Source organism: Leucopleurus acutus (assembly GCF_964270905.1).
Source record: "Leucopleurus acutus genome assembly, chromosome: 12".
In the NCBI taxonomy this organism is placed as follows: Eukaryota; Metazoa; Chordata; class Mammalia; order Artiodactyla; family Delphinidae; genus Leucopleurus; species Leucopleurus acutus.
The window spans coordinates 21,234,719-21,523,076 of record NC_139154.1 but is presented as its reverse complement, the minus strand read 5'-3'; the positions used below and the strand labels follow the sequence as shown (position 1 = coordinate 21,523,076).

Sequence of the window (288,358 nt, the reverse complement as noted above, 5' to 3'; positions counted from 1 at the left end):
GGGTCGAATTCTCTTTTTCCAAAAAGACATGTTGGAGTCCCAACTCCCTCCGCCAACACCTCAGAATGTGACCTGAGCCGAAAACTGCATCTTTACCAAGGCAACCAAGTTAAAACGAGGTCCTTAGGGTGGGCCCTAATCCAATATGATTGGCGTCCTTATAAAAAGGAGAAATTTGGACACAGAGATGGACACACAAGAGGGATGACAATGTGAAGACACACCAGTAGGAGACAGCTGTGTGAGTTCAGTGACACACCTACAAGCTGAGGGATGCCAAGGATGGCTGGTGACACCAGAAGCCAGAAGAGGCAAAGACGGAGGCTCCCCTGGAGTCGCCAGAGGGAGCCTGAGCCTGTGGACACCTTGACCTGCGACTTCCAGCCACCAGAACTGTGACACCACTCAATGCCGTTGCTCTGAACCACCCGAGAGTAGTAGCTCACGTTGGAGCTGAGCCTCCACCTTGGGCCCTGTGGTTCCGGAGCCCATGATCCCATCCCCACCGCCCAGGGAGGCTGGAAGGGCAGCTGCCAGTTCAGCGCCAGGAGGGACACGGCATAGCCCTCGTGCCTGGGGCTGGAGGAGGTAGCTGAGCCCTGCACCGGGAGGCGATCGGCAACGCGGGTCCGATGGCCACCCACATCCTCAGAAGATTAAAATACACCAGGAAAGATGGCAAACATCCCCACCCAACAAGACTGAAACCATCCTCTAAGTTCCCAGCATGTAGCAACAGAACCCTTCACTCCAGACTGTCACGTCCCTGAAGAAATGGGACGTGTCTGTTTACCATCTTCTTTTGCTAACCCGTAGTTCACACTGATGGTTGAGCCTATCACGTTCCATCAAGAAGCGACCTGCTTTGTTACTCTTGCCAAGGTGGAATGAGGCCAAAGGCAAAATGCCTTCCAAGGACGGGTAGGTGAGAGGCTCTCTCCAAACCCACTCCCCCACGCCTGGTCGCCTGGTCGCCTGGTCGCCCTCCAGGGTCGACGCCGGGTCCCAGGCTCAGCACAGCACAGCGCTGGGTGCCAGACAGAAGCTCAGCCCCCGCCCTGCCCCAGGGGTAGAGTCTGCACCCTGATCTTCAACAGCCCTTAGAGATCAAGGCGAGGCTGCTCAAGGATGGGGAACCCCGGAGCAGTAACGGTCACTAATCCCACCGAGTCTGACGCACACTTACTAAGAGTTCAAGGAGCTGAGACAAAGGTGACCACGATTCTCTGCTCCTTAGTGGCCTGGGCACAACTCCTAATCTCTCTGGACCTGTTTCCTCCTCTGCACTTCAGGCAATAACAGTATCAATCCAGGGTTGCTGTAGGACTAAACCAGCATGCAGCAAAGTGCCGAGCACAAGTAAAGCACCAGGAAATGCTGGCGACTTCAGCAAAACTAAGCCCAACTCATCAACGCCCTGGGCACGAGAAACCAGCCTGAAGTGCAGGGGCTCAAGGCACCTAGACAGACAGCTGGTGGGAGGTGAAATCCCCCCGGAAACAACGCTGTGTGTGTCTGGGGGTCGAGGAATGGCCTGCCCGCTCCCAGTCTTGGCTGCCAGGGCTCCTGGCCTCACAGACGTGCACAGCCCCACCCCAGGGGCTGGGACCTACCTCCTGCCGTCGGAGGGAATTTAGGGAGCCCTGGGCGCCTGGCTCAGTGTCGAGTCAGCCTTGCCAGGCCTCTGACCCAGTTCCTTCCAGAACCCTCTCCCAGGTCAGGCCGGGACCTGCAGGCCCTGCTTCCTGGCCGTGCACAGGCATCTGCGGGGAAAAAGAGGCCAGAGGCCAGGAAACGGGGCCAGGTGCTTAGAAGGCAGTGCCTCTGCGGAAGACGGGGTGCAGGGTGAGGGATGGGGTAAGTCAGAGCTGGTGTAACGAGCCCCACTGGCCCTGCCACAGATAACCTCCCACACCTGCCAGAGTGACCCTGGTGCCTGGCCCGGCCTTGGGGGATGGGGCCCTGAGGAAGCAGTCCCTCCCCACAGATCCCTGACCCTGATGACCTGCCATCCGCTCCACTGCACACCCCAGTTCCCGTGAAAGGAGACATGGGAAAGGAGCTGATGTATACGAAGGCTGTTCTGTGGCAGGACTGAAGGAACTTCCTAGAAGGTGACGTCAGCCAGGGACGACTCCCAGGTCGCCAGTGACACTGGCAGCTCCCCCCACAGCCGGCCACCAGGTTACAATGAAAGCAAGTCTAAGACCAACTTTTGCCTCATACATACACAGGCGTTGTTGAACTAATCTCGTTTATTAGCCAGCAAGGACAAAAGACGTTCGTACATCCTATTAGGTAGGCTCAAGAGAGCGCCCGTGTGCTCCAGACCACAGCTGGCACAGAGTATCCATTCGAGCCAGAGCCAGGCCAGCATCAGGTGATGGAACCCACCTGTGACCTGGGCTGGACTCAGGATGAGTGGGGCATCGTCCCTGTGGAGAGTCCTGACGTCCTGTTCACGCAGGAGTGGAGAATGTTCTCTACAACATGGGCCTTTCATCTCAGCAAGGAGGGCACGGGACTCGATCACATCACACACGTCAGTAGGTCACTGTTATCGGCCAGGAAAATCTATCCCGACATTCTGTTGGTTGTTGATCGCCACAGAGATGGCAGGAAGCCTTCCCTGGGGTAGGGGCTTTTTACCAGAAGGCCAGATGGTCACCTGACTGGAATTCTTGTAGCCCCTGGGGCACAGCTGCATCTCAGAACCACACATGGAGTCCCAGACGTCCACATGGTTTCAAAGTCAGTTACCTGAGGCATGAGGGGAGGTCGGCCTGACCCCAGGGTTCCCAGCAAAGGTGCAAACCTGAATCCAACCACAAGCAAACACCGGACAGAGAGCAGGGACCTTCCACAGAGTGCCTCACCCACGCTCTTCTAAAGGGTCAACATTGTGAAACACAAAAAAGACAGTGACCTGGTCCCGAGGAAGGAGGCTGAAGAGAGAGGACACCCGGAGGCTACGAATGACCTTCGGCTCTAATGGGCATCGTTGGGACAAACGGGAGAATTGGTACAAGGTCTGTAATTGGATAAGGATATCGTGCAAAGGACCTGATTTTGATCACTGTGCTGCAGTTATATAAAAGCATTCCTTGCTTTCAGGAAATACACCCTAAGGTATTTATGAATAAAAAGATACGCCTACAACTTACTCTTAAATGGTTCAGGAAAAAATAAACACACACACACACACACACACACACACAGGGTAGGGGAGGCAGCGGAGAAGAACAAAATAAACACTAAAATGTTAACATTTGGCAAACTAGGTGAATGTTGTGGGAATTCTTTTTACTATTTTTGTAACTTTTCTCTAAATGTAAAATTATGTCAAATAACTTTTTAAGTTAAAACTTAACACCTGAGGGCTTCCCTGGTGGCGCAGTGGTTGAGAGTCCGCCTTCCGATGCAGGGGACGCAGGTTCGTGCCCCGGTCCGGGAGGATCCCACATGCCACGGAGCGGCTGGGCCCGTGAGCCATGGCCACTGAGCCTGCGCATCCGGAGCCTGTGCTCCGCAACGGGAGAGGCCACAGCAGTGAGAGGCCCGCATACCGCAAAAAAAAAACAAAACAAAAAACTTAACACCTGTAACCCCGTCCACACCTGGCTGGTCTTCTCACCTGCTCGTGGGCCTGGCTCTCCTCCTACAGTCCCGGACCTTCTGCACATACCGGGGGCCACCCCACTGCAGGCAGCCACGAAGGCCTGTGCTGGGTTCTGGGGACCCCTTGACTCAGCAGCGGGCCTTCAGGGGCTCCCAGATCTCTGAAGTTCCCAGGAGCCTAAAGCAGCAGTCAGGACCTCCACTCTTGTGAAACCTCCTCCTGTCTCCCTGCCCTCGGGGCCCAGTAAGGACCCACTGAAACTGTTGCCCAAGCCTTGTGTCACCCCCCACCCCAATCTCGCTCCAACTCCAGGAACCGGGAGGGGCTCTGAGTCAGGAGCCCTCTGAGCTGGCCCTGCCCACGTTGTGATAGGTTTCACCATGGGTCAGATCCAAGCTTTTGTTTCCATAAACAAAGACCACTCAGATGAGAACCAGTCACAGCTCTTTACTCAGAACCGGCAATAGCGAGGGAGTTATCCACCGTCACTTGGTTTCGGCAGAGACACAAAGGCAGGCGGAGGGGTGGGAAAGCTCTATAATGGAAAAAAGGGAAGGCTCCAGGGGTGCTCTGATTGGAGGCTGTTGCCAGCTCACGAGAAGCCGGGCATCCTATGTGATTGGTCAGGGATACGTGTTTGCCTTTCTCTGGTTGGTCCTAAGTTGGAAGTAGGGACAAAAACTAGGGCACTTGGGACTTCCCTGGTGGTGCAGTGGTTAAGAACCTGCCTGCTAATGCAGGGGACATGGGTTCGAGCCCTGGTCTGGGAAGATCCCATATGCCGCAGAGCAACTAGGCCCGTGAGCCACAACTACTGAGCCTGCGCGTCTGGAGCCTGTGCTCCGCAACAAGAGAGGCCGCGATAGTGAGAGGCCAGCGCCCCGCGATGAAGAGTGGCCCCCGCTCGCCACAACTAGAGAAAGCCCTCGCACAAAAACAAAGACCCAACACAGCAAAAATTAATTAATTAATTAATAAACTCCTACCCCCAACATCTTCTTTAAAAAAAAAAAAAAGAATCCACCTGCCAATGCTGGGGACACGGGTTCGAGCTCTGGTCCGGGAAGATCCCACATGCCGCAGAGCAACTGAGCCACAACGTGAGCCACAGCTACTGAGCCTGTGCTCTAGAGCCCGTGAGCCACAACTACTGAGCCCACGTGCCACAATTACTGAAGCCCGCGCGCCTAGAGCCCGTGCTCTGCAACAAGAGAAGCCACCGCAATGAGAAGCCCGTGCACCACAACGAAGAGTAGCCCCCGCTGGCCGCAACTAGAGAAAGCCCGCGCGCAGCAACGAAGACCCAACGCAGCCAAAAATAAATAAATTAATTAATTAAAAAAAATTTTTTTTAACTTAAAAAAAACAAAAAAACTCGAACAGTTGTCAGTTATGAATCAAGTCCTGGCCATTTGGGACCAATCGTTGCAGGGGTTAGGGTCTGGCTTCCTGGGCCGGCCGCTAGAGCAGGACTCTGACTTTTGACAAGCCTAACTTACAGACGACAGGCTGGCTTCCCGGGCAAGCTGCTGCAGATTGTGGGTCGGAGTTCTGCTTTTATATATTTTCTGGCTGTTGTCCATTTGTGTATTCAGTCTCTCCATTTCCAAGACCAAAAACCTCTGCCAGTACCCAGTGATCTCAAGTCCCAAACTTCAACCCCCACCCGGAAGGTTTTTAAAAGGAGCTAGAACAACCAGGTCCCTGAAAGGCGCCCACAGGTAGGTCACCCAGCCAAAGACACGGGAGCATGAGCCCCGGGAGCCCCAGGCATTTCCTCAGCAACATGATTTCTCGGCCTCCGAGAGCTGCCATATAGCTCCAGCATCTCAGCTGAGCCGTCGAGCCAAGGTTCCAGGCCTCCTCCCCCAGGTGGCACGTTTTCCCCCCAAAACGCCCTCACTTCCTGGTAGCTCACCATTCTCATCATTGTAAGCCCAGCTGGCCACTCCCTGCCCACAGCATTGGCCCAGGTCTCGGGAGTCAGGCCCAGGCTTGGGCAGGAAGGATGACCAAATGCTCACTCATGACAGCGCCGTGCTCTTTCTCCAGGAAGTGGTTCAGGTATGCAGAGCTCGATTCTGTCTTACTGGGGAAAGTTTCTGTGCTGTGATGGTCACGGCTGCTGCGTTTAGTCATTCAGAGTATGAAACGCGATCGTCACACTCACCTTCCAGGCCCCTCCCTTTCTTTTTTTTTTAAATTTTTCACTGTTTATCTTTTATAACTTTTGAATTTAACTTTTTATTTTAGATTGGAGTATAAGTGATTAACAATGTTGTGTTAGTTTCAGGTATACAGCAAAGGAATTCAGTTATACATATCCGTGTATCTATTCTTTTTTCAAATTCTTTTCCCATTTAGGTTACTACAGAATATTGAGCAGAGTTCCCTGTGCTCTACAGTAGGTCCTTGTTGGTTATCCATTTTAAATATAGCAGTGTGTGCATGTCAATCCCAAACTCCTAATCTATCCCTCCCCCCAACCCTTCCCCCATCCCGGTAACCATAAATTCATTCTCGAAGTCTGTGAGTCTGTTTCTGTTTTGTAGATAAGTTCATTTGTATCATTTTTTTAGATTCCGCATATAAGCGCTATCATATGATATTTATCTTTGTATGATTTACTTCATTTAGTATGATCATCTCTAGGTCCATCCATGTTGCTGCCAATGGCATTATTTCATTCTTTTTCATGGTCGAGTAATATTCCACTGTATATACGCGCCACATCTTCTTTATCCATTCCTCTGTTGATGGGCACTTAGATTGCTCCCATGTCCTGGCTATTGTAAACAGTGCTGCAATGAACACTGGGGTGCATGTATCCTTTTGGACCATGTTTTCCTCTGGCTATATGCCCAGGAGTGGGATTGCAGGATCATATGGTAGCTCTATTTTTGTTTTCTAAGGAACCTCCGTACCAGTCATCTGCACACAACGTCTCCAAACCCCGCCTTGTCTCCAAACCCACCGGAGTTGTAGTGAGTCTGTTATGCAGGCACATGGCTACACAAAAGTTCTTAGCAAGCCCAGACCAACCTCCAAGATCCAGCAGCCAAGACACTGGCCCCGTCCATCTTAGATGCAGGAAACATCAAACTTCTTAATTTTTCCAAACCAAATTAAATGTGGCCCTGAGCCTGCCCCTTTCCAAACACAGACACACATACCTTAGTCAGAGCTGGTGAGAAATTCAATCTCAGTCAAGTCCAGGGTCATACAAGAATCCACAGGAAGGACCTCACCACCAATATCTTCCCTCTGCCCAGGGGCCACACGAAAAACCCTCTCTGGACAGACGAGCCCAGCCCCAAAGCCCTTCATCACTCTCAAGGTCACGCTGCTTCATACCTGGTACCCAGGGACACCTGTGGCCATCCATCCACAAACACACACACACACACACACACACACACACACACACACAGCATTAAAAGATACTTTGGAGAAAAAGGTAAAACCATGACTCTCATACAAATATACAAATAAACATGTATTTAAAAGGCATGAGGGATACATGCAGATGTTATAACGGGATCAAAGGAAAAGGCAAAACAGCACAATTTGTGTGGAAAAAGCAATGTTGGGATGAATTACAAATGGAGACAAAACTGTTTTTTTCCAAGAGGGTAGGGGGAAACCAGTCACATCTCTACAGGACAGGAGCCAATTTCCATGCCTCTCAGTTTCTTACAACTTACAATGAGTGGCAGAATAGCCCCAGGTAATGCACAGGGCTAGACTCTGATAACCCAACCCCAAAGGGTGTACTATAGACGATGCATAGTTTTCCATTGAATCACAACTTGTTTTTCTTCAACCAAATCTCACCAAACTCCACCCTTGCTATTCCATTCCTCACTCGCCCGGGTCAACCCAGGCGAATCCACTTAATGGGCTCAGATCTGCTGGAGGGGGAAGGGCTGAGAGGCTGAACAGACAGACAATGGCCAGACCCTATACACAAAAAGAATTCTGACCCGCGATCTGCAGCAACCAGGCCAGGAAGCCCACCCATTTTCTATAGTAACCAGCCCAGGAAATTAGAGTATTGCTCTAGCCTGCCCGGCAACCAGGGAAGCCAAACGATAATCCCTGTAACAATTGGCCCCAAATGGCCGGGACTTGGTTAGTAACTGACAGTTGCCTTAATATTTGTCCCCATCTCCTGAGCACTTCTAACTTAGGACCAGCCAGAGAAAGCCAAATACACACCCCTAGCCAATCTCATATGACACCCGGCTTCTAGTGAGCCTCCCCCCAGCTTCCTCATGTCAACCACCTCCAATCAGGGCACCCCTGAAACCTTCCCTCTTCCACTATCAAGCTTTCCCACTCCTCCGCTTGCCTTTGAGTCTCTGTCAAAACACAAACGATGATGGCTGACTCCCTCGCTCTCACCAGCTCTGCATAAATAGTCTTCGCTTTTCTCACGTGGGTAGTTTTCATTTATTTGCACAAGGGCATACTGTGTCCAACAGCTTATAAAGTACTTGTTTACCCCCTATAACAAGAGACACCAGAATTCAAACTCCAAAGGCTCAGCCTGCCCACACGTACTGGAGAGCAGAGAAAACTTACCTTGTTCATTCTCTACAGAGGCAAAAATAGGAGAGCTACACTTCACCCATCTTCCTGTCCCCCAGGAAGAGTGCAAGGACACAGGTGATCCGCATTGAGTCCCCATCCCTTCCTAGCCTCTGAGGGCTGCAGCAGAGCTGGCACGACACTCCTGTAAGAAGCACCTGCCCTGTTTGGGAAAAGCATCTTAGGAACCTGTTTGGAAACAAGCAGTTTTTAGCAGACAGTTGCTCTCATCTACAGATCCTGCACTTCAGCTGCAACATTTCCAGCCTCCAGCCAACCCTGCTCGCTTCAGACTGGTCCCCATAATCCGAATTGGCTCTGGTCAATCTGTCCTGTGGCTGTTTGTCCTGAATTCAGGGGTTTTTGTATAGTGACAGACTCCCTCAGTTTGTCTCAAGTCTGAAGTTAAGGGGAGATTCTGTCGGCAACCAAGGAGCTCTGCTCCATCCTGAATGGCGGGTTTTCTCCTCCAATTCCAGGGCTTGTCCCTATACTTGTGCTCCTAAGTGTTCCTAAGTGTATAGTTCTACCACCCCTTAGACTGTCTAACTGTTGAATATATCGTGCAGTGTTAAATACATAGCACCCTTAGAGCTGTCTGTGCATTTATCTTTATTTCAAAACTCTGAGCGTATGGCCAGCATATATTTGAGCTCATTGCTGGTGAAATCTAAATGTCAATAGAATAGTATACCCATAAAAATAAAAAGCACCTGAATACCTCAGTGCCTCCCAAACCTACCTGCACCCTATGCAGAATCCCACTGTCTGAGCCCTTCCTCCTGGCAACTCATCACAAGACCACCTTTCCCAATCCCACTCTGGGTCGCCGCTGCAGCTCTGCCTAATGCCAGTCCTGTTGCTGACCTTGCCCCTTGGGTCAGATAGCCGGCAACGCAGACTCTATTCCAAGAGGCCTTTCTTCAGGGTGGTCCCCCTCTCTCCTTAGACCCCAGAAGACCCTCATTTCCAACACTTTGGCAGGTGGCCCTGAAACGAATCATCCTCTGCAGCTTTTCTTACAAACCTGGGGTGGTGGTGAGGGGCAGAGGTGGGCAAGGATGGAGAATGGAGAAATCAGGAATTGCAAGAGGTCCTGAAATCCTTACCCTCCCCCGTGCCCCCACCCCCGGGGACTTATCAGGAGGGTAGATTCATTACATTCTCACGTGCATAATTTACCACTTACCAAGGATACGGAGATTCTGTTATTGACCCATAAAATTAAAACATTCATTGAGAGCATTGGTGAACCCATCGTGGCTTTTTGTATCCATATGCGTATATCTTCTCAATTAACAAATGGTCCAAACACCATGACTCTTATCAAGTAGGAGACTGAAGCTTTTGTGACTGACTTAAAGCTACTCTCAGCCTTTGAGCCCCCAACCCAAGATCTGGAGACCCCCCCCCCCAGCCCTACAAGTGCCCCCTGGGCTCTGGCTCCCCTGGGCTTTCCTGGGATGGGAGTGACCAGTCTGCTGTTTCAGGCAAAACCCTGTCACTTCCCCGCACGTGGTCCTTGAGCAAATCACAGCCTCTCTGAGTCTCCTTCCCCAAAGAAAACACAGCAATACCTTCCCTGACCAGCTGGCTCACCAGGCTGATGTGACGATCAAACAGCATGGAGTTTGTGAATGTCATTTGAAATGGTTTAAAAAAATAACCCCCAAGACATATGAATAAATAAATAAATGAAACCAAAGTCGTACACACAGAAGACACTATTACCAATGAAATATCGTTTTCCTTCTTACCATAATTCTTCTGGGTGAGCTTGGGCATGAGGGGAGCGGCCATTACTACAGCATCTGCATTTTTATAAAGGGCTATTTATTAATTCAGGGGAAAAAGAATCCAGGAAGGAACTAACACGGGTTTGGTTCCAGCCCCATTACCGGCAGTTGTATACTTTGGGCCCTTGATTTAATTGCTATGAGCGTCCATTTCCTCATCAGTAGGTTAAGAGGTGATAGTACCTGCTTATAAATTGTTGGGAGGGTTAAAGGAGATAATTCATAGATAACACAGTTAGCTCTGGTGTCTGAGTTATAGGAAGTTCTTTATTATTATCATTTTATTTTTTTATTTTATTAGATTCCCATAGGGCCAGATCTGAGAAAACCAGGGGCTAAAAACTCTTCAATTCCACAAGAATCTATTAACTGTCAAATTAGCATTGTGCCAAGATTATATAGAAATGCAAATATTGGGCTTCCCTGGTGGCGCAGTGGTTGAGAGTCCGCCTGCCAATGCAGGGGACGCGGGTTCGTGCCCCGGTCCGGGAAGATCCCACATGCCGTGGAGCGGCTGGGCCCGTGAGCCATGGCCGCTGAGCCTGCGCCTCCGGAGCCTGTGCTCCGCAACGGGAGAGGCCACAACAGTGAGAGGCCCACGTAATACAAAAAAAAAAAGAAATGCAAATATTCAACGCAGCCCATTGGCCTCAACAAGACTGTAATCCCACTGCGGGGATCAGCACACCCTTGAAGGCAGGACCCATGGGTACCTGGTCGTGTATTTTACTTCCTCAAGTCGTGCAAGGTGCTCATTTGGACCTCAAATGAGACCCGGAGGAACATGGGTCCTGCAGGAGGAGCCCGGGCACTGCGACCTCGATGGCGCCCCTAGTGGAGCAAGCGGACGTGGCTCCCTCCTACCTGGGCAAGGTGTAGATGACGTCACTGGTGCCTGCTGCGAGCATGCGCAGACTTGGGACGAGGGGCCTCGTGCACTTCCCCAAACGGAGCAGGCTGGTTCTGGAGTTCCCTTTGTTGTCTCCTCTGAACATCTTTCAAAGGAGTGGACCCAGCCAGTGGGACAAGAGAGCCTGATGCTTTAGGGACTCAGTATCTTCCAAACATCAGGATGCTTAAAGGCCCGGAGGATTCCCAGGTAGCAACAGTACTGTACTTCTCTCCTTGGCCCTTTGCAGTTTTATGACCTTTGTGAATACGTTGTTCTCACGTAACCCCTCCCCAAACTGCTGTGCAGGGTTCTCTCTGTTTGACAGAGGGAGGTTAGGTGGTTTGCCCAAGGGCACCCACACAGAAAGCGGCAGATTCAGAGGACAGCACCCCTTCCCCAGGCAGCCCATCTCTGGAGGAGCCCCTCTGCTAAGCTCCTCCAGTGTGAGGAGAACAGGGGTGGCTGGATAGAAATGCAGATTCCAGGACCGCTCCCAGTGTCCAGTGCTGGAAGTGCACACGGCCCAAGAATCTGCATTTGTAACCTGCCCACTTGAGTCTGAAGTAGATCTTGGACTATATGTGAGAAAAATATATATAAGACTGTCCTGGATCCCCAGGCAAACCACCAGATGAGTCTGTCTCGCTGTCGCCCTCCCATTCTGTGTGTGTGTGTGTGTGTGTGTGTGTGTGTGTCCCTCTCTGTCTCTCTCATCTCGGAGGAGAAGGAACAAAGAAACCCACGTGAAAGGAGCTGTGAAAACAATCTAAATGGTAAGTGCGTCTTTTCTAGAAGGAAGCAGAGGTGTCACCTGAGGGCAGAGGAAGAGAACCCAACAGGGAAGAGGGGGTTAGAGAGCCTTCCTCCTTCTCCTCCCAGGTTCCAGCCGGGCACCTGCCACGCTCAGCCCAAGCCTGTTGAGCTGGGCCGGGGCCAGGCCAGGGCGCGCTGGCGTCTGTCCTTCCATGAGAGGCTCGGGCTGGTGGGAGCCAGATTCCCCGGCTGCCCAGCGGATCCCAGAATATTACCCACTGGGCACCAGGTCAGTGCTCAGCTTTGCCCAGACCCCTCCTGCTGAGGGGTATCCACCTGTGACATGTGGACACGGTGGGGAGCAAGGCTTGTCTGAGCTCCAGGACGTGAGCTCTCTGCTGGGAGGAACGCTAACACTGAGTTTTCAGAAACCCGGTTGGCTGTCTGGTTTCGTCCTAGCCCCACACCTCCTGAGCCTCGACTTCACCTGCACAGAGACCCCAGGGAGACCTGCGCCCACGCCGGCGGCCCCCTCTGCACAGCCCGCCCGCAGGGTGCCCACGCCCCGCCTGAACCAGTCTAAACCACACCCCACATCCCCGCAGCCTGTGAGGGGAGACCCAGCTAGCCAGATGGGGTGACCCTCACCTTGGAATTTGCTGCTCGTTTCCCGCGCAGGGGCTGGAAGGGTAGTTACAAATTAAAAGCAAGAGGCTGACTTCCTTGTTGAAAACAAGGGAAGAGGCTTTTCTGTCTCCCTTTTCTCAGAGCTTGATTTGCTTTAGAAAACGTGTACATTCTTCCTCTGTCTCTCTGAAGTTATGTCCATCTTTCTTAGAACCTAAGTAAGCCTCTTGCCAGCTCTAGGTGTGTCTTTCCCGAGGACCTGGGAGCCAGGTCTGGAAACACGGAGGGAAACAGGCCTGTCTCCCAGTTTCTGTGGGTGGGCAGGAGGTGCCCTTCAGCAGGTGCCAGGCGCCAAGCTGCAAAACTCCTTCCTAGCGGAAAGACAGACGTTCACCTTTCCTGGGCATAAAATCAATGAACTAACCCAGATGGTGACTCTGATTACCAGGTAAATTTAAGATGAGCTCTGTGGAAGGAGGTGCTGACGAGTCCTCTTAACATAAGGACTAGCTGTCGTTTACCTTGAGGACGAGCACGCGATGGCTGCATCCGTTGAGCTACAGGAGCGGTGAGACTCCTTCCTGCCTCCGCCATCTCTCAGCAGACAGCCGGAGAGGAGCGTCACATTCTGGTTAATGCTTATTTGATGATAAACTGTTTTCTTCCTCTCCTTCCTTTGTGGAGACTTTCTGCGTTGGGAGCTTTTTTTTTTTACATCTTTATTGGAGTATAATTGCTTCACAATGGTGTGCTAGTTTCTGCTGTATAACAAAGTGAATCAGTTATACACATACATATGTTCCCATATCTCTTCCCTCTTGGCGTCTCCCTCCCTCCCACCCTCCCTATCGCACCCCTCCAGGCAGGCACAAAGCACCGAGCTGATCTCCCTGTGCTCTGCGGCTGCTTCCCACTAGCTATCTACCTTACGTTTGGTAGTGTATATATGTCCATGCCTCTCTCTCGCTTTGTCACAGCTCACCCTTCCCCCTCCCCATATCCTCAAGTCCATTCTCTAGTAGCTCTCTGTCTTTATTCCTGTCTTACCCCTAGGTTCTTCATGACATTATTTTTCTTAGACTCCATATATATGTGTCGGCATACGGTATCTATCTTTCTCTCTCTGACTCACCTCACTCCGTATGACAGACTCCAGGTCCATCCACCTCACTACAAATAACTCAGTTTCGTTTCTCGATTTTAGCAGCTCTGGCTGCCCCAGCACCCCCGTGGCTCCCCAGCCCTGCCCACACGCTGAACAACAACACTCCTGCAGAAACACCAGGGGCAAATCTGCTTCCCCTGGGATGCTTGCTGACACCAGGGGTCTGGCCATGCTCCCTGACCGGAAATAAGCCCCGCCTCTGCTTCCCAGACCCAGCTGTTGGCATCTCACTGCCCAGGTGGATGCCTTCATTCTAGAACTGTTCACAGCAGGAAGGGAAGCAGCAGTGTGAACGCTTCTCCTCCTTTACTCTGTGTGATGCATCCTCCCTACCCCCCACCCAGCACCGGACACCTTGGAGTGACTCTCCTCAACCTCTCAAGGGGTCCCTGGCAGGGACGTGGGGACTCAGTTGCTTGGGGGAGGGAAGTTGGAAAGGGAGCTGGCAGAGCGAGGTGCACCAAAGGCATTATTCAGTTCATTCTCTGGCATTCACTGGGGAGCGTGCTTTGAGTCCCATTTTACAGATGTGGAGACTGAGACTCAGAGGGTGTGTGGTGACTTGACTGAGCCCCACCAGGAAGCAGCCCGGCCTATCAGTTCTCTCTCCTCGACATCTCCGGGCCTTCGGGCTCGGGCTGGTCTGTGCTGACTGCCGGCGAAGGGCTGAGGCTTCTGGACAAAAGCCAAAAGCCAAAACAGCTTTAGAAGCTGTGCTGTGTTTCAACACAGGGCTTGCCTAACAGCATCACTTACAAAGAAGCGAACCCAGAACTTCTCTGCCCGGTTGAGAAACAGCATGTGGTTTACTCTGTGCAAAACAGAAGCACGTTATGAAATTCAAGAGCCAAAGCCCAGGTGGCCTCCATTAGTTCCCAGCTCCAGGGAAGAGGCTACAGGACGGGTCCTGGGAAATGTTGCTTTGGGACAAGCCATTGCATGAGCGTTGGCCCAGAGGCCCCCAAATTCCATAGCCTCTAAGGTCGGCTCACAGGCCCCCCAGGGCACTGAGACATAGCGCCATGGCCGGGGGCTGGGGGTTTCCAGAGAAAGCATTAGCTATCTTTCGGGAAGCTGTGTGTTCTGAGGATGAATGGGCAGACACCGTGACCGTGACCGTGGTGAGAAGGTGTCCTGATTTACTATCTGTCCTTGGGCGAATCACTTAGCCTTCCTGGGTTCTCGCCTTCTCACCTCCAAAAGGCACAGCCAGCAACTCCTGCCTCCCTATATCAAGGTGCCAGCATCCTCGGGAGTGTCTGGGTGAATCTGTTCTACCCCGAGGCATACGAAGCCCAAGACCACAGCATCCACTTTTACAAATTGGCTTTAAAAAAAAAAGGCACCTCCCTTACAGCCTCATCAGCTAAAAGCAAGACGCTGCTCGTCCTGGCTTTGTAGGGGAAGTACGGAGAACCAGAAAGCTTGGATCGCAGAACTTGCCCTGCAGAACTCAGTAATCACCTTTGCACATAAGCCACAGCCTCTCTGTGCCTCAGATTCTCGCTCTGTCAAGTGAAGGGCACGGGAGAGATCACCCCTGAGACGACCTTGACGATGACTCTCCACTTCTCCAAGATCCCAGGAGGTCCCGCCACCCTGCTGGCCTGCCTGCCTCAGGGAAGCCAACTCTCAAGCAACCTCTGGCCTGGGCTGGACTGATGGCAGAAGGGTCAGCCTCATCACCCCAGTTTCCCCCCCACCCCGCCCCCCGTCCTTTCCCCAGTGGCTAAGCCAACTGGAGACCATCTCAGGAAGAACAACCCCCTCGACGGGCACCCACCATTGCCCATGGTAATACTGATCTCTAGCCCTTCAAGGTTGGGCAGAGGAGGAAAATAGCAAGGGGACACTGCACCAAGCAAACCCCAGCTCCTGTCTGGTTTGCCTCTCTGACGGGATGCTGGGTCTTTCCAGGGAGTTGAGTTTTAAAGAGTGAGGTGTCAGGTACAAAGAGGAGAGGGCTGATGCTCTAGGCAGAGAGAGTAGCGTGACATGTTGGAGGAAACTCTGACACACAGTTGGTTCACTGTCGTGAACAAATGCCCCCAAAGCTATATGCTGACTAAACATCAACATGCGTGGCCCTCCCACCCCAGAGTCGGCACCCAATACCGTTGCCACAAATTCTAGAGGCCCCACCTCCCTGTCCTTGAGCAAAACTTTCAGACAAGATTTTTACTCTCTACAAAGAACAAAATAATCCATTGTTCAAGTCCCCTTCAGTACCAGAGAGGTAAGAGGAGAGCCTTGGCATCCTGCTTAGGGATCAACCCAGATGAATAACCATCATCGTCCGGTTTATCGCCATAAATATGCTTTATAAACTGAAGTGGGTATTGCAAGAAACACTGTTAAAGGACTCGCAGAGGCCCAGGACCCATCACATTATTTTCGAGATACGTGAAAGATATGGCTGGACAGCATTTGGTATCCACTCTTGCCTTCCCGTACTGCAAATCTAAAAGCCTTTGCTGCTAGGGTTCTGGATGCGAACTAGATGCCATCAATTACGTGCATTTCCTCACGGTTCTGGAGGCCTAAGAGCGGTGTAGCCATTGTCCTGCAGTTCTGCTATTGCTTCTGGCAAGCACGACCACAGAGACATGGGGTTTTTCTGAAAAGCATTCCAGGGGCCACTCACCAGCTTTATGGACATTGAGAGCTAGTTGCAGTGGGGGCAGGGGCAGCTTCCCAATTCCCAGATCAAACGATGCGACAAGCCATCAACTCAAGGGTTCCAGGGCTGGTTTCCTGATGTCCCACCTGCCTGACCACGGCAGAGGCAGCAGCTCCCCTGGCAGGCCAGTTCTGCAGAGTTGTTCAGGCAGTCAGAGCTGGAGGCCTCCCCCGGAGCTTGCTCCAGTCCTTCTACTGTAGGCACCCGGCATGTGCCAATGACTGAGCTGACACCATGGCAACAAAGAAAGGAGCTGCTGACCCAGGTGGAGAAATACATGGGAAGAGACGGGCAGGCCTCCTCTCCCTTCACTCCTCACTCCCTGCCCCATGCCCATCTCTGCCTATTGAAATCCTACTCACCCTTCAAAACTCAGCCAGGTCTTACCTCCTCCAGGAAACCTTGCCCGGTGACATGCTGGAGACACTCTCTCCTCTGTGATTCCTACAGCTTCACATTGCTTTCTCTCCCATAGCAGGTAGGACATACCCCTGCCGTTGTCGCTATTTGCATGCAGTTCTTCTCTTAAGATGTTAAGCTCCTTGAAAACACAGACTTTGTCTTTTCTTTCTGGTCTCTCCCAGCACTCGACCTAATGTTGGATACCTGGAATATTCCCAATAAACCCTTTGACTGAATTATACTCATTGAGGAGAGACGACAGACTAAAAGTACTGGAGAGGATCCCGTGGCAGGACACGAAAGGGCTGAATTGAGTGCCACCAACCAAGAATGGCAGGTCCCTCCTCCATCCCAAGCAGAAAAGTCACCCCTCTACCTCCACACTCCTAGCCCCACCCTCAACCCAGCCTACCACAGAAACAGGTATATTCACTGAGCAAATTGAACCATGGAGGTGCCAGACTCTGGGATACTAAGAGCAGTAAAAAGTTGCAGTGGGGGCAGAGGCAGCTTCCTAATTCCCAGATCCAACTATGTGACAAGCCAAAGGCAAGAGAAATGAATCTTAATCTGAGCCAGACAAAATTCTACCTCCAGAATCCCTTAGCCAAGTCTATACCACCTCCACCACCAGAAGTCAGAGGGCTTGTGAGAAATTCAGCACATCTCGAATCCCGAGAGAAAACATCTCCAGATTTGAGGATCCTCCTATGGAAAGTCCAGCCGACAATCTAGTCACCCTAATGAAACCCCAGCCCATGAGGCCTGCACAAGACACGAGACTTCTAATTGCCATTTCACGCCTCCTTCTTAAACATGAACGGATAGTGTTGAATCATCAGACATTTCAGGAAAGTGCCCAACATGAAAGAGAGGAATAAAAAGAGACAAACAACTTCACAGAGCAAGAAGACCAGCCTACCCAAGCAAGAGAGAGTCCTCCAGGTGATGCCTTCAGACTTCACCTGCGCCACTGGCTCTCCTGGGTATCCAGCCTTCTGCCACTGGCCCACACTGCAGATTGAGCTTTGCTGGTCTCCACAATCACATGAGCCGATTCCTTATAATGAATCTTCTTCTCTGAATATGCACAACCTATTGGCTCCGCTTCTCTGGAGAATCCTGACTAACACAATCTTTTTAAACACAGACTTTCCATATGGTCCAGCAATTCCACTTTTAGGTATACACCCAAGATAAATGAAAACACATGCCTACACAAAAACTTGTACAAATTTTCATGGCAGTATTATTGATATTAGCCAAAAGGTGGAAATAAATGTCCATCAGTAGATGAATGGATAAATAAGATGTGACATAGTCATACAATGAAATATTATCCCAGAAAAGAAAGTATTGACACGTGTGACAACATGGATGATTCCTGAAAATATTATGCTAAGTGAAAGAAGCCAGACACACAAAGGACCACATGCATGATTTTGTTTACATGAAATGTCCAGAATAAGTAAATATATAGCGACAGAAAGTAGATTAGCGGTTGCCCGGAGCTGGAGGCATGGGTGATTTGGGGGTGAAAGCTAAACAGTATGGGGTTTCTTACTAGGAAACATTTGATGAAAATGTTTTCAAATTAGATAGTGACGATGGTTGTACAGCTTTGTGAATGTACTTAGAAATATGAAATTAATATATCATGGCATTCAGAAAGGTTAACATCTTGTTTATGATACTCCTGCCAAAGATGCATGACCTACATCTAATCATGAGAAAACATCAGATGAATCAAATTGAGGGCATTCCACTGGCCTCTACTCTTCAAAAATGTCAAAGTCAAGAGAGACAGTGAAAGGCTGAGGAAGTGTCCCAGGTTGAAGGTTAAAGAGACATGACAAGTACATGCAATATGGATCCTGAATCATGTCGATCCTGGATTGTATTCTAGACACTGAATTTTTTGTTGTTGTTGTGATAAAGGACAGCAGTGGTACAAAGGGCTGCAGAATAAGTAATAGTATTATACCAGTGTTCCCTTGCTGACTTTGCTACTTGCACTGTGATTACATAAGAGAACGTCGTCATTTTTAAGGAACACATACTGAAATATTTAGGCAAAAAGAAAAAAATCATGAAAAATTATCCATATCTACCCATAGAAAGAGAGAGAGAGTAAATGGGTAAAAAGTTAACAACTGGGGAATCCAAGGGAAGGGGAATACAGGAATTCTCTCTCTTACTTTTGCAACTTTCCAAAAGGTCTGCAATTATTTCCAAAGAGAAATGGAAAAAAAGAAAAAAGAATACATCATGACAATCTTTCCTAGTGACTAGTACAGATCTAACTCATGTTTTCAACGGCTGCACAATACTTCTTTATCTGAATACACAAAGTTTATTCAAGCATTTTCCAACCCACGGGCATGATCTTGTGTCCGGTGTTTGGCACACAATTTATTTACATAAATCCTTACTTGTTGGTGCATTTATTTCCATAAGGTAGAGTCCCAAGGGTAAGACCACTGAGAAGTGTAGATCATATTTTTTATTTTCGTAGTTATCGCTAGATTGCTTTCCCAAATGCCTACACAATTCACTTTTCCACCACTAGTATCTGAGATCTTTCCCTCAATTCTTGTCAATAATGGGTGTCACTCTTCTTAATTTTTGATAATCACATTATTCTAATTTGCATTTAACTAATTACTAATGAAGTTCTACATCTTTCTATATATTTATGAGTCTTTTGACTTGCTTTCCTTTGAATTGCCTATTCACATATCTTGACCATTTTTCTACTTGTTTGCTAATTTTTTCATAAATTTAAAAGCTTTTTTTAAAAGCAATCTTTCAGTGTATATTGAAAATTTCCACACACATCCCCCCCACATGATTTTATCATTACCCTGTTGGATTAACTTATAGTATAATTTGTCACTAGGAAAATTTTATATAATCAAACACATCCGTCTTTTCTAATACACCTTCCAGGTTTATTGTCTTGACTTAAAAATTCTCCTCCATCCTAAGGGTAAAACATAATTGCTTAAATTCTCTTTCATGACTTTTGATTTACTTATTTTTACATTTAGCATTTAACTTAATCTGGAGTTTCTTTTTTCCATGTGGAGTAAGGAAGAAGTTTAACCTTCTTTTCTTTCGATCAGTGGCTGGTGGTAATAAGTTGTAAATCACAAAGAAACCCAGAAGGACAACATGGCACGGTGGTTAGAAGCCAAACTCCCTGATTTGGGGGGTCCCCCTCTGCCGCGTGCTAGCTGTGTGACCTTAGGCAAATCACTGAACTTCTCTGTTCCTTACTTCCCTCCTTTGTAAAATGGAATCATAATAGACCCAATTTTATAGGGTTGTGGTGACAACTAACTGATAAAAGTACTTATCACAGTCCCCAGACCACAGTTAGAGTAACATTTAGAACGAGCAGTTTTCAGCTGCAAATCCTCTTACTCTATAAGCCCAGGGGCAGAGGGGTCTCAAATGTCTCATCTGTTCCAGGTAGGACAGTGGGGGCAGGGTTTGGGTTAGGGTTAGGGTTACCCTGCCCAATGGGGCAAAATTCTGCAGAACCAAGACCTGGCCCACCTCCCAACTCCACCCGCTGCCAGCCCCACAGCAGCTCCGCTTGAGAGGAAGTAAGTGGCTGGTGGAGTCTGGGAAGCGCATTGGGATCATCTTCCAAATTCCCCTTTGCTTGCAAACCTCACCTCTTTCCTGGTTAAAAAGGCCACCAGGCCTGGCAACGGGCAGGGTGAGTAGGTCCTCGGGGGCCTTACCTCTTGGGAGCTGCCCACTTTGTGTCACCTTACGAGGCTGTGTGAGTGTGTACGAGGCGAGTGCGCATCTACACACATGCTCTCCTGGGTACAGTAAACCTCCGAGCAGTTCTTGGAGACTGTCGTGGCTTATGAAAAGATCAGTTTATGGGATTTACGTTGGAAGGAACCAAATACAGTCCTTATAAATATTCGTATATTCATTAAAGTAAAACCATAATGCCGGGGTGGGGAACACAGCAATCTCCCTCCCAGACCTCAAGTTTCCAGGTAAAGGACTCCTAATCCGGAAACATCCCTACCACCCACCGTCCACCCACACAGAGGAGGAGGTGATGGGGAGTGAGGCTCCCATAGGCTTACAGCCCTCGCTGGGGAGAGAGAATCTGAGAAATTGGTTTGAGCACTGGAAATCTATGTCCCTACCTTCTCACCCTAGCTCAGTGCCAGAAGTTATCCTGGGCAATGGGGTCCACTCTGCAGATGCAAACTGCTCATACATCTAGAGCAGAAAGATGAGGGAAAGGGAAAGGTGTTACTGTTCTAAAAGCCACATTGTCCACGCAAGGTTGGGGGGATAAAGCAAGCTACAGAAAGGAAGGGGGCCCAGCACACCCATCTCCTGCCCCAGTCCTGTCTTCCCGTTCACAGGCTGGAAAGATGCTCCCTCCATCCCGGTGCTGCCCAAAAGCTCAGAGGGAGCCTGGCCGTCCTCACCTCTGATTGCACACCACAATTACCCAACAACTGCATGCGCTCAGGCAAGCACACTGTTTGAAGCCACCCCAGGGTTGAGAAAGCCTGGGTTCCACCGGCTTCCCAAGTGCCCGGGGCTCGAACCACCCAGAAAGGCATCGCTCACTTCTGGCCAATGTCTAAAAGAAAGAGACGATTTCTTGCCACCTGCCTCCGGAAGCCCTGGAGGAGGTCCTCATCCGGACGTGCGGCCTGGGCACACTGCCATCTGGCTTCCTGGCATTGTGGGAGTACGTGGCCCATTGATCCTCTCTACATTTGCCTCCTGGTCACTGAGTTTGGGGTGCAGGCTGAGATCCTGGAGAGGATCCACAGAGAAAGGACCCCAGCGCCATCTCCTGCAGCCCGCGGACGTGCACGCAACTCTGCCTTCCTAACCGCCCGGGAAAACAATGCCCACCAGTGACAACAGTCAAAAAGGGAGAGGGCTCCACCCATGACACTGCCAGCCTCAGCTCACCAACGAGCCTCTCCTGAAATTCTGCTGGTGGGAAGTTAGGGGCTTTGCTCACTCCAAGGGCTCATCCAGGAGAAGCAGCTCAAAGGTCAGGTCACTGTGCCTGCTGAGTACATTCCAGGCTCCCTGGCACTGCCCTTGGAAACCTGCTTTTCAGAAGCCCTGAGAGTTCTGCCCAAGGTGGTCTAGTTCAGGGCTCCCCAACCCTCCGGGACTGGTACCTGTCCATAGCCTGTTAGCAACCGGGCCTCACAGCAGGACGTGAGTGGAGGGTGGGCTCCCATCGCTCCCCGTCGCTCGCATTACCACCTGGACCATCCCCTACCTCCCACCGTGGAAAAACTGTCTTCCAAGAAACCGGTCCCTGGTGCCAGAAAAGTTGGGGACCGCTGGACTAGCTGTTCCTACCTTCTCGGACATCACTTCCCAGACACCGAAGGCTGGTCTCACACACAGGGAATCCCCTTCCAACTGGGCGCCGCCCGCTGGTGTGAGAATTCTGGGAAACAGTAAGGAATATAAAGAAAAAATTCACATTGTAAAAATGCATTTGTCAGTGAGCATGACCTAATAGTTCTGAGAAGTAGAGATATTTCAAGATTTGACTTTGCTTCCTGGGGAGAGAGTGGGAGAAATATTTCACCCCCAAACTCTATTTCCTAGATTCACAGAACCCATTCCCCTCACTGGAGTATTCGTGGGGAGGAGCTCATTTCATCTGCACCCCACATCTTCCTGGGAGGCCGGATACCAACTCCACCCCCCCGACCCCCCATCCACCCCACCCCACCCCGCCGTTTGTCAACTTCGCTTCCCGCATGGGTCACTTGAAACATCTCCCTGACAACTGAGACCAAGCAGTGATACTGGGCTCATCACTCGAGGTCCTGGAAGCCCAAGTGGAGCTCGGGAGGGGTCCCAGCAGGAATGCTGTCCAGCACAGCAATTTTCAAAATGCTTTCTCTTATTCTAAATAAACAATCAAGCCCCCAGATGGGTTAAGCCCTCTGCTAATCTCAGGCCCTCTTCAGGATCTGACAGCAAAATCAAATTGCCTAAGAGGCTAGAAGAGCTCCAGAATTGGACTCTATTACAAACCACGGTACCTAACTCACCAGCTTCACCTGCAGTGGAAGCTTCCCTGCTGTGGATGGTGACACCAGAAGTGAGAAGAGTGAAGGAAGACACAGCGCCAGTGACGGCCAGCACGGGAAGGGCCCACAGAGGCCTGTGGGTAGGATTCAGAGTGACAACAGCCTGGATTAGTGCTTTTCTGCACCCCTGGTCCAGTGCAAGGTGCAGGGTGAAAGGGGGAAGAGTTTCATATAAGGAGATTTGCGATTTCGTAAAGCAAGTTAAAAGATGAGAGGGAGGGCTTCCCTGGTGGCGCAGTGGTTGAGAATCTGCCTGCCAATGCAGGGGACACAGGCTCGAGCCCTGGTCTGGGAAGATCCCACACGCCGCGGAGCAACTAGGCCCATGAGCCACAACTACTGAGCCTGCGCGTCTGGAGCCTGTGCTCCGCAACAAGAGAGGCCGCGACAGTGAGAGGCCCGTGTACCACGATGAAGAGTGGCCCCCGCTTGCCACAACTAGAGAAAGCCCTCGCACAGAAAGGAAGACCCAACACAGCCATAAATAAATTAATTAATTAATTAATTTTAAAAAAAGATGAGAGGGAGCAGGGGCGTGACAGGTGTACACAAGGAGGGAGTGAATCTTTACAGGAGTCCTGAAGCTCCAAGTGCAGTGAAGACAAGTGAGACCGAAGGACGGGCAGGATCGCGATGCAGAGACAGCCAGCTGGAAAGACGGAGAAACAAACTAGACGTCCGTCAACAGCAAAATAAACGAGCAAACTGTGTTTCATTCATACCATGGGATACTATACTGAAATAGGGATGAACCAGAACTCCATACACCCACACGGAGGAATCGCACACACAATGTTGAGGGAAAAAAGGCAGGGAATGTTATTATCCAACCTGTGATTCCATTTATATAAAGTTGAAAAAAGAGGCAAAACTAACCTGTGGTGTTGGGAAGAGGATACTGGTTACCTGTGGGAACAGGGATAGTCGTCGGGAGGGGCACAAGTTTTCTGGGGTGCTGGAAAATTCACACTTCTTGAGCTAAGTGCTGGTTGCATAAATGTGTTCTGTTTGGGAAAATTTATCAAACCATATCCATAAGATCTGGCACTTTTCTGTATGTATGTATGTATGTTACATTTCCATAGAGGTTTACATTAAAACTACAGGAGATGCAACCACGTGGGTGGACTTGGAGGGCATTATGCTAAGTGAAATAAGTCAGACAGAGAAATACTGTATCTTATCATTTATATGTGGAATCTGGAAAATAAGCAAACTAGTGAATATAACAAAAAAGAAACAGACTCATAGATATAGAGGTTACCAGTGGGGAGGAGGATGGGGAGAGAGGAAAGACAGGGGTAGGGGATTAAGAGGTACAAACTACTAGGTATAAAATAGCTACAGGATCGACTGAACAACACAGGGAATGTAGCCAATATTTTATGATAACTATAAATAGAATATAACCTTTAAAAATTGTGACTCGCTATGTTGTACACCTCAAACTTACATATTATGAATCAACTACACCCTAGTAAAAACTAAATAAAACAAAAAAATTTTAAAGCACTATGAGGTAGCCATTTCTAAGGTCCCCACTGGCTCTAAATGCTAAGGTTCTAATTAACAAACCAAATAATCAGTGCTGAAATGATCCCAACTTGGGTGACAAGTAACAATAAGTTGTGTGATCAAATACACAAGCAAGCCTTAAAAAACAAAAGAAGTATAGGAGAACTTAAGAACACTATTATATTGCATTTTGGGGACAAGATGGCAGAGACTCATTTTTCCCGACTCCTTCCATCTTAATACTACTGAATTCTCTGGAGACAGGTCAACAGACAATCATCAAAGGATTCTGAAACATGGAAAGAAGGTAGATTGAATAGGGGCCTTGGACTTTGGGAACACCACCATTGTGGGCTCCCTGAGTTTTCTCTTTTTATCTTCCAGGTACCTTCCGACTGGGCGCTGGAGATACCTGCAGCCCAGACCTGCCAATAGTCATAGACAGAAAAAAGAATAAACATAAGAAAATCCTGTGCTCTCTGCCAGACGGCCAGGAAAGAGGCAGCCCAGCAGGGGTGGAGTGGGAGCACCTATATGTCGTGGCGGTAGTCCTGACCCTCCTGCAGCCGCATGAGCAACAGTGGAGCGCAGGCAGGGGGGACTGTCCCCTCCCCAGGTGATGGGAGGAGAGCCCCTCTACCTGTACCAGTGGCACCAGTAGGCCCAGTGTCTCCCAAACTTCCACCTAGGGGCTGATACCATCTTAGACTTCATGGCTGTTGTCCTCCACCCAGTGGTAGAAGGTGGCCCAAGAGAGGCTTCCCTCCATAGCAGCACTGGCAGGGACAGACTGCAAAGCCCAGCAGCACCAGGTGGCCAGAGAAAAGGCCAAGGGCGACGTTGTTCTCTGTCTTCCAGGTCCAGCATGCCCCACCCCCGCCTAACAACACCAGGAGGCCCAGGGAAGCACCCTCTACTCCCTCAGGCAGCACCAGCAGGGATTTAACAGGAGCTCAAGTGGAGCCAGAAAAATGAGACAGACCAGAACAGCATTTTAGAGTCTCAGCGACTAAGTCATCACTGGAATTACAGCCCATAAAATAAGACAAGAACCTAAACATTAAACCAAAGCATGATGATTGCCTGTTAAAATAAAAACTGAAGTAGGATCAAGACTCTCCTAACATAATAGGCAAATGACCAGGATATAATTGAAAATTACTCATCATACCAGAAACCAGGTAAGCCATAACCTGAATGGAAAAAGAAAATCAGGATTGATTCCAGTGCTGAGATAGATCGGATGCTGGACCCATCTGACAAAATGGAAAGCTCCCATCCTAAAATTGTCTCCATAAGTAATTACAAATTCATTGGAAACAAATGAAAAAATGTAAAATCTCAGCAAAATAAAATAAGAGTAATAAAAATAATGAAGTGGAATTACATAAATGAAAAAAGAAATAACTGAAATTTAAAACTCTCTGAATTGACTCAGTAGAAGAGTGCAGGTGACAAAAAGGTAGAATCAGTGAACTTGAGGACAGATCAATAGAACTCATTCAATCTGAACAACAGAGGGAAGATAGACTGAAAAAAAAAATGAACAAAGCCTCAGGGATCTGTGGGACCATAACAAAAGATCTAACATTTGCGTCATCAGAATCCTAGAAGAAGAGGGGCAAGAATGTGAGATTTTAAAAGTATTCAAAGAAATAAGGGCTGAAAAATGCCCAGATTTGGTGAAAGACAAATTTCCTAGAGATTTAGGAAGCTGAGTGAACACAAAATAGGATAAACCTAAAGAAATCCATGCCAAGATACATTATAATTAAACTTCTGAAAACAAAGAGAAAAATTTTAAAGCAGCCACAGAAATACAGCACACTAGAAGGAAACACTGGTTTGAATGGCAGCAGACGTCTCATCTGAAACCCAGGAGGCCAGAAGAACAAGCATATTTTGCAAGTGAGTCTTGAAAGAAAAGAACTGTTGACCAAGAACTATATCTAGCAAAACTGTTCTTCAGGAATGAAGGGGAAATAAAGATAATCCTCAGACTAAAGAAAAGTAAGAGAATTTGTTTCTAGCAGAATTACCGTCAAAGAACAACTACAGGAAGTTACCACATTGTGGTTTTAATGGAATTTCCCTAATGACTAATGATGTTGGGCATCCTTTCATGTGTTTTTTGGACATTTGTATATTTTCTTCAGAGAAATGTCTATTCAAGTCCTTTGCCTGTTTTAATTTTTTTTTTCTTTTAAGAATTTTTTACTCTAGGGAATTGTCTGGTTGTCCAGTGGTTAGGACTTGCGCTTCCACTGAAGGGGGCCCGGGTTTGATGCCTGGTCAGGGAACTAAGATCCCACAAGCCGTGCAGTGTGGCCAAAAAAAAAAAAAAATGAGTTCTTTATTCTAGACCCTTATCAGCTATATAACTTGCAATATTTTCTCTGTGCAGGTTGTCTTTTCACATTCTTGATGCACAAAAGTTTTTCATTTTTGTGTAGCCCAAATTTTCTATTTTTTCTTTTGTTGCTTTTGCTCTTGGTGTCATATTTAAGAATTTGTTGCCAAATCCAAGGTCATGAAGATTTAACTTCATATTTACTTGTAAGAGTTTTACGGTTTTAGCTCTTAAATTTAAGTCTTCAATCCATTTTGAGTTGATATTTTGCATATGGCATGGGGTAGGGGTCCAGCTTCATTCTTTTCTAAGTGCAGATCCACTTGTCTCAGGACCATTTGTTGAAGAGATAGTTCTTTCCCCACGGAATCGTCTTGGTATCTTTGTCCAAAAAATCAGTTTGTCATAGATCTATGGGTTTATTTCTTGACTCCCAACTCTATTCCATTTGGCTATATCTTTATGCCATTACCACACTGTTTTGATCACTGTAGCTTTGTAGTAAGTTTTAAAATCAGGAAGTGTGTGTCCTCCAAACTTGTTCATATTTTCAAGATTGTTTCGGCTATCATTGCTTTCCATGTGAATTGTAGTATGAGCTCTTCCATTTCTGAAGAAGAAAAAAGGAGGCCACTAGGATTTTGGTAGGAATTGCTTTGAATCCTTAGGTCACATTGCATAGAATTGCCATCTTAACAATATTAAGTCTTCCAAGCCATGAATACAGGATATCTTTTCCATTTATTTGTGTCCATTGATTTCTTTCAGCAACGTTTTGTCGTTTTCAGTGTACAAATCTTACACGTCCTTAGTTAAATTTATTCCTAAGCATTTTGTTCTTTTTGATGCCATTATAAATGGAATTGTTTTTTTAATGTCTTATTTGTATCATGCATTTTTATAGAGAGAAATACAGTTGACTTCTGCTTGTTAATCTCATATCCTGCTACTTTGCTGAATTAGTTTATCAGCTCTAATAATTTTTTGTGGATTCTTTAGGATTTTTTACACATTGTCTACATGTCATCTATAAGCAGAGATAATTTTACATCTTTCTTTCCAATTTTGATGCCTTTTATTTCTTTTTCTTGCTTGATTGCTCTGGTTAGAATTTCCCATACAATGTGGAATAGTAGTGCCAAAAGCAGGCATTCTTGTCTTATTCCTGTTTTTAGGAGAATAATCTTTCAACTTTTGATCATTAAGTATGAGATTAGTATGGTTTTTCATAAATGTCCTTTTTTATGTTAAGTTCCCTTTTATTCCTAGTTTGTTGAGTGTTTTTATCATGAAAGGGTGTTGAAATCTTTCAAATTCTTTTTTTTGTTTTGCACCAAGATGATCATGTATTTTTTCTATTAATGTGGTGTATTATATTGATTGATTTTCATATGTTGAACCACCCTTGCATTCCTGGGATAAATCCCACTTGGTCATGATCTATAATCCTCTTAATATGTTGTATATCTAGTTTGCTAGTACTTCTGTTGAGGATTTTTCATCTATATTTATAAAGAACATTGGCCTGTAGTTTTTTTTCTTGCGATGTATTTATATGGCTTTTGTATCAGAGTAACGGTGGCCTCATAGAGTACAAGAAGAAGTGTTCCTTAGTCTTCTATTTATTTATTTATTTATTTTTGGAATAGTTTGGTAAAAATTGGTGTTAGTTCTTCTTTAACTGATTTATAGAATTCACCAGAGAAGACTTCTCTTCCTGGGGCTTTCTTTGTTGGGGGATTTTGATTACCAACTCAATCTCTTTACTTTTTATGTCCAGATTTTCTATTTTTTCTTGAGTCAATTTTGATAGTTTGTGTATATCTAGGAATTTGTCGATTTTGTCTAGACTAATACCTGAAATGTAATTGTTCATACTATAACTGTTCATATTATTGCTCTTATAGTTCTTTTAGAAGGTCTAGAATAATGTCTCTACTTTCATTTCTGATTTTAGTAATTCGAGTCTTCTCTCTTTTTTTTTCGTGGTCAGTCTAGTTAAAGGATTGTCAATTTTATTGATCTTTTCAAAAACCAACTTTTGGTTTCACTGATTCTCTTTATTGTTTTTCTAATCTCTATTTGTTTATCTCCACTCTAATCTTTTTTTATTTCCTTCCTTCTGCTAATGTTGGGTTTACTGTGCTCTTTTTTTTCTATTTCCTTAAGATGTAAAGTTAGGTAACTGACTTGGGATCTTATTTTTTTTATGTAGGTGTTTATAGCTATAAATTTCTCTCTGAGCGCTGCCTTCACTGCATCCCTTAAATTTAGATATATTGTCTTTTACTTTTCATTTGTCTCTCTTTTCTAATTTCCCTTATAATTTCTTTGATCCACTATTTTTTTAATGTGTGGTTTAATTTCAATACATATGTGAATTTTCCACTTCTGTTATTTATTTCTAATTTCTTTCCATTGTGGTTGGGGAAGATATTTTGTATGATTTCAATTTTCATAAATTTATTGAGATTCATTTTGTGGCCTAATATATGGTCTATCTTGGAAGATGTTCCATATACCCTTAAGAAGGATGTGTATTCTGCTCTTGCTGGGTGGAGTGTTCTGTATGTGTTCATTAGGTCTAGTTGGCTGGTAGTGTTGTTCAAGTCCTATGTTTCCTTATTGATCTGCTACCTATTCATTACTGAAAGTGGAGTTTTGAAGTCTCCAACTATTATTAGAGAAATGTCTATCTATTTCTCCCTTCAATTCTGTTAGTTTTTGTTTCACATATTTTGGGGCTCTCTTTTTATAAACCATTATGTTTATAATAGTTAATTTTTTTCAATGGATTGACTCTTATCAATATATAATGTCCTTCATTATCTTTTATAACAATTTTTGTGCTTATCTGATATTACAATAGCCACCTTAGCTCTCTTTTGGTTACTCTTCCCATCCTTTCACTCTCAACCTGTGTGTATCTTTAGATATACAGTGAGTATCTTATGGATACCATATAGATGGATCATAGTCTTTCATCCATTCTACAAATCTCTGCCTTTATCCATTTACATTTGAAGTAATTATGGGTATGGAAGGACTTACTTCTGCCATTTTACTATGTGTTTTCTATATGTCATATCATTTTTGTTCTCAATTCTATGCTTACTGCCTTCTTTTATTATTAATTTTTTTCTAGTGTACAATTTTTATTCTGTTCTTTTTCTGTATTCTTTTTTGTTTTTTTTCTTAGTAGTTACCCTGGGAAATACAATTGACATCTTAACTTTATAACAATCAAATTTGAATTAATCAACTTAGCTTTAGTAGCATATAAAAATGCTGCTCCTTTACACCTCCACCCACCCCTTTATGTTGTTATTCTCACAAATGACATATTTATACATTAACATAGGTTTATAATTATTGTTTTTTTGCATTTTTTGGAAATAAAACAGGGGTTACAAACCAAAAATTCAATAAAACTGGATTTTCTACCTACCTATGTAGCTACCATTGCTTTTTTTCTTTATATGGCTTCTAGTTACTGCCTAGTGTCCTTTTATTTCAGCCTGAAGGACTCTCTTTAGCATTTCTTTCAGGGAAGATCAACTAAAGACAAACTATCTCAGTTTTTGTTTATCTTGCAAGGTCTTAACTTCTCCCACACTTTTGAAAGATAGTTTTAAAAGCCAGTTTTGCCATATATAGAATACTTCTTTGCTAGTTTTTTTTTTTCTTTCATCATTTTAAATATGTCATCCTACTGACTTCTGGCCTCCATGGCTTCTGAAGAGAAATTTACTATTAATCTTATTGAAGATCCCTTGTAGATGACAAGTTGCTTCACTCTTGCTACTTTCAAGATTCTTTCTTTGTGCCTTAAGACAGTTTGATTATAATGTGACTGGATATGGATTGCTTGGAATTTATCCTACTTGGAGTTTATTGAGCTTTTTGGATGTGTAGATTCATATCTTTCATCAAATTTGGGAAGTTGTAGTCCATTATTTCTTGGAATATCTTTTCCTCCCCTTTCTCTCTCTCCTCTCCTTCTAGGACTTCCATTTTTACATTTGTTAATTTACTTGATGGGTCCCCACAAGTCATTATTTTATCTTTCAGCTCCTCAGACTTGACCTACATTCAAGTTCTCTAATTCTTTCTTCTGACTATTCAGAGATAAGTGAAATAAGACATGCCCTTACATCAGTCCTCCAGGGAACTGCCAGACAGGTCAAAACACACAACAACAATTCTTGAGAATAAGTGCTCTTTAGGAACCTGCATTAGGAATGTAGGCTGCCATCTTCATGGCCGCCACTGATCAGGGGTGGGGTAAGGTGAACAGAAAATTTAAAGAACCACAGTACTCACTTACTACAATAAAGCAACTTCTTTCTTGAGCTTTTTCCTGGTTGTTGTAAGGTTTTGTCTAGATCCCAGAGTGCTGCAAATGTTGAATCTGACCATTATTTTAGCTTATTATTTCTATAGAAGGACAGAGCCCTGGAGACCTCTACTCCATCATTCTCAGTGATATCACTCTTCTATATTCTTTCTTACAATTGCATGTGAATCTATAAATAAATTAAAGTAAAAAGCTTAATCGAAATTTCTAAATAAATTAAAATACCATCATAAAGGGAAATTCTAAAATACTGCTTAGAAAATTGAATAAGTTAAAGTGAATAAGGACATAGAGAGATTTAATAAAATGATCAAGAAAGTCAATTAGCAGGTGCATATGCAATGTTACATTCCTCAAATAGAGAAAATTTTTTTTTCCCATTTGTCCATATGACACTGACAAAAATTAAGTTCTTAGGCACACAGAAAATTTTAAGAAATTTAAAAATTAGGAATTTGATAGGACCTATATTCTAATAATAATTTAGTAAAATTAGAAATCAATAATAAAAGCATACTTTTTTACTTCTTTACTTGGAAATTATGAAACCCAGAGCTAAATAAACTTTGGATCAAGAAAAATCAAGCTGAAAATATAATCCATATGGATAGTGGAAAAACTCAGCCATTCGAAGTCAAGCTTACTCAGAAAAAAATTTTAAGTCTTAAATATGTTCATTAGTGAAGATGAAAAACTAAAAAAATAAATAAGGAACTTAGTATTTGTATTAGTTCCCTAGGACTGCCACACCAAAATACTACAAATTGTGTGACTTAAAACAAAATAAAGTTATTGTTTCACAGTTCTGGAGGCTAGAAGTCTGAAACCAAGGTGTTAGCCAGGCCATGCTTCCTCCAAACCCTCTAGGGAAAGATCCTCTCTTAACTCTTTCAGCTTCTGGTAGATACAGATGTTCCTTGGCTTTTGGCAGCATCTCTGCCTCCACAATGTTCTCCTTTTGTCTCTGCATCTTCACATGGCCATCTTTATGTAAGGACACCAGCCATGTTGGATTAGGACCCACCTGAGTCCAGTGTGACCTTAACTTTACATCTACGATGGCCCTATTTCCACATAAGGTCCCATTCTGAGGTATAGGTGGTTAGGACTTCAACATTTCCTTTTGTGGGAACACAATTCAACCCATAGCAGTTCCCATTTAAAGAAATTAGTAAGGGAACAAACATTATGGAGATTCCTTAAAAACTAAAATTAAAACTACCATATGATCCAGCAATCCCACTCCTGGGCATATATCTGGAGAAAACTCTAATTCAAAAAGATACCTGCACCTCAATGTTCATAGCAGCACTATTTACAACAGCCAAAACATGGAAGTAACCTAAATGTCCATCAACAGATGAGTGGATAAAGAAGATGTGGTACATGTATACAATGGAATATTACTCAGTTATAAAAAGAATGAAATAATGCCATTTGCAGCAACATGGATGGACCTAGAGATTATCATACCAAATGAAGTAAGTCAGACAGAGAAAAACAAATATATGATATCGCTTATATGTGGAATCTAAAAAGTGATACAAATGAACTTACTTACAAAACAGAAATAGACTCACAGATGTAGAAAACAAACTTATGGTTTGCGGGGGAGAAGCGGGGGAGGGATAAATTGGGAGACTGGGATGGACACAGACACACTACTATATAGAAAATAGATAACTAATAAGGACCTACTGTACAGCACAGGGAACTCTACTCAATACTCTGTAATAACCTATATGGGAAAAGAATCTAAAAAAAGAGTGGGTATATGTATAATTGATTCACCTTGCTGTACAGCAGAAACTAACACAACATTATAAATCAACTATACTCCAATAAAAATTTTAAAAAAAGAAATTAGTAACGGAACAAAAGTATCAAACCACAAAGAGCTGGAAGAGGAAATGACTAAAGATAAGGGCTAAAATCTATATACTAGAAACCAAACACAGTAGAAAGGACATACAAATCCAAAAGCATTTCATTAAAAAAAATCAATAACATCAATGATCTTCTTGTGAGACTGATAAAGGCAAAAAGAGACACAGCAAAAATACGCTTGAGTAGAATGAGAAAATCAGATAACCACAGATCCAGGGACAGGTGAGACTACTGTAAAAGAACACTACTTACAACCCTCTGGCAACATAATTGGACACAAATGGTTCCCTTGCCAAATGTAAAAATTACCAGAATTAAACCAAGAAGGGGAAACCTTGAATAAATCAATTACCATAGATGAACCTGAAAAGGCGATTAAAAATACACCACTGAAAAGAGTACCTGGGACAAGATGTTTTCACGACTGAGCCCCAATTCCCAGCTAATACTCATGCATTTAATCTATTTCAAACACAGAAATGTGGATTGCCACACCCTCCATTTATGTTACAAAGCTAGCATCCCTTTAACACAAAACTTTCTAACAACAGTAACAGTGATAAAAAGGAAAGGGTAGACCAATGGTTCTTAGGATTATAGATGGAAATATTTTAATTCATATTAAAGATATTTTCTAAATTGCCTATCACCTGGGAAAAAAAGCAAGCTGAATCCCCTATCTCACACTATGTACAAAAACTAAACTCCTGATGAATTAAAACTTAAATATAAAATAATACAAATCCAAGAAGAACATTCAGGAAATTTTACTTACATCTGGGGTTTAGAAGACTCCTTAAGCAAGAACACCTTCCTTCTAAGTTGACAGCTGATGGAGTCTGACACAGACTAACGACTTGAACCCCAGTCTGGGCACCCACTCATCTCCTTGCTGTATGAGAGGGCTCCAGGTAAGCCAAGGATGCCCTGCCCGTGCAGGAAGGTATTGGATTAGGTCTTCCTTTTTCCTCTTTTTGGACAAGGTGGAGAGATGTGGACCTGGTGACAGACCCCTCAAATGGGTTTTTATCAACTAAACAGTAAGAAGTGGCTTCTGCTGGCTATTACCCCGACCCTCTCCTAAGCAAACTTGTTTTGGGGTCCATCTCATAACCAAAAGAGCATATCAATACTTATTTCTCAAACATGGAGATGACACAAAGCAATAGTTAATTTAGCGGACAACAGGCTTAGAAGCAGGAACATTTTTTATAAATTAGGATTATGGTTCTAAACTAACAAGGTAGAATTTTCTAAATCCTGCATAAGACGAAACAGGCGAAACCAAAACCAAAAAAAAAAAAAAAAAAGGCCTCACTATTATGTCCATATTGAGAGTTACAAAATATCGATGCCATTAACCAGATGGTCTTTCTCTTGGACATTTATCTAACACAACTTCAGAGCAAGAAATAAAGAATATACATAAAAATAATTTATCATTTGGATTATCATTAAATGATTTTACTATGAAATAGGTGTACATGCAGTTAAATGTTGGAAGGGCAATTTTTTTTTTCTCCCCTTGTTTATGTAGAGATTGGGAAAGGCCAGCTTGAAGGTAGCTGGAGGGATGTCCTGGGGATTTGGGCTGACTTAGCTTCAGAGACGGCCCATAGTACAAGGACAGGCGGCTTTATTTACAACGCATTGTTCAGATGGTGGGCAGATACACTGGGCCCTTAACTGACCAGAGCACATCTGGGGTGCAGTGTCTGAATGTGAGCAGGCCCTTGGCAGCCCAGAATGGGCAGCCAGGCCCCACCCTGTGTGGGCCACGGGCTCCCCAAGGAGAAGGGCTACTGCCTTCTCTGGATGGACCACCTGCTGGTACCGCATGGTCCCCAGCTATTTCCCGCCGTGATGCTCCCCTGCCCACTTCTGGGGACACGTGAGTTTGTGCTGTTCCATGACATCCAGGCTGACACTCCACTCCTTAAACATTTCATTCAGGACACCAGACAGACAGACGAGACCATAGCCAGACCATCTGATTTTCGTGCACAGGGAAAAGCTCAGAGTGGAGTTTCACCTGGAGAAAGTGATTCTGGGCCTCTCACTCCTCCTCTCAGTGCATTAAAAATAAATACCCTTCTTTAGAAAAGAAAACAAAGGAAAAACCTTAAGCTCCATGTCGTAAATATATTTTCCACGAAGAAAAACTGGGAGCCGCCATCTGCTTACTGGCCTCAGATCAGCGGAGCTTTGGTCACTTGCTGGAGCTGACAATCAATGGCCAACAGCAGCAAGTATTTCAGAAGGAGACTGTCTCTGACGGGATGCTTTAGGATGGAAGAGACAGAAACCCTGGTTTGAATTGGCTGGAATATGAGGACTGGTGCTGGGGCTCCGGCCTGGGCGCCATGCTGACTGATCCTGAGGTCCCCAGCTGTTCCCCCTGAGTTCTGGCTTCACCCGGGGATGCAGCCAGTCCAGGCCTCTCCACCCGCTAAAAGACTTCAGAGAAACAGAAAGCGCTGATCTCTTCCTGCAGCTCTTGATCAAAAGTGAGGACACTTTTCTCAGAAATTTCCAGCAAGCTTGCTCATTGTTTTGGGGTCAAAGTCAAGTACATACCCATTCCTGATCATCCACCTGCAGGCGAGGGGGGCCCCTTGTCCCATCAAGCCCTGGCTGAGTCAGTGGGTAGCGTGGGGTCATAGACCTGAACCCAAGTACTTCAGTTCAGAAGGAGAAAGGGCAGATGACCAGAATGTATGTATTACACCACATACATTTTCAAGGTTTTTCTTTCCTTATTAAAAATTCTATATGTTGACCATGCAAAATGTGGAAAACACAGAAAGGCATGAAAAAGACACACATTGTTAATAGCCTGCACTATTCATTCCATCATACAGGGGGTCTCCAACGTCTTACTGCTGTTGCTGGCTTTAATAAAGGTAGAAGTATAAATCTACAAATTTACAGAATAGCATCATTTATTTACATTTCTTTCATACTTATTTTCTTGAAGTCAGAGTAATACATTTTAACTTTTCTGTTTCAGTATCTCTGACTAAATATGGCAAATGGGAACTGAGACAAAAATCAAAAGATTAAATACTTATTATTCCAAATTCATGAGTGCTCAAAGCTGCATTAAAACTGCTGTTCAGGGGCTTCCCTGATGGCGCAGTGGTTGGGGGTCCACCTGCCGATGCAGGGGGAGCAGGTTCGTGCCCCGGTCCGGGAGGATCCTGCGTGCCGCAGAGCGGCTGGGCCCGTGGGCCGTGGCCGCTGGGCCTGCGCGTCTGGGGCCTGTGCTCCGCGGTGGGGGGGATCACAGCAGTGAGAGGCCCGTGTACTGAAAAAAAAAAAAAAAAAAACTGCTGTTCAATAGTTTTATATAATTCCGTTTTATTACTCTGTAGCATTCCACTATTATAGGGTTGGCCAAAAAGTTCATTTGTGTTTTTCTGTAAGATGTTACAAAAAACCTGAACAAACATTTTGGCCAGCCCCGTATTTATTTAACTAGTATTGTATTATACAGTGTTTAGGTTTCTCCCCCTATATCCCATGATTTAATGTCCTGCAGAAAGTGGTTTAATTATAACTCCATATGAACTCTAGGGAGGGGAATAATAAAATACCTAGGAATAAACCTACCTAAGAAAGTAAAAGACCTGTACTCTGAAAACTATAAGACGCTGATGAAAGAAACTGAAGACAACACAAACAAATGGAAAGATATACCATGTTCTTGGATTGGAAGAATCAATGTTGTTAAAATGACCATACTACCCAAGGCAATCTACAGATTCAATGTAATCCCTATCAAATTATCAATGGCATTTTTCACAGAACTAAAGCAAAAAAAAATTTTTAATTTGTATGGAACAACAAAGACCCTGAATAGCCAAAACAATCTTGAGAAAGAAAAACAGAGCTGAAGGAATCACACTCCCTGACTTCACACTATACTACAAAGCTACAATAAGCAAAACAGTATGGTACTGGCACAAAGACATATAGATCGATGAAACAGGATAGAAAGTCCAGAAATAAACCCACAAACTTATGGTCAATTAATCTGTTGATGTTTGTTACTGAAGGCCTCGGCTCTCAATCCTCTTTTTACCTCCTTGCTTCCCTTCCCCCACTTGCCAGGATTGTGTGTTGTCACTTTAAAGCTAACTGAATATATTTCCTAAGAAAAGCTTGACAAGTGCACTGTGTGTGGTAATATGTGCAAGAGAAGCCTAGAGAAACAGGCCCCCACTCCACGGAGGATGAATTTGAATTTTGAAATAAAACAAGTCTATGTGGTTGCCAAGAGAGAGGGGGGTGGGGGAGGGAAGGATTGGGAGTTTGGGATTAGCAGATGCACACTATTATATAATGAGTAAACAACAAGGTCCTATTGTATAGCACAGGGAACTATATTCAATATCCTGTGATAAACCATAATAGAAAAGAATGTGAAAAAGACTGTATGTACATATATATATATATATATATATATACATACACACACACAAACATATATATGTAAATATATATATATATAACTGAATCACTTTGCTGTACAGCAGAAATTAACACAACATTGTAAATCAACTATTTCAAAAATAAATAAATAATAAAACAAGTCTAAATGATACCCTTAGTTAAATGTAGTCCACATTTCCCCATGAAATGGAAATGTAAAACTACCACTTCCCTGAGGTTTTTCTTTTTGTCATCAAATACTTCACCAGGGCACAAGAACATGGTACTGAGTATTTTTTAAAGCCAAATATTTTCTTACAATGGAAACACACGTAAAGTTGAAGTCTGAATAACTTGTCACAATGTGTGATAACATGATGATTGTATTGCTGGATCTATATATGATCATAGATATTCCATTATCACATATCAACAAAATGTCATAGTTTGGTCAAGTGACCTTGACTGTTCCTAAAATGTGTTTGAGAGAGCTCACCATAGGAAGTAGTAACAGTGTTAAAATCAAAACAATAAGAATATGGAAAGAGGAAGGAAGTATGCTAATCACAGAGCCTGATATCTTCATGAACACTAAATATCAAGTTTGACTCAGAGTTTCCTTGAGCAAAAAGGGGAACAGAAGTTACTTAGCTCTGCTCACCAGAAAGAAGAAGGTACCCGCTCCCACCCACCCCTCTGCAAAATTCAGAAAGACTATTGTTTTGTGGAGTGTTTTGGACAGTAAGTATCACAAAAGATGATTTTTTCCGGCAGCATTGTGTAACAAATGGAGAAGTGATTTCCTACGTGTGCTTCTGGTAAAACCTCCCAGGAAAGTTCCAGAGTCAGATATTGTGGGCAAAGTCTGGTATAAACCAAGTTAAACAGGCTGATTCCTGTGAGGCTTTCCTTTCAGACCCTTCAGTATGCACTTGTGTATTTGGTTAATCATGGAACTTTAGTCTGTGAAGATCTGTTAACATCTGGCAGAACTGGTGTCCCGCAGAACAGTGTTTTGGAAACACTCTTTAGATGTTCTTTCTTGAAATGTTTTTCCTCAGCCTGGATTTTGATCAGAGTGGCAAAGCTGACAGGTTGATTAGATTCTCTGAGGAGACGTCAGTCTTCTGATTTTCCACATGGCTGAAGGCAGAGGGACAGATGGAGAACAGTGATATGAGACTAGGTGACTTGGTGATCTTTTGTGAAAGTTCTGAAGCCTAACCAGTCTTCTTGCTCTAAAGAGAACTGAGTACCAGTGGACAGAACATGAGTTTTCCTTGAAGCAGTTTTAGATTCACTTTACCACCTGGCAAAAGTATTCAATTATTAAGATTTCTCACCCTAGAGGATGTCTAAGCCACATTACTGGAACATGTAGGACAATCAAAAAGTCTACAAGTGGGGATGCTGACCCAGTTTTCTTCATAAAGGACACAAGAAATTTTATTCCCATAAGCAGATTGATCAACCTTCCCATAATCCCCTCACACCTATATACAACAATGTTTCTAAATATATATTCTGTTTGGAGGTTGTTAAGATAATATATCTAAGTCATATTGCCAAATACTAGGTTAAGCTAGTTAAAGGAAAGATAAGTTAGAAGCTTCCATTGTAAAAGAACAGATTGAAAACATCTCCACTTGTTACTGTTAAAGAACAACAATAATAATGAAATAAATAGAAAGGGTCTTGAGTGGATGAAAGATTTTAACATACTTCTGGGAGAAGGAAAGTGGATGAAGGTATTATGGTGAAGGTATAATGAGGAAGCCAGAGGCAAGGCTGTATGCAAAAGAGGGCTACAGGGGGTCAGGGAAGAGATCCTTCCTGAAGAAACTCAGGGGGCTTCAGATCCAGAGATGGTGAGGCTCCTAGAGGCTGGCAGTCCAGTGTTAATCACCAGGCAAAGAAGCCGGAGAGATTTTCTTTAGAGAAATTGACCTGTTTGGGTGGGGATGGACTCATGGTTTAGGAAACCTGAAATTTTGGAGATCCCCAGACAAAAGGCTGTCCATCCAGCCATGTACCCAGAGCTCCCCATCAGCATTCCCATTCCGACCTAATGAGGAAACAAACCTACTTACACAACAGCAGAGGAAACTTACGTCGGTCTCCTAAAAGCAACCTACTCCTAGGAAAACAGAATCATCAGACGTACATGGACACCAGGAATGTGAAAAAGTAAACAAGCAAAAAACTGAACTTGGAAAATCAAGAAGTTAAAAGATTCTAATTTATATCACCACGGAGAAGATATTACATCCATAAAACAAGAAGAGGGTGCTATGAAAAAGGAATAAATCCATAAAGAGCTTAAGAAAACAATACATACTGCTTTTTGTATTTTGTTGTAGAAACCTTTGTCTCATACTCAGAATAACTTCTTCCATATTGTGCTTTAGAAGTGTTATTGTTTTACCTTTCACATGTAGAACAATCATCTAGAATTGATTTTGTGTACTGGATGAGGTGTGAGTGTAAAAGCGATCCAGTTCTATTTACTGAAAAGAACTCTTTCCCAACTGCTCTGGACTATCATAAATGTAAGTATCCACATATGTGTGAGTTTATTTCTGAACTTTTACTTTATTGGTTTATTTGCCTATTCTTGTCTCAATACCACTTTGTAAATTTGTAGTAAGTCTTGATATGAGGAGTGGAAATACTCCAGCTTTTCTCCTTCCATTACAGTCTTGGATATATCTTCCATTTGTATTTCAATATACATTTTAGCATCAATTTGTTATTTCCACGAAGAAGAAGGAGGAGGAGGAGGAGGAGGAGGGGAGGGGAGGGGGGGGGAGGTGGGGAGAGGAGAAAGAGAAAAAAACTGCTGGGATTTTGGTTGAGACTGTACTAAATCCATATAGATTAATTTAGGATGAATTGACATCTTTTTCACCCTTTGATCAACAAACATAGCATATTCATTTGTGTAGTTTTCTAAATGCCTTAAAATGTTTTCTGTGTAGAGGACTTGCATGTTTTTCATTGAAATTATTCTTAGCACTTTAATTTTTTAAGCTATTGCAAATAGTAAATTCAAGTTTCTTAGTTTGCTGCTGAATAGAAATGTAATTGATCTTTAAAACCTTTTTATTTTGAAATAACTATAGTACTATAAGTAAAGTTCTTTCACAAGAAGTTGCAAAAATAGTACAGAGAGGTTCCAGGTCAGTTTTTTCCAATGGTAACACCTTACCTAATTATAATGCAATATCAAAACTGGGAAATCCACACAAGCTACTTAGATTTCACAGATTTCTATGCACTTATTTATGTGTGTGTTTATAGTTCTATGAATTTTATCACATGTGCAGATTCATGTAACCACCACCACAATCAAGATACAAGAACTGTGCCATAACCACAGAGATGTCCCTCAAGCTGTCCCATTATAGTATGAGCGCCACCTCTGACATCCCTAAACACTGGCAACCACTGTTCTGCTCTACATTTCTATATTTTTGTCATATCAAATAAATGGAATCATACAGTATATAATATTTTGAGATTATCCTCTTTTCACTCAATGTAATGCCTTTGAGATCCATACAAATTGTTGCTGGTATCAAGTTTCTTCCTTTCCATTGCTGAGTAACATTCCACGGTATGGATGTATCAGACTTCAACCATTCACCCACTGAAGGACATCTGGATTGTTTTCTATTTTTACCTATTATAAACAAAGCTGCTATAGATCAATGGAAGAGGACAGAAAGCCCAGAAATAAACCCACGGACTTACAGTCAATTAAACTATGACAAAGGAGGCAAGAATATACAATGGAGAAAAGGCAGTCTCTTCAATAAATGGTGCTGGGAAAACTGGACAACTGCATGTAATAGAATGAAATTGGAACATTCTTTAACACCATATACAAAAACAAACTCAAAATGGATTAAAGACCTAAATGTAAGACCAGATACTATAAAACTCCTAAAGGAAAACACAGGCAGAACTCTCTCTGACATAAATCACACCAGTATTTTTTTGGATCCATCTCCTAGAGTAATGGAAATGAAAACAAACATATACAAACGGGACCTAATTAAACTTTGAAGATTTTGCACAGCAAAGGAAACCATAAACAAAACGAAAAGACAACCTACAGAATGCGAGAAAATATCTGCAAACAATGCAACTAACAAGGGATTAATTTTCAAAACATACAAACAGCTCACACAGCCCGATATCAAAAAAAACAAACAACCCAATCAAAAAATGGACATAAGATCTAAACAGACATTTCTTCAGATAAGACATGCAGATGGTCAACAGGCACATGAAAAGATGCTCTACATCGCTAATTACTAGAGAAATGAAAATCAAAACTACAATAAGTTACCACCTCGCGTCGTCCAGAATGGCCATCATCAAAAAGTCTACAAATAGTAAACGCTGGAGAGGGTGTGGAGAAAAGGAACCCACCTACACTGTTTGTGGAAATGTAAATTGGTGCGGCCACAATGGGGAACAGTATGGAGGTTCCTTAAAAAACTAAAAATAGAGTCCCCATATGATCCTGCAATCCCACTCCTGGGTATATATCCAGAGAAAATTCTAATTCGAAAAGATACATGCACCCCAATGTTCATTGCAGCACTATTTACAATAGCCAGGACATGGAAGCAACCTAAGTGTCTATCAACAGATGAGTTGATAAAGAAGATGTGGTATACACACACACACACACACACACACACACACATACACACAATGGAATATTACTCAGCCATAAAAAAGAGTGAAATAATGCCACTTGCAGCAATATGGATGGATTTAGAGATTACCATACTAAGAGAAGTAAGTCAGACAAAGACAAATATCATGGAATATCGTTTATATGTGGAATCTAAAAAAATGACACAAATGAACTTATTCACAAAACAGAAATAGACTTACAGACATAGAAATCAAATTTATGGTTACAAAAGGGGAAAGGGGGTGGGGGAAGGATAAATTAGCAGTTTGGGATTAAAATATGCACACTACTATATATAAAATAGTGAACCAACAAGGATCTATTGTATAGCACAGGGAACTATACTCAATATTTTGTAATAACTTATAATGGAAAAGAATCTAGAAAAGAATATATATATTTGCCATATACCTGAAACTAACACAACATTGTAAACCAACTATTGGGTTGGCCAAAATGTTCGTTCAGGTTTTCTCCATAAGATGGCTCTAGGAGCACTTAGTTGTCTTTAACTTCATTAAAAACAATTTTGTTAGATTGTATGTGACAGCTATCATATCAGCGTGCATTTAAAAAAGGACATCAAATCCAAAAATGGGCACAAGACCTCAATAGACATTTCTCCAAAGAAGATATACAGATTGCCAACAAACACATGAAAGAATGCTCAACATCATTAATCATTAGAGAAATGCATATCAAAACTACAATGCGATATCATCTCACACCGGTCAGAATGGCCATCATCAAAAAATCTACAAACAATAAATGCTGGAGAGGGTGTGGAGAAAAGGGAACCCTCATACACCGTTGGTGGGAATGTAAGTTGATACAGCCACTATGGAGAACAGTATGGAGATTCCTTAAAAAACTACAAGTAGAACTACCATACAACCCAGCAAACCCACTACTGGGCATATACCCGGAGAAAACCATAATTCAAAAAGAGTCATGTACCACAATGTTCATTGCAGCTCTATTTACAATAGCCAGGACATGGAAGCAACCTAAGTGTCCATTGACAGATGAATGGATAAAGAAGATGTGGCACATATACACAATGGAATATTACTCAGCCATAAAAAGAAATGAAATTGAGTTATTTGTAGTGAGGTGGATGGACCTAGAGTCTATCATACAGAGTGAAATAAGTCAGAAGGAGAAAAACAAATACCGTATGCTAACATATATATATGGAATCTAAAGAAAAAAAAAAGGTCATGAAGAACCTAAGGGCAAGATGGGAATAAAGATGCAGACCTACTAGAGAATGGACTAGAGGACACAGGGAGGGGGAAGGATAAGCTGGGACAAAGTGAGAGAGTGGTAGTATATATATGGACATATATACACTACCAAATGTAAAATAGATAGCTAGTGGGAAGCAGTCGCATAGCACAGGGAGATCAGCTCGGTGCTTTGTGACCAGCTAGAAGGGTGGGAAGGAGGGAAGAGATATGGGGATATATGTATATGTATAACTGATTCATTTTGTTATAAAGCAGAAACTAACACACCATTGTAAAGCAATTATACTCCAATAAAAATGTTTTAAAAAAAAGTCAGAAGAGCTCAAAAAAAAAAAAGACATAAAAATTGGTGAATCTTTGTGTAGCCATTTTAATATTGAAGATGGAAGAAAAAACACAACATTTTCGGCATATTATGTTTTATTATTTCAAGAAAGGTTAAAACGCAACTGAAAAGCAAAAAAAGATTTGTGCAGTATATTGGAGGTGCTGTGACTGATTGAACGCGTCAAAAGTGGTTTGCGAAGTTTCATGCTGGAGATTTCTCGCTGTACGATGCTCCACGGTCGGGCAGACCAGTTGAAGTTGATAGCGATCAAACTAATTGAGAACAATCAACGTTATACCACGCGGGAGATAGCCAACATACGCAAAATATCCAAATCAAGCGTTGAAAATCATTTGCACCAGCTTGGTTATGTTAATGGCTTTGATGTTTGGGTTCCACATAAGTGAAGAAAACCTTTTTGACCGTATTACTGCATCCGATTCTCTACTTATACATAATGGAAAAGTTCTGATTTTAAAACAAATTGTGACAGGCAATGAAAAGTGGATACTGTACAATAATGTGGAACAGAAGAGATCATAGGGCAAGCGAAATGAACCACCAGCAACCACACCAAGGCTAGTCTTCATCCAAAGAAGGTGACGTTGTGTGTATGGTGGGATTGGAAGGGAGTCCTCTATTAGGAGCTCCTTCAGGAAAGCCAAACGATTAATTCCAACAAGTACCACTCCTAATTAGACCAACTGAAAGCAGCACTCGACAAAAAGCATCCAGAATTAGTCAACAGAAAACACATAATCTTTCATCAGGATAACACAAGACCGCATGTTTCTTCTTCTTTTTTTTCTTTTTTTTAGTGCAGAATCTTTATTATTCTTTCCATGTAGAATTTATTTTTTGTATAATGTATAAGATAGGGATCCAATTTTATTTCCCCCAAATTGAATAGCCAGATGTGCCACAACTAGTTATTAAATAACCTACCCTCATTCTCCTAAATTGAATTTTCATATATAACACTGTTGTATGTATAGTGATCTACTTCCAGGTCCTCTATTTTGTAGATCGCATGTTTCTTTGATGACCAGGCAAAAACTGTTACACCTTGGCTGGGAAGTTCTGATTCATCCACCGTATTCACCAGACACTGCATCTCCGGATTTCCACTTATTTAGGTCTTTACAAAATTCTCTTAACGGAAAAAATTTCAATTCCCTGGAAGACTGTTAGAGGCACCTGGATCAGTTCTTTGCTCAAAAAGATTAGAAGTTTTGGGAAGATGGAATTATGAAGTTGCCTGAAAAATGGCAGAAGGTAGTGGAACAAAAGGGGGAATGCATTGTTCAATACAGTGCTTGGTGAAAATGAAAAATGTGTCTTTTATTTGTACATAAAAACCAAGTGCAGTTTTTGGCCAACCCAATATATTTCGATAAATGTTTTACAAAACATAAAATAAAACAAAACACTGCTATGAACATTTACTTTCAGGTTTCTTTGCGGACATAAGTTTTTATTTCCCCAGAATAAATAAGTACAAGTGCTGGGTCATATGCGGAATGCATATTTTGTTTTTTAAGAATTGGTCAAACTCATTTCCAAAGTGGCTACAGACTTCTTGCATTCCTACCAGTCATATATGAGCGATCCAGTTTCTCCACATTCTCACCAGCATTTGATGTTGTCATTATTTTGTATTTTAGTTCTAACAGGTTCATTTATAGTGATCTCTCATTTTGGTTTTGTGTTTCCTAGTGGCTACTGATGTTGAAAATAATTTCAAGTACTTATTTGCCATTTATCCTCTTCGATGAAATATCACTTCGTGTCTTCTGCCCATTTTCTAATTGGGTGGTATGTGTTTTTACAGTTGAGAGTACTTTATGTATTCTAGATGTGAGTTCTTTGTCAACTATAAGGTTTGCAAATATTATCTCTTATTCTGAAGCTTATTTTTTCATCCTCCTAAGAGTGTCTTTTGCAGAGCAAAAGATTTTAATATTGATGAAGTTTAATCTATGAATTCTTCCTTTTTTGAATCACACTTTTGGTGTTTTGTCTAAGAACTCTTCATCTAGTCCTAAGTCCCAAAGATTGTCTCCTATGTTTTCTTCCAAGTGTTATCGTTTACGTTTTACATGGAAGTTCATGGTACATATTGAGTTAAATCTTGTACAAGTAGTGTGGTTGAGACCAAGATTCTCTCTCTCTCTCCCCCATCTACGGATGTCGTGTTTCTCCAGCACTATTTGTGAAAAAGTCTATCCTTCATTGCATTGCTTTTGCATCTTTGTCAAAAATCAGCTGGGCATTATTGTGAGAATCAGTTTCTGGGTTCTCTATTCTGTTCCACTCTTCTGTGTGTGTATTCCTCCGCCAACATCTCACTGTCTTGATGACTCTAGCTATGAAGAAAGTTTCAAAATCAGGTAGAGTGATTCTTCCCACATTATACTTTTTTTTCCCCAAAACTGTTTTTGCCGTTCTAGCTCCTTACCTTCCATATAATAAGCTTAGAATAAACTTGTCTAGATCTACAAAAAAATTCTTTCTGGGATTTTTATGCAATTGCATTAAATCTATAAATAAATTTGAGGAAAAGTAACATCTTTTATACTGATGTCTTTTAATTATATTGATGTAATATAATACTGATGTCTTTTAATGCTTAAACATGGTACATCTAATTTATTTAGATCTTCTTTGATTTCTTTTATTAGTACTCTGTAGTTTTCAGCATACAAGTTCTCTACATGACTTGTTAAATTTATACCTAAATAATTCTATTTTTTTGAGAGACTGTAAATGGTATTGTGTTTTTAATTTTGTTTCCACATGTTCATTGCTAGTGTAAACACACAAATATCAATCATATTTCTATGTACAAAAAGTAAATATGTGGAATCCAAAATTAAAAACATAATACCTTGATTTCCCTAATGGTCCATTGGTTAAGACTTTGCCTTCCAGTGCTGGGGGTGCGGGTTTGATCCCTGGTCAGGGAGATAAGATCCCACGTGCCTCACGGCCAAAAAACCAAAAAACTTAAAATGGAAGCAATATTGTAACAAATTCAATAAAGACTTTAAAAATGGTCCACGTCAAAAAAATCTTTAAAAACTAAAAAATAAAAACATAATACCATTGGGAATTCCCTGGTGGTCCAGCAGTTAAGACTTGGTGCTTTCACTGCCATGGGCCTGGGTTCAATCCCTGGTCAGGGAACTAAGATCCCACAAGCCATTCAGTGTGGCAAAAAAAACAAAAACAAAACAAACAAAAAACAAACAAAAACCCCACAAAAACAAACAATAAAAAAACCCCACAATACCATTAACAGTGAGATGCTGCTAGCCACCTGTTAGAATGGGTAATGTTCAAAACACTGATAAGACCAAATGTTGATGAAGTTGTGGAGCAGCAGGAACTTTCATTCATTACTGGTGGGAATGCAAAATGGTACAGTCACTTTAGCAAATAGTCTGGCAATCTTTTACAAAGCTAAACAAATTCTTACCATACCATCCAGCTATCACTCTCCTTGATATTTAACTGAATGAGAGGAAAACTCATCTCCACCCAAAAACCTGCACACAAATGTTTATAGCAACTTTATTTGTAATTGCCAATAATTGGAAGGACCCAAATGTCCCTCAATAGGTGACTGGATAAAGAAACTGTGGTATATCCATACAATGTAAATTTTCCAGCAAAAAAAAAAAAAAAAGGAAATGGGTCATCAAGCCACAAAAAAGACATGGAAGAATCTTAAATTGTTAAATGAAAGAAGCCAGTCTTGAAAGGATATATACTCTAAGATTCCAACTCTATGAGATTCTGGAAAAGGAAAACTACGGTGACGGTAAAAAGATCACTGGTTGCAAGAGGTTCAATCAGCGGGTGGCTCAAGTTTTTTGCGCCTTTGTGCATGTCTGTGAAAGCACCATAAGCATTCATTTTTAAGGTTACAAATGAATTTTAGCAATTAGGCAACCTCACAAATATGGAAACTGAAAATAATGAGGGACCGTAATTTATCTTTGTCTTCTGGCTGCTTTTAAGATTTCCTCTTTATCCGGTTTTTAGCAGGTTTATAATGACGTTATCTAGGTGTGCTTTTCTCCCTGCTTGGGGATTACAGAGCTTCTTCAATTATTCACTTAATGTATTTTTTTTCAACTTGGAAATAGCATTGCCTGCAGTCTCTTCAAATATTGCTTCGTTTTTACTTTCCTCTTCTTCTGGGACTCCAGTCTCTACATATGTTAGACTCTTACGCTGCATTCCCTATGTCTCTTATGTTCTTTTCTGTATTTCCCATGCTTTTTCTCTCCGTGATCCATTCTGGAGATTTTCTATGGACCTACTTTCCAGATCACTAATCTTGCATTTTGCTGTATCTAACCTGCTGTTAAACTCATCTGTGGAGTTTTTTGTTGTATTTTTTAAAATTATTTTATTTCTTTCAAAATGGAACAAAATTTACCATCTCAACCATTTTAAGTGTACAGGTCAGTACTGTTAAGTACATTCACTTTGTTGGTCAGTCAATCTCCAGAACTCTTTTCATATTGCAAAACTGAAGCACTGTACCTATTACCCAATAACTTCCTATTCTACCTCTCCACACCCCCAGCTCCTGGAAACCACCATTCTGCTTTCTGCCTCTCTGAACTTGACTCAGCTAGATTCCTCACATAAGTGAAATCGTGTAGTATATGTCTTTTGTGACTATTTCACTTAGCTTAACGTCCTTAAAGGTTTATCCATGTTGTAACACATCGGAATTTTCTTTTTAACGCTGAATAATATTCTGCTGTATTATAGACCACATTTGCTTATTGGTTCATCCATCAATGGACACTGGGTTGCTTCCACCTTTTGGCTGTTGTGAATTATGTTGCCATGCAGATTAGATTTTTTTTTTTAATTGGAGTATAGTTGCTTTACAGTGTTGTGTTAGTTTCTGTTGTACAATGAAGTGAATCAGCTCTATGTATACATATATCCCCTCCCTCTTGGACCTCCCTCTCACCCACCCCCATCCCACCCATCTAGGTCATCACAGAGCACCGAGCTGAGCTCCCTGTGCTATACAGCAGGTTCCCACTAGCTAGCTACTTTACCCATGGTAGTGTATATATGTCAATCCTAATCTCCCGATTCATTGCTATGAACATGGGTATACAAATATCTCTTTGAGACCTTGCTTTCAATTTTGGGGGGTGTATACTCATAAGTGGAATTGCTGGATCTTATGATAATTCAAGTTTTAACTTTGGGGAGGAACTGTCATACTGTTTTCCACAGCATCTGCATCATTTTACATTCCCAGCAACAGCACACAAGGGTTCCAGTTTCTCTACATCCTTGCCAAAACTTGTTATTTTCTGGGGGTTTATTGGGTTTTGGTGGGGTTTTTTGGCTTTTAAAAAAAATAATAGCCAACCTAAGAGGTGTGCAGTGGTGTCTCATTGTGGATTGACTTGTGATTCAACTTGTGATTCCCTCATGAAGTGATGTTGACCACATTTTCATATGTTTATTGGCCATTTGTGTATATTCTTTGGAGAAATCTCTATTCAAGATTTTGCCCACTTTTTAATTGAGGTTTTAAAAAGATTTTTGTTTTTGAGGAGTTCTTTACATATTCTGGACATTAACCCCTTACCACAGGGGTCCCCAACCCCCGGGCTGCGACTGCTACTGGAACCAGGCTGCACAGCAGGAGGTGAGCGGCAGGCGAGCAAGTGAAGCTTCATCTGCCGCTCCCCATCACTTGCGTTACCATCTGAACCATTCCCCCCCCATCACTCGCATTACCGCCTGAACCATCGCTCACATTACCACCTGAACTGTCACCCCCCATCACTCGCATTACTGCCTGAACAATCCCCCCACACACTTTCCATGGAAAAATTGTCTTCCACGAAACTGTTCCCTGGTGCCAAAAAGGTTGGGGACCGCCGCCTTATCAGATAAATGATTTGCAAATATTTTCTCACATTCTGTAGGTTGTCTTTTCACATCCACGGGGTTTTTAACAGTGGTTTCTGTTATTGAATTTTTATTTGATTCTATTTCATTCATTCTACTTCTCTGCAGAAATTTCCAATCTCTTCATCTCTTTTATTAAACATGATAATGAAATGATCCAATGTAACTCCAATATCTGCATCACTTGTAGGTTCTTTCTCTAGTACATTTGTTTCCTGGTTTGGTTAACTTTTTTGTGATTTCTTAGAATGCCTGATACTTTTTTATGCTGGAGGTTGTGTATGAAAAATTGTAGACAAAATTTGAGGTTCACTAATGTTATCTTCCTCCACAAAGAATATATTTTGCTTTCTGTCAGGCAGTTAGAACAGGGACACATCACCTTATCCAGTCTGGGTCTGAATGATTTAAAGTTGAGTTTCAGTCTTTTGGAAAGGCTAGTCTTTTTCTGGTTTGCTCTTAACTCCCGTGTAGCCCTCGCATGGCATCAAGAGGAAGCCTGGGGTGTTTCCCAGGGCTTCTCCTGCTTAGTGGGCAATTAACTGAAATGTTTGCCTCCCCAGACTCATGAGACTGCCCAAAGCTCGCTTAGCTTCCCAGCCTCTCAGCTTCTGGCACCCGTGCTGCTTTCAAATCAGCAAATGTCCAAAGGGAGAAGTGGAACAGAATGCTGAGTTCAGCTCAATGTGGCTTTTAACTCTGGGATTTTGCACTCTTAAGTCTTGGCTGCTCTGGTAGCCCTGACGTCTACATTTTGTCTCTGCAGTCACTATGAGATTGCTGAAAGTTCAACTCAATTTCCTAGCCTCTTTGCTGCTATTTCCTGCTCTTGGACCCGTACCACTTTCAAATTAGCAAATCCCTCAAGGGTAGAAGCACTGAAGAATATTAGGTTCACCTGTATGTAGTTCCTTCTCTATAGCATCAGGGTCCCTTAAGTCCTGTCTGCATTAATAGCTCTCGAATGCTTTCAAACTGATTTGACTTCTACCTTCTATGGTATTTTAGTTGTTCTCAGTGGTCTGGAACATGCTATTCTATCATTGCCTGATACCTTTACCTGCACTTAAAAATAACAATATGATTGTTAAAATGAAAAAAAGGAAAAAGAAATCAGTACACAGGCTGAAGGCCAAAGTCAGGAAAAATTTGTAAGCAAGCTGAAAGACAATGCTAAAAACTTTAATAAAAAAGACAGAGAAAAAATGAGTCAATCCACCAGGTAGAACATCCAAGTGATAGGAGTTCCTGTGATGTCAGAGCTAGTGAAAGTGGGGGAAAATTGAAAAAATGGTCCCAGCATCAAATAAACTCACCAGACTTCAGATTGAAAGGGACCACTAAAGGAATAGTTGGGGAAAAAATCCAGTAAATGAAAGAAGACTCATGAGTATTCAGAATACCAAAGGTAAAGGGAAAAATCCTAGATGCTTCCAGAAGGGGAAACTTTCAAGTACCAAGGAATGAGAATCATACTGAATACAAGTCCTCACATCAGTAATAATCAAATGATATGACAAAGGAACAATACCTTCCTAATTCTGAGGGAAATTTATGTTAATAGAGAATTTTATTCACAGGTAAACTATCAATCAAATATGAGACATGGAATGAACATAAACATTTTCAGAAAGACAAAGACCTAAGTTTTCTTCCCATGTACCCTTTCTGAGGAAGTTACTCAAGGATACGCTTCAAGAAAATAAGGAAGGAAAACAAGCCAGGGAAGGAAATGAAATCCAGAAAGCAGTTAGTATAACCCAGGTAGGGAAAGGGGCAGTGATCAGTAAAGGGAAGTTGCAGAATGAGAACTCGCCAGCTCTCACAGACCGCAACTGGTCCAGGCTAGACCAGGAAGTTGCGATGGTCCTCAGGGATGTCTCTGAGAAAGGTGGATTGCATTCTGTAGGTGGTATCAATGAAAGCCTGGGTGACTTGAAAGATAAGATGAAGACATCTTTCTTTAAAGGTACTTCAGGATTCTAGGAGAAAACTTCTGTTTAGGAAAATCATGGTTAAAACATAAACCATGGTTTGAGTAATTAATAGAGTATAGAAAAAGATCATCAGTTTGATCCAGATACCAGAACTATCTTCCTTTCAGTGGAATAGAGGTCATAACATTTGACTGTAAAGAGGGAAAAGCAGTTCTAGCAACCTCTTGACTAGGCAGAGAATAGTATCAATATTTAGAGTTGGACTAATGTAAACACCATACATCTATTTTCAAATTTCATAATCAACCCACAGACAAAGCACGGAAGACTTAAATATAGTAAAACGTGTTATTCAGTATGAAATAGTAAAAAAAATTATAAAGCAAAATGTGAGAGATAGAAGATAGAAAATGTGGTACAGGGCAGGGCATGGGGCTAGTGCTCTCATCTTACTCCATAAGGAAGTAACACATCCTGACTAAATTTGGTACAACCAAAAAATTGATGTTTACGTGTTTTCTTCTCCCCCTCTGGATTGCGCTAGTAGTTACTGGGTATACAATTTTGTCAAGACTCATCAAAATGTACATTTTTTAATGGTCACATTTTATTGTATGTAAATTATACCTCAGTCGATATTTTGGAATTAAACATTAAATTAAAAATATAACAAGTAGAAGAATAAAAATACATAATTCTGAAAAGCTGTGGAGGAGAGGAGTAAGAAATGCGGGATAAATTAGCCAAAGCCCTGTTTTTCTCAACAGGGAGTTAATAGATATTTAAAGTTGGTAAATCAAGAAAAGAGGCATTTTAACAAACTAGAAAGTCTCTCCCGGTAAAACAGTGTGCCATCTTGTTCACAGGTAGACTAACAGAACAAAACAGAGAATCCATAAATAGTCCCCATTGCGTACACAAACTCAGCATACGATAAAGACGTCATCTCAAACCAGAGGGGATAAGCTGGGTTTCTTAATGTGTTATAAAGTGTCAGGATAACCATATGGAAAAAGATAAAAAGCAGATTTATTCCTCACACTGCACATCAGAATAAATCCAGACAAATCAGACATAAAACGTTTTTTTAAAAAAGAAACCATACCGATACTAAAAGCAAATGTGAGCCAATGACTCTAGAACCAGGATCGGGGAAGTTTTCCTGACTCAAAATCAAAGACCACTAAGCTCATGTCTAAAATACCAAGGAGCCAACTTGAGGAGGCCCCTACTGGCCAAAGCAGAACCGCTGGAACATTGACAATTCTGACTTTTAAAAAAATATATCAATTACAATGTGTTGAGTAGATCCTGATTCAAACCCACTGTTAAAAAAAATCCCTGAGACAATGAGGGAAATTTGAATACTGAATGACATTTGCAGAAATTAGGAATTTCTGTTAGATTTTTAGGTGTTGATAATGGTTTAGTCAATTTGGAAGTGGTACTGAAATATTTAAGGACCAAATGATCCAGTGTCTGGGAACTGCTTCAAAATACTACATGAGGAGAATGGGGTGGGAAGATAGATGAAAGAAGTGGCCATCCATGTGGTAATGGCTGAGGCAGGGTAACGGATACACAGGGGTCCATCTTCTATTACTTTTGTATGCATTTACATTCTTCCATAATAAGGCTTTAAAAGGTGTTATAAGCTCTGCTGATTATTTATTGATACACTGCACAGTAGATATGAATTGAATCAATCAACAACATTCAGCGCCAGAAGTGATGCATGATTTCTTTTGTAAACCAGATCCAATCCTCTAAGCTTCCCCTGGTTAAAATGTTAAGAAATTCAAACAAAATCGTGTCTGGAGGATGGCGCTTCTCTGGAGGATCATATCAGAATCTTTGGAGCTTACGTGTCATCTGAAAACAGCAGATAGGTCTCAATTCTTCAGCCCGTGGAAACATTCACCGTTCAAGCCTGTGGAGTCTGTCCGTCAGCCGGGGATCTTTGGTTCTGCCCCCTGCGACCCCAGGTTTTTGCACTCATTTCCTGTGACACTTCTCCTCTTCAGGCGTGCCATCACCTCTCCCCTTCGTTGGACCCTGCTCGGGCTGTCATAACGAAAGACCACAGACTGGGTGGCTTACACAACAGAGATTTATTTTCTTATAGTTCTCGAGGCTTGAAGTCCAAGATCAAGGTGCCGGCAGGCTGGGGTTCTCCTGAGGCCTCCCTCCATGGCGTGCAGACAGCCGCCTTCTTTCTGTGTCCTCACGTGGCCTTTCTCTCTGTGTGGACACTCGCGGTGTCTCTTCCTCTTCTTATAAAGACACCAGTCTTACTGCATCAGGGACCCATCCTTATGACCTCATTTAACCTCCACTGCCTCTAAAAAGGCTTTAACTCCACATAGAATCATGTAGGGGGTTAGGGGTCCAACATATGAATTTTGAAGGGACACAATTCAGTCCACAACAGGCCCCCTTTTGCTCCTCCCCAGTGGGCCTGGACTCTTAAACAGAGGTCTCTGCAGTGAACACGTCTTCCGGGTACCCGGCACCTCCATCTGGCCTGAAGCACAAACCATCACTGACTCTGCAGGGATGAGAGAGGCGAAGGCCTGGCTGCCTTGGGGTGCGAAGAACCGATATGAGCCCTTCTGGGATTTCTCACGGTTTCAAGGGCAAAACATACACTATATCAATAAATGTACATATGCCAACTACGCCACAGGGGTGAGAGTCTCTGATTCGTTCTCGCTAAGGAAACTTCTAATAAGGGATAAGAGGTGTGGGCAAGCATGGCACAGGGATATTGGCTCGGTGCTTTGTGACCGCCTGGAGGGGTGGGATAGGGAAGGTGGGAGGGAGGGAGACGCAAGAGGGAAGACATATGGGAACATATGTATATGTATAACTGATTCACTTTGTTATAAAGCAGAAACTAACACACCATTGTAAAGCAATTATACCCCAATAAAGATGTTAAAAAAAAAAAAAGGTGTGGGCAAGTGACAGGCTCTCTCCCCCCTGGGAGTTCTTTGTAATTCTATATGATTGTGGAACTTGGCTCAAATGACTATGCTAAACTTACGCATTTTCCAACGTCCTTACTCTTCCTGTTTTTACAACAACTTCTCTAGAAGAGTGGTTCTCAAGCATGGTCCCAGCCCACCTGCCTATCCATTAGAAATGCAAACTCTCTGGCCCTACCTCTGAGCTCCTGAACCGGAAACTCCGGGATCGGGCTCGGCAAACGGTTTTTAACAGACCCTCTAGGTGATGTGACACATGCTCAGGGTTTGCTAGACCACTGAGGTATCTACACTTGGAAGGGCTGTGCAGCCTCACGGCTCCTCCTTCTCTCCTGAGCCCCAGCGCTCTCCTCGGGGTGCCTTGGGGCTCGCCACAACTGCGGGGAGGCCAGCATGTCTTTTCAACTCCTTATAATGAACTTGGAGTCTGAGCTACAATTAGATCCTCTTCCTTCCTTCACATTATACAATAATCTCAGCATGCAACACAGTGGCTCATATATTGATCGAATGGATCAACTACTTCATGCATAAAACTATAAAGACACTTACCTTGGCGACTTCCCTGGCCCCTTTCTCTCGGACCAGTGAACCTCGCCCGGAAGCGTCCCCAAATAAAGCTTGTTTAAGCTCTCCTCCGTTTCTTGGTCCCGTTCCCTACATTTGGTGCCGAAACCCGGGAGTGGTACCAAGCTCCGCGGGTTAACCGCGCGGGCCCCTCCTCCCCTCCCCCAGGAGACAACCAGGGAACCTCTACTCATCCACCCGATCCGGCAGAAAACGGGGTAAGTCCCCCTCCCTTGTTCCCTCCGACCCTCAGAGTCCCTGCCCACCGGACTCCCTGTCCTTAATCGCGGCCGCGTCAGGGACTCCTCCGTCCTCTCTCCGGGCCTCGGGCAACTGTGGAGACGTCCCAATCGCCTGAACGCCCTCCGACCTGCCGTGAATCGGAGACTGAGACCAGGGACGCCTCTCTCCCTCTCCATTCACTCAGGGACAGACTGGGGGTCATGGGAACCTCACAATCGAAACTAGATCCTAAGACGCCCCTGGGGTGCCTCCTAGCCAATTTTACGGCCCTCGGTTTCTCCCAAGATCTCCGTCGCCGACGGCTTATTTTCTATTCCACTGTGGCCTGGCCACAATATCCTCTAGACAATCAATCCAAATGGCCTCCTGAAGGGACTTTCGATTTTAACATCCTCCGTGATCTAGATAATTACTGCCGCACGATGGGCAAATGGTCCGAGGTCCCCTGTGTTCAGGCCTTCTGGTATTTACGCTCCCGCCCTTTCCTCTGCGTCGATTGTTCCACTTCCCAGATCCTTCTTGTCAAACAGACATCTCCTACATCCAAGCCCCTAACTTCCTTTGACGATGACCCCCCCTCCACTAGCCGACCCACCCGAATCTCTCACCTCTCCCCCCTCCAGAGCTCCTCTCCAACCTCCAACCTACCCTGAAGCGCTCCCTCCTCCTCCCGAACCCGCTCCGTCCCCTCCAACCGCTCCCCCGCCTCCCTCAACGGTTTCTCCTCCCACGCCCCTTGCTTCGCCAATTAGTGCACATACACGCTCTCACGACTCCCAAGATTCAAATCTCCACTGCCCTCTGAGGGAGGTAGCAGGAGCGGAAGGATTAGTTAGAGTTCATGTTCCCTTTTCCCTCCAAGATCTCTCTCAAATAGAAAAGCGATTAGGCTCCTTTTCTGCCGACTCCTCCCTCTACATCAAAGAATTTCGCTACCTATCTCAAGCTTACGATCTAACCTGGCACGATATCTTTGTGATCCTATCTTCTACTCTGACTCCTGACGAGAGGGAAAGAATTCAAACTGCTGCCCGAAACCATGCAGATCAGGTTCACATTACCGACAGCTCCATGCCTGTTGGAGCGACTGCCGTACCCGGTACCGATCCAGGCTGGACTTATCAGGATGGCCAAGATGGCCGTCGTAAACGCGACCTCATGATCCAGTGCCTCCTGGCTGGCATGCAGGCTGCCGCTCATACGGTAGTCAATTTTGAAAAACTAAAAGAGATAACCCAAGAACCTAATGAAAATCCAGCTATCTTTCTCAATCGCCTTACAGAGGCCTTAAAAAAAAAACAAAACACTTACCTGGATGCAGATGCTTCACGTTCAGTTTTATGGAGGTTACACAGGCAGGCTCTCAGGTGGCTGAACTTGATGATGTGATCTGGGCGGATTACTGTCTAAGACAAGAGTTTGGTCCTACTTCTGGCAGATTCCAGGAGGAGCAGTCTCTTAGGCTACACCCAATTCACAACAATGGCTTCAACACAAACAGTGGGGTGGAAACTCCTGCATCTGGTTCTCCAGAATCGTATCAAAGGATTGGGAGCATAAATTAAAACAAGGGTGTTGTACTTCATTCAACACAAGGGAGATTATGACCCGGACTCTTAGGCGATGGCCACCTGCCCTGCATTTTGGCCACAGTACCGGGTGAGTCAAGAGGAATGCAACACTCAGCTCTTGTCAGTCACTGGGTTATACATGGATATGCCATGATGCACACGTCACAGAGCTACCATCGTGCTTCTCAGTTTCTGCACAGGTCCCATGCTCGTATGGATCGCACAGTGGCAGGAATCAGCATCTGGATATAAAGGTGGGATGGGTTCTCCCCACAAGTACGAGAACCTCTGACCACTTCACGCTCAGCTCCCAGCCCGTGACTCAGAGGTCCCGGCTGAACTCGCTCCCCGGCACTGGACGGGGCCTTCTGTCTAAACACTGACCACAAGCTGCACAGAACCTGTGACTTCTTGTGGGGCATGTGAAATCGCAGGGCTGCTGCTCTTCCTTCCTCCTGGCCTTGGGGCAATGAAGGGCTCACCGAGGAGGGAAGACAGAGTTACCAAGGGCACCACATCAGTCTCACGGGGAACAGCAAGGGCTTCTTACCCATCAGGCACTGCCAAATCGGCCCCTGATATCTGCCAATTATGCGGTCTGCCTATCCTGGCCTCTCTCATGTTTCTGTTTTAATGAAAACAATCAAAAATTCTAAAATCCAGGTTTCTTGATGAAAATATGAACAAGCTAAAATAGAGCAGAATCTGTACCTCCTTTGCCTCCCCATCCCAGGTAACATTCTGGTAGAACGCTGTCGTAAAAAAATTAAAGTGTTTCTAAAAACTATTTTAAAACATCGATCAAAATAATGTCCACTAAGGGGTAGAAAAACCAGACTCTGGAGATGAACAGACCAGGTCCTAAGCCTCCCTAGGACTACCCCCTAGCAGGTTATTTCACCTTTTAGGAGCTTCAGTATCTTCTTCAGTAGAATGTACCAATAATATTTACTTCAGATGATTCTAGAGTGGATTAATTCCCTAGTGGATGCTTCCCGAGTGGTGATGGAGAACTTAAAAAGTGGCTCAGAACTGAGATGTGCTGTGTGAAATCCACAATTTCAGTCTTAGTGTGGAAAAAAGAATGTAAACTATCCTATTGTTTAAAGTCCTGATCACACGTTGAAATTATATTTTGGAATATACTGAGTTAACTAAAACCATATTAAAATGGGCACAATTAAGTATATGCTGTGTCTTACACTAGAGACTGACAAAGTGATGGTTTGTGTCGCCAGCTGAACTTACTCGTGTTCACATCTTAAATGCTGCTGCCGCCGCAACTACCCAAGTCATTAAGAAGTATCCCAAGATTGTTGACATCATCTACTTTGGGGGTTCTTTTCTTGCACCTCGGTGTGTCCTGGAGAAAGTTCCCATCCATGCCCTTGCCCATCCGTTCCGGCTGCAGACAGTTACTCTCCAGATGGCTGCCTAAATACCTCCTTGCTCAGAGGTTCATTCCTGTTTACAAGGAATACCAAGGCCATTTTGCACCTGGGCTCAAGAATGTTCTCAAATGGCCCATGGACTGTTTACCAACCTTGTTTATATCCAGTCCCAACAAACCTCAAAGGTCCTCCCCTCCATCCTCATGAACCTCAAGGGACCTCCTCTACATCCCAACAAGGTCAGCCTCAAGGGCATGGGCCTGACCAGACGTGGAAGTTGCCCATTTCCTTCTTCTGGTCCCTTCCATACTGAAAGCAGAGTCTGTCTATGGGTTCAACCCACTTTTCCTAGATCTACCACTTGGCACCTCACAGAGCTACCCCTCCTGCCTCTAATTCTCTCTCCAAATAAAGTCAACAAGCGGTGCCTGTCTTCTCTTCTACAGGCCAAGCAGACATGTGTAAAAGCCCTCAGTACACGCCTGGGGCCTAGCGGACACACACAGAGTGTTTGCTGTCATCATTGTTCTTAATGACTCCAAACTGGATTGATTAGTGGAACCATCTTCAGAGGTTTATAATGACTTCTCCTAATTATCTTTGGTACCTTTCCTTTAAAGCAGTCTTCTCGGGAACTGGTCTGGGGCCCTTCCCAGTCGGCCCCTCACCTGTGCTGAGGCTGCGGTTGGTCTGGATCCCACGATGGGTGCATCCAGCCAGGTGTGACCTGACCAGAACAGGGACGTCCTCTTCTCCCACTTCACCGCTTTCTCCCATCAGTCCACACACACACCGGCTCTTGGCAGCCACACTGCTGTTTCTGCTAAAAAGTAGAAACCTTTCCGGTTGCACTGTTACTGAAGGCCCTGCTTTAACATCCAGAGAACACTGATCACTGGTTCTGGAGCTGCCCCTGCAGACAGCGCCCCGCACTTCCCGCAGGAGGACCACACCTCCAGACACACAGCACCCAGCGATACTCAACCCAGAAGACTCACCCAAATGCCACCGAGCCCCCAGAAGTTTACGAGCATCCACACCTACTCGAAGAGGTACCCTGGCAGGGCAGGTCCAGGGACAATCAGAAGGCCTTCCAGCAGGCGGCACTGAGGAAATGTCCTCGATGCCAGTAAGAGACGTGAGGCCCCAACAGGACAAGGCCCTTTGGAAATGGGACAGTTGAGCCCACCTGCTCAGGACGAGAAGGGGATCTGGCTCAGCAGGACGGCTCTCACGACCCTTCCTAGGGGCAAGCACGCAGGCCAGAGGGATGACCCGAGGACCCGATCCAGACCCCAGCTCCCCAGGGTTGGAGGCTGGCCCTCCGTGGGCAGGCTGGTGCTGGGTCTCTAGACATGGCAGCTGTACTTCTGGAAGGTTCCCCCCAGTCCCGAACGTGGCCACCCTGCACCACCTGACCTGTGAAGCGCATGGTGTTTAGCATCAACGTCTCACGGGGAGGGGATCTCTGGGTTTCTAAGCGCTGGCAGTGGAAGCGCGTCTCAGCAGCAGGAATCCATCTCCGGGGCAGCTTGTCAGGTTGCTTCCCCCAAGGGGTGAAAGGTTAGCCCTGCAGCTCTCACTGGGGGCTGGGACCCAGCTGGCTGGCAGTGACGTGGTCCATCTGTCCTAGAGCTGAAGGCATCAGGGTCAAAGATGAAGAACCAAGGATGTCGATAGAAGCAAAGAATAAAAAGACAGAGAAAGAAAGCAAGCACATGCTATAACAGGATGAACCTCCAGACACTCTGTGAAACCGAAGGGGCCAGTGACAAAGGACACACACTGCAGGACTCCACTGACACAGAACGTCTAGGAGAGGCACGTCCACATAGAGAGAAAGTGGTGAGGGGTTGCATGAAGTTTAGGGGGATGGGAGGGGAGGGCACTGAGGGACAGCGGCAAAGGGGTGTGGGCTGTCTTCTTGGGGTGATAACCGTTTAAACATGGATTGTGGTGATATAGCCACAGCTCTGAAGGACTAAAGGCCACCAGATAGTCCGTACACTTTATTTCTATTTTTTTAAGATTTCTTTTTTATTGGATGTGGACCAATTTTAAAGTCTTTATTGAATTTGTTACAATATCGCTTCTGTTTTGTTTTGGTTGGCCGCGAAGCATGTGGGATCTTAGCTCCCAGACCAGGGATCGAAAGCACACCCCCTGCACTGGAAGGCGAAGTCTTAACCACTGGACCGCCGGGGAAATCCCAGTCTGTACACTTTAAATGGTGTGGCATGGATTACCTCAATAAAGCTGTTAATAAAAGAATCAAGGCAGGATTTAATATCTTTATTGTAGAAAAGTTGTTTAGTACTGTTTTCTAAGGTCTGTGTTACGTCTGACTTCCAAACACACTTAAGGAAAGAGCGGCATTGCTTTGCTCAAGCTGTATCCACGTCAGCCCTTTGCAAGACTCCTGGGGGGGCACGCTGCCAGAATTTCACAACTCAGACCAAAATAAAAACAGTAATTTTGTATCACTTTGTGCTGGACCATCTAATTCAAATTTCCTGTAACCAGGCAAACTAGGAGATGAGACTTAGCATCAAGGAACCGTGCTCTTCTTACAGGAAGCCAAGTTGCAGCCGGGGGACTGGCGAGTCTGTTACAGGACCCGGGTGGCCCACGCCCAGCATGTGAGACTCTCACAGCCCTCCCGGGGCCTGGCTACCCCAGTGCACTTCCTCACCAGCCCCACGCTGCACAGGGGGCTGGTTTCATCCTCAGATTAACATCAGGGTTTTTATTTCAAGCTACTGAAGCAAACCACCAGGAAATTCTCTGAGGAGCAGAGCAGTAAGAACCAATCAGAGCTCATATGCAGGCTCTGTATTCACATAGAAACAGATTGAACCAGAGAGCACCGTGTTGTCATCAGCGTCTCAGAGAGGATAAATGAGGTGAAGTATGAGCACAGGGAAGTTAGGAGAGGCAGAGGCAAAGCTGCAGGAGTTCCCGCAAGATTCTGAAATGCAGATACGACACGATCATCTTACAGTGAAAGGCGAGGCAGACCCGGTGTGAGACTCTCCTGTCTGAACCCACGTTACTTCTCCCATAAGAAAATGTAATAACTATTGTGCCCAACTTAATTCCTTAGCCATTTTCCTTCACAAAACACAGCACCTACTTCTCCTAAAACGAAGCACGGGCATTGTTTAAGTCCTAGATGGCAGATAAAGCAGCAACGTCACCGCACCCTTGAACGTGACACCAGATCAGCGGGCTAGCACCCCTTACAGGGGCTGACTTGACCCTGGTGGCCTCAACCTCCACTGAGGAAGCGCAGTTGCAACGGGGGCCATGAATGATGGGGTTACCACACGTTCATTCCCGTCACCCACACCAGCTGCAACAAACAAGTAGGAAGGGAACTAACTTGCTCCTTGGGGGGGCCTAGGTATTTACGAGTTTATCTTCACCTTAGAGAATGGACGCGTTTCCAGGAGGAAGCACAGAGGAGCTAGCTGACTAACGCATGCAACCGAGGAGGGGGCTCGGGCAGGGTGCGGACACCCATGGCGTGACCTGGCATCTATCCAATGAGGCATGTTCCTGCCAGGCTATGGCGGGTTGACGGGGCACACCCGCGGGTGGGGCTGATGACCTTGCACTGAAGGAGCTCCAGTGATTAGGCCTAAGGTCACATTTATGTGCCAATTTGAGACAGCGTCCCTTTCATCGTCCTGTTAGCTACAGAACAGACGGCATGCATGTAAAATGAGCCTTACTCCGTTTTTGGCTTCAGGAACACGGCGATCAAGAGCTCACGCATCAATTTCATTCTAAGATCTTTGAACAAGTGTTTGCTGCTTTCGTAGCCTGTGCCGGGTGAGCCCCTGGGTCATCCCTGTTAGGGAGATGCCAGGATCTAGCAGCCGCCCGCTCAGGCCAGGGGTGGCACGGGGGAAGGAGGATCCTTAGAGGAAGGAAACATTCTGAAGGAAGGGAATATATTTGAAACTCATGCCACGTGAAATAGGTGTCATTTTTACTTTATTTAAGGACAAGAGAGGGGAGAAGAGGGACAACAGTAATTTTCATAATACACAGAAGACGAGTTAGCACTGAAAAAAGAAGGCTGTGTGTGTACTTGCCACCAGTCTGCTTTGCAGCTCTGATTAGTAAACAATGCAGCTTGTCACTTGCATTACTGTTTAGCAAATTTATAACTGGCAAAACTGGGGATTATGAATCACCGTAAGTGGACTACAACGAAGACAAAAGCCTAAATAACCCACAGAAAATCACTTAAAGGTAAACCATAAATACGTGATGCACATTAGTGTAACAAAACCATTTTTTTGTAAACATTTTCTTCAACACAACATGGGCGTGAGAAAAAGTAAGAACACTGCGCTCGATACAGAGAGACTCTGCTTTAAACACAGAAGGGTATCACTTATTAACGCTCTGACTAACCTAGAGCCATCCTGGTATTTTGTTTGGAAGAGCTGTCATAGTTTTCCGCGTTCCACATTTAACGGTATCAGCATAATACTTTCTTCCTCTGTTGATTTTGCCATCTTTGCACTTCTGTGAAATCACTACCCTGTTCAAGGAGAAAGATCATCCCTTTCTCTAGAAGAAAGACATCGCGACAGCTCGCCATCCTTCATGGAGAAACCTAACCGGGCGCCTGCTTGAGGCTGTGGCAACACAGTCTGATCGACAAGGCGCGGAGGCCACGGAGGGAGGGATACCACGGCCGAGGAAAGCACACCGCAGGCACCCACCCAGGGGACCAGTGGCCGGCTGACCTCGGTCAGCTAAGCCCGGCGATGGATTCAATCACGTTCAACTCCAACACCACCAGGTGCTGCCCAACTAGGACAGGCCCACCCTGACCTGAGCTCGGAGCCCATCGCCCCTGAGGGAAATGTAGTTTTTTCAAGTTCTCAGTACTCGGCAATTCCAAGGGAACACCATTTGCATGGCCTGTGTCACAGCCCTTGACTTACAGACACTGAGCTTCAAGTCTGGATGATGCAGACCATGAGGCCTCATCCCTTTTTGTATCTTCCATGTCGGTATCAGAAGTTCAGTATTTTTTTCAAAGACACCTGCCCAACTTTTACCTTCTGCTAAAGTCATGGGAGGGGGCTACAACTGACCCCGCCACGTGGTCCTTTCTCCTCCTGGTGCACGTGTTCACTGAGGCACATTTCGTCTTGGGTCAAAAGCCAAACCGAGGAGGGAAACGCCAGCAGTGAGGTGGCTGGGACTGCGGCCCCGTGGTGACCGAGTCTGGCCTGTCTCAGAAGTCCCTTCCGAGGGTGGGATTAACTCCCCAATCTTCTCTATGTTCAGTATGAATTAGTAGAAAACAACTATCTCTTTCTGCCTTAGACATCAGCACCACACCAAAGTCTCACACACGGACAACCTGTTTCCCCGGCCTTATCCTTCCAGTACGGAGGCGGGTTTTCTCAGTGGGTCCTGTGGTGGCGCGTGTACGCGACCAGCTGTTGTTTCTGCGTTTGCGAGTGTATGTACTTTTCACTAGGGTTTGAAATTCACAGGAGAGCCTCTGGCAAACATGCTGACCCAGGAGGAAGAGGATGACGAGTCAAAAAGGATGCCAAATGGGATGCGAATGCCGGGCCAAGCCTCAGCAAACAGGTGCAGGTGACTGTTGGAGGAGAACCTCCACTTACACGTCACAAAAGAAAATGCGCCACGGAGGAGGAGTGAGCCTATGAAACACCGAGCTTTTGTTTGGTGGATGCAACACTCCCGTCAGAACTCAACAACAGGAAAGGTGGACGGCAGAGCCACGGTGCGGAGCGCTGCTCCTTTACCAAGCAATTAAATCCTCGGAGGAAGCGAGTGACCAGAAGCCATGAAACCAATTATTACCCAAGACATTTATTACAAATGTCATGAACATATTCATAAAGTAAAACTGGTTTAAAAAACAGAGAGAGAACGGGAGAGCAAGGGAGAGAACGAGAAAAGCCAGGGCTTTGATATCACACCCAAAACACAGGAAGATGCTATCTTACGAATGAGCAGTATTAACTACATTCTTAAAATAGTTTTAGTGCATTGCATTTTTTAGAAAAAGGGAAATACCCCTGGCCCCAAGGAAAGGTTCCTGCAACACTGTTAACAGTTTGTGGGGCTGTCCCCATATGACCACCTGTCTGCAAACCCCGATTTGAGAACACTGAGGCCCCTCGTGCTCTGGGTGATGATGGCCGCCCGTCCACCACCACGGGTGAATCTGGTGGAAACAGCGCGATCTGCTCTCTCAACTGAGAAAGCAGACGCGCCCAGCGAGACAAGCCTCGTGACTGTTTCCCATCTTCAGGGACAATTTCTCTTGTGCCTACTGAGACCTGTGACGAAGTAACAGTCAAACTTCAATTGGATAGTTTTGGTATTAAGATTAAATTAAACATTAATGTTTTCCTCCAAAAACATATAAACTAAACCACCTCTTAATGCATTAAAAACAATGAGGTAGGCGAAAAAATAAACACGTGGCTGAAAAAGATTTTTTTTCCCTCCGCAAGTGCAGACCGTGGTGAAACTGCTGTTGCACTTCTAGGTTTAAACAAAAATTAAACCTTTGACTGAGGCAGTGCTAATACTGTCACACAACAAGGTTCTGGCCAGGATACAAATGCACACCTTTTCCTTTTTTTTTTTTTTTTTTCTTTTTTTGAAGAATTATCTGCACATGATTTAGGCAAAACCTGGTACACAGAAAATGACTGAGTTCTTGGCCAAAAAAAAAAGAATTCCCAAGAAACCAAATGCCAAATGGGTCCCTAACCCACCCACCCCACCTCCCAAGCCCCACCCACAAAAAAGTTATCCTAGTAACTGTGTCTTTCACATTTTATAAATATTAACTTCTTAAACCTGCACCTTCTTCTTTGTCCACATATGGTCACATTACAAAAAAGAAATGTCAATTAAATACATTGTTAATGTTACTATATTAAATCTGCTCTTGGCTTCAGTGACCTGCTCGTCCGAGCACAATTTACACCCGCTGTGCCCACTTCTAACCACCCGCCGGCGTGTCTGTTCTCCACCTGCAGACACCCCGCGACAGAGTCACAGACGAGGAATTCTGGAGCTGGAGGGAAGGCGTTTGCGTTCTGCCTGATGCTTGATTCCAACACCGATAGCACCTGATGGTAGAGTCTCAACAGCACCAGCTGCGTTGCAGCCTTGATTTATTTCGAACAGGACAAGAAGAGAGTGGGGATGAACTGGTAAGAGCGGGCGGGAGGGGAGAGGAGACCCCCGCCCACGCGGCCTGGGCGGCTCCGAGCTCCAGTTGCCAGGAATTCCAGGTTCTCATCTCGATGACTCCGGGGCCGGCATCCCCGCCCGCCACTCCTACCAGCTCAGAAGAGAGGTCCTGCCCAGCGTCATGAAGTACACCTGGCTGCTGCCCCCGGAACGGACCGAGGCGAAGAACACCTGTAGGAGGGGAGGGGAGGAGAGGGGAGGAGAGGAGAGGAGAGGGGTCAGCAGGACCCTGGTCCCACAACCCCAGGGGCCCCTCCCAAAGGAAATCTGGGGTGACGTCCATTCGTCTGTGAAGGAGCCAGTTTTCATCTTGACCAGGAAGGCTCCTTAGCCAATGGATGACTCCTCGTACGTCGTGCCCTACTGTGGGAACGCAGAGGAACAAAGGCGGAGTTCCCGAAACGGGATCATCTGTGTTCACCTCCACGGCTAATACCTTCTGAAAGATGAATGGGATTTTGGCAAACTCAGTGCGCAGAGGGGAGGCTCCTCCGCTACCTCGTTTCTCTCTTTTAGAAAATGAAGCTGAGATGTATTAGTTATTTCATATGACTCTACAGTCAAAGTAATATAATTTAGTTTTGTGCCTTTTATTAATAAACCCCGATGGATGTGACATCATGAATGATAAAAATATTTAAATGACTGAAGTTCAAAGAATATCATGGGTATGGCTCTACTGAACACACTCAGGAAAGTGTGAGCCAAAAAGCTGGCAGAATCTGGCTTAGGTCTGAGGTTATATGGATTTTCAAGGTAAAAGATCTAGGAGGTATTACGTAGGAAAACAAAGGCCAAGTGCACCGGCAAATGGGCTAGAGGACGGCAGGAGGAAGTGGGCTGGTGGTGATGCAGTTCTTGAGTAGGAGAGCACGTGGCTGGGCAGGAGGCCCAGCTGACAAGGAGAAGTGACAGCTCTCTTCGTCTGAGAGGTCAAACTGAGGTCTGCTTGCTAGGAGGTTTAATATGTTTTAACGTGAAGCAAAAGGGGGAAATGTTTCTAAGGCTGCAGTGGGCGGCCCCAGGTGGTCAGACATATTTTTATCCAAGTGACAGAAGACAGAGAAATTTGGGCTTAGAAAAGGCCCGAGGGGTCAACACCCTTGGCCAGTGTCTGTTCCACTCCAAGGCTGATTTGGGGAGGGAGGGAGTCAATCCCAGAGAAGACAAGGATGCAGCCAGTTTCAAAAAGCAAAGGTTTTAACTGGGGCTTTGATGCCCCGGGGTCTCACCTGCAGGAAGTACGCCTACTTCTGCATAAAATGATCTCACCTCTTAGGCATTTATGCCACACAAACAATGAAGTTAGTTCACTACTCAAAAGGTAGACCAACAAGTGGTATATTTCTGGTACGTATCAGGGGAGAGGAAGTTTCACCCTGTTACTTAAATTTTCACGAGGGTTCCTTCTAAACACAAAAGAATTCCATCCATCTAAACTGGTAGCTTTAACCTCCTCTATCCCTAAAGCAAACGTAGCCTAGGCAGGCCACCTAATGGGAATAAGAACCCCGAAAGACAAAAAACAAAAACCCAACATAGGATGATTTCTGCAGAGATGAACATCTCTACCCCCTCAACAAAAACAAAATAAAATGTATCATGACCTCCATAAACAGGCCTAAAAAGTCACTGCTGAAAAGTTCCTTGATAAATTTATTTCAGAATCCATCAAAATCCCAAGGAAAGGCTTCACCAAACTTCATGGAAAATAAACCATTGCTAAAAGATAGTAGCAAACTAAAAAGAATCTCTAAGGAAGCCGTTACCTTGTCGTTGCGTTCACATAAGAATTTCAGTCTTTGAGCCCTTTTGTGCATAAACACACCGTCCAAGTGGCCGGTCTCCACAGACCGGATCTCTATGGCCTTTTCTCCCCAGCCCATCGTCTGATTGGATCGAATATACGCTTTTTGAGAGGAGAAAACACATATTGTTAAAGGTAAGACAGCCGTGGAAAGAAACTGCTCAGGTCTCTCTCTCTCTCTCACACTCACACACACCCCACCGCTCTAAACAGCTAGTATTTGGGGGTTTTGTTTGCGAGGAACTCTGCAAGTGCACCCTCGTGGTCCATCCTGGGAGGCCGTATTTTGAGTCAACAGTTGAGGCAGTTCACGCCGGAGCATCACCCGCCCCCCACCCCCACCCCATAGCTTAGCTCGTATTTTCATCACACTAGTTACCAGGGAGGCAGCGAGAAGGAAAGCCAAGCGGACAGAACCAGTGACGTAACTGCAATTAAACCAAAACAGTTTGGGGATATAAACTTGGAGCCATGAGGGTTCCAGAGGTCAGCCTGAGCTGCTGAACGCACAGGGACGGTCAGGAGGCTGAGCGTCGACTGCGGCTGGGCCACGGAATGGCAAGAGTCATCACTTACCCTTCTGTCTCCCCTCACTTCCCACACATCAGTCAACAACTACACCTGCCCTACTTCCCCTGGCTATCTTAAAAGATTAAATGAAGGACTGTGAACGACAGAGTTTTAAAAAATAATTACTTGGATTTTGTCCTAACCTAAGACTATTACGTGTGTCACGGTCTACAATCTAACCTTCCACCATCTACTGCCAGCCACTCTGTTAAGTGGCCAGAGGGTCTGAAGAACACGTAAAATCAGTACGCGAACTACACGCCTCTTTAGGAAGGGCCTCTTCCCGTCAGGGACGCGCACCTACAGACGTTGGCATCTCTCCCCACTGCAGAACCACATCCTTGGTAATCCTTCCATAGGTGTTCACATAGACCCCTTCGTCTTCATAGCACACCAGAAGCTCCATTCCATCCGTGTTGGGGAGAATGATGATTGCGTGGGGTTTGATGCTGCACTGGATCTAGAGAAGAGGAACAAAACACAGGCAAGCATGTTTGTGGCGACTTCTGTCCCTGCAAAAGGGCTCAGTAAGGATGTCTTGGGGAATGCGCTGGTTCAGATTCCTGGTGATAAACACAACACTGGATAATGCTGTGGAAAACCCATGTGATATACATATATATCTGAAAGTCCACCTTTGATAGGTCCTATAATCTACTAGTTCACGTTTTCGGAGCCCCTGGAACACATTTGGATTGGGGGCTCCATTTAATCAATTATGTTCCTCTAACCAGTCCCGACCCACGGAGGTTCTGACCTGACAGCGGCTGCCCAACCCTCCCGTGTTAGTGAAAGCAGGGCGAGGAGGTCTTCAGGAGAGCTTCAGAGCCAGGAGAGGGGGGTCTCCACTTGGCTCAGAGCAGATCGCTACTGAACAGGGGCGCCATTTAAATACTCACCCCCACAGCACAGGGAAAGCAAGGGATCCCTGCTTGTGTTAGTTCCCTAAGCAGAGTAAAGAAAAGAGTCAAAGTAAAATGAAGCCTGTCAACCAACCATAGAGTGTGGGTTCTTTCTTACGTGTGTTGGTAGATAAATGTCATAGACTGATCCTGAATCCACGTCAACAGCATGGAATCCAGCACAGGATCCATAGATCACTTTCAACCTCTGGCCTTCCTCAACAGTGAGATCCACCAGTAATGGCTTATGCACCAAATCTCCAAATGACTACGAAGAAGCAACGGAGAGAGCAGCCGTGAGGCGAAGCAGAACTTATTTCTGATGGTTCAAGCTGGAGAAGCTAGACCCAGGCACGCCGTTACTCACTGAACCACCCTGGCAAAAACCGCAAGCAAAACTACTCTGTACAGTAAGTCTTGAAGTTATTTTGCTCTTATCTGTCAGTCAGCACCAGCTGCTCCAACGCAGACAGTGGAGAGAGAGCTGCCGCACGATACACGTAAGGAGAATTTTATCAGTGTGAGCATCACAGTCTCTGCTGAGCTACTCAAACCTCCACTTTAATTTTCCAGCTAGAGTGATAAAGCTAACGAGAGGCTACCATGTGCCTTAAGAGCCTGGGTGGCCTCAGTTTTTCATTAACGTCAACACGTATAGCTCATAAGGCAGATCTGAATAAGGTATTTATTTATAAAAGCAACTAGTACGGTTCCTGGTACCTGGTACATGAAGGTAATTAAGACCAGATCTCAGAAGATAATTGTAACTACACAATCAACAGCTTTTAGTCAATAATATGTGGCTTTATTTATTTTTTAAAGCAAATATGATAACCCCATTTATACTGCTTTACTGGGGAATCAAGGAACAAGCAATCTAAATATGTCCATCTTCCAAATAATGGAAGCCGACCCTTAATAAAATATGTCAAAACTATTTAAAAACGTAAGTAAATAGAATCTTTTTGGATACAAAATTCTTAACTTTTTCCCCTGCCCTAAAACAGCCCCGGGGGCCAATGCTTAAGGTTTTTTGTCTAATATCAGAAACGATGTTATTAAGTGATTCATAATATCTAATGTTATAGTAATATCATTTTCAATTAAGAATTTTATAAATTTGTATCGAGTGCAAACTCTAGAAGTATAAAAAAGAAATATTAAAAATATCCACAAAAATAACTGCTAATATTTTTCTACAGTATCTTTCTTTGAACAAAAATGGTATATTATACATATTTTAATACTTGTTCTATTTAATGTGTGATAATGCATTCCTTGTGTCATCAAGAGTTTCTGCAACTTCATTTTTAATTAGTCCTCTACTGAATAGATATACCTTAAAGCTGCCTATTGCTGGATACCTGTCAAAAACATAAACATCTACATCTTTATACGCGCCCATGACTTTAGGTGGAAAGTCAAGGTCTGCTTTTTAAACGGAGGTGGTGTCAGTCTGTCCTTTCAATCCACGTGTCTGCCCAACATTCCGCTCCTCTCTCACACCCCGAGGACTTAGAAAGCCGATAGCTCGGCTTGTTCCGTTAGAAATGGCCTCTCGCATGATCAAGTTATACCAATATCAGCACGTGCTTTTAAACGATCAGTTGTGACCATTCGGGGTTGTCAGACGTATTCCCTGGCTCTCGGCCACAGCGTGCACGGCTGATGCTACTTTTAAGTGCACTTGATGTTGTTACCTTAAAGGCCATGAATTTGTGATATGGCTTGGGTGCCCACGCATACACTTCCACAGAACTCTTCAAAGCAATGACCAGAAACTTGATTCTTTCATATTTTACTGCAACAACAAATAAGAGGAGCACAGGTCAGTATCAACGTGGACTCCAAATTCTTTCAGTTGTCATCTGCAAACTCTCTAAATATGCCTTCTGCTGAGCCACCAAACCAACAGGAGAGAAGTGCTGAGAGGTCAAGCCTCGTGGTTCGCGCCTCCGATTCTTCAATGTACAATTCAGGCTGTTCCCATCCTCCTCCGTGTTGCGTTGGACTCAACTCCATACCCTGGCTGCCATCGGTGAGCACTTTCGCTGATGTCCCTAACCTTCTTAGGCTGTAGGTACTCAATAATCAAGGACAATGTCAGCCTTTCCACCCTACCACCTTGAGGGCTCAGTACTAGTTCAAAAGGATAATGATGTGATTTATCAGACAAGAGGGTCCCGAATCCCAGCAAGAGGCCAAATCTTCCACGTGGCCTTTCCTGACTCCTGTGGGGGGGTTACAGATGGAGGAACACAGAAGGCTACGACAAGATACTCATCAACTGAGTTTGAATTCTATCTATTTCTGTGTACAAGATCAAGTATCATTTCAAACCACTTCCTGAGCTATAGAGACAGTAGTAATTGCTAGGAGTTTAGCTAAAGTTGTGTAGTTGTGTACTAAAAGTAAAGAAAATCTCTCTTTAACTTTATATATATATATACACATACGCAGCTGTTTCAGTCCCCTTCACAGCCAGCAACTCCGCTTAGAGCAGATACCCGGAGGGGCCGTGGCCACACCTGACTTACTGGCTGGTGCAGACTCCTGGTGTTTTCATGGGCTCTCTAAACCGCAGCACTCCGCCTTTGAACATGAGACTTGATAACTCTCCTTGTTATTTCATGTATTGTCACTATTCAAGTGAATCACATGACTATTAAGATACAAAGGATTACGAGAGGCGTCGAAAGCAGTGCTGATGGGATAGAATTTTCTGTGATGGAAAGGGTTTATGTCCATCCTGCTGATATGACAGCCACTAGTTACATGGCACTATTGAGCACCTGGAATGTACTCATGTCACTGAAGAAAGAAACTGTAACGTTTATTTCATGATAATTAATTTACATATAAATTTAAATACCCACCCCCCCACCCCGCCTTCTGAGCCCGGCTCAGGTTAACACACCTGCCTCTCACTCTCCTGTAGGGTCATCTATTCAGAGCCATTTCATTACATGTAGCCTTAGACGATTTCAGTTACTTATCAACAAATAAAAACAGTACACAGGGGCTTCCCTGGTGGCGCAGTGGTTGAGAGTCCGCCTGCCGATGCAGGGGATGTGGGTTCGTGCCCCGGTCCGGGAAGATCCCACGTGCCGCGTAGCGGCTGGGCCCGTGAGCCATGGCCGCTGAGCCTGCGCGTCTGGAGCCTGTGCTCCGCAACAGGAGAGGCCACGACAGTGAGAGGTCCGCGTACCGCAAAACAATCAAACAAACAAAAAACAGTACACAAAAACACAACACAGAAAATTCTAATCCCGAAATCTATACCGAGGTGATAGAGCCCTGCAGGATCACTCAGAATCAGTCCACTATCGGGGTGGCAGCCGCACTCATTAGTAACCAATGAGCTGAGGGCCGTGGACAGGTTACATAAACAAGACGACAACGCCAAGGATGTAATATCCCTGGGAGCAGAGGCACTGACTACAGTATGCAGTTTCATAAACACAGAGGAAAAGAAAACACACAAGCAGAAATAAACATTCAATACACCCCTTACGTTACTCAGTCTTAAGTATACAGTCTCTGTATACTTAAGACTTATACCATTTGCTAACCCTCTCAACCTCCGATTTCAAATTCAATTAGAACACATCATCTTGCCCGTAAAACTGTAACTGGGCTAAGCTCCATTATTTCCCCTTTATTTCCAACACTAGTACCTATATTTTGATTTTCTTCCCCAACACGAAAAAACTTATTTTGGTTTTGTTCTTGTGAGATCTTATTTCATGAGAAGCACGGCAGGCATGTTGAGGAGAAAAGAACAAAACGGTTGCCATGAAACACGGACTGGCCAGCAAGATTCATTTCTTAGTGATGAGCAGAGTAGCTCTGCACAGCGCATTTAATTCAAACCAACAGGCCACAGCTACTTGGGCAAACTCTCAAACGTTCAATCAGTGACTGCCAAGGACCCAGAGTCCTCCAAGTGAGGACAAGCCTACAGCGCAAAGGAGGAGTCCAAACGTCTCTCCTCTGGCAACACTCCCTTCTTTTCTGCAAGATGTGAGCCACATCTTACAGAGTGTGGATTGTCCAAGGAAAGGGTGAGAAGAGGCTCACGACGGACGACAGGGACAGCGGAGTTAAGATTAACTGAAGGCCTGCAGGCCTCAGGATTAGAAGGTGCCTCAGAAACGCCGTGATACAGAAATGAGTTACAAGTCTCAGAGACAAGTTCATTACTGAAAGCTTCAAAAACACATGGATTTTAAATGGAACATTAATTAAACCTTGGCAAAACAAAACCCTTACGCCCGCCGTGGGACTTACCGACTTTATAGTGGACGCATCCTTCCAAATCTCCCACGGTCGTCCAACCCTGCTTCTTCTCAACTTCCGGATCGTTGTGAAGTATTTTATTTCTTAACCAGGACAAATAGTAGACACGTAACTTATCCTTTTTGCCTAGCAAAACAAATATAAGTACTTTACATGCATATTCAAAAGTAGATATCATCATTAACAACAACAGTAGCCAAAAGAAACTGCAATAAACAATAAATATCATACCCTAGGGAACCTTTTCGTATCAGTTTCACTAGCAACTCAATTCAAGCTATTATGTCATCTGATTCTCAAAACCCTCTAGTGTAACTATTATTTCCCATCTGAGAGCACCAAAGGGTTTCACAGATCACCCCACTTGGGGACTTGAACCCAGCCATAAACTGGAGATGGGCACAACTTACTGAGCTAACAGAAGACTCACACCCAGAACACGTGAAGAACGCCTATAAATCAATTAGAAGAGAGAGAACCTAGCAGAAATACCGAGCAAGCGCCTGGGACAGACCAAAGATGCTACCGCGTAGGTTCATGAAAACGTTGCTCTCAACAGTCTGAATCGCGTAGGTTCATGAAAAGGATAGACTGCGTGAGCCCGCCTATGACATTCTGGAAAAGGCAATACCGAGACAGTAAAAACGACCAGCGGCTGCCAGGGGCTTCGAGGGAGGGAGGAGTAGGTGGAGAACCAGAGGGTTTTTAGGGCAGTGGAACTAGTCTGTATGAAGCTGCAACGGTGGGTAAAATGATGCGTGGGTCGAACCCAGAGCACACACACCCACAGAGAACGCTAACGCAAACCGTGGACTTCAGCTAATCTGTTAGCTAAAGTATTAATATTGGTCCATCCGCTCTAACAAACGTACCACATTAATGCGAGAGAATAGGGGAAACTGGAGAGGGCCAATATGGTGACCGTCTACACTTTCTGTTCAATTTCTGTGTAAACGTCAAACTGCTCTAGGAAAAGAGCCAGACACAAAAGAGTATCTAGCGCGTTCTAAGGTGTTCAAAGTCAGGACAGGGCTTCCCTCTGGGGAGGAGGGGCAGTGCAGGGGAGCCACCGGGGGGCTGGGATGGCTCCCCTCGTGCCCAGGGCGGGGGGCTACGTGCATGGGTTCTAACTGTGACTCTTCACGGAGCTGTACACCACTTATACGTCTGTGCACTTTCTGTGTCATGTCTTATACTTCAACACAACCTTATTAAGTTTTGAAGGATTTTTGAATGTGGGAAAATACTCAATGTATTAAGTGAAACAAAGATGACATCGTTTTATGTACAGTGTTTTATTCCCACACTATGAGATATATTTACAGAAACGAGGAGGGGGAAATACAATAAAATGTTAACAAGAGGTATCTCTGAGATGGGGGTTACATTTTATTTTATTCTTCCTAAGTTTTCTTCTGTTTTCGAAGTTGCCTGCAACTGACATGTATTAATTACTTTTACGATTTTGAAAACCACTGAAAGCTATAAAGAGGAAAGAAAAGAATACAGAAAAGTCGGCCAAAAAAATGGTATCAGTTGATTACTGCTCCCCATGAATCATCCTGCTCACTGGATCACAAAATGAAGTTTAAACCATTTTTTAGCGGATTTATTTTTCCTACGATTCTAAAACATATCTTCCATCACTTTTTAAAGCTCAAGTTTTAAACGGCTGTTTTCTCATTTAAGTAAGAGACGGACGGTGAAATTTCTGCATTTCAATGAACATCTTAAACCAAAAGCCATGTGAAAACTAAAATAAGTGCCAGAAATTTGTTACGTATCAATAAATGTAACAAGTTTGAGTGAGCAGGTAATTAAACCAAAATCACTGCTGTTGTCAGAGGACAGGCCTTACACTCCGACATACTCTTTGACCCCAGCAAAACCACAAATTATTAGGAGATTATGATCTAGGCAACATGGATTCATATGCCCGATGGTTAAGTGAGCTGCAAAGATACTTGTGAAAAATGTTTACACGAGAGGGAAAAAAAGGAATAAATGGAAAGACTAACAACAGAAAATAGGAAACAAACTATAGTACGTCTATGCAAAGAAACACCCTGTAGGCGTGCAGAATGGGTACCATGAAGGAACATTCAGGGACAGGAGAGGGTAGCCCACAAGGTTTGGACAAACAAGAAAGGACGGAATACACTTAAACTTCAGGGCAGTGGCTACCAAGGGCAAGTAGACGCCAAAGGTATGCAGAGCAGTGTATTCTAACATCTGTTACAAACTACCTTGTCAGTACATGGGTGTCGTATTATTCTCTCAGTGTTTGAAATGTCGCGTAACTATTTTTATGGAGATTCCCCCTAAGTGTGTGCTCTGAGTGTGTGTATGCTTAAAAGACTGGAAATTAAAAACTGAAGCTAACCGCTGTATCTTCGGGTAATTTTACTCTTTATTTCTCCCATTTGCTTCTCTGCAGTAGTTTCTTACTTTCTACAATGAACACATATAATTTATACTAAGAAAAATGCTCTTTCTAAAAAGACACTTATAGTAAGTGTTGACTGACATTAAAAAACCCCACGGTACTTTTACCATCAATGGCAAAGAACGGTTCCTTGTGCGTGAGAGAGCCCTGTGGAAGGGAGTGGACATAAACCCACACTCTGAACGGGACAGGCCGCAGAGGGCGGCGGCAGGGTGGCGGGCAGTGTGAAGTAGGAAGTGCAGGTTCCTGTGCTCCCCGGGACCTCTCAGCAGAGCCCCAGGCAAATGTGTACACGTGGGCCCCCTCTGAATACATTTTCCTACCACGTTACTGTAAGATCACGCTACGGTTCTAGGTCATTTAGCTACTACTTCAGAAAAGGAGCTCACTCGAGTTCTGTGCCAGTGAGTGCCACGTTTTTGAACAGTGCTGGGGGCCTGCCTTCCCCGAACACACGCTTACCAGATATTGTCACCAAGACATTCAAGCCTTCCAGGACGTCCATCTGTTGAAATCGTCTTCTGTTGATCAGAGGATACACCTTCCCTTGGCCACTTCTGTCCAGCAGCATCAGGCCACTCTCTGTACCCACCAACAAGTTCACTCCTATTTCAAGGACACAGAAAGCCCACAATTTTACACTGTGCTTGACAAACAACCTCGTATGGAGCGGACAGCAAAGCTTATCTGGAAGAGCGGTTTCCTCAAGCCACCCACAAACAAGAGAGCTTGAAGTACCCAAACTGCAACAAGTCACCACAGAAGACAGAGGATGAAATACTCACTTACATGTAAAAAAGGATCTGGGGGAGGGGGGACCACGAGCCCGCCTCATCCCCCTGATTACCTTCACCACCCTCCAGTTTCCGGTTCTTCCTCAGTTGCCCCAGGACGTCCCAGCCCACCGTCTCCTGGGTACCACAGACTCTCCATCTCATCCGTCACATCAGACACCCGAACAAACCTTCATCTGATGTCACGATCCCCGCCTGCTTCCTTCACCTGTCTTTTCACGGGAAAACTTCTAGAACGAGCCATACACAGCCCCCTTAGTCCTTAACAGTTTGTGACTGCTCCGGCATCTATCACTCAGTTTAAGGTTTTCTTAAAGACCACCCTCCATCATCCTTAAGAAAGGAACAGCTGCATTCGGTCCTCGCTCCCGCGGTTTCTCACCAGCAGTGCACGTGCGCTGGCTGGGGGCGGGGCGTGCCTCCCGGCCGCGGGCCCATCCCGGCTCCACCCTCTCCAGCCTCGTTGTGGTCTCCCCCTGGTCTCCAGGCACCTTCTCTGCTTCCTAAGCGCGGGCGTCTCCCTTGCTGTCTGTCTGTCTGTCTGCTGGAGCAGGACCTCAGAACCAGAAACTCCTGGCTCCACCCCCAACTCCCGGCTCGTCGATCCACTTCCAGTCCTACCGAGACCAGCCTCTCGAGCCCCGACGTTTCTATCAGCAGCAGCGCCAGCACAGCTGCCCCACGAAACTAGCCAAGCTGACCCCGCCCGAGAAGACCCCCCTCACGTTCCTGTTCCTCTGCTCTCCCCGCTTCAGGCTCCGGCCGCCTCACACCGACCGCAGACGGGTAGAGGCCTGAGGTGAGGCGGCTGCGACCCCCTCCCTCCCTCTACTTTCTCGCGACTGTACCGCAACACTCCTCGGGCCATACTGTGCCCTCAGAAACGGCTCCCTCTCTCTCCGAGAGGGTGCAGAAGCACCCATCCAGCATTCAGAACTCTCTGCCCCTCAAGCCGACTTTGTCACTCACTTAGTTTCCCAATTACACTGATTTCCTTGGTCTGTAACCTCGGTTGCCTAAACTCACTTGGTAACTGGTAGCACAGAGCACCTTGCACTCCTAGGGGACTGGGCACTTCTGTGTTTGCACTGGTCCCTGAACTGGATAATAAACTCGCAGAGTGAAGGAACGAAGCTTTAACAAAGTAATCGCTCCGTCGGTATTTTCAGGCAGATGGAATGACGGGGAGAACAGCACATACTTCTTGAACCACGTCATCCATATTTGTTCAGACACACACACACACACACACACACACTTTTCCAGAAAACTTCAAAAGAACAATTGTGAAGGCAACAGGAAAACACCCTCCCCGGCCCCCCCTCAGCTCCATGCCTATTTGGTATTGAGTGGGGGAACCCTAGCACCAGGAGGACAGCATCTACCCAAGAACACCTTGTGAGGAAACCAGAAACACCTTTTGGGTCCTGGGGGACAGCGGGGAACCTGGCATTTACACATGTACTCACACCACCGCTACTTTAGCAACTAACAGAGAGCCAGGCATGCGTGGATGCGGTTACCAAGACGCTGGAGCGCTGTACACTGCAAGCTAAGCTGCTGTCCAACTTTAGCCGACAGCCAAGGAGTTCACTCTGAAGGTCCCAGTTCATATGATATTTCAGCATTTTCCTGGTCGACCTTCCGTATTGAGAAGCTAAAAAGAATCTACGTCAACTACCCATATGTGTAATAACTACACCAAATACGACGAGCATTGTGAAATCTATTATTTGTGGTTTCCAAAAACAAACACCATTCAAACCTCCATCAAGAGTTTACAGCAAGAAAGATTCAAACGAGCTGAAAAAAGTCTTCATATACACAAAAACTGTAGCTATTTTAGCACTTACCATATTTTCCAATTCTCCAAGAACTGTGTCATTTTGTAAAATACTGAGCGCTAGCAGTCAAAAGGATACAGACAAGTCTCTGGAAAATAGCAACCCTGGAAATTATGGGCCTATGAAAAAAAACTGTGGCCTGCTGCACCGACTGTTTTTATAAATGTACTTTTTTTAACCTTACAGTTGTTAGTTATCATTAAACTTTATAATGCTAATTCTTCAAAGGTAAGCAGGGCTAGGAATTGCAATTGTATCCTCAGGAATCTGGTGCAGGGTGATGGAAGAAATGGCTAAGAGCTCTATAACATGTGATTTAAAATCTCCTTTCAATTCTACGATGAATTACACTGTAGTCAAAGCAGCAAAGTAAGTGCACACAATTCTTCATGATCATAAGAATGGAGACTACTATCACATCCAAAAGATGTGTTAAAATAATTCTGGCTGTAAATAAGGAGAAATTGCCTTACTAAAAAATTAAATAAATATGCAGTAATTTACAAAACGAAAGTCAGTTCAGTAAGATGAAGGATGCTCCCTGCAAGCGTTTCCTAGGAAGGTACACAAAAAACTAACCTAACGCGGGTCAGCAAAACACAAATGCGTCAATTTCACCGTTTCAAGAGCACTGCAGCCTCGTCTGGACCTCCTCCTCTTGTCAGGCTACAGCTCTCATAGCACGTGCTTTAACTTTTCTGGGTCTATGTTTTTGAGAGACTTATTTTTAACTTCACTTAAAAGGTAACTCATGACAGCTATCCCAAGCAGTTTAAGGAAATCCACCAGTGATGTGACCCAGACACGGGGCAACTCAAACACACTCGGATATAGAAGTCACCTCCCTCTCTCTTAACATGATGAAACAGAGAGTTCTACTGCATTTTAAAAGACACAGGCTTGAGAGAGTCACCTATTTTTCTCAGAGGTAGTGAAGAAGTTAATTAGGAAAAAGAAGGATTTTAGTTTAAAAAAAAAAAATCAGATAATGGTACACAGAACGGGGCCCAGCACTTCGCAGGACATTAGAGGACTATAAATTGTGACACAGCTACCAAGGGCAAACATCCTAGGCACAAATTACTTCTCCAATTTGGAAAGAACTAACATATTTAACATTACTTCTACGCTGAACATAATGTCATCATTTTGATGATATAAACACCCCCAAGAAGGCCTTTAATATGAGGAAAACCGTGCCTGCAATGGGCAGAGACGGCTCTTCCAAAGCCCTCGGGGGAAGCGGGGGTAGGGGCTCACGGAAGGGGCAAGGGAAGCCAGGACAGACCAAGGCCCAGAGGGTGGAAGAGGAGGACAGTCTATCAAGTTATGGGCCCTTCCGGAACACCAGGAGGGAGGACCATCTCGAGGTTCAGCAGGGGAACCCTGAGGCCCTGGTGGCTGCTTCCATCGCCCTGGGCCAGGCGAGGGGCCGGGAGTGAGAAGAGCTGATGGGGTCACAGGGGAAAGGCAGAGCCGTCATGGACACGCCAGGAGAGCCCGTGAGAGGACGTGCTGTGTCCTCATGCGTTTACACGGCAACGTCCATGGAGCAGGAAACTTTTCTGAATACAGTGGCAGGGCTCCTCCCTGTTTCAAACAGCCCATGGCAGGATTCCGGGAGTGTTAACAGGTGTGGCACTGGAAGGCGCCGTCAACGCAAGAGCAGGCACACCTGCGGGGCTGGGGGAGGTGGCGGACGGGGGTGACAGCCAGGAGGCGGCAGAGCCATGCGCGCCGCAAACTCGGAGAACCCCTCTCACGGTGTCCACACAAGCCTGCGCAGTGAGGCAGCTCACGGCCCCCTCCCGCAGACTCTCGGCCCAGGCAGACTGCTTCTAAGAGCTCCACTCAGATGTCAGGCCCAAGTCACAAAGAGCAAGGGAAAAATGATAAACTGAAACATTTAAAGAAAAGCAAATTCGACAAATTTCTTCATTCTCCCTATAAATATGGGCCAAATCAAATGTCTTTCTCATTTTTCCCTTTTCTTCTTTATATGACGAAACGGAGATGAGTCAGGCTTTGCAACACCCGACGGCTGAAACAAGGGCAGGCCTGTGTGTGTCCCTGCAGGATTCCTGCAGGGACAGGGTACGGGGACGGACGTCAGGAGTCTTCCATCTCACCTGCCAACGACGCCTCCAAAAACACATGCACTACCTATAAACGACCGGTCCACCCTTGAGACTAAAAGCGACAGGGTCAGAGTCACAGTGAGATACCTACCCCACAAGGCAGCGCACAGAATCTCGGAGTTAAACCTCTTCTTATATTTGCGAATCTCTGGGGTGTCGCTCTGTGGCCTAGTGTTGGTGGGATTCACATTGACCACTGAGCCTTTCCGGGTAGGATCTTGCCTTATGGCCTCCGATCTCATTCCATCACAGGAAAATCCCACTGAAACACAGGACACTGGAATTATTCTGTGTCTCCACGGGCACTGGGCCTGCTCCCTTCCCCGCTACGCCTCAAGCAGATATTCGTGTCACAAACAACTCTTTGCCTAGGAAGAGCAATCTGTAAGGAATGTCCATGGAAAAAGGAAACTGACTCTGCAGCTCATTGCAAATAAGGCAGCGCAAGCGGGCTGGGCATCTGGTCCGAGGTCTGCGCCTGCCAGCCACCAGCATGCGTGCCCAAGCCACCAGAAAGAGCGGAGCAAAGTGCCCGAGCCCGTCGTCAGCTGCTTTCTTGTTGCTGCTTTACTTACCCACAGAAGTCACTGTTGTCCCACTAGATGGAGAAATCTGTAGTAATCTGGGGTCTATAAAAGGTGTAAAGGAGGAGGAAGATTTGTGTTTCTGGAGTGTGCTACTAGCGGACTGAGTCTGCAATGTAAATTCAGTCGTATTAATACAATGACAGTAAAGGAACAAACACAGAACACTTCAATCCACCTCTACAATGCACTGCTTCCCAATACAAAAGCCCTATCCCCCCGCTTCCTCCCCCAAAATGCTCCGGAGGTGCTTCTGCATGTGTACCCCACACCCCCCAGTACAGGCTGTTTAACCGGGAGCCAAAGAGAGCTACCCCTCTTTTCAGACATATCGCTCCTCTAAGACGGAACACGCAAGCTACCAGCAAAATCTATACTTCACGCTCCTCCGGTTTTTAATAAATAATTATAATGAAAACTCCTAAAGGAAGTTTGAAACGTCTTGATCTCAATTCATCAATTTTTGAATTTACTCTCCTGCCCCCCAAAAAGTCCAATGAATCTATGTTGGAATACTGGCAAATCTTAATTTTATACCGTTTCTTTTAAAGTGAGCCTCTTGCCAGAAAGCTACAGAAGCTTTGGCCACCATCATGTTAGGTGCATCATCATAAAATCCACATCAAATAGGGGCTCATTAGTGAAAGGTGCAAATACAGAGTAAGGCATATCCTTTTGCTCTTTTAGGAATAGGAGTGTTTTGGTTAATAATGTAACTTAAGACAGAAGAAAAATAAAAAACGGCACAAAGGAAGTGAAACAAATTGTTAAGTGGAAATGTAATGACAATTAAAAACAAAACAAACAGAAAAATAAACTTGCCAGTTTAGTGAGTTAAGGGTTATTGTAAATACTACACATTAGAGCAAAATGGAGCCAAGTGTAAATATAAGAAGGGATGTAAGTGTAGGTGGGATATATAAACGGAGGAAAAAACCCATGTCTGACCACGTGCTTTTGTCCTGTACCGTTGCACCCCCCTGGGCAGCTGAAGTCACAGGTCCTGCAGCCCACCCCCTCCTCAGCTCTCCCCTCCCACCTGACACAGCTGCCTGCTGGCAGGCTTCCTGCCCAGGCCCACGATCTGGGGCCCATCCAGCTGATGGCGGCCAATGGGATGCCGAGCCTGCCTTGGCAGTCAACTTGCCCCTGGCTCCTCAAGGGGAGGGAACCAAAATAGGACCAGGTGGGCAGGCCGGCAGTTCAGTGCTTACATTGACACGATTGGCTGAAGCTACGTGCCACTTGCAACCTCCTCCAACTGTTAGACAAAGGCATTGAAACCAAACCTCCCACGAAAACGATCACTTGCTTAACTAAGGACAGGGTGCCCACGGTGGACTGTCCCTGCGCTTGGGGCATAACCCTGTTCCAAACAGCAAGAATCACCCAACCGGCACCCAGACTGAGAGCACACAGCCACGCCTTCGAACAAGCACACAGGATTTCCCATTCAAAATTTGAAATGAAAAGCACGCTCAGTTCTTTGCCCTTCTTGTTTAACATCCTAATTTTCTAGGTTTCCCCCAAAAGCAATTTGGCCTCTTAAACTCTGAGTGATGGTAAATTTCAAGGAGAGAAATCCTTCAACAAGGATAAGAGTAACCAACCAACAACACCCACCCTCTCCCCCCACCCCCCGAAACAAACAAACAAAAAAGATCCAGCCCTTTTGGAAGGAGGTCCCTGTACAGAGCAACACATTTATCCTGGTAAGGCCAAGTCTGCTTAATCAAATGTTTCTGTATTTGATGTACTGGATAAAAAGAATGAAAAAGGCAGATTCCACAAATGACTACCAGAATTTCATGCCAAATACATAATGCATCTGAGAACACAGCAATCGTTTTAGACTTTTTTTTGAAAAATAAACTGAATGAGGAAAGCCATGCAACTACACTTATCTAGAGAAAGGTAAACAGTGAACTGGCAAGTTTGGGGGGAGATCGCTCCAGGGTTAAGGGGTTTGTATGCAGATCTGAAACTTGTTACTGGGGGGGTGGGGGTGGGGGGTGGGGGAGAGAAGGGGAGGTGACAGAAGGCGGCGGGCGGGGAGGGGAGGGGAGGGTGTGGGAAGGGCTCTGCAAACTAGCTCCTAGGCAGTGCTGGTCTAACCCTGGGAGAGCAGCCAGCTGTGGTGCGAGACATACCTCGTTAGGAGTGAGCTTGTCCTGGGGTGTCTGTGGGGACATGGTGGGTGTCGGCTGGCTGGAGGATGGGGAGGAGGAGGTGGAGGAAGTGGAGGAGGAATGGCTTTGCTGTAAGAGATCTGGCAAGAGGTGAACGCGACCGGCAAAGCCATTGCTCTCATGATGGCTGGCGCGCTTTTGGTCAACTGCACTCTGCAGAGAAAACAGGCACACTGGTCTCGCTCGCGCGCCGCTAGCATTGCCGAAGACCCTACTGATACCTGACTGCTGGCGGTGCTGTGTGACTCTCAACTCTGTTACGTCATCAAGGGACGACTGGAGGAAATCAGCCTGAGCTGCTCACGCTTCCTCGCCAAATGCCTAGGCTGAGCCAACAGAACTCACGGCACCGCATCTGGTGACCGCAGAACCCAAACAGCGGGTGTTTCATCTGGTTTACCTGCCACAGGAGCTGCTGTTACCAAAACCACTGGCTTTTCTCTTTCCTTTTTAAATCTGTCTAAAGCTCTAGAAAGTACCCGTCACCTCTTTGAATCCTGGTCTTGTCCGGACCAGGCCCTTCCCGCTTTCCATACGAATGCAATGCCAGAGCATGAAACACACTCAGGGAAAAGTCCAAAGTGCTGCACAGGTGCCCTGCTCCACGTAAATGAGAAGCACATCCCTTTCTTCCATCTGAGCTAAGAAATGAACAGACCCTTGTAAAACTTGGTAATCCAAGCGGAGCACACCTGGGTGGCACACCATTAATATTCAACGAGGGAGGAGCCTAACGCCCGGAGCACAGAAGAGAGGCGCCCCCCCCTGCTCCGGCTCCCGGCCCCCGGGCAGCTCCTTCCTGCCTGCCTAGCCGGCTCCCGCCGCAGACGCCCGGCCTCAGAGCCGAGAGCTCCGCGCAGACCCCCGCTGCCCGGCTGCAGACCCGCTGCAGGCCGTGGCGTGCCCCCTGCGGCTTCTCTGTGCTCAGATGCAGACCGTGGGGCCCGCGGGCTGCTGGAATGAGGGCTGCCGCGTGACATGCAGGCGAGCGGGGCAGGGGGGGTCCCCGCTGGCCGCCTCGGGGCATGCAGCACACGACGCTACCCTCCGGGTCTCTTGTTAGGTGAGAACAGACGATGATGTAGAAACAGCATGAGTGAGTGAATGAGCAAGTGGGTTAATGACTACAGGTGAAGCTAGCCTCCAACGAGGAGAGAGGACGCGGGTACCTGGCGGACAATCAGGGTGCCCTCCTTGGACGGGGTCATGGCTGGTTCACTCTCCACGTCGTCGTGGACGATCATCGTTTTCACGGACTCCGTCTCACCGTTGCTCAAGTTCAGAGATGACCTATTGAGATAAAATCCAGACGTGAAGGGCCATGACCGCGAGCCGAGGGCACACCGTCGAGATTTTCCACCTTCTCGGAGTCCTAAGCTGAGATCGGGCTACAGGCATAAAGTTTCCTCTAGGGAAATGAACTGCCGTTTCCCTTTTTTCACAGCCTCAAATTAAGAGGAAGACATGAAACACACGGAGTACTGGGAGAGGCCCTGACATGCACACACACCAACGAAGAGAAGGGGGAAAACAGAAAGGCCGTCTGCTGCTGACTGCACGACGGGGAAACGTTAACTGTTCACAGGATCAGAGGACAGGTTTTCAACAACTGGTCCCAAGTGGACAGAAGGCCCGGTGGGGACACGCATCCCCCCTGAAGCAGGGCGGGACTGACGCGGCTCGGGCGTCCTCCGGCCCCGAGGTGGGCTCCTCGGGGCCTTCCTGCTCCACGTCGTCGTCCTCCTCATCCGTCGTCCCGGACTCCTCGCTGGACGACGAGTAGTCTGTCACCTTGTGCGGCGGCCGCACGTCTTCCGCCGCTCGGAGCTCTCTGGCCAGGGCCGTCAGGTCCTAGTGCAGGAGACAGAAGAGAGGGTCAGGCGGGAGAGCGACGGGGAAACAGCGCAGGGCCAAGCGCTTCGTTCTCACTATCCATCTAACGGCCGCGCCAGCTTTGCCAAACTGCCTTGCAGGCTGTTCATCGGTATCATGGAGGGGAGCTCGCAAAGCTTTCGATAGAAAAGACGAGAGCAAGAAAAGTCAGAAAGATAAAACAAAAGGTAGAAAAGATTTTTTTAAAAGTCCAAGGTGGTGGGGCTTCTCTGGTGGCGCAGTGGTTGAGAGTCCGCCTGCCGATGCAGGGGACGCGGGTTCGTGCCCCGGTCCGGGAAGATCCCACGTGCCGCGGAGCGGCTGGGCCCGTGAGCCATGGCTGCTGAGCCTGTGCATCCGGAGCCTGTGTTCCGCAACGGGAGAGGCCACAACAGGGAGAGGCCTGCGTACCGCAAAAAAAAAAAAAAAAAAAAAAGTCCTCACAGCCGTAAAAAAAACAAGAGCCGAGAGCATTCTTCTCCGGCTATAAAACTCTGGATCAACAGCTGTGTGCAGACAGACCTTGGTAGTGTGTTATAAAGACGCCCGCCCCTGTGACAAAGTCTTCTTTTGAGGAGATTTTGCAGAAAGCAAAATTTTAGTTAAACAGGGGTGATTTCAAGTACTTATTTGGTGAGGTTTTTAACTCCAACTTTTATTTTTAAAAATTTCCAACTCGCAGAAAATTGAGAGTGAAGTGAGCACAGGGTACGGCTCACATCTGGCTTAACCGAGGGCCAACAACTTGCCACGTGCGTGAACAAAGTTCCTGATGTGTGCTGCGAGAAAGCGCTGCTGTGTGTCTGGCCATGGGAAGGCAGCTGGGCAGGCTACCCTGCCGCTGCCTCGAGCGTGCACGCTGGAGGGGGAAGCGGCCCGGGGTCAGCGCTGCTGTTCACGAGGGCTTCAGTTCCCTTTCCTCTTCTACATGCAGACACTGTGAGACCCGATCGACTGTCCAAATATAACTTCTGAGCTTGACTATGATCTCTATTCTACATTTTCATACAGAAGTTCAACGTACGTTATCTTTCCACTTAAAATTTTCACTTAAAAAGTAGTGGTTTTTGGAAGGCAGGCTATGCGGCCACTCTTCCTTCTGGCGTCGCTGCTTCTCACCAGTTAAGAACACGCTTCTTTCCTTGGAGCCTGAGCCTCTGAGACAAGCAAGCAAGGACTGGCCTTGAGTCCTGCTCGCGACTTCCCGAGAACAGCTGCGGCTTTTTGTTCAAGTGACTTTAAAGGGCCATATTTAATAATAAGAATGAACGCATGCAGCAAATTTGGGGTGTTAAAAAACATGCAGCAAACATTCAGGGTTTCTAATTCTAGAAGAGAGCAAGCTGAGGAAGGAAGAGGCATGCAGGTCGAATGCAGGCTAAGGTTAGAATGCTGCCCCGACGCTGAGCTGTTCAGACGGCGCTTACCACTTCGCCCTTCGGTCAGCGGGGTCCCATCGAGCCAGAGAAGCCATCGGTGAGGAGGAACCCACAGCACAGGAAGCAGGGAGGAAAGAAGGGGGGAGGGGGGCACAGAAATCAATGCAAGCGGGAGACAAAACCACCCCAGCAGGCTCAAACCCCCAGTGCGCCCAGTGACGGGCAGCTACTGCGTCGAGGACTAAGGAGGAGAGGAACAGCCACGCCGCCGCCCCACATACCAAAGGGCAGCATTTAAACCACGGGAGAGTTTAAGAAGGTGGGGGAAAAACATCTCTTCCAAAAGCCAGTATTCTAGATGCCCACTCATCAAGAGCATGTAAAGGTTGATGCCAAGCAAAGAGACAGAAGGCTTTTCTTTCTTTTGTATTTTTTAAATGACTAAGTGGGGGGGGGGGGGGGGGCAGCGGCACAAGTGGGCCAAGGTTTACAGCTTTCCTTATAACCCCTCAAACCTGCGAGACCCCACAGGGAGGCCTGCAGGCCGCGCAAGGAGAAGGCTTTAATAGAAAGATCTCACTGGAGTTTGAAATGAGTAAAATGGATTTTGTGCAATTCTTACAGCGGGCTTGAGAGGTCTAAAAACTTCCTTTTTATCTTCAGGCTTTTTTGCTGCATTTTCAAGGCGCTGAGATGGCGAGCCCTCAGATTTGGATGACGCTGTGAAGTTCAGAGACAAGAAAGGCCGAGTCACGTAAACATCTGAGTGTGGGCCACGAAGCCACCCAGCCCCCCTGGCCCCCGTCCTCTCCCCTCATTAGCCTTGCTCACAGCAAGGTCTCCACGCGCTGGTCTGAACCCCGGGGTTTGTGACTCCTTCCCGAGAACCCTCGACTGTCACACTGCACTAACACGTGTTCACAACTCCTTGTGACGTTACATCAATAACACAGTAGAGGGAATTTCCACTAATCTATTCTTATGAGTAGGTTAAGATAACCAATACTGATGACAATACCGATGGAGTTTAGACTCAGAAGAGTGGGTTCAAATCTCAGCTTGGATATTTTGCTAATCACCTTGGACGAGTTACGTAAACTCACTAATCTGCAGTTACTTGAATCTGTAAAATGGAGACAATATATACCCATCTCCTGGGGTTACTGTAAGGATTAAATGAGACAGTGCATGGACAGTACTCAGCATGTGTAAGCTTTCAAAACCTCACTCTTTACTATTAAAATTATGACAACTATTATTAGTGTCACCAGCAAACCTACACTGAAACACTGTTTTGTATTCATAATACGCAGCTGTGAAAAATCACAGGTCTTTTCCATGATTGAAAAGGATTTCCAAAATACAGTCAACCCTTGAACACACGGGCTGGAAGTTCGAAGGTCCACTCACGTGTGGATTGCTTTCAACAGTAAATAATTCCGTACTACAGGACCCACAGCTGGTTGGATCCATGGGCGTGTAACCACGGATGCAGAGGAACCGGGGGTACAGAGGGTCGACTACAGATGAGGATTTTCAACTGGTGGGGGGTATCCCTAAGCCCTGGGTGTTCAAGGGTCAACTGTACTGATTGGAGCCCGATACGGTGAACAGGCACAGGGAAAAGGAAAGGTAGGCATCCTACATCTCACTCTGAAGCGCTCCCCGGAGCCGCTCTGAGACCCAGGGTGGGAGCCGGGCTGGGATCCTGAGTTGCTGGACCCCGAGGAGCTGCCACTGCCAGGCCTGGGCACCAGCTTCTCCACTCTCTCCCATAGCAGCCTGGGCTCGATGCTGCTGTTGGAGAAGACGACGAGAACAGCTAATGCATTATCCCAAGATGCAGGGTCAAATTATAAACATGCGCACCATGTCATTCGAACGCAGGGATAATGAGAAAATCAGCCTACCAACAGCATTTAACGTGAAATTCACCAAAAGTTACAGTGGCATTATTCATTGGTTTTATCTCAGATATCTTAACAAACCCAAAATGCTAAAAGACATTCTACCATTAGCAGACAAATCTTCTCTGGGTGTGAGAGGAAACGCTACTGTTTGGTCTAGAAGTGTCACTAGTTCTGTCTCAGCTACAAACTCAGTTTCTTACTATGAAAAATTCCACTTACATAATTACACACAAAATCAAACTACACACAAAGTCCCAGTACCGACCACCACCCCTCACGGCTCTCAAGAACTGACACTTAGGCAGTACGCTCGTTCTTTCGTGCTCTGGGCTGGAAATGTGACCCCACATGGGCCACGGTGTATCCCTGCCGTTGACACACCACAGCCTGAGTTTTCTAGGTGAGAATTAACACACGGACTCGGGCACAGGAGAACCCCGCAGCTTCTGGGCTGTCACCCACTCCACTCCCTCACGTTATATAGCGAGACACCAAGGACAGAGGTTCAGCGATGACCAGAGTACAAAACACTCAAGACGACCTTTCCTTCCTCTAAAACGGTGCTTGGCTGGTCGACGGAACGGAGGCGATGACAATATTGCTACCGCTGGGAATACGGTCGCCACCGGCTACGTGAGGTAAGGAGCCCCTGGAATGTGGCTAGCTCAGCTAAGAAAATTAAGTTCTAATTTTATGTAATTTTAATTAACTTCAATTCAAATTTAAGTAGCCTCTTGTGGCTAACAGCTCCCATATAAAACAGAACGGCTCCAGAACCTGAAAAACACTTTGTGGTTAATTCACGAGTTTCTTGCCAACTCCGAGTCAACCACTCCCTTTCTTCCGTAGCCTGTGCGATTTCCGTACACTCCCAGAGCCCCCAGACATCCTTTGGATAGCAAGCCCTCTCGGGTTCCCCCCTTCCCTGCTGTTCCTTCCTGTTACTCTCACTGAGACAGGCAGTTTTCACCTTAAAACTGCTGCAACACACAGTCGGATTTAATCTCTCTTTTCACCGCAGATCAATTTGATGTCATTCATGTGAATGGACTTCACGGCATTTTCTTTACACACGGATCGCCTCTTTGCCCCAGAACTTCCAGGTTTATGAGCATTTTTATGCAAGCAGACGGTAGAAGACTGCAGGACACTGTGTAGTAAGTCTGCCCCTGAGCTTCGCTCTTCTCTTACCTGGTGGAGTTTCTCTGACCTGCTTGGCTGTTTTGCTGCCCACTGCCCTGCAGTGGGGAATCCCGACGGGACAGGACGGGGGACCGGGACGTCGTTCTCACAGGAACCTTTGGGTACAAAATACAGCAATTAAATTACTGAAAACATGAGGAGGAGAAGAAAAGACTACTTCCTACCACACATGTCTCTAAGGCAGTCCTAGTTACCTTAGCCTTGCTATCACCGACCTACCCCCAACCCCTGATCCTTCTCCGCCCTCCAGTGATACAACAGAAGAGTAGTCCAAGCCGTCGAAGGCACTGGGACAACCTTTCTATGCTCCTAACCACATTTAAATGATGTTGGCACTGAAGCTTGGTGGCAGGGCACGTACAAAGCATCTTACTGAGATAATGTGAGAATCAGGAAAACAAGCTCAGAGAAACCAAACAATGGCCTACAAATGGATCAGCGAGAAACGAAGAATGTAGGAAGCAAGAAAATACTCAGAGGAAGCAAATTCCAAGTGGAGGAAAAATAAAATGTGTCTTTTTGTTTAATTTCAGCGTTAAGTAATTATCAAACCAAAAATTTTAAAAACATGGAATTAAAAAAAACACCCAAACAAAAACAAAAATCCCTCAATTAAAAAAAAATCATTTTCTGGAACATTTATGTAAATTTTTTCCCTTATAATACCTTTTCTGAAAATTTTGATACTAATTAATGGTGCAAAGTAATTGATAGCTTTTGTATGAACTTAACACGACAGCTGCTAAAACAAATTTTGATTCGGTCTGTTCTAGAAGCATACCCTTTATAGATGTACTCTTAAGTTATCTGGGTCCCTTGTGCTTAAGTACAGAGTCAGCGACAGCAATGAAAAGGTAACTGGCCGATGGCTGAACCTAACTGCCTCACTATGGAATTTTCTCCCCACCGTCAAAAGTTCCTCTGCCATTGCCCCTTAATTCTGGTGACGTCACCACACCCTTAATTGAAATAAATAATGTTTTAAAAGTAACGAAAAGGAAAAAGAAGCGCACGTCTGTCTTCCTGCTCCTTACCCTTGGAGGGACCTCGTCACTGTCTGATCTAGACCAAGCCTTTTGGGCGGGGTCGGGTACCTCCGACTTAGAGTCAGAACTCTGACTTAGCACCTCACTGCGGGAAGGTGGACATGGGTCCTGAGAGCGAAGATGGTGGTGTGCAAATTTGGGAGGAGAAGGGTCACTGAAGGAATGGGATCGCGAGACAGGGGAAACACTGTTCTTGAGAGATGCCAGGTGGGACCACTGTACCTTACAAGAAAACAAAACACAAAACATTCAATGCGTTCTGCAGAAAACGCTTTTCTGGTCAATACCAAATCCAAAGCGGGAGCCGGGGCAACGCACAGGAGGCAGTCAGGACTAGGTCAGCCAAGCAGTACGACAGTTATGCTCTAAGTGGAGAGGTGGTCTGGGGAGCACAATATGTAGAAAAGAACAAATGTACATTTATAAGGAAAACTCTTAATATCCAGACAAATGTTAGAGAGCAGTAAACGTGAAGATTAAAAAAAAAAAAAAAAGCCTCACAGCGCTCCTGTCGGAGGGGCAATGTGCGGCATGCATTTCTGCGTCAAAGCAGCGTGGACAGGCAGAGAGGGAGGAGACCGCAGGACGGACATCGCCACACGTGCAAACCTCTCTACCCACCCTCCCGTTACCTGGCAGGGCAAGACGTCTGACCAAGTAACAACAGAGCCACATGTTTACTGTGCAAAGACCAACCCCGCATGTTTGGACAGATTATAAGAGTGTAACTTAAAAACAGCCAGCTTTCCAAATACAGCACCGATTTTCCTTCTTTCTTGTCCCAAGTCTTAAAACACTCCAACCCCACAGAACTCCACGTATCTTTGTATTAGTTAGAAAAGAAAAGAACTTTGATTTCTTTGTATCCTATTCAGCGCTAGGATTCCCTAAAAGGACTGCTGAGGGGGGTATTCCTCCTACTTGACAACTGAAGAAATAAGACAGGTCCTTGGCAACTGAGTTCATCTGGTCACTTCCAAGTCGGAAAAGCAATCTCTGAAACAATCTGCATTTTCTTGAAATTATACTTTTTGTTTTAAAATAACTGTTCAATGTGGAAATTTACATAATTCTAGCTATATATCTATTACATCACATTTAATAAAAACAGGAAATACCAAATCAGGATTGGCTCAACCTTGCCAAGCGTTAAGATCCAGAATTGGTTCCGAAAGAATGTTTTCGTAAGTACAGCTTTTGGCCAAAAGCAACTTTAGATAGAAAAGGGACTCTTTTTCCTGGCCCTACGTTAATTAGTCAGCAGTATAAAAAGCAGTCTACACAATTCATGAACTCCTATTTTCTAAACTGTTAGTGGCCACATAAAGATTTTCTATTTACGGTAAGTATAACGTTCATCAAACCCATTTTCCTTGTCCCCATTCCCCTCCCTTTCCCCCTTCATCCTGTCCTGCTTTCTTCTGCATCCTTCTTCTTTCCATTCCTCACTCTCTGGAGTTGCCCAGAGGCTTGTGCGTCAGCTCTTCTGTGAATCGAGACGCTGCTGGTCTCACGTAAACACCAACCTCCCAACACCCTGCCGAGCTTAATCCTGGGTCTTCTTTTTACTGTAAAACTGCTCCATACCAAGGATCTTTATTGTAAAGTGCATTCAAGTCCTCATCCGGGTTTGTGTGAACACCACCGCTACCACTACTGTCCCCCAACACATGCAAACATCAGTGACAGGTAAACTCGGGCTCAAGGACTTGAGCCCAGTACTCCGGATGACACGGCTGCAGGGAGCAAAATGCCTGAAAGTCAATGATTTTCAGCAGGAGTGGGAACCAGCGTCTTAAGCATCTCTGGGATCTCCGACATGCGTCATCTCTGCCGTCCGCTTTCTCCGCCAGACAGCACGGAGGTCCCCGACCTGCGAGGCCGAATGCTGAGGCCGACCCAGTGGCCTCTATCCTGACCTACTTCAGGAAAACCCACACCCAACCCACCGGGCCGTAACCTTTCTTGGATGTTGAACCTTTTGAGAATCTGATAAAAGGCCCTCTTCCCAAAAATATATGTACATTTGGACAAAGCAAAAAAATTTTACGTGGAATTTCAGGGCCGCCCACTCGTAGAACTGGCTGGGAGCCAAGGACCCCAGGTTAAGAAAAAGTCTCCCTCTGTGTACTTACGACACTAACTTTCTAAAAACTAAACTGAAAAGTCTCTGTATCTGAGTAAGGACGCACTTGTTTACGAACATCTGAGTCAGGGAAGGCAAAAAGTCAGACAGAAAGAAGAAATCACCGAATCCAGATATTCTTAATAAGTACAACCTCAATCTTTAAAAAGAAATTCCTGTTTTTCCCTATCAACTGAGGCTACGTCCTGCTTAGTCTAAACTCCCTCTGCTAAACTCCTCTCTCTCTAAATGCGGTAACAAACCAAACTGAGCGGTTCAAGCAGGCTGGTGGCTCAGTGAGCCTCTGTGTGCGTCTCCTTGACCCACAGCCAACTGGCCGTTCTACCTGTGGCTCGGCTGGTCTCTGCAGGGCAGGGTGCACAGACTCGGAGTTGCCATTGGAAAAAGATTCTGATCTGGAAGGCACTGGTGGCTCCAATACTCTGCCTGTCTGCTTAGACTGGGCTTCAGGGGAGCTGTGGTTAGTTTTCCTAAATCTATCTTCCACCTGCGTCAGAGAATTAGAAGACATAACTCAGGGTTAGTAGAAAAAAGCAGATACCGAAGAAAGCCTGAAAGTGGAAGGAGTCTAAAAAGAAGTCTTCTGTTTTCCTCAACTACAAGAAAAGAGAGGAGGCATATAACACGAGACTAGGATCTGATGCAGAATACGGAATATTCATGAAGACAAAAATTTAGAGAGGCAGCCTTTAAAATCTCCCCCGGCAAGAAGTCTAGGATTGCACGTGAAGATACACTAGGAAAAGAATTAATCTGTCGCAACCAACTAAACCCACGGATTAAAAGAACGTCACCGGGAATCTAACACACGTTTCATTCCACGAAAAATAAAGGCACTGCAGAACAAGCAGGACACTTGCTCCTAGAATGTGCCGTGTGAGGGCCGGCATGGCGGGAGGACGCCCCCGCCCGGGCCATCATCCCGCACTCTGCAGCCCGCCCGGCCCACCCTGCCAGGGTCCGAGGAGCGCTCCGGCTTCATCGCATCCTCCCTGGGAAGCTCTGGGAGCCCAGATGCCCCAGTTCAGTAGCAAACCCTGATCACCAAAAAGCCAGTGAATCGGGCCCAGGCAGGCTCCATCCTCGCGGCAGTTTTGGAAAAACAGACGACAGGCCACCCTGCCCATCATTTACAGCACAAAGAAAAATGCTGCCACACAGCCTCCTCTCTTTCCGTCTCTTGGTCAGCGTCCAGGTCCCCCGAGATCTGCAAAGCTCTGAGGCGCTCCGCTCCCCTCTAGACAGACACTAAGCAGAGAAGAGGCCCCGCCCTGTGCCCTGGGAGCGCGCCCGGAACGGCGGGGGCCGTACCTCGCGGGCCCGGTCGGCGGGCTCGTGCTGGGCCTTGGGCTCGGCGCCGTGCAGGCCGGCCTTGCTCCTGTCCGGCGGCGGGGGCGGCCTCCGGGGCTCATGCTGCAGAGACAGGAGATAGGCTTGCTCCTGCTGCAGCTGCCTCTGGAGCCGCTCCGTCTGCCGCTGCTCCTCCAGCTCCCGCCAGCGGCACTCCTTGGGGGGAGAGGGACACTCAGTCCGGGGCCCAGCGCCCGCCTCGCCCCGGCTCACTTCTCCCCAGCCCGGCATTCACCGACGCTTGTTTGGTGACAGAGCACAACGGCCGGGATGTAAAATGGCAGGTTACCTGTGGGAAAACCTGACAGCTTGTCGCTAAGCATACTGTCACTGGACAGAGTAAGAGAGAACCCAAGGAAACGCTGGTCTCGGCGGTTTCAAAGGACACTTGGAGTACTCTAGGTACGGGTCCTACGGCACGTGCCTTGAACCGCCAGCTCTTGGCATTCTAGCCTGTTCACCGAATGCCAGGTGCTGTGCAAAACCTCGTCTATCTACCAAACGAGAACAGTTAACCCAGCAACGGGAAATAAAGAGGTAACCAGAAGCCGCCCCGACGTGGGCCCTGCCCTGCCCAGCACGGGGAGCCCTAGCTACGGGACGGGGCCAGCGCGGGGCGTTACCAGTAGCATGGCCTGCTCCTGGAGCAGCTGCTGCTGAAGGAGTTCCAGGTGCCGCTGCTCCTCTTCCAGCTGCCGCCTGATATACTCCTGTCACACAGAAATCAGCCGGCCATCAACGGAGCCCCAAGGAAAGCACCAGAACCACCTGCTGGGGCGCCCAGAGCCATCCGCCCGATCATCTGGGGTAAGCCACTGAGCGATCAACGGCTCAGACAAGCCTACTGCCGAGGATTTCCCCAAGAACTTCGAATTAGTCTCTAAGATCTAAAGAGTCTAATAAATGATGACACGCACTCAGCGATGGTGTGTGTGTGTGTGTGTGTGTGTGTGTGTGTGTGTGTGTGCGCGCGTGAGAGTCTATGAGAGAGATGAAGGGAGCGAGAGAGGGAGAGACAGAGAGAGAGAGAAAGGGGAGACAGGCGTGAGGTGACACATTTTCAACGGGAAGAGAACGATAAAGCTCTGTAACAACAAAAACACATCCAAAGGACGTTACATAAAGAGGAAAAACCCAACCGTGAAGGAGCATGCATATCTGATGGGCTGGAGACCTTGATCTACGACAGCAGATTAGTCTCTAGCAAGCCCGTATCGAGAATATTCTCTCCCAGCTCTCAGGATTTTGGGGGAGGCTCAAGTATGAAATAGGCGTGAAATCACTTCGCAAAGTAGGAGCATTTCACAAATAACAGACATCTACCTCCTTCTTTGTCAACAGGGGAGAAGCTCACTACTCTGGAAGAGGAGCAGATTGAGGGGTCCGGGAGGAGAAATTTTATTTTGAAATCAGATTATTTATTTACAGTGTCTACTGCCGACTGAGGTGCACACCTTAAGATAAAAGCAGTCCTACATCTGGGCCGAACAGGAGTTTTAGTTAACCACTCGTCCTGGCGGAGAGAATGCTGGGCAGAAATCATGACAAATTTCCTCGGGAACTTTTTTTCTTACAAAGCAAATTTAGCCCAAAAACGCCAATCTGGGGTAAAGTGTACCCACAGGGCCACTGGCAAAGGCCCCCTAGTTCCCACCCAGGCTCCAGTCCCGGGCCTGGAAGCCCCGCCCCAACCCCGACGACTGAGAGGACTCCGACTCCCAGCTCCCCTCTTCCCGAGCCAGACGGAGCTGAACCACAGCTGCGAGCTCAGGTCACTACATCCCTGGTTTTCTGCCTTCACATCACAGGAACAACCAGACAACGACACATGTACACAAACAGGCACATTCATGCAGAAACGACAGGTTCCTACAGCACGGCTGACACGGGAGTATTTTGGAATAAAACTGACTTTTGATGCCATTTTTATAAAAGAAGAGGTGAAGAATACTTGCTATACACAAAAGCCAATGACTCCATTAGAACACTGAAGGTTAGGATTACATTCACACCCTCTTCTCCCAATCAAGGTCAGAGAATTATCCCTCCGTGACTCAACTGTTTCAAGTTTATGTTTTCTCCTCTTTGTAGTCCCCAAGTATAAATCAGAACATGAAAACTAAACTCAACGCACCACAGTTAACAGGCCAACAACGTCAGTAAAGTAAGAGATCAAGGGAATCACTTAAATTTCAACAGAAAAATAGTATGTAGACCCAACACTGGGAAAACCCGAGGCAAAGGAGAGCAGCTGAATGATCAAATCTGGAAGCTAATACCACTGTTTACAAGCATTTTAAGTATGAACTTCAGCTATCATTTAAACTGGTCCTCCTTCATATATTTTTTCCTTGTTCAAAGCTCGTAACAAAGAGTGATCAATTCAAAGACATGACGGGCAGAGAGGCTATGATGGGATTCACGCGGACAACGCAGACAACAAAAAGCACAATTTCTGCTTGCACAGGTGGTTCAGGAATCAGACTCCTAAAGGCAACTTTATGTGATGTTAATAACATGCTGCAAATATCGCTAAAATCTGATCGCTTTGGGCTAATGTTATCAGCTGTTCTAACGTCACGTATGTACGTACTGAATTATATGCGAATACATCTTAAAATATTCAGTTAGTCGCTGCACACTTCCAACACTTCTCGTAGGAAGTGTCTTACAGTTGGTTTTAAATTTCATTAGACACATTCGGAAATCTTTCAGGCCTCATACTAGTGGAGACCACCCTGCTGGTTTCAAGAGCTTTCTAAAGTGTACCGATTTCTGTATCTGTCGGTAAAGACAAGAGATTCAGTTTGTTGAAGTGAATATGCTTCCAACCGTGCTTCTGCATTTTCAGACTAAAGTCCTGAACACGTGTGCACACGCGTGCATGCTTTTTGCCCCGGCTCCCCCAGCTCCGCACGGTGCCAGCCCCCGCGGTCCCGGCCGGAGCGCCCCCTGCGGACCCACCTGCTCCCTGTCGACTCTCCTCTTGTCCTCCTCCGCCCGCCTGCGCTCCTCTTCCTCCTGCCGCCGTCTCTCCAGCTCCTCCAGCCGCCTCTTCTCCTCCTGTTCCCGCCTCCGCTGCTCGCGCTCCTGCTGCCTCCTGGCCTCCCGCTCTCTCCTTTGTTGCTACGGAAGTAAAGCGACCCAGTCAGCGGACTCTGCAGCCACGGCACGGCACGCAGGATGGTCTGCTGACCAGTTACGGGGAGAGGCCAAGAGGGAGAGCTCGTGGAGCCCACCTGCACCGGCCACCTACTTGCACACTGCCCCTCCGCTCACACACACCAGCCTCCTTGGAAGTACCCGTCAGAGCCGGGTTTCACGTGCTATCAGTTATTCCCCGTTCTTCGCTGAAGCACAGCAGTGAGGGGACAGGGAATGCTGTATCCTTCAGTATCACTAACAGGGTTACCCCGGGCCCTTCAGTCAGAAGAAAGAGAAGAGAAATGAATACAGGAGAACAGAAATAGCGCAGAGAAAGGAGAGAAATACTTAAAAGAGGAAAAAGGCAGCACACATCAGGGAGAGAAGAAGTGACACCAACGAGAATAAGAGATGCCATTATTATTACCATGAATGTATAGACTGCCGTGAGCACAAGCTCACGCGGTGCCTCGCATGGCGCTAAGTATCCAACGGTCTTCCTTCCATGTCCTTTACCTACTACGATTCTCATGACAAACCTAGGAAGCACTTCACTCCTACTCCACAGAAGAGGAAACAGATTCAAGCAGAGAGAAGTGACTTGTCCAGAGTCACCTGGGCGGTAAGCCCCCAGGTCGAGGGCCACTGTGCCCCCCACCGTTAATCAGACAGCATCCTGCCTCCCATCAGCAAGTGCGGAAGGTGCCGTTGAGTCACCAGACTTGCTCCGACAGCCCTTCCCAACGCAGACCATCTGTCAACCCCTCGGTACCTGGCAGCGTGACCCTGGGCACATGTCTGGCCCCTTCTCATCCAGCCCCAGACATCTATCTGTCAGTAAAGCACTGCCACCGCGCAGAGTATAAATCAACCAACTCCTCCCACAAATGTGCAGCGTGCTGGCCTGCAAAGTGATGCAGCCACCGTGCAGCCCCCCTGGGATGGAGAGGCGCCCCATCTCAGCACAGCGGCCGCCGGCTGCAGACGGCTACTCAGCACCTGAAATGTGCCCAGCACGTGAGGGAGGAACTGGGTTTTTCGTTTTAATTTACTAAAGTTAATTTACATTTAAATTGTCTCTAGCACAGCTCTAGAACCACAGCCACAAGAGAGGAAGGCAGGTGGAGACTAACAATTCCCCTCCAAGTCAGTCAGACAAAAGGAAAACAGAAGAGAGAAGAAAGGCAACCAGTGTCGACCCCTCAGAACTCCCCCTTAGCTTTTCGAGCCGATCAGATTCAAGCGAACAGGTCAGAAGAGGCAAAGAATATCATACACTGAACTTTACCACCTTCAGGTAACAACGTGACTTGCTTATGAGCCAAGGTCCCACAAGCAGTGAACTGTCAGAGGACCGTCCCCCTCGGAAAGGTCTGGGCTTTCCCTTTCCCTCCCCACCTCCCGGGCTCCCAGCAGGCTCTACAGGCCAGCAAGGCAACCGGAGTTGAGGGGAAAAAACAAAAAACACACCCAGAACTTTTATGTTCTTATACTCCCAGCTCATTCTTTAAGATAGCTACTTTTGCACGTTTCATAATGTATGTATCAGTACGATACAAAATTACTAGATGTATCTCTATCAGATACATGCTCAATTTTTTTTTTTTACTGATGGAATGCAAGATTCAAAAGCTTTCTGGGCCGCTGCACTGCACTAAACAACGCCACGTGACCACAGGCACCACCGCAGCAGCCTCAGAGATGCACCCGCTGCCCTGTCCTTACAGACCACAGAGGCTACCAAAATTCTTTAATTTTTAGGAACAATGCTGAAGGAAAGGTGCCACTTAGCCCCCTGGGATCACAAAACAAAAAGAAAAGCCGTGGCTTCACTTACTTTCTCCTCTCCTGTTATTTACAGAATCTTGAAAAATTCTTTAGTTCAAAAAAAAGCAGAGCTGACGCCTTGGCTATTATCAGCAAGGACTCTTCCAGAAAGAGCCAGACAAGGAGAAAAACTGCAGTGAGAGTCCTGGAAGCTGCCACGCTGCCCTGGAAGCAGGGCTGCACTCTGGCCGCCACACAGCCATTAAGTCCAAATGCGGCCAAGTGTCCACCTCACACCAGCCTCGAGGTTCAAATTTCTGTCTCCAGAGAAGACAACGGGAGATCGCAAAGGAAGAGCGGAGGGAGGGAGTGAAGCAGCGCGGGAGCTGGCTTCCCACACGCTGGCCCCTCACCAGCAACTCCAGCTGCCTCGGCCCACCGAGCGCAGGGCTGACCCTGGTCCAGCCCACGCCCAGGAGCCTTCTCAGCTCACCCCCTGCCTCGCACCCCTGCGCTGTGGTCCTCCAGAGTCCCGGGGAGTGACGGGACCCCATGCACATCCTCTGGCGCCTCAGTGAAAGCACTCGTCCTCACACCAGGCAGGAAGCCCCAACGTGGTGAAATGTGCAGAATCCATTTCGGGGGGTTATTTCCAACTACACTGAGGGCAGGGCTCCCAGGCCGGTGGGAAACCTTGACTTCATCTAACTAAATGCTACTAAGAATTTGTAACTTTCAATTTCAAATGCCCTTACAGGTAGCCTTTTCCATTTTCACTTGTGTTTTAAAATTTTTATCAAAGTACTAGACTTTAACCATCCTCAAGCCATAAGATATACACCTTTGTTAACGCCCTTTCTTTTATTTATTAACATTTGCTATGTTGCCGCCCCATGATCACTTATATCTAAAATTCCACGGTGCCGTTTTGATTGTTGTTAACTAGTGACTACCTGGAGAATAAAAATCTGAGGCCAATTTTTAAAAATTTAAAATAAAATTTACATTTAAAAGAGTAAATAAATCTATGTTATTTTGTCCAAAATATATACATACATACATGAATAGTAAAAAAATTGCCTTATTCTTGTTTGTTTGCCTGTTTTTTCATGGGCCCATCATAGCATCATCTGTAAAGTCTACACCATAAGACTCCTTTCCATATGGTCAAATGGGTCAGGTATTCTTTCTTTCTTCTAGAGATGAACCCTCTCACAGCCCTTTCTCTTCTGGGCCAACCTAAACAGGCTGCTCTCCAGGCATCCCATCCTTCTGCCCACCTGCTTCCTAGGAACACTTCTGGACCCTCTCCTGTACAGGATCCCCTGTCAACTTCTCTCTGATTTGCTGGAACACATCCTCTAGTAGTTTCCGGAGCAAGCGTGAAGACAAGTAGAGGACCTGAGAGACTCTGTAGGTCACAAAAGCTCTGCTCCCATGCTGTGCATATACTTCTGGCCGGGGGCACCAACTTCCCTTCAGAGTTGCAGAAGCACTGGTATGTCGCCTCCTACTTTCTGGCGTTGCCCATGTGGGTCCTTGGCACTTCGTGGCAGCCACACCCACACCCCTCTGTGTGCTCCCCTGGCGGCAGCTTTTGCCATCCTCTTTTCATCCTTGAGTTTCTAAGCTTCCAAGATGATGTATGTGCCTCTGAACGGCGGCTTTTCTCATTCGCTGGGCTGGGTACTCGGTAAGCCTTTCAATTCAGAAATTATTTCTTAGTTCTGGAAACTTGTCTTGAATTCCTGCTGCATGTTCTCCCTCTGGTGTTCACTTCCTGGACCATTTGTTAAATGTGAGTCAAACCACCTGGACTGACTCTGTTTTTCTTCTGTTCTAGTCCCCCTACACTTATCTTCTCTCCCCACTTTCTGGGAGTTTGCATTTATTAAAAATTTTAAAAAACTTTTTTCTGAATAGTCGTTTCATGATTTTTATATCTTCTCTCTGTAAGGATATTAAGATTTCTGGGCATGTGTACATGTATGTGTGTGAGATATTTTCTCTGTTCCCTACATTGTCTCTATTTCCTTCATGCTCCTTTTGCTGTGTGTCTTGGAACCTTTCAGTTAAAGATTTTTCTGCGTCCTCAATCTCGGGCCATCTACTGACATGCAAGGCAGTGAAAAGCAAGCTGTCAAGCGGTGGCTGTGAAGCTTCCAAGTCAGGTGACTGTGAGGCAGCGTGACCTCTTCCCCTGGGCGGGTGAGTCTCTGAAGAGAGGGATCTGTGCAGTACTGAGTCCTCAGGTGAGGAGAGGGTGCAGTGGATGGGGGTGCCTGGAACGCACGTGGCACCAGAGGACGGGCTCCAGGCGAGGCGGGCGCGCTTGCCGTCATGCTCATCAGCACTTAGCTCTTCACGGATGCCCTTGTCTCAGCCTCGCTCTCCACGGCCTCAGCTGTGCCCGAATCTCCGCAGCTCGCCTGTTCCAGGTGGCAGGTGTCGGCTGAGAAGGGGGAGCAGAGCAGCCTGCTGCAGGGGATGAGGGCCCACTGCTCACATATACCTGCTTCTGGCCCCCTCGCCACCTCCCATGTTGGACTCTCTTCCAGCACTGGCAGCACCAACCTTCCCATGGTCTACGCTCTACCACAGACTCACGTCCACAACTGGGCTTCCATTCTTGTTCTCCTTGTTTAGGACATCTTCAGTCCTTCGCAGTCATTGCACTGGGATTTCTCAATGAAAGTGCGGTAAACATCAAGTTGTTTCTGTTCAACTCTTTACCAAAGTCGATATAATAAAGTTACTATGTAACTACTTAATTAAAATAATTTTAAATTATTATATTAAGTTTAATTCAAAACGCACGTCTTAAAATAACAATAAGCAAACACCTTACAAACAGGGACAGGCTACAACTAACGATCTCAGTTGTCAAGTGAAAGCCTCTGAAAGCTTTTTCTTCTTTGGCCCCGTGGAAGTCTCATACTCTTGGTTACCACCATCAACACACAAACAAAGACCATAAGCTCCTTAAAAGTAGGGAGCGTGTCTCGCTCATCTCCACGCCGCTCCCTGTAAATACCCAAGATGCCGTGATTTTCTAACATTTAGCAGCTAGAATAAGCCTAAAGAATCCATCCATATCTCCAGGCCCAACCAAATCCTAAAGCCGTCTTTTCAGGATCACCTAGTAAGTTGCACAGCGGGCTTGAACAGTCACTGTTAATCCGGACAGAGCCTCACACTTTACACAACACACGCTTTGTGCCTCAGGATGTTCTATCAGCCCTTTACGGTGGCTCCGGAACTCAAATCAGAGATCTCAAGCCCAAGAATGGCTGTAAGTGCACAGAACAAGTCCTTTCTTTCCAGAGACACAACGAGGACGCAAATGCTGCTTCACCCATTTGAGAAATAGTCATGAAGCGCATGGGTACACGAAGGTGAATCAGACGCAGCCCCTCTCCTCCAAGTCTTACAGGTAAGGTAAGCCACACACTTTTAAAAAACCCACAAGACAACGTGGAACGTGGTAAATTTCCCTGGACTTGCCCACTCAGCAAGTCCTGGTCGGGAGACTGATGGCCAAGGCCAAGAACGATGTAGTTACCGAGTCCTCTTCCACATTATGCTGTAATATTTGAAGCTGTAAATTGGACCAAGAGCAGAAATGTAAACTCCAACCATACAAACCACTACAGTGAGAACAGGCCCTTAACTGGGGTGTGCGTGTATGTGTGTGTGTTCGGGGGTAGTTAGAGATTAAAGAAAGCCCTTAGTAAATACCTTAATAGATTACTGATGTGAAAAGCTGGCCTCTTGCAACAGAACTTCAAAAGAAAATGGTCAAAACTGAAACATATACATCACCAGCCATCAGCTAAGCAACATCAATCCACACTAGATTAACCTCCCGCCTGTGATTTCAAGCAACAAAACCCAGGAGACGCTAACGAACATGCCTGCTCAGGTTAACCCCATTAGGAGCAGCAAATATAAATCCTTCGAGGCATTTTCAAACTGTCATTCTTATTGTTTTAAACCATTCTTTCTTTAAAAACAAACAAACTGAAAAACGGCATGATGCTGTAAAGTGATTTCCAAGTCGCTCAAATTATAGCGATTTCCTTATTACTTCAATTTTTCCAAGCATGCCTGAGTAAATATGTACTTTCCCAACTATGCTTTAATTACATTTAAGTTCTCTTTCTAGATTGGTATTTAAAAGCAATGCTTTCATCTCACAATTCGAACTTTTCTGAATAGGTCATGCTGATAATAGTGGGGTCCATTCACAGACACTCCACCGGACTTACAGGCTTTAACAGAAACTAAACTTTAATGAACCAATCTATTCTTCAGGCTCGACTATTTGCAAGAGCTTTGGAGGTCATGTGGCTGCACGTGCACCAGCGACCCCTGAGTCTGTAAAGTGCAGGTTCTGATGAACTTTAGTAGAGAAACTCCTAAACTACTTTGCTTCTCCCCAAAGACAACTCTTCCCCATCTTCAGGCAACAAATAACATTTGCTGAGTTAGAATAACGCTTACAAAATTTAACTAGGAAAAAAACACTAGACTGGGATGCCAAAAGAACATTTAAGAGCTGAGGACTTCTGAGAGGCGAGACGGTGGCCCTCTGGCAAAAGCAGGGCCCCCGTGCGCAGCACGGCTGGAGCGGAGGGTGGAAGGCGCACCCTGTGCTCACACGCACTCGCCGTCAGACACGCAGGGGCCTCTGTGTGGGCAGAGGGGTGAGGACACGCTGGGGGGAAGCGGGTCGCCGCACTGTCCTTCTGAGATCTCACAGCCAAGAGACAACCACAGGTGCCTGCCACGGCTCGCTCCGTTTTTTCTTAGAACGCTCCAGGCTTTCCTAGCGTTACAATTTAGCTTCAAGACGAATCCCACTTCACGCAAATGTTCTTCTCTCTCTCTCTCTCTCTCTCTCTCTCTCTTTCTTAAAAGGCATCGCGCGCGCGCGCACACACACACGCGACCACCCGCGCCTCCGCTGTGTTGAGCTGAGCTTGGTGCACGTCTAAAGTGCAAAGCCTGGGGTGTCAGACAAAATTTTTTCTCTTGCTTTACTTTGTTTTTAATTTCTTCCACTTTCACCCACCTCTCTAAAACTGGGGTCACTATGGGATCTGCAGAAACAAGACAGACGAATGTAAGCATGTGTCCTCTTGGTGGAAGAAAAGCAGAGGGAGGAGGTGCTGGTCGCACACCCACACGCGCGCCCCTCTCTGCGGGAAGCTGAGACCCAGAGCACAGGGACTACGGCATCTCCGGGGCTGAAAACTCGGGCAGATGGTAAAGAGAAGGGATTATTGTTTTAAATACCTGCAGAAAAATTCCGACAGTGGGGAGTCTGAACATCCTACCAGCAGTTCAAGAACAGAAAGGGAGACGCAAGCAGCAGCAAAGGGGACTCGGCCCTCTAAGTGAAGTCCTTGGCCGGGATCCAAGTCTGCAGAACCCACAGTCATCTTCACAAACGGGTGAGATGGGGAACACACAGGGAATTGCAGTTCTCCCTTTTTTCGTCTTTTGTTTTTAAGAAAAGGATAAGTTCTAACCTCAAATGAAAAGTTTTTGTCTCTTATCTCTAATAAAAAGATTATGCAGTTTTTTTAATGTGCTGTTGTTATAATAGTATCATAGGTTTGCTAAAAACAAATCTTCCCTAAGAAATGTTCTTTCTTTTTTTTGAATCAAGTAGCACACCAAACCACAGACAAATGTATCTTGCTTTTACTAATAATCTGACAGTCTCCACGAGGTCAAAACTGAAAAATTATGAATTTGGACATAAGTGACTTCAATATGTAACAGGTTCAAAAGCATATCCAAAGTACAGCAGCTAACAAAGTCACCTTAACTTAGATCACTAATGGGGTTTTCTCCAGGACGTCTTGTATAATATTTCTCTTAAACTTAGACGAGGAATGAGCAGATGTGATCCATGTGTGGATGTCACAGGAATGGGAGGAGTCGGTAGCAGGTACCAAGGCAAGAGTCAATGAAAAGAAAGAGCACAAAACCATTAGGATAAAATGACAGTATGATGAAATAATCTTCACTTCTGCTCAAAAAAAAAAAAGAACAGAAAAAAGAAAAGACTGGGAGAAAAAGCCGGCCAGGGTGGGGAAAAAAAAATTAGCTAGAGGCAAAGCTCTACCAAAGTGATCCAAAGATGTGATGATGCATCTACCTATAAAAGGTAATAGAGTAATATTAAAACTTTTCGATAGAGGGAGATCATTATCACACGGGGCAATGAATCTGGGTAACAAACTTTGAGTAAGCTGAGAAAACACTGAGCACCCAGAAGAGGAGGACAAGTGTCAGGGGCAGGAGAGGAGGGGACGAAGCCACCAGCGTGAACTCAGCCGCGTGAGTTCAGCACGCTCCCACTCTCCTCCTGGGACCATCCAAAAGCAACAAGAAAACTCAGAAACATCATTTTCAGCAAAACTGGCAGACAGACTTGAAAATATCTACGAGGACTTCCAAGATCTCCAGTTCACACAGGATCCAAGGAAGAGAAAGCAAGAGAAACAAAGCAGAGAGATCCCGGCAGCAGCAACTCTCGACGGGCACCAAGCAAGAGCGGAGGATGTATGTACCACGTGGACTTCTTACAGACGAGGGGCAGACCGCTCCCCCTACCTGCGGCGAGGTTCTGAGACAGTAGGGGCTGCGGAGAAGCCCTTAGCCCCCATACACCGGATCTGATGGCTCTTTCAGAGAAAGGAACATCTCCACTGTTTCCCTACAGCCTCAACTTTGGGACCATTTTTTTACCAGTCGCTGATAGAAAGTGATCACCTTTCAGTTTTAAGCATCATTTATCTTTTGAGTGAAGATGACCATCTTTATCTCCTTTGTTAATAATAACAAAAGGAATCCCTATTCCTCATACCTTTAATGCCAGTAAAGGGCTACAAATCATTTATGGCGCAAATATTCCCAAACCACTTCCTGGGGCCTTAATTACCAGGCTGACAAAAAGGCGCTGGATCACCAAGAACCCACATCAGTGGATTCTGCTCCTGCAAACGCCACCCTTCCAGGACCCTGCTCCATCTGCCCTGATTAAGAGGTTTAAAGAGGTGACTGCGCGTTTGAACTTTCACTGAGAAGCTGAAATTACAGGGCTAACTGAAGCCGGTAAACTGCCACGTTCTCACTTAGCTGACAACCCCGATTCTCTAGCCTCTATTTAGCTGACAGAACAAATCGCTTTAAAACCTCTCCTTTCCTTGAGCCATCGCTGGCCTAACCCCGTAATCCTCACTCCCTATCATGTCCAGGGCCTGGATGACGGACGCCTATCTCACTGTCACTAGGCCTGAAAGCAGTTTCCAGGGCCTGTGTTAGAAAGGGGCTCCAGCTGACCCAGTCCTTGATCCTTCAAGGTATACACCACCAAACTCCCCCGCATCACTGAGCTGAAGTACAGCCCAGGGTTAGGAAGGACAGTGGAGGACACTGCATAAGAGGCCACTGGAAACAGCCACAGCCTCCAAGCTCAAGCACTCTCGTGTACTGAGCACACACGGTCCACGTACAGCCTGAAAAACCTCGGAACCACTCAAGGTTTCTGTTATGCGCAAAGAGCACTGAGTCTTAAAATATGAGAAGAGAGTTTGCAAACAAACTGCAAAAAGTTACATAAATAGCAATGCTGCCCCTCCCACAGAGCAAGGTTGTGCCCTGTGTTTTCTTCCAAAGCGCTGGCCGAATACTTCCAGTCTCCTTAGTTAGACAGACACTGGTTTTCTAAACCAGGGCAGACTGTGAAGTTTCAGAATTCAGACCATAAACACACAAAACGAAGCAAAGATTCTCCCCACAAAATGTACCCTTAAGTAACTTGGGAAAAAGCATGTGTCGTCGTTTAAATTAAACTCCACTGTATAGTATCAACACATGGCTTTACTGTTGTTTGGGGTTCTTTTTCTGGCATGAAGGATAAAGGTGAAACAATAAGATGTATGAATTAAACGGAAACAAACTACTATGAATGGGAAATCTGAAGCTGTGATATATATAGTAAAAGGCAACCAGGAAACGAAAAAAGACTCTTTTGAGCCCCAGGTGAAATGTAGGGAAATAATGTCTTCGTGAATTAAAAATGGAAAAGCTGTGGGTAACCATATTACCAACGTTGATGGTATTAAGGAATTCAATGAGCAGGTGGGGGACTTCCCTGGTGGCGCAGTGGTTAAGAATCCGCCTGCCAATGCAGGGGACACAGTTCAAGCCCTGGTCCAGGAAGATGCCACGTGCTGCGGAGCAACTAAGCCCATGCGCCACAACTACTGAGCCCACGTGCCTAGAGCCCGTGCTCCGCGACAAGAGAAGCCACCGCAATGAGAAGCCCGCGCACCGCAACAAAGAGCAACCCCCGCTCGCCGCAACTAGAGAAAGCCCTCGCGGCCACGAAGACCCAACGCAGCCAAAAACAAACAAAGACAACAAGAAGGTGGAACAAAATGTGTCCCCCGCCCCAACAAGTAACTAATGCCAACACTATGGCTAGATTACAGAATAGCATTTGTATCATGCCCAATATAATTCTCTTCTTCAACCCTTACTCTTAAATGTACCTAAAGTTAAGGAATTTGTAGAAAAGTGTTTTTCCTGTGTACGTATGTTTTCAGAAAAATATGTACACCCCAAGTGGGACCCAGAGGCCAAGGGTGGGATGGAAATGAGGTCAAGGCCGAGCTGGCCAACTCAGACTGTAGCGTACACGGCCTCCACGGAGCCGGGGCGACGCCACCTCTGGGCCCTGCGTCCCACACAAATAGGATGAGTAACTGGGGGCAGGTCCCTGACGTTTACAAAAGAGGGGAAAACAGGTCTCGGGCCTCCGGGAGCGCAAGGTCCCGCCGGTGCGCGAGCACACCTTCCCCTTCAGAGGGGACCTCACTGGCCAGGCCGGGGAGAGGCACGACCTGCCTCACGAGGCCACGGAGAATGGTCCTTTGGGCATCTGGCCACGCCTGTGAACAAAGACCGGGACCCCGGCTCTGGCCCGCGCACCCCCACCTCTTCCAGCCGTCGCCGCTGCTCCTTCTGCTGCTCGATCCGCTTCTGTCTCTCCGCCAGCAGCTGCCTCTTGTATTCCTCCTGCTCCCTGAGCTGCTGCTCCTGCAGGAGCTGCTGCCGCCTCAGGGCCTCGGAGCGCTCCTTGTTCTCCTGCTGCAGCCTCAGGAAGTCCCGGCGCAGCGTGGACTCGCCAGGCACGTTGACGATGGAGCTGCAGGAGGAAGCGGGGCTCTAAGGGGTGCGGGCCACTCCACGCCCACGCCCCGCCTCTCCCGAGCTCCTCCCAGCCCAGGACCCAACAAACTAACAACTCCACGGGGGTAACGAGCCTTCGACTCAGTAGCATCACCCCTTCTTTCACCGTCTCATAAATATCTTAAAACTCTGTCCTGGACGTTTGACAGGACATCTCCACGTGGGACTCTCCCATCAACTCAAATTGCGATGAAGAGCTGAAACCACCTCCTGCCACATGTCATTAGACCCTCTGTGACCGGCCTGCTTCCCACCAGAAACAGCAGCATCACGTCCCGGGACTGCCCAGGCGGTAATACCAGAGCAAACTCCAGCACTGGCCGTCCCCTCGCCTTCTCCACGCGGCCCAGCATGCCTTGTCAGCTCTCCCCTCCCACTCTCTCTACTTGCAAGGCCGGCGGCTGAGCCCAGGTGGGTCCCAAGGATGAGCCACCACACAGAAAAATTAGCGTCACTCCTAGGTGGTCTCCCGGCTGAGAGTCACTTCTCCGCTTTCAAAACTCCCAGAACAAATGGCAAATCAATCTTCCTAAACTGCTTCTTTCGTTATATCGCGTCCCTAACCCAACACAATTATATTGCTCCTGCAATCAGTTCAAATTACTCTAAAAATCTTAGTCTCTGATGGATTCAAATCTTTTATGTAACTATGGAGTTTTTTTCAATAAATTCTCTTCTCTCTTGATATGCTCTCTTCAAACTCCCATTCTCTGCACACAGGTCCCCACAGGTCTCTCGAACCACCGTCCCTACCCTCCTTTTGTCTAGCTAGTCAGCTACGTGTAGCTGCAGCTTGAACACCAGGCAGGCAAGACCATTATCAAAGACTTTAAATCCTCTCTTCCCTGATTAATGGGTCGCTGTGAGGTTCATGCTACCACATCTTCAAGCTTCTGCTTCACTGTACCTCGGGGAGCCAGAGATGACCAAAACGACTATGAAGTGGATCAGGACAGAATATCACTCCCAATAGCGGCAATGAAATGCTGATGACCACACCGGTGGGAAGAACAAAACCAACCAACCAACCAGCCAACCAACAAGTCTTGGGAAAGACTCCAGTGTTTTCAAAGGGGGCCCTGCTAGCCCATGAGCAGGAAACTGTGTGTGTGCAGGCCTGCTTCACACGCTACAAGACGTCTTCCATCCACACCTGCTGGAGCAAGAAACGCCAGTGGCGAGCTCCCCTTCCCCAGGACCAGACACAACCTGCATGTTTCCAATTGACCGGGGGAAGAGGAAGCAATGCAGTCTCGGTAAAGAACCACGGGGTCAGGGGCTCCAGAGGCCGAGAATGTTGATAGGAGTCTTTGAAAGAACAGAAGAATGCAAGATACTAAGGCACTTTCAGAGTAACTGCCGACTCCTTCCCGCTGCCCGGGCATCTCCCGCAGCCCCGGCACCCCCGAGGAGCAGGGTCGCGAGCGCCCCGCCTCTACCTGGGCTCCCCCTCCTGCTCCGGCGCCTCCTCCTCCTCCTCCTCACTCCCGCTGTACTCGTACTCGGTTTCATCTGTAAAGAAAAGGACAAGATAAACGAGTCAGTTCACGAAGCGTGACACCGCGTGTACAGGTGAGCGTCTCCGAGGGCATCACCGCCAATGAAAACCGTATATTCTTTGAGAAAATAGTAACGTGTGTGGAGAACGTGGGGGTAGGAGGGGCGTGACACCAATTCCCACCGTGAACGGTGCTCGTGCCCTGGGCCGGCCGTACTTCCCACAGAAGAGCAGATTCTCTTGTATTCCAGACAGTCCCCCGTGGGATGCACGGCTATGCGGGGACAGGGCTGTGAGAGGGGCCCCAGAGCCCTTGACACCTAAGAAAAGTGGTCCCGGAGCATCAGCAAATTCACAAAGTCCACTCTGATGCCAAGACTCGAAAGAAAGAGATGAACTGCCCAAACCAAGGCAATAAGGAATGTGTCTGGTTACTTTCGGGGACTGCCCTGAACTTGCTCTTTGTTAGTTTCTTCTTTGGCCTTGAACTTGGAGTGTCAAAAAAAAATTCAGCAACGGGTTGCCTGTTATCCAGCGTCGTTCTGTAAAGTTCCTGTTAAGAATTCACGGAACAGGAAGGTCAATGGGAGCCAGGGGCCCCAGAGAAGGTGGTTTAGAGAAGACGGTGGTGAAGCCTGGCCTGCGCGTTGCTGGGCAGGAGGCACCGTTGAATCCAGGCAGGTGGACACAGAACACGTCAGGATAGGAAACCCAGACACTGGGGACCAAATGGAACCTTACGTAATCAGCAAAGCGAATGTTCATGTTGTGCAGTGAAGACAGAAAAGCAGTCAGGCCGACGGGGCCCGGGCCTCACCACACCACCCCCATAAAGTGCAGGAAACCCTGGGGCTCCTGAGCAGGAGAGGAACGGGACAGCACATGGACGGTGATGTTCCCCGCTGACGCTCGGAGCCCCGCCTGACGCAGACAGAACACAAGGTCCACGATGAAGTTAAAAAGCACAGCCACGAAGACGTGCCCCCGAGGAGCAGGACGGCATCGAGTGCTGACTGGCCACAGTGCCCACTACCCAGTGTCAGCCTGGCAATGCACTGCACAGCGCCGGTCCGCTGTGCTGGAGCCAAGCTGCGCCCTCGGCCCGTCCCCGGGCACAGAGCAGAGACAGACCACTCAAGCCCCGGCCAGGTGGGCACAAACGCGGGTGGGAAAGGAATAATAACCTACTCTGGTTGGCAAAAACCTAAACAACTGTTTTTTAAGATGAAAATAAAAACAGGTTTAATACCTTTCTCTCCTCTCTTCTTCCTGGTCCGGTCTATATGGTCCTTAAGCTGGATTCTAACCTGCCTTTCATTCGGCTGGTCCCTGATAAAAGGATGTTTCAGAAGCTGCTCTGTGGAGGGCCGCTGCATGTAATTCTTCACCAGGCACCCTTCTATAAAACTAAAAAATTTCTTTGACCTAGAAGAGGAAGTAAAAAAGATCATCAAATTTCTACCACAAAGAGCAAAGCTCCAAACTACCAGTAACTTACAAGCTTGCAAACAGAGCAGGGCTCCAGAATTCACTGTGAACAACGCTGCAAAGGCACAGGGATAAAACAAGGAACAAAGCAGGGACCATGGGGCCCGGAGCGTCACTTCAACACGGTTCAGGAGTCGCACCACACACGGGGGGCCTCGGAGGCAGCTGGAGTTACTGCTGCTTTCTGACCGTGTCGTCACCGGGTAGTGGAGGCCAGGGAGTAAAGGGAGGTCTTTGCTAACGTAAAGATGGCAGAGGAGAGACGGTGGGATCCTCTAAGACAACGACAGACAGAGTGAGAAAGGGAGCCGAGTAAGTGACTCGGGGCTTGATCCTGTCACTGCGACGTTGCCATCAGTTTCAGGCTGGTTTACGTATCAGTTCTCTACGCTTAACGTTCAGAGGCAGAAATAATAGTGCCGAGGGGGGGCAATGACCCCGCAGTTAACGTTTACCCCACCAGCCACTTTATTTTTGCCTGTTTCTCCATTTCTGGCTCACAGTGACCCCCTCGCTAGCCTCGGCTGACGCACTCTTACCCACCCTGTCCTTCGAGACTCAGCTCAGACACCCTCCCGCCGGTAAGCCTTTCCCGGCAACACTGCACCCCGCCCTCCCCAGGTCAGGAGCCTTTCCTTTGGGGTTGTCTGCATGGAACACACTGCACACTTCACATTTATGTTTCTGTCTCTCCTCCTGGTTTAAAACGGTACAGGTCAGGACTGGTTCCTAACTTCTCCATTTGTCAGCAATGCCCAACTCTGAGCATGTAGACTACAATAGGTATGTAATAAATTTTTGTTGAATGAATGAGTTATTCAGTCTTTAAAAATGTGGTTGAGAAAAAATTAGTTCAGTCCTTTCCAGTTATTTCACTGCTTTTAAGAATCATTTGTGTTGTCTTCTGTTTCTACTCAAACTTACTATTTTTGTTCAATTCAACAAATATTTATGTGTCAACGACGTACATTTCTTTATGCTGGGCTCTGTAAGAGATACACATAGGAAATAATGTATACACACACAATAGTGGATGTATACTCAAACTGCAAGGACGAGAAAAGAACTACTGCCGACAGTGGAGTGGGTCAGACATCAAGAAAAAGGAGGATTTCTGACATTCCAAAGATGGGAGAGAAAAGCCACTGTTCCAGAGGAACAGAAACCACATGAACAAGGTAGAGGAGTACTACAGGGAACAGTGGATTGTTTTCTGACACTAGTATGAAAAGTGGAAACGGGTAAAAGAGATAGGCCAGGTCAGCTCAGAGAAGGGCCCTGAAGTTGTGACTTTATTCTATGGTTAAGGAAGAATGCAGAAGATTCGACACAGCAGTGATGGAATGCTCTTAGCACAGAGATTCCCAAACCCCACTGCCCACAAAGATCATTTTGGGAGTTTATTAAAAATACAAATGCCTGGGTCACTCCTCAAACTTAAGAAACTAGAAACTTTGAGGTTGGAGCCCTAAGTTAAAAAATTCCAAAGGGATTCTCATGTGCCGCGTACAGATTAACATCTGAGAATCGATGATCTGCAATGTATTCTTGAAAGTCGATGACCAGGTTCTGCTGAAAGAGAGTTCACTAATCATCTTTTAAAGGCCGCTTCTCCAAAAACAGTCGTGGAAATTTACATCTGGTGGACAGGAAGACAGCAACCGTAAAGGAAGAAGGACTTCCTGTCTGTAACCCTCTCCCCCTTAGAACACTGGGTGAAATGAGGCAGTGACATGAACCGCTGAGAATGCATCCGATCAAGCTCAGGTAGAGGAAGTTTGGTGGGAGAGCACAGGCAGCATCTACTGTCATCTACATCCGTCTCCTTATCTCACTGCACTATATACACACAGTGGTTAATGCAAACCTGCAAGTCATGGACAGAGTGGGGGCCGACTGACAAAACTGTGAAACACCCCGAAGGTGAAGCATCAACTCGCTTTAATAAAACCTGACAGAGAAAAAGGGGAAAGTGAGCGTCGTTCAGTTCAGCAGGCGCTGGACGAAGTGGCACCCAGCCCCGCAGCTTACTCCCTGGTGACATCTACTGGCCACCCATGGACGCCCCCGGTTATCATGTTGTAACACAGGAAACCAACCGGGGCTAAATCGTTGCACCCGTCCCGCCTTAAAGAACCTCGCCAAGAACTGGTTAAGTGGAACAAGACGGCCTCAGTTCCCCAGAGCTGAATGTGGTGAAAGACGGGATAAAGGAGGAAACCCTGCCAGCAGACAAAGGTGGGGAAAGCATGGGGAGGGCAGGGAGAAGCAGGAAAGAAACGAGTGGCGTGGTACATGTGCATGTCCACATCCGCGATGGGAGAGAGGCTCCACGACGCCCTGACAGCCGGAAGACCAAGGCCAGGAGAGAAGGAGGCTGAAATGGAGATCTCTGGCCTATTTCAGAATCAGAATCAAGAACCTAAGAGGAGACAACACCACCTGGAAAACTCATGAAAACAGTTTCAGAAAGGAAAAAAAAAAACCCACAGTAGGTAAGACAAACAGCAGAGCCCAGGAAACAGGAACGGCAAAGGAGGGAGGGAGGGAGGGCCCGAGTGCATGAGAGCCTGAGTGCAGACGGGAACCGACAGGAAAGGACTCAAAGGAACCCTTGGGAGGAAACAAGTAGGCAGAATGCTCAAGTGAGAAAACAAAGCACTGCCCTTTCCCTCCGAGATTTTAAAACTACACCAAACCAGCTTCACCCCACACAGCTGCACTTAACGCTTTCCTGCAAGGAGGTCGTCACCGTCTCCCTCCCTGGCATCAATTCTGCTTAGCAGATGCGCAAGGAGGGAGAAGGAAGGGGGTGGCCCAGGGAGAGGACCCCTCCTCCAACGCAGGCTGCTGGGACGACAGGGGCCCATCTGACTTCAAAGTTCTGCAATAACTACAGTAAACCATTCCATGAATTTTAAGATATTACTTCAACTGAGGAACTACAAGTCAACACAGCTTTGCTTCTTAATGTAAAGATGCTTAGAAACATATTACACTGAGAGGTATGTTTAAGTATTAAAATGGAACCTTTTTCTTTAACGTGTTCTTGTTTCCTAGCATGGCTTGTCACTATTGTATCATTCAAGCACAACTGATCAAGAAAAAAACATTAAAAAATAAAGCGATACAGCACTTTTTAACTGGTGTTCTGGGGCACTGGCTCTTGTGTTCTTTCGGACTCAGAATGGCCAGAATTTTGCCTTGAAGTCAAACTAGAAAAAGGAACGATTTTTTTTTTTAAAAAAAGGAAAACAACAGCAACAACAAAGCACACACAGCTTACCATTTTTTGGACTTCAGCCGGGGAGGAGGGTTTCTGGGGATGAGAAACAGTGCTCTCATGGGATGCATGTCACAGAGAGCTGGGGAGAGGAGAGGGCGTGTCAGTACGTACTCAGGTTACTCGTTCTTGATCTCTAGGGGCACGCGCTCTGCCCATCGTCTGCGGCATGCTTTACGTCAGGCAGTCTGCACATCTAGTTATACAGCTGAGGGCGCACCCTGAATACCCCACTTAAACACAGCAAAATACGAGGAGGGAAAGCGCAACGAGAAGAACATACAATTTCAAACAGACATTGGAAAGTTTTCATAAATCAAAGCTAAATATTGATTCAACGTCCTAAAGGAGTTAACAGCTTACGTTGCTACACCATCTATCAGATGACAATGAGATAACTTTATTTTCCCAGGATTGTTGTGAGGATTAAATTAGACTCGGTCGTAAAGGCCTTCACACAACACCTGGAACACAGATGCGTTAAGCCCTCCAGGAACGCTCGCTGCTGGTTGTTAGAGCGAGTGTGCTTATGGAAGAGCAAAAACGGGGGCCAGCCAGATGGGACTGTTTAATTCTGTGCAATGACTGCCTGTTCTCCGATCACTTGCCCAACAAAGGCGTGTTAGGTGCATGTGTACACACGAGTATGTCACATCAGGTATTTCCGAGTGTTTATTCACCTTCACGAGACTCTTACAAGGCAGCTGGGAAATGGGGGCCAAAGAAAAGGAGGGTACTACTGTTCCTGCCGTGAAAGAGAACCGAGACAAAGGGCCAGGCAGTCCTTCCCCGTCTCGGTTAAGGGAGCACGTGGTGATCAAGACGGACGGCCGCTTCTGCAGTGCAAACTAATCCTTAGCTGTGGGCAGTCTTTTATCATTCATTCAACAAATATTTATTCAGCAGCGACTATGTATCAGGAAGTTATACATTCTTTGTATACACTTTTTTTTAAAGGGAGACTGGCAGAAAATGCTGTTTTCCCCTTTGCTCTCTGAAACTCTACCCTGTTCCTGATTAAAAATCAATTTCATGAAGTTGTCATTGATTTAATCCAAAGCAGAAGCAAAACTTCACACAGATAATACTGGAAAAAGTTATTCCACAGATAAAAGGCTGTGCCTCTATTTGTAAAGTTAAAATATAAGAAATACTGAAATTTCCTGTGGTAGGACCAGTTTCACGGAATATTAAGTTCAAACTGTAACAAGAAAAATTACTGTGTATTATCTGACATCAAAATAATTTCAGGTCACACATCTGATTACAACTAAATAAAAGATAACATAGCCCACGGACCTCAGGGAGATCTTCAAAAGGACTAATGCATGCCAAGAATTTCACATCGAAAACTTTCACATCGAAAACTTTCACATCGAAAACTCCACTGTATTTATGATTCCTTCATCTGAACGCCCCATCAGGAACAGTTTCATCCATGCAGCCACTCTCTTTGAAGCCTTGAGACTAGGTTTAAGTTACACGGAACTGGGCTGAAAAGGAACGCAAGCTACTTACGGGGAGCGCCTTCTGCCATCTCAATGGCTGTGATGCCGCAGGACCACAGGTCACTCTGCAAACAAAGTGGGAAGTTAGGACACTGTCCTTGCTGTGAGGCCCCCAACTCACCACTACTGATCGTTCACACAAATGACGCACTTGCATTCTGTGGGGTACGAACCAAAAGGAAGTTCGCCAGGAAATTAAAAGCACAAACACATCTGGAAGAACACCTTCCAAAAGAATGAATGAAAGATGCAATAAAGATAACACTGATTGTTAATTAGAACCGCTCGTATCTATGATTGAACAAAGTTGGTTCCCCGTTACATCTTCTCCCTACCCGCCCACTGTGGGCTCTGCAGTTCATCATTTCTTCATTTCTTTCCAAGCATTTGATGATTTAGACTCGCAGCCTAGACAGATGTTTACTCTTATGTTTTATGACAATATCTCAAACTTAACTATGATGTTAAACGTTTAAAGGCTAGAAAGTACTCTTTATGAAAGGTCCTCAGAAGAATTAATAAAATCCACCCTCGCTCACTAAACGGAATCATGCTGCCACGTCTCTCTACTCTTCCTTTAAACTTAGGGGTGTGAGATAAGTTAAGCGCATGCAGTCTTTCCCTTCCGATTCCCCAAAATATTAACTTTAAAATTTGAATTATACTCCTTTTTTTTTAGGCTACGCCATGCGGCCTGAAGGATCTTAATTCCCCCACCAGGGATCAAACCCGTACCCCCTGCAGTGGAAGTGTGGCGTCCTAACCACTGGACCACCAGGGAATTCCCTAAAATTTGAATTTTAGCTTTCTCCCCTACTCAAATACAAGTTCCATGGGGACAGGTATTTTTGTCTGTTATTCACCTTTGTATCCCCAGAGTTGTGACTACCATGTGGTAGGCATTCAATATACACTGGATGACAGAGGAGGTTTTATCAGCTAATTTCTTAAAATCCAAACAAGATGTTCTAAAAGCAGATAACAGATGTTTTTTCACCATTAGCCTTCTTTTGTTTAGACACCATCCTAATAAAGAAATTTACTTGAAGTTGCTCCGTTGAAGGGTTTTCCTGAATAACCTATAACTCTGCTATGGAGACTCAAGCACATGTGTTTTATCACAAGAATAAAGAGGCCCATGAGCTGCTCCCTTGTTTTTACGGAGTTTTCTACACCCTCAGGTCCAAAGAGCAATTCACCACCTTAACCAGAAACTAATATGGGCAGCATCTGTGGTGGGACCACCAGGTGCTGACGCTCCCTAGGGTGATGCAGACAAACGACGCCCATCTCCTCTCAGGGGATCCCGGAAGGCTTTCCTCCATACTAATGGAGCCTCTCCAGTTCACAGAAAACAAGGTAACTGACATGACAAAGACTGGAAAATTAAAATTCAGAAATGGTAAGATACATCTAAAGGGTGGAACACTGCCTCTTCAGCAAGGCGGTGTCATGCAGAAAGCGGGGGCTGGGGGAGAGGGTGTGATAGTCTTCACTGAAAGATACTCAACCACCAACCAACCAAATACAACGTCTTGTCCTATACTGAATGCTGGTCTGGAAAAACCAGGTGTAGACGAGCTGGGTCTAATTATGGACTCTGCATTAAGGAATCATTTTTAATTTACTTAGCTATGATAATATTTTGGATGCGTTAGAAAGGTTTTCAAATTTTAGAGATACATAATGACATAACAAAGAGTGAAAACTTCTAAAGTCTATAATCTATTTGAAAATATTTCAGCATATAAAAACATAAAATAAATATTCCTCTCCACCACAGGCTCACATTGAGTTCCAGTAGTTGGGTATTTGTAATAAATACTAAATACACTGGCGTGCTGTAAGATAGGAACTCAATTGTGAGTATCATTAACACGTACATCAACCACTCTGACTCATTTACTTAAGGCAACAGAATTTTTAAGTAGTTTTTACAAACACATTCAACCTGAGTCTGATGATCAAATATGGGTTTTACATCAGGATCAAAAAGTGCATTATTGATACAAGTCCCTAGAGGTCACTCTAATAGTTTACATATATTTGTGACCAAAGCAAAGCTGCAAAGCTCTTTAACAACACTCTAAAATTTCACACAGACGAAGCTATTGCTATATATTGCCAGTATTTTTAAAATAATAAATATCTGATTATAATATATTCTTCAAGTTAAAAAGAATGGCAAACAGGGCAGAAGCACTGAATTTACTCAGGACAAAAAATTTCTACCGACAACGGAGTGACACACAGCCCCACCCCACCTTGAAAGCAGCATCGTACTTAGTAACAGAACAGGGGTGATGCAGAATGGACTAAAAAAAAACAGCCTCAAGATACTGCCCCAGCAGATGTGCCCCTGCAGCAGGGGTCCATGTGGTCCTCAGTGAAGCAGCAGGAAGGGGGACTGGAGGCGGAGCCCCACCCGCAGGAAGGCAGGGCCGGCGCCTCACCCTGTAATCATAGGTGGCGTCGGGGTTCTCGTCACAGGCGATGACCTCGGGAGCCATCCAGTACGGGGTGCCTATGAAGGTGTTTCTCCTCCCCACGGTCCTGTCCAGCTGAGCACTCACACCAAAATCCACTGTGGCAGGAAGAGGAAGGAGGGGAAGGAGAACACAATTAACAAACCAGTCGACGGCAAGGTGAAGAATGGGAGGACCAGAGGCCTTCAGAGTAAACCACACAGAAACACTGCACAGACTGCAACCTCCCACCAACGTGGATAAGGGGCACCCTCCCCAGGGCCAAGCCACCAAGACGGCAGACGCTCGACCAGCCTGGGAGCTCCCGGGACGCTGGACCCGCCACCTCCCTGAGCATCCCAACAGCGACCGCCAGAGGGACTTCCGGATGAGCCAGGAGCACGGGGGAAGGGAGTCAGGAGCCAGGCTAAGCAGTAAGCCCAGCTCCCAAGCCTTAAATAAGACAGAAGGAGCAACGGGGTAACGTTTTCAGCTAACTGCCCTGGGGCAGGGTATTAGATCACGTGGCACGCCCATCACATACCAAGCTTCACCTCTGCGTTCTCGGTCAGCAATACATTCTGGCCCTTGATGTCCCGGTGAATCACGTGATGGATGTGGAGATGCGCCAGTCCCTGAGCAGGAAAGTCAGGTCTGGATTTAGTTCTCTGTCGCTATAAGTGACTAGCCCAGAACACACCCTTTATAATAAAGTGTGCACACAGGCCAGAAGTTTCTGGGAACGTAAGATTCAACCTCAGTGCATTTCCAGCAAGACATCACCAATGACACCACACAGAGAGAGGCACCCACGATCCCAATGGGTCAGGGTTACCACCTTCTAGCTGCTCCCCAGCAGGACCATCCGCAGTGTCTCTGCTGTCATTTGCGCTATTTGTGTGCAGGGTGGTTCCTTTCCCACGCTGCACGCCTATCTTGCAATGGCCGACCCTGGGGGCAGATCTGAACTACACGCATCCCAGGGGAAAAGCAAAGGGCGAGAGTGGGCTTTAAGGCCTGGCCCTTGAATCCAGCCTGGTTTTCCCACCAAAGAGCGACAAACTGCTAACTACTGATCGACCCGACCTCCACCCCACGTGCAAAACAACTCTGCCATCAAAAGAGCTTTATGTTCAAGTATCTTTCTTTCCCAAGGAAATAAATCCTACTGGGCACACAGCACTTTCTGATGACCTCGCATCTGGAACGAAGCCCAGAGAAGGCCTCTGATGAGAGGTGGTGGGAGAACAAAAATACAGTTTTCATCCAAATATGGTCAGAAAGACCAAAAGGCATCATTCTCACAACTCATTTACTTGTCCTGACTTTAGCTAGAGAAGCCAAATCGACAGCCTGCCTCCGTAAGCTACAAGCAGCCTGTTAACTCCCTAACGTCTCAATTCAAAAAGGGCAGATGAGAAGTAACGACTCCTTTGATTTGTCCTGTTTAACTTCTTTGTGGGGTTTTATTGTCATCATTACCTTGTAGGCTATGAATTAAATGTAACAGCTGCCCTAGAACATTAATTTTTCTAACATGGGGGTTTCTAAAATCATTTACCAGTCTGCCTGTGAAACAGAAGAGAGCTTATGTCATGGCTCTGTGTGTTTTTCCAGCACTCGGGATGTGCAGTGTTATACCACAAAGCACCAAGTAGGGGGGAAAGCACTAAAAGCATACGGCATCTTCCTGGTATCGTTAGGAAGAAACCCCCTCCTTTCAGTCCGGTGCACCTTTGAACAGCGGAAGAACAGATGAAAAACTGCAGCTTTCCTCTTTCGTAATTCCTACTTTTATTACTTCAGTTCATTTTTTATTCTCTTAATGCTCACAAACCCCCGTTCTCACACTTCTCCAGAATTATCTTAGCAGCAGACGTTAAGCAGCCACATCTTCTCAGACGAACGTGGCCTGCCTGCACTCTGGTTCCTGTCGAGCAATCCCCCTGTCCTAGGGCTGCGGCTACTGCCTCTGGGAGGGCCCGCTGCTGGCGTGTCTGCCAGCTCGTACAGCGCAGGAGCCCGAGCCGCGAGGATCTGCGCAGCGGACACAGTCTTCCTGAATGAAGGGCCTGGGCGGGAGGGCATGCTCCACCGCCCCCGCCATGGTGAGCTACAGTCCGTCCACTTCAGCAGAGATGGCAAGTCCAGTACACAGTCAGCGTCTGTCCAAGAGCAAATGAATCAAGGTCCACAACTCGGAAACACGGTCCTGTAAGTCCGTCGCATTCACAGAATGAAGCAGCAGTCAAAGGCCGTCTTCGGTGCTGGTTGGGAGAGGCTGTAACTGCCCACACTCAGGATGATCTATGCTGGTTTCTATGAAAACGCGAGGCTGCCGTGTGGATGGTGACCACGGAAACGGGCCGGAAGGAACACGCGGCTTCGTGTCTCGAGGCTCTCGGTGGGCCCAGGAGAGCTTTTCTACTGCCGTCTGAGACCCGCGTGCCCACAACTCTCAACCTGCTGAGATCTTCACTCCACAGCAACTGACTCTACCGTCCACCAAGGAACGAGGACGTCTGTCACCACAGAAATCAGCCCGCGGCGTGCCTCTGGGACGCCCTGCTTTCCTTCCCCATGAGCGGCCTTCTCACCACTCTGCTCTCTCTTTCCCAACACTGGCTCCCGTGACCCGTGACGAACACACATGAGTACATGATACTGACTCTTCCAGAAGCTTCTGTTTGAGGTTAGTCCATTTAGACGTTCGTCGTAGGAAAAATTCCCATCCTAGATGAAGTGACGTGAAGGAAACTCTCGTTTCAGGTGCCCACGGGGGCGGAAAACATCTGCTGCATCTTGAAAAGATGTTCATTGAGCTACTATGTTCAGGTTGATCTGGGGCCTCAAGCAACCTGGGCTTCTTTCAAAAACTGCTGTCTTGAGTTCCATGGTGGAAAAACAGTTGCATATACTTAGTTACCTACCCACGTGTCATATTAACTGATTCCTGACACTAAAACTCCTTTACTTCTCATAATAATGGTACTTCCTTCATAGGACTGGGACCTAGATTTTACATATGAAGAAAGTAAGTCTGGAAAGTTGAGTAACTTGGCAGGGGATGTGCAAAAGGTAAGCAACAGAGGCAGGACTCGAACCCAAGTCTACCTCACTTGAGGCCCATGCTCTTAGCCACTGCTCTCTCCTGCCCACCCTGAGTTTTCATTATCAAGATAATAAATACACCTGCCCACTCACTGAACTCCCTCACAGCAGTACAGGGCAGGAGGCTTAGCTTCCCATGTTAAGTCTCCTATAATAACCATAAAAGAATCTTGATATTTTTATAATGAAACTTGTATGTGATGATAAGAAGACGGGGTCTCCCATCTCACCCTCTACAACTGGTTTTCCTAGGGGAATTGTCTATTGTCAAGGGCTCTGTAAACTTTCTAAATAAAAAGAAATTCAGACTATCTCTGTATTCTAGACGGCATTTTTTAAAACCTGCAGTCCTCTATGAAACTTAAACGTAAAAAGTGGAGTAAATTTATCTATAAATAAAAAATAAAGTAACATTTTTTTTTATTAGTGACAGAAACATAAGAATTAGATTCCAGTTCAACTCCATAGTCTTTATTTTTAAAATGTGGTCGGTAAATGAAATCCAACCAAGTAACTTAAGTGTGTAATTGAGGGGTAAAGTAGAGAGAAAAACCGTGCCGGCTGACCAGAGGAAAGAGGCCCACTGGCAACTCACGTGCAGTTTTCCAATACGAGATTTTCGAACACCCTGCCTGTGCTGTCAGGACAGCTCTACTACTGAAAGGGATCGTTTAGAAGCCGCTAAAACGGTAGCCAAGAACTTGCTTTGACATAAACCAGCTTTCCAGTTGGCTGTAAATAACATTAAACATTAGAACTTCTCTTCATAAATACTGTCACAGATTCTAACAGTTAATGCCGAAGTCCACAAGATGATTTTGAAAGCCAGCATTTAGCACCATTAATATTGCTTTATAAGCTTAGACACACGATTCCCATAAACACAAGAGTTAGGGATTATTTCTCTTCCTCTCCACTCTGATTTTCTTCTTCATAACTGCAGGATGAATTCAGAGAAATACCAAAAAAAAAAAAAAAAAAAAAAAAGCTATTGTAAGTCTAGTTTCTTTGGATACTTGCCAGACTCAAAACCATGATGTGGCTTAAACTATCAAAGCCAGCTGGTGATACAGAACCCTTGGCTGTCACGAAAAGAATAACCTGTACAGGTCGCAGCTAATGCACAGAAACCCTCGGGGCCGGGCAAGTGGAAATGGAAACACAAGCCCACGCCTGGCTGCCTCAGCTGTGCCCCACTTACCCTCAGGATCTCCCTGGAGATGTAGGCTATCCAGTCTTCCTTGAGCGTGTTGCCCTTGGTGTTCTTCACGAGGTCTGTGATGGACCCGGCCCCGCAGAACTCCATAACAAGCTGGAGAGAGACAAGACACGCTGCGGCCAACACGTCCCCCCCAGTGGCCAGAGCATCACAGATGTCAGCACACACCCGGGTAGGCCGGGGGGCAGTCTAACCCCCCTCCTTTCCTAAAGGTCTGGGCGCACGACCATTGTGGAGGCACCGAACTCCTGAGAGCATATCTCATCACACCCCATCTATTCGGCACGGACATCCGGTCCAGGAGATCGGCGTCTGCATGTTCCACGGCGCAGCCCGTGCAGAGGCCCTGAAGCCCCCCTTCTCTCCTGAGCACAGATGCAAGTGGACCGCTTGCTCCTAATCAACGCCCACTCATCAGAAATCTGATCTAGATACCCTTTCACAGGCTTTCCAACTTGCCAGTGTCTAAACTGTTCTATTTTCCACACATCGTGATTCTCAAACTATTTTATATCAACTGCGTTTAGTACAGTTTAAAAATTTCTCTTTAAAAAGAGAAATACTATTTTTAAGCAGCACATGATTTTTTAAAAGACACTATTTACAATACCTAAATGTTTCCACAATACGAACACAAGTATATTTCCAAAGTACTTAGAAAATAAATTGAGTTGAACTATTCGAAAAATTTAACTGTGTTTGGATACGGGCAATGGAAATAAAGGTAACTGTTTCCCTTTTACTATCCTAACTTTGCAAACAGTCTCTAGTGGCTTTTTTAAAAATTAGAAGAGCATTCATCTATCTTCCTGCCCTATAAGCCCAGTACCTTTGGCATAACGTGATAACCACAGATCTGACACTATCTCGGTGTCATGATCTTGAATAGAAATGTATTCAATAAGAGATACGGTTGAATATGTATAAATTCTATAAATTTCCCTGGAGTCCACTGTTCTTAATAAATTACTAAACTAAGTTTGTTTTCTTGCAATTTGTCTCTCATTCCAACATAGTAAAGAAAGCTGCATTTAGTTGAGATTCCACACTAATTAATTTCCATAAAGTTTTTATCACATTGCTTTCATTTTCAAGCTAATTTCCTTGCTATTTTGTTACTTTTTTTTTTAATGTGCCATTTTATTCCCAAAACACAAGTTAACTCTTTTTCCTGCAATGTGAAATCAACACCAAAATAAACATTCACGACACCTTCCACTGAGAAGGCCAGGGAAGATACCAGATGTTACCCCTTTTGCTTTGCTTTTCTCTCCCCTCCCCCCCGGAAGGTTCTTAATGCCCTTTTAAATACAAAGAGGAAACCCCACAGAATGCTCAGGAAACGTCTGCCTACCCAGAGTTGGTCATCGTGTCCTGGGGGGCTCTTTTTAATGAAAGCACCGTAATACGTTGCAATATTTCTATGATGAGAATATTTCTTCAGCATATTTATCTCCAGCTTGATTTCCTCCTCTTCATCCTTAAGAAAAAATAAAATGTGCAGCTTTTGAATGCCATGCAGGATTTTACTTTCCCCACATGCAGGCAATCAGACGTTCCCAGCCCCTCCAGCAAGGGAGAGACACTTTACTCTTGTGCCAGTAATCAGGGACTTGCGGCGACGCATCCTTTGAAATGTGATTACAAGCTCTGCAAGAAGAAATACAAGCACAAAAGGTAAAGATGAAACAGGAAGCAGCAGGGGCAGAGGGCACGCGTGGCCTGGCTCCTCCACGGGCCACGTAACCCCAGGCAATTCACTCCACTTCTCTGGGCCTCAACTGGCTCATCTGTAAAAATGGGAGGAAAAAGGAAACTGGCTGATACTACTTCAAATGACTAGCAAGGGCTGCTTCTTTTCTAGAGAACATTTGTGAGTATAAATCGTCCGACGCACTTAAGGTTCAGCTCTGAGAGCATCACACAGCACCATCACCCTGGGTCGGGGGCAGGGGCCAAGCTCAGGGACCCTGTGGTCCTGGATGGACAGCGCCCCCAAGAGACTCGGGCCAGTCCAGGAGCCCAGAAACATAAACACCACTCAGTGGCGGCAGGTTGTCCCTAGACTGGGCTCATCCCCCCGCCTCTTGCTTTACTAAAATAAGACAAGCAGAGGAAGAAATGAAGAGTCTGTATCAGAAGATTAGAGGGAGAATGAAGGGGACAGATGGTGACAAAGGTCCGGAAAATAAAAATAAGTTGCTCTTGTGAATGTTGAGGTCTCCGCCTTCTCCCACACCAACCCCTCCCCACCCCGCCCCGGGGAAAACCGCGTCATCGGGGGCGTCCTGTGCCCTGCTGCACACACGGACACGGGGAGAGGGTAACGCCAAACCACCTGCAAAGAGTCATCCGAAGAAAGGTTTACAGGTAGCACGAGAATGAGAGGAAAGCAGAATTAAAGTGAGAAAAAAGAATGTGCAGGAATAGGGAAAATCTGCCTTGGTTAGAAAAGGGGTGTTTGAGGGAAGATAAAGAAGATCTTTGAGCAAAGCCTCATAACCAGATCTCTAGAATTCCCTTTATTTCATGTATTTTCAACAGGAAATGATGAGTGGTTCCCTAAAACCTCCTGACTTTTCTACACTGACACACTCCTTCCACTTTAGCTGATATCCTTCCCTCTCCAGGGAAGACTCAGGGATTCTGAGCCGCACAGGTACGTGTATATGCACACGTGTGCGCGCACACACGCGCGCACACACACACACACACACAAAACCTACTGTTGCAGCCTAGCATCTCCAAGAACCTTTCATAAGGCCTCACAGACCTAAAGTAAGTTTGGTTTGCAAACACTGCTCTTAGGGCAACATCATTAATTAGATATTAACAGTGAGACCAAATGAAAAAAGAAAATGTCTTTTTAAAAACAACTTTCAGTTCGTCATTACTGCTTAATACACCCAATACCCACGAAAACATGTAATCATCCAACACCGGTGATTCTCATGGCGACGGCTTCCAGCTCGGCCCAGATACGTAAGTATGAGACTACTGCAGCGTACAGATGACAGGCACGGTTGTCATGGGACTTTGGCAGATGATGACAGAAATATGAAGCAGAGTCACATGGCCAAGCACAGCCTAGACACTAGTCTGTGTAATAATTCTCATTCAAAACCCATATATGTAAATCACACCAAATGCATATGAATTTCAGTGGCCATGGTTAAAGCAGCAATGAACAATAAGAGGCTGAACAACTAGGATAATTAAGTAGCTTAATTCTAAACAAAACCAGGGCTTAGCCTGGCTAGTATTACACAATCACACCCCTCTATCTGGGGCCTTTACAGTATAGAGACTTTATACTATAAAACATAAAGGGGCAACAGGTTTTGTTCATACTGGGCAAGGAAGCACACCCCAAGCAGAATTAGGAAGCCCCACCCATCCACAGCTGTATCTTACGTCACGTTCGCGCCCATGCTGTGGGAGGACCACCACCTGCCGGCACAGGGGCCCCGCTCTCCCTGGATCGCAGCTCAGGACTCGCCGCCCACAGTCTCTGGCTTCCTGGGCAGCCAGGACACCCCAACGAGGCCTGTCGAGACTGACACGTTCCTAACAAAAATGAGCGCGAGTCTGGCCACAGCCTCGCTCCTGCTGGAAAGGAGGTGGTGTTACTCCAGGATTAGAAAGTCAACTAAAGGTGTGATTTTTTTCCTCTTATCCAAAACCAGTAACCCTGTAAGGATCTGGGGTACAAAGACTAAGCAAAAACAAAAGGAACAATGCTGAACTAGAATAGGGAAAAATCAACACACTACTGACTTTAATTTTCTGTGCTAAGAGCGCAGCCACTCACTTCATGCAGCGATGTGCGCCTCCCCGATGGAAGGCGGGACTTCATTGCTCCATCCCTAACCCTTCCTAGGGGCCTCCACCCGCCCCCCACGCTGCCTAAGTCACCCCAGGGTCTTTAGTCCCTGTGATGCTCTGCCAGTAGGTTTCACTTCTGGACAGAAAGCAAACGCTACCTACAGTTCTCCCACAAGCAGCTTCCTGAGCGATAATTAAGGGTCTTGACATACTGTGACTGGTTTTGACATATGTTTTCTTTTAGTGACAAAAACCAGTGTCTTCCAGGATCTAACGCGTTCACCGCTCTGTGTAAGAACAACCAAGACCCTCCATCGGCACCTGAGGTTTCTGGAGCCACTGAGTTAAAATCCTCCCACATCTTACACGTTTAAAGATCCCCGTAGGCTTAAATGCGGTACTGCTCACCGGTGTGAAAAGCACTTAATATGCACACGGGTAATACTGCTGGAGGACCATCACGGCACAACACATCTCCCTGAACCTAAGATGCTGCTAGACAGACACCCAATCCCTTTTTGTGACGAAACTATGATTCACCATCAACCATGAGACGCAGGCTGTAACATCTTTGAAACTGGGCTGCAAGTTACAAACAATGAAATATGACATAAGAACAGCTTAAACACAGTTTGGTAACAGCTTTTCTAATATGACTGAAACATCCAAATATTTTCCGAAAATACAGTAATCAGATCGATGTCTCTTGCCAGAATACTTCCGGGGTCTTAATAGTCAAATCCTGGAAGCAGATGAAACTGAACTACAAATACTGAGAGGAAAACGTACTGTCCTCTCAAATCATCATTTCAGGATAAGGATTATATATACTTTGAAACATTCCTTCTCTGACTTCTCTGATTTTCAAATAGATGGCTATTGCACAGTTTATAAAGTAAAAAGGCACTCAGCACCACTAACTGTCATTCACTGTCTAATTATGAGTGCCCACCTTGGAGGAAAAGCATCAGAAACGCAGAATCTACCAACAGTTTGGAGCCAACTGCAGCTGGAATCCTAATCACGACTAATGCTTATAATATAGTGTCTTATACTGTGTCTTTAGGGTAATAACGAACCAACGTCTGAGTTCGAATCTCCCTTCAGTCATTAGGTGAAAACAAGTTTGCTGTTCTCATCCCAGTATTTAAATGCATGCGCACCACCACCAAAAACAAACACCTCATTTTGCCAGAAAAGATACAGCGGAAAACAGACTCAGAACAGACTAACTGCATTTTAAAAACGATGACAAACCCCACATTTGCAAAGAAAGTGGATGTAGCAAAGCTCCATGAGGAAGTGATATATCCAAGTATCCCGGCCGAGTCCAAACGCCTCTGCCCTTCATCCTCCCCTTTAGGAGGCCACAGTCACGTACAGATGGAAAAAAAAAAATTAAGGGTCACTTGAGAGAGGAGAGGGGACATTTGGGGAGGAGAGCAGGCCCCCCTCTGGGTCTCCTCCAGGGATGAGGCAGCTGCCAGCCCCCGGTGATCTAAGGCAGCTGATGCCAATTAGCATTCTGGACTCTCCCCAGTGGGAGCAAACTCGGCAGAAAAGGTCTTTGTCTCAGGCTAAGACTAGGGAGGAGTTTTCCTTTGCCTTCCTTGGCTGCTAGAGGACAGGGCGGGGGGTGGGGGGGGACGGGGAGTGTACATCTGAATCGTGGTCATCTTCAAAAGCAGCTGTGGGTTTGGGAGTCATAGGAAAAGCCCTGTCCACTCCACAGTCTGAGCACAGAGCAGTGCATAGGACTAGTAGGGTTTCTTAATGACTCCTTAAAATGTTGTTTAAACTCTCTTGTAACCAAAATTCTGTCTCCTTCCACTGCCAGCAGGCAGACCTCCAATGAGCCCGACTGGGAGGACCCAGGAGGTCTGGGGGGTCCTCTCCCCAGCAGCCCCTCCTTACAGAATTAAGCCTACTCATTATGAGCTGAACAAAAACAGGAAGGGCCATTCATTATTCACTCTATCTTTATTAGATGGAGAGAATACTAATAAAATGAAATACACGAGCATCTCTGGCAGATTTCACCACCAAAAGGTTATACTTAGAATGAAAATAGCCATTGAATATCCATTTTAGAAAAAAGTTTACAAGCTTGTTTTAGTTAACGACTACCAAACCCTTCTTTACGGGACTATGAACTGGCAGAGAAATGAGGGCAGATCACCTTTGACTTGGCAAACCCCAGCGACATCTGAGAGTGTTATTCAGTATCACACCAAGCTGAATTAACCAAAATTAATTTTTATGACTCAGACATATGAAAGGTTCTGCAACTTAACTTCACTGATAATTCAACCAGACAGAGGCGAACACGACTCTGCAGGGAAGCTTCTAGAGCAAAATGAAGGTCCACGATCTGGTCGAAGGAAGGAATGGAACGTTCTTTAAAATTAATCCGCGTCCATCTCAGAAGACCCATCAGCTCCAGAACAAAAACCCCAACAGAAAAATGACAAAATTAACATAGCTGCACTCGTGACATCTTACTCAACAAGGAATACTGCCTTGAACACATTTCAGACAAAAAGACAGGCTCCCTAGTTTTGCTACTGAGCCAATGGACTTCTGAGACCCCAAAGTCTAACCCTAACGGCCCTGAAGCACTTAACCTGCTCTTTCTGTCGACAGACACCACCACGTAGGACTTTACTTGACTCAGCAAAGTGTTCTATGAAATCTGCTATATTTCAGCGAGGCTGTGTCACTCGACTGGGCTCTAAGAGCAGCGTGGTAAAGAAGAGAACTACAGAGCAGCACCGTCCACCGGGATGGGCATGGCGGGGTGGTAACTTCAGACTGTGACGAGACGGTGCAGGAGGCAAGTACAACCCATTTTCCTCAACATCACTCACGCACGAAAAACCTGGGGAGACTGGGGCTTGCAAGGAGGCCAAGACACACCTCTGGGATGACCCCTTAACAACAAGCACAGCATGGCGAATGAACACGGTGAGCTAGCTCAAATCACAAAGTCAGGTAAGACCCATCGCTGTTTTCTCCAGGATCTAAATGAAACTATGAGAACTTTCCAAAGTGTCAAGCCCCAATTTACAGGACACAATTCCCCAGGGTACAAGTTGCTTTGACAGTCTAACTTGAAATAAGTCACATCAATGCTTGATTTTAGAACCCATCCATTCTCCTCCTCCATTGGGGACCCTTTAGTATGGCCCCTAAAGTAAGAGCTGAAACCTAGGTCCCGACAGAGATGGAAAGCAGATCTCCCGGATAAGGCCCAGAGTGACCAAAATCAAATCCTCCACCGGAACACTTGATTGACACCCCAAAATATGCTCTTTGACATGGGATTATTTTAAGCTAAAGGGACCTGAAAAGCAGCAGGGACAAAAAAGGTGCTCCGACCTCCCCTTTTCTCCCTGAAAGCAAGCGATAAAACTCCCATATGAAAGGCATCCTTCCTATACCAACTGGAAAAAACATTCTTATCACCAGAGCCAGGGGATTGAGGCCAAAAGAATTCTGTACAAGCAAGCCTCTCATCTTCTGTTAGCTGTCCCATATGGTTTATACTGGTCCACAATGGCATCTCTCTGTTCAACCTGGTACACAGACAGTCTTCTTTGAGACTTCATTTTCCTTGTGAAGGCTCCCATGTATATACGAGATAGACAAGTTAGCAAACCTGTTTGCTTTCGTCTTGTTAATCTTTTATCACATGATCAAGAACCTAGAAGGGTAGAAGGAAAGGGTTTTTTTCCTCCCCTACATAACCAAACTTGTAATTATATTATGAGACCAGAAAGAGATCAGTAATCCAAAATGCTCAGAAGATGACAAAATAATATATTCTTAACATCAGCATTTTGCCATTGGCAACACCAGTGTACAAGTATATTTAGATAACTCCACGTTTCAATGTGTAAGAAAGAAAAAAGAAGAACTGTGCCCAAAGATTACCTCTGGATTACAGAGGTTTTCTTCTTTAACTTGCCCAATTTTCAACAATACTATTTTCCTACATGGGGGAAAGTTAAAGAGTAGAGGCGTTAACTCCATAAGCATCCTAATGAGTTTCCCTCGGGCCGTTCGCATGTCCAGCTCCCCCGCCCTCCCTGGACAGGGGGCCCTCGCCCCCCTTGCTGGTCCCGAGTCACCGCCAAGCTCCCCGCTCCAGCCGCTCACTCCAGCGCTCAGCTGTACAGGGAGGGCGAGGGGAGTTTGAAGAACGGGAACCTTGCTGGTTAACCTGCCTCCCGCTGGGTCAGCGTCACCCAGAGCTCGGACCTCCATGGTCACGTCTTCCTGTTGGCTCCAATGGTACCAATCCAGGCCCATGACTTCCTGAGATCAGAAATTTCCAAGCTCAAGTTGTTTCCGGAGCAGAGGAGAGGTACCTGGAGCCCGGGATCAGCCATCGCGCCAGCTTCACCTTCCTGACCTGCCCGAGGGCCCCGGACAGAGTCTTGCCTCTGTGCCCACGCCCTTCCCTAAGCCAGGGGCGAACTCCACCAAGAGCACTGCGCACACGTTCAAACCTGAAAGCCAGGCCCTAGTAAGCGGTGGCAAGAAGGGGCACAGCTCTGGAGGAGCTATGAATGTGGACAACATCACACGTTTGTGCGTTTCTGACTGGCCCCATCGTGCACTCACACGCACAGAGCCCCTGCTTACACAACTGACACAGCAAGTCAGTCGAAGGCTGGCTCTGAAAATAGTCTGCAAGTGAAAAGGACAAAGGCCAAACTTCTGTTCCTGGCTAAAAGGAGGGTCAAGGGCCAGATGTACTCCCACTTGAACAACTACAATAGATAAAACGAATGAACGAGTTTTAGGACCCTGGACACCAGGGATTGAAGGACAGTGAGCTCTGAGAGACGGGAACACGAGGAAAGACCTACAAATGCCGAGCTGCTGCCCTGGGAGATTCCAGGCTGCAGCAAAGCGAGAGGAAACCCCACCGAAGCCCAGAGGATGCTGAGCTGAGGACACAGAGCTGAGGGCAGCTGGAGCGTGCAGGACAGAGGTCAGGGAGGAGAGATGCAGAGACGGGGCAGGAGATCTGAGCAGAGCACCCAACACATCCTCCTGAGGTCAGGGGAGGACCCCCAGAGGACCGGGGAACAGCGCCTGCTGCCACTGGAAAATCTCATCATTCACAGGAACGTGGGCACAGCATTCAGGAGGCTCCTGCCTCAGCAGTGCGGTAAAACTAGCTCTAGACTAAATGCTGATCTGACCCCAAGGAACGGACCTTAAAAGGCTCAGACGGATTCCAAGTAACTAACTGCATCCCAGGCGAAAGCTCAAAAATATTACAAGAATATAAAATGTCCAAATACCCGATAAGGTACAAATCACATGGCTGGCATCCAATTAAAAATTACCAGTGTGCAAAGAAGTGGGAACAAATGCCCATGGGGGGCGAGGGGTGGAAGGGGGTCAACTGAAATGAACCCAGGTAATGGAATCAGCGGACAAAAACACCACACAACCTACAACCTACAGCCTTGCAGGTAATAACCACTAGGGGTTATTTTGGGGCATCTGCCGGTGAAGGAATCTGAGACTCAGTTTGTTTTATATGCCTCATTAAACTAGAACCCAGGGTGTTCAGAACACAACAACTTGGACTTACAGATGTTTTGATTCCTCTACCAGGGTGGAAGGCTAAAGACCCTCACCTCCCAACAACAGAGAGCCCATCTGGTCCCACTTTCCCACCACTAAAGGAATATCATCATAATTTTGAAGAATTTAAGTCACACACAGGAAATCAACTGAACAAAATTAATGTGCAAAATATGCTTTTGATAAGATCATTAAAATAACTTTTGTTTGATCTCAATTGCTATAAGCAAGCTATTCAGTTTATGCCTGAATCAAAAGGACAGAAATTGCCAAAATCAAGCAAGCAATAGACCACACTCTCTGCCGGGGCAGTGAAGTGTTTTCTGCCACGGTCGGGATGGGTAGTGACTGGTGGTGGACGGTGTCCAAGGGCCAGTATTTACAAAGCTCAGTGATTTTCTAATTCTGACCTCGAGCATCACAGTGGCCAAGCAAAGATTTTGGGGCATGTTTCATGGTTTTACCTTGACCTTTCCCTCACCCTTCCTGTCTCCCTCACCTCCCACCCTCACGAGCTACCCTAATTCCTGCTTATATGATCTGTGTCATGATATACACAGCAGGTGAGAGCAAGAGGAAGAAGCAGCAAGGACAGTCTAGAGAACAGTAATCAGATCTTCCTCCGGTCAGCTATCTTGCAAGTATCACGGTGTTAAAGCCAAAATAGGAAGTAAGTACCTCCAACCTGGCTCCTGGCACTTCCTGGATAACAGAAATCTGCAATCGTGTGCCAATCGTGGCAACAAGGAAATAAGCCTTAGTGTAAAGGTGTGTTCTGTTACTTTCAAATAATTCTCTTCACTGTGGTAATCTGCGTATCTGGCAAGGGATTCCCTCTTTGCTCTGAAATGGCAGCTTCCGCTCAAATACCATGGACTGGCCTGACACAACTTACAGCCTGGAGAAGTGTCTGGGGGATCTTCATGGAAACCACGTGTGAAGAGCCCTTCCCTCAGCTCTGAGGAGGCTTCCACAGAAGTGACTCAAGAAGACAAGGACCGAGTTCCACAAGTCTTTGGGGCAAAGAGAAAACAGAAGCGAGATATTCTAACTCCTGACAGACACCCCCTTTCCAAAAGCTTTTAGGCAACAAAATTCAGGTAAGTGCATCACGGGCAACATTACACAGCATCCGCGCTCATCCAGGGGGACTTGCGCGGATGTGGACCGCCCCAGTGCTTCTCAAAACTCCTTACTTGGGCCTCCTGGTGGCGCAGTGGTTAAGAATCCGCCTGCCAGTGCAGGGGACACGGGTTCGAGCCCTGGTTCGGGAAGACCTCACATGCCGCGGGGCAACTAAGCCCGTGAGCCACAACTACTGAAGCCCGTGCGCCTAGAGCCCGTGCTCCGCAACAAGAGAAGCCACCGCAGTGAGAAGCCCGCGCACTACAACGAAGAGTAGACCCTGCTCAACGCAACTAGAGAAAGCCCGCGTGCAGCAACAAAGACCCAACGCAGCCAAAAAAAAAAAAAAAATATATATATATATATATATATATATATATGTATATTTTAAAGTTTACTTGGCTGCCCCCCACCCCTTTAAAAACAAAAAACCTCCTTGGTTGTGAGTGATGGTGCCTCACGACCGCGGGTGGAGAAAAGCTACAGGATAGCCTCAGTGATTAAACCTCGTCTCCTTATTTTCCAATTCCAACTAGGAAAATAATCTAAAACGCCTCTCCCTTCTACTTTCCCCTACTTTTTTTTTTTTTTTTTTTTTGCGGTACGCGGGCCTCTCACTGTTGTGGCCTCTCCCGTTGTGGAGCACAGGCTCCGGACACGCAGGCTCAGCAGCCGTGGCTCACAGGCCCAGCCACTCCACGGCATGTGGGATTCTCCCGGACCGGGGCACGAACCCGCGTCCCCTGCATCGGCAGGCGGACTCTCAACCACTGCGCCACCAGGGAAGCCCTATTCTCTCCTACTTTTTAGAAACATACCAAATCACGTGAAGAGAGAAAATGGGAGGAATACAGAACCCTAACCCTGAGCCCCAGACATGCACCTGAGCAGCCGACGGGGGGTGTGACCCTGTAGGATCCACCCCCTCCCCTAGACTAGACGGGGGACTGACCTCGAGTCTTAATAAAACCAAAAGGGAAGTTCTGCTGTGAGCCAGACCAATCCATTCAGGTACAGCCCACGGTACAGATGGTCCTTCTTGGGAAAAGTCTTGAGGGATGCTTTAGACTCCGTCAGAAATTTATACAATGTGTCCCCGAGCCTCCCAGCTGGAGACACCCTTCCCCCCAGAACAGCCACCTCCCCCCAGCTCTGCACCACAGTCACACCAGCTGCACGGCTCAAGCTGCAGAAGGACCTAGAAAGGCAACGAAAACATCCAGTAGCATAAAAACCATGCATCTGGGGACAGACAGATCGTCATCTGTCTCAGCACTCAGCCCCACAAAACCCCGCTTAAAATCTACCTCCTGGGCTTCCCTGGTGGCGCAATGCTTGGGTGTGCTCACCCATCCAGCACAGAGGGAGAGGTCCCTGTTACGGCATCATATATAAGCCTGCTGCTAAGGTTTGCTGGTGCGAAGGCTCTCTCACTGACGACCCTAGTCCTGGAAGGCTTCTCCCGCGAGCTACCAGCTCACTCTTCTGAACCAGGCTCACGTCCCAGGGATGGGTCACAAAGCTGACGACGGTGCCTGGCACCTCGCTCCCCACCCGGCCCACCCTCCCTGCTCTCACAGCAGCGAGAGGGCCGCGTACCGCGCAAAAAAAAAAAATAAAAAAATCTACCTCCTCTATGAGGACGTAAGCTCCAGGAAGGCAGGGCCTCCACCCTGCTCACGTCCATGCCCCTGACAGGCCCTGTCAGACTAAATGTGTGCACTGTGGACAGCTGGATGCTGCTGAGACAGGTGATCTTTAAAGTAAGAAATAAAAAGTTAAAAAGAGTAAATCTCTGAGCCTCAGTTTCCCTGCATGCAAGAGGAGGAAACTCTACTCCATTCTTGGCTGCGGAGTCACACCCCAGGGTGGAGGAATAGGAAAGTCAGGTAACATGCAAAGACCCCCATGGCGCCCGGCACACGGCAGGTACTCAAACGTGAGGTTCGGAAAACGAACTACAATGACCTTTTGCTCTATAAACTGATGTAATACAACTCCGAACACGAAGCATGCCTGCAGCAGCCTGTCAAGGGCAACCCCGGTGAACTCAGACCAGCGAACTCGGCGTCACCCGCCCTCGGGCAGCAGGTATGTGGACACTTGCCAGGCTTATCGACTCCCTGCTGTGACGGCTGAGAGGCCAAGCGAGGGTGCCGGCCCCCGACAAGAGCAACAGCCGGATCCTGAAACGGTCGTCCCACTGTAAGCTGACTGCACGGTCTGCTCAGGTCTCCTGCTGGAGAACAGTTAGCGACGTGTGTCTTCAACGACGTGTCACCTGCTCATACAAGGACGCACCGATAAACTACAGGGGCTCCTCCTGGGAAAATGTGGAGAGATGCCAAAACTCCAGATACCAAAAAGATGGGAGGAGAGAGAGAACCAATTATCTTCATTATGTGATTCATTTAGAAAGAAGATGACTCAGTGCTGAGATTGGTATTAATCAACTGTATTCTGAAGCTTTTAAGGAGCGTCACAGCTACGAGGGGGACAAACTCGCCCTGCTACAGCTTCATTCCCAGTATTTTCATTCTGAGACATGCTGTGATCACAATAAACGGCACTGCTGATGGTGAGTGCTATTTGTATTTTATCAGAAAACAATTTTTCTTTTGACTGTGACTTTAAAAGATATACAGAGTTACTGTTTAAAACGTGAATTTTATCGCATACAGGAATAAAAATTGTTTTCCAGAAAACAAATTTTTAATGTTAAGAGTGGAAGACAATAATACAGGATTAAGGCTCTCCGATATAAAGAGGCAAACAAAAAGCCTCCACAAATTTTGAAGCTGCAGCTTCAATATCGCACCCTAGCCTCACTTCGTTTACCTCAGATAGTCCCTACCCCTCAACCAGCAGTTATCTAACGCAAAGGAAAGGTGTGGATTCCTTTGTTTTCACATCACAGGAAAGATAAGCGATCAGCAAACTTTTTGTTATTAACCACTTTATATAGAACTTCAGGGCAGGGTACTACATACACAGTTCACAAAACTGTAATAAGTCATGCTGGTCTAAAAATAGCTCCGTGAGATCACGTTACCTAATCCATTTTTCCTCCTTTTACACACGCGCACGCGCACACGCACGCGCGCGCACACGCACGCGCGCGCACACACACACACACGCACACACTGCGGAGAGTAAGCTGCAGGCTGGAACTGCTGGAGAGGGACCCGAAAAGCCGACCTGGGACATCGCAGGCGCAACGGTCACCCAGATGCTCCCTAAAGAGCACCCAGCACGCCCCCCACCGACCCCCGGACCACCAAGCGCCGCCCTATGTGCTGAGTGTCTGTGAAGCAACACACACAGTGAGAGTCCGCGCGGCCCTGGGGTCAGGCTGGCCACCTCGGAGTGGGTGTGTTAAAACAAACTCTCAGAGAGGCCAAGAGTCGGGCCACAGAGACCCTGTTCTGCCCTCAAGGCGATGGGGCTGGAGAAGAGAAGGGAAGGAAAGGGAAGGGGAGGGGAGGGGAGGGGAGGGGAGGGGAGGAAACCAGGGCCGTCACCACCAACACAACGTACAAAGTCACTACCTCAATGGCGTCTCCACCAAAATGCAAACCAGTTAGTTCCGTCTTCAAATACATTTCTCCAGTGGAAACCCGGAAAGGTCACTCACCAACCCAAACTCCCACGCACGAAGAAGGGTGTCATCCTGGTGGAACCAGCCCCTGCCATCCACCTGCAACCAGCAGCACAAACCACCAAATTCACCATCTGCCGGGACTCCAAACACGAAGGCCGAGAGTTTGAGATGTCACATTTCTTGACGGCCTTTGAGAAAGAACCATGTCCCTGTGTAGGCTCCTCCAAGGGACACGTGCATTCAGTCAGCTGGCTGAAGGCCACTTCTGCACAGATGGCAGCCAGGGGCAGGATGCAGAGATGGAGAGACACACCAGGAAAGGGCATCAGGCTGCCCCCGGGGGAGGGGAGCCCTGCCAAGGTGCAGGCGGGCAGACCTTCCAGAGAGAGTTGAGGGGCTGGAAGAGCCAGCACAGGAGGGACCCAGACCAGAGGGGTCACAGAACACAGGATGAAGCAAGGACGCTCACAGGACGCAAAAGCACGTCCACAGCACCAGAGCCTGGACTGAGCGAGCAATGTAACTAAACACAGCTGTAGGAGAAATCAGAAAACACCCTCTTTTCCTGCCAGGCTCAGGATAAGCTGGCGACCTCGCGTCTGTGCATGGATGTTTACACGCCTGTGTACTCACTAGCTGTCTGTCTGTGGAATACTGAGCCTTGGGCTAAAACAGGCACACAGAGCGCTGTAGCCTCTGTCTGCAGAATTCATTAGATTGATCGGTTTATCTAACTAAGCACAGATGCCGGAGGGGGTAAGACTGAGTTTAAAATTTAAGGTTCTCTACGGCTTTTAAAAGGAAGAAAGAAATGCCTCTGGAGTTAAGAGTCCAGAGTAAATAAAGGGTTAATTTGAAGCTCGCTGTTCAGAGCTAAGAGCCCCTCAGTGGCTAATTTTAACTGAAGACAAGGACATCCTTAACTATTTGGGGGGGGGGGGGGAGAGTCATAAAATCTTAGAGATATAATAAGTAACAAATTCTAGAGACCCATGTGTTTTTTTGTTTGTTTGTTTGTTTGTTTGTTTGCGGTACGCGGGCCTCTCACCGTCGTGGCCTCTCCCATTGCGGAGCACAGGCTCCAGATGCGCAGGCTCAGCGGCCATGGCTCACGGGCCCAGCCGCTCCGCGGCATGTGGGATCTTCCCGGACCGGGGCACGAACCCGTGTCCCCTGCGTCGACAGGCGGACTCTCAACCACTGCGCCACTAGGGAAGCCCGACCCATGTGTTTTTAAATAGCATGTTGAACTTTTTCAAATATTATAAAAACCAGTGTCAATTCAGGGAAAAGGCTTCCACACAAGTGATTAAACTTTAATTACGTAAATAAATTATAGTATGTAGTAATTCATAATATATAATATAAATATAATTAAGTTAATATATACACGTTAAAGAGATATATAAAGGAAAAAACCCAGTGGTACCATGGAATCTCCCCTAAACATTCCATCTAAAAATGTACACGAGGGCTTCCCTGGTGGCACAGTGGTTGAGAGTCCGCCTGCCGATGCAGGGGACACGGGTTCGTGCCCCGGTCCGGGAGGATCCCACAGGCCGCGGAGCGGCTGCGACCGTGGGCCATGGCCGCTGGGCCTGCGCGTCCGGAGCCTGTGCTCCGCAACGGGAGAGGCCACGGCAGTGAGAGGCCCGCGTACCGCAAAAAAAAAAAAACTAAAAATGTACACAAGCTGCTACGAAATGCGTCTCAGACACAGCAAACCTTCTGAGATTTGAATCAAAGTGAATTCGCTCTGATTGTTTGTCCACAGTCTTCCCTACTGTTTCAACTACCTGCTCTACCAAAATGACCATTTCTTAAACTTCGAATGAAGAAAGTTAGCATGTCTCCATCAGCGCTGCACTAAATGATTTAGAGGCAAAAACTCAGTAAGACAACGGTACTTTGAATTCACTGAAATCTTCAAGTCTGCACCGAAAACCATTCTTGGGCTCTTGAGTCACTCGTGCCTTCTCCATCAAGTAAGTACCCATTGGCATCACTCCACTGTACACCAAATAATTTTCATGGAGTTGCAGGAGAAGATAAGTACATTGTCAGACCAGCTGTGCCTGGTGTGCCTGCTGCCAAAGCACACTTGGAGACCCCACGGCTGTGCCCGTCCATCAGGTGTGATGTCACAGCCCCACTTAGAGACAGCCTGGCAGCCGCATCTCCCTCCCACACAAAGGAAGCAACAGATGCTGGAGATGATACGGAAACAGACACTGGGACTGAACCACCTCAACTATTCAACGGAGGGAAGGTGTAAGTCAAGTGTCAATAGAAATACACAGAATCTACCAAAGAGGTTTCGAACAGTCAGGCTTTTTTAAGTCATAGGCTGCTTCCTTTCCCTAACTTCGCTTTTCCTTGTATTCAGATAAGTTAAAAGAATAAAGACAATGGCAAACCCCTTGTCATTTAAGGAGCCTCTGTCAAGGAAAAGTATATTAAGTAACCAGTATGTACAGTGGCAGCGAGTGCCCACTTTTCAAGATCTTAGTAAAAACTACAAAGTGCTTCTCATCACATGGTGTTATGAAATTACTCAAACTGGCCTATTCTGAAGGAGTGCACAGTCTAAAGGACACACCGCCCAAACACAGGACACGCACAGAAGTAACCACTACTGAACACAGAGAGTAAACGCGCACGTCAACAAGCTTACAGGAAGCAGCTTACTGTGAGGCGGCGACTAAAACAAAGTTATAGGAAGTGTATGTTTGAGCCTCGACAAGGCTAAGGGATTCACCTTCCAAATTACTTAGGAGAAATCCTCCTAGGATAGGCACAAACTTAGTTTTAAACTAACTGCAGCCACACAGGCAAACACACATGTTCAACTGGAAACAGTGATCGGCAGCACTAAGAAACAGCTCCAATCCCAGAAAAGACTGGAAACACGCCAGAAAGTCAGCCGCACTCACCCTGGTGGAGGCGGGCGCGCGGGGCGAGGGAAAACATGTTTCCATCTTCCTATTTTCTAGATGCGTATGTTACTTTTAATGTTAGAGAAAAGGCTATTTCACCATTTAAAGAACAATTTTACATGTATATGTATATATACATATCTCTCTATATATGAAACTAGAAAAATACTAATATGAACATGTTAACAGTAAACAAACCAAGGGGACAGAATTATGAAATGCTTTTTCTCATCTTTCTTTTTCCCTGGATTTTCTCCCTAGAATATCTACATTTCATAAATAAAAATAAAAACAAAAACAGTAATCTAGCAGTCATTTAAACTTTTGGTTCCAACTGCTTTATAGAGCCAGAATTTATAGACCATAAACTCACCACTGTTAAGTGTACTAAACTTTCCTTGGGGGAAGGAGAGGATGAACAGAACTAAGCAGCAACATTCAAAGGCCCAGAAGACCTTAAACATCTAAGCTCCCATGACCAGAGCAGTTAAGAAAACATTCTCCGCCTGTGATGACCTCAGCCTTACTGAAGCAGCCTCGGCTGTGAACTCTGCTGTATCAGAGCCGGGGCAGGGTCACAGGCACGGGCACTGTGGGGGAAGAGGAAGAGGCAGAGTCCTCGTACTTGCACAGTGCCAGCCAGCCCTCTCCACGAGCTCCAGGCCACCACCCCACACACAGCGCACCCACACCATCCAGCACTCGGGTCCAGTTATCTCCAGCCCGACCAGCAAAGAAAGGAGCAGTGCGCATCTGCTCTCCATCCTCCCCTAGGGGAAAACACTAACACAGAGGCAAATAACTAGGACTGGTGGTTACTGGTGAGGCGTGGGGCTTCTCTTGAAGAAATAACCACTCGCTCTGTTAGACTTCACCGTGAAGAAGCATCTTTGATGTTCCACCTTCTGCCCCTTCTGTCTGTGAACTAAGCGAAGACGGCAGTTACCCTAAACCTCCCCGCCACCACACACCCCATGTGAACCATGGTATCGTCACGAAGCACTTACACAAGCACAGCAAGACATGTCGCTGTACTTCCTCAAACCAGCATAAAGACGTGTCGTGTTAGGTAAAAGAAGGTAGGGGAGATGAGAGGAAAAAAGAAAACCGCTGGAACTGGGTGAGCAGTATCACCCACACCACCTTCATCATTCGGAAGAGTCAGGACCACGTGCACGGGGACATCACTCAGAGTGTCAGGACCACGCGCCTCCTTCAGAGTATCAGGGCCACATTCATCACATCATCAGAACAGTCAGGTCCGCAAGCACGGCATCGTATGTGACAGTCGAGTCCAGTCCGGCCCCTGCTCTCGCAAAGGTCCGAAGAGACACTGCTGCTGGACCTCGTGATTCCAAATGTTAACCTCCTCCCTCTCAAGGGTCTTCTTTTCCTTGCCCCTTTTGAACAACACCATCTCTGCAGCTATTTTCCAAATAAACTGCTTTCTTCTTTCCAAACTACTTAAGGAGAAGCAATAACTACGGGGTCTTCTTTAGTTCTAGCCTCAGGCAAAAACACATCCAGCCTCTGCGGTAAGTGAACAAAAGTGAGAGGAGACTAGATGTTTCCTTGAAAGGAAACCACAACAAGGAGGGTGCCAGCTCTTTCCTGGTATAAACACCTTCTCTCTCTCTCACTCACAGAAGAGGTCACCCAGGGGCCCACCGCATGGCCACACAGTCCCTCGACCCAACAGTTACGACTGTTCCTGCTGCCCTAAGGCTACAACAAAATGCCTCACCAAAGGCTTTGCTGTGTGTTGTCTTAAAACACCCTTGTGGTCAGAAAGGGGAGAGAGCAAGTGCTGAGCGGGTCTCCTGTGAAGGTCTGGGAGGGACCGTGGCTGGGGCAGGGGGAGGGGGACGGGGGGGCGGCAAGAACTCGGGCTGGCCCCCATGGAATGGGCTGGAATCCCATTTGTCAGGGTCCAGCTCCCCGTCTGCATGTCACCCCAAACCTCTATCCCTGAAGCGGGGAGGGGAGGACCCCTGCCAAGATCACAGGGTCAGCAGAAGAATGACCAGCGGCTCAAAGAGGATGAACAGTCAGCAGCGGTGTGACATGGAGACTCCTCGAGGGCGCCGGGTAAGAACTCTCTGCTGGAGACCTGTCACAGCAGGGAAACTCAAAGCCAAGGGAGATGGAGTTCAGAGAGAAGTTCCCACTTTATCCCTGATCATCGGAAGTTAGCGACGCCGACTCTTCTCTTAACTCTTGCAGTTAAGCAGATAAAATTAAACCAGAAAAGAAATATTTAATCATGCCCAAAACACAAGAAGTTAAGAAGCGAAGGTCTGTTTTCCCTATAATGTGCACCTGAGCATCTCTTATCCGTTCAAGGAGAACTTCCTCCACCAGGTCAATTTCCTTGTTTCTGTAGCAATTCAGTTCAGCACCTGCTACATGCACGACTGGCACCAGGCTACTCAGCGAGCTCCACGCCCCCCGGAGGAGACTGTTCTCTTGGAAGCTCGTGTGATGTCGCAGAATACTAAGAGCAGAGAGAATAAACAAACGCTCTCTACGTGCAGCAGTGTGAACGGCTCTCGCAACCGTAAGGTCACGTCAAAGAAGCGGACACAGCAGTACCTTATGGTTCCGTGCACATCAAACACAAACACAGCAAATATAATGGATCGTGTTAGAAGTCGGGAGGGTGGTTACTCTTGGGGGCGGAGTGGTGACCGGAAGGGCCACCAGGCGCTCCTGGGCTGCCAGCTACGCTCCGTTTCTTGCTGATTCATGAGTGGGGTGAGTTCAGTTTTCAGAAATGTCCTGGATTTGTCATTTGTGCACTTTTTTGTATGCATGTCATACTTCACACACACAGGCAAGATTCACATGTGTAAGATTTTCTTACAGACTCACAAACTATGCTAACTTCTTATGAATTTCAAACACACAGAAGCAGAAAAAATAGCTTACAAACCCTCTTGTACCTCTAATCGGAGTCAACAGTTACTGACCCATGGCCCAGCCGTCCCACTGGCCACCACCGGCCATGACGATTTTGAGCCAAACTGGATACTGTTTGAAGGCAGCACCGACAGGATTTCCTAACAGACGGGGTGAGCGGTACGTGGCAGGAAGGCAGTGGTCGCAGGACGCCAGGGCTTCTGTGCCCTGAGCAGAAGGCGGGACGCGCCCCCCGCCCCCAACTGAGAAAGGATACGGCTGTGGGTGGAACAGGCTTCGGGGGAAGATGAGGGACTCACAGGAGACCAGACATCCAATGAGATGCTGCACAGAGTCCAGGAGAAGAGTCTGATCCCCAGGCCTGAGGCTGCTACCCCTGCAGAGGCCTATGTGCAAAGCTGCGGCCTGCGCTGGCAACCGGAGCTTGGATCTGGGAGGGTTCCCGACATCCCCTGGATTGATAAGGGTGGCTCCCTGTACCTGGGGTGTTTGAACAGACAATACGGTTTATACTGAACACCTACTTCCCTGCAGGGAGTCTGAAATTTCAGGTACATGCCAGGCAGAGGGTGCTTACGTGACCAGCTCCAGATAAAACTCCAGGCCCTGCGTCTCTGAGGAGCTTCCCTGGTGGAGAGCACGGCACGTGTGTTAGGACAGCTCACTGCTGGAGGAATCATGTACCTGACTCTACCGCGACAGGACTCCTGGAAGTTTGTGCATGGATTCCTTTGGACCTCATCCCATGCGCCTCTTCCCTCTGCTGACTTTGCTCTGTGTCCTTCCTTGGTTGTAAATCACAGCTGAGGGCGCAGTTATAGACGGAGCCCTGTGAGTCCTTCTAGGGAATCATTAAGCCTGAAGATGGTCTTGAAGACCTCCAATGCACACTTTTTTAATAAGTTTGCTAGGAATGGAAGAAGGAAGTATCAAGATTCTAAAATCAAATTTTGCATTTAGAGCCCCCAAATTAAAAAAAAAAAAAAAAAAGCAGCTGGTGGGGAGGGAGGATGGGATTGTTAAAGTACAGTGTCCGTATTTTTCAAAACAGCAATTCAGGTTGTACAAAAATTGCTGGGTGTTTTCTTTAAATTCAACTATTTGTTTTCCTTAGAAAAATGCCTTCGATTCATGAAGTGACAGGGAAGCTGCATCTGCCTGGAGAGGAGGGCTCATCAACGAGCTCCTTTTCACGGCAAGTTTTATTTTACCAAGAGATTAAGAACAGCTCCTTCTGGAGCAAAATTAATCTTTCTATTCCACCCTACATCTGAGAAGAGTCTGCATTAAAAAGACGAAGTGTTTAGTAATTGTTTAAATGAATGAATTAGTGCAACTTCATGAACAGCATTTCAAGGCACGAAAACAAAAGCCCGCAAACCATGGCTGACATATGCCCTTTCCAGTCCCAATGAACACAAACTGCATCTGACCAAAACCATGAGTACTTTTTCTTATTTCCAGTAAGAATGGATGGTAATATTTTTCTTTTCCGATTTAATTTTCTTTCTTTTTTGTAAACCACAAAGCAACAGAAAAAATACATACATATTAAAATAAGGGCTGTCTCTATTGTTATAAAAGGGTGTAGAGATAGACAGATAGATAGATAGATATAGATAGATAGATATAGATAGATTTTTTTTTTTGCCAACACTCAAAACACTTTGGAAATTCTCCTTTAAAACTGCCAGGACATTGTTCAGAAGCAGCAAACAGAAGCTGAGTGCCACCCATGTGATGGTCTCTGTCCAAAGCCTGGAAATGCTATGAGAATCCTAAAAGTTAGCTCCCCACAGCGTTTATAACCCAGCACAGAATTAACATAAGCATGCAACGATCATGGGGCTCTCCAGGTAGCCATTAAAACAGCCCTAGCAGACAGCTCACAGGGCCAGACAAAAGTGGTCCCGAAGAGCCGGGGGACAAAGAAGCCACCTGAGGCAGGAGCCTGCAGAGAGGATGGACACAGAGGAGGAGGAGAGGTCTGACCTCTGGAGAGGTCAGAGAACAGCTGCTCAGGAGGGCAGGTGTGTGTGTTAAAACGTCTCTTCAGCAAAAGTGATGAGTTTTATTGTTTTAGTTCTTTAATGAGAAGGGAACAAAGAAACCCTCATTCGCCATGTAAAAATTATATGCTAGACACTTTACATCTGTTATATAATTTTAATTCTGACAAGAGCCTGTGAAGTAGGAATTATTATTCCATTTTACGGGTAGGGAAGCTGAAGCTTCATTAAACTGAACCTTAGGCCCTAGTCTACCAAAGGTGCTAACACTGTCTTACAGTAAAAGCCAGGACGTGACTATTAAATAAACGCGGCCGACTGTCGACGAGGCTCATGAACTATAGATTCACGCTGAAAAACATTTACAGGCCTCGAACTTATGTTCACAGGAAAGAGGAGGAAAGTAAATAAATCATCTTTATTAGTTCAGTGACCATTCTAGAAACAAAAGCCGGAAACGTACTCACTCACTCTAACCACTGGTGATTTTAAGAGACTCCTCTATTTTCCTTCCTAGAGGAACGTAGTTCAAGTGCGAAGAGCAGGTTTTACTATTATTTATTTATGATTAATGTGTAACACCTATGGTTATTTTTAATACTTTTTACTACAAAAAATGAGAAGGCTATAAAACACGGTCATACCTCCAAGAGTTCTCTGTTGCAACAATACACGACTGTAATTTTCTTGGACGATGAAACCAATACTGTACAACTATGACGTGTTTCTCCAAGTGCCCACCAAAACCAGAACACCCTGTTCAATTCATCAAAGATTCGAGCACCTACAACTTACTGGGCATTGTGACTAGTTACCCGGTGCTAGTTAGACCCCAAGTACAGGACACAGAGCTGTGCTCCCCGAGTGAAGCAGGAGATGTCACCGTGCAATAAAAGAAGATCGGGGGGTGTTATTCTGCAGCAAGCTATGGAATTCTGGGCAGGTCAATCAATCACCTTCGTAACATCGTGCTGTCATCAGTACATAAAATGAAGGCTTTTCAGTGTGAAAAACATACAACACCTAATCTTAACCTGCCTCTACTTATTTACTTATGAAATAGACAAGAACAGGAGAATTTTCATATTTTGTAAAAGTTCCCAGTTACATTCTTTTTTTTTTTTTTTTTTTTTTTTTTGCGGTACGCGGGCCTCTCACTGTTGTGGCCTCTCCTGTTGCGGAGCACAGGCTCCGGACGCGCAGGCTCAGCGGCCATGGCTCACGGGCCCAGCCGCTCCGCGGCATGTGGGATCCCCCTGGACCGGGGCACGAACCTGCGTCCCCTGCATCGGCAGGCGGACTCTCAACCACTGCGCCACCAGGGAAGCCCTACATTCTTAAATTAGAAGAAATCAATCCCAAATAGAAACACATTCTATCCTTGACAAAAACAAACAATCTAATCCTTTACAAAATCTGTCACATCCTCACCAGCAGAGGTACCTCACCACAGGTACCTATTTGCTGAGCAGTTTGGCTTAACCCTAAGTTAACTTCACATTACTTTTAGAGAAAGAAGGATAGTGGAAGGGGAGTAAATTTGGGGGCGGGAAGGACTGGCAGTGTGGGATTAGCAGACGCAAACTAGTATAAACAGGCTGGATAAACAGCAGGGTCCTACTGTGGAGCACAGGGAACTATACTCAATATCCTGTGATAAACCATCATGGAAAAGAATGTGAAAAAGAATGTATATATGTATAACTGAGTCACTTTGCTGTGCAGCAGAAATTAACACAACATTGTAAATCAATACTTCAAGAAAATTTAAACGTAAAATAAAAAAAACAGAAGAGGAGCAGGCTTTACAGTCAGTCTGTTCTTGTGGCCCAAGTCCCACCTTTGCTCTTCCATCTGTTGTAGATGCAGGGGAGAAGGACATCCACGAATTCCAGCCGAGCCTGTACCACACCCAACGCAACGCCTGGCACAGGTCCTTAAAAACTATCAGTTCACTTCATCCACTCTACACTTGATCACTGAAGATGAATTCTAGTATCTAGTGAACTTTTTAAAGAAGGAAGTATTAGAAATAGTACAAAATGCACCCTAGCTCTTTTGTAAAAGGCCCATGCTTATTTGCTCTACACCAGGTGTTCTCAACGGGGTGACATCGCTCTAAGGGGATGAAAAGTGGTTCTAAGAGGTGTAGGAAAAAAACCTACCACTTTTATGTATAAAGATACACGTACAGTACATGAGCAGATGTGTGCAGACTGTAAATTTTCATTGGGGTGATTAGGAAAAAACAAAATCTTAGAAGTCTTCTTAGGGAGGTCATTGTGAAAATAAGGGTGTGATTGGTGGGGACACAGTGGGACTACTGGTTCTCAAAATTACTGCCATATTTTTTAATTATAATAAATCAAAGCTTAATCAATTTCTAATGAACTTTAAGAACTTTTCTTCAAGGACTTGCGTTATACCAATATTACAATAATAATAAAGAGGTACCACTTGTGACCTTTATCTACAGGAAGGCTGAGGAAGACGATCCAAATTAGGAAGCTGAAATCTAATATCAAGATCATTCGAATTAAGTTAGAAGTTACTGAAGGTAAGAAAATGCCAGATAAAATTTAGCATCCCACAAACCTGTGCATCATTTCTCTCCCAGCAGCTAAGAGAGAGAAGGTAGTTCGTTAAGGCAGCTAAGAAACAGAAGATAAGGAAAGAGTATCTGGAAGAGGGGGCACACAGCCTGCCGCTGAAGCTGACAGCTGACACTGATGCACTGACCGCGCCCCTGACGATGGGGTCAGCCCCGTGGCCAGCCTGCCGGAGCCACAGGAGGCTGGGGGCCAGGAGCCAGGACCAAGCTGTCAGGCCTGCAGCATCTAACTGGCCTCTGAGGGGCAGAAGGAAGGGACAATAGGTCACAGTCCACAGAGACCTCTCCCTCCCTTCCTTCTGCTCTCACCTCTGTCCAGACAAGAGCAGCACGTTCAGTACATCGTGCCCCCTGCAGCTGAACAGTGGTAAAGCTGTTAGGCTCACAGGGCCTTGCCCTGTCACTGGGGTGAGCGGGTTTGCTCCTTCCTGCCTGAGCGTGGACGCCCCGCGAGCGAGCATCCGTCTCCTCCTCCGTGGACCCAGCTCAGACGGCACTCAAAGCCCATCAGAGCCCATGAGACGTGCCCCACATCGGGCCGCTTCTTCTGCGGCACCTGCCTCCCCAGGCTGACCACGGGCAGGGGCTAGGTTTTACGCAGCTCTCGCTCTCCCATCACTAGCAGCGTTGTGCCGGGAGTAGGGAGGGCACCCACCAAAACCTGCCGACCAGAGTCCTGCGCCCCAGTGGGCATCAGGCCCAGCATCTTCCCATCCTCCAAGGAATATGCCTCAATCGCCAATCACCAACACTTCAGCTGTCAGGACTGAAAGACAGGCTGTTCTGGCTGACCTGATGGGCAATATCCACCCATCCCTTAGGGTCCAGACCACATCAGCTCTATCAACAAGCCTACTGAGAACCTGACATTTAAAATTGTTAATACTTTCAAAGGCTCTGTCAGTTGGGAGTCAGAGATCTGAGTTCTAGTCCCTGAAATCCGACTGGCAATGTGCTCCTCGGCACGAAGGCTCAGTGTCTCTAAGCTGGAATCCTTCAACTTGCAGGTGTGAGGGGGCGGCTTCTTTCCTTATGGTCCATTAGAACAAGGGTTTTCAAACTTGAGGGTGCCTCCGAATCCCCTAGTGGGCTTTACTAAAACCCAGAACTTGGGGCCCCGATCCAGCATTTCTGCTGCAGGAGTCTGGGATGGAGCCTGAGACACTGCGTTTCTAACAAATTCCCAGGCGTGCCTGCTGGGAGACCACACGTTGAGAATCTACCACTTTGACCCCATCCTACGCCAGGAAGGCCTAGCGAAGGAAGGACCATGGGGCCAGTCCTGCCCGAAGACCGGACTGGGGGCGGTGATGGGCTGCAGCGAAACGTCAGCCCACAGAGCACCATTTCATGTCTGTCTGCCATGAAGCACTACGTATCGTCTGCCTCTGTTCTCTCTGCATCACCCCAAGAGGATGAGCCCTCCTTTGCCCAAAGCAACTGTCAAACACAAATAGGGCACGGAGCTGCACGGCAGTATTTGGGTATACGGTGGCCCGTCATCCAGACGGTCAAGCCTAAGCTTTTTGAAGTTATATTTTGAAATATGTGCCTTTTTATAGAGTTTTGACTTGTGAAACATGTAAATGATTCACACATTCAAAAATTAAACCAGGAGAAAAAGGAAAGCCTCTATAAATGACTTAAAATAGAAACTGAAGCTAGCAGCTACATAGCAAACTGATAAGCCATACAGAGAAACTAGTATTTCAAGTAACTTCTGAATATAGCACTCTGTAAATCCGTCACAGATAGAGCCTAAGGACAGAAACAGCTTCAGAGAAAGCAAACTTCACTCCATGCCTATTGCTAAGGAGTACCACTGTTATTGTAATTCTGAAATGATTTTATGTTTATCAAAGGAAAAAGCAGGGCTTCCCTGGTGGCGAAGTGGTTGAGAGTCCGCCTGCCGATGCAGGGGACACGGGTTCGTGCCCCGGAGCGGCTGGGTCCGTGAGCCATGGCCGCTGAGCCTGCGCGTCCGGAGCCTGTGCTCCGCAATGGGAGAGGCCACAACAGTAACACCTGCGTGCCGCGCAAAAAAAAAAAAAAAAGGATAAAGCAAACATATATATTATTTTATTAGGAACCAAGATTTTTCAGGCTAGGAGAAAAGGGGAAGAAATCCAAAATACACAAGATTTTAAAAATTAAGGAAAAACTGATTCTGAAAAATATATTCCCAAGCTCTATCTACTAAAAGGGCCTAGAAGCAGAAAACCTCATCAGCGATGAGCACACTCAGCATCCAGATATTGGTTTCTAAATGCATTTCCCACTGAAAGGAACTAAGGCTCCTCAGAGGAAGGGATCCAGATTCTGGAAGATGAGCCTCAAATATCTACTTGTGCGAAAAAACAAGGAAATACTCAAAAACTAATGGGGTCACATCAAAGGGCTCCAGAAGGCAGCCCTGAAAGCGCGCCATGGCCAGATCTGGCACGATTTCATTAAATAATACTAACGGCAGCTACGATTGATGGAAACACATCGACTAAATAAAACTGCCCACGTCTACAGCAGTATCTAGAACAAGAAAGAAGACAAGAAAGGGTGGGAGTGGGTAAGAAAGGAAACTCTTCTTTACAGACTGATGCAAGCTAACAAGCCTAGAAGACAGACTCTGAAAACCACCACCTTGCAGTCCTAACTATTCACACAGCGTCACCTGCAGATCACTTCCCAGTGCAGAGCTGAGGGCGCCCCTCGACGGTGGGGAACTCCGCAGTCGCCTCCTCCATCAAGAGGTCAAACTGGCTTCACTAACACTGGGACGACCAGGGTGGGCATATGCCCCCTGAGGTCACGCAACAGGAAGAGCCCAATGCCACCAATGAGGTGTTCCGGCCAAAAAATTCTTAGTCTGCGTCTATTCAAGCCTCGACCTAATTTCCAGTTTACAGGAAATACAGGAGGAGGAACAAGTTAAAGCACAACGTGAGGAAACTATCAGACAAATCCAGAACGTGGGGTATGTTACCGAACAACTGGCTGAGCTCTTCCAGAAGTCGATGTCTCTTTAAAAAAAAAAAAGAGTAGGAGGGACATGGAGGTGCAGAGGAACTGATCTAGAGCAAAAGTGACTTAAGAGATAAGCTAACCGTCGTATATATATATACGTACCTCATGTTCCCTACCCAGTTATCTGTCGATGGATATATATATATAATGGAATATTACTCAGCCATTAAAAAGAATGGACAATGCCATTTGCAGCAATGTGGAAGGACACAGAGACTGAATGAACTCAGAGAAAAACAAATATCATATGATATCACGCATAAGTGGAATCTAAAAAAAACAGTAAAAATAAACTTATTTACAAAACAGAAACAGACTCACAGACACAGAAAACAAAATTATGGTTACCAAAGAGGATAATGGGGGTTGGGGTGGAGGACGATAAATTAGGTTTGGGGGGGTTGACATAAACACACTACTATATATAAAACAGGTAAACAAGGACCCACTGCAGAGCACAGGGAACTGCACTCAGTATCTTGGAATAACCTATAAAGGAAAAGAACCTGAAAAGGAATATATATACGTATGTGTATGTATAACTGAATCACTTTGCTGTTCACTTAAAACTAACACAACACTGTAAATTAACTATGCTTCAATTTTTTAAAAAAGATCTTAAAAAAAAGAGAGAGAAGATAACCAAATGTAATGCATAGACCTCCACCAGACTATGACTGGGAAAAAATGGTTAGAAAACCTTTCTCGCCACAACTGAGGATACTGAAATTGACAGCATTAGGTGACAATCTGAAATCATTCATCCTCTCAGGTGGTATTAGGATTATGACTGTATTTTAAGAGAAGTATGCTCAAGTATTTACAAGTGAAGCATCTTGGTATCACAACAATACGCATGTACCACACACACAAATGAAATGTTCAGTTGTTGAATCTAGCGAAGGGTAGAGAATGTTAGTTTTCTGAACAGTTCTGTAATTATGAACATTCTCATAAAAAAAAAGTTGGGTGGGAATTATTACAATGAAAACACAAAATTCAATTCTCAGAAACAAATCCTAAAGAGTTTATGGACCTCGAGTTGAGAATTACTGATCTAGATAATTTTTTTTTTTTACCTTCCAGAGTGTTAAACAGAAACAATGTGATACCCCAACTGCAAGAAACAAACTCAGTCCCTTATGCGTGATGGGAATAATACAAGTCTGACATTGAGACACAAAGATTGAAATGAAGGGGCTACCAAGAATTCAAACAACCAACTCAAGTATCCCGCAAAACGCATCACACCACGCACGCACATGCGCATGTCAAACTGGGGAAGTCTGAATGAGCTCTGTGGACTGTATCAGTGCCGACTCTCGTGGCTGCCTCGGTTCTAAGCCGTGCAGGCAGACATATCTGCTATAAGCTAACAAACACTGGAGTCCTGGTCAGATCCTTAGCTGGCTTTGTTTTGTGCAGGACTTCAGTTGTGACACTGTATCATAGTTATACAAGATGTTACCCCTGGGGGAACTGGGTGCAGGGTACAAGGAGCTTCCCTGTATACTTTCCTGCAAATTCTTGTGAATCTATAATTATCTGAAAAACAAAAACAACACATTATAGATCTCGTGTCCTGGTCTTGTCCAGTTTGAACACGTCCTTCAACCCTTCCCACCACCAATCAGATAAGTGACACGCTTTCTTTAAAAAGAACCCTTCAAAATCCTAAAGAAAATCGATTCTTAAAATAGTTCAAGCCCAAGAAGAAACGTAAAGACATTTGTCCATCTTGAGCAAATAAATGCCTCCTTTCCAGACCCCTCAGTTTCCCAGACAGCCCCTGGCACCTCACCCCAGGGTGAAACGTGAATTCTCGGTCTGCTTTGTTTTCCAGGGTCACGTAATCCAGCGCGGCAGGTGACGCGGACTCGGGGCAGCCGGCCTGGAGTGCGTTTATTCAGGGCTGCTGAGAGCTCACAGCTGGGGGCAGAGCAGCCGGGCCACCTCCCTCCCCACACCTGCTCTCCTCTGGCCTTCGGAACCTGAGGAATACCCAGTAGCCTGGTAACGGCCTCTCAATCTCACCTCAGGAACAGGCTCAACCAGCGGGACGAGTCTGTGGCTTCCTAAGGATACGCATCCACACCTTTTTGCTCCCAAGATGAAACTGAGTCGGGTCTGAAACCACGCAGGACCCCGCTCTCAGCCACAGAACCCTCTACAACAGCCCCTCCTGCTGGAGCTGCAACAAGAAACAGCAGCTGCGAATTCCCCCTCCTGCCAGCCTGCTCCCAGGTCCCACCCCGGCCAACGCCCTCAACTTTGCAAGCGCCGAGAGGCAGGCCCCGGATGCGGAGGGCGGGAGGCCTGCTCTCCAGGGGCCCAGCTGCACAAGCTCTCCACCCGCAATCATGCTTGCTCGGGGCGCTGAGTGTGCACCAGGCTACAGCACCCAGGTCACTCTCTAGAGAGGTCACTGCATGAAAACGGCACACGAGAAACGGTACTGAGAGGCCAACACAGTAAATGGTTGACTGGGTTTGTATTTTGTTCTGAAGACTCACCGTCTGGTTTTCATTTTACCTGAACACAGGGGTTCTGCTAAGTATTTTTAAAGGAATCTTGAAAATGCACTTGTCCAACACTGCCTGATTTTTTCAGACAAGGAAACACCTCTTGTATGCAGCTCACCAAAAGTGTCTATTACACACACGGGTGCGTGTTTTACAGCCGTGCTCACAGAGAGATGATGGTGAGGAAACGCACCAGGGCACCAACACTGATGACTCTAAGTGGGGGAAGAATGAGGATTTAACGTGCCTTTTTACTTTAAAGCAATGATCATACGTTGCGCAGGACATCCACAGAGCTGACAAGCTCACTTCGATGCCCTTGGAGATGTCAGCAGCGTGTCAGCCAGGGCAGCACGGGCTGAAGCCAGGAAACAACCTCAACTCTCAGGGCTGGCAAATGCGTCACAGAATTCCCAAAGATGACGTTAAAAATGGTACCCCGAGTCTGGCAGTAACCGAGTCAGGAGGGTGCGGACAACTGTCAGACGACGCAGGCTCCAGCTGTACCACCGGCCACCTGCACGGAAGCGTGAACAGAGGCCCGGTGGGCAGGGCCCCGATCGGTCCACGCACAGGGCACTTCATCAATAACCGACTGTGGTATTTAAGTCACAGGAAGTCAGAATTGGCGGCTCCTTCACTGCTCTGTAATCTTAAAATTAGCATTTCACTGGAAAGAATCCAACAGGATCACTAGCACGCAACAGAATCGCCCAGGAGGTTACAAGAATCTTCTGGCCAGCCAAGCAATGGTACTTTTCCATTATTAGAAAATGACAGAGGAAAGAGAGCAGTCACGGCATAAAATGTCACATCTTCAAATATCTGTATAAGGTTCTAGCAGTTAGTTGCCCCGTGGTCCAGGGACAACATTTCTAATTCTTACTAATAAAATATGCGTGCTGGCGATGAGCGTGTTACTAGAGGCCGAGGGGAGAAGAGGGTGGAGGAGCCGTCCCTCGAGACGCTCAACCGCACACCTGAGACCACTTTAGCCGTTTTCGCCCTCCACGGACCCCAGGCTTAGGTGATCAGGGCTTGATGTAAAGGCATCCCAAATCCTCACGGCTTCTGGTTAACTCACTCTAGAATCTGTGATATATGATGTAAATCTTATTCATAATTAGGCAATTTAGAAGCAATCGTGAGCGGATAAAGTTTCAGATGAAAATAATTTGAAGTAAGATGGATTTGGCTCAGTATAACCCATGGCTATTTTTTTTTAAGTAAACGTGGACCCATGAGTACAGGTACACGCACACACGCGGGCTCACACACACTTACCTTTCATTAGAGTTAATTTCTCCTCTTTCCCATCTAAAGCTACACAGTAAATCCTCATGTGACCATTTCAAGGACTATTTTTTGCTACTAAATTTTGCCAACAATCTGCTCAGCATTCTAGCAGATGTTTCTGTTTTCAAACCTCTGGGAACTTGGCTGTATCTGTTTTCCTTCCCCATGTTAAAAATAAAAGAAATGGCCCAAATGTGGCCCTAATACCCCAGAGAAGCTTTTCCCACCCACCAACCTCGACCTCCCTACTCAGGTGACCTCTGTGATCCCTTCTCAAATCTTTTCTTTGCCATTAGAGAAGATGTTTCCAATTATGGTCCATTATATTGTCAAGGATGACATCACTCAGATGTGTTTTTTTTTTTTTTTTTTTAAAGAAAATGCTACTGATTCTTAGTTACTTGGGACCCATCTGCAACAACCCCAGCCAGCTCAGCTGCTGGCCCTTCTGAACCCATGGTGTCACATGAATGCAATTTGCTTAAGAGCGATTCTCCAAACACAACAATTCCTTTTAAATGGTGGGCTGGAGAGACAGGGGGATCCTTGTTTTTTATCTAACGATTGCTTTAAAAACACTTGTGACCCAAGCTTACCTCAGTAACGTCCATAACTTTGATGGCTGCCAGCTGACCTGTTTTAACATGTCGACCCTGAAAAACAGAAAAAAGAAAGAGAATGGGCATGGCTGTCCTGCACAGTCATTAGCACAGAATGGCTGACGTTTCAGCAAGTCACCTCTTCTGTACTTTTTCCCCAAAACTGATGATGAAAGAGTCCTATGCTCTCCAATAGAACAGGATGGTTCTGTTGGTTTGTAAGACTCGTGAACCCCACTTAATAAACCAAACCGTCAGTAGAACAAAGGAGTTTTGATAAAGAATCAATTCCCTCTTTCTTCCCCGGGCTTCATTTATGTATCATTACTTCTCAATCTGAACAACTTAAATAATGTTTTCTTCCATACATCAGGATGACCAGCCTTCCCTTCTCAACATTCCACATGAAGGAAACGACCAAAAAAGTCTGGATATCATTTATTGTCAAAAATGGGTAGCAGTCATTTTCCGCTCGTATACCCCCAACACCCATTACTTGATTTTACAAGTTATACTGAGAGTCTTCTTCGAAGCTTTCCCGTGATCCCAATGCAGGGAGGCTGGAGCATAATTACTCGGAATAAAGGGGGTACACAAAGAGATGGGGGTCACAGAGAGAGCGCGGTCTCACAGCTGTGTCGTAATTCCCAGCCTAGAACCTAAACGATTGTTATCCATTTATATCACGAGCATTTCAAACAAGCCTGATGCAGCTCTCCTGTCCCCTCCCCCAGACCAGGAGGGAGGGACTTAATCCCTACCCATCTTGCAACGCTCTGCTGGGCATCTCTCAGGAGAGCAACAAAGAGCTACCCTGACATCGTGGGCACCGGCTCCTCAAGGGCTTTGTGGAGTACGCTCCTGCTGCCGCAAACGTGGAGCAGCAGGCACGTCCCCACAGTCTCCGAGAGCCGGCCTCGCTTGTGGCCTCGTGATGGGAAGAGCTGTGAACTTTAGAACCTGAAACCTGAGGAAAGCTCTCCACTTATTCTGGAAAGCTTGGGCAGGGACTCAAATTACAACTTGGACAAAACAGTTCCATGAAAATGACACTGAATTACAACTCTCTCTCAACTCTCTGTGGTCACAGCGGGATGGGGTCCAGCGCCGGCCCAGAAGCTCACCAAGCAGGGTTGGGCGACAGCCTAGACAGGGGAAAGCAGGACAAATAAAGCCCACAGGCCTGGAACCTCGTTCCAGCATCACCCACCTGCAGAGCCCCCGTCCTCGGGCTCAGAAGGGTGGCCCCGTCCCGTCATCCACAGTCAGACATCTGAAGACGCTCTGCCTCCGCAGCAGGCGGTGCGGGGTCCCACGAGCCCCGCCTCCTGCCTGGTCACCGGCCCCAAAGCCAGTCCCCAAATGCCCTTCCAGCCACCCAGCCTCCCCAGGCCCACTGGCCCTCGTGCCCACATCACACTCCCCTGCATCCCCAGAGCCCAGGGCACAGCCTGCACCGCGGCTCTGTTCACAGCTGGTGACTCACAATCCTGAAAGGAATGTCACCCTGTCTGTCGGTCCCCACTCGGCACATGACGTGGCCCGAGGAACAGCCCCACCGTGGAGACGGCGGGGGCGGGGGGGGGGGGGGGGGAACCAACCCTGTGTCAGGAAATCTGCTCACAGCACCCGGGCCCACATGTCCGACTCGAACGGCCACGGTTTACTTACTCCCTGTCCGTCTAACAGCCAGCGTCCGTGGATGTGTCCACCTCTGACTCGCTCGTTTCAAGTTTCCACCCGTGGGTTCCAGGCTCTGGAAGCTCACCGTCCTGAGCGCGGTACCCACAGCTGTGCTCACACGGACACACGGAGCCGATGACCCTCTGCAGCTGCAGGACAGAGCTCCCGGCCCGGCTCGGGCACCACGGCTGTGCCCACCCGGCATCTCCTCCACTCGGGGACCTTCGTCCCCTGTCAGTGGGGTGACAGCCCTGTCCACATCACAGGGGTGTCAGTAAGAACAACCGAGGGGCAAAGGACAGCACATGGCACAGGGTCAAGTGCAGCCCTGGTGATAAAATAAGGGAAACCTTGTTTCCCTCCATCGATGACAGGAGGTGGATTTATTAGCACAGACGGGCAACGCAGTCCTGAAGCCAAGGTATAGCTTCCGAGAATCCAGGGACAAAGAGGAGAACTTAAGAGAACAAAGTAACCCTTCAGGCCTTTCCACGTAAGGGACACGAAGACCAGCTCCTTCACCCCTGGTCAGCCCTCACACCTGAAAACAAATGCCCGTTACTCTTCCTGCAGTGGGGTCACGTCCCAATTACCGCAGCAGACTTCTCGCGGACGGAACCAAGCAATGAGAGGGAACGTCCAGAGAGTTGTCCAGCTTCCCCGCTTTTCAAGAAGGCAGGTGGTGAGACAGAAGTGTGTCGGTGAGACGGGGAGGAAGGAGGGCCTTCTGAGCATCTGATCCTCAGGAAAACCCACAGGCCGATAGAAAAACCTCCCCAGACGTTTCTAAACTAGAGGCATCTTCCTTTCCTCCCTCCTCAACGCCTGAACTCAAAGCCACCGTGCATCCTTCAGCCTCAGCAGTGTGACGATGGTGTGATCGCTGAGGGTCGTGGGTTCAAACATGTTCACGTAGAATGAGACTCCCTCACTGAGGGAGGATGGAATTAGGACCTAACAACAAATCATTATTTTTGTGTTGAAGGACAGCCCACGCAGAGGCAGTAGCCTTCACTAACACACACCAGGTCTTTCAGAATTAGGTCCATTTGAGTTTAAATTTAAATCAGGAAACTAAGAATTCTGCTTCCCTCCCAAGAATCAAGACAACATGCTGGAGGAAACAAATCTGGGACTAGGCAGCCTTGGGCTCTCATTCCTCTGCTACCTCAACGGCTGTAATTTCCTTGGAAAAGCTGCTTATAACTTCTACAAGCTTCCTGTGGGATCCAGTGTGCTAAGGGACTAAAGCCCCTTCTAGAATAAGGCAGGCTATAAATAAAGTGCACGGCGTCTCCACCCAGACATCACCCCTGGCACCCAGGGGACGGCCTTCCTCTCCCCACAACCAGAGAGCCACGCTGAGGCCCTGACCCTGCTCCCTAGTTCCACCTGCAACCATCTCAAACCCAGCCAATGTCGGCCCATTTCTATTTTCAAAAGGCTGGCCAATACAGTGGGTGCTAAAATAATGTCCTTCTCTAATTGTTTTTTTTTTTTTTTTTAAAGAAGAAAAAAAGAAAACCTCCAAATGTGAGACTAACAGAAGTCATAACCTATGTGCTGAGTTGGGCCATCTTTGTGTCAAGGAACCAAAAGGGCCGACAAAATAGCCTGAGGAGGAAAGCCGCAGCCGTATGTGTGGATCCTGTGCAAAGGGACAATCTGCGCGGCACCTGATTCCTTTCTGGTCTTTAAATGCGGAAAACGCGTGTTTCTCTTTCTAAAAGGAAAACTCAAACTACCCTCAGCAGGCGTCCAAGCTGAGGAAAATGCCCTAACTGTCAACTCTCCTGCATGTTTCTGAGTCGAAACTGCCACCTTGCATTTGCAAATACGTATTACATTTATGACACAAGTTCCAAGAAGGAAAAGAAAGGAAAACACACACACTACCACATGGTTTTAAGATGCGGACACTGTGGCAGCCTGTCTGTCTGTAAGCCACAGAGAGGAGCCAACGGCAGAAGGTACAGCATTCAAGGGAAGCTTTTAAATCCCAAGAGAAAAAGATGGTGAGGTTCCTATCTTCCTAATTTTCTTCCTAATTTTCCACTATCGCCAAGTACTAGGAAGCTACCTCACGCTGCATAATCTTTACCTAGAACCCCAATAACTCCATTAAAATGCATTTGATGAATAAGTATGCTCGCTGGGATGGCGCTCGTGATTGATTGAAATGACTGAACACAACTTCTATGTTTACTTTTTCACGCAGAAGCAAGAAGTCTAAAATGTAATGCACCCTTTCTGTACTCTTGCATTATTTCAGTGATATTTATGTTACTTCCTTTAGGCACCCAGAGCCCTCCTATCCCTGACCCAGAGAAACAAGAAAGGAACTAGTAAACCTTTTTTATCTTAACTATTCCAATTAGCAAAACAAAGCATTTAAGCTCTTTACGACTGAAATTGTGAACTCCTTAAAAAAAATTTTTTTCCAGAAAACAACTGAGAAGGGAGAAACCTTTTGCAAAGAGTTCAGTGGTACATTCTTATTGCCCCTAAAACTTAAAATATGCCTAATATTGGTCCTGAAAGAAAAACTATTTTTGATATTTTGTAGTGCATAAAAGTCTAGGTTAGGGAAGCTGAAATTCAGACCCAGCACTTCTCAGTTATCATGGTGTCTAACTGGTTTGCAAATATTAATTTCATTTTCTTCTGGTCAGGGATCATGACTCATCTTTTCTTACTACAGTTCTTGGAACTTCCTTTGCTCCACAAATATTTATTGAATAACTGTTACGTTGCAAGCACTTTGCTGGACCAAAAAAAAAAAAAAGTATGCTCACTGGGAGGCAAATATTCCGGGGTCTCGTCCACAAGAGGAAACGCAGGCAGGAAAGTCAAAGAAGGGGATCTCTCGAGTCTGTGACACTATGAGCGGTAGGGAAACACACCTTAGGGATGACAGGTATTTTCTTGCCTCCACAAGCCTGAACTTGTGTGTGCGCACTCACAGCCTGAACTCCAGCAAGGACACCTGGAGACAGGCCGTGAGGACAGGACACGGGGCACCAAGATGTCCCCGCTCTTGCTACATTTAGTGAACAAAGAGCTTTGTGGGCGTTATCCTTTACTCCTCACACAACCCAGCATGGGTACCGTTATCCCCATTTTACAGATGGAGAGGATTAAGTTAACCAGCTCAGGACTCACACGCAGACCTGTTCCCTACACCAGGCTGTGGACCTTCAGAGAGAAAGGACCGCAAGTGTCCTACTGAACCAACTTCCAGAGCGGGCTGCCAAGGCTAGTGTTCTGCAGCTTAAATACCTTAAGTGATTATAACCAAACATGGCAATGCAGTAGCCAATAATAAAAACTGATTTTCAATCCCTGGCCTTTCTCTCTCATGAGAAACCAGCAAAGGCCAATGAAAGAACATCCCGAAGGGAATTCTCTAGGGAGTCTGAAGGTATGTGAGCACAGCACTGGAGATCACAATGCTTTTGCTTCCTGCTGAGTTTAATCTGAAAGAAAACTTTTCAGATTAGCTGCCTGAAGTTGGCTTTCTATTTGCTTAAGAGCAAAGCCCATCAAGGCCAACCTCAGTAAGCAGAGGGCGGGCTGCACTTAACCGGTGAAGGGAGCGCCCCCCCCCCCCCTTCAGGGAGCTGGTGGCCGAAGGTTGCAAAACAGTCCACAAGAAGGAGCGTTGCATGGTGACAGGAAAACACTACTCTGAGCAGGAACACTCAGGAAACAGGACAGGGTGAAGCCAACGGCTCTGGGTGACACGAGGTGCCTTTAAAGGTGTCGTCAGAAAGACACCACTGTGAGGGCCGCAGGGGGTCTGCAAGGACTGCCCGGTAGCCCCAGAGATTGCAGGGGGCAGGAGGTGGACCCCTTGAGATCTGAACTGGAAAGCATCCTCACCAAATCCCAGAAAGGGACACGTGTGCAGGCGTCGCCAGGCCAGGGGAAGGGGGGAACCCAATGATTCAGACCCAAACGTGAGACTTCTGTAAGTGGAGTGCAGGAATCCATGACTTTTTAATCCCATCTCTAGTGATTCTCATGCATTCTGAATTTTGAAAATCGCTTCTCCACGCTCGTATGAGAAAGCCCAAATTCAAGTTCTCATATTGCTTCTGGACTACATAGTATGTTACCATGAAGAGATGCACTCATTGTCTTAGCTGGGGTTTCGGTGTGCGAAGGTCAGACTCGTAACAAACATGTTCTAACAAATGTCAATTATGTGTGTCACAAAAGCATGTAACTGTGTTCTGAAATGTCCGAAAGCTCAAAGAACAGGCAAGCCCAGTTCATCAAAGTGGTTGATTTTACAGACGAGAAAGTAAACCCAGGGAGCAGGAAGGAGCCATTCAGCGGCTCAGCCAAACCTGGTCTGTCGGTTCTCTCCCCAGATGTCTCGCTCACATCGCTGACAGTTTACCTTAAAAATTCCAGCAGGGAAGGGAGATGACAGAGCACAGAGGATTTTCAGGGCAGTGAAAATGCTCCGCACAATACCATAATGATGGATGTACGTCATCATATATTGTCCAAACTCACAGAACGTACAGCACCGAGAGTGAACCCTAATGTAAAGCGAATGATTACGACGTGTCAATGCAGGTTCATCAGTTTTAACACCTGTACCATGGGGGGGGGGTGCTAATAATGGGGGAGGGTTATGCAAAGGTGGGAACAGGGCTGCATAGGAAATCTCTGTACCTTCCTCTCAATTTTGCTGTGAACCTAAAACTGCTCTTTACAAATTAAGTCTTTAAAAAATGTTTTAATTCCAATTATAATTCCCCCTTATATGTCCTTGTTTTAAAGGGCAAACATGAAACCGACCTGACCACGTGAGGGACAGCATGAGCTCAGCACCAGGAGATGCACTGACCACTTTCTAAGGGTCCACGTCCATCCACCCCAACGGCAAAGACCGGCTTATCTGGTTCTGCACTGTAAATCCCAAGACCACAGACCCCACTCCTGAGTGTTCTTTTCCAGGAAATGTCCGCAAAAAAATCCAAAATGTAACCAGAGGGAGAGGGTGTGTTACCCAGACAGCACCCCACGAGCCATGTAATTAACGCGGGAGAGAGACGGCTTAGAGCACTTCGGGAAGGAACTCGGTCTCCTAACCACCTCCTGACGCCAGAGTAGGAATAAGGGTGGCAGGATACCAGTGACACACTTTCTGATCACACTCCTCCTCCGAAGCCCAGACCCAGTGCGAGGCAGGCACTTTATCCTTGTAACTACCATTTATTATTACGATCAAGATCTGTTCATCTGCCTCTCCCTCCGTTCCGCGTTCAGGGCTGTGGATGAGCAGGGAGAGAGAGAAAGCACAGGAATATGTGAGTGTTATGAGATCAAGACTCGTGACTTAGTCAGAGAACCACGCTTCTATTCCCCGAAGTGTTTAAAACCAAGACCTCCGTGTAGAATTCTGCCTTTCTTAGGTTGGAGCTGCCTCACCCTACACCAACACTCCCTTTAAAGAAATTTATGCCTCAGTAGCAGAGAATGTGCAGACTTTTAACTTCTACGAAGAATGAAACAGCCAAAACCAATAGCAGGGTTAAGACCCCCACTACCCCGCGCCCACCCCCAGTGAACGAGTCTTTTTCGTTGCACAGCTGAGTTAGTAGGTAGTGAAAGTGAAATAATTTATGCAATACATCTTTTTTTTTCTTTAAGAGACCAATCTGGATGGAAATCTTTCTAAAGCCTGAAATCTTCAGGACGTTAAAGATGCTTTTCTTAATGGCTCAGGGAAAACATTATGAACATCAATTACCATCCTGTCCTTGCAATTAAGTGACAGCCGCAGGGAATATTACGTCAGGCAGCAACATTCTGACTCCAACAAAGAAAGCGCCCAGTCATCTGGGCTCCGCATGCCTGTTCTGTCATTTTCGGTTGTGTTCTAGAACAGATATGGGGGGGGGGGGGTAGGCTGACCAGACAGCAAGCTAAGTTCCAGTTAGGTGAGCGAACACTGCAGCAAACACCCCCTCCTGTTGCAGAGTGGAGACAACCTGGATGGGCGCGTGAACGAAAGGGCCTGAGGAAGAGACACTACCGTGAGCGCTCAGGATGATTCCCTCAAAGTTGTGTGTGTGTGTGTGTGTGTGTGTGTGTGTGTGTGTGTGTGTGTGTGTGTGTGTGTGTGTGTGTGTGAGCGCGCGTGCGCGCGCCCGCACGCCTGGGCAGTGGGTGGGCAGCTGCTTTATAAAAACACCTGGTGCAGCTGCATGAAAAGAGACAGTGCCCCTTCCAAGGAGGGAGCAGCCCTGCGGTGCAGCACAGGTGCGAGCCAGTGTCTGGGCTACGGCGTCAAGTGTGAGGAATTACGTTGTAAGAGGGAGACCAGCAAATTAAAAAGCACCAATAGTAAAGGACCCACAAACACAAGGAAGGACGAAAACTTAGCATATCCATTCTCACACTGATAGTAAAAGAAAAGGCATTGGCAAGTCTTCATATCAAAGCATCGAAAGCAATGGAGATCTTGGATTCTGCAAGCATCTATTGCTAACATTTATTGCACACTTGCAATTGCCTTTTCCTCTACTCACCAGAAAAACCCAACTGACCTCAGATTGAGCAATTTTAGTTTACAATAACAAAAGAAGGTTTAACAGCACGAAAAAACCTCCAAACCCCCTACCAGAGGCAAACCTGTGTATGGAGTTATTCTACCTTAGGCACTAAGAGATAAGGCACCACATTCCACAGCTGAGCAGACAAATCTGCCAACGCTAGACCTGAAACCAACAATGTGACGAGGACAAGACAAATTCGAACACTGTCCTCCTGAAGGTGATGTGATTCAGCGCTGGATAAAGGAAAGCTGACCAAGGGAGACACACACACACACACACACACACACACACACACACACACACACACACGACCCGCGAAACACACACTACCTACTGACGGGCTCTCACAGCAAGAGCTGCACATAAAATACATTCTTTTCATATTTGCTGACTATCTGAACCTACTAAAAATAATGAGTTCACCTTTTTCTTTTCTATGTTATCAATATTTTGATGATTAAAACTTCTGTTAATACTTTTCAAGGAGAAAAATAAGCAACTAGTTTTTTCATTAGTTCCTTTGTATCACATATTAAGATGTGTAAATACTGCATAATGGTGCCCAAAGCAGACATTGGAGTCAGGAGCCCAGGAGGGAAGTACCACTCACTCCAGCGCACACCAAGGGTGACCTCGCGCCCGTTCCTCAACCTTTTCTGGACGCCGCCGTCTTCCTCTGTAAAACGGGGGTAAAAACAACTTTCTGCAGTAGGGCCTGTTAGCTATAAAAAATGAACACCTGGTAGCAGGCCTGGTCCTGGTGGACAGCAGCGTGACTGGAGTGGAGGGACTGCAGTGGGACCACAGAAGGGACCAGCATCACCTGTCTCAGCATCTGAGACCAGCTTTAAAAGCAGGAGAGTCCCCTAAAGAACCACAGGTCGCTAGATGTTTCCCTCCAATGTGAGCTACCTTCCGGGGGGAAAGATAAACCTAGTTACACAGACTCTACCACAAAACACTAAACGTGTTTGTTCGTTCAGACTTCAAACAAAACATATAACCAGAATTTTTCTCTTGAGACCCATACAAATTAATAGCACTTGATATATATGTATATCAAGTATGTATACACATATAAAATTAGATATTGATATATTTTCTTACTCACTTCAAGTCACATACCACGTCCCATTACTTTAATTATTGCAAAAGTAACGATCCATGTTTATCTATAATGTAATTCTCAGTCTGAACTCCTCTCTCTTCAGCCTCCCCTCGGCAACAGGCAGGGTGACCACAGTCCCCTATTTCTAACTAGGGAATCCTGTCTTTACTGTTTTATATAGTTTTAATTCTTGAATTGCTCAAATGAGGAGGTAAGAATCAGGGAAAGGAGCTGGGCCGCATGTCTGACCAGCTGGGGAAGCACGTGTTACACCGAAACATAACCAACGGGGGCTGAACGGGCCCCAACCAGGGTGAGGCCAGAGCAGACACAGCGCCAGGGTTCCAGGAGGAAGCATACACAAGACGGTGAACTTTTAATGAGAAGTCTGCTCGTCACAGCGGCTGACCATTTACCCAGAACAAAAGACGAGGCACAGAATTCTGGGTGCCACCTTCCTCCTCTTCCCAGGGCTACGCCCCTCCCACTTCAAGAAGCTTTCCTACATTTCTCCCCGTGACTTCACAATACACTCAATGTTTAGAATTATCCCCACAGAGTAACTTCAATATTGAAATATCACTTTAAGCATCATTAAGGCACTCAAACTGAACTCTTCTCACTGGCTGAGAGTAAAAGGTTAAAGGTTTCGGACACAAGTCGGAAGGCAAGAGGTTAAGTGATGCGAGGGGTCCTGTTCCCTTCTGGGCTCCCGACCCACCCACGGCCCTTCCTAGTCATCACCAACCCAACCTGCAATTAAGGTTTTCAAATTGTGCCTTACTTCTCAGCCCTTCAAGAAGCTGACTCTAAAATAACACTGCCCTTGAATCTGGATATATTTCCAGTATTTATATAAAGTCAGACTATATGCAGCTTTGTGTCTCACTGAACAATTTCTAAATACAAGAATAACCTGGTTTCTGAACCTGAACCACTTCCGCTGCTGTGTCTTCGGCACTGGCACAGTTAGAAGGCATAATTCTTCCCTGGCATGTGGTCTCTAAGGGCAGTGTTTGTTTTCCTTCTGGTTTTCAAAGTCTGTATACAACTTAATTTGCTTGTGCTAAAAATTCATGATATTTCATACATATTCATAACTCCACTCTTCTTCCTAAAAAGAGATAAAAGGTTTGTTCTACACACAACTCCTAATTTGCCTGCGCTGAATATGCATTAGATACTTCATTCATTATTCCTAATTCCCCTGTTCCTCCTTTAAAAAGAGGTAAAAGAGAAAACCCACCTTTATAAAGTTTCCCTTTGAGGTTGCACTTGACAGGGTCCCTCACCAGAAATGATGCACCCACGCCATCAGCTCAAGCACCACGCTTTCCTCCCTGGGATACAGAGCTCTGCCCATGGTTCAGCCCAAGCCCACCTTCCCTTTCATCAACCCCTTGATGAGACCCCCGTGAAAGGGCCTGCTGCTCCAGAGCTGGTTCTCTCTTCAACCTACAGCCACAAGCATCCAAAATTAACCTACAGAACTGAAAGGGAATGCTGAACTGAAACCCTTCAACCCACAAATCCACCAAGTTTTGCTTTAAACCCATGACCTTAAAAGTAAAAGGAAATTTTGATCACCTGAGTCAACTGCTCGCGCAGGCACTAAACAGATTTATGACCTTGAATGAGTCCCTTAACTTCCCAGAAACATGGCCATCTCACCATGAAATGTCAATGGCTCTGAGCTGCTCCCCAGGCCGACACTATGGTTCACCAGGCACTGGGTTACACACCAGAGACACACCATGAACCAAGCAGGTGAGGTCTGTGCCCTCATTCTAAGAGGGGACACAAGCCATACAAAAGTGAATCCGCTGATGGCAGCCCCCTTGGACCAAAAAAAAAAGGGCTCTGGGGAAAACCTAGCCGAGTGAAGAGAGGGCGTGCCCCGGGCAGGGGGTGGGGGGGGGGGTGCTATTTCATAGCGGGTGGGCAGGGAGGCCTCTCCCTCCGGTACCCTGTCATTTGGTGATGAATGACTTGCCCTGCAGGACCTCGAGAGCCAGAACTAACCTACACAAAGAAAACAACCACACAGGCGCGCAGGCTGGGCCGCCAGCCCTCCCTCGACCAAGGCGGCATCCTCGGTGGCTTGCAGGCGACGTGCAGGTCCTATGCCAGCTGCCACAGTGGTGACACCCTCGGCTCCCTCTTGTCACACACAGCCCCAAGGACGTCCCACGGCAGCGTGCTTGTGAAACGGGCCCACCCAGCACGCAGGAGGGCAGGACCCTCTCCGGGCAAGCCAAGCCAGACCAGCACTGCCACTCCCCCTGCGAAGCTGAGCCTGGGCTATGGAGAGAGGGCGGCGAGGCAGGACCACAGGCTCCGGCCAAAGGAAGCTTCAAGATTTCTCCACGGACCACCTGACCACACCGCTTCTCTTCAGCAAAACTCAGCCTCAAGGTTGAGGTGCGAGGCCTCTACTGGCAGAGCCTGGCTATGATTCTCCAACCAAACACTGAAAGCAAAGTCTCCCTTCTTTCTCTAAGGACAACAGTCAGAGAATCATGTTTCGGATTGAAAAATAAATCCCTAAATTTACGGTGCACATCACTGCATATTAATATTTGGTATGTGGCTGCCTGGGCTGTGGGGTTACAAAATTTAATTACCAAACAGTAACAAAAGCCAATGAACACAGTCACATGAAACACAGCCTGCGTGCTGTCTCATTACGGCTGCACTTCTACCATTTCAGATTATCCTGGCAACTTACGAAGGCAATTCTTTGGGGGTCTACAGCCAGAAACCGCTCCCCAGACGCTAACAGCAGGTTCTCTCTGATAATTCATGACTAAAGTGGACATCCCATTTCTCTTAGTGGGTTTGGGGGATGGGATGGGGTTGGATAGGTTGCTTTTTGTGTTTTTTAATTGAACGTCCCAGAAGTTAAGAGGCTGCACATTTCTAAAGCCCAGATTTTCAGTTTCTCTTGGAAATCAGATATGCTAAAGCTGGGTCCCGAGGCCCAGGGAGATGATGTGCAGAGCTAGGCTGGGCTGAGGCAGCCCCCTTGGGCCAGCAGCGGCTCTCCAGCCATTCCCACAGCTCCCACCCACCCGGACCCTCGTGCAGGTACGAGCGTGCACCGCGGACCCAGTGCCCTCCGTCAGAGGCTACAGCAGCAGACCCCTAGCTGACAGCCGGTCACCAGGGGAGAGTTCTGTTGCTGCTGCTGCATGTTTTCTGTTTTGCTTGTAATTGTACATGCTTGGGCCTCATCCACATCTATTGGATCAAAGTCCCTAAGGAGTAGGGCCTGAGCGTCCGTGCCTTGTAATCTTCCCTAAATAATTCAGAATCACTGCAACCGTGGCCTCATGACGGCAGCAATAATGTCAGAAAGACGCCAGCAGGCACCACCAAAACCCACGTTCTCAATAAAAAATTAAAAGGCCCCCAAAAGCCCCTCACCCTGGATCACGTGCTATAATAGGTTCAGCCTCACGCCGTAGCTCGTGAATGCATGGCTGTCACCTCCCAGGCGTGGGAAACACACAGGTGACAGCGTGACAGCGGGGGAAGCACCTGCCCCAGATACCACACAAGAACAGTCAGGCAGAAACACCGCCTGCTGACCACCGGGCAGCGCCTGCTCCCTGTCCCCCTCTGCCAGGGCCACCACCTGATTCATCAATCCAACAGGACCCTGGGGGAGGAGCATGGCACTGCCCAGGACCGCCTGGGGCCGGCAGACAGTCCGCACACCCTCCCCGACGTGCTTCAAGAAGTTTTGTTTTAAGGGGGAAAAGGAGGCACCCAGATGGTGAATCACTAAGTCAGAGACCAGGAGCATAACCCCCCCCCTGCCCGGCCCTCGCCCAGGGCCTGCACACCGCCAGCCCCAGCCAGTGGCCAAGGAAGCGCCGTGGGCGGTAGACACCTGTGTGATGGCTCACTTGGTGATGCACAGACACGGCCTTCACAAACCACCACCTCCAACTGGGGGCGGGGGGGGGGGTACATCCTTGAAGTCCCTCAGGCGATGTCCTCTGAGAGCTTCCCGGCACGTCGTCCACCATGGCTGTCCCCACCTCAACAGACCCTCCAGGGATAAACCGTGAGATACAAGCCCTTCTCAGGAAATACAATGGGGTGGGGGGGGGGCAACGTGACCATGAGCTGACCCACCGCAAGCTGCAGGGCTCTGGCCACCTGCCTCTGGGGTGGCCTGTGCAGGAAGCTCGAGGGGGAGCCTGGTGCAGGAGGGAGTTCTGTAAATCCCCAAGTGCCTACACCTCTGAACCCAAGGGAACATCACAAGGGTTCTGCTGACGGCCAGTCCTGTGTCCTGCCCATGGTCACGAGAATCAACTCACAGTGGCGCACACACCAAAAGAAAATAAAACTCAACTTCACTTTATGACAAGGTGTGAAATAAAATTTAAATGCTAAAGGGAAGCAGGAATGGTTCAAAACCCAGGGCACCTCCGGACCTCGGGCCTCTTTCCTGTTTACTCAGAGGGCCGCCCGCTGGCAGGGGGGCAGGCGGGCAGACAGACACATCCGCTGAAGGCTTTTGCTTTGTTAGCAAAAGTCCTCACTTCCTCCCCCCTCCTGCCTCTCACTTTTCTTCCTATTCTAATGACATCGCCACGTAACAGAGTTACACTTCCGGGTAAAACAGGGAAGCCAGGGCAGGTCTAACTCCTGCCCCGGGCGCTACCTTCGAGGGGGAAGCGCTGGCCGCCGAGGGCCCCTTAGGGCCCAGAGATTGTGCAGCATTTATGCCATCTGGGGGGTGCCCACTTTATGAAAACCCAAGGCAACGAAACTGAAAGGTGCCAACCAGATGCAGCGGTACCGTCCCCCTGCGGGCACCTGCACCTCCAAGGATGCCTGTGGAAAGCCCAGCACAGGCCACCATACAGAAAGGCACAAGTAATTCCTCACTTTGTATGAAACTGATGAAACACTGCAGCACGAACGCCAGAGGCCTTCACTCCTCGAGTTTCGCTCTCTGCCCTACTCCTCCCATCTCATGCGATTCCTCCAGACTAGGGGGTAACTGAGAAAACACCACAGCAACTTCTCTTTCTCATCCTTTCCTGGACAGAATAGTCTCATCTGGATCTCTAGAAAGGGAGTCACAACAACTCACAAGGAACAACACTTGTACAGAGACAAATATTTCTACAGTTATGCCTGTTCTCGATGAGTAGGTGTATTCCCTAAAGCAGGACTTAGAAGAATTTTTTTTGCAATAGTCACCAAAGTCCAAGTTTGAAGAAATTTGGGGGATGTGAGCTACAACTTCACATATAGGGTTTGTTTAAAGTGGATCGGGACACCTGACTGTACGCCCTGGGGAGACAATTTGCCCTTTTAGGGGATAAAAACAAACAAACAAACAAGGAACCTGTGTGAGTGACTTTCAGGCGGCTGAGATGCTGGGTACAGATCTGTGGGGCTCTTCCCCAGTCCTCCCCGTCCAGGGCCACACCCAAGCAGAGGCCAAGGGCAGCAATGTTATTTGGACAATGTCCGCCCAGCACACTCTCAGCCAGCAGAATTCTGAACGCTAGCACAGCAACCGCATGGCACAAGGACGGCAGGTCTCACCACGTGAGGGAGACCCGAGAGGCCCTGAGAGAGTCCGGTGACCCCTCATGGACGGCAGCGTCAGGACCACCAGCAATCAGGTTTCCAAACCATCACTCAATCACAAGGCCTCCAGACACCGCGCGTCACTCTTAGGCCTCTAGTAGATGATGGAGGGGTTCTGCTTCTATTTAAAGGTTGACCGTGCGCTGGGCAATTGGACATCTTCTCACTGCCGTTTCCAAGTCTTCAGGCAGTGGTGCCCACCCTGGAGCACCGTGCATCAGACCATCGTGTGACCCAGGGTCTGGCCTCATTTACTGGGGCCCCGGCAGAGCAACACTGCTCGTCTGCCGTCTGCACGGCCTCCGTGCAGTTCCGGATACAATGGGAGGAATGAAGTTCAGCCATGGGGGCGGGGGGGGGGGGGGTGCCGCCAGGAGCCACGTTCGGTGGGGAAATGCTCCCCTTCTTTCCAGCGGGTACTCAGAGGAGCCTGAGAAGAGGACGCCTCGAAAGGGGACTGGACGAAGGGGCGGGGCCCACAGGCTTCAGGAAGACGGGGGCCTGAGTGTAAGGGATACAGCGAAGGGGCCGGGACTCTCCAGGATGGCCAGGCCATCCTCTCGTCCCGCTGCAGCCCCACAAGTGAATCATGAGCTCGGGAAGGTGCAGGAAGGTCTGCTCCGGCTCCTTCCCCTGCGCTGCTCCCTCCGCGAAGCACCAGCGTCTCCTCCCTGCGGGCAGAGGGGCTGCCTGTGCCACCTCCACCATCTGGCAGGACCTGGCAACAGCCGTCTGCTCTGGGTCCTGCGGCTGGCGGCCAGGCAATGCTGGGAGGCCCAGCTTGGGCACCTTCGTCGAACCCATGGAGACTGGGCCAGGAGGACCACGGGAGCGTGAAGACCCACCCTCCACTTAGAAACGAGGCCGGAGAGAAGACGAGTGGTTGCTACTAATCGAATTAAATCTGCATGACCACTGAATTTTACAGTTTAATATTGTTATTCTACAAAAATTACAACAAAAATATAATGTTTTGTGTAATGCAGACCAAAAACATGTTTTTAAAAGATCCCCTTTGAGGGCTCCAACTACACTGTGTTAACATGTTGTGAACAGGAAATAAACTACCAGCGACTTTCTAAAGAACAGGACTTATTTATTGAAGGGGGAATATGATAAATCAACAGTAACCAAGCGATGTGAATGAAGCTAGCTCATCCTCTTAGGAAATTTTTTTACAAGTATAATTTTGCTTATAACAAATTAATAAAAGCCAGAGAACTATCTCCCTGACATCAATTAGCTGTTAGAGTTGTCAGTCACCCCTATTTCCTTCAGATATTCTTTTAAATATACAACCCCCAACAAATGGCTCAAAATCTCAAGACGTTTCTGGATGAGCACCACAATACCACAGTCTTATTATATCATTAATATGCAAACATGAGAACTCAATTCATTTCTAATATAGTGCAGAGGTACATACCACAAAAACCCTACTCCCATTAACTTATTTCTTCTCAAAATTCCATCCACCATGACGACCCTTCCCTCCATTTAAGAACACACTCGTATGTCTGGAAGCAGAGGGCAGGGACCTCACCCTGCTGGCTTTTCACTATCACAACTCTAGCACCGAGCTGATGGTACATATTTGTTACGAGGAGCTGAAACTCACTCTACTTTTTTGTTTAAATGATCACACGAGAACAAATGAGACTAAATTAATCAAGCAGTTTAAAAATTTCCCAGTAAAGCAGCCGCATAGCACAGGGAGATCAGCTCGGTGCTTTGTGTCCACCACCTACCACCTAGAGGGGTGGGATAGGGAGGGTGGGAGGGAGACGCAAGAGGGAGGAGATATGGGGATTTATGTATATGTATAGCTGATTCACTTTGTTATACAGCAGAAACTACCACACCACTGTAAAGCAATTATACTCCAATAAAGATGTTAAAAAAAAAATTCCCAGTAAAAAGAAAAGAGCCTGAGAAAAGAATCTGAAAAAGAATGAATATGTGTATATGTATAACTGAATCACTTTGCTGTACACCTGAAACTAACACATTGTAAATCAACTATACTCCAATAAAATTTTTAAAAGAATCAGAAAAAGAATATATGTAAAACTGAATCACTTTGCTGTACACCTGAAACATTGTAAACCAACTATACTGCAATTTAAAAAAACATTTTTTTAAGAAAAAGGAAAAAACCAAGTCAAATAACACCACTTAAGATTCAGTGAACTACAGTTATTTCCAAGAAGCCATGGAGCAAACATAGGCACAAGATCCTGGCAAAAGCAAAAAGCAAAGATGTTCTTTTTCATCTAAAATTACAAAGCTAGCACACAATAAATAAAATTCCAGCTTCCTCTCCTTTCAGCTTTCTAACCAAACACCACCACGGTTTTTAATTGGAAGGGTCTGGACAGGCTGCCACCAGCTGCGGCACTGGCGCCCTGTGCCTCCCCGAGAACGGAGCATTCCTCACCACAGAGCACACAAAAGGCCTCTGTGCCTTCTGCTGAGAAGCAGCAGCAACGCGGACAGGCCGGGAGAGGGCGTCTCGTGTCACACACTCAACCGAGCCGCTCCTAAAACCCGCAGCGTAGACCGCCACTGGCCGCGAACACCTCTTCCACCGGCCCTCACCTCCTCCACCCGGGAAGACACACACAGGGTCTGGGGCGCGGGGGACAGAGGCGTCGCCACATTACCTCTAGACACGCGCAGACTAACGCTAAGGGAAGCAGGCAATGTCTAAAATGGGGCCTTTAACCAGAAGCACCAAGCCTAGGCCAAAACCTGGCCACTGCGCGGCCGGTCACAACACAAGCACGAGCTGGGCTCCTTGAGAAGCTAGCTTTGCCTTTTCTAATCCAACACTCCGTCCTCTGTAAAAGCAGTTTCAACTCTTAAAAGGAAAGCAGCCTGTACTAACTAACGTTCTCTATCTCCTAAGCCCACTGGTCCGTTACAGAGGAAACAGGTCGAAATCTTACCGAAAAGGAGAACGTGTACCCCCTAACTGCATGTGGAAACACAAAGTCACTCCAGTGCCCCCAAGTCGTTATGATATTAAAATATTACTGTGATTATGATGCAAGATAATCATATACTTAGAAAGGCAGCTTAAGTAATTGCAGTAATAAGCCACGTGTAAAGAGGAAACATACAAATAAGTAACAATTAAGAAAAAAAGAAAGAAGATCTGTTTCAGTTAGCTGCTCCAAAAATGTCTGAAAGCCAACTTTTATTGGAGCAACAGTACCGCTTTCTAGCGAGGCACCAAATCCAAAAGCCAGTTTTATTTGTGGGAAAGTAAGAAAAAGGGAAAGAAAAATAACAGGTCTGAGGACAAGCAACAGAATATTCCAGCTCATTCTAGCCCGGTTATCAGTAAGTCAAGCTGTCACAGCACTCATTAAAGCACATCTCCTGCCATACACCCCGCATACAGTGAGTGCCCCTTAGAGGGGACATCTCTGTCTAGGAGACCCGCCTGGAGCCACAGCCCAAGAACTCTGGTTTGGATTAAAACAGGCAGAAGCATCTCCGAAGGCTGAGACATTTGTTCACACCAAACGCTCAGTATTGGTGTTCTTTCCTGGGGTCTGAGAGTTCAAGGACAAGGCCAAGCTGGAGACAACAGATTTCAGCACAACCAAGGCCAAAGACACGCCAACGCAGGCTGCCACGAGGAGAACCTTCCTGAACTCCAAACTGAAGAGCTTCTGAAAAGCCTTACTTGTGGGAGAAGCTCTTTACAATTTAATTTCTTTTTAATTTCTAATAAAAACCAGGGTAAATTATAGGACCTCTCCAACCAACCTCCAGTGAGGGTTCACGTTTGCTGTTGGTTTACTCTTCCTGAAGGAGAGTCTCAAACACGTCCCTGAGGTTTTCCTCACCAGACGGGGTCCCCTGCCCATGGTCCCACCCAGCCATCCCCTCTGACCGACCATGAACAAAATCTCTCCAGGGGAAAGAAGTCGCCTCAACCTCTGCAACCAGACAGAGCTTGCAAGAATTATTTCCGAGCACAGGAAACACAAAGGGAAATGAGCTTGGAGATCCTGAAGCCGGAAACACGTTAGGAAAAAACACACAACGTTTTAGTTTTAAGAAAACTTTAAAATGAAAAAGAAACACCCAACTCTTAGACGATAAAGCTCTAAATCTGGTCGGGGCTGGAGATCAAAGGCTTAAGATTAATCTCCTTCAAAACTACCCACTCGGGGCTTCCCTGGTGGTGCAGTGGTTGAGAGTCCGCCTGCCGATGCAGGGGACGCGGGTTCGTGCCCCGGTCCGGGAAGATCCCACATGCCGCGGAGGGGCTGGACCCGTGAGCCATGGCCGCTGAGCCTGCGCGCCCGGAGCCTGTGCTCCGCAACGGGAGAGGCCACAGTAGTGAGAGGCCCGCGTACCGCAAAAAAAAAAAAAAAACTACCCACTCGATTCAAATCACTGCTTGTTTCTACTGCTGAGAAGTCACTTTAGAGAGACCTGGGTGACACCACAAAGACTGAGAGCCCTCACAGCCCATCCTTAAGACGTGGCGATGCTCCCCTCGCATAAAAATCAAATCAAGTTCCCCGATTCACAAACCCCTCATCCTCCCTCCCAGGACCCCTGTGCAGCCACCAGCTTCCCTGCCATCCACCACCCTGCCACTCAGAAAGAGAAGGGACGGTCAAGGCCAATAACCTCAGTTTTCTTTCATTCCAAAGACTTTTATAGCATAGAGGCTCACATTAGTCTAATTTATGGGGTAAAGGAGGAAGTTTTCCCAGCAGCAGTGGAGGATAAGAAGGTCCATGGCCCCAGGTGAAGAGAGCCATGGGGGGGTCGGGGGGGCTGTTCAGAGCATCCCCCTACCACCCACACCTTGCAGTAAGGGGTACAATCTTTTACTGTTAAAGATTAAACAAGTAAGCTGAAAAGAGGCCGAAAGTCAGGGTGGCAAAGAGAGACCTTTAAAAGAATTCATGTTGAGTCTACATTTTAAAACACAACCTGTAGAGTAACTGTCTCCAAACTGGAAATACTGCTTAACTTTTCATTGTGAGATATTTAAACACACAGGAAAGTGGAAGGAATGATCCTAAATATAATGAATATCCACTTATTGAATACCTACAGTCAACATTTATTAACATTTTCACATAGTTACCTATTTCTCTTAATAGAATAGATTTCCCCACTGAACCATTTCAAAATAGGCCATAAACATCAAGAGACCTCAATCCTAAGCACAGAGGAGAGTATCCTCGTGCCAGCACCACAGGCCATTGTCACAGCGAAGAAAAACAACAATCCCCAGATTACCCAACACCCGGCCCGCGTTCAGATGTACCCGACGCCCCTGCCCCGCTTCGAGCTTGTTTCCACGTCAATCCCTCCAGCACCTCTGAAGCCACGGCGCTGACTCTTTGAAGAAACAGGGCCAGCTGCCTCATAGAAGGGCTCACGTTTTGGATTTATCTGATGATTCCTTTATATCACTTGTGTTGTTAGCCTGTTCCTCTAGCCCCAATTTCACCTTAGACTCTGGTTAACACTTCTGGAACAGTATTTCATGGATAACACCGCATATTTCTACAGCGCTGAAAGGGATTATACACCGTGTCAGCCTGCCCAACTAGCAGTGATCCTAAATTTGATCACTTAAGTGAAATAAACATTTCAATCTGATATTATTTCAATTAAAAGCATTTAGGATTTCTAGGGATGTTTATAAAGAAGGGAGAATGCAGGAGAAAGAAAAGAGGAATAATTAGTAGGGGAAGCAAACGAGCCAAAATACGGAAGAGGCCAGGGTCCTGGCTTGCGTCAACTAAAGGAGCCAAATTCTGAGCAACAAGTATGACCAGGAAGTCAGGGGTCTGTAGTATTCAGGCATAATCAGCTTCTCAAGAATCTCAGAGCTTTAGCGCACACACAACTACTAGGCGATTAATAACACCACGAAACTATCCACGCAACTCGTTTCCCAGGTACCATTAAAACATGTTTGTATGCAGTATGTACGGCCCACCATCTTCCAAGTCATTACCTGCTTCCCAAACATGCCTTCCCATATGTATATGCACAAAATGGGCCATGCCAACAACCCCCAGGAGGCAAGCAGGGCAAGGATGTCCTTGTCCTCATCTAACCAATGGGAATCTGAGCCGGAAGGCAGGATCAGACAAGATCACAGCGTCAAAAGGAGGTTAGATTCCAAGTGACCTGACGCTCAGGGTAACGACTTTTCCAATAAAATAAGTCATGATTTCACAGCAAGGTGCAACGTGGATACAGTTCTCCAGAGACACCTTTATGTGTAGTAGTGCAGTACGATGCTATATGGGCGTGGTGTTCGTATTTTATTTCTGTAAGGTATACTTTTATGCATGCACAAATATACATATGCAATACATAGGTCTTTTAATCTCACTGTTCCTCTGAGTAAACAATACTTATAAGTATGTTAAATAAATCCTCTTTCAGGAACATCAATCCCACACAGACTTCCCACCTAAGTAAAGCTGTGGCGATGACAGATGTGACAGCACTGCTGCCATCAGCGCCTATGTGCTCAGGCAGGAGCTCTCAGCGCCCCACCGTGTGTGGCTGGCCTCCGGGTCCACCTCTCTCCACCCACAGTCCCGCGTAGGCGCCCTGTGCCCGGCACTGACCTATTCAAGTCAGGTCCTGTTTTAAATGCACCAGGAGAGTTCTTTTGAATTTCCCAGTTACTCATCTCACTGCGCTGCTGTGGAGTCTCAAATCCACAAACTCTGGGGCTTCTTTGCCAGAACTATGGGTGGATTTAATATCTTCTGAAAACCACTACTCTGCTCACGGTTTCCTTAGCTAGAAGATGCAAAGAAGGACTTCCCCGCTTTGTTTGCCATTCTTGTTAACAACTATGGTCATACTTCAATTGGGAAGAAAAGAATTGAAATTTGATTTTCTAAGCCTACCGACTTGGCCACCAAAACCCTAGGAAAATCACAACCATCAAGAGAAAATCCAGAGAAAATGATATAAACACAGCATCCGAAGTCGTCCGACCGTGTCAAGGCTTGTACTAATACCCGGCGGTGCCCAGTGGCTCGGCTGGGAACCCGCTCCGGTCCAGCCCCTGGCAGCCTGAGAGCAGAGCCTTCACCCACTGGCCGGTGAGAGCAGGAAGGTAAGAACAGGGGTCCCCGAGGGCCTCCTTCTGCAGCCCCTCTAGACAGGCCTCTCCCTGGAGCTCTGCAGGAACCGAGTCCGAGGCCCTACTGCTGCCTGCACTGCAGGCGGCCCCGGCGACAAAACCAGGCAGTGACAGAGTGGGGAACCCAGCACGGGGTGCTCGGCCACCACCCTACTCTGGTCAGCGCCCCCAGGAGCTGCCTAGCGGGTGCTGATCAGAAGTCACATTTCCACCACAGGCAGCACGACAGCCCGGCCCCCACCAGCGGCTGCAAACTAGCAGGAAGCAGACCTCGGCTTCCCATCACCCTCTCTTCCCCCAGCTCCACGCACACCCACCCAGGGAGGGCCAGTGCTCAGGGGGTTAGCGTGTCAACTCAGAGGCGTCCAGCCCTCTGCCAGCCCCCAGTGGACCACAGAGCAGCTCTGTCCACCACATGCTTGGGGGGCTCTTCACAGGGATCTGGAATGAGGAAATCCCGTCTACTGCCAGACTTTTGTTAAACGGCTCCCATTTAGGTGGCCGTGCCCCTCCTAGTCTCCCCCTGTGCCACTCCAGCCATTTTACCTCCACAAGAGCTGACAACTCAGCAGATGGTATCAAAAGTGCTTCTGTACTCAGGCCTGAACGGGAGTATGAAGGCCCAGGCCGGACAGAGGTTCTATTCAGAAGGACCGCCTTTGACAGCTCCCCTGGTCTTCCAAACCCCAGGAACTCGAGTCACTGCCAGGGGGGCCTTCTCTGCCCAGAAGGGACGGGGCAGGGGACACAACCCCTGTGCCACCTGGGCTGGCCGTGGACCCCCCCCCCAACACAGACAGCGAGGCCAGGCCACACACAGACTTTTATCAAGGGGTGGCAATTCCCAGATTCCACCTTCTCTCCATGTGGACTTCTTCCAGATTTTTAATCCCCCAGAATGTGGGATTCACAGTTCCTGATGCCAAAGGTCATCACCTGAATCATGACACCATTTACTGGACACTAAACTAAAAGTCAACTCACCTTCCACACACCTTCTAGTCCTAAAAACAACCCTATTTGGCAGGGAACCCCCAGCCCTAGTTTTCCAGACAAATGAGCAGATGGAGAGGGTGAGTTAACTCGCCCACTCTGACGGACCCACCAGGAGTCAGCCCAGGTGTGGTCACCTACCGCTACCTCTGTCCAGGTGCCGCGACGGGGAAGCGGCGGCTGAAGAGGGGTTCAGTGTCCCTTTCTCCTCCGAGCTCCCACCCTCACGGGAATCTAACTGCCTGACTACAAGGTGAGAAGTCTCGGGAAGAGGGGCTGACTCTCCCACTCACGCCTGTACGCCGGCACCCAGGCGACAGCCACACAGAGATGCTGCAGCCATTCTGCTGGATGTCACCCCTCGGGCGAATCACTGGAAACGATCAAGCGCCACCAGCTCCAAGATCTACACAACCATAAAAAATTACGAGAAGAAAGGCCTAATGACCACAAACCCCCAAACCTTACTTTACATCGTCTTCAAGTACCACATCTACACCCAGACCAAGTGAAAAGAAACCCGTATTGTCACAATGGTATCTTACCTTCTATAGCAAGTTCATAAAACAAATGCTTCCCTTTAAAACTCTAGTTACTATTGCTTAAACATGACTTTGTTCCCAGAGTTCTTACAATTCCGAAGATTTAAAGGTAATTCTTTGGACTCAATCTAGTCTTTCTTTATCTAAGTGCCAACAAGTTAAAAGACTCAGTTTTGAGCTATTTAAAAAAAAAAAAAAAAACTGTATTATTCTAACAAACAGTATTTGACGCTGCCTCTCCACTGCTTTTTTTTTTTTCTTTTTCATCTAGTTCGTATGCAGATGTCTCAGTGGGTCTGGAGCCAGCTCTTTAAGAAACTAGAGAGCACTGAAAACCCAGAAATATTTTAAAGGCTTAAGTGAAATAGAGTCTAAAAAAATTTTTTTCAGGAATTAAAGGAAAAGCTCGGTTAATGTTCACTTGTATTATTACAGTTCCCCTTCACAAACCAACCGCCTTCCTCTAGGTTGGAGAATTCCGGGCAGCAAACTCGGAGGAAATGCCGAGGAGATGGTGTCACACAAGACTCCTTACGGAGAAGGGAAATAGATAAGACCTCTTTCTAGGAGAAAAATGCCCAAGGAAACCCAAGGAAGCAAACTTTATTCAAATAGAGCAAAGTCTAGCCTGACTTAATGAGCCTCCGCAGGCTAATGACAAGGAAACCAGAACGCTAAAATACCTGAAGTTAAAACGGCAGATCCACGCTCATAGTGTCCAACTCCCAGGAGATCGATCTAACCCCAGGAGAACGTACCTCCTGAGGTGTGAGTGTGATCATCTCTAATGTCTATACTGCCGACCTCTGCCAGGTTTCCCAAGTGTTTTCTCTCCTTCCTTCAGGTCACACGTTTCATCTTAAGAGGACGAGTGTCTACAGCAAAACTGTGGCATCAGGCAGGGTGAAGGTGATCACAGGAGAGCGGGTGGAAAACCCCAGTCCTGGGAGAACCTGAGTAAATAATGAAACTCATCGCCCTTGATACCGACCTGATCCGAACCATAAATAAACGCAGAACGGCACAGCCCTGACAGCATCCAGCGCATCCTCAAAGTCCTCTGCGGCACCTCTTCAGAGAAAGGATGTGAAATAGCTACTGTTACAACAGTTGTGACACACAGATATCTCTGATGTATCATCTTCCAAGAATACAGGGTTCCATGACTATATTCATTACTATAAAAACTATTTTATAAGTTTTGTTTTTCCATGGAGGCTCTATTAAATGACCTATCACTACTATGTCTGTTTACTGAAAAAAAAGAATTTGGACTGTGTTCGAGTCTTGATTTTCACCGCTAGCAGACTACAGATTACTTTTCTATAGATCCAATCTATTCACTTACTGTTATTATTGACCAGGAAGGCATTCTCGAATTTTATAGAGAGACAGAGAGACAGAAAGAGAGATTATATACACAGTACTTTCTACATCCTGTACAAAGTGTTCTGAGGCTATCAACAGAGGACGATCTAAAAAAATAAAGTTAATATATCATTATTTGCAAAAGCACTTGTCAAACTGTAATTATTTCAATGACTTTCTTATAGCTCTGTACTTATATAAAGCAAAGTCCCAAGGCTCTTCATGTGCCAAGCTTTTTCCATGAAAGAAGTTTCCCTCCTGTTATTACTCCTGACCCCAAAGGGACACACAGATACTTTTAAAAAGTCCAACAAACCCACTGCACTCTGCATGAAGTACAACGGAAGAACAGCAACAGCGTTAAGGATCTTCCCCCAAAACAACCCACCAAGTAAATATTAACGTGAACATTCTTCAGAGCACAGCAGCATAGTCTGTAAGTGAGGGAGGCCGTCCGATGATCGAACGCACGTGGTAAAAGTGACCCGGGTTAGACTCCAGGCCATCACCACCGACCACTTCACCCCTGACTTTCAACACTATTTCAACAGTATTTCTCAACTGCTAGAAGGCAGGTGCTGGTGCTCCCGGCAGCAAGACAAGAAGAGTTTGGACAAGATGGCGTCAGCGTCCAGATTCCGGCTCAGCTTAAGCAGGTCTGTGTTAAGGCTCACACTAAAATTTTACAGCAAGTCTAAGAAGGAGCACTGAGACCCCATGAGTTCATTATGGTCAAGGTGTCTTCATGACTTCCTGAAACACAGCTGACCCAGGAGAAGGCAGAGGTGATGCACTTGATTCTGCCTTTAACTTAAACTGCAAGTGAGTGGACATTTCTACTCCAAATCCTTCACTGTAGTGAGCTTACTTTAAACCTCGTCAACACAATGAAACGACCTCTCCTCACCTCATCTCAACCAAAGACAAAACAAAACCAAGTCGCCCAGGCAAGCAGAGCCCAGGAAATTACTTTTACGTGCCCAGAAAGCCTGGGCACAGAATCCCAGCTCAGCAAGTCCCACCGTGTAGGTCCAGCACTGAAAGCAAGGCGGCCCTCAGCTGCCCCCCGCCCCGAGCCCTGTGAAGCAGGGAGGAGGCAGCTCCACACCGTGTGGACCCGCTCAGGTCCACCCCGGGCGGTGAACGAAGGAAAGGGGCCAGGAGCCGTCGCCTCACGCCTGTGCCTATGGCTCAAAGCACCCAAGTGTTCGTAAGGGCAAATGTTCCCCTCCAACAAAACACGCTGAATTGTACGTCAATACTGCTTTCTTGCTAAAGAAAAGGGGCCTCAGTAAGAGCGTGCTGCAGTCAAATCCTTCTCAGAGACCAACGACAAGGCTCAGAGATTCGCTATCTGATTTAAGGTACACAATTAAGTTCTAAGTCCTTTCACGGAATTCTCATGATAAATTTAAAGAATCCCCCTCAAAAAATGCAAACTGATCTATAAGAAGGTCTAAATTAGAAATAAACGCTTTACTTCTTATTTAGAAGAAAGCAAGCACTTTAAAACTTTTGAGAAGGAAAAGCAGAAGGGTGATGCGGAGAATTCCTAGGCTGGTCCCGGAGCAACTGACTTTGCTAATCGACAACCTGGATAAACGGGTCAGAAGAAGGGCCAATAGGAAACTGACTCAGAGCACCTGAAATGTGAGAATCACACTATGAATAAAGCTGCCCTGCCACACACAGACACAGGAGGAAGTTACTACAGACAGATGTGCCCTTAGTAACGTCACCAGGCAACGAGAAGGCGGGCAGCAAACCGCCTTGTCCAGCACCCGCAGGAGCCCGAGCCCAGCCCCCACGGGCTCCCCCCTTCAAGGCAGAAGACCACTCTGCAGGACTCTGCACCAAGGCAGGGTGCTCGCCACTAAACAGGCGCCTCTGTTTAATTAGGAAATGTTAACAGGCAGATGGGAACCCGCCGAGGAAGAAAGGATTCATGCAACAACAAAAAGTGGGAAGCAGGGAGAGAAAAACAGAGACCAAAAACTTGTCATCTGTGCAGACACAGGGATGGTACGCCAAGTATCATCTTCTGGAGTTTCTGTTCCTTCAACAGCTGTCCCAGGCGCCTAGATTCTCAGTAAGGGTTTTCTTCCAGAAGCATCTCCCCTGGGGACAGGGATAATGGGAGATGTGCGCCGGGTGCTGATGGGAGTAAACAAGTATGAAAGGAGCAGAAGACGGGCCAGCCTCTCCCTTCCCTGCCTCTGAGGGTTATTCATTCCCAGCACCGGTCATGTGAACTCAGAGTCTGCGTGACACACAAAGGGCCTTTACTAGGAAGTCCACAAGGGAAGCTTTAAGAATGTTAGCCTAGAATAGAGAATTTTTCGGTCTGCTTAAAAAAAAAAAAAAAAAAAAAAGACATCAAAACAGCAAATTAAAATTTAAAAAAGCATCTGACAAACCATGTCACTCCCTTACTCGTTAGTGATTCCCAAATCTAGCCAACAAGGTCCACACCTCACTGGGTTTTCCTGGCGAACGTAATATTCCTAAGGAAGCAGCGGTTCCCATCCACGAATGTTTCACCTGAACAGGTTCTCTGGACAGCTAATGGTCACCTTTAATTCCTTCCGGAGCAAGGCGTCAATAAATAAAGAGAAACACACTTAACCACCGCACATTTGCTCACTGTCTGGAGGCGGCATCCAAGCCGGGTCTCAGCATCCGGCCGTTACAGACGCTGCCCTGGACCCTCGCCCCACCCCGTTGTCAAACCACCACCCCGCCCTCCATCTCCACGCTTTTCCCTGCCAAATCGTCAGAAACCAAAGTCATCAGGCTCAAGCTTCCCAGCGAGGAGCTGCTGAGGACCGAGGAGATGCTGCTCCCTCGGGGCCAGCCAGCAGGCCCCCGCGCACCCCAGGGCTTTTGCTCACTCTGCTTGGTGAGAACAATGCTTTCCCCAACCCGGAGCCTCCGGTTTTATACTGCGACCAGGACAACGTCAGAAGCCACACTCGAAAGCGATTTCCCACAGAGCTGGGCAGCGGCCAGTGCCTGAATCTGACAGTCGACCTGCAGATTCTCTCCACCCTTGAGAGCATCTCACATCCACACCAACGGAAGATGCAGATGGCGTCGGATGCTAATCTAACACTGGAAAACAAAAGCGATTCTCTGACTGAATCTCTGCAACTAATAGAAAGAAAACAAAGTGCCAAACACACCTGGCTGGTCAATCATCCCTCCCTTCGTTTCACCGGAAAAATAGGGACCAACGATAAAAGCCCACCCCTGCCCCTGCGCCTCCCAAGGCTGGCCGTCCTCCCTCCTGGGGGCTGTACTTCAGTGGCTCCTGCAAGGCCCACAGAGAAATCCCCAAGCAGCAGGAGCTAAGATGCCCACAAGCCACTACTGCCTCAACCTTCTGTGGTTTAAAGAGTTAAAGCATCTGGGGCTCCCCTGGTGGCGCAGTGGTTGAGAGTCCGCCTGCCGATGCAGGGGACACGGGTTCGTGCCCTGGTCCGGGAAGATCCCACATGCCGCGGAGCGGCTGCGCCCGTGAGCCACGGCCGCTGAGCCTGCGCGTCCGGAGCCTGTGCTCCGCAGCGGGAGAGGCCACAACAGTGAGAGGCCCACGTACCGCAAAAAAAAAAAAAAAAAAAACAGAGTTAAAGCATCTTGGTGTGACTGGCCCTTAACTCTTTAAACCACAAAAGGTTGCAGCAACTGTCTAAAAGGTGCATAACTGATTAAATCCAAAGCAATCACCAAAATCCCTTAATGTGTTGGCAATTTCTATAATGAGTACTGCTTGAAACAAATGAATTGCCTTCTAGACTGGACCTTGTGAAGGTTTTCACTGGGTGTCCTACAGTTGCAAGTTTAGATTAAACAAACCTCAGTGGATCCTTGCAGACGAAACTGTCTGGAAGTAGAACACATAAAAATGCTAAAAGTGACACACCTACTTGTTAAAATCTACATTCCTGCTTTGTTCACCCCAGGATGCCAATGACTTGATTTCCCAGGATCCGGGACCTCAAAAGAGAAGATGGCTATCTACCCTATTTCGCCAAGTCCTCGGGGAATGTGTTTCCACGGTCTCCTGCGAACAGCACAGTGAGAATGTTTCTGTTCAAAATGCCAAAGGCACATTTCAAAACCGTTTATTTCAAACAAAGACTTTCTCTGAAAAACCATGGGGTGCTGGGGGGAGTGTGCGCTGTAGAAACTGTTTTAATCAAAGGCCAATTTGGGAAGGAAGTCGAATCACAGCTCTGCCACTGACCGACTCTACAGAATCTCAGGCAAATCGCAAAAACTTCTCCAAGCCTCAGTCTCATCATCTAAAAAATGGAGATACAGTGTTCGCCTCCTGGTGCTGACTGGAAGCATCAGATCACATAGCGTGTGTACAAGGACGCTCCACTTCTGGAGCTAAGTAACTGCTGGCAGGCACAAAACGTGCAGTAAATGCTGGTCACTGGCATCATTTACCCAGCAGCAGGCACAGAGCTGGCAGTGTCTGCTGGTGTACCCTGCAGTGGGGGCCTGGAACCCACTGAAAGAGGACTGGGATTCACGTGGCTTCACGGTCGGAAGCAGGGCAGCGATAACTATGTAAAACTCGTGGTGCAGCTTAGGGGATGAACTTGAACGCCACCTCTGAACCTTCAAGCTCCGTGACCACAAACAGCTAACTTAACCTGGCTGAGCCTCTGGTCTTCTCTTCGGCTACATGGGGATACTTATCACATCATCTAAGCCAGGGGTCCCCAACCCCCAGTACCGGTCCGAGGCCTGTTAGGGACGGGGCTGCACAGCAGGAGGTGAGTGGTGGTGCGCGAGGGAAGCTTCGTCTGCGGCTCCCCGTCGCTCGCGTTACCGCCTGGAGCTCGCCGTTACCGCCTGGACCGTCTCCCCCAACCCTGCCGCCCCCGGCCATGAAAAAACCGTCTTCCACAAAACCCGTGCCTGGTGCCAGAAAGGTTGGGGACCGCTGATTTAAGCAAATCCCCCCAGATGACAGCACCAGCACAGCGCCGGGCTGCGCGTACCTTGAACATCCTCTTTCTTTCCTCTTTCCTCCTCCTCCTTCTCCCTGAAACTTCCCGATGCAAAGTGCCTCGGGCATAAGGCATGAGCTCGTCCACCGTGATAATCAGAACATGGGCTGGGTGTTGTTATATGAAAAGGACCTGAGAAAACGCAGGTTGATTAGGGCGTGGCATTCTCTCCTGAGCCAAGAATGAACCAACACGGACGAAGGAGATAAAGCCACCTGTCAGATAAGAACATGAATCACTGAGAAACTAACTGTTCAATGAAAGCTGAGCTGGCGCACCGTGAACACAGCCCGAGAACTTTAAACCTGTGTGGCCGTGTGGTTCCAGGGCTGTTTTATTATCATTGACAGTTCACAGACCAGGCTTTCGATACCTTGGGGTGACCGCATTTATCGTAGGGCGTGTCATAAAACTTTCCACTCCAAGAGAAAATTAATTTTAATCCACTTTACAACCCTGGAAAGGAGGGAGGTTCAGAAGAAAAAGATAACAAAAAACAAATAGGGAACTGCACACTGCAGAGTCTGGGAAGTGCTATTCTCTTCGGGGACAGCCGCGGGCTGGCTTTCCAGACCCAGGTCCCCTGTCCTGGGAGAGGGCAGGAGCCACCACCCCGGTAAGGACAGCTGACACCTGCCCCGCCGGCCCCCGAGACCACACGGAGGTGGAGGCTGGCGCACGTGGAAAGTGCGTAAGTGAGCGTGCTCCACAGGTCGGACTGCGGGCGCTCAAGGTGTACAAAAGGCAGTTTAAAGGGCACCTGCTGAATCAGTTATACGTGTGCCCCCCCCCCTCCACTCCACTCCACCCGCTCATTGCCCAAACTGCACCCAAGTCCCTCCTAACCCCATTCTGGGGAAGCTACATAAGAAAGAAGATTTGAAAAACAAAAGACTCTGGGAGGAAAGAGATGTCTTGTCTATTCCTTTGCCCATCCCTCCCTTGTTGTCCAAGCAGGGACAAGAGAAAGGCAGGTGCTCTGAAGAGTGACCATCACAGAAACACCAGGCCAGGGAGCTGGTCTCCAGGGACAGGAGCCAGGAGGACAGTGCTCTGGTGTCCCAACCACAGGCTACTCAAACCTGACAAAAGGCATCTGTCCCCAGCCCCGCCAAACCACAGGTTATTCCCCAGAAATACGCTTTGAGCCTGTGCTATCTGCAGACTTAACATCGGTCACACATGGACCTCCAGAGGCCCAGACATGGCTGTGCTCTGATGACAATGAGGGCAATGACGAGACCCCCATCCGGACACCACAGACGCTGTTCACAAAGGCCCTCCTCCCAGGAGGGCGCAGCTCAAGTGCTTCATCTTCACTGCATCCGACGCAGAAACGTAAGAGGTGGTCACTTACCAAAAACTCCCAAGACAGGCCCTGGCCTGCAGATGCCTGCTCCAGCCCTGTCTCACTATGGGGCCTGCCCACAGGTCACCAACACAGGCCACACTTCACACCACGGTCTGCAGACCCGTCCCTTTAACCCATGAGGATGCAGAGATTGTGCCATTTTCACTGCAAAGCGAACTTCAATACAAGCACCTCCACCTTTAAGACCTCCAGATCACTCTCTCTGGGTAGAACTACGCTTGAAGCTGCGAATGTTTTTCCCCAAGCAGTATGTCAAGCCTCAAATTCAAAAGCAAACCAAAAGAAACACACCCCCCATCAGCTACAGACTAGCAGGCCTGCCACTCAGGAAAAGAGGGACCTTCCGAAGTGACCTGGATAGAAGTGACAGACTGACCAGGGCTGACCTACCCTGAGAGTCCCCCAACACTTCTGTCGTGACAGCAGCGCACATGGACACTTCAGAAGCAGGCAAACCCCGGGCGGCCAACCAGGATCGCACATGTCCCAAGGGAACGGATGCTCCTCAAATCCAGACTCGGCTTCTGCTCCACATGCAGCTGCCTGTGGTCAGGCCCCTCCCTCACTAAGGAGGGGTCGCCTGTCTTGTAATAATACAAGCCAGTCCCGGGGCAGTTCCAGGACCTCCGAGCAGTCCCGCGCCGACCTCACATCACCACTGACTGTTTAATGCCCACTTCCCACTACCTGCTCCCTTTATCTCCTGAGATCTGAACACCTGGAGACGCAGTGCCTCACTCGGCAGGGACCCAATAAATTCCTGCTGAATGACCAAAGGGACTTAAGGAATCACCTGCTCTGGTCTTTGGTCTGAGCCCCATTCTGCAGACGAGACACTCAGACTCGCGCTAACCCACGCGGTCTCCCGATCCCCGGGCTGGGACTGGGATGCAGCACTGGCCACACGGAGAGCGCCAGTCTCCTGTCCAGGTATTCCGCCTCCCGTTTATTTATAAAAACAAAAGGGGGGAGCCCTCCTTTTATACAAAGCTGGTATCCGTTTTAACATATTCTACTGAAATCTACTAACTCCTAAAGTCTGCTGTCTCCTCTCCTTTCCTGCTGACTTCACGCTCTGTCACCTGATGAGAATGTGACTTCGTGCTCCTGTGGAAGACGGAATTCCCTGCAGAAAAGCTGTTATTAAAACCCTGCCACACTTGCCAACACACCAGCAGGGCAGTGGAAGTGGCACACAAGCGCGACAGGAGAGCACACTTCGCCCGAAGCAGGTCCGGGCGGCCCGTGGGGGCAGCTGCCGGGGGGAGGGCCCTGAGGAAGGGATTTGAAAGGACAGGAGGGCAGGGGCTGCCCGCAGATCCAAGCCCCTTTGTGAGGTCATCCTGCAGACCCCGGACAGGTGCCCTTGCTCCTCGTTTCTAAAAGCAGCCCCCAATTCACAGTCCAAGTTCAGCATCGAGAAATGGTAAACATAAAGCGGACCCAGGAAAGCTCTCCCATAAATTCCTCACCTGACAGTAAACAACTGTGATTTCAATCCCAAAGCACAACAGTGGTGAATGGTTTTCGCTGTGACGCTTGCGCACTTCTACGAGGCAAACACCAGAGCGTGCGTCACTCCCATGCACACACAGGCACACAGGTGCACACACAGGCGTGCTCCGGTGAGCACAAGCTCTTTAAGGTGGGCGTGCAAATGGGAATCTACTCCTCGGGCTGCCCTGCTTTGAACAGCTTCACTTAGTGGACTCTAGACTCTCTTCTTCAGAAGCCAAAAATCAAGATACGTGTGTTATTTACATACAGTACCACCAACTTTCTCTGGAAAACCCCACAGAACACTGAGACGCTCTGCTTTACACCAAAGACTCGGCTTGTGGCTGCCCCTTTGAACTATATGATGTAGAAAACATACCACAAAACACCCAACGTATCAGCGTGCTAGAAAGACATCGGAAGTCCCTCCTCTTCTCCAAAGGAACTAACTCCACCCTGAGGTGGACAGAGCTATGGTCCCCTCCGGTTTCCAGGTGCCCCCAAAGCATTTCCCGCTAGAACCACAAGGCGAGGGCCCGCTGAGCGAGCAGGTCCCTCCCTAGCGTTTCCAGTCATCTCCAGAGGCTGCTGCAGACAGCAACCAAGACCACTGCTTGCCAAATCGGACGCAGCTAGCCATGAAACGGCGCGCAGGGACTTTTTCTGTTTGATGTTTAATTTGTTCGCTTCCTCAGACAACTTTTCTAGTCCCTTATCGAGGCTTAGAAGGAAGAAAAAAAAATCTCCTGGAAGGAAGACGAGGTGGATAAGGTTCCTGGAAGACAGCATCCAAGTTCCTGTCCACACTGAGCTGTGTTCATCTGTGGGCCCCTGCGGCGCAGACCGTCCCTAATTAGAAGGTGGGACGGACTGTTCCTTTAAAGAAGTCTTTAATTAGGCCACCCTTGAAATGTCTACTCCTGCTACGGGCACCTAACTCCTGGCTCTCCCTTCTCCAACCCAGCAGAAGCAGACGCGGACGCTGAACAAGGGTGTGTGCACAAAAACAGCCCTGGGACGGGCCTTCAGACGACTCTCCTGGCCTCATCCTGAACGCTCACAGTGACTGGATCTTCAGACGCCAACGTCAAAAGGTGTTCAAGAGAAAAGGGTGGGGACATAAGGACAAAATGTTTAGTTACAAAGGTAGTTGCTGCTAATTAACCCTTCAAGTAAAACCCGGGTTCTTCAATATTGCCTATGCTTTAGCAACAGTACATCCTATGCCAGAAATCTCAAGCTCCTGTAAAGAATTCAGGAAAGGGAAAAAAATGTTAAAGAAGAAAGGATGGATCTAAACATCGAAACTAGCTAAATTGAGAGAAGGGGGGAAGTGAAGGCAACTGGTCCACATCTGGCCTAAAAACATTTTTTTCCAAAGGTCTGTCCTGTCCTCAGAAGTGAAATGTAGGTTAAAGTTTAAATTTCCTTAAATAAACATTTATAGTTAAAGGCATAGTCTGAAATGTATAATACAAGACCCCCAAAACAGCATCTTTATAGTAAGCTCTCATCTTGCAATAAGAAAAGCTATCCCACAAAATTAAATTCCAAAGGACAGGATGTAGAAATCAGCTCCTTGCCCGTGATTTAGTCGTGAGAAGCAGTCAGTCCTCGTGAATGTAACATCCATTATTGCGGCAGCTCAACGAGAATCAAGCCACAAGTAAAGCCACTTCTTAAACTTAGAAAATACGAAGTTTAATGTAAGTTTCTCACGATGAAAGTACTATTCATTCATCATACCAACAGTAAAAATACCAGCATACATTTTATTCCAAAAAAAAAAAAAAATCAAAGGACACATGAAAATAGGATTTCAACTAATTTGGCATGAGTGTGAATGTCAGGCAGCAGCAACAGCAGGGAAGCCGGCTTCCTGGGGGCATCACAGGTTAAGAATCTGAGGAATAGACCCACTTAGAAGGAAAAGGGCAGGCAACAAAAGTGGACAGGGGGTGCGCTTACACCCTAGGGCTCTGTTTCCCAAGCTAACGGCTCCAGAAATCAAGTAGTAAGTAGCTCACAACCGGAAAGGCAGTTCTAACCACCCTCACACATGGGTGCTCAGGTCTGCACACACCCCACGCTCCCATCTGGAATGTGCTTCAGACCAAGGCTCTAAGAAGCCCCTGTGAGTGAGAGTGAGAGTGAGAGAGAGAGAGAAAGAGAGAGAGAGAGAGGAGTGTGTGTGTGAGTGTGTGTGTCTGGCACTTCAAATACAGACGCATCAGAGAGTTACATACACAACAGCCTAAAGGTAGCTACGTTAACACAGCAGAAATTCAGGATTCATAGTCAGTTATGGGTTCTATTACTTTTGGTTTTACCTGGGGGCGAATGACACCACCCTGAGCATCACGTGTGAGAAACAAGAAACCGGCAGTCTGCTTAGCAGCACTGTCTGTCTGGGAGGGGAGAGGGGAGCAGTATTATTGGGGAGGGGGGTATATTTCCACTTTTTTCCATCTTTTACTATTCCTCCGACTCAACCTATTTTATAACATGAAATCTTATTACGGGAAAAATCTTGTGACACCGAATCTGAAACCACGTGTCTTCACAGGCTGCACATGCTACATTTCGTATTCGAAAAGGATGCAAATAAACTAAAGGAACACACCATCAAACACTTTTTTCACAAATCAAGTCCCCACTATTTAAATCTGCTATACTAGCTACTCATCTGGTGAAATACTAGACTATTTAAATACTAGACTATTTAAAAATACTAGACTATTTTAGAAGGATTTAAAAGTAGTGAAATTAAAATCTTCTACCCCATTATAGGTGACAAGAGAACCTAGAACTCTTCCTACCATAAAAGTTACTAAATAAACTGCTGCTGCTCTCTGGGAAACTGACTACTCAGAATAACTCATTTCCTGCCTTTTTCAAACAACAGAGGTTTCAGAGATTCAGAACCATATGCTAACTGCACTGCAGTTTCAAGACACCCAACTTCGTTCTTAGGAACAAGAGGTCCGCAAAGAGAAGACACTGCCTGCACCCCTGTGTCCTCGGGTGAGGCCGGAGCCCCGGGGGCCAGGATCAGTCGCGAGGTGCACGGGGCCCCAGGGAAAGGCCGCCAGTCGGCTCAGGCCTCCTTACAACCCCACAGAGAGCTCAGGAGTGTCAGAACCCTGTGCTGGCGGTCAGAGGGGAGGCTCTGCAGGGGAACTGAATTTCACTGAGTAATAAAGAGATCGAGTTCTCTAAATCTGCCCTGTCCGTTTTCAGGAGCCCCTTCAAGTCCTCCCTGTTCTTGGGTTTTAAACATGTTACAACAAATCCCACTGATAAATATCACACTGTCTTTACCAGCCAGACGCCCACTGTTCTCAGAGCAGCAAAGAAAATAGTGCCAGAAACAGCCTTAGAAAATCAGGCAGCCCACGACCCTCATGGGTTTCCTCTTTCAAATGCTACCTGATTCTGGAGTGGTTTACAGTGTGGGGTGTTTTTACGCCTGGTAAAATCGGCGGTGCGGTCTGGATGGGAGGGCGGAGCAGAGATGAAGGGAAGCAGCACCCTGTCGGGAGCTCCCCGCGACCCGGGGGAGGGGTGCAGACGGCACATCGGGGAGGGTCGCCGTCATTCAGAGCTGGCCTTGACGCGCTCGATGCAGAGACGACCCAGTCAGCCTGGCCCTCCTCGGAGTCGCCGCCTGAGACACAGCCGGGTCACAGCTCTGCTTTGTCCCTTTCCGCACCTCAGGGACCGAATGCAAGCCCTGTGCGTTTTGGAAGCACTGGATGTTACAGCCCTGAAGCTTAAGGCCGCCTCCCCTTCGCAGCCGCCCCCAAGACACCCTAAGGCGGGGCGAGCAGGGATCCTTCTCACACACGACTCCGATTCTGTCTTCAGAGAGTCTGGGTTCACCTTGCTCTAGGCTCACCAGCCCCCTCGAGCAGAACGCTTGACTCCAGGTTAGAACTGAATGGAAACAGATTCCTGGTTTTAAGATCTATTTAAGTCAGTAAACCCTTTTTAAAAAGTCGGGGTGGGTGTTGGACCAGACGAAAGCATCTCATTTCATTTCAGATTAAAACCTGGAGACAAACAGGCTCGTTCTTTCAGGCTTCTAGATTACAGCACACATACACGGGGTGAGGTGAGGCTGGTGCCCCACCCCGCCCGTCTCCGGAGGCAGCGATGACCCACCAGCCTCCTACCGGCCCGCGTCCCGGTGCTCAGAGCATCCCTCAGGCGCCAGTCAGAGCCCCAGCGGGGAGGGGCTGCTGAACAACAACTCTTTCCTTAAGAAGATCGGGCGGGGGGGGGGGGGGGGGGCAAAGCGGCTTAGCCTGGCTCATTCCTTTCAGTCAGGCCAAGCTGGTACTTGAGCAAAGGGGGCTTCCCTCTCCACCACAAACCTCCAGGGGAGGCAGCAGACAGTCAAAGAGACAGACAGAGAGGGGCAGGGCGCGGGGGCAGGAGAGAAGCACTCCACTCCAAAGGCTTAAGGAGACAGCTGCCCCAAAGGGACCACGGCAGGGCCCAGGGCCCCAGGCTCCCCAGCTCTTCCTCCATCTGCCCGGGGAGCCGGCCTGCGATCCTGCATCCCGAAACCCACGCTCCCTCTTCAGGCCAGCGGCCCCAGCCCGGGCTGCGGGACCCCGGAGGGTCCTTCCCTCTCTCCCCGCTGCCACACGGACGGCCCCCAGGCAGCGAGGCCCCTCCCAGGCCCACCGCCACCACCTCTCCCCCAAGCCCCGGACCAGCACAAACAGCATGCTCTCCCCTGAGGGCCACCACCCTCCCAGCCACCGACACACGTGCCCTGTCTGTCTCAGAAGCCGGTAACCCCCCCAAGACAGACCCCTGTGGCAGGCGTCACTGCACTGAATCCTCACGGCCTGATCAACTACTACCATGGGCCCCATCTTTCAACTAAGGACACTGAGATTCAACAGCCCATGGCTAGTAAATGCTAGAACAGGGACAGCTGAGCCCAGAGCCTACCCTTAACCACTAGGCCCGTGGTTCTCAAACCTTTTAGTCTCAGGATCTCCTTACACTCAAGAAAATTTCGAAGAGCTTTTCGTTTAGGTGGGTTATATCAATATCTACCACATTAGAAATTAAAAATCAGTAATTAAAGGGAACCAGAGAAGGAATTCCTATTAACATGGAGTCTGTGACATGATCAAGGGGAAAGATGTACCGCCCGCCGCACCTCCCCATATAAAACGAAAGAGTCGAAACTGCAAAGTTTACACTAACACAGTGTTAAGAGCCCATGAGCATCACAAAGTTGGATTTGACTCTCACTCTTCCTTTTTCCCTTAAACGCTCTATGGCCTTAGGTGAGCGCAATAACCTCCACAGGCCGCAGTCTCCTCATCTGTACTATGGGAATAACAGCTGATGGAATATTTTCAGGGCAGAACTCTCACCACAGCCTCTGGCTCATAGACACTCAGATGCTGACTGTAATCACTGCTATGATTATCAGCCATAGGAAAGGAGACACGGGCTAAGGACAGAATTGTCCACTTCCACAGAACAGCAAGGTTTTCTCAACAGACGTGTTTCCTTCCCCTTCCTCTAAAAATAAGGTTCTTTTCAAAGGAAATAAGGGACGGGGCTTTGCTTATGCTGACAGTGCAAAGGGAGAAAAAGTAACCCTTATCCTCAAATATTTATTTTCCCATTTGATGCCAACACTCCTTCCCATTCTCGCAGCAAGCCTGGAAAGAGCATTTACTGCAGGCATCGCGGTCAAAGAGTCCCGTGCTGCTTCAAGTCCCGGGCTGCTGGACGTCGCAAAGGACCTTGACTGTGTGGGGCTCCAATTTATGTAAGAAATTAGAGGCTCAAGACAACAGGTAGGCTTCTGATTAGGATGGCCAGGGGAAAGTAAATCAAGGTGATGATATAAATCACTTGAAGCCAAAGACATGGGACACACTCTGTTGAAGGCTGAGCACTCAGGCCGCTGGATGTCCCGGGGCCGGGCGTCCACAGAGAGCACAGGGCGGGCCAGAGGCTCAGGCACATGGAGGGGGAAGACCTCTGCTAACAGAGATTTACGGGGCCCTCTTCGTTTACAGGGCAAGAGGCAGCAGCCACTCTGATAGTCCCAAGGCTGGTCCCCCAACACTTCTACAGCTGACTTCTCCAATAAAGCTGGAAGTAATCAGCAACTCTTATTATCTGTCTGAGTGCATTCTGAATTCATTTCTGGAGTTTAGAGATTCACTGGAAATTCTCCTATCTGCCATGTTGCAAAGCAAACAAGTTTTCAGAGTCAGGTTTATTTAGTTATTTTTTTAACCTTTAGTCAACAGAGCTTATGACAAGTAAAACTACATAATAAACCCGAATTCAGTAAAGCACAGGGTGTTCAGACTGAGAAAGCAGCTGGCACCCTCCAGGGAACTTAAATTTCAACGACTAAGACCCCGAAGCTCAGTGCACCCACCATTACAGAAGTATCCTCTGCCTTACGTTTCTTAAATTGTACTGAATTATTACAAAAGTAAATAGCAAAAGACCAAAAACCAGGGGGGAAAAAAAAAACCTTCAGAATCAAATGCTATTTCAGGGGAAAAATCATTAGGACTCCTCCAATGAAGAAGATAAATGTGTTCATTTATATCCTATATAAAATGTCTTCATAAATGCATTTCCCTTTGGGTCATCCATGCTGTCAACCAAAGGTGACAGAAGTAGCACCTTCCCAACAGAGCCAGCAGCACCGAGACACACGGGGACACAGCTCTGGGGGCTGGAGCTCATGTACAGCAGGGATCCGGGGCCACACAGAAATCTATGCACTGAGAGGCCCACAGTCCTGATTGAATATTTCTGTTTATTGAATGTCAGCTATGTGCAAGGAAGGAAATCCTGTGCTGACCGCCAGCTGACTTGAGAGTCAGCTGCAGAGTCACTGGTGGAACCCGTCGCGGGGCCATGAGAGCAGCTTCCCCTCTTGCCTCCCCCCAGGCCATGCACCATCTTCGAAGCCAGGGAATCTGCCCATGAGGAGTCACGGCGCACCTGGACACAACCATGAGAAAAGCGCAGCAAGGCAGACGTCCTCCCAGACACGACGGCCGGCGGCCACCACACGGACGTGCGTCACACATCTGGACATGCCCTCGTCTATGCTGACGAAGATCCCCTCCTGGCCTAAACTGCAGCCAGCCTCCTCTGAGCCTCTTCTCGACTAGATGTGAACAAACACTCAGCATCGTTTCTCACGGCTCAAGGCCGCATCCCTAGGAGGACCCTGGCCCCCGCTGAAAGCTGCTGCCTCGGAAAACTCCAGCTGCCAGAAGAACTGACTGTTCAGCCAATGCCTGGAGATCAGGCCCATCTCAGTCTCCACGGCGGGGGGGCTAGGGGAGGGGGGCTGGGAGCCGAGTTCAGAAAGCGCTGGTCAGCAGCCCCAGACGGACTTCACATGGACCTACCCCCACCTGCTGGACACAACAGGGGACCCACTCACCCCTCCCTACACCCTCACTCTCCCTTTAAAACGCCTGGTCACCTCTGTACAAACTGAAGGTCAGTAACGGTTATTACAGCTCAAAGTCTGTCCTGACCACTTCGGCGTCTGGTTCCATCCATCCTTCACAGTCCTCACCACCACCTCATAAAACAGGCACTACTGTGATGAGCCCTAATTTACAGCTGAAAGAGCGGCTCTTGGGTTCACTCACTTTCCCTAGGTCACCGCCTGTTTGGTGGCAGCCCAGGCTGATCTTTCCACCACTGGTCCTTCAAACTATTATCAGCCCAAGGACAGGGAGCAGAGCAGAGCGAGAGGGGCCGAGCCAGGAAGGAAGGTCCTCAGACTCTGCAAAAGACATGGGGCATGGGATCTAGGTCCCTGGCACACTCCAACAGCACAGAAGGATGTGGGGGTAAGACAGATTCGAGACGTCTAGAAAAAAAATCACTGAGCTGAAAAAATCTTCTGTAGATCCTTATCCTATTTCTTTCACTCCATGAATCTCAAAGCACTAAATCGCTTCCCAGAGGCAACTACTATCAATTTTGTTCAACTGAAGCTGACTTTAGCTGCCCTGTATAAAAAGAAGACATCCTACTGCTTTTCTTCAGTCTGCATATGTTACTTCTATTACAGACCGAAGACGCTTCTTTCTCAGTATTCTGTGCCTAGGATGTTTTTATTCCTCACAGGATGCTGGCCTGTGTTTATTAGGAGTCCAAGTGAGTTTCTGGTCAGAAGCTGATGTCCTAATTCCTTTGGTTCAGTGGATTAAGAGAGGGTCCAGGTTTACGCAGATATTCCTCGGTGTCTGAAGTATCCCAGTCTTTATCTGGGAATGTATTTTAGTGACTTCAGAGAAGTAGCAGTAAAAAGGAGCGGGGCGGGCAGTGGTCACTGTTGACTTGTAAGTGGATGGATTTTCCCCGGCACGTGGTCCAGAAGTGAGCTCTGAGCCAACCCCAGTCCCGGCCAGCTCCCTCGGCCACCTACAAGCTGTGTGACGCTGGCGTGGTGGGTGACCTCTCTGAATTTCATGTTTCCAGAGCCAGCCACAGAGCAGGGGATCAACAAATAGGAATTCACGGCATTCCTTTCCATTTCCATTCACTCCTGGCAAACTTTTACAAAAGTGCAGAGAAGGTTCAAGGAGACAGGAATCTAAATGAAGGAGCAAGGGCGGAGAGAGGAGAGAGAAGAGCCTAACTGGGGCCTGAATGATGACAGTGAGTAACCAGAAAATAACACCTTTTTTCCTTTTCAAACCTTCTTTCATCTGAGTCACCTGTCTGAGACACAGGCTCCCGGCCTCGAGCAATTCCAAAGGAGCGGCAGAGAAGGGTAAAGACTCGCCCGTGGTCTTCAATGTGCACACTCACCAGCATGCTTCACGGCACACCAAGCAGCCCTGTCAGAGACTACTTCTGAACATTTCCCGGTCCCACACTCAGATCCATCAGAGAGACATATGAGTAACAGGAAATATAGAAAATATTCGTAATGGCGGCGGGGGACCGCTCACATTAAGTCCTAGCCAACTTAGGTCGTTTGGAGCAATGAGGTGTATCTGTAAATTCTCTGGAACCACGTAACCAACTTAACTTAATCCAGGAATTAAACAGAGGCCTGGTGCTCACCATTCCAGGGAGGGCAGCAGCTCGTCACAGTAACGCCCAGCCCTGGTCCCACTTCACGTCTCCCGGGAGCCGAACACCGTTCACGACCAACGGAAACACACACCTCCACCCAAAGAAAAGGCCCCGAGTACCTTCCAGGTGACACATAAATTTCACAAGATTAAATTTTATTAGTGGCTTTATCATCTGTGTTTCACGGGTTTGTCACAATGACTAACTTCTCATAATCAAAACTCCAAATTGCCCAACAGACCCTTTTTCCTGAGCGTGGACAGCTCATGATAGCACAGCCAAGCACGCAGAACTGTGATAGTAAAAGTGAGCTGTCAGAGAGAAGGAGGGGAGGGAGGGGGAGGGAAGGGGGAGGGAGAGAGGGACTGATTAACCTTTTTGATGCCAGAGCTCTCCTTCCTTTCATTTTATTGGATATCATTCTAAAGTGCTCTTTCAGCCAACAAAACTTTATTAAGTCCCCACCAGAGACTGAGTACTGCAAGTGTCCAGCACCAACTCTGAGGCCCTCAGCGACCTTACACCTTGGCGGGAGGGATCAACAATGCAGTACAGCGTGAGGAGTGGTACCAAGTTAGGCCAGGCACGAGGGGACACACCGCAAAGGAGTTTCAACCAGAAAGAAGTTACTTAACGTAACCTTTCTGAATAACTGAGGGTCTGCAATGACCAGAATGAGTTAGGCTAATGTGCCACAGCTGAATTCAAAATACATAAGGACCAGTTATGTGACTGGCAAGGGGCAGCGATCCCTCTCTAACACTAACCAATGATTCCACGAACAAATGTGAAAAGGCAACTGAGCCAAGTGCTGTGACAGCAAGAGGCGGCCCTCAGAGCGCCAGGTCTGTGAGCAGGACCCAGCTGCGGGCATCGGGGGCCACCTGGCAGCACTCCTAAGTGCCTGGCAGACAGGCGGGAGCAGGACGAAAGGCCAGTGCGGTGGCAGCACAAAGATGAAGAGGGACCACGGCGTCCGGCCGGGGCCTGGACCAGCCTGGGCCAGGAGTCACATTAGAGTCTGGCCTTTATCCTATGAGCGATGGGCAGCCACTGAAAGAGGGCGACACCGTCCAGGTCTTGTCTGGAACAGATGCTTACAGCTGAGCGGCAGGGAACAGGTCAGATGCAGAGAGGCCAGCGCGGATGAAGGCTCCCGTAGCCGGCAACTGTGTGAAAACAAGCGGGAAGGAATTCTGACCTCGTCAGCAAGAGCGGCTCTAGGGAGGGAAGAGATATGGGAACCTATGTATATGTATAACCGATTCACTTTGTTATAAAGCAGAAACTAACACACCATTGTGAAGCAATTACACTCCAATAAAGATGTAAAAAAAAAAAAACAAACAAAAAGCGGCACCAGGATTTTCAGCTTTGAAAGCAGTTGATACCAACTTGCTTTTGGTGGAATCACACGGCTGCCAACAGTAGACTTCCAGAAGGTGCAAACCGGAAGAGCAGCGTTAGTAAGGGGGCGGCTGGAGAAGTGAACTTCCCGCCTGCAGAGAAAGCATCGCTCATCCTGAGAGCATCTGTCGGCAGCCATCTAAAGTGGCGCTTTCTGAGAATTCTGCGTCGCTCTCACGAGGCGAGCTGTCAGCCAGAACTCCCCCACGGCGTTCACGCAACTCCGGAATTTACACCCTTCCATCCACCCCATCTCTGGTCCGTCTTTGGCACCTGTTCCAACAGCGTGCAAACTGGTGTCCCTGCCTTGAGCCGCGCTCCGCTCCACGCCAGCCTCCCCACTGCCGATGGAGCGCTCCTTCCAAGTACAAACCTGACTGCCCTCTCTCCTGCTTCAAACCCTTCAGCCTTCAACTTCAGGATGAAGCCCGAGCTCCCCGGCTGAACGCACAGGGCCTCCCGTGGGCCAGCTGGCCCCTGTCTGCCTCTCTGCCACGGCCCTGCCCCAGCCACCAACAAATGCCTAAGAAGAGTGACTTAGGGTATTCTGGGAAGTGCTTACTCCAAAAACTACAGATTCTTCATTTGCTCTCAGCAGGAAACTCTAGTACAAAAATAATGCAGGTGGTGCCTAGGCCGTGCCCTGGCCGGGCTATGCAGGAAGCCTCCTGCTGGGCCACTGTCTGCGAGATAAAGTCTCTTGCCCTCTGACGACTTTCCCTGGTCTGACACAGAGATGAAGATAAACAGGGCCAGCCTTGGCAAAACAATCAGTCTGGAAGTTTGCCACGGGTGACCCCACTTGTGCCTGCAAGAATGACCCTACAAACCTTCCTGCTTTCCAGCCTAACCCCCCCTTGCCACCTTAACAGGGATCTCGTTTATACAGCAACTGAAACTCAGCCACTACATCGTACATTTGCATGGTAAGCCTTTTACTGTATATAAAGGGAAAACAGAGGGCTTCAGTGCTGGACAAAGAAATTCTGGTTCTGGCCAGTGACAGAGGAGGTGGCATTTTAGTCTGATGCCTTCTCTCTGTCTCTAGACACCATCCTGGCCACAAACACAAGTCAAAACCTCAGCTGACTGGGCCTGGACCCTTCTGACCCCCACCCCTTTCCCGCAGGTCCACAGATGCTCACGTCTCACCAGCAACACCCTAAGAGTCTCGGATGCCAAGGACCCCCCCAAGCCCATTTCTCAGGAGGCTTCTCTCCTCCACAGCCACCCCAGGCTTCATTCGGCTCCGGCCAGACACAGCGTGGTGACCATTCTGTCCCCTGGACAGTGTGACCTGTGCACAGACCCAGAACCGCGCTCCCTAAGCAGCCCCGGAAGGCAGGCCAGGAAGCAGGGGAGAAGGCTGCCCGGGTCCAAGCGGCTGACCCTCTGCAGGCGAGGCCACGGGAGCGTGGGGAAGGCAGGCCAGTCCTGACAGCCACGCCCGGGTCCCCGAGTTCCTCACACTCTGTGCATCAGGCAAACTAGTGATGGCTGAGCTGGTGTGTGAGCACAGACACAACAGAATGGAAATGGGAAGGAAAAAATATATATGTGTGTATATTTATAAATGTTGCTTTACTATGTAATAAGGCTAATTATAATGTTTTAAGTAAACTACCTGATAGTTGTACTAAATTACCACTCAGTATAATAGCCATCATATAGATAATTACGTGCTTCAGATTCATCTTGTGAGTTTTCGGGTCTTTTTTTTTTTTTTAAATACAATAGTAAACTCTGTACGTGTCGCAATCAGCTGCTAGAACATAAAAGAAAAATTAAGGGGGTGCGAGTGGGCACAACATTTACCAGGTCACTGTTTTCTTTATATTTTCATAATGTTTGATTTCATACAGATTTTCAAACAAATGTCATTTCAAAACGTTAAATTTCTCTATTATTAAAGAAACTATAGTATGATTCCCTGTATAACAGATAATGAATCAACTCGCGCATGGGATCTCTTTCCATCAACAGACCCGATAACGGAAGGAAAAAAGATAAAGAACGCACTCAGGGCGTTTCACCGGCAGGGTGAAGCTTGACAGGCAGGTGACACGGCCCCTGTTTCTCAGGTAAGAAAAATTAGAGTCCAAGGAGAGTATACGTCAGCCAGTCCGAGTTTTGCAAGCTAGCAAGCGGTGGAAGCAGTGTTTCAGCCTCAGTCTGTCTGGCTCCACAACTCCTGTTCCTCCCACGGCCCCACGCGCTCACCAAACCTTCTGCCCTTCGGCCTGACCAGGGGAGAGCACAGGCCCGCCACCTGCACCTCCCGTCCCCTCCACACCAGAGCATCTGCGGCTGCTCCTGCATCAGCCACCACACGTCACACGCACCCCCTCACCTCCCCACCTCCAGCTTTCAGAGACCCAAGTTCTCAGTTCTAGACTTGACACCAACTTGCTGGGTGACCTCGTGAAAGGAGCTGAACTTCTCTGGGCCCCACGAGGTTAGTGGGCCAGAGGGCACGCAAGCCTGCACGAGTCCTGTGCTCAGTGTCTCCTGACCTCCCCTTCGTCCCTGCCCTGGAGAATCCCTGACCGACCGTCCCTGAGTGTCACCTCCTCACCAGTCACACAGGGTCAGGTCCGGGCTTCCGTGCTCCTGCAGACGTGAGGACCCCGCCCAGGGCCACAGGCATCGGGAAAGCCTGCGGACGGCAGGCTGGCTTCTAGATCACCAGGTGGGGTGTTTCTTTCAAATTCGGGATCCCATCAGCTTCAAGCCAGAGCCCCTAAGTTACCCAAAAAGCTCCCCCGGGGAAGCTGGAGCTCTGGCTCAGAGGCCGAGGGACCCGAGGCCCAGCCCAGGACGAGGGCAGCAGCTCCGAGAGACCACGCTGCGGACTGTCCAAGTTCACCAGCACACAGCTGGGGTCGGGACGGCGATCCTGCTGCCAGCTGGTGGGAATCACCCCCCTCCTCCCACCCGGCAGCCCCGAGGGGCGAGGAGGCCAGGGGGGCGGGAGAGACAGCACACCCCCTGGACCCTGTCACTCCCCATTTCGGAGGAGCCAGCCTTCAAACGGTACTAATCGCAAGACGGTAGAAGCACTTTTCCTGAGCTGGTTACCGCCATTTCTCTCCGGCCCGGCCCCCCGCCAGTGATTACGCTCCCGAGGGGTAAGCAATGCCCAAAGGAATAAAACCGGTAAGTTCTGGAAAGCTTATGACGCCAGGGCGTGTGGGCCACCTCAGCCCAGGACCCCAGGAAGTCACACACCAGCTACTTGTGTGGGCGTTCTGAGCCCATTTCATCTCCCACTGACTTTAAAATGAATCATAAATTATATTAAAATCCACACCTACTCCTCAGTGCTGGGCTGACTATACACGTTACCACAGAAACTTGTGGAACCAGCTTCCCCCTTCCCCAATTCTGAAGGAGAATTCAAAATTAAGGGAAGGAGTCACTATATCGGATAAGTCCACACAAGATTATGGGACTCTGAATAATTTTCCTGGTCATTTCTGGAGGGTGAGAAGAAAGGGAATATCCACCAACAGGAAGCAAAACTTAGTTCATTTAAAAGGAATCTTGGGGGCTTCCCTGGTGGCGCAGTGGTTGAGAATCTGCCTGCCAACGCAGGGGACACGGGTTCGAGCCCTGGTCTGGGAAGATACCACATGCCGCGGAGCAACTGGGCCCGTGAGCCACAACTACTGAGCCTGCGCGTCTGGGGCCTGTGCTCTGCAACAAGAGAGGCCGCGATAGTGAGAGGCCCGTGCACCGTGATGAAGCGTGGCCCCCGCTTGCCACAACTAGAGAAAGCCCTCGCACAGAAGCGAAGACCCAACACAGCCAAAAATAAATAAATAAATAAAAGGAACCTTGGGAATTCCCTGGCGGTCCAGTGGTTAGGACTCCAAGCTTTCACTGCAGGGGCCCAGGTTCGATCCCTGGTCGGGGAACTAAGATGCCGCATGCCGCTCGGCAGGGGTTGGAGGCGGAGGTACGAACTTCCAGTTATAAAATAAATAAGTCCTAGAAATGTAATGTACAGCATGGTGACTACAGTCGATAGCACTGTACCATACATTTGTAAGTTGCTAAGACAGTTCTCATCAAAAAAGAAATATTTTAAAAATAAATAAATAAATAAAAGGAATCTCGAGTGGATAAAAAAACAGGGTGTGATGTCAGGTTCCTGCTCAAAATCCTCTCCTTTCCTTCAGGTTCCACACATCACTTCATTTGTAAAAGAGATGATTTCCTGCTCTTGGCTTTGTAATTTTTTAAGATGTACTGTCCCATTCAAATCACTGTAAATGTTCTCTCTGATGTATTTCCGAGTTGAAGGGATGGACGACAATTAGACGTTAAGAAGCTGTGATATCCTGAAGAAAAAAAGTACCCTCAACCATGCTGAAACCAGTTCACATCATTCTGGATGTTACTGGAACAGCCCCTGCAGAAGACACGTCCAGAGCTCACGGGCGTTCATCCCACGAGAGCCCCGGAGTCAGTGATCCGGTGTGTGTGACACGTGACCATGACCCCTGGGACCACAGGGGACGAGCTGGCAGGACCAGCTCCTCCCACCCAACCTGCTTCAGCAGGCTTCTCTGCAGTTAAACCAACTCGCCAGAGGGTAACCTCTGCTCTCCTCTGCTATAACCAACACATGATCTGAGCAACTGCCCCCCCCCGCCATCATAAAGGGGGTGCGTGAGAAGAGTGGGCCCCTCAGTCACGGAGGGCGGGCCTCCCACCCAGCTTCACACACCTCCCTCACCCCAGACTCGACGCTACATCCCCACAAAAGCTCCCACCGCCAGAGGAAAAGCGGAAAAGTAGCTTCAGGCTGTGACTATAACCTGCAAATAAACCATGTAGCAAACTGTCCTATGATGTCACAACAGTAGAACTCTGAAGAAAGCCATGAGCCATTTCCAATGATTAGGAAGGCTGGTTAGAAATGTGAAAAAAATTGTTTCAGATACAAAATACATGAAAAAAACAGAACCCAAAGCAAATAAGCCTTTCCTCTGTCCCCTGGACCCACTCGAGCTCCCAGTCTGCATCTCTCAGGGAAGATGTGACGTCTCGTGCGGGACCTCCACGAGGGCCCGGGGGGCTGTGGGAGGAGAAACAGGACAGCTGGGCATCTGAGTCATCCCCGCACTAGTTAGGACCACCCTCAAGCCGGGAAACACCTCGAGTTCCAAAAGAGAGCGAGGCGAGGCAGAGACGGAGCAGGACTTCACGAGGGCCCTAGAGTGAGCGCTGCTCCCGGAGGGCGAGTGGAGGGATTCTCTTGGTAGGTGTCCTCACGGTGAAGCCCCAGGCCAGAGGGGACAAAACAGAACGAGGACCGAAGTGCAGAGAACGGTGGGCTACATGGCTGGTTTCAATCCAGAAGAAATGTCTACTCAGCTAATAAAAGTGTATTCTTTTTAATCATTCCTTCCTTTTGCTAAAAGAAATGTAGCATCTCTCGGTTCATTTGCTTTCAAACTATCTGGAGCGCAACCTAATAAAAAATACATTTCAAACCACCACCCAATACTCATATAACACACATTTTTCAGCAAAATAAACATTTCTGAAAGTTCTGCAAAACACCCACCCTGAGTACATCTGATACACTCTATTTTCTACTCAGTTAAAAGGAAGATGTTCGTTTTGACCAACTATCTGGTTGCACTACCCACTAATGGACTGCACCCCCCACCAGAGAAACACGGTCCTACTTTGTCACTTCATGAAAAGCAGGCAAAAATCGAGGACAAGAGATTATATGCCTAATATTAAACAAAAATTCCACTGTCTGAGTGCAATGTCAAGCGGATTGTTTTCAGAGGCAATCCTAAAGAAAAAAGGACAGGGCGGAAGAGCCACAACATGCAAGCACCCAGTCACCTTCTGAGCGTAACCCGGCTGCTTCTGCCTTCGTCTGTTGTTTCGTTTTTAGCACCTTCACAGATCCCTGAGGACTGAACATCTGTGCAATACTTACCTGTTTTCTTCATGTCACAGACTGACTTCTTAACTTTGCCAGATTTCCAAATATAAACCAGTTTCTTTCACAGACTACAAGAAATAGAAGACTCCAGAGCAGTGGTCTCCAAACGGGGCTGCACATTAAAATCAACTGGGGGATTTGTTTGTAAAAATATCACCCTGGGCCCCATCCTGGATTAATCAACGGGGCCATGGACCAGCTAAGATTCTGAAGCCTCCTGCTGTGATGGTGATGCTCTATATTTTGATGGGGAGGCTGGGTTAAACTACTGCTTGCACTGTCCTCAAAACTCATTAAGATCTGCGCATTTCATTAAGAAAAACTGTATATAAACACTGCACTCCATGTAACAGTATGCAAGCTGAAATGTTTCAGAGTAAAGCTACCGATTTCAGCAAGTTATTTTGAAATGCCTTTAAAGAAATAGCTCAGGACTTCCCTTGGTGGCGCAGTGGTTAAGAATCCACCTGCCAATGCAGGGGACATGGGTTTGAGCCCTGGTCGGGGAAGATCCCACGTGCTGCGGAGCAACTAAGCCTGTGCGCCACAACTACTGAGCCCGCATGCCACAACTACTGAAGCCCACGCACCTACAGCCCGTGCTCCGCAGCAGGGGAGACCACCGCAGTGAGAAGTCCGCGCACCGCAACTAAGAATAGCCCCCGCTCGCCGCAACTGGAGAAAGCCCCCAGGCATCAACGAAGAGCCAACGCGGCCAAAAATAAATAAATTAATTTTTTAAAAAAAAGAAAGAAAGAAATAGCTCATACTGTAGGAGTCCCACTATATGACATTCTGGAAGAGGCAAAACCTGAAAAAAGTGAACAGATCAGTGGCTGTCAGGGCTTTGTGGTGGGGGACGGGGGGAGAACAGGTGCAGCACAGAAGGCTTTTCAGGGCAGTAAAACCACTCTGTATGATCCCCTAACGGTGGATGCGCGTCTTACACATTTTTCTAAACCCACAGAATGCACACCACCAAGAGTGAACCCTAATGTAAACGCCGGACTCCGGGTGACAGTAACGCATCCATGCCGGTTCATCAATTGTAGCAAAGGTACCATCTGTAGCAAATGGTACCTTTGCTACCAATTGTAGCAAAGGTACCATGCCGGTTCATCAATTGTAGCAAAGGTACCATCTGGGAGAGGGTGCTGATAATGGGGGAGGCTCTGGATGTGGCGGGGTGAGGCAGGAGCTATACGGGAAATCTCTGCGCCCTCTTTTAATTCTGCTGTGAACCTGAAACTGCTGTAAGAAAATTAAGTCTTTAAAAAAACAAAAAAGGATAGACTGATGGATGGACAGGTGGATAACTGTGAGAAAGCAAATATAATAAAACATTAGTTATAAAATCTAGGAGGTAGACAGGTATGGGTATTCACTTTATAGTTATTAACTTTTACGTGGGTTTCCATTTTTTCTTAATAAACTGTTGGGAAGAAAGTTCCCCCAGACGATTATATTCAGACACTTCCTCTAAGTGCAGTCCCCAGACCAGCCCCTTCCACGGCACCCAGTAACCTGTGAGAAACTCAGATCCTCTGTCCCACTCCAGGCTGACTGCACCAGGATCTGTGAGGCGGGACCCAGCCATCTGTGTCCAACAAGCACCCAGGGAAGGGGGGCAGCAGTGGAGACGGTGCCGGCGTGCTGCACAGACCAGCCTCCAACCAAACCCCAGCAATGTCTAGACGGGGAAATGATGGGGGCCGTAATCTTAATGTCACCAACTCCGGGTGTTTCCTCAGTTATTTCATGACAGCAGATTGAACCGATAATCTCCTAGCTCTTTGGTTCCACACGTTTCCTACGTGGAGTCCTAAATGTGCTCCTTTTGTGGTCTCCCCACTGTCATTCTGTTTTACAATTTTCAACACAAGAGCAAACTGCCGGATCAACAAACAAGTGCGTGCTTCTTACTTCTCTTTCATTCTGTATTAATCTGTACTTGCGGAAGAGAACTTACAGGGTCTAAGACGGAGGCCAGTTATTTGGTAAAAAGCTACATCTGACAAAAAATGGGTTTTCTTTCAGATAAAATAAATAAAACTGGCTTTATCTTTAAGGAGTTCCGCAATTACAATCAAAAGACAATCTCGCTGACTATACAAAGTTCTTTATACCGCTGGATATTTTGAGATAACAGTGTTTGTTGAAATAATATTTTTTTCCCTAAATTCTCAGAGGACCTTTAAAGTACACTCCAGAGTTTTAGAGAAATAAATCCTTTCCTTTTGGAAAATGGCAGCTACATGAGTAAATGCTAAGTGTTCTACTTGTGTTTCTATAGATCATCTGCAGACTATTAAAACAGATAGCATTAGAAAGTTATGAGAGGGTGGAACTGAATTCCTCCTCTATCTCATGTAGAGCTGGCCAAACAAATCACCAGAACATCCTGCTCTTTCCTATCTGGTTTAAGGAACATGTTCTATAATCCTATCAACGAAGGCCCTTTCATTCCAAAATAAAGTTATTTATGTTCTAAGTAAGACTTGAAGCCTTGATAATGGTGTATGAAAGCATCAGCCAGGCCGACTGCAGAGTAGAAAACCGAACAGAAAACTATTTACCAACAACCGGTAAAAGCCCACAGTTAACTCCAAGGTGCTCGGCTAATACTAGCTGATATTTAACTAAAGCTAACGGATTTTCGGTCAACAATAAAATCAAAACTAAATGCAAAAGAGAATGGCTCATAAATTAGCTAATTACTGGCACTCCTCTGTGGCACAGCACGCATGTCCACCTGCCTACCTAACACAGACCGACTGACCTGTGATGGCCAAGTGATGGTTTTAAACCTGCTCTTGGGCTTCCCTGGTGGCGCAGTGGTTGAGAGTCCGCCTGCCCATGCAGGGGACACGGGTTCGTGCCCCGGTCTGGGAAGATCCCACGAGCCGCAGAGCGGCTGCGCCCGTGAGCCATGGCCGCTGAGCCTGCGCGTCCGGAGCCTGTGCTCCGCAACGGGAGAGGCCACAGCAGTGAGAGGCCCGCGTACAGCAAAAAAAAAAAAAAAACCAAAAAAAAAAAAACAAAAAAAAAACCTGCTCTTACTCAAAGGCAATTTCCATGGCAATTCCTCCAAAGTCCTTGGATCACCAGAAACAAATGCAAGCCCCAAAGCCCCTTTATAATTCTGAATCCTCACTCAGAGATAATAAAGCTGTTTCAAAACTCTGAAGTCTGCAACTCTAACATATAAATCGATCTGCTTGGCTTCTCTCCACAGTCAAAGTGTAAGAGATGAAAAGCGTCACCCCAGCCAAGTCCAAGTTCATTCCCGCAGCAGCACCCAAACCCAAGGAAGCTGTGAAGCTCAAACAGCAGGGCAAGGACTCCCCACGTGGGTCCCCGGACATGCAGGGGACTCGTGAAGACACTTGGCTTTTATCCAGGCTTCCACCAACAGAAACAGGAGGTGGCCAGCGAGAAATGGGCTCCGAGGAGTAGACAAGCTCGAGAGGCACGAGCCGAGTCCCACAGGACGCCAAACGCCCCTGCGTGAATGTCACGCAACCGCAGGTGTCCTGGCCCCGCCCCAGGGCATCCACCACACATGCCACCCACCCGCCCTCCTTTCACACCCAGCAGTGTTGCGATGGCACAGGAGCCCCGTGTGAGAGGATGTCTCTCCTCCTGCTATCTTGGAGACCGGAAGCCGCACGGGCGATGGGCCGGCCCATCCTGGCAGTGGTTAACAGATCCCAGGTGTGTGCGCAGAGGCCGAGGGAAAGGCCTGGACCCACGGAATCTGACTCAAGTCCGTCTCAGGTGAGGTGAGCCCGGGGCCCACCTTACCACTTACCTTTTGTGACTACGGAATAAACACAACAGGCGAGCATAAATGGTTCCAGAAAGTAAAACTCTTTTTTTTTTAGCTTACCTTTTCGCCTGGGAAACTTCAAACTCACCACAGAAGTAGAGAGAGTAGGAGAATAAAGCCCCGTGCCTCCAGCTTTAAAAATCATCAAGACGCACCCAAGCTGGCTTCGTCTTTACTCTGACCCACCTCCTCCTTGCACTGGGCTATTCTGAAGTCAATCCTAGACATGTATCGTTTCATATGCAAATACTTCACTATTTATAAGAAGCAAACGCTTCTGAAGCTAGTATTTCCCAAACCTGGCTGTGCAGTCACTTACAGAGCTTTATAAAAAATACCCACTTCTGGGCCTCAATGCATCAGCAGGTCTGGGTGGGGTCCTGGAATCTGTTCTGTAATCGCTCAGGGTCAATCTCCCACAGCTGGGAGAGAACCATTCCTTAAGTTCTAGACCCAAAGCTGATTTCTGTTTCATTCCCTCCAAAGAGAGAATCTTTGGAATGTAGAAAATGTGGCAAAAATACCAAACCAAGAAACCAATTTAGACCTAAAACACTCTCCACAGCCCTCCTGCAAAGTGGAACCAGGTGCCCTAAGTCTCGCCTGCTAGTACTAGAGGTTTCAAAAAGGGCTGCCTTCTGAAAGCACGCCCAATGTTAGAGAAAAATGGGCCCCGACGCTGGCCCACCCCTTCCTTTCGTAGAAAAGGAACCTGAAGCCCAAAGAGATGACATGACCAGCTCAAGACACTGATCCTATCACAGCAGCACTGAAGGAAATCCGACTTTGAGGCCCTGTCACTCTCTGACCTCAGGGCTTTGCCTGTTACCCGAGTCCTCCAGGACCGCCCCGGCGTCCAGAGCCTGCACTGCACACCAGAGGCACAGCACCGACATGGGTCCATTCCCGAGCACCACGGCTGTCACAGAGGTCATGATCGACCGGAACACATGCGGAGGTATCATCTCAAACACAAGGGACGTGTCAGACATACAAAGGCCATCGGAAGGACTGAAGATGCCTGGTCTAGTGCTAAGGAGCCCTCGGGATACAGGAGTGAGGCCTCCAGCACCTGGCCAGCCATCACTTGCCAGGGCAGAAGCTGCCGAAAGTACTGGCTGACATCTCCAACCGTGAGCGACATAATGATGGCGGCCATGAGCTCTGGTCCCCGAGTCTGCAAGGGACAAGGACAAGGACCGGCCAGATGCTGTGCTGGGGGAGGGGCTTCCTGAAGGCAGCAGGAGGAAGCACAGACTAGCCCAGTTCCTTCCATTCCACCACCAAGCTTACCTGACACCACCACGGCAATTTATGGTTTCTTCTCAACCTCTATCAACAAAGTTGAAAGGACAAAACAAGGCTGGCAACAAAGAATTTAAAAGTAAGTAAGTCGTTAATGCTGTGAACCTTCAAAGAAAGATCATTTTTAAATTTCGTAATGGGAAGCCTGCAGCCTTGACCCGCGGGGAGAGGGGCCCGGCACAGAAGCCACACCAGCTACACGGGGCAGAGGCCGCCTCGGGCGTAACCTCGTGAAACAGAAACGGTGATTCCAGGAGTCCTCAGAGGCTGTGCAGAAAGCAGATCGTAATCTGCCTGATCCACACTCTGTGCTTATCCAAAGCCTATTTTCTTACCTCTGCTGTATACAGCTAGACACCTTCAGTAATTCTCGCCTATGTTTACTACAAGTATTTACAAGAAAACACTACTAGTGTATTAGTTTATACAAGATGTTTGCATTATATGCAAAAAATGTGGGGAAACATCCTCAAATAAGACGTGTATACTTCCACCACAGTGTCAGTGTTTAGTACTCGCAAGGTCAACTCCACCAAGAATGATTCTGCAGATCGCGAAGGAGGTGGGCAGGAAATAGGTGATTCTGAAACCCTTTGAGTCCTGAGCTTCCATAGCCTCTTCCTCCAAAACCAGTACAGGCATCCCCTGGGAAATGCCCTCTGATAAAGGTATATATAAAGTCGCATCTGTGAGAAGTCCGTACAAACCACGAAAATTAACAACAAACTCCCAAAGGAAGAAACTCCCATGTAACACGGAGTTGAAAACTTGAAACCAGTCAGAAAATTAACAGTAATTCATGATCTTGCCATCCAGGGGACTGGGGGCGCGGGGGTGGTGAAAGGGGGGAAAAAGCAGACTTTGATTTACCTTTTTCTTTCAAACTAGCGAAGCAGCATATTTCCACAATCAACTGAACCTGTGTTCCCCCAAACTGAGTTATGAACAACGATGCTTAGTAAAGTGAGAAAAAGGCACAAAGGACCTCCAAATCCAACAGCCAGCAGAGCGAGCCCGGGGCGGAAACTGACCAATCCCCGCAGCCGGTGTGGACCCGGATCCTCAGCTTAGAACCGGGCGCTCCTCAGGGTAACCTAGGAGCGCTGGCAGACCACCCCGCCCAGGGGGCATCCCCAGGACAGTCCAGCTCGAGTCCCTGGGGATTCGGCACAGTTATCAGGTGTGTGGGCTCCCGGTGACTGCACTGCGCAGGCCAGGCCAGGACCCGCTGCTTCACAGCAAGGATCAGAAGCTGCGCAACGTAATCCCAAGGAGCGCGAGGGTGAGAACATGAGCCCACGGCCTTTGCTTCAGACTCCCCAGCGGTGGCCTCGCCCTGCGGAAAACCAGGGTCAGGGCTTCATGGCAAGGAGGTCTCGTTAGGATGTAGAAAACAAACTTACGGTTACCAGGGGATGGGGGAGGCGGGAGGGGGGATAAATTGGGAGATTGGGACTGACATACACACACTACTATACATAAAATGGTTAACTAATAAGAACCTGTTGTAGAGCACAGGGAACCCTACTCAGTACTCTAACGGCCTATATGGGAGAAGACTCTAAAAAGAAAAAAGACTGGATATTTGTATACGTATAACTGATTCACTTTGCCGGACACATGAAACGAACACAACATTGTAAATCAACTACGCGCCAATAAAAAGGTTTTTTTAATAAATAAATACATAAAAATACCTTAATTAAAAGTAAAGAAAAGAAGGTGGTCTCGTTAGGACCTCTGTTTAGCAGGTGCAGCTGGAGTTAGGGAATGAACCAGCCTGAGAAGCTGCCGTGAGCTGGAGTTAGACCTACTGTCTTGCTGACTTTGAGTTTTGAGGGAAGAGGAGAAGAGCAGAGGGGCTCTGCCCGCTGGGCACCTTCCGGGGAAAGTTGGAGGAAAGCATCCCGCAGCTTCACAACAGCCCTACTCTATGTGAATTATCACAAAAAAACAAAAGCAACCTGCCACCACCATCCTTAACACACCGAAGACATTCCCCTGCACATTGCCTCCCGGCGCCTTCTCACGCAGTCAGCCCCAGCCCCAGCCCCAGCCCCAGCCCCCGCCCCGCCCCGCGCACGGAGTCCAGGCATCCTCCCTCTCCCGCACAAAACAACGCACCTCTCCACGCCACCGCTCAGACGCAGGGTCTGGATTCTCAAGGCTGCTTTAGGGGTTACCTTTCTCTCAGGGCCTCCCATGAAATATTGACAATTTAGGTTTTCCTCTTTTTTGTTTTTTAACCATAGAGCCTACTGACATGTTCTAAGGTGGAAATTAAATTTCAAAAGCATATCTGTAAGATGGGAGTGTTACTTGTCTACTGTTTAGATGGCTGGGAGAGCTGAATTCATAGTAGGAAAGCTCCAATGATTAGTGCTAAAGGCAATCCAGCTACAGTACAGAGCTTTCAAAGGACGGAATTTTAAATATGGTTTTTATTAATGTGACGCATAGAAAAATGGAGTATTAAAAATGCTGTTCTCTAAAGACCGGCCTGATGCAACAAACTGCAAAACAGCGTATTAATTCTGCCAAAACCAGAAATTCCACAATAATTCCACTTGCTTTCCAAATTAAAGCCTAAGACAGACAAATCTAGTAATTATTCTCACATTAAGCAAACAGTAACAAAAGGTGACTGAAGTAATTAGCTTGGATATCTGAACTTTCAGGAAGCACCATTTGAAAGTCAAAGGAACATGACAGAAAGCACCATGTTTATCACAGTGCCTGCACGTAACAGTCACGGGGTAAAAGCGTATTTTTTTTAATGAGTAAGATGAGAGAAAGCGAGAGTGTCAAACGGTCATTTTAGGCAAAAACGTCAAAGCCCTTTTGGCCATCTCCTCCAAGGCTGGTTCACCTCGTAAGTAAGCCACTGTTCCCTCCAGCTCTCTGGGTCCTCTGGGGGTTTTCTGGGCAAATGAGGGAGGGGGAACTAGAGGTTCTCTCCAGTTCTTTCCAGAACGACCATCCTATGTTTCTGAGACATCAACATAAAAACCACTGGCCTCACCCACTATCCCCACAAAAGACACACACTTAAGGACAACTGTGCCTCACATCTCTCCGCCCACACCCATTTCTTCCCTCGTTTCTTCCTCCACAGCCCTGACTCTACATCTGCAGGCTGTACCCACCCTCCACGCAGTGGCCCCGCTTCCAGAGCTGCCTCTGCTCGCTCGCAGCCAGGGCTTTGAATGTTCCTATTTCAACAGTGACACTGTCTACTGCCTGCTTCCCAATTTTGCAAGACAACAGGTGATCAAGAACCAAAAGGCGAGTCTCTCCCGAGTTCTCCACTTGATGAGATTCACACCTGCCTCCCCGCCCTCCAACCCCAACTCAAAGCCCACCTGCCTTCCGGAAGGCCTGCGCTGTGGTCTGCAGCCCCCCAGGGCACCGCGCCGGGGGTGGGGGGCTCAGCCACAGTGCTCAGCCACAGTGCCCAGCCCCCGGCCACTCCGCAAGCGCCTCACCCAGGAACTCCGCTCCTTCCTTTATCCTCTGAAACACTTCCTGTTGTACCACGGAGTGCACTGTAAACTGAAACGGAATGAGAATCATAATCGGCTTCCTATTCTGACTTTTATCATGTCACCATATCACCAAACGGGGGGCGGGGGAGGGAGAGCGCCCCACTGCACTGCTTTCAATCCAGACAGAGCGAGAAAGCACCTGGGGGGAGGGGCACGGGGCGTAGGGGCAGGGGAGACCCCAGCTCTCTGGGACCCTAGTCCAGACCAGGCCACAAGGCCCCTCACTGCTCACCTGTCACCTACAGGGTCAGGCTACGGAATCTCCAGAAGCCTTCCCTACATCCACATCCTGTGGTGGTGGCTCAGAGCAACTACGATCCCAACGGAATGTTACGGTCCCTTCACAGAATCATCGACCCAAGTAACACCTGACACCGCACAGCTCCAACGTAATCCCGGCCTGACTAAGCCACCCTAACAGCTGTGCTCCAACGTAATGCTAAATCAGCTGCCGGCCACCACCACTTCCGGGAACCTCGTACTAGGTCCTCACTACCCAGTGTGACGCTGCTGTAGCACCACCAGGAAGCGCATTAGAAACGCAGACTCTCAGGCTCCATCACAGACCCGCGGGACGACCGTCTACGTGTTAACAAGCTCCCCAGTTGACTCAGGTGCACAGTGAAGGCTGAGAAGCACCAAATGAGGCGCAGAAAACTGGGGGGAAGGGAACTTCCAGGGCAGGAACGTCTGCCCCTCGCCCCCACCCCTACTCCCAGCCACCCCTCTTCCCAGCATCACCCAGGGCCCCAAGCCCTCCCGCCTGGTCACACCTATGGACCCAACCTGCCAATACCCTGGGAAACAGTCTGGCAAACGGGTCCTTAAGTCAAGACTGAAAGGCCTTAAAGCCCAGTTTCTCCACTTCCCACTAGCTATGTCACTATAGGCAAGTTACTCAACCTCACAAATTACTCGTATGTGACCTAAGGATAAAAATGAGGAAACATACACACAAAAATCTCGTGGAGTCAGTACTCAAGATAGCTATTATTTTTTGAACACACTGTCAAGATGGCCCCTCTTTACTAATTCAAATAAATCATTTTGGTTCCAAAACTCCCACGAATCCGTCCAGCCTGCAATGTCAGCATTCTTTCTCTTGTGAGTCTCCACCTGTCCATTTCCATTAATGTATATGATCACCTTACTGTATCAGAGGCTAATGAGCCCTCACTGAGCTTAGCACATCCTGAGTCTTTTCTAAAGCCACCAGAATCAGTCTGCGGAATACCATCAACTCTCAAACACTGCAGAAGGCGTACCCCAGACACTCCCCACGTGTCTGACCCACTGAAGGGAAAAATCAATTCACGCAAAGAAATTAAGCATCATAGTAAGAGAGTCTTAGCCTCAGGCACTTAACCCTCAAATCCCACCATTTGTTTTATTCTTCCTAAGAACTGAACTCATCTTCAAACTTCATCTCCTGACACGTAAACACATCAGACACAATCTGGTTCGTTTACCTATAGATGGATCTCACTTCCCCTGCATAATCAGCATTTTGGGGAAGGAAGTAAACTTCACTTACTCTCCTAAACAGCCAACGAGAAGCCTGCCAACTACAAGGTGGGGATGCATGACTTCCTCCAGGCCCGACTCTCATTTCCTGTTGAGCTAAGAAAAGCAGGTCTAGTGTTGCCACACATGAATCGAGGCATTTGAGCTCCTAAAACCATAGCCAACATAGGACTTATCCCTTTCCTATTATCATCCCATCCAAACGCACAGATAAAAAATCCTAACTCCCAGCTGTAAAGCAAGACATGTGGTAACACTGCAATTAATGGGTGATGAGACTTTTTTTTTATCATCTTTATTGGGGTATAATTGCTTTACAATGGTGTGTTAGTTTCTGCTTTATAACAAAGTGAATCAGTTATACATATACATATGTTCCGATATCTCTTCCCTCTTGCGTCTCCCTCTCTCCCACCCGATGAGACTTTTTTGTAAAATGAAGATATTAAAAAGGTCAGCGTTATCTCTCCATCTCAATGCCGAAAAATGGAATCTTCCACAATATCCAAAACCCTTTGACTCTTCCTTAATGAAGGACAAAGGGAAGAGAGAGAGAACTGACACCACAGAGAAAACAACAGGGCACTTAAGAAGTTTGCCAGCCCTGGACTCACACTCCGCAGCCCCTGGTGAGCTGACCGCAGCTGCCTGGGGGCCTAAGGGGCTGGAGGAGAGACCAGCAGAAGAACCACCGTGCAGAGCCTGGTCAAGCCCCAAGTGCTGACCCTCAGAATCCTGAGCAAATAGAATGATGGTTGCTTTAAGCCACTAAGTTTCAGGGGTGGCCTGTTACCCAGTAAAGGCAACTGAAAGAGGCATTTTTCACCACCTGATACATTTATTTTGTGTCTTCTTAAACTCCATGAAAGCATGGACTGTGTCTTTTTTGCCAATTCTGTATCTCCATGCTCTAGAACAGAGTCTGTAGTGATCTGGGGCGGGGGGGTTGGATATGCTACATAACGGAATAGAAGACCACATGTATTTCTTAGTTTTAAAAAATGAAATTCCTCATTTATTAGTTAATAAACCATTAGTACTTACGAGCACAAAGTTATTTCCTTCTAAGAGGAAGTGTGGACACACAAAGAGGCACCAGGGAGGCACCCACACGAGGAAACACCATGTGAGGGCAGAGCCAGACAGCAGAAACCAAACCTACCAACACCATGATCTTGGACTTCTAGACTCTAGAACCATGAGAAAACAAACGTCTGTTGTTTAAGCCACCAAGTCCATGGCCTTTGCATGTGGGACCCCAAGCAAACTGGTACAGGTATGGGGTTCACTTACGTTTCTTCTTATGGTTCCCGTGGCCCCATATTCTTACCACATTCTCTGAGAAACGAAAAACTTACTGAGGAATTCCTATAGAAGAAACGTTGGATGGCAAGTAATTTTTCAAACTGATTTTTAGCTGGGAGGAGGGGTTCTGGTCCCATCTCTGTGACTGACGAGGCCTCTGATTTGGGGAGGGGTCTGGAGTCTCTTAGAACAAATCTTAGACCCATTCTTTTACCAAAGTTTGAAATAGATCATCTTCAAGCCTCCTTAGAGCCCTAACATTCAACAACTACGCGTGGACATAATTGTTAGAGTGGTCAAATGAACTCCACGAATGATTTTTAAAAGGAGTTTTGAGACTTCCCTGGTGGCGCAGTGGTTAATAATCTGCCTGCCAGTGCAGGGGACACAGGTTCGATCCCTGGTCTGGGACGACCCCACATACCACGGAGCAACTAAGCCCATGCGCCACAACTACGGAGCCTGCGCTCTAGAGCCCGCGAGCCACAACTACTGAGCCCGCGTGCCACAACTACTGAAGCCCGCATGCCTAGAGCCCGTGCTCCACAACAAGAGAAGCCAACGCAATGAGAAGCCCGCACGCCGCAACAAAGAGTAGCCCCCGCTCGCTGCAACTAGAGGAAGCCCGTGCACAGCAATGAAGACCCAATGCAGCCAATAATTAATTAATTAAATTTTTTAAAGTTTTAATTCCCATTCTTATTCAGGGTTGGTTGATACCAGTGATGAACTTCACAGGAAGCATAGTTTTCCCAGTTTGCTGATGAAATCAGAGTTCTTACAATTAGCTACAGAAGACAGTTGTGGAATATATTTCTTACAGTCTTTTGCGGGGAGAGGGGCTTTCTTGAGGGGGTTCTTTCTTCAAAGAACCTCATTTGAAACAAGATAATTATGTCCCTTAAGTACAAACACGCTGCAGAGAGATGGCATAATTTTCTCAGAGTCAAAGTTTATTTCTCAACAGTCCCTTCACAAGTAGAGGAAATGCATTTTAGCAAAAGCTTCCTTCCCCGTAATTTACTCTGAGCAAGTCGCTCAGGTGAAACCTGTGTCCTGGGTAGCTCCTCTTTTGCTAATATTTATAAACAGGCAGTTTGAAAAGCTAAATAAAAACTATGTTTTGAGAGTATACAAATAATAGTGTTAAACTAAATCTGACAAGACCATTATCTAACGTTCACGTAGCACCATCAGATTTCCAAAGTGCCTTGAAGTCACTATGGTTTCTAAGAGCGTCACCCTGGGACGGATTTGAGATTCATCTGCATCGTATGAGCGAGGCTGCTAAAGATATTCAGCAACCTGCTCTCTCCCAAGGCCAGCTGGGTTTCAGCGTAATTGCAGTGAAAAGCTCCTTGGGTATTTGTCACTTCTGGCGATAGAGGTAGGAACTTTTCCATTTATCGTTGTCAGACTGAAATACTGGGCTCACAGTGCACATTCTTCCTCCTAGATGAAATGCTTAAGCATACCAAAGACTTCGGTTTAACAGAAATTTTTGATTAATCAACACTTGAGGTTCAAGGCAAACTATTTCTTAGTGGTTCGGAGCCAGGGTCTTTGATCTTCCTTAAGAAACATACTTCTTTATACTTTTCTGATAGTGATGGTATGTTATCTAGGTATGTAATTTGTACGTATTCTGGAATAGACTTTTTACAGTGAAAATTTCATAAGAAATGATAAAATAATCTAGGTAGAGCTGTTTCATATCTAGATAGCTTGACTTGGTTCCATTTCCTTACATGGTTTACATTTTCCTCTTCTATGCTATATGGTACTTAATTCATAAAGATTTTGAAAGAATTCAGTGACATTATCAAATTATTCCTTAATGCATTTACAAGAGGAAGAGGAATCGAGACACTCTAGATTTGTTCTCTCACAAACATAGCAGGGGGGCAGTCGGGGGGGGGTCTACCATCTGTGTGATATGGACACGTGTATGAAGACATTAGTCTGCAAAACAAAAAATCTTTCATCATGAGAGGAGTAAGTCTCAATTCACAAAGCTTGTGTCAAGTGCCAAAAAAGTGTCTCGAAAGTATGTGCCAGGGTCAGTCATTAGTAAAAAGATTAGCAAAATCAGCAGGTCCTTTTTTTTTTTTTTTTTTTTGTGGTACGCGCGGGCCTCTCACTGTTGTGGCCTCTCCCGTTGCGGAGCACAGGCTCCGGACGCACAGGCTCAGCGGCCGTGGCTCACGGGCCCAGCCGCTCCGCGGCACGTGGGATCTTCCCAGACCGGGGCACGAACCCGTGTCCCCTGCATCGGCAGGCAGACTCTCAACCACTGCGCCACCAGGGAAGCCCAGCAGGTCCTTTTGAAGAACAAATTTGGAGAACTCGCTCTTCCCAATTTCCAAACTTCCCTCAAATCTATAGGAATCAAGACAGTGTATGGGCTTCTCTGGTGGCACAGTTGTTAAGAATCCGCCTGCCAATGCAGGGGACACGGGTTCAAGCCCTGGTCCAGGAAGATCCCACATGTTGCAGAGCAGCTAAGCCCACGTGCCACAACTACTGAAGCCCACGTGCCTAGAGCCCATGCTCCGCAACAAGAGAAGCCACCGCGATGAGAAGCCCGTGCACTACCGTGAAGAGTAGCCCCTGCTCGCCGCAACTAGAGAAAGCCCGCATGCAGCATAGGATAAATACTGAGATCAGTGGAATAGAATTTAGAGTCCAGAAAAGAAAGAAAAAGAAAAAAAAAAAGAGTTCAGAAACGCTCACATTTAAGGTCAACTGGTACCAAAACAAGTGTACCAAAGCAAGCGTACCAAAACAACTAAGCGGGAACAGAATGGTCCTTTGAGCAAACAGTGCTGGGCCACTGGATATCCACATGCAAATGAATGGAGCTGCACCCCTACTTCACATTTTACACAAAAATTAACTCAAAGTGGATCAAAGAGCTAAACATAAGAGCTAAAACTTTAAAATTTAAAAGAAAAACAAAGGGGTAAATCTTCATAATCTTGGCTTAGGCAGTAGTTTCTTAGATATGACACCAAAAGCACAAGCAACAAAAGAAATAAATTGAACTTTATCAAAATTAAAAACTTCTGTGCTCTAAGTACACCATCAAGAAAGTGAAAAGTCAACTCAAAAGAATGGGAGAAAATTTTTGCAAGTCATACATCTGGCAAAAGACTTGTATCTAGAATACATAAAGAACTTTTACAAATCAAAAAGTCTGAAAAACAAATAACACAATTAAAAATGTACAAAGGATCTGAATACCATTTCTCCAAAGATATTCCAATAACCAGCAAGCATATGAAAAGATACTCAACATCATTAGTCATCAGAGAAAAGCAATGAAAACCACTAAAATGAGATACGACTAGGTTGGCTGTAATTTTAAAAAGACAGATAATTACAAGTATTGGCAAAAGGAGGTGGAGAAACCAAATCCTTCATATACTGCTGGTGGGAATGTAAAATGGTCCAGCTGCTTTGGAAAACAGTTTAGCAGTTCCTCCAAAGGAACTGAGTTCCTCTGTCATTACCACCTGACAGAAGTAGTTCTACTCCTAGATATACATCCAAGAGAAATGAAAATACAGTCTATACAAAAACTTGTACACAAATGGTCATAGCAGCATCATTCCTAATAGTCCAAAAGTAGCAACAATCCACCTGCCCATCAACTGAATAACAGGTAAAATCAGTATTTCCATTCAATGGAATATTATTCTGCAACAAAAAGAAATGAAGCACCAATACATACTACACCATGGATGAACCTAGAACACATGCTAAGTGTTCACAGAACGCAAGTTGTTTGATTCCATTTATATGAAATGTCCAGAACTGGTAAATCTATAGAGATAGAAAGTAGATTAGTAGTAGCCTGGAGCTGAGGTGGGGGAAGGGAGGAAGGTAGTGATAGGAGGACTGGGATATGCAGTTTCTTCTCTGCAGCAACAAATATGTTCTAAAATGTGGCTACAACTGCATGATTCTGGGAATATACTAAAAGCCATTGAACTCGACACCTTAAATAGGTGAACAGTGTGGTGTTTGAATTACGTCTCAATAAATCTTTTTTTTTTAAGTGGTGTTTTTGAAATCCAAGGTTGTTCTCCTACTCACTACTATTCCCACCAAAGAAGTGGGGAGGGGTTGTTTTCAGTTTGTCGTGTTGCTGACGCCTCCTAATGAATGAACGGCTGAACATCTACTTCTGGTCAAGATGGTGTTAACGGGGACTGGATATACCTTTGCACTTGAAACAACCAAAACAAACCCATACAAAATTTACAAAACAAAGGTTTTCAAAAAACTGGACATCAAGCAACGAAGAACACTGATCCCTGAGATAAGAAACTAGACATCAAGCAATAAAGAACAGTGATCCCTGAGATAAGAAACAAATGAGGCGAGTCATACGACTGCCTGAACTTACTCCCTTTACAAAGTTTTTGGGCACGGCACAGGGAGAGGAAACCCAAGCAGAGCTCAGCAGACTCCCTTAGTTAAGGAGCGGGAGCTAAGAGTCCAGGTAAACCTAGACAGCTAGAGCTCCGGTGAGAATACCAGAAATGAGAGCTACACAAAGAGAAGAACCGCCAGGCTCTGCAAAGCGTCCCCTGTATGTTCACCCAAGTAACGATCAGCACATGCAAAGGAAACTACCAAGGCTGGGGGGAAGAAACATTCAAAAGGATTAGAAGGAACAGTGCAAGTGCTCACACGGATGGAAATAGTGCCTGTTCCCACTAAACAAATGGAAAAACTCATAAATCATGGGCAACTGAGAACTCAGAGAGGTCTTGCCTGAGCAGTGGGATATAACTAGCATTAGACTGAGCACTGATCCAGATCTCCCTAACAAAAACCATAAAAGCAAGACACAAAAGGATCAAGTTATTTCCATGTAACTTGACTGCACCCCAGAACAAAGCTCAAGAGTACTTATAGGAAGCACCCAACAAGGTAAAGTTCATGTCTCACATCCACGCCGAGATTACCAGACGGGAAAACATAACCAACAGTGACAACCATCCATCGAAACCAACCCAATGCTGGCATCGATATTAAAACTATGGGCAAGGACACTAAAGCAGCTATTATAACCGTATACAACCCAATACTGGCATAGATATTACAACTATAGGCAAGGACACTCAACCAGCTATTATAACTGTATTCACATGCTCAAAAGCAGAGATCTAGAAAATATTTTTAAAACACCCAAATCTTCTAGAGATGCAAATACAACACCAGAGATGAAAAATACATGGGATGGAATTAATGGCAGAGTCCACGATGAAAAAGAAAGTTAACATGAATGCATAGCAAAAGAAACTAACCAAAATGGAGCACAAAAAGAAAAACAAAGATACATCAGTGAGCTGCGAGACGACTTCAGGTGGCTTAATAAACATTCAATGGGAGTCCCCAAGACCAAGAAGAGGGAAGAGAAGAGAGGGGGGAAGAGAAAAAAGAACTGAAGAAACAGCGGCCAAAAATCTTCCAAATTTTATGAAACTTCTAAAGGCACATACCCAAGCTCCCAAACCCCAAGCACGAGAAACGTGAAGAGAAGTACACCAGGGCACGTCATAATCAAATTGCTCAACACCAGGGATAAACGTGAAGAGAAGTACACCAGGGCACGTCATAATCAAATTGCTCAACACCAGGGATAAACGGAGACTCTTAAAAGCAGTCAGGAGAAGGAAAAAAAAAAAAGACATGTAAAAAGGAACAAAATAAGAACAGCAAATTTCTCAGCAGAAACAATTCAAGTGAGACAACAGTGGAGTAACATCTCTAAGACAAGGGAAAAAAATAGCAACCTGGAATTCTATACTCAGCAAAAATTCTTTCAAAATCAAAAGCACAAAAATTTTCAGACATACAAAAACTGAAAGAATTCATCACCCAGCAGACCTGTACTATAAAAAATGATAACGTAAGTGCTTCAGGCAGAAGGAAAATGGTACCTGATGGCAATATGGATTCACACCGGGAATGAAAAGCACCAGAAATGCTAACAACCACATGGGTACATGTATTAGGGTTTTTTCTTACTATTTATATCTTTTTAAAAGATAGCTGACTGGGCTTCCCTGGTGGCGCAAGTGGTTGAGAGTCCGCCTGCCGATGCAGGGGACGCGGGTTCCTGCCCCGGTCCGGGAGGATCCCACATGCCGCGGAGCGGCTGGGCCCGTGAGCCATGGCCGCTGACCCTGTGCGTCCGGAGCCTGTGCTCCGCAAAGGGAGAGGCCACAGCAGTGAGAGGCCCGCGTACCGCAAAAAAAAAAAAAAAAAGATAGCTGACTGAGCAAAAATAGCACCAACATATTTTGAGATTTATAACATATATAAGAGTAAAATATATAACAAAATACTATAAGGCCAGGTAGGGAGAAACAGAAGTGATACTACTGTAATGTCCTTATATTACATATGAAGTATTTACGATTTGAAGGTAAACTGTGATAGGTTACAAGTACGTACTGTAAACCCTAAAGTAATGTATGAAACAATAAAGCAGAAGTTACAGCTAATAAGCCAGAAAATGGAATCACAAAAAACACTCAATTATTTAATTCAAAAGAAAGAAAAAAGGGAAAAAGACAAACTACCAAAGAGACAAAGTCCTCAGTAGAAAGAGCCAGAAAGAAATGAAAGAAGAAAGGTCAAGGGAAAAAAATCAACATCCTATGTAAAATTTAGCATTTTAAATCACTTTTTTCATATAGTAAGTAAAAAAGAGAATATATATTTTCAGCTAATTGAGTAGCAAACTGATGAAATGTCTAATTCAACCTTGGGGTTGCTGACTGACAGAGGCCTTGTTTAAACAAAATAAAACAAACTTTTTTTCACATTTTGATGGCTGGCGTTAGCAGTTAAAAAGGTCTTTTCCAGTGTGATTAGAGAAAGGTTAGAAATATTTCACTCGATATTAAATTTTTTTCAAAAAAGCCCACAAGACCATTTTACTCAGTAAGCTCGGGAAAAGAAAATTATCTTTTATCTGTATTATCAAAAAGCACATACATAGCACCTAAAAAGAAATGCAAAACCTCATCTTTGAATCATTTCCTTGTATAACCTGAACTCCAGAAACTTATTAAAAGCTATCTGAGTATCGTAAGGCTGTCTGTACACCAGTGATCCCATTTCACATAGGTCGCTTGCAGCCCTAAGGTCGGCGGTCCGGCGGGTAACCATCCCACCACGTGTCCCCCCCCTCTCTGGGCCATCCGTCTCCAAGTATGAGCACCACGTGTTGCTCACAGGACGCCCTGAGGTGTGATGAGAGCGCACTCCCCACCCTACTCTCTATGGGGATGCTGAGGGTGCTCGACCAAGAGCTGCTAACTCCTAACTCAGGACAGTCCGGACGCCACACCAGCAGCAGACAAAGGATGCAAGGCCTGCCAAGAGACAGACGCTCCAGGCAACTGACAGGGGCAGGCAATTACCATAATCAATGGAACACACCCCTCCTATCTCTATTCAGAGTTCTATTAACCAAGATGAGGAGCCATCAGCTCCAGCTGCTCACCCATCTCAGCCTCAACCAGAGACTCTGAATTTAAACCATAAAGCTTCACTGTGTACCACGTGTCCACCGCATCAGGTCCAGCTTAGCCATCCACTCCCACGGGCCCGCTCTTCCCCATCTGCAGTACCCTCCTCCTCAAGCTACGTGCTGCACAAGGCACGCGCTGACCGCTCTTCTTGTCCACTGCCACCAGCAAGGAGCCTCGAGGGATGCCTGGCACACGCCACGTCCGCAGCGAGCTCTGGAGTAACAGGACTGAGAGGAGAGCTGCCTAGCAGAGCAGGCTCAGATATCTCACAAACAGCGACACACAAACCAGATACTAAGCCCCCAAGTCACTGAAGAGTAGAGAGCTGAACATTCACAAGTCTTTTCTGGCAACTAAGGGAAGGGGCAACAAGAGCGGATGAGGAGCACGTGGACACACGGAGATGCCAAGTTCAAACAGGAGAGGCCCTAGAACTGCAGGCAGGCCCCGTGGGTGAACGAACACACTCAGTGAATCCTGCGCCACCTGAGCCACCCTCACTGCCTGACTCGGGTCCCAATAACCCGTGTGTCCCTTGGATGCACAACCCTGACTTGGGTAATCCTCAGTCTTTGACTTGAGATCTCCAAACTGAATAGTCAGCAAAACTACACCGCAACTACATAGAGGGTCCCAGAGTTACTGCTGGGGCAACAGTTCTGGCTGTCAACAGTATTCAGTCAGTATCATAAACAGGTAAGAATACAGCTCTAAGTATAAGAATTTTCCAGAAGTACACTAACATTAAATTTAGATTTGATCTGAATGCACTGAAGCCCCCAATAAGAGATATGATGAATTGGGAGATTGGGATTGACATATATACACTAACATGTATAAAATGGATAACTAACAAGAACCTGCTGTATAAAAAAATAAATAAAATAAAATTCAAAAATTTTTTTCTTTAGAATGCAAGATGAAGAGAATACTCTAAAAGGCACACCTGAAGAAAGTCAAATGAGCAACTGTACCCCACGTAACGCAACAAATCGTGTACTTAACTTGGTACGTGTCCTTCTGACCAGAGATACTAGATTCTGCTTTCTTTTTTCAAATCCCGGTGAGTCAACAGCTTCTGTCTGAGATAAAGGAAAACTCCAGTCTTTAGCATCACACGGCAAAGGGCTGACTATTGACAATGGAATCCCCCAATAAAATGTGAGAAGGGAAAACCGGTTTGGTCTAGTTCCTGATCCCAATGACCTCACTGATAGTGAACAGTTTGTCTTTATGGCGATAAGAAACTGTTTTCAGATGTTTCAAGAAATGACCTAAATGCAGTGATGACTAATACTAAGAGTGGGGAAGGTAAAGGTTTCAGGGAAGCAGAGACAGGCGGCCGTGTCATCAGAACCGGGAGGTGTGGAGTTATGCTGCCGAGAAAGGGGCAGACCCGAGCAAACACATGCCCCCTCTTTTCTCCTTCTATGTAAGGCTCCCAGGTGCAACTCTTCTGAAAGCATCTGAGATGCGAGGCCCAAACACCTGCTGAAGGCACTCCTCCCAACAGCCAAAATCTAGAAAGAACTGTGACGTCCATCAGCTGGCGAACTGGTGGACAAAACACAGCCCGTCCATACCCTGGACACCATCCAGACATAAAAAGGAACAAACTACCACGCTCAGCGGCATGGACAAACTTCAGAAGCATTATGCAAAGTGAAAGGAATCATACACCAGCGACCACACGTGGCATGATTTTATTTATATGCAATGTTCAAAGAAGGCGAATTTATAGAGACAGAAAATAGACGGCGGTTGTCTGAAGCTCTGGGATGGGACAGGGGTTCACTGTGAAAGGGTAGGAGGGATCCTGCTGGGGCGATGGAAGTGCTGGACACTGATCTGTGGGGACAGCTGTGCCACTCAGTACATCTACTAAAAACCCTTGAAATGCAGGCTTGAGGCGGGTGAATTCCGTGATATATAAAATACACCTCAATAAAGCTGTTTAAAAAAACAAACCCGTTGAACAAACTTCCGTGTCTGCTGGAGGCTGGTGTGGGACAGCAGTGAGCCTGGGGATGCCCACCCAGCACGCCCGCATGGCCCCCGTCCCTGGGTTGCATCTCCCACTTTAAGTATCAGCCCCAAGGCGCTGCTCCACTCCTGTTTTCGTTTTTGTTGTTGGCATTGCTGTTTTTGTGGTTACTGCTCCGGATGAAAAGTAGCCCACGCCTGAACAAAACCACAGGTGTGAAATCAAAGATGCAACTTCTAATTGACTCCTGGTCTGGGGGACTGATCACATGAGTCACAGGGGTTCATTCCCATAAAAATGATTATGAGAAGCATAAAGAGATCAAGGGGAAGAAATGACGGCACAGATTGTTACTATCAGGTTTTGACCGCTAAACTATGGATGGAGCAGGGACTTCCCTGGCGGTCCAGCAGTTAAGACTCCACGCTTCCACTGCAGGGGCCACGGGTTCGGTCCTGGTCGGGGAACTAAGATCCTGCACGCGGCAAGGTGCGGCCAAAAGAAAATAAATAATAAAATAAAATGCAAGAAAAAAAACGACTTAAGAAAAAATGGAGGGACTTCCCTGGTGGCAGAGTGGTTAAGACTCCACGCTCCCAATGCAGGGGCCCCGGGTTCGATCCCTGGTAAGGGAACTAGATCCCACATGCGTGCCGCAACTAAGAGTTTGCATGCCCCAACTAAGGAGCCCATGTGCCTCAACTAAGGAGCCGACCTGCCGCAACTAAGACGCGGTGCAACCAAATAAATAAATAAAAATTTTTTTTTTTAATGGATGGAGCAAAGAGAAAAAAGTTATAATCTAAGTGCCCACTGAGGGGACACCAAAAGTGAGGCAATTTGCACAGCACCCTGAGGAGATCCTCATTTGGAAGCAACTGATACCAAACGAAGTATGAGGCTAAAATGAGGAGAGGGGACACTTGGTGGCACAGCGCCCCAGGCCCCCCCTTTCTCTACCTCACAGTCCAGGAAACCAGAGGCTCAGGCCCTGAAGAAGCTGAAGGAGAAATGCTCCAGATGTGAGGACAGGAGGGAAAGCGGCAAGCCACAGGGCTGCAAAGCTAAGATATCAGACGGCACATCTCCAGCCTCCTTCCTCCACCTGAGCCCCACAGGCCAATAAACATGCACAGCCCCCAAGCAGGAAAAGCTTCTGGGTGTTCTTCTTAGAGAAACCCCAAAGAAAAGCCCTTCAGATGTTCAGCACTGGGGTTCCCCATCCACGAGAATATACTGGGCCCGCCTGCACTCCCTAAACTGAATTACCAGCAGTCAGCAGCCTCCAAGTCACTGCTAGTGCCTCAGTCAAATACGAGCAGAGTCACCCATCTCCAAGTATTTAAGGACAATCTTCAGCGTTAAAGACAAAGACCCAGGACTTCCCTGGCGGTCCAGTGGTTAGGATTCCAGGCTTTCACTGCCGAGGGCCCAGGTTCAATCCCTGGCTGGGGAACTAAGATCCCGCATGCCACATGGCATGGCCAAATAATAAAAAAATAAATAACCCAAATAAACAAAGAGGAAAACTGAAATCTGGAGGAAATGGGGGGGCGGGGGGGAATGCCGGAGACACAAGAATACCAACCAAAAGAAAATACCTGTATCTACACTCAGTATCCTCAGAGAGATTAGATAAATTCACGACAGAATAGACGCATTTTTTTAATTAAAAAACTGAGAAAGAGGGCTTCTCTTATAAATTAAAAATATGACAAAGCTAAAAATTCAATAGAAATATTGAAATGGAAAGTCAAAGACATTTCATAACAGTAGAACAAAAAGACAAAAATAGAGGAAAAGATAAGAAAATAAATCAAAGAGGTGACTCACAGGACTTTCAGAAAGAGAAGGCAGGGAATTTGGAGGGGAAGAAAAAAAAATTTCCCAGAAAAAAAGGGCAGCTCCTAAGAAAAACAATTAACCAAGCACCTGGAACAGCGAATGACAACACAAGACACTCATAAAATCTAAGAACACCAGGAATAAAGAGAATATCCTAAAAGCTTCCCCAAAGAAGTTTAAAACAGGTCACACTCAAAAGACCAATGACTTCAAAATTCCAAGAGAAAAATGAATATTCACGCTAGAATATTTTCCACCCACTAACATATAAATCCCACGTAAAGGAAGAACAAAAGCATTCTGGGTCATCCAAAGACTTAAAACCTTTACACCCCAGGCACCCTTACTTACAAAGCAACTGGAGGATGTGCTACAGGAAAGAAAGGCAGTACACCAAAAAAAAAAAAAAAAAAAGACTGTGGCATCCAGGAAACAGATGGTCCAGGAGCAGAGCTATGCACCAAGGTGGGAGGCCAAGCATACCTGGCCAGCTCCCCTCCAGGGAGAAAAAAGCAGAATCTACAGGTTATCTGAAACAATGAGTCATCTAACGTGTTCAAGTGTTTAGAAAAGCGGTTGATAAAGGCTGAACTTTGCTAGGTACTTGATATTAACTTTCAGGGCGTTTGAGGTGGAAGGTAATGACAAGTACATGGAAAACTAAGCAAACGAAAAAGGCAACGCAAGGGGGAAGGAGTGTTTAAAAAAGAAAATGTAATCATATTAGATTGCTTGGCTCAGAGATAAACAGTATAATACAAACCATTATCATTTTAACCCCAAATTATGATATACTCATTTAAGGGAGGGGGACAAGCATAATAGCTGATTCTTCACGTGGGGCCACACCAGTAGTTCCAGAACCGTCACCACCGTCCCAAGAAGTCAGTAAGTGTACAAAACTCATAAATGAAGAAAAAGCCATGTGAGCGCGTAATTGAGAGATGCAGCAGCCAGCTTCAAGTGGAGCCGCTAAACGCACCGGAAACAGACGTCGGGCTCCCCTGGTGGCGCCGTGGCTCAGAGTCCGCCTGCCGATGCAGGGGGCACAGGTTCGAGCCCTGGTCCGGGAGGATCCCCCATGCCGCGGAGCGGCTGGGCCCGTGAGCCACAATCACTGAGCCTGCGCGTCCGGGGCCTGTGCTCCGCAACGGGAGAGGCCGCGATAGTGAGAGGCCCGCGCCCCGCGACGAAGAGTGGCCCCGCTTGCCACAACTAGAGAAAGCCCTCGCACAGAAACGAAGACCCAACACAGCCAAAATAAATTAATTTTTTTTAAAAAAGACATTAAAAAAAAGCAAATAGATGTCCCTTGGGAATAGGACAACGCCAAGTTTTGATAAGAGAACTTTAGTTTGTCACCTGGCTGCAACTATGTGCATTCCTAGCTTTGGCAAGTGTTTGAAGGTCCTGTCTGCCATATAATGAAAAGAAAGTTTTTAAGTCATAGCACAAAAGTGGGGGCTCTTTCCTTTTTAATAATTTAATAATTAGTTAAGATTAAAAATTGAATAGGAAAACCTGTCAACACTTGGCCATATCTGAGATACTTGCAATGCCCCAGGGATGGAGGGCCAATTCCGCAGAAAGAGGGAAGCAGCCTGGGCTCCAGCTCCCTCCTCCTCGTGGACAAGGCCCCCAGTTCTCTCGCTAATGCAACACATCAGCCCAAGGGCTCACAGAGAGCCCTGTGCAGACTCGACCCTGCCAGTTCAGGGCTCCCGCAGGTCCGCTCTGCTGACTGGGGTACAACCAGGTAAATTCAGAAACTGACGACTGCAGAAAAACTTTTATAGCAAGTTGACAGGGTGACATGATGCCCTTTGATTCTAATAACAAAAAGATGCTGTATACAGAAATGGATAAACAACAAGGTCCTGGGAATTCCCTGCCAGTCCAGTGGTTAGGACTCCAAGCTTCCACTGCAGGGGGCCCCGGGTTCGATCCCTGGTCAGGAAACTAAGATCCCGCATGCCACGCGATGCGGCCAAAAAGAAAAAGAAAAAAAACCCACAAGGTCCTACTGTATGGCTCAGGGAACTACATTCAATATCCTGTGATAAACCGTAATGGAAGAGAATATGAAAAAGAATGTGTATATAATATGAAAAGAGTGTGTAATATATATAACTGAATCACGTTGCTGTACAGCAGAAATTAACACAACATTGTAGGTCAACTGCACTTCAATAAAATAAATATTAAAAGAAAAGATTCAGGCTGGCATTTTCTGTGTCTATTTTTTCACCTCGCTTTTCTGGTCACGTGTTTGAACTATTTCAGCCCTGCGGAGGCTGGAAAGCTCTCTGGGGTCGGGCACATGGGCTGTGTCTGGGTGGAGGGCCTGGGGAGACAGAGCCATCACAGGATGGTACACATCTGATGTTACACATCTGGCACGCCGTGTCCACCCCGTCTTCCCTGCACTCCTGGAGGGTAAACACACTGCCTGCTTCCTGCACCGCTGTGTGACCAGGCAGGCAGGGCCCAGCTCGGGTAGCAGCACAGTGAGTACTGTAAGTGGCAGGAAACCAGCCCTGTATGGTTAACTGGTGTCCCCAAATTAGTTCTAAGTTCCTCACAATGCTACGCAGATGTCAGAGTTTCTAAGATCCCAGTTTTTAAAACTTTTGAGAAGTCCTAAAACTCATCATTCTGTCCTCCCTTTTGAAATTCTGACAGAAAACAGGGCCTCGCAACTCCATCCCTGCCAACACATCACTCAGTTCTCTTCTGAATGATGCCAGCAGACTTTTATCACCGAGCCAGCCTCCTAACAGAATATCATAAAAACCTAAGACTTTGGCTGCCACGCTGGTCACTGGTAATATAACATTGCCCTGGTCTCCGTTCTCTTACTGGCCATCCCTCCCTAAGTCCAAAAAATGTATCCTGATTCAATTCTTGTGTTATCATATTATTACAGCAAAATAACTGTCAATCAAATCTTCCAAAAGTACTAGGTAGTCTCTACCCTCTGATAATCACGTCCCAGTGACTACGTAATCAGGTCCCAAATTACATATTAAATATATCTTAATATTTTAACACTGGTAATTCAGAGTAGTATTAAAACCAACTTGAATTCACAAAAAATCTGTTTGTAGTAAATATTCAAAGCAATTATTTGCAAGTACTTTACAGAATGACCCACAAGCCGCTAGCTATATATCTAGCTACTTGTGCGAGAAACAAAGTTTTTAAAACACTGATTTTTTAAAAGGTGAGGTGGTGACCTAATATTGTTTTGACCCGTAAAATTATTACAAATTCTAAATAGGTAGTGCTTGATCCTGAGAACTCACTGTAAATTAAGTTCTTGACTCCAATACAGTGAATGGCCACACAGTCAACTTTTGTACATTTTCCTTTATAAGATGAGAGTGAAGTTTCCAGGGTATCAGGTATCAGTGCTGCCCTTCTGGGCAACAGTCCTGCTTCGGCACCGGCACCGGAACCACCTGGGTCTGAAAGCAGTGCACTTGCACAGTCATTTACATGCACTGCTGTCTGCCAATTTAAATCATTAGAATAGAGAAAAAGTGAAAGCACTGTTACTAATGATAAGAAGCACAGGCATCTAAACTTAGTGCAGCTGAGAGATGGAAAACACTTGATGCTCTGAGGGTGGGCAACGTCTTGGCTCAAGACGCTGTTCACAACCAGGTGCAAGTATTTATTTACTAAGAAAGCAAAGAAACAAAAGACCATGTAAGAAATGCATGTGTCAAAGCACCCATCTCTAGGCTAAAATGTATTTTAGTTTATAATATTTTTAGTTCCCTGGGAAGGAAACTCCTTAGGTTATTCCCTGGCTTGGCACACCTGCTCAGGGATTCATTACCTCCAGAGCAGGATGTATTTTTTCAGAAATCGTCTTTGCTTTTCAAAGGCCAATCCACAAAAATCTATGAACACACACACTGTACCAAAAGTGCCCCCAGATAATGTCAATATGTAGAAACAGACATAGATCCAAACTTGGTCAAGAAAAAAGGCAAAATACAAGCTTGCAAGCTATGCAAATAAACACTGTATTACAGAGTTTCAAGCAATAAGGAGTTTAAAAACTATCACAAGCAGGGTTTTATCTGCTCGTTGGTTTTTCTGCAAGGCTTCTGACGTTCCTGATTTAGTTTAGGGCCAAAACAGTTTTGGGAAGTTTGGGTTGATATTTTTTAAGAGAGCCACACACCTATGTGTGTTCAACAGGGTTGGTTCATCCCCCCTCCCTTAACCCAGGGCCAGAATCCTTCCAGCGTGAAGGGACTCTGTGCCTCAGAACAAGTCCGTACATGCCACTCAGAGGCCGATCAAACCTCCTCCTAAGGAAAACATCTAGTTCTACAAAATTTAGTTTGCCCCAGTGGATGTCTTTACCTCCATTTAAGAACAAGAGGCGTCACCCTGACAAAGCAACGTTTGCGGAGCGCCCCTCCCTAAAGGTTAAGTGCGTGCTCCAAGACGCTACGAAGATGATCTTTAAAAAGCTACACAGTTTACATGGCAATCAAAAGCAATTTTAGCACTTTCACAAATCCCAAGGCTCCTCCTAATCCAGCAGGCAAGCAGTGGACCCGTTTAAAGGGTCACACCAAAGCCTGCAGAGAAGGAGTGGATTTAGCAAGAAGCAAAGCCCAAGAATTCACCCCAACACTCTTCTCTCTACTGCCCTGCCCTGGCCTTCCTTCCCCTCCTCTCTCCTAGACCACTGCCCCAGGCCAACCACCGTACCTGCTCCTTCCCCAAAGGTCCCCTGACCAAGGCTCCTACCCCCAGGGATCCCCAATCCCGACAAAGCTTTCAATGTCACCTCAATGCCAGGGAATGATGGACCTCCTCAATGCCAACACGAATAACCCCTCCCGAGATGCCCACTACCCCCAAGCCCTACTACCATTGCCAAAGGTCACCCTCAGCCCTTTGGCCACACATACCCCCCTTTCTTCAATAAAAGAGGGGGACAGCATTAGCACAGCGCCTAACAGGTGGCCGACTCTCAGGTTAGCTCTGCTTACCATCTTCGGGCCTAGTGTAGCCTCGTCCTCAACCTTCAAGGTGTCCAGTCCACCAAGGCCCTCTCCTCCAAGGACAGGGTCAGACGAGTCAAGATGCTCTCTCCATCTGGCCTGTGAGTAAGCCCTGACTCGAGGCAGTGAGCCTGCTGGATTCTCAACTCCCTAACTTCCCCTCGGACCCCTACCATGCCATTCCAGATGCAGGATATTCCTGCCTTTAGCCAAGACATTTTGGAACAATGGCCACTGGACGCTTGCAAGATGCAAAATAAAAGTAGCCACCCCCAAGGAAAAAACAAAAATGGCCAAATCAACGTTAAAAATAACAAACTCCAAAAACACAAAAACAAACTTTGATCTATCATTTCTGGCTTGGACTTTTCACATTATCGTTTCTCCCTTTGATGAAAATAATTAAAATTCACTGTACCTACTCAACATGCACAAGATCATCTTACAGACACTTCTTTTATAAATATATGGTACTCTGAATGAAACCCTGTGAACAGAAATTCACAATTTTTTTCACATTTTATGAGTACCCTTCCCTATGATCTCTCAGAAATCTAAAGCAAAAAATAAATTTCTCTAAATAGAATACAGCCTGTGTCTCAGCTCCTTTTTTAAAGGTAAAGCTACATACTGTTCAACTATACCCAGACTATTTACCATTTTTGTCAGATGGAGAAAATTATAAACTATCCCCAAGAAAGCCATTTTCATAGAACATATCAGAACTCAGAAAACTCCCTCTCTCGACTCATTCACTTCATGTAACCATAGTCTTCTAAAAATAAGCAACCACAATCACTAAAAAGGTTCATAGAAAAAACAAAAAATAGAAAATATAACAATGAAATAAATTAGGACTACAGGTTGTTCAGCTTACAGGTGTTTCACCTAAAGTTATGTTTAAAAAAAAAAGCTTCTCTATAAAAAACAAATTAGACACAAGTATTTTCCAAAATCTGATGCTAGTCACACTAGTGGATGTTTAGCAACAGTAAACAAATGCTACAGTGTCAATAATCTAATCCCAAAACCACCATACGCAAATCGTACCAACAAAATACCTAAACTCCTAGGCAAGATGTAAACGGTTCTAGAAAGTACACATTTAAAGAGAAGAGAGAATGGAAATGTTAACTGTCTCTGCTATTTCCACCATCTCTAAGACTAAACTTCCCAGGATCAGTTCATAAATATGAAAGAGCTTCTCGTGATAGTAAGAGAATATGTATGAGATAATCAGGAAAATGTTCACACTGAGCATCTGAAGCAAGCTTATGGTCACCGAAGGGGGAAGTGGGGGGGATCAATTAGGAGTTCGGGATGAACACATACAAACGACTCTACATAAAATAGATAACCAACAAGGGCCTACTGTGTAGCACAGGGAACACGACTCAATATTCTGTAATAACATGTAAGGGAAAAGACTCTGAAAAACATAAACATATATATATAAAAAAATATATATATACACACACACACATACATATGTGTCTATATATATATAAAACTGAATCACTTTGCTGTATACCTTACTAACACATTGTAAGTCAACTATACTTCAATTTTTAAAAAAACCTGAATATTTGATAGGAAGGAATTAGTTTTTTTGGTGTGAGAACAGCACTGAGACTATCTAAAAAACAAAAAAAGATACATACTGAAGCATTTATGGGTGAAATGGTATCTGGGTTTTATGTGAAGATAATGGATGGAGAGAGGGAAGACTACAGACAAAACCAGATTAGTCACGTGCTGGTAACTGCTAAACTGGTGATCTCTCTCTCCCTAGTGTCTGGTTCAAATTCTCCATAATAATAAAACAACTGCAGGCGAGCAAAATCTCAAGCACTCTTGCTCGTGATCGTACGGCACGGTTGTACAGATTGCTTAATTCCTCGGGTTTGCATAATTTGAGAATTTCTCCTCAACTGTACTGACTTTATAGGGAGAGAGCCAGAGACCCGGGTCACTGCCACGATCCCCAAATGTTGGGGATCCCAACTTCCCCCAAATGTTGTGCTCAGCAAATCTATCTCAAAAGATTGGGGGAAGAGGGGATGAAACCGAAGGGGTAAGGAGGAGGGGAAACCCTCGGCAGCGAACCCGCCCCACCTGCTCCTATAAAGAACCCCCAGCTCTTAAACCCTTTAAGACCCGTTCAGGTTTCACCGGCTTCTGCTTTACTTCACCAGCCTTCACATCCACGCTGACCAAAGAAGATGCAAACAATCCAACTACTGTGTAACCAGGTCAAAAACAAGCTCTGGCTAGTTCACTTGGACGAGGGCACACTCACTACTCGAATCTGGCCAGAAAAACTGGGTTAGAAAAAACCGACTGGTGCTTAAACAAACACTGGGGCTCGGGAAAGAACATCTTTCAGCCAGTTAGCAGACCACTCAGGGAGTTGCAACACAATCTTTTCCAAAATTTTCCAAAAGCTTCCAAATTCAGTTGAGCCCGGCAGGCTGAGCTCACAGGGCTCTCTTTCAAATTCAAAAATCTGGCCCTGGCCCCAACAGTTAACCAACAAAACACATGCTGATTCACTTGAGATCACCTCAGAATACTGACTCCATCCAGTTCAGGCCACAGGCCGGGACACAGCCCAGGCCAGGGGAAGTCAGGGCTGGGGAGAGGCTTTCAAGAGATAGAGAAACCCTATTCTCAGAGCAGAAAACAGACAATGGGATCCACACTTAATTTGGGCGAAGAAAATGTCTACAGTCAGCTTCCAACCCCCCCCCTCCATTTTTAATGAGACAATGACAATTCTTCACAGCGAACCACAAAGCCCTGCTTCATAAGATTTTTTTTTTTTATTCTATCCCAACCTTGTACCCAGCTAGAAAACACTAACAGCTACCAAACACCCCCGGTGCAGATAACTTTGAGAAAGCGTTCGGTAATAAGAAACAAATCAGGAGAGGGAGAATTTCACATTCCGTTTCAAACGTTCAAGGCCTGCGCCTCCATTACCTAGAGCTGCTCATAAACTCTAGAATGTGCACTGGATAAAATGCGCAGCACGGGTTAGTCTCACGAGGTGTCAGCTACTCATTGCCGACTCAGAGTCTCCAGATTTGTTAGTTTCATTTCCTGTTGGGGGCGACGGGGCAGGTATTAAAAAAAAAAAAGAGGAAGACCTGGGTTGGGTGTAAAATCTGGGCACCCTCTCCACTCCTGGGCTCTGCCTCATTTCTGTTTCAATTACACACCTGTCAAACAGGTTATTCCTGGAATTCAGACCGTATAATCGTCACACTGTAATTCTTCCTGCTCCTGTTGCCCAAACACACACCGTTCCCCGGTTCCCCAAAACATGTACCCATCAGTAGAATGCACGCTGCTTATAAAGGAGAAGCGAGTAGCACCGAACCACGCTCCCTGGGCGCCTGGCGAGCATTCAAAGAGGGAACACGAAGACAATTCTCAAGGAAGCCAAGGCAGTGTTTTGGGATAATCACAAGCAAGGCCTGCCTCTACTGAATCTTAATTAACACACCAACTCCGAAGGCCAGATCTGGGAAAGACGGGGAAAAATGTAGGTTGTCTGATGCAAAAATGCTTGCCCATTTTATGGGAGAAAAGTGCATGCCTAAGAGTGGAGCTTATTTCCTTAACTGAGAGCCAGGAAATGAGGTCTTTTCAGGCCAGTGTGCATATAAACTCTGCTGAAAAACAGCGGGACGGCGAGGCGAGACCCCTCTCCCAACTTCAGCCGAGCGGCGTGGCCGCCGGGCGGCGGCGTATCCATCAGCCTCCCCGTCGCCCCCGGACCAGAAGTTTCAACCCGTCCCCGGGAAACAAAGGAGGCGCCCACACCGACCTTATAGACTTGTCCGTAGGTGCCATTTCCCACCACTTCCACCAGCTCGAAAATCCCAGCCGGATCCTGGAGGAGAAGGAGGGGAGGGGTGAGCATCGGAAAGCAGCACAACAATGAATAAAAGAAGCGGGGCAGCTGGAGAGAAAGGGCGGCGACCACAGAGGTGGGCTTCGCCCGGCGCGGTCGCCGGCGCCCGAGAGCCGCGATGGGGGTCGGGGCGCGCGGGGTCGGGGTCCCGGGCGGCGGCTCCGGCGGAGGGTCGCGCCCCGGGCCCCGCACCCGCCGACGCGGGCAGACAAAGGGGCCGCCGCGCCCGCGGCTCTGCCCGCGGCGGCGCCCGAGCACCCGGCCGGCCAGGGCGCGGCCCCGGCTCCCCGCTCTCGGCTCCCCGCGCCCCGCGGCCGCCACTCACCCGCAGGGAGGACAGGTCGATGTCCACCAGACTTTTTGCAGGGGAGTCGTTCGCCATTTTCCCTTTTTGCCACCCAAAACCCGGCCACAATCAATCGGTCTCTGGTGTGTTTCTGGGAGTCGGAGGCCCGGAGGGCGGCGCGGGCCCGCGGGCGAGGCCGGGCGCGGCGGGCGGCGGCGCTCACTCCATGGCCGGGGCGGCCGGCAGGACCCCGGGCGTTGCCCGCGCCTCAGGCCCCGGCCCCGCGCCCCGCCGCGCGCCTGCACGAGCGGCCCGGACCAGGGGCCGCGGCGCCACCGAGAGTGGAGCCCGGAGCGCGAGGCCGCCAGACAAAGATGACCGGGAGGCGGAGGCGGAGGCGGGCGCGCGGCGGGGGGCGGCGGCGCGGGAGGAGGAGACACGGGACACCGAAAACGTATTCTGAGGAGAGCAAACAGCTCCCCCTTTCCTCCTCCGGCAGGAAAAGCGGGCGGAAGCGCGCTCGCGCCCGGAGCCGGCCCGGGCTGGGGGCGAGGGGCGCAGCGCGGCGTGAATATTCAGCAGGGGTGGGGCCCGGACGGCGGCCGCGCGCGGGGCCGGGTGCGCGGGGAGGGGCAGCGGGGGGAGCGTGGGGAGCGCCCGCGACAAAGGGAAACCGGTCCGGACCCCCGGGCGGAGGGGCGGGCCGACCCCTCCCTCCCGGAGCCCCGCCCCGCCCGCCGCGCCCAGCTCCGCCAGCATCCCCGAGGAGGAGGGTCCTCCCGGCCCCGCCCCCGCTCCCGCTCTTCCCATCCCGTCCCATCCCCCATCTCCAGATTCTGGCCCCTTAAGACCCTCGCTTCCTGTTTCCCTACCTGGTTTTCTTGTCCTTTCTCTTCTTTTCCGGGCTAAACCGGTGGCCTGATTAGGTTGGGGCTTCACTGAGCATCACTCGGCTGCCGGGTCCCGCCCGAGACTTTCAGCGGAAACTGAATCCAGAGCAGCTCCTCCAACTGCCTTGTGCCGAGGAGCACCTCACTCAGTAGCTGCGCACTGTGTCAGGGGCCAGGAGTCCTAACCCGAGTTTTGTGCCTAGAGATCACTGAGGACCTACAGACGGGCTTCTTACGGCAACTCTGGAAGCTAGTCAGCAGTTAGGTAGTTTCATCCTGTTAAACAAGAATATATGGTCTGCACAACGGTCATTGTTATCACTATCACTCCACTGTCCAAAACTTTCAATGGCTCCCTATTCCCTCACAGCGGGTTCTCAAATGTGAGTGCCCGCCCGGGAATCACCGAGAGAGCTTGTAAAAGCATGGATTGCCGACCCCACCTCCAGACTTTGCCATTCAGCAAGTGTTGGGTAGGCCTGAGAACTCGAATTTCTAACAAGTTCTCAGACGATGCTGAGTTGCTGTTACAGGGATCACACTTTGAGAACAGGGGCCTCTTGAAAATCCAAGGCCCTTCCAGTTGGGCTTCACAAACACCATCATCATTGTCTACCAATTCTTGGTTTACTTACAGTATCAATTTAACCCCTCCTTTAGCCTTAGGGTGATGTTATCCTCGTTTTAAGGATGAGGAAACCAAAGTACTGAAAGCTGAGGAATTTTCCTAAATTCTTCAAAGGCATAGCCTGGAAGTGGAGGAGGGATTCTCACCAGGTCAGCCTAGTCCCAAAATCCAAGTCTCTGATTCGGCCAAGTTAGTCTTCTACCCAGAATATGTTTAGCACTCTCCTGCCTCCCGAAAGTTTGATTTCCAAGATTTTCTTCTTTTTTTTTTTTTTTTTTTGATGTGGACCATTTTTAAAGACTTTATTGAATTTGTTACTATATTGCTTCTGTTTTACGTTTTGGTTGTTTGGCCGCAAGGCATGTGGGATCTTAGCTCCCCAACCAGGGATTGAACCCGCACCCCCTGAACTGGAAGGCAAAGCCTTAACCACTGGACCACCAGGGAAGTCCCTCCAAAATTTTCGACTGTGAGAATCTCTCATAAGGCTAAAATATATTCATGGACTCCTGGAGTCCACTGATTAGGAAAATCATAGTAACCAAAGCGTTCCTATGAATTTAGGTGGTACCTTTAAATAATTCTGTTTTTTCATCTACCAACAGCAATGGAATTATCTATGAGTATAAAGTAAATAATTTACTCAGAGAGTTAGACTGGTGCACGTGTGAACTTTCAGACCACAGTGCTAGTAATAATATTTTAGTAGTATTTATTATTAATAATAGGTAACAGGTATTGGGTCCAAACAACGTGCTAAATCCTTTACATATACTATCTCCTTATTCTTCACATTAACCCCAAATGGTAGGTACTCTTACTTTTCCCACTTTACACATTAGGAAACCAACGTCTAAAGAAATTAATTGACTTGCTTGGTGTTTACAGCTGAACCCGATGCAGAAACGCCAGGACCTTCCAAGCCAGCCTCCTTCCACGGGTTCACAGCCTCAACTCTAACTTCATGACACTGAGACCAACCCCTTCTTTGCCTAGCCAAATTCTCTTCATCACCTCAAGCTCAATTCAGAAACCAACTCCTCTTTCTACCAGCTTTCTCTAAATCTCTCTCCTAAGCTGCTCTTTCCCATATTACCATTGTGACAATTATTTCTTCCTTTCAATTTAGTACCTTTTCTTAAGTCCCTACCCAGGGCAAGGCACTGGCTTAGCCCTTGCCCGGGATATCAGGAAGATCAGGACAGAGCTTACAATCTGCTAATGGGTGTAGGACAGTTTCATAAATCGCTGTTGTTAAAGTCGGAACGTTATAAATTCTAGCTAGCTGGAAAGAGCACCAAACAGGTCTAGTGGAAATTATGCTGTATTGGGGGCAAAACCGAACCTAGTTCTGTTATTTACCAGTTATGCAGGCTGGCACCTGTTACTTAAGTTCTGAGCCTCCGTCATTTCCTCTTCTGTACACTAGATAAAGACAGGGGTAAGGACAGTTAAAAGGCCATCTCAAGAGCACAGGCCAGGGTACTAAGGCCTGGAGAAAGGAGATACAAGAAGTGTTCGGCCAGGAGATGCTCTTAAGACTTGGCATCTAATGGAGGGCCAGAGGCAAAATAGACGAAGAGTTAAAAGATTTGCTTGTGGTTCAGAGCCTTGTTCGCGCTTGCGAGGATGCTGTCACAAACAGAGGAAAGGATGGGAGTTCCTGAATCGTGGTAGCAAAGGAAGGTTTGGTTTTGGGCTCTACAAAGATCGTTAACTTTTCATGCAGAAGCAGTGTACACCTGCCCAGCTCGGAGGCTGGGGACCATGTTCTCAGTCAATAGCCATGTATTAGTTCAGGCCGCCATAACAAATTACACAGATGGGGTGGCTTAAATAACAGAAATTTCTTTTCTCATAGTTCTGGAGACTAGAAGTCCAAGATCAAGTTTCCAGCTGATTTGGTTCCTGGTGAGAGCTCTCTTCCTGGCTTGCAGAAGACTGCCTTCCAGCTATGTCCTCAGTGCTAGTGTCATAGACAGAACGCTAAGCTCTCTGGTATTTCTTCTTATAAGGACATCCATCCTATCAGATCAGGATCCCACCCCTATGACCTTATGAATTTAACCTTAATTATTTCCCTAGTGGCCCCATCTCCAAATACAGCCACACTGGAGGTTAGGGTTTCAACATACAGGGTTGGAGGAGGGGGAGACACATTCAGTCCATAACAAGCCATGTGTCCTACGTGACACCGGGAAGCAGATTTGTCAGGGCCTTGTCCTCCAGCATCCACCACCCAAAAAGATTATCGAGTTCATAATTTGGAAAATAAATACCAATCTGGCATTTTAGGCTGGAGGAAAAAATAGCTTGCTTGGACAGAGAATGAGGAGTTGAGAGAATGAGGAAACCGGCCACACTGGGCAAGAGGACTCAGTTCGGAGAAAGCCAGGCAGGTTAGGTGGGACCAGAGGACAAAACCGAGGCCTGGGCAGAACCCGGATTATCAGTCAAGTCAAGAACTTTACACATTAGGAAATGTGTAAAGCCTTGGCCTTTGAGAGCTCAGATGGCGGGTGAGAGGCTCTTGAGTTCAGCAAGCCATGGATACAAATATGCATCTTCCCAGTGTACACTGGCAGTCATCTCCCCTCCAGTCACAGAAATTCCAGAGGAAGCTTAATTATGCAAGAGGCGGACACTGACAGTCCCCCAGACATCACTTTACTTATTTCCTCGTTTTTTCTTTGTTGCAAAAATGTTGGTAGAAGTTGATTTTCAACCTCAGAATGGGGCACGGGAAGGGGGGGCCGCAGAGCCATGAAACTGGACTGCGTGAATGTAATTCAAGGGTTCAGGGTCATTGAAGACTTAGAGCAACTGGAAATAAATGATGGAAGTAGTGATCAGCAAGGGGAATTGAGTCGAGCAAGGAAGCGAGGGTGAGATATGTTCAGAAGCTCAGAAAGGGAAAAGCAGAGGTTTAGGAGTCAGAGATCTGAGTTCTGATGGACAAAGTGTTCAAATGCTCACCCTCCCTGCCCCTCAGTTTTCTAACACCCGGGATTGGGTGGAAATGATTGAAAAGTCCTCCTGGGATGTTAGAGACTCAGATTTATAGAAACCTGGCCTCAGCCCTGGAACTGTTCTCACCTCCTAGCCGAGTAGAAGAGGGTTGACTTGAGCCATGGAAGTTAGTAGAACATGTGGCATGCTGGAGATTCAGCAGCCAAGCTCAGCCCTTTAAAGGCCATCCTTGAGCACTGGGAGAGAATCTTTTTAAACTAGTCTATCAGTTGAATTAAAAGGAAGTAACTCCTCTAGTGCACGACAGGATGGAGGGCTTGGGGTGCAGAAGCAGATCAAAGGGCAACAAAAGAAGAAGAAGCAGGGCTTCCCTGGTGGCGCAGTGGTTAAGAATCCACCTGCCAATGCAGGGGACACAAGTTCTAGCCCTGGTTCAGGAAGATCCCACATGCCGCGGAGCAACTAAGCCCATGTGCCACAACTACTGAGCCTGTGCTCTAGAGCCTGCGAGCCACAACTACTGAGCCCGTGCACCACAGCTACCAAAGCCTGTGCGCCTAGAGCCTGTGCTCCGCAACAAGAGAAGCCACCGCAATGAGAAGCCCTGACACCTCAACAAAGAGTAGCCCCTGCTCACCACAACTAGAGAAAGCCTGCGCGCAGCAACGAAGACCCACCGCAGCCAAAAATAAACAAATAAAATTAATTAATTTAAAAAAAAAAAAGGAAGAAGAAGAAGATGAAGCAGACCAGAGGCGAGACAGACATTGTACCCCAGCTACCAGGGCCGTGCAGTTGCCACTGCTGTGATGAGGAAGTTGTGTGAGCTCAGATCTCTCCCAAAAGCAGATCTGGAGACAAAGGTTTGGGTGCCGGTAGTTTATTTGGGAGATGGTCCCGGGAAGCACAAGTGAATGAAAAGGGAAAAAGAAACATGGGATGGGACTTCCCTGGCGGTCCAGTGGTTAGGACTCTGTGCTCTCAATGCAGGGGGACACAGATTCAATTCCTGGTCGATCCTGCATGCCACAGGGTGCGGCCAAAAAAAGACCCTCAAAACAAAACGAAAAAAGGAACGTGGGATGGAGATGTGCCAGTGAGCAGAGTGTTCACTGGGCAGCTGGGCCAGATGTACCTAGATGGTAGGGAAATTAGACAATGCAGACTGACCTTACTTTATGCGTACCTGTGATCACAGTAAAGGTTTTTGTCAACTTTTTTTTTTTTTTGCGGTACGCGGGCCTCTCACTGCTGTGGCCTCTCCAGTTGCGGAGCACAGGCTCCGGACGCGCAGGCTCAGCGGCCATGGCTCACGGGTCCAGCCGCTCCGCGGCATGTGGAATCTTCCCAGACCGGGGCACGAACCCACGTCCCCTGCATCGGTAGGCGGACTCGCGACCGCTGCGCCACCAGGGAAGACCTGTCAATATTTTTTTTAAAGTAATATTTTAAATGCAGGGGAACGTGCTATTTAGAGACCTATTTGAAATCTTTTATAAAAAGAATTACTTCCCTTAACTTATCCTTTTTGTAAATTTATATTTTGTATGTAAGGATTGTTTAAATCAAGTTCAGCCACGAAAAGTCCTTAACCTGCAAAAATCCGCAAGGGGCCTCAAAAATGAGGTCAGAGGTAGCCTAACAGCTTCAGAAATCAAGATGGGAGCCATAGGAAGTGGTTGGGAGAAACCAGATGGGGACATTAAATAGTTATCAGGTATGTCGGGTTTTGATAGGTGGTCCGGCAACAGGAATCAGGGGCTTTGAGGGAAGGACAAGCCAGGCCTGCTAGCTGAAGAGACAACAGGCTTATTTATACTTGAGCCCATATTTGTGTCCTGGGCCTCTGCAGCTAAATCTTAGAAAGTGACCAGAGCAGCAGGCCTCTCTGATGCTTACCCATTGAATAGGTCACATCTGAAATGTTAGAATCTGGAGTCTGAATATGATGTATCAGATTCTGGCCGATGTGCATCAACGTGTATCAGAAGCGCCATTAGAAAGGAGTCAGTCATCATCAAGTTTATCCCTTTGTAGCATCACAATAGCCAGGACATGGAAGCAACCGAAGTGTCCATCGACAGAGGAATAGATAAAGAAGATGTGGTACATATATACAATGGAATGTTATCAGCCATAAGAAGAAATGAAATTGAGTTATTTGTAGTGAGGTGGATGGACCTAGAGTCTGTCATACAGGTGAAGTACGTCAGAAAGAGAAAAACAAACACCGTATGCTAATGCATATATATATAGAATCTAAAAAAAAAATAGTACTGAGGAACCTAGGGGCAGGAATAAAGACGTAGACATAGAGAATGGACTTGAGGACACGGGGTGGGAGAGGGAAGCTGTGGCGAAGTGAGAGTGGCATGGACATATATACACTACCAGACGTAAAATAAGTAGCTAGTGGGAAGCAGCCGCATAGCACAGGGAGGTCAGCTCGGTGCTTTTCGATGACCTACAGGGGTGGGATAGGGAGGGTGGGAGGGAGGCTCAAGGGGGAGGGGATATGGGGACATGTGTATGCATGTGGCTGATTCACTTCGTTGTACTACAGAAACTAACACAATATTGTGAAGCAATTATATTCCAATAAAGATGTATAAAATAAATAAATAAAATTTAAAAAAAAACAACGAATGAACCACAAGTCTCCATTAGGGATCCTGCAGGCTGGTCCAGCCTATTGATTTGTAGTTCTAAGTTAATTATAGTGACTCCAGCCTCAAAATCTCCTAAAATACGCCCTATGATAAAAGATTAAGTGGTGACGTGCCAGTGAGAAACTATGAACTGCAAAGGCCATGGATGAATTACAAAATGTGAGGCCTGTCCTGTTCTCTTAAATAAACATAATGATCATCTTCATCTCCTTTTCCCTGTCTGCATTCCATATTCGGTGGCCAGCTAGTTTAGAAAATGTAGTCAGGGCCAGGTCAAGAGGCCAGCCATGACTGACTGACTTGGATCACCTGGGTTTGTCCTAATTCTCGACTGCAGACAGCTCCTTGAGGTTAGTTGGAGGTTGAGGGGCGGGGGAGGGGAAGAGTTGAACAAGAAAATGTGTCTGGATCAGCATGGAGTCTTGAGGTCTCCTGGAAATGCACCTCAGAGTCACAAAAAGGAAAGACCACTTATTCTTATAGAATTGCATCTTTTATTGCTTTAGAACTTATTATTATTAGCCGCCTTGCTTGTAAAAAAGCGTTCAAACAGTACTCACGGAGAAGTGCTACACAAAAGTGGCCTTTAAAATCACAGCTTAGCTTTTTAGCTCTACAGAGAGGAGAAAATGCAGAGGATGTGGGATGCCAGTAACTGGCAAGAGGAATTGAAAAGGGAGTGATCTGGGTATGGACTCAACAGACACCCACTTTTGAAATTTCCAGGAACTGGGAATGAGGCAGTCACTCAGAAGAGGGAACCAGTGGCCTCGGAAAAATTGAAAAGCAATGTTTGATAACTAGTAATTCTTTACATACCTTGGACCTTAAGAAAGTCCCTTTCTGTGTGGCCATTCCACGCAGAGTGGATAAAGAGCTGGAGTATGTGTTCTGTTCTGCAAACTGTGTTCCCAGGGTCTCCCTGGATTTCCCAAGGGAGGTGGAGGAGTTCGTAAGGGGACCCCTGAGCTCGCACTGCCCGGCCCTTCCTCCTTCCACCACCCCAGTTCTGCTTTTATATGTTTTAGACATTGGGAATATGAGTAATAGTTTATTAAGACAAGATTTTCACTGCTAAGAAAAGTTTGCAAATCACAAGCTGAGGTATACTTGGCATCAAGATTTCCATGATCACATGGCAGGTATCTAGGAGATCTAGGTCTGCTGAGTTCAAAACTAAGCACTTGAGGCACTCTCTAAATCATTGCCATGACCTGAGCAGAGCAGTAGAGAAGATACAGGAGGAGAAATTAGGAACCTAGGCCCTGGATGTGTTCTACCGGAATCTCCACTGTCACGGTGGTTAGAACACCCAGCCTGATGTCATGGGACCAAGTATTCACGAACTGCTCGTTCATTAAGCAGCACAAACTTCACTCTCAAACAAGATCTCATACACAGATGTGAGGAACACCTGTGTCCCCGTTCCCGACTATGTGAGTGTGACCACGGCCTTTTAGGGTCTATTTGATGACCTGTTTTTATATGAAATAACCTACCTCCTGTCTCTCACACAGCACACTTTAGAGAGAATTGATGAGATAATCAAAAACATTTTTCATTCATGAACACCAAAAGACTGACCGAAATGATGAAGATAGTAGAGTTGCCCGACAATAATCTGGGCAACATTGCTTATATCGAAAAACTTAAAGGATACTTACAAAAAGTTTGTAGTAATGTAGAAATGTATGTTGTCATGTTAATCGGAAATATCACTATACAAAACTGGTGTGACATTATAGTCATAGCTGCATAAAAATTTAAAACTATGCATAAGAAACATTGGGAAGAAATACATCAAATTTTAGTAGTTTTCAATAGATGGAAACTGTGAGTGATTTTTTTTTCCTTCTTTCGGGACATGTGATCGTACAGATTTCTTCTATGAGCATGTGATATTTTATGACAAAGAATAAAAACAGAAGCAAACTATTATATATAGGATGCATAAACAACAAGGCCCTACTGTAGAGCACAGGGAACTCTATTCAATGTCCTGTGACAAACCATAATGGAAAAGATAGAAGTTAATACAACAGAAGAAATTAATACAACATTGTAAGTCAACTATACTTCAATAAAATTTTTTAAAAAAGAATATAGGGGCTTCCCTGGTGGTGCAGTGGTTGAGAGTCCGCCTGCCGATGCAGGGGACGCGGGTTCGTGCCCCGGTCCGGGAAGATCCCACATGCCGCGGAGCAGCTGGGCCCGTGAGCCATGGCCGCTGAGCCTGCGCGTCCGGAGCCTGTGCTCCGCAACGGGAGAGGCCACAACAGTGAGAGGCCCGCGTACCGCAAAAAAAAAAAAAAAAGAATATAAACATAAATTTTAAAATAAAATGAAATTTTAAATAAATAAAAGAAACTACTATTTAAATAAGCGAAACTAATCGCATTCGTTTCCAAGGACTGACCTAACAAAGGACCACAATCTGGGTGGCTTAAGACAACAGAAGTGTACCGTCCCACGGTTCTGGAGGCCGGAAGTCTGAAATCAGGTGTTGGCGGGCCACACTTCCTCTGAAACCTGGAGGGGAGTCGCGCCTTCCTTGCCTCCTCTAGGTAATTAATGGTGGCTGCCCATCTTCAGTGGTCCTTGGCTGACAGCTACTTAGTTCCAGTCCCAGGGCTTTCTCCTTGTGTGTTAAGTCTTCTTATAAGGACCCCAGTCGTACTGGATTAAGGGCCCAGCCTGCTCCACGCTGTCTGTACTTAACTAATTACATCTGCAATGACTTTATTTCCAAATAAGGGCACATTCTGAGATACTAGGGGTTAGGAATTCAATATACCATTTTTTTGGTGATGGGGGCACCATTCAATCTATAACAGTAATTTAACAACTTTGATGTTTTTACAGAAGTTGAAGACCGTTATTCTTCCTCATTCTGATGTAACGGTTTCCACATTTTAGCACATGGGTAAGTGTAGGGACATGGTCACTTTGATAGTTTTTGCTAAGACTTCCTCACCTTCTTTCTTGTCACTCCTCTCATTTTCTAACACGTATTTATTAGGCACATACTGAGTTCATAGCACTGTGTTGATCTATCAAAATAAAAAAAATCACACAAAACTCTTTTCTAACAAGTTGCTTTCATCCACACTGTAATTTGAAAACAGACTGACTTTATAATCAATGACTTCAGTCTGCAAATCACTATAAAGAATTACCTTTAGGTTAGATTTGTAAAAAAAAATTTCTTGGACCTTCTTACAAATATGGGATGATATGGGAAAAAGAAGGAAGAAAACTAAAGTAGAAATAGGTCCAAAGAGAAATTAATTTTGCTTGTTCTAAAGACAGAAGGACTATTTTTTCAGCATCCAGTAATCTCTGGTTTGGTTGGGATATTTAGGAATTAGCTAAATGTTTTAAAATATTGTCTCACTGGCTTTGAACTGTTCTTTGGGACTTTTACCCCCAGCGTGGCTAGAAGTATGTTCATTGTTTTAAATAGAAATCTAACCATGCTTATTTACTTTTTTGAAAGAATGCCGTCTTCTGCTAAGTTTGGCAGAATTGCTTGACATAAAAATATAAATAAGGGACTGTAGTGTGGCATGGATAAAGCAAGCACCACTTTATATTTTCTAATGACAGTTACACTGCTGATGCCTTAGGAAGCAAAAATCTTTATTTCACTTGTTACACACACGCATTTATACAGAGTATTTATGAGACTCTCAGTGACATCTTCAGATCAGCACGTGTATCCCATTGTGCAGCTATTCCCTTTTATTTCTATTTTCTTGTGGTGAATGCTTTGTGTCTAAAACGCTAAGGAAATTAAATGCAAAACTGTGTCAGTACAATGTAACTTCACTATACACATCAGGAAATTAGGATTTGTTCTCCCAGCAGCTGGTGTTTGGCTACTCTGAACATGATATGTCCAGAAAAGTTAACGTGGGGCAGTTTTCCTCAAAGGAATTCTGTTGGGATACAAAGAATACCAGTTCTTCCCACTCTGTGCACAGGACCATGGGGCCAGGATCAGCTCGGGATCTACCACCAGCTCAGGATCTCCCGGGTCCTCAGCCTCTTCCACTCCTAACCCTTCTCTGCTCTGCAAGAAGGGCCACGGTTAAACTGACAAACTACCTGTGTGCTACTGGGACGAGGGTGGCTCTCCCAGCACTGCCACCGTTCCTATGTGCTACCCCCCTTGTTGGGTGCTGGGCCCGGTGCTCTGTTCAGCACTTTCCCCGACTTATTTCATTTAAGCCTCACGCAACCCCATGTAGCCAGCCCTCCCGTTTTCCTAATTTCACAGGCGAGAAAACCAAGACCTAGAGGCATGAAGTCGTTTGGCCATGATTGCACCTTCAGAAAGTAGCAAATCCAGGTTTAAAAGCCAGATTCACGTGGACAACCCCTACTTCTGACCAGTAAGTTTTAGGTAACTGATGCATTTTTTAAATTATTTTTTAATTTATTTTATTTTTGGCTGCATTGGGTCTTCGTTGCTGCGCGCAGGCTTTTCTCTGGTTGCGGTGAGCGGTGGCTACTCTTCGTTGCGGTGCGTGGGCTTCTCATTGCAGTGGCTTCTCTTGTTGTGGAGCACGGGCTCTAGGTGCGCGGGCTTCAGTAGTTGTGGCACATGGGATCAGTAGTTGTGGCTCGCGGGCTCTAGAGCGCAGGTTCAGTAGTTGTGGGCGCACGGGCTTAGTTGCTCCGCTGCGTGTGAGGTCTTCCTGGGCCAGGGCTCGAACCTGTGTCCCCTGCATTGGCAGGTGGATTCTTAACCACTGCGCCACCAGGGAAGCCCCAACTGATGCATTTTAACCAAGTCTTGGAAGAGCCAATTTCCAAACACAACAGAGGGACTTTTAAAGAAAAATTACATTCTTCTGATGGTAAATATAATGCATATTCATTGAAGAAAAGAGAGAAGTATAAAAGAAGAATACAGAGTATAAAGAAAATACAGAGAAGAATAAAAACTTCACCTATAATCCTTACCAACAATCATTAATTCTTAATATATTTCCTTTGTCCTTTTTCTTAAGCCTGTGTGTGTTTAATGTAATCAGAATTGTATGGTTACCTCCTTCTTTTCACTTCATGTGTTACAAATATTTACCGTCATTAAATATCGTGTTACAAGCTAATTTTTAATGGCAGTATTTACTACCATGTAATTTATTTAACCAATCTTATGGTGTTGGATAGTTAGATTGTTTCTAATCAGTCACTGTTTTAAATACCACATATGCTAGTAATTTCCTTAAGACAAATTCCTAGAAGTGGAATTACAAAATCAAAGTCTATGAGCATTTGCAAGGTTCTTGGTATATTTTGTTAAACTCCCTCCAAAGTGGCTCTACCGATTTAAGAGAGGGGGAGGTTTAAAGATGGGTGTTTCAAGTTCTAGTACAGCCTTTCCAGGGAGATATCATTGTAACAGGGAAGAACAAATCCGTGTTCCTATTAGATCTGTTTCTTTTACCTTAACCTTTGTATTCTATTGCTTTTGCTTCAAGTTCAGAATGTTGCCTATAGCCTGAAATATATAGGAGAGCCCATTCTCAAGGCTCTGAACTTTCAGGGTATGACACTTTTCCATTCATATAGAGATAAAAAAGTTGCAGAACAGAGAATAACTTTTTTTTTGTTGGAGGTTTACAGGAATATCATCACCTGACCCACGTGGATGACTGCAAGAGCAAAGGATTCCAGCCACAAGAAGTCTGCGACAACCAGTCACACACCCTCCCCTTTTAATATAAAAGAAGCCTGAATTCTAACTCAGGTAAAATGGTTCTCTAGGACATTAGTCCTCCACCTTCTCAGACTCCAGCCGTTCCGACTAAAGTCTCTTTTCCTCGTCCCAGCACCTCTGTCTCCCAATTTATCGGCCTCTCGTGCGGTGAGCTGAACGAGTTTGGACTCCATAACACCATGGGGAATGTAGATCACCCATCACTTCTCAGTACCTCATGGGCAGCCACCTGATGTCTCCCAGTGGGGTCCAATAAGGACCCTTGGTCCAGTGGAGAAGAGTTGGAACAAAGGGTGTTACACCAGGGCTCTGCACTGCCCACCCAGCTCACGGCTGTGAGTTCAGTGGTCCCTGAGAAGCCTGGGACAGCTGCTCCTCAGTGAGTGAAGATGGCGGGACATTTACTAATTTACAGGGGGTTTCCTGCCCACTGTTTCCACTGGTCCTCATTGCAGCCCTGGAAGCTGCAGCTGCCCATGCAGCTTTATGACCATTGACATTTTGCAGAGAATGATGGTCAGATTTAGGTGAGGCACATGACTTACTTAGATCACACCTCTCTGTAAGTCAGACAGAGAAAGGCAAATATATGATATCACTAATATGTGGAATCTTAAAAACTTATACAAATGAACTTATTTACAAAATAGAAGTAGACTCACAGACACAGAAAACAAACTTACGTCTACCAAAGGGGAAAGGGGCGGAGGAGGGGTAAATTAGGAGTTTGGGATTAACATACATGTACTACTGTATGTATATAAAATAGATAAACAACAAGGACCTACTGTATAGCACAGGTAACTATATTCAATATCTTGTAATAACCTATAATGGAAAAGAATCTGAAAAAGAATGTATTAATATATAGATATATGCAGATGAGGAAACTGATGTTCAGAAAAGTTAGGTAATTTGCCTGAGGTCACACAGCTGCTCAGTGGCAGAGCCCAGGTTTAAACCCAGTCGTGCCTGGTTCCAAAGCCTGGCCGCTCTTCCCCCCACCGGTGCATGCTGCTCTAGGCCACAGGGACAGCAGAAAAGCAAATGCAAGGGCCAAAACTCTGGACAGTGCTTGTATCAAAATCATTAAACCAATCAAATGTTTCAACTTAAATCGGCAATGAAAATCATCATTTCCTGGACTGGGAGTTTGGGGTTAGCAGATGCAAAATATTATATATAGGATGGATAAACAACAAGGTCCTACTGTATAGCACTGGGGACTATATTCAATATCCTGTAATAAACCAAAATGGAAAAGGATATGAAAAAGCATATAATATATACATATCACTGAATCACTTTGCTGTTTATCCATAATATTGTAAATCAACTATACTTCAATAAAAAAATAAAAATTAAAAAAAAAATCACACCTCTCTCTGCAGAGGCACCTGGACCACAGCTGGCTTGTCCTGCTCCGCTCCATCAGGCTGCCTCTCCTCAAGAAGAAAGCCTCAATGTCAGCGATTCTGTCAGTTGACAGGTGAAATACTTGGCATTATCGTAAGGAAGCATTGAACTTGCTGTGCGCGTAATTATCAACATTTGCTGAATTCCAGCCACATAATAGGTGCTGTCCTAGATACAGATGGTTCTAGATCTTTGGGCTTTCAATCTTGAGAAGCCAACAAGCCTGGCAAACATGAGAAATGAGGGGAATGCACTCAGTTACAATGCTGTCTGAAAAAGGGGCACTTTGGGTAATTACATGTCTGGTTACACATTCCTGAAGGCTATTTAGAGCTCTGACCGCCTTTGCAAAGACAATGCCCAGTTTGTTGGTCCAAACAAAGGCAAACAGGCTCAACCCCAAGTGTGACTCTGTGCGCCATTTTGGAATGTCAGGGATCATTGTGTGTGATGTGCACTTAAATTCATTCAAGACGAAGAAAAAGCAAACGTTGGAGAGTATTCCCAGATTTGCCTGCTCATTTCAGATGTATTTAATATGTTACACACACACACATGCACAAACACACACGCACAAACACACACGCACACACCCCACATGATCCAAACTTTACCAAACACCTGCTTCCCTTACACAGTATTAAAGTGCAAGAGACAGTTGATAAAAGAAGTGAGTTGTAGCCGCAGCTCTGCAGGGACTTGGATGTCGCTTGGGTTTTGGTGCCTCTGAAGTAACTGTGGTGGCACCCAGGAGGGGAAAAGTACGTGTTGACCCCTGACACTGCCTCTGATTCTGACAGGGCAGTGGGGCTGGGGGGGCGGGGCAGGTAATTAAAGTATGGCTAACACAGAGGCGGATCCCATTTCTAGAAGGCAGGGCTACCTTTATGAACAGGCAAAGGGACAGTGGCCTGAAAATTATGCATTGATGATCTCTAGTGCCATTATTACCTATTTATCCCTGTCTTACCTCTGCTGCTATAACCGAATACCATAGGTTGGATAGCTTATAACCAGCAGAAATTTATTTCTTACAGTGCTGGAGGCTGGAAGTCAGATCAAGGATCTGATGAGGGCCTCTTTCCAGGTTGCAAACTGCTGACTTACTGTGTCCCCGAGGCAGAAAGAGCAGAGAGAGCAGAAGCAAGGGCTCTCATGTCCTTTCATTAGGGCGCTAACCCTATCCACGAGGCTCCACCTTTGTGACCTAGTTGCCTTCCAAAGGTATTGCCCCCCAAAACCATCCCTTTGGCGTTAGGATTTCAACATGTGAATTTTGCAGGGACACAAACATTCAGTCCATAGCAACCCCTTAGGGTGAGCACTGCTTTCCTTCTTTCATCAGTTTTAAAGTAGGGAAAATATATTAAATTCCTAACATTTTAATGCGAATTAGTGTCCTGGATGATTTCCTGTCAGGAGAAGGTAAGCTACTTGACAACTCTGATGTTCAAGTTAAGTGAGAGGCAGGTGGACAGAGGAGAGCGAGTGAAAAGTTCAAACAAAAAGGGAGCATATGCTAAGTGATCAGAAAGCTAGTTAACTGGTTTGACCAGGCACCAGAGTCTCCACTGGGTGTGGGCTATGAGGTTGATGAAAAAGGGCCCTCAGTTAAGCCTGTTGGGAGTGGCCATGAGGAGGCAATTTACCCCCAAATGTACCCTCTTTCCCATTCCCTATTTAATTTGTTTCAGAGACAAAGAATGTGTTTTTAAAATGAAGTGGAGAGTACTGGATCAAGTTGGCCAACAGAAGAACAGAAGACATGTTTTATCCCTCTCTCCATTAAAGAAGTAACTAAAATAGAACAACAACAACACAAGAAAACACAAGAAAGAAATTTCCGTAGTCCAGAAATTTTAGGAATTCCTAGTGGACAAAGAATGAATAAGACTGCATTGGTGGCAAAACAAGAACAGGAAAATCTTGTTTAAAACTCAGGGCCACAAAAGCAATTCTGAAATTTCTCCACACTCAGCATAAATGATTACAATGAACAGGCCTGGGCTCTCCAGCAATTGGCAGGGCGATTCGTTAAATTTATTTGGAGCAGTCCTTTTTCTTCCCCTTCTTTCACTGTGCACATCCAGTGCACCATGTGTCACCAGGTTAAAGCCCTTAGAACCGTTTTCAAAAGAGAAATGTTTATTATGTTGGGGTTAATTAAGGAAAGATACAGGTGGACTCTGATGGACCTCCAGATTCTCACAGGGACATTGGAGGACAGAAGAAAGAGATGGAAAATGCTGACTCAGTATTTGTTTCCAAAGTACAAGAGTACTTCTCCTAAGTGGACAATCTGGTACAGGAGACCCACAGAATAGGTAATGGGGCTAAGGCTCCAGAGAATTAGCAAACTATAGGAGGGAGGGAGAACCCAGAAGACAAGTTTCCCACACCCAGTGAATCCCAAATCCTGATCCTTCTCTGCAATTAGAAGGAGGCAGACTATCCTAATCAAAACATTCAATGAGGGCTTCCCTGGTGGCGCAGTGGTTAAGAATCCACCTGCCAATGCAGGGGACACAGATTCGAGCCCTGGCCCAGGAAGATCCCACATGCCACAGAGCAGCTAAGCCCGTGCACCACAACTACTGAGCCTGCGCTCTAGAGCCTGCGAGCCACAACTTCTGAAGCCCACACACCTAGAGTCTGTGCTCCACAACAAAAGAAGCCACCGCAATGAGAAGCCTGCGCACCACAACAGAGAGCAGCCCCTGCTCGCCACAACTAGAGAAAGCCTGCACACAGCAACAAAGACCCAACACAGCCAAAAATAAAATAAATAAATTTTTAAAAAATGACAGATGAAGAGGTAATCTCAAATATGAACACTCTAGTATCTGTGGAAAAGCAACCCTGAGAAAAGAAATGCATCAAAATCATCCCATTGGAAAAAAAAATTAAAACCCTGAGTAAACAGCCTCAATAGAGGAAAGGGAAAAAATCTTTATAAATGATATCCTCAGAGAAATTTTAAAGGTTTTCATGTCTTTAAATCAAGATGGTAAAAGAACATTCATAAATATCAATTATTCCAATAAATGTAGGTGGGTTAAAATTTCTTTATTAAAGGACAAAAACTCTATTTGGGCTAAATAAAAAAGTCTTTATACCATTTACTAATAGTGTAGTAATTAATAGCACAGGCTCTGAATTTGAATCCTGGCTCTAACACTTATTAATGATTTATGAACTAAAAACTTAAATGGGCTAAACAGAAGCATGGATTCAGCTGAAAGTTCTGATCAACCCAAGAAATTCTCCCTCAATATAGTGCTGAAGTAATGATAATTATCAATTATGAGATAGAAAATACAAGACATGGAAGAGAGAGAATTGAACATTTTTTCCTACAGGAATTCTAAAGTAAGAGAGACAAAAGAAGGGAAGAAATATTCAAATAAATAATTGAAGAAAATTTCCCAGAACTGATGGACAATATGAATTTTCAGATTCAAGAGTCCACTGTATGTTGAGCAAGAAAGAAAGGAAAAATGATCCAGAAATGTCTTCTTAAAATGTTAAAGCTGCAAAGATAAAGAGAAATTCCTAAAACTTCCAGAAGACAAAAACAGGTTATCCAGAAAGGAATGATATTCAGGTTGGCATTAGAAACAATAGACATGAAAGAAGAAAAAAGAAAAAAATAACATCAAAATCCCAAGTGAGAATTACTTCAAACTTCAAATTTTATACCCAGCCAAATTAACATTCAAGTGGGAGGTCAAAACAAAGACGCTTTTAGACATTCAAAGATTAAGAAAGTTTATATTCCATAGGACCTCTTAGAAAGATACTATTCAAGAGTGTACTTCAGCAAAAGAAAAGAAGTTTTTATAGAAATTAGAACATGAGATGCCATATTAAATAATTCAAAAAGTTCAGTATATTATGACAGTAAATACTTATTTCCAGCTCACATTGCATGATGGGTTGGCTATGGCTCCGCTTCAGGCTCTGGGTCTCTTCCTTTGTTTTCTTACTCTGGGAATGGAGGAGCATCCTTATCTGAGATATGCCTGTGTTCAAGGCAGAGGGGAAAGGAGAGTCACACCTACATTCAGTTGACTAAAACAAAGACATCTAAACCCAACATCAGAGGGCTTACTGAAGTATAATCATCTCTCAGATGGAAAAGAGAGAGAATAATTACTAGTAATGACATAATTCACCACAGATAATAAGAAGACACTCACACATATCATTTAGCCCAATAAATGTGATGGGTTGAAATTCCCCTATTAAAGGACAAAGACTCTAATGTATTAAAAAATAAATCCAGGTGCCATTACTGTTACAATACTGATTAGTACAGTGGTACAAGCTCTGGGTTTCCATCTTGAGTACACCACTGTTTACTAGGTGCACGTAAAGTGAGAATAAGAGTAGTATGTAGTACTTACTTCAGAGTGTTGTCATGAGTCATAAATAAGATCATGCATGTACAGGTACAGTACATGTGAAGTGCCTAGCAAATAGTGTCAATAAATGTCAGATCTTGTTACTGTAAGAGACACCTGAAACAGAATGACAGGTTTAAAGTTTGAAAATACAGAAACAAGCAAAGATAGAGCAAGCAAATACTAATGAAAATAAACAGGGAGCGCTGAGTTAAGTATGATAGATCGAAGGAGCTCCCACTCCCATCTGAAAACCCATTGAAGATGCCGTAAGAGGAATGGTCTTATATAGGAATAGACAAATAAGGACCAAGAGATGCAACAACGTCTTGGAAAAGGAAAGCAGTTAGACAACCAATTAGTAAATGATAGAAAAAACAAAACAGAAAAAGCTAACGCCTGTTGGGCCATGGGAAACCCAGAAGTAGGCAGCTTTGTGCCACAAACTATCAGAAAGTCTCACGAGTAGGAGGTAGCACTGAGTATGGTCGTTGGGGTCTATGTGTGGCTAAAGATGGGATTATTGACTGAAGTCCATATAGGATGTACTTAGATCTCCAACCATCCTCCCCACCTCTACAGAACACTAGAAAGATAATTAACGAGAGTGACACTGACTCAGGGCTTAGATGAAGAATGAGGGACCACACTGAACACAGCAAGGGTAAAGGAAATGCCACATAGTATAAAGTGTAAAACCCCTAGTCTCCCTCCTCCATCTGGATCCAAAAATGCTGGTAGTGTGAACTTTTACTCCCAGGCATTAGAGATAATCTCTCCCAGGAATCTGGTTAACCTAAGTGAAAAGACCTTCAAATATTGGGGGTTAGGGTTCTCTAGCTACACTGCCCAGCCAGATGTCCTTAAAGTGGACCCACTAGGAAACAAGCCACACCCACTCAGAGAGTTTCCAATAAGCTTTTAAGTGACTCCCTCTTGACCTTGAAAAATCGTCTCAGGACCACCAGATATTTGAAGAAATCTTCCACACAAAGGCAGAAAACAAAATAAAAACTCAACAAAAGAGAAAAACGAAATTTGGGGGAGACAGAAACAATGCAGAAGTATAAGAAACTTAGAAAGCCATACAAAGGAATAGTTTCATAGCAGTAGAATTTGTAGATAATTGTATCTACGAAAAAAGAGAGCAGTAGGCTACAAACAAAGGAGCATTCAAAAGTTGCCTTGGAAATAAAAAACAATAGCACATATGACAAATTCAATAAAAGGATAAGAAGTTAAATTTGAGAAAGCTTCCCAAAAACTAAGAAATGGAGAGCATAAGAAAGAGAGTGAAAATGGATTTAAAAATACAGAGAATCAGTGCCTCTGTCTAACAGGCTCATAATCCTGAGAAATTGGAGTTCCAGGGAGAAAATCAATGAGAAGAAGTTATCAAGTCATCAACTCAAGAAAATTCCCAGAATTAAGAGACATGAGTTTCTAGAAGGAAAGCACCGACTAGTGCCTAGCACCATGGATGAAAAGAAATGCAGACCAAGGCAACTCCTTGTGAAATTTCAGAGCACTCGGGACAGAGGAAAGATCCTAAAAGCTTCCAGGACACAAAACAGGCCACAGACAAAGGAGCAGGAATCAGATTGGCAACACATCCCAACAGCAAGACTAGAAACTAGCAACGTCTTCAAAATCTTGAGGACAAAATGACTTCCAACCTAGAATTCCTACACATGACCCCCAAACAATCAACCAAATGCAAGAGTACAATAAAGACAGTTCAGACAGGCCACCCTCATGAACCCTGTCCTAAGAGGCTTTGGAGAGGGTCCACCATGGGGTTAGGGAATGAAGACACAGGAGAATGATCAAGGGAATGCCAGAGGTGAGGGTACAGAGAGTCTGAGGAGACCAGCAAGGCAACGGGCCTTGAGACCCACCAACGTCACAAGAGGGCAGAGAACAGACTGTGTAATGTGGACACAGGTTTAACTTCTGCTGAAAGATTGAGGATGAAATAATGATAGATACTTAAAACAACCACGCGAAGGGGGAGATATATTAAATCCAGGGAAAATAGAAAGTTATACCTAAAAGGATATATAATCATAGTACAGTAAAGAACTCGGCTGTGAATCATATTTCCATAAATATAATAATGAATATTGAATACTGATCTAACCCCAAATTATAACTATTTGGGGAGGATTTGGGAATGGAAAGGGGAATGGACTCATTTAAGAGAGCTAAATACTCATGTTCCATCACAGGAAATGGATAAAACCTAAAACTGAAAAATCAAGAGATCGCAGCAGGAAGATTATTACTTAGAAATGTGGAAGCAATTAATCGAAGAAACAATGAAAAGGGTAGTAAGTGGTTGTCTCTAGGGAGAGAAAAATCAGAGTGGGAGGGGTGAGGCGAGAAGTTCATTTCGTGACATGTTTTGTAAAATTATTTTTAAAACCATGCACCCATATAAATTAAAATTTCTGGAGATTAAAAAATAATTTAAAGAGAGTAAGTATGGCAATATTAATATCAGACAAAGCAGGATTTAAGAGTAAAGTATTAGATAGAATAAGAAAAGCTATTTCGTAATGGTAAAAGCTACTATCTGCGAAGAAAACACATTGTCGTGAACTGCTGCACTCTTAACAACATAGCTTTAATATATATGCAAATACACAAAGAGAGGACAATCAAAAATCTTAGGGGGGCCTTTTAACATACTTTCCCCCCAAACTGAAAGATTAAACAGGCAAAAAAATTAATTCTGAAGGTATGTGGAATATTTGAATAATATAATTAACTACTGAATCACACACACGCATACGTACATATATTTACAAATACATACATACATATATTCACATATATTCTTTTCAGTTGACCTCAGAACACTCATAAAAGCCACTATGAATTAGACTACACAGAAAATCTCAATATAGTTCAAAAATTCAAATTATATAATCAGGATACATCATCTGGCCATAAGGCAGTAAAATTAGAAATACGGAACAACAAAATGGTAGAAAAAAAATCAATTTGCTTATACATTTTTGAAAATGTTTAACCCCTAGGGTAAAAAAAGAAATTTTAACTAAAATTGTGAGTTATTTTGAAATAAAGGACAGTGAGGGACTAGCTTCCAAAATAGGAAGCTAGGGCTTCCCTGGTGGCGCAGTGGTTGGGAGTCCGCCTGCCAATGCAGGGGACGTGGGTTCGTGCCCCGGTCCGGGAGGATCCCACATGCTGTGGAGCGGCTGCGCCCGTGAGCCATGGCCGCTGAGCCTGCACGTCCAGAGCCTGTGCTCCGCGGCAGGAGAGGCCACAATGGTGAGAGGCCCACGTACCGCAAAAAAACAAAATAGGAAGCTAAAAAAGACAATGAAATTACTCCTAAAAAACAAATTTATAAAGATAATAGGAAGAATTAATTGAAAAGAAAAAGAAACAGTATTTTTTTCATCAATAAAACAAAAAGCTGTTTCCTGGGGGCTAAAAAAAAAGCACTTTATGTGGGTTAAAATTTTTTATTGTGATAAAATATATATGACATAAAATATGTCATTGTAATCATTTTCAGTGTACATTTCAGTGTATTAATTACATTCACACTGCTGTGCAACAGTCACTGCTCTGTGTTTCCAAATCTTTTCCATTACCCCAAAAAGGAACTGTAAATATTAGACAATATCTCCCATTCCCCTCTTCTCCCAGCCACTGGGAACCTCTACTATACTTTGTCTCTATGAATTTGCCTATCTAGATATTTCATATAAATAGAATCATACAATATTTGTCTTTTTGTCACTGCCTTATTCACATAGCATATTTTCAAGTTCATCCACGTTGCAGCATATATCACAAACATATTCCTTTTCCTGGGTGAATAATATCCCATTGTATGTATAGACCACATTTCGTTTATCCATTCATTTCTTGGTAGACACGTGAGTTGTTTCTATATTTTGGCTACTGGGAATAATGGTACAATGAACACGAGAGTCAAAGTGACTTTTAAAGAAGCAGGAAAACAGAATAGACCAATCACTATGGAGGTTAAACTGGCGAAAGCTTTACCTTTAAAAAGCTATTTGTCCCAGACAATTACAGCAAAGTTCTCCCAGAAGTTTAGGACATATAAAGGTTCTGGAGGCTAGAAAAAAGTGGAACTTTCCCAAATCATTGTACAAGGCTAAGATAAACTGGACTGGACAAAACTCAAAGAAGTTTATGTGTCTTTAAACGCTAATTCTAACGTGATTGGCCAAATAGGGTTTATTCCAGAAATATAAGGCTAGTTCGATATTAGGAAATCTGTTATTGTAATTCAACATTTACAGTTTAAAGGAGAAAAAACCATGTAATCATCTCAAATGTAAAATAATATTTTGGTTAAATTTCTTTTCTTTTTATTGGAGTATATTTGCTTTACACTGCTATGTCAGTTTCCGCTGTACAGCAAAGTGAATCAGCCATATGTATACACATATCCCCTCTTTTTTGGATTTCCTTCCCATGTAGGTCACCACAGAGCACCTGTGCTATACAGTAGGTTCTCATTAGTTACCTATTTCATACATAGTAGTGTATATATGTCAATCCCAATCTCCCAGTTCATCCCACCCCCCCCTTTCCCCCTTGGTGCCCATACGTTTGTCCTCTATGTCTACATCTTATTCCTACCCTGCAAATAAGTTCACCTGTACCATTTTTCTAGATTCCACATATATGTGTTAATATACGATATTTGTTTTTCTCTTTCTGACTTACTTCACTCTGTATGACAGTCTCTAGGTCCATCCACATCTCTGCAAATAACACAGTTTCATTCCTTTTTACGGCTGAGTAATATTCCATTGTATATATGTACCACATCTTCTTTAACCATTCCACTGTAGATGGACATTTAGGTTGCTTCCATGTCCTGGCTATTGTAAATAGTGCCGCAGTGAACACTGGGGCGCATGTATCTCCAGGTATATGCCCAGTAGTAGTATTGCTGGGTTATATGGTAGCTCTATTTTTAGTTTTTTAAGGAACCTCCATACTGTTCTCCTTAGGGGCTGTATCAATTTACATTCCCACCAACAGTGTAAGAGGGTTCCCTTTTCTCCTGGTTCAATTTCAACATCTCTTTCTGAGCAAATTAGAAAAAGAAAGAAATTTTCTTCAATCAACATTACATTTAGTGGTGAGATAATAGAAATATTCCAACTAGAAAGCCAGGAAGATACAGGAACTCTAACTGTTACCATTCCTATTCAACAGCGCACTGGATATTCCTTTAAGCCAAGCCAAGAAAAAGAAGTGAGAGATAAAGATTGCAGGGACAAAAGTTGATGATAATCTATCTAGAAAATCCCAGAGAATCAACAGAAACACTATGAAAATTGAAAAAGGGTTCAGTAAGTGAGCCATACACAAAAATCAGCAGTTCCTACATACTAATAATAAGCAATTAAAAAACCCTTTCACATTAGCAACGACACCTTATTATTGCATTGTAAGTTGACTTCCAGTGAAATGAAGACACATACAAAACCTTCAAGAAGTACCAAAAGAAACACCTAAATAAATGAACAGCAAATCTTGTTCTTAAATTGAGAGGCTCCATGCTTTTAAGATGTCAATGAGCTCATGAGTCTAAATCCAAAATGATGCTAAAATTTTAGGTGATATTTAGGTGAAACTTGGCAAACTGACTCTGAAGTGCATCAGGAAGAGGAAACGACAAGAACAAATGAAATATTGAAGGACAAGGACAATGAGAGGGAATTGCCCTGTTAGGTGACAAAATAAACTGCAAAGCTCTTGCAGGTAAAGTGGGATGCTAGTCACGCAGGGGCAGATAAGTAGGAAAACATCTGTTTATCCGTGGGAATTTATTACGCCACCAAAGTGGCATTTCAAATTGTGGGGAAAGAATGATAAGATATTTGCTATCCAAGGGGGAAAATAACTTAGAGATCACTATCTGATATCATACACAAAAATAAATTTCAGATGAATTTTAAAAAGTTTTAAAGTAAAAACTTCTGAGCTTATTAGAAGGAAATAGTGATGAATGTTTTCATCATCTTAACAATGAGGACAGATTTCCTAAGCAATTCAAAAAACCAGATGGGGTCCCTGGAGGCAGGTGGCAGGCCCCTGGCCAAGACCCAGCACTAGGAGATGCCCTGGAGGGACCTCCTCAGCTTTGTTCAAGACTCCACCCCCCCCAGCAGTGGGGGGTAGGTGGGTGGGCTTGAGCATTTCAGGAGGTGCACTCACCCAGGTGTGCTCCCTTCAGCCACTTCTAAGACCTGTTTCCCCAGCCTGGAATGTCCCCCAGGAAACTTACCCCGTTTACCCCATAGCCCACTGGGAGAAAGATAAAACCAGATTGGTTAAAGCGTTCCGTGGCTTATGAAAAACTAGTGGCGCACAGGGCACCATTGTAACCAGCATTGTCCCATAGAACTTGCTGTGGTGAAGGAATTATTCTGTCTTCACTATCCAGTAGCCTCTAGCCACATGCTATTATTGAACACTTTAAAATGTAGCTAGTATAACTGAGGAACTGAATGTCTTATTTTATTTTAATTAAGTGAAATTTAAATATAAACAGCCACATGAGACTAGCGGTTACTGTATCTGGACCAGGCAGATTTTTTTGGTTTTGGGGGTTTTTTTGGCTGTGCAGCAGGTGGGATCTTAGTTCCCCGACCAAGGACCAGGGATCAAACCTGTGCCCCCTGCAGTGGAAGGGCAGAGTCTTAACCACTGGACCAGCAGGGAAGCGCCCAGGCAGCTTTTATCCAATCTCAGCCTAAGCCTGCTGGGACCTCACTAAGGGCCCGCGGAGAGATGAGCACAGGCCAGGATTATTGGGGCTGGAACAAGGAGAGCCAGCAGAGGCTGTGTTAGTTTCCTATTGATGCCAAAACAAACGACCACAAATTTAGTGGACTAAAACAACACAGAGTTATTACCTTACAGTCTGGAAGTCAGAAGTCCAAGCCAGTCTTATTAGGCTAAAGTTAAGGCGTAGGCAGGAGGGGCTCCTTCCAGAGGATCTAGGGGAGAATCAATTCCTTGCCTTTTCCAACTTCGAGAGGTGCCTGCATTCCTTGGTTTGTGGCCCCTTCCTTCCATCATCAAAGCCAACAGTTTCGCATCTTCAAAATCTCTCTTTCTCTCTGACCTGTGCCTCTGTCATCACACCACCTTCTCTGACTCTGACCCTCCTGACTCCCTCTTATAAAGACCCATGTGATTACATTGGGTCCACCTGAGATAACCCAGGATCATCTCCTCGTCCTAAGATCCTTAATTGAATCACACCAGCAAAGGCTATTTTTCTGTGTAAGGTAACATATCCACAGGTTCCAGGAATTAGGACACAGACATCTTTGGGAGGCCATTACTGAGACTACCAGTGGGGGTGACCAACATTTTCCATCACATTAAATCTGGGATATTGACATCACCCTTGGAAGCTGACCTGGAGGTGACCTCAGCCACAGAAGCCTCTGTGTTGGAGGAATTCTTGACTTCATGCTAGATATGGCGTGTTGGATTCAGCTCATGGTAGAGGGACCAACAACCAAACTCCTTGGAGAGAAGGCTGCTGGGCCCATCAGAGAGAATCAGGGTCCCTGCCAAACGCCCTGAGGTTGGAGACAGAGCTCCATCCAGTTCTTGGGGAGGAGAGCCTGGCCGCAGCCTGGGGAGATGGGGGATTTACATGAGGCGCAGGGTGGGAAAGTGGGGTGTCAGTGAGTAGAAGCCTGCACACTATCTTCGGGGCGTTGGAGAGGTATTGACTTTTTCGAGCTGGGAAGTTGTATAAACAGAGCGATGTTTAAAGAAGATTAAGCTGGCAGTTGTGGGCAAGCAGGGCTGGGGGCTGGGGGTGAGGGGGTGAATAAACACAGGCACGTAATGATCAGTTTCAGAGGGAGCAGTGGGAGTGGGGAGAGCAGAAAACATGTGCAAGAAACATCCTGTCAAACAGAAAATGCACTAAAAATAGCACTGCTCCACTACATCAAAAATGGCAGCAACATCTTAAATCATTTTGGAAGAAATTTTGGTTTTTACTGGTTTCTACTCTCAATTGGTGTAATTGTAGCCTGTGAAATGGTGATGGCTGTCGCCATACAATATATGTTTAGCAGGTATACATTAAGACCTTACTATATTCACTGTGTGGTTTTGGGTTTTTTTATGTATTTTTGGCTACGTTGGGTCTTCATTGCTGCGCGCGGGCTTCCTCTAGTTGCGGCGAGCGGGGGCTACTCTTCGTTGCGGTGCCCGGCTTCTCATTGTGGTGACTTCTCTTGTGGCAGAGCACGGGTTCTAGGCGCACGGGCTTCAGTAGTTGTGGCATGTGGGCTCAGTAGTTGTGGCTCGCAGGCTCAGTAGTTGTGATGCACAGGCTTAGTTGCTCCTCGGCATGTGGGATCTTCCCGGGCCAGGGTTAGAACCCGGGTACCCTGCATTGATTGGCAGGTGGATTCTTAACCACTGCGCCACCAGGGAAGTCCCCACTGTGTTTTTTGTTTTTTTGGTTTTTTTAAAAACATAATTCATCATTCAGTTATTTGACAGAGCATAATGTGACAGATATTTAAATTAGCACATATAGGGTGCATGGCTCAGGATGGCTACTCTAGTAGTAGCAATAGATAGATATATTTTCACCACCAGAAGTTTTGACATTTACTACTTATCACCTTTTAAAAAAATGAGCCCTGCTGTAACTTAGCAGATGGCCCCTCTCTATGGCTTGCCTGCCATCTGGAATTTGTTTTGATAAATCCAGACATTAGGGATATGTTATCTTCCCAGCTAAATATAACATTTAGTTCATTCGCCGGCAACCTATGCATTTCTTTCTCATGCTAAAAATAAACAGAGGACTGTCGCTAGAGCATGCATCCTGGTCACTGGGTATAAACCTCCAAAGACAAATCCATCCGTCTTTAGTGACCTAAAGACCAGCTTGGAAGGAGGAACCAGAGGAGGGTCTGAATAGGCTGGGATGTCACCCTGAGAACTTGGGGGTGGCTGAGTCCTGCAGGACAGGGGTTTTGAAAGGTGTCATATCCTGCATCATTTAATGTGCTCATGTTTCTAGACACTTAAAGATGCCTGGAAACCCATCTTTTACCTTTTCTTTAGAAAATTCTAATTTCTAAAGTTATACACATACATTAGAAAGTGAAATCTTTTTTTTTTTTTTTTTTCGCTGCGCTGCACAGCACGTGGGATCTTAGTTCTCTGACCGGGGATCGAACCTGTGTCCCCTGCATTGGAAGCGTAGAGTCTTAACCACTGGACCGTCAAGGGAAGTCCCAGAAAGTGAAATCGCTGTATAAGCTTGCAACAAAAGCAGCAGCCCACGTGCCAGCCTGCCCACCCTTGATTCTCATTTCAAGAGGTTCCTAGTTCCAACTAGTTTAGTTGTTTATTTTGACTTTTGCCTCCATATGTTGAAAATAACTTGCTTATGCTGCTATTTCTTGATTTTTTTCTGCTTTGATATTATCCTTTGTCTCCCTTCTGTGGAAGAAAAGAATTAGGTCTCATACATTATACTTTCCCTCCCAATAACAATAAATATATTCTACTAAGTAGAAATCAGTATCTTGTATTTATATTACTAAGGCTATGGAAATATTACTCAAAGATTAGCCATGTGGTGTTCTATAATTAACTAAAATTAACTACATTTTCTTTCTTGTCCGACTTTTTTCTTTTTGGCTTTTGCTTTCTTAAGAGAATAATAGTCTTAATTTTTCTCTTTAGATTTCGCTGTGCCAATTACTAATTTATCTCAATTCTTATGAATCTCCCAATATGTACATTGCCTCTCAATATGTTCAAATACAGTAGGTCATTTACCAATTTCATTTTTTCCCTTGAGGCCAGCCCTTCTGCAACCCTCTGTCCTCCTGTTCCTACTGGCGCAAAAAAAAAAAAAAAGAAATCAGAACAATGGTTGCCTGTTGTGGGTGGTGATGAGGTAGTGAGGATTGGCTGAGAAGGGGTAGGAAGGAACTTTCTAGGGTAACAAACGTGTTCTAAGTTTTATTGGAGTGGTGATTACGCAAGTGTATGTACTTTTATCAAAATCATAGAATTTATTTATACTTAAGATCTATGCATTTCGCTCTATGTGAATTTTATCCTCCATAGTCATTTTTTTTTGTTTTTTTTGGTTTGTTTGTTTGCAGTACGCGGGCCTCTCACTGTTGTGGCCTCTCCAGTTGCGGAGCACAGGCTCCGGACGCGCAGGCTCAGCGGCCATGGCTCACGCGCCCAGCCGCTCCGCGGCATGTGGGATCCTCCCAGACCGGGGCACGAACCCACGTCCCCTGCCTCGGCAGGCGGACTCTCAACCACTGCGCCACCAGGGAAGCCCCCTCCATAGTCTTTTTAACTGAAAAAAAGAAAATTAGCAAGACTTTCAAAAATATCTTCAGAATGCTCATGCTATGAGCAAAAACTCAAAAGTACCAAGATTTTAGCCCTTGCTTCCTCTGAAGCAGGGAAGCTCACTGTGGAGGTATTTCCTGCTAGAACATACAAGCCCGCCTCTGTTCCTGTTCCTATCTAATTTCTACTCATTCCTCAAAGACCGATTCCAGGACCTGCCCAACTCCCCCTCTGTGTGGGGTGACACTCCCCATCTGTAAGCTGCCAGCCCCTCTTTTCATGCACTTATTTAAATTTATATTTTGTATTCGAGCATAGTGGATTAACAATGTTCTGTTAGTGTCAGGTGTACAGCAAAGTGATTCAGTTCTACATATACACGTATCTATTCCTTCTCAAATTCTTTTCCCATTTAGGTTACTCCAGAATATTGAGCAGAGTTCCCTGTGCCATACAGTAGGTCCTTGTTTGTTATCTATTTTAAACATAGCAGTGTGTACATGTCAATCCCAAACTCCTAATTTATCCCTGACCCCCACCCTTCCCCCCGGTAACCATAAGTTTGTTCTCTAAGTTTATGAGTCTGTTTCAGTTTTGTAAATAAGTTCATTTGTATCATTTTTTTTTAGATTCCGCGTATAAGCAATATCACACGAGATTTGTCTTTCTCTGTCTGACTTACTTCACTTAATGTGATCATCTCTAGGTCCATCCACGTTGCTGCAAATGGCATTATTTCATTCTCTTTTATGGCTGAGTAATATTCCATGGTGTGTGTTGACTACATCTTCTTTATCCATTCATCTGTCGATGGGTGTTTAGGTTGCTTACACATCTTGGCTATTGTAAACAGTGCTACAATGAACATTGGGGTGCATGTATCCTTTCAAACCATGTTTTTCTCCCGATATTTGCCCACTAGTGGGATTGCTGGGTCATATGGTAGCTCTATTTTTAGTTTTTTAAGGAACCTCCATACTGTTCTCCATAGTGGCTGCACCAATTTACATTCCCACCAACAGTGCAAGAGGGTTCCCTTTTCTCCACACCCTCTCCAGCACTTACTGTTTGTAGATTTTTTGATGATGGCCATTCTGACTGGTGTGAGGTGATATCTCATTGTAGTTTTGATTTGCATTTCTCTAATAATTAGCAATGTTGAGCATTTTTTCATGTGCCTCTTGGCCATCTGTATGTCTTCCTTGGAGAAATGTCTATTTAGGTCTTCTGCCCATTTTTTGGTTGGGTTGTTTGTTCTTTTGATATTGAGCCACATGAACTGTTTGTAAATTTTACAGACTAATCCCTTGTCGGTCGCATCCTTCTGAAACTATTCCAAAAAATTGCAGAGGAAGGAATACTCCCAAACTCATTCTATGAAGCCACCATCACCCTGATACCAAAACCAGACAAAGATACTACAAAAAAAAGAAAATTATAGGCCAATATCATTCATTCATTTAATTCTCTTTATTGCCTCTAATAGTGTTAGGTATTGTCTTATAATCTTAAAATCTGCTCTTCTAGATTTTTTTTTTTTTTTTTTTTTTTTTTTTTTTTTTTGCTGTACGCGGGCCTCTCACTGTTGTGGCCTCTCCAGTTGCGGAGCACAGGCTCTGGACGCGCAGGCTCAGCGGCCATGGCTCACGGGCCCAGCCGCTCCGCGGCATGTGGGATCTTCCCAGACCGGGGTACGAACCCGTGTACCCTGCATCGGCAGGCGGACTCTCAACCACTGCGCCACGAGGGAAGCCCACTCTTCTAGATTTTAAGCTCCCTGCTGTCCAGAAGTATGTTTTTTGCTTTCTTGAATTCCACAACAGTTTGCAACTACTCAGAGAGAACTTTCAGTAAATGTTGGTTGGCTTAAAGAGAGGAAGTTTGCATGAAATGGAGGGAAATGCTTGGGTCCTAGATTTGGAAAAGCAAGGGTGAAAATCCTGGATATGTAAACTTGGTCAAGTTAGCCTCACTGAATTTGTTTTCTTCATGTCCAAAAATCAGATATCAAAACCTACTTCACAAGGTAGTGGGTAAAAAAGGGAAACAGCATCTGAGGACATTGCTGTAGGGGCTAGCTCTTAGTAGATATTTAATAAATGTAATTATTTTTATTGATGGATATTTTAAAAGGGGGAGTTTCCTGAAATAACGTCAGGGACCCCTAAGACCCAGTACTACCCTCACAACAATGTTTCCAGCTTGACTTGCTGCCCCTCTCTTTCCAGGTCCCTGACATTTGTGAAAGGATAACAAGAGTGGCCTTGGAGCAGCCAGGGATGCGGGCAGTGCCTCTGGCCATCCGCACAGTAGCAACTGGGGGACACTTCCCTTCATCTTGCCTAAGACACTTATTCTTGTCTCCAAACTTATCGCTTTGAATTTAATTCTTTGTTTATTTTTCTTCTAGACTTCTAAATCATGTTATGACAATAGGGCATCTTTTCATCAGTCCTCTTCCATGGCCCAGCTGGATGAAATTATTGAGTCAGCTAATACAGGTCATCTCTAAACAGAGTCCCCAGACACTTCATAGACATTAGTCAAATATAATGGTGTTGTCTTCTTAAGTGTCACCTATAGGTCTGATGAGGAAAGCACTCCTTCCCAGGAAGTGTGCATGGGATTTAGGAATTGCTGATGCTCAAGAAGTGTCTGCTGAATTACTCGGCTAATGTTATCTGAGGGTAAATATTTTCCTGTCCAATGAACAGTGCCCCTCAAAATGGGTCCCCATCTACGTCGAGGTCCTATGTTAATGGACTACTTGCCACATTGGCACTTGCTCTCGACCCCAAACTTAGGAATTAATGTCCTGAAAGATACAGAACGGTAGTTACATACAGTGCGGAAATGACGATTTTTAAAAAAATTTATTTTACTGAAGTCTAGTTGACGTCCAGTGTTGTGTTAATTTCTGCTGTACAGCGGAGTGATTCAGTTATACATATTCTCTTCATATTCTTTTCCATTATGATTTATCACAGGAAATTGAATATAGTTCCCTGTGCTCTACAGTAGGACCTTGTTGTTTATCCATGTATATATATATTTTTTTGCATCTGCTAATCCCGTATATATGTTGGCATCTGCTAATCCCAAACTCCCCGTCCAGGAAATGATGATGTTCTTTGCTGATTTAAGTTGAAACATTTGATCGGTTTAATGATTTTGATACAAGGACCACCCAGACGTTTGGCCCTTGCATTTGCTGCTGGGCCATCACCATGACCTAGAGCATCATGCACTGGTGGGAGGAACAGTGGCTGGACTTTGGAACCAGGCATGACTGGGTTTAAACCTGGGCTCTGCCGCTTAGCAGCTGTGTGACCTCAGGCAAATTACCTAACTTTTCTGAGCATCAGTTTCCTCGTCTGCAAATATCTATGTCAACGGGTCCCTGTGCAGACTAGGGGTTATATATAGATAACAGTGCAGCACAGGACACATTGAAGGCCCTGAGTACATAATAGTTATAACACAATAGTCATTGCCACCGTTTTTCCCCTCTCAATTAGTATTTAAGCTCCTTTATTTTTTTCATAATTTTTAAAAATATTTATTTATTTATTTGGTTGTGCCAGGTCTTAGTTGCTGCACGTGGGCTCCTTAGTTGGGGCATGTGAACTCTTAGTTGCAGCACGCATGTGGGATCTAGTTCCCTGGCCAGGGATCAAACTCCGGCCCCCTGCTTTGGGCACGCGGGGTCTTAGCCGCTGCGCCACCAGGGAAGTCCCAATTTCCACCATTTTAATGGGGATGACCATGACCACAACAAACCAGTTGTCAGTGGTTCATTTGCACATCCTGTGCCCAGGGAAGCCACAGAGCGTGCAAAATTACTTCACCGTGATGTGAGGACTCTACTGATACTGTACAGAGGTGGGTAATGTATAAACTTACATTTTCGTCAGGGAACCTAGTTTGATAGAGCTTAAGGCATATACCTGTGTCCTGTTGGTTCTAGCCTGCTTCTTACACCAGAGGAGGTCGCCTCCTAACTCTAATATGTGATGTCAGAATCCTTTCCTGGTGGGATCCTGGACAACCCCTTGGAATGAGGTGAGATCTGCCCTCTGTCTAACCCCAGATGCCGGCTCAAGTGCTGACTGCCCCCCTCACTCTCCCATGTTTCCTTTCCTGGGTCCCTTGAGTTTGCTCCCACTCCTGTGACCCCGGGTCAGTCACCTCACCTCCCCTGGTCTGTTTCCTCATCCTCAAACGCTGTGATTGGGGTGCTCATATGATCCCAAGCAGAGCAATCTGAGAAGCGCCGCGAACTCCAGCACCCTCTGACCCCCGTGCTTGGTTTCCCGTAGCAGGAGATATGTTTACATAAAGAAGAACCTGCTTCACGAATTCCTATCTCTCCTCTAAAATTCTCCGTACGCTCACCAGTGCTTCCACCCTTCTCCTCAGCTGAAATCCAATCACCTTTTCCCAATTCTCATGTTGTCAGCAAGCTTTCCCCCGCTTTACCACGTCCTGATCCATAATTGCCTGTGTTCACCCATAGTACATTTCCTCTTGTTGTTTGCATGCCAGCCGAATCACGGGCCATCAAGAATGTAATGCCGGAAATTCCATTCCTAACACACACGTGTCTAGTTTCTTATCTTTCCAAAGACTCTTCTCTATCCATCATCTTATCTCATCTTTGCAACAGCTCTACACAGTAAGATGCTTTCCTAGAACTGAAAGGTGTAGAAACTGGGGTTCGGGCAGTCTAAAGTTCAGTAGCCAATCGGTGATAGGACCTAGATTAAAACCTGCATTCTCTGACACCAGTTACTTTTTTTTTTTAAATATTTTTTAATTTATTTATTTGGCTGCACCAGGTCTTAGTTGCAGCATGTGGGATCTTCGTTGCGGCGTTCGGGATCTAGTTCCCTGACCAGGGATTGAACCCCGGGCCCCCTGCATTGGGAGCGTGGAGTCTTAACCACTGGACCACCAGGAAAGTCCCACCAGCTACTTTGAAAATCTTCAAAACTTACATTTCCATATTCTGTCAGTACACTAGGGCTTAGGATACCTTTTTTCCCCCATGTGTAACAAGATGCTTAGGACTTAGGATACCTCTTTTCATGTGTAAGTTTTGATTATTGCAATAAAATAGCTCATCGAATAGCGGTGAAGATGTGTGAGAATGCGTCCTGCTTCTCAAAATGCTGACTGAGGCCTGTGGATATTGACAGCAGGGAGGGACCCTTGAAATCATTGAGTCCAACCCTGAACATTATACAAATGAGTCAACAAGCCTCTGCAGGAAGTGTGTCTTGCCCAGTGTCACAGGTCGAGTTTGACCACTACCGGCAGAGCTTTTGGGAGATGGGGGAAAAGGTAAATAAACCTCTGGGACCAGGGCACAGCCGACCAGCCCCAGGGTCCACTCCCTCCCACTGGAGAATCTGGTCTGTGGCGAACACACAGTGCGTGAGGTGAACAGGCTACCGAGGGGAAGAAAATTCTTGGATGAAAAGAAGACAGAGCTCAAGGCACTTCTGCTCTGGAGGCAGGGCCCTTGCATGTTTCCTGGTCACGAGAGTGGCCGTTTCTCCCCAGCCTCCTGGATTTGGGACTCTGTCCCTGTAGACCTCGCTGGTCTCAGGGCTGCTTGCGCACCTGTCCACCTGCCTCATACAGTCCTGTCTGCTTTATCAGAATCCCCAGGCTCTGTGTGCTCTCCTGCTGTTCACTGCAGGCCTTGGGTGTCCCTCAGCTGTCTGTGGGACAGACCCCTTCTCCCCCAGCCTCTACCTCGCGCTCCCGTGCTCTGCTCACCTCCCCTGGGCCCCGCGAGCCCTCTGCTGCTTCATTGGTGGAAAGAATCTAACAAAACCTACCTTGCAGGGTTGTAGAGTAGGAGTGAGCCCACACGGGCACAGCATCTGACCCAGAGGAAGCCCCAGATAATGGCAGCTGTTAATCTGATGCACCATATCTCTGGCACCAGCCCACAGCTGCCTGGAGGTTAAGGACCAGGTCAATCATTTTTGCATCCCCTGTTCCTGGGACATGTTCACTGCTTAACAAATGTCTATAGAACAGGATGTATAGAACAGGAACCATCCTGGCAACTGTGCCCTGGAACATCTGTGCTGACAGTCTCAGTGGCTCCCAGGTGTTTGCTAGAGTGTTTTATTCCTTCACAGCCACCAGCCGCATGTCTCAGCTCCCCTTGGTTATAGGGAAAGGAAGGGGTGACCTTCATGCAAGCTTTCCTTAAACCACGGTGAGAACAAATTAAAAAGGAGACAATAAGCATCTTTACTGAGGGACATTCTAGAATGTTGAAATAAGGATTTAGAAGGAAATTGTTAGCGTCTGTTTCACAGAGAGACGTTTGCGCAAGGGCCTGGTTCCACTCATGCTGCTGGTGTCAGGGCCCCGGTGAACTTGAGCTCTTTTCAGATGTGCAGGAGGTGGAGTGTGGGTTTCACACACATGTGACTTTTGACTCAGTTCAGAGATCAGGTTTGCTGAGGGGTTTCCAATTACCAGAAAAGTCTATCCAAGAGCTGCTTTTATGGTACGAGGGGTGGTAACACTGAAACAGCACTGCCAAAACTCAGCCACGGCTCCCCCGGCCCACCCCTGGGTCATGCTCCTGGGGGCAGGGGAGTGTAGACCACCAGTGGCACCCAGTCCCTGTGCTCCGGTTTTGGTTAACGACACAGAGGAGTGGGTGTGTGCAGGAGGGTCGGGTTTAGTCACTGGAAATGAAAACAACATCAGTAAGCTTCTGCACTTGCTGTAACTACTATACATTTCTCAGTTCAGCTCTAAATCTGGAAAGTGCTGTTGGCTTTTGCAAATCCTACCACTCCTTCCCACCCCCTTTCACAAAGCCTTGGCCATCCTCCCGCCTGTTACCGTCCCCGGGACATGCTCTCTGAGGCCCTGGAATTCTTAATCTGGTTCATCTCTTTGGGTACTTATCCTTTTCTGACTTGCATTATTATTCTTTACATAACTCTCTGTGTTTCCCATCAGAATGCAAACTCCCCAACATCAGAAGATGAAATCCTTTGGTTCTACCATGGTACACAGTCCAGTGCCTTGGCTGTAGCTGGCTGTGAGGTGTATGATAAATATTTCCTGAATGAATAACAAAGGAAAAACTGAAGTAAAGTATACCTTGAAACATCAAAAGCTTAAAAAATTGTGGAAGGAAGGTCTCATGTAATCATTTAAAAATAAAATTTACAAAGCGATTTGGAAAGCCGAGATAATGATTTTGGAAGGTCAGAAGTGTTCTTTTCTTTAAATATTCCTGGCTAATTTGTGACTCCCTCAAGGAACGGACCATATTTTAAAATCATTTTGAATCCCCACTGGCTAGCACATTTTTGGCCTAATTTTTTCTCTTTCGTTGTTTTAACGATGGAAACATCTTTACTTCTTTTGCTTATCAAAACATGGCATACGCTCAAAGTAAAATTTAAACAATATAGAAACAAAAAGTAAAAAGTGAAAGGTCTAACTAGGTCCATCTCCTAAGAGGTTATTTACTTATGTTGTCCACAGTTTTAGTTTTTATGAATAACATATTTATTCATTCTATCTGTAATCTTCTTTTATAAACCATCAAAATGTTATGGCCTCATTTGCACAGAACACGCAGGTCTCCGTCATTCCATAGATTTCTTTATTAACTCTTTTACAGTTAGAAATTGAGGCAGGTTTTAATTTTTGCTATTACAAACTATGCTGCAGTAAAACCCCTGTATATACATCTTTTTCAACAGAGTATTTCTCTGGTTACCCGCAAATGTGGGATTTATGGTTCCCAGGGTATGGACATTTAACATTTTGGTAGATACCGACAAATTTCCCTCCAAAAAGTTTTTTTTCCAATTTATATCCCCAACGAGAACTGAGAAAACCTGTTGGGCTTAGCTTTTAAGTCTTTCCTGGGCGTATGTTGGAAGACTTGCAGACAACATGATATTTTTATTATTATTAATTAATTAATTTATTTATTTATTCATTCAATTTTGGCTGCATTGGGTCTTCGTTGCTGTGCACAGGCTTTTCTCCAGTTGCGGTGAGCGGGGGCTACTCTTCATTGCGGTGCACGGGCTTCTCATTGAGGTGACTTCTCTTGTTGCGGAGCATGGGCTGTAGGTGCACGGGCTTCAGTAGTTGTGGCACACAGGCTCAGTAGTTGTGGTGCACGGGCTTAGTTGCTCCACAGCATGTGGAATCTTCCTGGACGAGGGCTCAAACCCACGTCTCCTGCGTTGGCAGGTGGACTCTTAACCACTGCACCACCAGGGAAACCCCAATATGATTTTAAAATGATACTTTAGAGAGGCTGGGATTAACATATATACACTAATATACATAAAATAGACAGCTAATAAGTACCTGCTGTATAAAAAATAACTAAATAAAATTTTAAAAAATTGTTACTTTAGGTGCACAAAATAGTCTACATTTTTCAAGGTATTTTTACATGGAATATGTATTCTCCTTTGACCTTCACAGGAGTCCATGATATAAGTAGGGAAGACCCGATTCCCTTCTGATTCCTGTTTTAGAATCTCAGCCAAAAAGACTGGCCCTGGGTTCACTGCAAGGCAGTGGCCTCCCTGAGGCAGAGCCCTGGAACTGATCCTGTTTCTCTTCCCACAAGCTGGAAGGACCAGCCTTGAGAGGCTAGGAGGGCATGGCCTGGAGGTGAGGAGACTCCAAGGCTTCTGCAAGTCTTGAGTTTATGCCAAAGTGTAAAGAATGCCCTGATTGTGGTGTTCAGTTTCTTAGCTGAAATAAATCCTCCTTTCTGACTGAGCCTAGTGGAGGGAGGAGGAGACAGGTGGCCTGGCTCTGGGAGTGGGGTGGGGGTGGGGGTGGAGCTCTCCCTCTATGTCATTCTCAGAAGCTCTCAATTTAGAGGCTGGGGAGAGAGCTGACCCAGGGAATTCTCACTGCTTTCTGCTTCCCTTAGTTAAGGTTTTTAATATTTTTTGGAAGTGAAGTCCACTGATCCTTGGCAAAGAAAGAAAATAGCATCAATCAGTGCTATTGTTAAACAGAAGTTTTCACCGGCTATTGGGGGAGGGAGGGCTTTGATAGTCCCAGGCTACCTCACTTCTACATAGTAGCTTAGGCAGGAAAGTTTCTTTATATTGAAGTTGGAATGGAAAGTTCCAGATCCCAACATAGGACAGTGGACAAGGGAAGGTGGCAATCTTTGGAAAGGGCAATTCCTAGCTGCATGACTGTCTATGTGGACTAGACCTACACTGTTCAATAGTGTAGCCTCTGGCACCTGTGCCTACTGAGTATGTAAAATGTGCCCAGTATGAGTCAAGGACTAAATTTTTAATTTGATTTAATTTTAGTTTTTAAATTTTAAAACTGACAATTCAGTTACTAGAAAACTTTGAAGTAATTTTTAAACGACTTGGGCATGTGAAAATACTTTTCAATGGTAAATTTTATGAAATCTAAAAACCAGTCAAGTGTTTCTGATGAAAATTTAGTATCTGAACTGAGGTAGGCTTTAAGCATGAAACACACACTTGCTTTCTAAGGCTTAGTATGAAAAAGAGAACATAAAATGTCTCCATGATTTTTTATATGGATTATATGTTGAAGTGATCATATTTTGGAAATAGTGAATTAAATAAAATATAATATTAAAATTAATTTTACCTGTTTTGTGTTTTTACATTTTTTTTTAACATGGCTGCTAGAAAATAGGAAATTTCTTGGGCATTCACCCATTTGTTAATGCATCCAGAATGTATTTAGGGGCTTCCCTGGTGGCTCAGTGGTTGAGAGTCTGCCTGTTGATGCAGGGGACACGGGTTTCTGCCCCAGTCCGGGAAGATCCCACATGCTGTGGAGCGGCTGGGCCCATGAGCCACGGCTGCTGAGCCTGTGCGTCCGGAGCCTGTGCTCCACCATGGGAGAGGCCCGCGTACCACAAAAAAAGAAAGTATTTAGTAAGACAAGGTTGTCCACTCTCACCACTATTATTCAACATAGTTTTGGAAGTTTTAGCCACAGCAATCAGAGAAGCAAAAGAAATAAAAGGAATCCAAATCGGTAAAGAAGAAACAAAGCTGTCACTGTTTCCAGATGACATGATAGTATACATAGGGAATCCTAAAGATGCTACCAGAAAACTACTAGAGCTAATCAATGAGTTTGATAAAGTAGAAGGATACAAAATTAATGCACAGAAATCCCTTGCATTCCTATACACTAATGATGAAAAATCTGAAAGAGAAATTAAGGAAACACTCACATTTACCATTGCAACAAAAAGAATAAAATACCTAGGAATAAACCTACCTAAGGAGACAAAAGACCTGTATGCAGAAAACTATAAGATACTGATGAAAGGAATCAAAGATGATACAAACATATGGAGAGATATACCATGTTCTTGGATTGGAAGAATCAACATTGTGAAAATGACTCTACTACCCAAAGCAATCTACAGGTTCAATGCAATCCCTATCAAACCACCAATGGCATTTTTTACAGAGCTAGAACAAAAAATTTCACAATTTGTATGGAAACACAAAAGACCCCACATAGCCAAAGCAATCTTGAGAAAGAAAAACAGAGCTGGAGGAATCGGGCTCCCTGACTTCAGAGTATACTACAAAGCTACAGTAATCAAGACAGTATGGTACTGGCACAAAAACAGAAATATAGATCAATGAAACAGGATAGAAAGCCCAGAGATAAACCCACGCACATATGGTCACCTTATTTTTGATAAGGAAGGCAAGAATATACAATGGAGAAAAGACAGCCTCTTCAATGAGTGGTGCTGGGAAAACTGGACAGCTACATGTAAAAGAATGAAATTAGAACACTCCCTAACACCATACACAAAAATAAACTCAAAATGGATTAAAGACCTAAATGTAAGTCCAGACACTATAAAACTCTTAGAGGAAACCATAGGCAGAACACTCTATGACATAAATCACAGCAAGGTCCTTTTTTGACCCACCTCCTAGAGAAATGGAAATAAAGACAAAAATAAACAAATGGGACTTAATGAAACTTCAAAGCTTTTGCACAGCAAAGGAAACCATAAACGAGACGAAAAGACAACCCTCAGAATAGGAGAAAATATTTGCAAATGAAGCAACTGACAAAGGATTAACCTCCAAAATTTACAAGCAACTCATGCAGCTCAATATCAAAAAAAACAAACAACCCAATCCAAAAATGGGCAGAAGACCTAAATAGACATTTCTCCAAAGAAGATATACAGATTGCCAACAAACACATGAAAGGATGCTCAACATCACTAATCATTAGAGAAATGAAAATCAAAACTACAACGAGGTAACACCTCACACCAGTCAGAATGGTCATCATCAAAAAATCTACAAACAATAAATGCTGGAAAGGGTGTGGAGAAAAGGGAGCTCTCTTGCACGGTTGGTGGGAATGTAAATTGATACAACCACTATGGAGAACAGAATGGAGGTTCCTTAAAAAACCAGAAATAGAACTAGCATACGACCCAGCAATTCCACTACTGGTCCTATACCCTGAGAAAACCATAATTCAAAAAAGCCATGTACCACAATGTTCATTGCAGCTCTATTTACAATAGCCAGGACATGGAACCAACCTAAGTGTCCATCAACAGATGAATGGATAAAGAAGATGTGGCACATATATACAATGGAATATTACTCAGCCATAAAAAGAAATGAAGTTGAATTATTTGTAGTGAGGTGGATGGACCAGAGACTGTCATACAGAATGAAGTAAATCAGAAAGAGAAAAATCGCTCTTTTCACTCTCAGACATGGGCACACCACAGAAGGATCTTATTATCAAGTCAGATGCACCTGACACCCTATTAGTGCAGAAGCATCCAGATTATATAGCATCCTATGGCTCAAAGAAAGATGATTACGAATACTGTATATCTGAATATTTGAGAATGAGTGGCATCTATTGGGGTCTGATTGTAATGGATCTCATGGGACAGCTACATCGCATGAATAGAAAAGAAATTCTGACATTTATTAAGTCTTGTCAACACGGGTGTGGTGGAATAAGTGTTAGTATTGGACATGATCCTCATCTTTTGTACACTCTTAGTGCTGTCCAGATTCTTACTCTGTTTGATAGTATTAATGTTATTGATGTAAATAAAGTTGTAGAATATATTCAGAGTCTACAGAAAGAAGATGGTTCTTTTGCTGGAGTTTTTGGGGAGAAATTGATACAAGATTCTCTTTTCGTGCGGTGGCAACTTTGGCTCTATTGGGGAAGCTGGGTGCAATTAATGTGGAAAAGGCAATCGAATTTGTTTTATCATGTATGAACTTTGATGGTGGACTTGGTTGCAGGTCAGGTTCTGAATCCCATGCTGGGCAGATCTATTGTTGCACAGGATTCCTGGCTATTACTAGTCAGTTGCATCGAGTAAATTCTGATTTACTTGGTTGGTGGCTTTGTGAATGAGAGCTTCCATTAGGTGGACTCAATGGAAGGCCAGAGAAGTTACCAGATGTATGCTATTCTTGGTGGGTGTTGGCTTCCCTAAAGATAATTGGAAGGCTTCATTGGATTGACAGAGAGAAACTGCACAGTTTCATTTCAGCATGTCAAGATGAAGAAACGGGAGGATTTGCGGACAGGCCAGGAGATATGGTAGTTCCTTTTCATACTCTATTTGGAATTGCTGGATTGTCACTTTTGGGAGAAGAAGAGATTAAACCTGTTAGCCCTGTTTTTTGCATGCCTGAAGAAATACCTCGGAGAGTGAACGTTCAGCCTGAACTAGTGAGCTAGATTAGATCCCTTGATGCAAGAGTTGCTTAGTGTAGTTTTACTGTTTTAACATTTCAGTATTTGAAGTGCTTAACAAACTTTATGACTGCCATGTTAATATTTTGTACACGAATTATGTTGATTTTAATAAATTATGTAATTATACATATTGTGAATTAAAGACCTTTATGGTATCTTCAGCTTTCTGTTTTCTTCTGGAATGCTGTTACTCTGAGTGTAATATTTTGTTTATACTTCAGTGTATTTGTTATCTTGTTTGTCCCCATAACAGCAAACTGAGTTGAACTCTATTTAGCTGATGAAGTCTTGTGTTCTGATTTTCCCATGTACTCCCTTGATATGTTATATATAACTATAGTTAATATAAATTGGTTTTTGTCAGTGAGAATGTTAATGTCAGTAAGAATGTCAGTGAGAATGATCAACCCCATAGGAATTAAAAGATTGAAAAAAAAAGGAAAGAGAAAAATAAATACCATATGCCAACACATAAATATGGAATCTAAAAAAAAAATGGTTCTGAAGAACCTAGGGGCAGGACAGGAATAAAGACGCAGACGTAGAGAACGGACTTGAGGACATGGGGAGGGGGAATGCTAAGCTGGGACGAAGTGAGAGAGTGGCATGGACATATATACGCTACCAAATGTAAAACTGATAGCTAGTGGGAAGCAGCCACATAGCACAGGGAGATCAGCTCGGTGCTTTGTGACCACCTAGAGGAGTGGGATAGGGAAGGTGGGAGGGAGACGCAAGAGGGAGGGGATATGGGGACATATGTATATGTTTAGCTGATTCACTTTGTTATAAAGCAGAAGATAATACACCATTGTAAAGCAATTATACTCCAATCAAGATGCTAAAAAAAAAAAGGAATGTATTGAGCATCTATTATGTGCTAAGTCAAAGTAAGCATAACAGCTACAGCAACAGAAAAGAGCACCTTATAAGTTTGCTGCATGTTGGATAGAAAAATATACGTATATACATGTCATCCCACTGAAATGTAACACTCCTTAAGACAAATCCTAAATTCACTATTGTTGTTTCCTAGCTTTGTGAGCTGAACTCCCAGCTCATTAATTTAGTTTTTTTGTTTTCTAATATACACGTTAAAGGCTCTGATTTTCCCCGTAACCGCTTCTTTAGCTGCGTTCCAAGAGTTATATGTTGAATTTTCATAACTACTAGTTTTAAATGTTTTATAATTTCCATTGAATTTTCTCTTTAAATTAGGACGTATTTAGAACTGTGCCATTTAGTTTCAATATACGTGGGAGAAGTGGTTTGGCTATCTTTTTATTGGTGATTTCTACTAATCACTAATCCTGCATTGCTTTCAGAGAACATGGGCCTTTATGATATTGAATCGTTAAATTGGTTGAGACTTCCTTTGTGGCCTATAGCGTGATCAAGTTGTGACAATGTTCCATCTGTGCTTGGAAAAAACGTGTGTCATCTATTTGACAAGTGCAGGAGCCTAAATGTTACCCCCTAGAGTTAGTCTGTTTTAAATGTTTGTGTTTTTTTTTCAAATTTGGAGGGCCTTAATTTCAGGTCTGCTTTATCTGTTCAGTTTCTGAGTGGTATGCTTTAAAATCTCCTGCTGTGATTATAGATTTGTCAATTTTCCCATGTAAATCCATCAATTTTAGCTTTGTAATTTTAAGATTATACTATTAAATAGGTATGATTTCATGACTTTTATATCTTTTTGGTGTATTTGTTTCTTCATTTACATGAAAAATTTCCACCTTCAATTCTCTCAGGTTTGATACTAATATTACAACAGAAGCCTTCCTTTTGTTAATATTTACATGCTATACCTTTTTCTAGTTATTTTCCTCCTATTGATATCTCTATGCTGGAGGCTTGTCTCCTTTAAATGGACATTGTGATAGCCTGTGATTTTGTTTTTTTCAATCTGAGCGTCTCTTTAATCTATTTACTTTTATTATGATTACTAAAATATTTGGATTCATTTCTAGCATCTATTTTGTGGTGGTTTTCTTATTTACTCTAATTTCTTTTGACTTTTCTTTCGCTTTTCCTATCATGCTGGATATTCTTGCTTTGCCTTTCAGATTCAATGTCCACCCAACTCTTGTGCCCTAGGGACTAACCTCCGTGGATTTCCAACATAGCCCACTTCCTTTCGGCTTTTGGCTGCGTTGAGCCAATGGAAAGCCCAGCAGGTACTGGAGGACAAGTGGAGAGGAAAGTCAGGCTGTCGGTTCCACCAGCTCCCTCTCTGCAGGTCTGCATTACTCTGATGGAGAGAGCAGCTCATATCGGTGGCCCTCAGGCAGGCACAGGTCCTGCTGGGTACCAATCACTCCTCCTTTCCTTGGCCCCTTCAGGTCTGGGAGAGCTAAAACTCCCCATCATTGTAACACAGAGTAGTTCACATTCCTTTTTAGTCTCTCACTACCCTTTGTAAATAAAATGCATTTTAACAAACGCTTTTCCAGGTACCCCTTTTGGGTATGCCATCTGTTTCTGGACAATCTCCTGACCCGCACACTACTTTCCATTGAATAGATCCCATTCGCTTAAATCTCTTTTGTGGAAGAGACTACCGGTCGGTCATACAAGTCCTACTCCATTAGGACTGGCTGGTATAGAGTTTCTCTCGAACATGTTATTTTCATGATATTTTTCTCTGGGTGTAATAAACTTATGGAACAAAAAAACCCTTAGACCACTTTATAGATGGATTAAGTAAAAATCAGTAATATTTAATTCCAATTTCTGGTGGCTATCGAGGTATACATCCAAACCCTTCTGTGACACAGTCCTAAGGGCCAACTCTCTGAGATATGCAGATAAGATGCAGGGAGGAATGGAGTGGAATTCATGATCTGTCACTCAATCAGCAAACATTTATTGAACATTTACGACATGAAAGGGAAGGTATTGGGAAGGATGGCAAGCTGTCAGGAAATAACCAAATGACCAGAACGCTTACACCTGTTGTCTCATTTCATCTTTCCACCAGGTAGAGATGATTGCTGCCCGATTGGTAGATGAGGTAACCAAGCCTGGACGCAGCGACTTACCCAGGGTCTTAGAACCACCACGGGGCTGAGCCAGGCGTTTGCCCCGGTCTCAGTCCCAAGACCAGTGCATTTCACTGCGTCCAGGAATTGTTTTCAATCCTCCAAGAGCTTTGCATCTGGGAGGAGAGGAGATAAAAACAGATGAACAGTGAAATCGTAGTGTAAGCCCTGGCGCGAGCAGCTATCATGAGTTGACGCAGGCTGGGAAGCTTTGTGCAGAAAGGGGACAGAGGAAGTCAGGGGGGTGGCCGTCCAGGCAGGATGAGGGGCACAGGCACGGACCCGGGCAGGTCCCAGTTCCGATGGGCCCATCACGGGCAAGTAGGACGCAGTGTCCACCTCCTCAGATGCTCTGGGTTTGGTTTCATCGTGTTCGTGCTTTCTCTCCCCATTCCTTTTATCTGAAGTTGGGGCATGTGGAGATGTGGGGATGGGGTGTTCTTTGAAGTGAGCTCCCTTCTTGTCCCTTAGGCTGGATTTCCAGCAAGGCGGGAGGGAGAGGGCCGGAGTTAGGGAGAGAGCTCTGTCCCAGCAGAGGTGTGACGAGCAGTGTGGAATCAGGGTGGAGCTCGGAGCCAGCATTTCTAGAATGCTCACCGTGGGCTAGTTCCTGGTGGGCAGAGGAGAGGTAGGGAGCAGGGCGGCTGATGGACTTTTGGAGTAGGAGAGCTAGAGGGCCAGGGAGGGGCCTTGGCTGGCAGGGTGGTGGGCCCCCCCTGAGCCATCCCTCCCTGCCCCTACCTCACAGGGTCCCAGGAAGGGAACCGCCAGGGAGCCCTGGGCTGTCATCCAGCCCCAAGCATGGCAAAAGGCAATTCCAGTAAGGAGGGCACTGCGGTGACCACACCAGACGGGGGAATCAGGACAGCTCAGCTCAGTTCCCTTTTCCTCCCGGCGGTCACACCCTCACAGGTCAAATCACATCACCACCTCAGCCCCGGAATTCCCGAATTCCCGCCAGGAGGGGAAGTGGTGCACTCCTGACTGAGCTCCCGCCCGCAAGGCAATCACATGCCTGCAGACCGCAGGGAAGGGCCTTTGGTGGTACCTACTTCCTCTTCTTTCTCTGGACAACATGGAAGGTGGGGATTGTGAGAGGTGAGGTGAGGAGAGGATGCCAGCCGAGGAAGCCCGTGTGTCAGATGCAGATTTGCTTGTAAGTTTCCAGCTCCATGCAAAACACACATGTCCTAAAGTAACACACCGTAAGCGGAGAAAATTTTTAAAAAGGGAAGACAGTTTCAGTCAAAACTTGCTACCCAGATACTGAAAACATTTTGGTGAATATCTTTGGAAAGTTTGTTGTCCTTTTTGCAATAAGTATTTTCCCAAATGTCTATGGGTAAAGTACAGTACAGACATATTTATCTAAATATAAAAATATAAGAATGGAACTCTATTACACATTCTGCTCCGTAATCCATTTTTTCCCTCACTCGATAATATATGATGAACATTTTCCATGTCATTAAATATTATTTTACAATGTATTTAATTGTTGCACATCTCTTTTTTTTTTTTTTTAATTTTTTTGGCTGTGTGGCATGTGGGACCTTAGTTCTCCCATCGGGTATCGAACCCGTGTCCTCTGCATTGGAAGCGTGGAGTCTTAACCACTAGACCACCAGGAAAGTCCCATACCCTCTAAATTCCTGTTGACCACTTGCCCTCTGTCTAACCCCCCTCAGTTTTCACTCTGCATCACTGGTCCTAAGGGACAAAGGAGGAGAGATGAGAACCACTCCCATGTGGGCCTCACAGAAGCTCTGGAAGAAGCTGGTTCCCCCAGATCCAGTGAGAAGAAAAGAAGTATCAGGAGACTAAGAAACCTGGCTTTCTCCTAGCCTAGCCTCGGGGGAGGGGGAGTGTGAGGTGCAGACAGTGCTTAACGCAAAACCCAACAAAAGGGTGAGAGTGGCGGGACCCGGACCAGAGATCCCCCCGGCAGGGCTCTCATTTGGAAGGAAGGCCAGCAACCAGCACAGAGTTGAATCTACTGATTCCTAAGTGTGACTGACGAATTCACATTCCCTAAATGGTCCCCAAAGGACATTGCTTTTGAAAAGGGCTGTTGTCACACCAAAGAATCCTTAACTGCTTGAGTTTTCGGAAATGTAAGCTAATGTATTTGGTCACTGCATCTTCCTGGGCTAACCCAGTGTTTCAAAACTTCCTGTTTCCCTCACAGCAACATGCGGGCTGAAGGTAGAGACAAGCTAAGCACCTCAAAGAAAACGAAGAGGAGAAAAATGCATTTTCTTCAAGAGCTCGTTGTCTAGCGTGGGTTCAGGAGAAACGCAGGAGGACCAGGGGCAGCACAAGGCAAGGGACAGGCACGGCCTCTGAGCCAGACTGTGGAGGGGGAGCGGGTGCAGCCCTAGGCCACCGCTTGCCAGTGCAAGTAGCCTTGTGCGAGGTTACCAGCCCCGCTGAGCCTCAGGAGACAGAAATAGAGCCTGGCCCTGGGCGAGCGGGAGGTTTAAAGGATGAAAGCACACCAGCCCTTGCAGGACGTGTGGGCTGACCGGAAAGAAGCCATCAGACCGAGGTCAGAGGCCAGGAAACACTTGGAAGAGGGAGGCCCTGGCGTTTGGAGAGTTTGCACTGACACAGATGGAGAGGGTAGGGTTTCAGAGAGACAGGGCTTGGAGGGCGAGCTGCACGGAGGAGAGTCAGGGGAGAGATCAGAATGTTCACGCCATGCTGTATGTCCGGATGAGGCACGAGAAGGAGTTAAGTCAGGAAATCAGGGCCTAAAGTGCTGTCCTGGAGAGCTGTGCCCAGTGTGGAGGTGAGGACACGCCAAAGGCTTTGAGAAAAGTATACCATGTGCAGATGGTGACGGTAGGCGTCACCGGGCAGATGGGTGGGAGGGGAAGGGGGATGGATGTGAGGCCCCAGGACGCCCTGGTGGAAACCCAGGGCATTGATGGGGGTGGGACTCAGCGGGATATGGAGGGGACACTGGAGGGGGGCTGGCCCCCTTTAGGATGTGTGACCTTCTCTGAGGGGCCCTGGGCTCGGTTTTAAATATTACTCAGCCATAAAAATGAATGAAATCATGCCATCTGCAGCAACATGGATGGACCTAGAGATGATCACACTAAGTGAAGTAAGCCAGACAGAGAAGGACACATATCATATATCACTCATATGTGGAACCTAAAAAAATGATACAAAACAGACTCACAGACATAGAAAACAAATTTATGGTTACCAGAGGGGAAAGGAAGTGAGGGAGGGATAAATTAGGGGTTTGGGATTAGCAGATATAAACTACTGTATATAAAACAGATAAACAACAAGGTCCTACTGTATAGCACGGGGAACTCTATTCAATATCTTTTAATAACCTATAATGGAAAAGAATCTGAGAAAGAATGTATATATATATATATATAACCAAATTACTTTGCTGTACACCTGAAACATTGCAAACCAACTCTATGTCAATAAAAAACAAGTGCTCTGCTGTCACTGTCTTGAAATTCTTAATAGCTTTTGACAAAGAGCCCCACCGATTTTGAACTGAGTCTCACAAAATATGCTTGAAAGGCAGACATTTGGGCTCCAGAAAGTGTTTGGACAGGGAGTGGGGCTGAGGGGAGAAGTGATTGAAAGAGTTGGGGATTTGGGTGAAGAGATGGGGAGTACGATGGTGCTTGTGTGTGTGATGGTCCAGCCGTCCCAGGGAGGCGCTTGAAAACAAGTTGGGCATTTGACCCTAAAGCTCAGAAAAGAACTTTCAGACATAGTTATTTACGTGGAAATCACATCCTCTGATTAACCTTTTCTTCAAACACTCGAGAATTACTCCACTTTATTTTCACGAGGGGCATTACTTTTGTAATTTAAAAAATGAAATTGCAGGGCTTCCCTGGTGGCGCAGTGGTTGAGAGTCTGCCTGCTGATGCAGGGGACACGGGTTCGTGCCCCCGCCGGGAAGATCCCACATGCCGCGGAGTGGCTGGGCCCGTGAGCCATGGCCGCTGAGCCTGCGCGTCCGGAGCCTGTGCTCCGCAACGGGAGAGGCCACAGCAGTGAGAGGCCCGCATACCGCAAAAAAAAAAAAAAGAAAAGAAAAGAAATTGCAAAACAAATTTAAAAAAATGAAATTGACAAAAGCATTTAGTCAATAATAATACCTGCGCTTTAGAAATGGGCGTAGGAAGTAACGTTAAAAAGGGTCAAGAAGCTAATCTGCAAGATCACTGTTACTGTCTCAATTATGTCCCCCACCCCAAATGCCCTATGTTGAAGTCTTAACCCTCAGAACCTCCGACTGTGACTGTATTTGGAAATAAGGCCTTTACAGAGGTAATTAAGTCAAAATGAGGTCATGAAGGGGAGACCTAATCCAATAAGACTAGAGTCCTTATAAGAGGATGAGATCAGGACACAGACACACACAGGAGAGACCATGTGAAGACACAGGGAGAAGACGGCCGTCTACACACCAAGGAGGGAGGTCTCAGGAGAAACCCACCCTGCTGCCACTGTGGCCTCAGACTTCCAGCCTCCAGGTCTGAGAACATAAACTTCTGCTGTTTAAGCCCCTGGCCTGTGGTACCTCGTTCCAGCAGGTCCTAGCAAACAGCCACCTTCCCTGAGAAGAACAAGAGGCAGAAAAGTCCTTGGAGACTGGCTAGAAGCGGTCAGGGAGGAAGAGGGGGAAGCAGGAGGTCAGGTCACAGCATAAACAGTGTCTGCGCGATGGCGGTGGGCGGTTGTCAGTGAGGATGCAGGGCTTACGGAAAGCTGCTGGGCTTTAACACCAGGAAGTCACTGGTGACCTTTGAGGAAGATGTCATTGGTGCAGCAGGGGAAAACCAGGCGCAGTTAGGTTGGGGGGAAGGTGACACGATGGAGGGATGGAGAATCCTTATTTTCAAGAAGTTTCAGTATGAAGGGCAGGGACAGAGAGGACAGTAGCTTGAGGGGGAACCAGACCAAGGGAAGGACTTTTTTAGGGTGGTATGTAGGGAGTCCTGGGCGAGCATGGCTGCAGAAACCCCAGAGAGGGAGCCAATCTCCATTTGTTAAATGAGTGAGAAGGAAACTCCCGGGACCAGGGGAAGGGCACCAAGCCCAGGTGGACAGCTAGCCCACAGCAGTGGCTTGGCCTGACGTCTAGGGAGGAAGGGCTCTTTGTGCTGGCCCCAAGTGCTGGCAGCCACTGAACTCTGCTTAGCTCCAACAGGTTCCCGTAAAGAGCCTGAGGCCTGGCTTCCTCTCCCCACGTCCCTTCAGAAGTCCCCTTGCAGATTTGGAGGGACGGGGACTGGCCTCCCAGCAGGCAGCACACAGGCTGTGAGCATCTGTTCCCCCATCACTTGCCCTCCAGCAGCGCAGCCGGCGCCGTGAAGCAGGCACTGAGCCGACCTACAGACCTTCGAGGTTAAGGGTGCTGGAGGAGGTTAGGGATCCCCTAGAGGGGACGCAGAGCTGCTCCCCGATCTTCCCCGGTCCTCCGCAGATCTCTAAGTTCTTCCCAGTTCCCTCAGCTCTTCCACTGCCCTCCCGGCCCAGTCCTGGGCAGGTGCCTCGTTTCCTTGGGAACTGAGAGCTGGGGAGCCTCAGCCCAGCACCCTGCTTCCCCTTGGCCAGTAGTTTCCAAACTTTAAAAAAATGGCTAAGTCCATCTTTCAAACAACGCCTTAGAGGAAGCCCTAAAATATCCCGGGGCTGACGGTACATTTCATCGGTATACATTTCCATCATAACCTCAGACCTCTGGTACTCACACACTGTGAAACCAGCCAGTGAGGATTACAGGCCGTTTTCATAAATGAGACAATATCGGAACTGTAGTTGTGGGAAACCCCTGCCATCTGAAGTCAGTCTCAGCCTCGTTTATTTCCGCCGTTTGCTTTGGTCGTATTGCAATAAGAAATTCCTAATTCACACAGATAAATGGCAGTACACTGTAACAATTTTTAAAAATAACCAGCCTTATAACCTTGGGATTTAAGGAACCAACAAATGACAGATTTATTCAGAGTCTTCACGAAGATAATTGTTCTTTGCCGCACGCTTAGCTTGCCGATCGGCAGTGTGTCACGTGTTTGTCAGTAACACGTTTGAATCTATTCTACACTACAATATGCAAAATAATTTAACAATCCTTAAAGCATGAAATCTGAATCAGATATTTGGGGAAATCTAAATGGAGCTTTTTATGGGACATAGGTGGAAGTCCAGTACCCTTAGAACCACCTTGAGCCCCAGCCGTGTCACCAAGGCACAAGCATTTAGCGAATGCCTGCTTTGTGACAGATTCTGTCCTGGGCTGGAGATAAAGGAAGAAAACCAGAGCTTGCCCTCATCTACAACGAGGTCAGCCTGGAAGATGAGGTAGACGTAGAGAGAAATTCCATCCACTGAGGGGTGTCCAGGAAGCTCGGGAGACAGGCGCTCGGGGGGCCTGGAGGAGTGAGTGGGGCTGGGGTGGAGCGCAGAGCAAGGATGCAGAGCAGGTTTCTAGAGGCCATAAGCTCTGAGCTGGGATAACCAGGTTACATCATGGAGGGGGCTGCAGGGTGATGAAGAGGGGCCTCTGCTATAACCTAGAGGCGATGGAAGGCCTTGAGGAGCGTTAAACAGGAGGGCGGTATAGTCGAATCTGCATTTTCAAAGGAGCCCTTACAGTAAGTTCCCTACCTCTGAATGAGTTCTGTTCGGACAGCACGTCCGCAAGTCCCACAAAGTTAGCCTAGGTACCCAACCAACACAATTGGCTATATAGTACTGTACTGTAATAGGTTTATAATACCTTTCACACCAATAATACATAAAAAACAAAAATAAACATTTTTAACCTTACAGTACAGCACCTTGAAAAGTACAGTAGTATATACCAACTACATCACTGCTGCTTTTTTTTTTTTTTTTTTGGCGGTACGCGGGCCTCTCACTGTTGTGGCCTCTCCCATTGCAGTGGAGCGCAGGCTTCGGACGCGCAGGCTCAGCGGCCATGGCTCATAGGACCAGCCGCTCCACGGCATGTGGGATCTTCCCGGACCGGGGCACGAACCCGTGTCCCCTGCCTCGGCAGGCGGACTCTCAACCACTGCGCCACCAGGAAAGCCCTCACTGCTGCTTTTACGCTTGCTTCCGGACATCCTGGGCTTGAAATAAAGATACGGTACTACTGTACGCTATA

At 46.4% G+C, this 288,358-nt stretch overlaps 1 protein-coding gene and 1 pseudogene across 22 annotated transcripts; one reads left to right on the top strand and one right to left on the bottom strand.

Moving 5' to 3' along the window:
• Window positions 1-64,955: 64,955 nt before the first annotated feature.
• Window positions 64,956-236,586, bottom strand: MAP4K4 (mitogen-activated protein kinase kinase kinase kinase 4; the record flags this gene model as incomplete). Of its 21 annotated transcripts, none has more annotated exons than XM_082851746.1 (31): window positions 64,956-65,572; window positions 67,171-67,310; window positions 68,079-68,238; window positions 68,799-68,948; window positions 70,381-70,481; window positions 72,971-73,105; window positions 75,888-76,031; window positions 80,293-80,463; window positions 80,777-80,894; window positions 82,936-83,127; window positions 84,144-84,264; window positions 84,650-84,825; window positions 86,848-86,945; window positions 87,871-88,022; window positions 89,327-89,433; window positions 90,373-90,606; window positions 93,842-94,036; window positions 94,504-94,590; window positions 96,845-97,006; window positions 107,807-108,017; window positions 109,501-109,573; window positions 110,809-110,984; window positions 114,334-114,412; window positions 115,849-115,903; window positions 118,292-118,422; window positions 118,848-118,938; window positions 122,616-122,726; window positions 123,988-124,113; window positions 154,699-154,755; window positions 235,880-235,945; window positions 236,292-236,586. In XM_082851746.1, the coding sequence occupies 31 exons, from the start codon at window positions 236,346-236,348 to the stop codon at window positions 65,489-65,491; spliced, it is 3,960 nt and encodes a 1,319-aa protein (XP_082707872.1). In that variant the 3' UTR covers window positions 64,956-65,488. The 21 variants fall into 21 exon arrangements, with proteins under 21 accessions (XP_082707872.1, XP_082707873.1, XP_082707875.1 ...); XM_082851747.1 differs by having other exon boundaries at window positions 90,373-90,600; XM_082851749.1 differs by having other exon boundaries at window positions 93,842-93,943.
• Window positions 236,587-277,142: 40,556 nt separating this feature from the next.
• Window positions 277,143-278,137, top strand: LOC309969760 (geranylgeranyl transferase type-2 subunit beta-like; annotated as a pseudogene). Its single transcript has one exon. The product of its transcript is annotated as a geranylgeranyl transferase type-2 subunit beta-like (transcript).
• Window positions 278,138-288,358: the final 10,221 nt, after the last annotated feature.